This window comes from Pseudophryne corroboree, chromosome 5, assembly GCF_028390025.1.
Source record: "Pseudophryne corroboree isolate aPseCor3 chromosome 5, aPseCor3.hap2, whole genome shotgun sequence".
Lineage (NCBI taxonomy): Eukaryota > Metazoa > Chordata > Amphibia > Anura > Myobatrachidae > Pseudophryne > Pseudophryne corroboree.
Window position 1 is genome coordinate 73,409,356 of NC_086448.1, and position 238,841 is coordinate 73,648,196.

Sequence of the window (238,841 nt, forward strand, 5' to 3'; positions counted from 1 at the left end):
CCCAAAATGTAAAAAGGCAATGCTTTTAATAGAAAACACTATCTACATCTCTTGTAGCCCTTTCACAAATGACTCGGTTTCAAAACAGTATATTGCCGGGTCGACGAGGGTCGCTGTGCGGTGTGAAAGGGGTCACTGACGAATTCCCAGGCGCGACCTGGGACCCGTTCATAGCATAGGCAGAGGCGGCATGGAGATGATCTTATTTACCCGCGTCGCCTCCACCCCCGTCCCCGGTGCCAGCTCCGCCTCCCGTCCGCGATGGCAACCCGACCCAACCAAATGTGAAAGGGTCCCATGCCGGGTCGCACCCACGAAGGACCCGTTTCCAATTCGCGGGTGTGACCCGGCATTGCGATGTGAAAGCGGTATTAGTAAATAACCCCACGCAGGGATGCACTGCGCAAAAAATAACCCGTATCCAGCAGCCTTTATGTGCGAGTGCTCTGTAGACGTGTACACACGCACATAAAGGGGTGTGGCCATGCATCATGGGGGTGTGCCGTGAGTTACAGGTGCATGGCTTTGTGGCACTGCTCCCTCTCAGCATGCCAACTGTGCAGGGCATCGGGAGGCAGAGCTGTACAGCCAGGTTTTCAGGCAGCTGGACCAGCCCATTAGGCCATCAGCTTTTCTGGCATTTGTCAGCCCTGAACTCCTGTGACACCAACTGCCTTTGCCTTAGAGCCAAATCAGGGCCGCAACTAGGGGGGGGGGGGGGGCTAAGGGGGCGTGCGCCCCTGGTACAGGATTTGAGGGGGCGCCGAGGAGTTACAGAGGAGCAGAGTTTTTCATTATTTTTTTTACCGGCAGTGCTGTGCTGCTGCAGTGAGACAGCAGCTGGATCCCGGGGCAGTGTCTCTGACCCACCTGTCTGCTCGCAGCTGACTCCGACACTGTGTGAGTGAGCTCTAGTACCTGGGATCTCTCCTATGCCGGCAACTGTCTTAAACTCTCTTCATTGCCATGCAGTGCAGCAACTAGTGTGCGGTGCACCATGCAAACTATTAGAAACGAGCTGTTGGTGTTGTGTTTTTCAGCAGGCTATGATCCTGGCTGCCCAGCACCAACCGATAACAAGCTGCCATCTACACACCATTGAGATGACATGCTGCCCCAGGCTTTTGCTTGTTTTTTTTAATTCAACAATTTTTATTAGATTTTTTATAGAAATACAAGAACAGGGAAGACCTTCATGATACAGACATACCAAAAACTGGAGAGAAACCGGTATAGTTACAATAATCCATCGTAAGGTGCTTTTAAGCCACATCAGTGAAACCACAGATACATAGTCGGTACTTGTAGGCTTGAGTAAGAGGTAAAGGATAAACAATCTTAACCTACATGAGGTCTAGGAAATGGTGAAAACATTACTGACGTGCGTCTTAGCATAAGAAATCCCCATATACCTAAGGCTAAGCATACAATTCTACCTGAGGATTCACAGGACATCAGTATACCCGAGAGGTCAGTAAAGAAGACAGACAGGAGGGGGGGGGGGGGGGGGAGAGAAACAAATGGGGAAAACAATACAAGTATAATCATATCATGAATGAGTAGCGGCCAAAGAGGTCCTAAGTAAAAATATTAAAGAAGTAATTCAGGCATGGTTGGCTATTCTAACTAAAGAGAAGGTTCAGTACCCATATGGCATCAGACTAAACATACAGCATGGGTTATTAAAATTAATATAATTGCATTTCCTAAGAAAACAGCAGGGGGTCCCAAAGGAACAGTACATGGGCCTAGGTTGTCAAGAGGCCCTATCGATTTGTCTATATAGATACCACGTTGTGGTCTCAAAAAGTTTATAGATGAACGACTGTACATCCGGGTCTAGAGTATCAATATACCTCTCCCACTTCTTGGCAAACCGCCTGACCCCCAATTCAATATCAGGAAGAGTAGCACGCCTCTCAAAATAAATAATCTGGAGGGTCATGTGTTTCACAGCCATCAAAGAAGGGGCAGACGGTTTGATCCAATTATTAAGAATTTGTTTCTTGGCAATTGTCAGGATAACAGAGAGTACCGGAACAATGTCTCTATCTTCAGGCCCAAGAGACCACTCCCTAAAATCAAGTAGCAAACAAGCCCTCGGGCGTTTTATTAACCGTAAGTTAAATACTGTGTTGAGATAAGCGACCACCTTGTACCAAAACTTAGATATTTTCCGGCAAGACCACATATTGTGGTACAAGGTGGCACTTTGCGCAGTACATTTGATGCAACAGCCAGTGTCGTCTGGGACCATGTGTGCCCTCTGATTAGGCGCTATATATGCCCTTTGGAGCGTCTTCAAGTGAACCTCTTGCAAAGAGGCAGAGTATAAGAACCTAAAAGTGGGTAAAATGTTATCTAACAATTCAGCGCACAATCCCATATTGGGGATATCTCTGGCCCATGAAGACAACGCGGAATCCCAGAGCCGGTCTCTATATGAGACCCTAAAGGTGTTTCTGAAGTAACTAAGATGGTAAGGACAATCTTTAGTAAGCACCATTAAGGTGCGCAGCGGGTCTGTGGTAGCCTCAGAAATCATTGGGTGAGACTGGGATTGAGCAAAGTGTCTAGCCTGCAGGTACATAAAAAATTCCCGGTGGGAAATACCAAATTTTATCTGGATATCAGAGAAAGAAAGCACTGCGTTGCCTCCTGGGTCGTATATGTCTCTAATAGCTGCGATACCCTTTTCTCTCCAACTAAAAAATGTGCGTTATCAAGGCCATGAAGGAAACATGGGTTACCCCAAAACGTAGTGTGAAGAGAGGTGTCAGGTTTTCTCTGGGCTTTAGTGTGAGTGGCCTGCCATGCTCGATATGTATGCCAAAATAGAATATTATGTTTTATCTCAGATGGGAGACGGGAGTTTGGGGTGTGTAAGAGTGCAGCAAGGGAGAGAGGATGGAATATGGCCAGTTCAAGTGGCAAGTTCGTAAATACTGATCTGCCCCAAAGCCAGTCTGTGATATAGCGGTACATCGCTGCTCTACTAAATAGAACAGGATCCGGGATTCCCATACCTCCCTCTTCACGTAATAGCTGTAACCTAGCGTAGGGGACTCTTGGTCGTTTACCTGCCCATAGAAATCTAGTGAAACACTGTTTAAAAAAAAGGACATCTTTCTCAACAAGGGCAATAGGGAGCATAAGAAGAAAATAAGCAATCTTGGGAAAAACAACAGATTTAATAACTTCTGCGCGACCCATAAGAGATAAGGGCAGAGACGCCCAGTCTGTAAGGATTTTAGACACCTTGGACAAAATAGGACCAAAATTAACCGCATATAGATCCGGGAGGGAAGTAGGGATCTGAACTATCTCGAGCCACTGGGAATCGGGACAGGACCGGGTGTAATGGAAAGAGGGAATAGTCTCCTGAAAGGAGGAGAAGCTCGGATTTAGATATATTAATTTTGTATCCCGCAAAGGAACCAAATTGTTCAATCAGGGAGACAATCGCAGGGATGGACGTATCAGGCTGAGAAATAAATAGAAGCATGTCGTCAGCATACAGTGATAATTTTACCATGGTGTCCATTATTTTTATGCCTGTAAATCTGGGAGAATTTCTCAGGGAAACAGCTAGGGGTTCTAAAGCTAAGGCAAATAATAAAGGTGACAAGGGGCAGCCCTGACGTGTGCCACTCTGGATAAGAAAAGGGGATGAGAGGATACCATTCCCCAAAACTTGAGTGGAGGGAGATTCATATAATCGGGAAATAAGAGAGACAAAGTCCTCAGGTGCACCAAAGCGGTGAAGCGTTTCATACAGATGGTTCCAGGTGACCAGGTCGAACGCCTTTTCGGCATCAAGTGACAATAATACATTAGTGTCAGTGGGTTTGGAAAGCTGAAAGGCCTGCATAACAGTCAAGACCTTTCGGATATTGCTCACTGATTGCCGACCCCAGACAAATCCAGTCTGGTCTGTATGAACTATATCAGGGACTATGAACTTGAGTTTATTCGAGAGGATTTTAGTGAACAATTTATAATCCGTGTTTAGAAGGGAGATCGGACGATAAGAACTGGGAGACTCAGGATCCCGACCAGGCTTCGGGATAACCTTTATGACCGCGGAATTAAAATATTGGGGCAAGGAAGCAACCTGCATAAAAGAATTAAATAAGACAGAAAGAGGTTCGCACAGTCTAGTAGATAGAATTTTATAGTAGTCATTGGCAAAACTGTCAGGGCCAGGAGTCTTCCCAGTCTTCAGTCCAGCTATTGCTAAAGAAACTTCCTCAGTGGTGATAGGTGCAAGAAGAGAGGTACAGTGCGACTCTGACATTTGAGGCAGATCAGTAGAAGACCAAAAGCTAGACTTGTGGGTCTGGTTAATAACAGGACGTGCATAAAGAGTGGTATAAAAAGACTGTAGCACCTCAGCAATCTCGGCCGAGGTCCGTACTCTATCCCCACCTTGGGTGAGCAGAGAGTGAATGACCACTTTAGGGTTTCTGCCTTTTAACAAACGGGATAACAGTTTGCCAGACTTATTGCCATATCTGTAAATGCCACAGTCTCTTAAAAATGAATATTTAGCTTCCATTTGAGAAAGGAGGGTATCAAACAGTGTTTTTTGTGTAAGGTACCGTTCCCTAGTAGAAGGGGAGGGGGAGGATTTAAATTCCTGAAAAGAGTGAGTAAGAGCCGCCTGGGCTTCCAAATATTGTGAGTTTAAATCTAAATCCCTTTTTTTTACTATAGGACATAATGTGCCCCCGAATAACTGATTTTGACGCCTGCCAGAAAAGAGCAGGATCATCGCTCAGGGTTTCTCCATTGTGCATATGATAATCCAGCCACGCTGCATCTAATGAGGAGCGGAATTTCAGAGAGCCACTTAAATGAGAGGGGAAGTGCCAGGAGCGAAAAGGGGATTTTTCTGAGAGGAGCATCAATTTCATCCAGCATAAAGCATGGTCCGAAATACAGATATCCTCAATTTTAGAGTCAGCCACTTTTGAGAAAAAGGAGTCAGATAACAGCAGATAATCAGTCCTCGAGAACGTGTAGTGCGCAGCTGAGAGGCATGTAAATTCCCTTTCTTATGGGTAGCATGCGCGCCACACATCCACTAAGGACAACTGCGAGCAAATATAGGGGATACCAATACGTGGTAACGAGAGGGGAGCGCGAGGAGGGGGGGATTTATCCAAGGTTGGAGAAGAATATAAATTTAAATCTCCACCCAAGATTATAGGAATTTCAGAGTAGCTTAGTAGCTTAGTGACCATGTTCGTATAAAATTGCTTAGAGTACTGATTGGGAGCATAGATATTACAAAGTAGGAACCTGGATGCATACAATGTGACATCTGCCAGTACATACCGACCCTGAGTGTCATCTAAAATCGCATGGACAGAGATAGGGACCGTGTGCCGTGCTAAAATAATCACTCCCCTAGCCTTAGAAGAGAAGGAGGAAGAGGCTACCACAGACCAACCCATAGTGTTCAGTTTTACCACCTCATTTGGCATAAGGTGAGATTCCTGAATGAAAACAACATCCATCCCCACCTTCCGAAGATAGAGCAAAATCTTTCTGCGTTTAGCTGGGGAGTTGATCCCTCCCACATTCCACGTGCCGTCACTCAAACTAGCCATGCATCAAATGAACTGGGAAAACCTGAAACCCTGTGCAGTAATCATGATATCTACAGCCGCTGAAAAACAGATACAAATCATACCGGGGTGGACACATTAGGAGGAGAAGGGGAGGGGGAGAATAAAAGAGGGACAGAAACATAGAAAACACACAAAATATAACATTAACATTGTGAAAGAAAGTCTTGCTAAGGACAATCATAACTTCAGAAAACGAGAACAACCGGTTCAAGCAAGCACAGAGGCCGTCATAGACCACCAATGAGCCAGCCAGAATGATCAAAACCTGAGGAAAAAATGAGGGAGGGGGCGCCCTTACCCACCCTCGGCAACATAATATATGAAAATATACATAGGAAAAATAACAAGAAAATATCAGAGCACACAGAGCATGTTACAGAAAAAGAAAAACGCAGCCTGTCACATAAGAAGTAGGGGGAGTTATCTCCGCTAAGCATATATAACCATTCTAGAAAGATTGCATAGCCACAAAAAGACAACAGATGAATAAGAAAAATCTAAAACAGAAAACAAGGCAAAAAGGTTCAGCCCGCTGTATAAGACCAAAGTCTCTTTTGGGGGAAAAAACACCTGCAGCAGATTCTACAGCAATAATTAAATTGGCAGACATAACCGGAAACAGAGAAGTCCAGGAGCAATACTCAGCCATCTCGATCCAGGGTGTCATCCGCCTGAGAGGAGTCGTCATCTGCCTTGGATGCCTCAGAAACATAAGCCTCTGCATCTGCAAGATTTGTAAAGTCCCGGAAAGAATTTCCATCAAACAGGCGTAGTCTTGCAGGGAAGAGCAGAGCAAATTTTTTATTCGCCTTTACCAAACGGGAGCAAAGGGGGGTAAATTCCCGACGTGCCCGGGATACCTCCGCGGAGTAGTCCTGGAAAATGGCCAAACGAGCTCCCTCCCATTGTAAATTCCTATGCCTCCTGGATGCCGTCCATATTGCCTCCTTATGGAGAAAGTTCAGACATTTAAATATAACCACACGTGGTCTGCTATTAGGTGAAGAACGTGGGGGACCCAGTCTGTGTGCTCTCTCGATAACTAAGCCAGTGCATTCATCTTGGATATGCAACAAATCAAGGAGGGACGTTTGTAAAAAAAAGAGTCAAATCAGGACCTTTCAGTGACTCAGGGAGCCCCAGGACCCGAAGATTCGATCTCCTCGATCTATTTTCAAGATCATCAACCTTGTTCAGCAGCTGGAAGTGAGATTTCTGGAGCTCATCATATCTGTGCTTAAGATCCCCAACATCCTGAAAAGTCTCCCCCAGCCTTTGTTCATTTGTAAGAACAGTCTTAGATAACTGCTTGATTTGGGATTTTAGGTCTTTTACTGCCTGCTGCATTTTAGCAGCATGTGCATCCATGATAGGCTCCATGGCATCCCTAACAGCTCTCACTACATCAGCATAAGTCACTGGAGAGGCAGGGGAACAGTCAGGCACACCTGAGGGAGAAATGTGTTTTGCAGAAGCCTGTTTAATGCTGCCAGCAGCCTGCAGACTCGTTTGTGAGCTAGGTGCGGTGGCCATCTTGGATTCCCTCGGCTGTTTTTCAGACCTCGATCTCTGGGCTTTAGGGGGCATGGGGGAGGACAGAAACATTTCCATCCAGTCCCCAGCACTTTCCCACAGGTAGTGTGCGCCAGGTGCGGAGAAAAGCCACGAACGGGAGGCGCTGTGTGCTCCGGTTACCGAGGGTGCAGGAGAGCTGCAGCAATCAGCTTCTCCTCACATGGGCGCCGACCGGAAGTCAGTCTCCGGCTTTTGCTTGTTAACAGATGCAGTAACCGATGTTACAGAAATAACCTCCAACTCTCACCGAGTATCACTACAGCAGCTTTGTGGTGAGTTTAAAGACAGACTTTATTATAGGCACTGTGCTCTCAGTTAGCAGTATCATCCTCCGTTTTGCCTACCAGATGGGGGGATTTGGTATAGCTTATAGGGTATGTAGTGTAGTAATGTATTGCAGTATATAGGGGCATGTAGTGCACTGATTTGGTGTAGCATATAAGGGGATGTAGTGTAGTTATGTAGTGGAGCATATAGGGTATGTAGTACAGTGTATAGGAGGAGCATGTAGTGTAGTGATGTAGTTCAGCATGTAGAGGATGTAGTATAGTGATGTAGTGCAGTGGATAGGGGAATGTAGTGCAGTGATGAAGCGTTATGATATAGAGCAATGTATGGGGACATACAGGGGGGCATGCATACCTCCCAACTGTCCCGATTTTGGCTGGACAGTCCCGTTTCTCGCAGACTGTCCCGCTGTCCCACCCGCGGGTCGCAGTGTCCCACGGGTGGGGGGCAGTTGGGAGATCCCCTCTGTCACTCGCTGCTCTGAGCAGAGCAGCGGTGAACAGATGCTGTGCGCATGCGCACATCATCTATTCCTGGCAGAGAGGTACAGGGGGCATGGCCAGCAGCTCTCTGAGCGCTGTCCATGCCCCTATAATGATGAAAATGGGGGCGTGGCTTGAGATTGTGACACTTGCCACAAGACCACACCCTTTTCTGATAGGCCACACCTCCTACTTTTGGGCTGGTGTCCCTCCTCGACCATCAGCAAAGTTGGGAGGTATGGGCATGTAGTGGAACATGCTGAGGGAGGAGCATGTGACACTTAGGGCATTTGGGCACATAGGGGGGGAATATTGTCCGATAGTATCCCCTTTTTTACTACATTTTTCATAATCTGATTATGTTAGTCTGACAGGGTTTGTTTGTTTGTAGTTTTTTTCTTTTTTTCGAGGGGGCGCCAAATTACTGCCTTGCCCCGGGTGATGAAAATCCTAGTTTCGGCCCTGGCCAAATTTGCCAAGTTCCGGAATGTAGAGTGACCATATTATCCATTTTACCTGGGTCACTCATGGATTACACAGGTTCTGTGGCTGGCGGACTTCAAGGCTACACTTCAGATGGTTTTAATCAGCCACAGAACCTGTGTAATCCATGAGCGGCCCAGGTAAAAGGGATAAAATGGTCACGCTACGGAATGCAAGCTGGGAACAGGCAGCTGACTCCATGCACGACTTTCCACGATATTTACTGGCAAATGGCTGCCCGTGCATGTGTTGCCAGAAAGCCGCGCATGCCTAGTAGCAGTGCCAGATTAACGTCCACATGGGCCTGGAGCTGAAATTTATGAAATGCCTAGTATGTACCACTGCAGCAGATCGGATTAAGGACGGGGGAGCAGGGTATATGTTATCCTGGGGCCCCCTCTCTCAGGGCCCCACCTTGCCTGCCGTTAACCACTATCCAATTGCTTGCATTTTTTTTTTTTTATGAAGAAGTTCAGCTGTGGGAGAGCCCTTCCCTATGTGTTCAGTGGTTTCCTCTAATACTCCCACCATGCACCTTGAAGCTGAGTACCCAACATGGTCAGCTCACATCAGCGGTGGGTGCTGATTTACATTTGCCATTAGAGGAGACATCACGTAGAAGGAGCAGTGAAGAATGGCTTTACTATCTTGCTGCGTAAGCAAGCACAACCGTCACATAACAGGAGACTCATTACAGCCCCAGCAGCAGACACCCACTAGCGCCAACTGACCACCATATATTACAGAGAGCATCAGTGACCACTATATATTACAGAGAGCATCAGTGACCACAGTATACTAGAGAGCATCAGTGACCACCATATATTACATAGAGCAGCAGTGATCACTATATATTACAGAGAGCATCAGTGACCACCATATATTACATAGAGCATCAGTGATCACTATATATTACAGAGAGCATCAGTGACCACAGTATACTAGAGAGCATCAGTGACCACCATATATTACATAGAGCATCAGTGATCACTATATATTACAGAGAGCATCAGTGACCACCATATATTACATAGAGCATCAGTGATCACTATATATTACAGAGAGCATCAGTGACCACTGTATACTACAGAGAGCATCAGTGAATGCTATATATTAGAGAGCATCAGTGACCACTGTATACTACAGAGAGCATCCGTGACCACTGTATACTACAGAGCATCAGTGACCACTATCTATTACAGATAGCATCAGTGACCACTGTATACTACAGAGAGCATCAGTGAACGCTATATATTAGAGAGCATCAGTGACCACTGTATACTACAGAGAGCGTCAGTGACCACCATATATATTACAGAGAAAATAGGTGACCACCATATATTATAGAGAGCATCAGTGACCCCTGTTTACTACAGAGAGCATCAGTGACTACCATATATTAGAGAACATCAGTGACCACTGTATATTACAGAGAGCATTGGTGACCACCACATATTACAGAGAGCATCAGTGACCCCCGTATACTACAGAGAGCATCAGTGACCACTAGAGCCATAACTATACATTTTGGTGCCTGTGCCAGAAAGTCCATTGGTGCCACCCTCTATATTTTATAAAGGGCACAGTAGCATCCGTTAGTCACATTACACTGCACGGCAGTATCCGTTAGTCACACTACACTACACAACAGCGTCCATTAGTCACATTACACCACACGGTAGCGTCCATTAGTCACACTACACTACACAACAGCGTCCGTTAGTCACATTACACCACACGGTAGTGTCCATTAGTCACACTACACTACACAACAGCGTCCGTTAGTCACATTACACTGCACAACAGCATTGGTTAGTTACATTACACCGCACGGCAGTGTCCGTTAGTCACATTACACCGCATGATAGTGTCTGACAGTCACATTACTCCATGCGGTAGTGTGTAGTGTCCGTTAGTCATATTACACCGCTAGCAGTGTCCGTTAGTCACTATTCAAATTACATCGCACAGCAGCATTCGTTAGTTACATTACACTGCACGTTAGTAAAGTCACATTACGCCGCACGGTAGCGTCCGTTAGTCACATTATGATGCATGGTAGCGTCCGTTAGTCACATTACACCGCACGATAGTGTCCGAGTCACATTACACTGCACATCAGCGTCCGTTAGTCACATTACACCGCACAGCAGCATCCATTTGATATATTACACCGCATCAGAATCAGAATCAGCTTTATTGGCCAGGTATACTTACGTATACTAGGAATTTGTCTTCGGTTTGCTATACAACAGCCAAGTAGGTAACTGGTAAGCAGGTGTGTGTGTGTGTGTGTGTGTGTGTGTGTGTGGGGGGGGGGGGGGGCAAGTAAAGTTACACAGATAGGTATACCGTAGGGACACAAGTGAGTTGCATGTACGTCTAGTCAGTCAATGTTCAGGAGTTCAGCAGGCGGACAGCTTGGGGAAAGAAACTTTTGAGGCTTCTGGTGGATCTGGCGGGGACAGCCCTGTAACGCCTGCCTGAAGGAAGCAAGTTAAACATGCTGTGGCCGGGGTGTAGCTGGTCTTTTACTATCTTCATTACCCGCTTTTTAGCTCTGGACAAGTACAGGTCCTGGACTGAGGGAAGGTCGGCCCCGAGGATCTTCTCTGCGGTTCTGACCACCTTTTGGAGCCTGCATATGTCCCTTGCGCTGGCGGAGCTGTACCATACGAGTATCGAGGAGCACAGTACCGACTCCACAATCGCGGAGTAGAAGAGGAGCAGGAGCTTCTGTGGGATGTTGAACTTCCTTAGTTGCCTGAGGAAGAACAACCTCTGCTGCGCTTTCCCAACAGTGGCGTCAGTGTTGGACCCCCATTTAAGGTCCCTGGAGATTGTGGTCCCTAGAAACTTGAAGGAGTCCACTAGCGATACCACACTGTCAGCAATCGTTAGCGGAGGTGCACTAGATGACTTCTTCCTGAAGTCCACTATCATCTCGACAGTTTTGAAGGGGTTGAGGTCAAGGTTGTTGTGGATGCACCACTGGGCCAGCCGGTCTACTTCCCGTCTATAGGCCGATTCGTCCCCATCCTTGATGAGGCCGATGACGGTGGTGTCATCGGCGAATTTGATGATCCTTACTGATTGCGCCTCTGAGGTACAGTCATTTGTGTACAGGGAGAAGAGCAGGGGTGAGAGGACACAGCCCTGAGGGGCCCCTGTACTGATGGACCGCGCTTGAGAGGTGAATTCCCCCGCTTTCACCACCTGTGTCCTATCTGTCAGGAAGTCTATTATCCAGGAACAGGTAGCTTCTGGGACCCCTAGGCGAAGTAATTTGGGGTGGAGGATGCTGGGGACGATTGTATTGAAGGCCGAGCTGAAATCGACAAACAGGACCCTCGCGTAGGTACCGGGAATGTCTAGGTGCTGTAGAATGTAGTGCAGGCCCAGGTTGACTGCATCCTCGACACACCGATTCGAGCGATAGGCGAACTGCAGGGGGTCCAGTTGGGGGCCAGTCACAGTTTTCAGGTGATTCAAAACCAGACGCTCGAACGTTTTCATGACCACAGACGTCAGTGCTATCGGCCTGTAGTCGTTCAGGTTCGTGATAGTGGGTTTCTTGGGGACCGGGACTATAATAGACCTTTTGAGGCAGGAAGGGACTTTCTGTAGCTCCAGCGATTTATTGAAGATCTTGGTGAATATGGGGGCGAGCTGACCCGCACATGCTCTTAGGGCAGATGGTGACACTCCGTCAGGACCCGGAGCTTTCCTGGTTTTGGTCCTTTTGAACAATGCCTCCACCTCTTCTTGGGTGACTTGCAGTGCCTGGGGTTGGCCGTCGGTGTTCGGGGCATCGTAGAGGTGATTGTTTGGGTTGCAGGGGACTTCTTTTGCGAACCTGCAATAAAAGTGGTTCAGTTCATCTGCAAGGTCTTGGTGCATGGCGGTGGACTTTGATGTTTTCCTATAGTTGGTTATGGATTGCATTCCTTTCCATACAGATACGGGGTCATTGGTGGAGAGATCGTTTGTCAGCTTGTCCGAGAACCGCTTTTTTGCTAGCCTAATTCCTTTAGTCAGAGAGTTCCTAGTACGGTTGTATAGTGCTCTGTCACCGCTGCTATAGGCCTCCTCTTTGGCTCGACGAAGTTGCCTGAGCTGGGCATTGAACCAGGGCTTGTTGTTGTTGTAAATGCGGTAAGTCTTGGTAGGTACACACATGTCCTCACAGTAGCTGATGTAGGATGTGACAGTGTCTGTCAAGTCATTCAGGTCGGTTGCCGAGGCTTCAAAGACCCCCCCATTCCGTGCAGTCAAAGCAGGCCTGGAGCTTCATCTTGGCCTCATTGGTCCATTTCTTGACAGTCTTAACGACAGGCTTAACTGCTCTCAGCTTCTGTGTATAGGTAGGGAGTAGGTGGACGAGGCAGTGGTCAGATAGGCCGAGTGCAGCACGCGGGATAGACCGGAAGGCAGACTTGAGGGTAGTGTAGCAGTGATCAAGGGTGCGCCCTTCTCTAGTGGGACACGTGACTTGTTGTTTGTACTTAGGTAGCTCCTTGCTCAGGTTAGTTCTGTTGAAGTCACCCAGTACTATAAGCAGAGAGTCTGGGTGTTTTTGTTCTATGTCGGATATACATATGGCCAGGTGGTGCAGGGCTTCGTTCGCGCAGGCGAGGGGGGGATGTAAACTCCCACAAGGACAATTGAGGCAAATTCCCGGGGGGAATAGAAGGGGTTGCAGTTGATACTCAGCATCTCCAGGTGAGGGCTGCATGATTTGCCTATGATCGTGACATTGGTGCACCATCCGTCGTTGATGTAGAAGCAGATGCAATTACCCTTCGTTTTTCCTGAGAGAACCTTGGAGCGATCGGCCCTGAAGAGACTGAAGCCCGGCAGAGACATCGGGTTATCCGCAATATGGACGTCCAGCCACGTCTCCGTAAAGCAGAGGATAGATGACCCTGTAATGCCTGACCCTGCGCTGCCCAGAAGGAGGGACAATTCGTCGAACTTGTTTGCCAGTGAGCGCATGGTAGCGTACGTAATACACACTGGTCAGAATTCAATTGACTATCACACACAATAGATGGATAATCTCTATATATATATATATATATATATATATATTATACTATTATTAATGTACTGTAGTATACTGAGCACCACAATGCAGCACAAGACAATGAGCAGTGATACTGAGCACTGATGATGATAATACTGAGAACTGACACTGAGCAGCAAGATGCAGCACAAGACACTGGACTATTAGTAATGTACTGTAGTATACTGAGCACCACAATGCAGCACAAGACAAGGAGCAGTGGTACTGAGCACTGATGATGATGATAATACTGAGAACTGACACTGAGCAGCAAGATGCAGCACAAGACACTGGACTAGTATATTAGTAATGTACTGTAGTATACTGAGCACCACAATGCAGCACAAGACAATGAGCAGTGATACTGAGCACTGATGATGATAATACTGAGAACTGACACTGATCAGCAAGATGCAGCACAAGACACTGGACTAGTATATTAGTAATGTACTGTAGTATACTGAGCGCCACAATGCAGTACAAGACAAGGAGCAGTGATACTGAGCACTGATGATGATAATACTGAGAACTGACACTGAGCAGCAAGATGCAGCACAAGACACTGGACTATTAGTAATGTACTGTAGTATACTGAGCACCACAATGCAACACAAGACAATGAGCAGTGATACTGAGCACTGATGACGATAATACTGAGAACTGACAATGAGCAGCAAGATGCAGCACAAGACACTAGACTATTAGTAATGTACTGTAGTATACTGAGCACCAGAGGGAAAAGGGCCCTAATTTGCACACCTTAATTAGGTAGTGAGGTGCTACTCTGCTTGAGACTTAGTAAAGTGTACAGAGGGAAAAGGTAGCAGGTGCACTATCTCACACTAGCTCAACCTGTAGTAACCAGAGGCACTTAGCATATTCCTGGCCAGGGCTATGAGCTTACCCACCGCATCAAGGTAGCCTCTCATTGGGTAAGTCCCTAACACTAACTATAGGGGTTCAGGTTCGAGGTAGGAGACACCTTCACCCTAATTTAGCACCCTGCCCCACCCACCCCTCTGATTTTAAATAGTCCAACACTCTAGCCTTTACATTTGGAATGAGCACACTGAGGTAAGACTCCTACAAATTCTTTAATATGGCAGTCCATAATGGGGGGAATTCTCTGGGGTGCGGGGCTCCCTGTGCCTGCCGTGGCTGGGTGTCGCTGGGGCATAGCAATTTAACACTATTTCATCACTCCATGGCACTGATCGTTTGTTTTACATATATGTAACACCTTCACATAATTTCCTTTACTCCTCACATTATTCACACATGCAGCAACAGCTGCTCCTACCTCTTTAACCCTATATTTTTATCACTCCTGCGATGCCCTGGGGTTGTCTGGCTGGGTGGCTCTGGGGTGTCCTGCCCCCCGAACCTGAACCCCTATAGTTAGTGTTAGGGACTTACCCAATGAGAGGCTACCTTGATGCGGTGGGTAAGCTCATAACCCTGGCCAGGAATATGCTAAGTGCCTCTGGTTACTACAGGTTGAGCTAGTGTGAGATAGTGCACCTGCTACCTTTTCCCTCTGTACAGTATACTGAGCACCACAATGCAGCACAAGACAATGAGCAGTAATACTGAGCACTGATGACGATAATACTGAGAACTGACAATGAGCAGCAAGATGCAGCACAAGACACTGGACTATTAGTAATGTACTGTAGTATACTGAGCACCACAATGCAGCACAAGACAAGGAGCAGTAATACTGAGCACTGATGACGATAATACTGAGAACTGACAATGAGCAGCAAGATGCAGCACAAGACACTGGACTATTAGTAATGTACTGTAGTATACTGAGCACCACAATGCAGCACAAGACAATGAGCAGTGATACTGAGCACTAATGATGATAATACTGAGAACTGACAATGAGCAGCAAGATGCAGCACAAGACACTGGACTATTAGTAATGTACTGTAGTATTACTGAGCACCACAATGCAGCACAAGACAAGGAGCAGTGATACTGAGAACTGATGAGGATAATACTGAGAACTGACAATGAGCAGCAAGATGCAGCACAAGACACTGGACTATTAGTAATGTTCTGTAGTATACTGAGCACCACAATGCAGCACAAGACAATGAGCAGTGATACTGAGCACTGATGATGATAATACTGAGAACTGCCAATGAGCAGCAAGATGCAGCACAAGACACTGGACTATTAGTAATGTACTCTAGTATACTGAGCACCACAATGCAGCACAAGACAATGAGCAGTGATACTGAGCACTAATGATGATAATACTGAGAACTGACAATGAGCAGCAAGATGCAGCACAAGACACTGGATTATTAGTAATGTACTGTAGTATTACTGAGCACCACAATGCAGCACAAGACAAGGAGCAGTGATACTGAGCACTGATGATGATGATAATACTGAGAACTGACACTGAGCAGCAAGATGCAGCACGAGACACTGGACTATTAGTAATGTACTGTAGTATACTGAGCACCACAATGCAGCACAAGACAAGGAGCAGTGATACTGAGCACTGATGATGATAATACTGAGAACTGACACTGATCAGCAAGATGCAGCACAAGACACTGGACTATTAGTAATGTACTGTAGTATACTGAGCACCACAATGCAGCACAAGACAAGGAGCAGTGATACTGAGCACTGATGAGGATACTACTGAGACTGACACTGAGCAGCAAGATGCAGCACAAGAGAGACACACTACTAGTATTACTGAGCAGCAATAAGTAAGCACTGATACTGAGCACTGATATTGAGATTTTCCACTGAGAGAACGTAGCCACGTCCTCTCTGCTCTCTCTACAATGCACGAGTGAAAATGGCGGCGACGCGCGTCTCTTTATATGGAATCCGAATCTCGCGAGAATCCGACAGCGGGATGATGTCTTTTCCCTCGTTCGGGTTTTCCAAGTCAGGCGGGAACAACCGAGCCTGCCTCGGACCAGTGTAAACCACGTGGAGTTTGGCGGGGGGGTGTGGGGGGGGGGTGTTCGGTTCTCGGAGAACCGAACCCGCTCATCTCTAGTCTTGAGAGCCCGTTTGAAGTTTTGTAGAGAGGTGGAGAGTCGGATGGGGAGAGGTAGAGCATTCCAGAGATAGGGAGCAGCACGTGCAAAATCTTGGAGATAGGAGTGGGAGGAGGTAATCAGTTGGCAGGAGAGACAGAGTGCATTGGCAGAGCGAAGAGGACGGGTGGGAATGTAAAGAGAGATAAGATCAGAGATGTAAGAGGGAGAAGAGTGGGTGAGGGCTTTGTAGGTGGGTTCAGTATGGTATGCCGGCGGCCGGGCTCCCGGCGGCCAGCATACGGGCGCCAGGAGCCCGACCGCCGGCTTACCGACAGTGTGGTTAGCGCAAATGAGCCCCTTGCGGGCTCGCTGCGCTCGCCACGCTGTTTTATTCTCCCTCCAGGGGGGTTGTGGACCCCCACGAGAGAGAATAAGTGTCGGTATGCCGGCTGTCGGGATTCCGGCGCCGGTATACTGTGCGCCGGGATCCCGTCAGTCGGTATACTGAAGACCACCCTTGTAGGTGAGTGTGAGAATCTTGAATTGGATTCTGAATCTTCTAAATGCATTTAAATGAGGTTTCTCGTGGCCACGTACAGTATATGGAACCTTTTGTGAAACAAAATACACAAACAAATCATGAAAAATATCAGAGTCTTTTCTTCAACAAGTAGATCTTACTAACGTTGGAGCTCATTTACATTTGGATGTAAGTCATATTTATGACACGACTCTCAGATGTAGCAGTACACGTCCGCGCTGATAGGTGTTACTGTCACAATCTCCCTGAAATGCATTTACAAAAGTACTCAAGTATGCTGGTGTTGTGTCTGGAGAGAGTGATCTATATGTAATCTGTATCTATGTCTGTAATACACTACAGTCAATGATATAATCAACACAGTGCTGTGTAGATAAGGAAGGTTCAATAGTACGAGGGAGTGTACACAAAGATCTGACGGCCACTAGCTCAGGGACCCGCCCTATCCCTCTAGTGGACCCGCCCTATCCCTCTAGTGGACCCGCCCTATCCCTTAGTCCCAGCTCTTACAGAATAGCCTAAAATCCTGTAGACTAGCTCTGCAGCCATGGGGAAACTGCTGAAACTAACCTTGATAGGACTCTTCCTGGCTTTTCTAGGGGAGAGGATATTACAAGTCACGTAAGTTTTACTTTTTCAGTTGAAGCTTCTTTTCAACTTCTAAAGACCAGATAACTTTTTGCATTGTAACCTGTTCCTTGCATAGGGCAAAATGTAGGTGTTTGAACTTTGTCTAATACTGCTCAATAACTTGTTACTTTATAAATCGCAGATAATAGCAATATAGAGAGAATTGCACTTTATACTCAAATTGCAAAGTTGATCCTTACACATTTTATAGCTTACTTTTCAGTATTATCACTGTGCAGACAGTCCCTGGAAACGAAAGGCAGCAATTATATTGCACCTTTGTGAATAATGTTATGTTCATGAGCCAAGTGTTGCACAGTAATTGCAGGGGAATGCAACCTGGGACTCTTTAACTAGGCTGAAGTTAGCTTCTTATTCAGCCAGCTTCTTATTCACTTCTTATTCAAGCTCTAGCTTCTTATTCACTTCGTATTCGAACTCCAGCTTCTTATTCAGATTATTCAGTTTTGCAAGGGTTAATGAGTCTTCTGTCACAAATTTGACACCTGAAATCAACAGAGTAGGGTCCCTTGCATATGACCTAGTGTTCACTCTAGGATTTTTTTAGGGCAGGGTGCTGATCACGGGTAGGGCACATTTTTCATTCGGGAGGGCACATTTTTCAGTTAGAAGGGCAAAATTAGGTACATACTATAATGCTTGGTCCTCCCATTCCCACATGATAAAGAATGGGCAGTGCGCGCCAAAGGCGCGCAGCAAAAATTTAGGGGCTTTGTTTTTCGTGGGGAAGGGGCATGGCCACATAATAGTGGCAATTCACATTACACCACACAGTAGTGCAGCTAATACACACTGCACCAGGTAGAACCTCCTATACACACTGCGACAGGTAGAGCACGTTATACATATTGCGCCAGGCAGAGCACATTCTACACTTTGCGACAGGCAGAGCACGTTATACACATTGCGCCAGGTAGAGAGCACTGAGACACATTGCGCCAGGTAGAGAGCACTGAGACACATTGCGCCAGGTAGAGAGCACTGAGACACATTGCGCCAGGTAGAGAGCACTGAGACACACTGCACCAGGTAGAGAGCACTGAGACACACTGCACCAGGTAGAGAGCACTGAGACACACTGCACCAGGTAGAGAGCACTGAGACACACTGCACCAGGTAGAGAGCACTGAGACACACTGCACCAGGTAGAGAGCACTGAGACACACTGCACCAGGTAGAGAGCACTGAGACACACTGCACCAGGTAGAGAGCACCGAGAAACATTGCACCAGGTAGAGAGCACCGAGAAACATTGCACCAGGTAGAGAGCACATTATACACATTGCACCAGGTAGAGAGCACGTTATACACACTGCACCAGGTAGAGAGCACTGAGAAACACTGCACCAGGTAGAGAGCACTGAGACACACTGCACCAGGTAGAGAGCACCGAGAAACATTGCACCAGGTAGAGAGCACCGAGAAACATTGCACCAGGTAGAGAGCACCGAGAAACATTGCACCAGGTAGAGAGCACCGAGAAACATTGCACCAGGTAGAGAGCACCGAGAAACATTGCACCAGGTAGAGAGCACCGAGAAACATTGCACCAGGTAGAGAGCACTGAGACACATTGCACCAGGTAGAGAGCACTGAGAAACATTGCACCAGGTAGAGAGCACATTATACACATTGCACCAGGTAGAGAGCACTGAGACACATTGCACCAGGTAGAGAGCACTGAGAAACATTGCACCAGGTAGAGAGCACGTTATACACATTGCACCAGGTAGAGAGCACTGAGAAACACTGCACCAGGTAGAGAGCACTGAGAAACATTGCACCAGGTAGAGAGCACGTTATACACATTGCACCAGGTAGAGAGCACTGATAAACATTGCACCAGGTAGAGAGCACTGAGAAACATTGCACCAGGTATAAAGCACTGAGAAACACTGCACCAGGTAGAGAGTACTGAGACACATTGCACCAGGTAGAGAGCACTGAGACACATTGCACCAGGTAGAGAGCACTGAGAAACATTGCACCAGGTAGAGAGCACATTATACACATTGCACCAGGTAGAGAGCACTGAGACACATTGCACCAGGTAGAGAGCACTGAGAAACATTGCACCAGGTAGAGAGCACGTTATACACATTGCACCAGGTAGAGAGCACTGAGAAACACTGCACCAGGTAGAGAGCACTGAGACACATTGCACCAGGTAGAGAGCACTGAGACACATTGCACCAGGTAGAGAGCACTGAGAAACACTGCACCAGGTAGAGAGCACTGAGAAACATTGCACCAGGTAGAGAGCACTGAGACACATTGCACCAGGTAGAGAGCACTGAGAAACATTGCACCAAGTAGAGAGCACTGAGAAACATTGCACCAGGTAGAGAGCACTGAGAAACATTGCACCAGGTAGAGAGCACTGAGAAACATTGCACCAGGTAGAGAGCACTGAGAAACATTGCACCAGGTAGAGAGCACTGAGAAACATTGCACCAGGTAGAGAGCACTGAGAAACATTGCACCAGGTAGAGAGCACTGAGACACATTTCACTAGGTAGAGAGCACTGAGAAACATTGCACCAGGTAGAGAGCACTGAGAAACATTGCACCAGGTAGAGAGCACTGAGAAACATTGCACCAGGTAGAGAGCACTGAGAAACATTGCACCAGGTAGAGAGCACTGAGACACATTGCACCAGGTAGAGAGCACTGAGACACATTGCACCAGGTAGAGAGCACTGAGACACATTGCACCAGGTAGAGAGCACTGAGAAACATTGCACCAGGTAGAGAGCACTGAGACACATTGCACCAGGTAGAGAGCACTGAGAAACATTGCACCAGGTAGAGAGCACTGAGAAACATTGCACCAGGTAGAGAGCACTGAGAAACATTGCACCAGGAAGAGAGCACTGAGAAACATTGCACCAGGTAGAGAGCACAAGACACACTGCACCAGGTAGGGCACATTTTTGATCTCCGCTTTTTTTGTGCCAATCTTACATACTGGGGGCTGATGCTGCGGGTCCCCCCTCACACATCGCGGAGCTGGTTGAAAATGGCCACCACAGTGATCCATGTACACAGAGGAGGGAGGGCTGGGTTTGTCTCGGCGGGAGAGGCAAACCCAACCCTCCTGTCTCATCAGATCATGAGCAGACCTATAGTCTGCTCACAGAGGAGGGGAGCTGCGACGGCTGACAGCTAAGGACGGGTGGGACGAGGCGGGTGGGACGCGGAGGTCTCTGTCTCTCATGCAGGGAGACACAGTGATCGCGCTGAGCCAAAAAAAAAGTGGGTCGCAGGGACCCCTCAGTTTTAAAAATGTGGGTCCTACTTCAGTTTCTGGGTCCCATAGCAACGTATGCTTTTGAGATCTCCTTATGCCTCCCCACATAGCATTAGACCACCCCACATGGTAGATAGCAGTTATGGCAGTATTGGGGGGCAAATAGAGGGTTAGGTGCAGGTAGTGCTGTAGGCAATGTTAGGGGTAGGGAGGCATCAGTACCCAGGATTCGGTGCTTCCTGCTCCCCGTCAACTTTTAAGATCAGCTTCTCTGTGTCCTTGTTGAAGCCCTACCGCTATAACACGAGGTGTGTGCGTATGCTGGGCACTGTCTGAGTATGGGGTGTGTGCGTATGCTGGGCACTGCTTTGGTTTGGGGATTGTTTGTGTGTATGCTGAGCACTGTGTGGGTGTGGCAGTTGTGTCTATGCTGAGCACTGTGTGTGGATATGGGAGTTTATGTATGCTGGTCACTGTGTATAGGGGGATGTATCCTGGGCACTGTGGGTATGGAGTACCAATATGCTAGGCGCTTTGGGAAGGGGTGGGGGGGGGGGGGGGGGAATGAGCAATGTGTGGGTATGGGTTGTGCGTATGATGGCCACTGTGCGGGTGTGTGGGTATAGAGGGTGCTATGAGCATTGTAATTGTGTATAATGAGTACTGTGTGGGTATAGAGCATTATGAGAGCTGTGGGGGGTGTATAATGGGCACTGTGTGGTATAGGGGTGTGCATATGATGGGCGCTGTGTGGTATAGGGGTGTGCATATGATGGGCGCTGTGTGGTATGGGTGTGCTTATGATGGTCACTATGGGGGTGTGCATACTGGACATTGTGTGGGTTTAGAGGGTTTTATGAGCTCTGGCGGGTGTATAATGAGCACTGTGTGGGCATGGGGTGTGTGTATGATGGGCACTGTGGGGGTGTGAATACTGAGCACTGTGTGGGTATGGGGGTGTTTATAATGGGCACTGTGTGGGTATGTGGGGTATAATGGGTGCAGTAGTGGTGGTAGCAGGGGACAGGATAGGTGCAGTAGTGGTGGTATCAGGGGGCAGGATGGGTGCAGTAGTGGTAGGGGGTAGGATAGGTGCAGTAGTGGTAGCAGGGGGGTAAGATAGGTGCAGCAGTGGTAGGAGGCAGGATGGGTGCAGTAGTGGTAGGGGGTAGGATAGGTGCAGTAGTGGTAGCAGGGGGGTAAGATAGGTGCAGCAGTGGTAGGAGGCAGGATGGGTGCAGTAGTGGTAGGGGGTAGGATAGGTGCAGTAGTGGTAGCAGGGGGGTAAGATAGGTGCAGCAGTGGTAGGAGGCAGGATGGGTGCAGTAGTGGTAGGGGGTAGGATAGGTGCAGTAGTGGTAGCAGGGGGTAAGATAGGTGCAGTAGTGGTAGGGGGTAGGATAGGTGCAGTAGTGGTAGGATGCAGGATGGGTGCAGTAGTGGTAGGATGCAGGATGGGTGCAGTAGTGGTAGGGGGTAGGATAGGTGCAGTAGTGGTAGCAGGGGGTAAGATAGGTGCAGCAGTGGTAGGAGGCAGGATGGGTGCAGTAGGGGTGGTAGCAGGGGGCAGGATGGGTGCAGTAGTGGTAGCAGGGGGCAGGATGTGTGCACTAGTAGTTGGGACGCTGGGGGAATAAGATCAGCGTAACAGGAAGCGCCCTCACAGGTATAATGTGCAGGTATTGGCCATGTTATTAAAGAAATATAGGAAAAGCCCGCCCGCACGTTTGTGAAACTAAAGATTTATCACCATTCCCCCAGGTCGCAGCGCTCTGACCTCTTGGTACTTTGCGGTCGTGGTGCCCGACTGCACTGACATGTCCCGCTCGGCCCCAGCTCATGTTCTCTGCAGCAGACCCACTGGGCTGCCCGTGGTGAAGGCGCTCCTCTCCTTCTCCTCGGCTCCCTCCTGCATCTTCCATTCTCCTGTCATCGTGATGTCCGCGCCCGGTTGCCACCAGCACATTCAATGGGTTGGAGATCAGTGCAGGGAGGAGGGACCGACGTCTCAGGTGGCGCTTGGATTGGGAGACGCTGCCGGCAGCGATTGGATGTTGAGAAGCTGCCGGCGGCTATTGGCTGGTGAGGCAGGGCTTGGGGATTTCTATTGGCTGTGAGGCGGCGGTCAGCAAAAAAACCGCGTCCTGCGGGACCCGCTCACTTTTAAAATCCGAGTCCCTCTTTGCGATCACTGCAGTGTGGTTAATGTGTCCGGCGGGCAGCAAAGTGCGGGGCGGGAGGGCGCACACAAACGGGCAGGGCGGCATTCAGGTGTCTAAAAAAGGGCAGGGCGCAGCGCCCTGTGAAAGACACCTAGAGTGAACACTATGACCCACTTGTATTTTGCCTGGCCCAACACTGTTTTGGGCATGAAATACACTGGCAAAGTGGGCACACACAGCATATTTTACCATTTTGAATAAGTAGCTGTAGTTTTGCAAGGGTTAACCAGTCTTGGGCCACAAATTTGACACCTGAAATCAACAGAGTAGGGTCCCTTGCATATGACCCACTTGTATTTTGCCTGGCCCAACACTGTTTTGGGCATGAAATACACTGGCAAAGTGGGCACACACCATATTTTGCCATTTTGAATAAGTAGCTGTAGTTTTGCAAGGGTTAACTAGTCTTGGGCCACAAATTTGACACCTGAGACTGGAGGAGGCTGCACAGGAGAGAGCTCTTAGGCCCTGGTCCTTTTCTGAAGCCTGCAGTGTTTCCCCTGGGAGCCTCCCAGGGGAGGATGGATCCTCCTGGGGAGGACGATGACGGCGAGTCCCGGGCTGCTGGGCCCGAAGGAGGCCCCAGGATTTCTGGCCTGCATACAGCTGTGGAAGTTCCAGCATTGGGAGATTCGGTCAGTGTGACAGCCCCAGTGATTGTGGACCCTGTGAAGAAACGGGATCCCCAACTGGTGACCCCCAAACCATGGGACGCTGGTTCTCCAGGTGAGGAAACCCGGGGGGGTGATATGGCGAAGGTATCTGCCTGTGGTGAAGCGGGGGATGCTGTGGTCTCTGATAGCAGCTCAGAATCCTCTATGGATAAATATGTGAATATGAGCCTGGAAGATTTAAAAACGCAGCAGTCTCGTTTAACCTCTCGTCTTTCCCTCAAGAGAAGGAAACGAAATACTTGTAGCAGTCGTGAGAGAGCTCTCCTAAAGGATGAGATTTGGGAGCTAAGTACTAGCCTGGCTGCAGTAAAGGAAAGAATTAAAGTATTAAAGTGTTATGTAATCTGGCTCTTTCTCAGGAGAAAGAAGTGTTGATAAAGTCCTTACCTGAGCAGGATTGTGGGGGCAGTAGCAGCTCGGTCCCAGCAGTTTCTGTGGCTGCATCAGCATTGTGTAGTCAGGTACTGTCTCAGGGGAAAAAGGAGTTGCAGGAATCTCTGCCTGAACAGGATGGCGGTGGCGGCCTGGTCCTGGCAAGTTCAGTAGCGGCATCAGAGCCTCCAGTGGAGTGTATGGAGGTGGGAGTCCAGCCTATGGAGAAGGAAGTGGCTGTCGGGAGCTGTGATGGAAGTGATGTTTCTAAGATCGTGCATGATGCTGCAGATATCGTGGAAAGGCCAATGATGGCAGTATCTGGTGGCTTCCAAACGGGGGAGGCATCTCTCCTGGAGGGAGTGCTGGGTGGTGATGGTGCAGGGGGCGTGGCGGTTGCTGGGGTAATGGCAGATGCTGGGACTTTTGTGACTGTCGCTGCTCCCTGTGGACTTGTCCCCGAAACGCTCGCCTCTAAAGTTGCAGGTGTGGGTGCGGCGCGGGCCGTGGTTGATGCTGAGGCTGGCCATCCCTGTAAGCCTGCGGTGGCTGGCTCTGGCTTAGTCACCGTGGTGGCTGAGGGAGGCGGGGCCAAAGACGCATCGGGTATGACATCGCAGGTGACATCATTACCCACATCGATGGGTGTTTCAAAGTATGAAGCTGCGCCGAAAGAGGAGCAGAAATTGGCTCAAGGACTGCCAGCTGTAGATAAGAGCAAATTAACCCCTGAAGAAGTTATGTTGGTAGAAACTATATATGGTAACATGGATATGCCGGTGAGGGCTCTAGCAGCTGTGAATTTGTTTCAGGCGAACCAGGCCAGGATGACTGGTGGGGTGGGGAGTGTGGGAATAGGGGCTGGTAGCGGTCTGGCACCTGAAGGGCTCCCTGTAACTCCCTCTGAGGTTAGGCCGGGTGCTGGTTCATATGCTAATTCTTTGGCGGTTCCAGGTCGGCCGAGTGCTGGTCCTCAGTTCGGGGTGAGTGGGGGTCAGCCCATAAAAAGAAGGAATGTGGTGCAGTTCAGATGGGTAGAGGATGGGGAGGCTCCTTCGAAGTCGGAGTTCTTAGGTATGATCTTCTCACTGGGGTTTGAGGCTGCAGATCTTTTCGCATGCATTCACCCAGTGAGAACTCCAGATTTCGACCTGAGCTTCCTCTCCCTGAATGGCCTGCAGGCCTTTGGCTCCCGTTGGGAGAAAAACAAGATGAAGGAACCATATTGTTTTTTCAAAGCCCATACCATCACGAGGCAGGACAGGGTTAAGATCACTGTGTTGGTGCGTAACGAATCACTGCCCCCTGCTGATATTATATATTGGTTGTCTAGGTCTTGTACAGTACTCTCTCCTTTGGTAAAGTTTGATCATACTAGGGGGGTCTGGGGTGGTGCCTATTCGGCCTTAGTGAGGTTACACCAGGTAGGGGCTGAGACTAGACACATACCTTCCGACGCTTACATTGGCCGTGATTGGCTCCAGTGTTTTTACCCTGGGCAACCCAGAACCTGTCATAAGTGTGGTTACTTTCGTCACCTCAGTAGCGATTGTGGGGTGATTAAATGTGCTTTGTGTGGCCAGTTGGGGCATGGGTCCCGGGAATGCAGCAAGGTCAGGTGTAATCTTTGCGGTACAGTTGGTCATCCCTACAGTCGATGCCCTAAGGCTTCGCATAATTATAGTGCAGGGGTGGAAGAAGTGGTGCCGGAGGTTGGTCCTGGTCGCGAAAGTAGCGTACCGGTTACTGTGCAGCATCAGGACATCTCGAAGAGAATAGAAGATGGTGGGAAAGAGAAGGTTCAGCCTGAAAAGGGGGAGGCATCCTTTCAGATCATCAATAAAGGGAGGAGGAGGAAGCCTAAAAAAAAAGGAGGTAGATTTTATTTGCTCAAATAGTTTCGATGTCCTGTCTTCTTCTGATGATGAAGAAGAGGGGGAGGTGGTCATGGTTGGGGGAAAAGAATTAGTTTTTGTCCCAAATGTCTCAAAAAATAGAAAGCCAAAGCAGGCCTCTAATCTGTCAGTTGCTGGGAAGGAGATTGTAGCTAAGCATAAACAGGGAAAAATGGGACAAGGTAAAGCCCAAAGCAAAACTAAGCACTTGGAAAGAAATGGTTCTCAGGGGGAGCTGGAGTGGGACCCTGTGGGGATAGAGTTGAGCCAGGCTGTAGGATCCCTATTAGACGTGGTTGAAGTAGCTCAGTGTCCAGAAGGGGAAGTCCCTCATTCTTCAGATGAGGTGTTGGTGGTTGATGAAACTCCTGGGTCCCCTGGTGGGGGTGGTCCCGGAGGCGGCTCCTTTATTAGTACCCCAAGGGCTCCTGATCCGGATCCTCCCCCGGACGAGGTGGTAAAGGTGGAGGGGTGTGTTGTTGGGGAGGGGATTGGTAGGAAGGGGTCCGAGAGTCTACTTAGTGAGACTGTGGTCCCTGTTGCTGATAGTGTGAGTGAGGGGGAGGAGGAAGAGATCTCCCTGTCTGACGAGGATGCTATCCCTTTTGGGGTGGCATGTAAAAGAGTTGGATCCTCGGATGAGGACTCTAAAAGACAAGCAAAGAAAAAGTGAATGGGATCCTACTTCTATAATCCAAGAAACATGGATCCCCAACCTATGCGATGTGCCACCATTAATGTGGCTTCCGTGTTTTCCGAACGTGCTCGTTTCTTGGCCTTTGATTTTTTCAACACGGTTGATGTTGATTTTTTATTTTTGCAGGAGACCAGGATAGGTGACCTGGCCACACTTCATCGGGCCAAGGGTCAGTGGAGGCGTGGGATTTCCTTCTGGTCTCTTGCGGCCGAGCCGTACGGTGGGTTGGCAGTGCTTTTTACTGATATGGTAAACGTGCACAGGATTATAGAATTACAGGTAGGTAGGTGCATGGTTTTGGATGTCAACCTGAGAGGACATGCCCTGAGATTAATAAACATCTATGGGCCCCAAACAGCTTGGGACAGGAAATGTCTTTTCAGGGAGATAAAACCGTTTCTCTTTACGGCCCGGCAGATCATCTTTGGCGGTGATTTTAACACCGTCATTAGTCCAAAAGATAGGGGAGTCACAAAGATGACCCTGGGCTATGATTCCAATTTTTTAGTTAGCATGATTAGAGAGGCTGGTCTGGTCGATGTGCATGTTTGCCATTTCCCAGACCTCACTGGTTTCACCTATGATTGTGGTAGCCGTAGTTCTAGGATAGATAGTTTTTTTGTTAAGGAGTCCTCGAAAACTTTGCCTCCTGAGACAAAGCCAGTAGAGTTCTCCGACCACGTTTTTCTGTGTGTTGCTTTGAACGTCTCAGAAACTCCTCAGAAAGGGAGGGGCCTTTGGCGTTTGAATTCCGGGCTCCTGAAGGAGGAGGGAGTTAGACAGTCCTTTAGAGACTTTTTTCAACTGCAGGAAGCACTTCTGGAGGCTGGTTGGAGTAGAGTGTAAAAAGAGGACTCAGTTTTTTTCAAAGGCTGGTAGCCAGGAGAAACTTGACAAAAAGATGTATCTCCCAGAGCCTGAGAAAGGAACTAGAATTCTTGATCTCTGGGCGTGGGGATTGTGGGGAAATCTCCCGGGTGAAGGCTCAGATGAGAGAATATCAGTATGATCCTCTGGCTTCTTTGATTTTGGAGAGGGATTATGGAAAATACCACTCGCCTGATCCCTACCAGAGTTGCAGAAAATCAGTTGATTTGAGGGAGGTCCGGGGCCTGTTTGATGACCAGGGTACTCTTCATGGAGACAGGGAGGGTATTTTGGGAGTCATCAGGTCTTATTACTCCGACCTTTTGTCTGAGCAGCCACTCATTAGAGAGAGGATGGATCGGTTCCTGGGGGAGACACCTGGGCTTGAGCAGCCTGATCCTTCTTTTGACTCTTTGGGTAATGATGTGACAGTGGAGGAGGTCAAGAAGGCTATAGACGGTTTGTCTATAAAAAAATCTCCAGGCCTAGATGGGTTAACATCTGAATTTTTTAAAGTTTTCTCAGACATCTTGGCTCCTCGTCTTGTAGAGGTATTTAATGAAAGCCTGGGTGAGGGAGTGCTCCCTCCCTCTATGAGATCCTCTGCTCTCATATTATTGTCTAAAGGTAAGGACCCAGCCCGTATTGAGAATTGGCGCCCCATCGCTCTTCTCAATACAGACAGAAAGATTCTGGCAAAGGTACTCTTTAATCGGCTGATGGAAGTTTCCGGACTGTTACTTTCCCCGTCTCAGCATTGCACTGTAAAGGGTCGAAGCACCTTTAGTGCTGTCCTTGGCATCCGGGAGGCCGTGGAGCAATGTCGTGCTGAAAAATGGGTTAAGTATTTGCTGGCATTGGACCAGGCCAAGGCTTTTGACCGGGTTAATCATCAGTACCTGTGGGCTGTGCTGGAAAGGTATGGTCTTCCAGTAAGGGTGGTAGATTGGCTACGTGTCATTTACAATCAGGCTGAGAGCTTCCCGCTTGTCAATGGTTGGGTTGGGCCCACGTTTTCGGTTGACTCGGGTGTCCGTCAGTGGTGTCCCCTGAGCCCCCTTCTGTACGTATTCGCAATTGACCCCTTTGTGCGGAGGATTGAGTGCGGTACTGTTGCAGGGGTGCAGCTGGGCCCTGGGCTACCACTGAGGGTGGCGGCCTAAGCGGATGACGTTACTGTGGTTGTGTCGTCTGTGGCAGAGACGCGTGACATGGAACGTCTTATCTGCGAGTATTCTGAGGCTTCGTGCTCCAGGATCAATCAGGACAAGTGTGAAGCTTTCTGGATGGGGGAGGAAGGTGACGAGTTTGCCCTTCCGGATAGTCTCCCCCGCGCCAGTCCAGAGATAAAAGTTCTAGGTATTAAATTTGGCCGTGGTGATTATGCCACTCAAAATTGGGATAAGAGGCTGGAAGATGCTACAAGAAAGGTGCACTCCTGGAGAGGGTGGCAGCTCTCTTTCAGGGAAAGGGTTGATTTGTGCAAAACCTACTTGGTTCCGCTTTTCTTGTATGTCAGTTATGTGTGCTTTTTGCCACAATCTTTGTGGACCAGGATGTATTCTTTATTCTTCCTGATGTTATGGGGGAATAGAATGAATCTGGTCAAGAGAGGGATTACCTACAGATCGAGAGAACAAGGGGGGCTGTGTATGGTCAACCCTGTAGTGTTTTTCGCTACAACTTTTTTAAAGCTAAATCTAGGGAGTTTGTTTCTAGAAACTCCCCCTCGATGGGTAGAAAGTTTAAGGGCCTGGGTGTCTCACTTCCTCGGGTTATGGATGGATGGTGGCCGAGTAAAAACCCTTGGAGTCCGGCATGGCTACCTCCCGATCTACGTTATACTGTGCTTGAAGATGACAAGGCTTTGGGGGCTGGAGGTGGGTGAAGTCAAAAACTTCTCAAGAAGGGAGTTGGAGAGAAGAATTTTGCAGACTCACTTCTATGCTCCGCTGTCATTAAGGGACTGCCCGGGCAATGTCTGCTCAGATGGGTTGTCTCTGATTAATTCTCAGAGAATCCCACTGAAGTTCAGAGATATTGCCTGGCTTTCCTTCCAAGGGAGACTTTATGTGCGGGGTAATCTCAAGTGCCGATGATCGTGGTTGCCCACGTGAGGAATGTCTAGGGGAGGAGGAGACAATGGACCACTTCCTCCTTGAGTGTCCCTTCAATATAAAGGTTTGTAAAGCGGTTTCAAGGGCCTTACGCATCCCGTGCCTTTCGGGGCATAGTTACCCTGAGTGGGTTTATGGGACGTTCAAAGGGTATAAAGGATATGATTTAACCACAATTTTTTTAGTTAGTTTAGCAGTTAGGTTTCACACATGGGGTGCACGGTGTCCGGTTTCCCTCAGAGCAAAGGTCCTCCCCTGTGAAGTGGTGGTGGGAAATATTCTACACGAGATCAGGGGGATGATGGATATGGACAAGAGGAGGTTGGATGCTGTCGAGTGGTCCAGGCTCTGGCGCCACTTGAAACCCCCTTGAGTGGGTAGCAGAAATCCTTTTCTTGTTCATCTTTTGGCTTTCTGTTCTTCACCTCCCCGTAGATTTTATTTTTCTGGTTCTTTTGTTGAGACGGTTTACATGTGGCTAAAAGGTTTCATTCATTTTTTCATTGCTTCTGGTTATGATGTGTATTGTTTGTATAGTAGGTTGGTTTTGTCTAGATGATATATGTTAAGCTGTACTGACAGTATGTGCAGCCATACAAGCTTTGTTGATTTCTGTTTGGTTAGCTAGACAACAATTCAGTGTATACTGTGTGTCTTGTTTTATGAATTTTACCATATTTATATAATATATGTTGCAATTTTCTTAATAAAAAGATACCCACTTGTATTTTGCCTGGTCCAATGCTGTTTTGGCCATGAAATACACTGGCAAAGTGGGCACAAACACCATTTTATAAATTGCCATTTTGAATAAGTAGCTGTAGTTTTGCAAGGGTTAACTAGTCTTGAGCCACAAATTTGACACCTGAAATCAACAGAGGGTGGTCACTTTACATATCACCCACTTGTATTTTGTTTGGCCCAACGCTGTTTTGGGCATGAAATACACTGGCAAAGTGGGCACACACACCATATTTTGCCATTTTGAATAAGTAGCTGTAGTTTTGCAAGGGTTAACTAGTCTTGGGCCACAAATTTGACACCTGAAATCAACAGAGGGTGGTCACTTACATATGACCCACTTGTATTTTGCCTGGCCCAATGCTGTTTTGGGCATGAAATACACTGGCAAAGTGGGCACAAACACCATTTTATAAATTGTCACTTTGAATAAGTAGCTGTAGTTTTGCAAGGGTTAAACAGAAGAACAGGAGGGGTGTTGTAGGTGCACTGTCTCTAGCATTACTGATATCATACAGCTTAGCATATAATAAATAGTGGAGTTTAGTTATGTATTGATCAATGCATGAAGCTGCAGCCCCGCGGCAAGGGACTCCACTCTGCTGCAGTACCTAACACTATAGGGGTTCAAACCTAGGGCACGGGACCCCCCAAAAAACCACAGCCAAGAAACCCCAGGGCATCGCAGGGAATAATTATGTGTAGTGAGGATTAAGGGATAGGTGAGAAAAAAAGGGGTGTTATGGGGTGAATTTATATAAGTGAAAAAAATGTGTAACATGTATAATAAACAAACGGTGAAAGTGCCAAATTAAATGTAAAGCTGCGATGCCCTGTTGTCGCCCAGCCACGGCAGTCCAGGAGGCCCCGTACCCCAGGAGCCACCCCATTTCTGACCTATTGTTCAGAATAATTGGACTTGCCTAGAATTGTGCCATATTCACAAGTGCAGTCATGCTAGGTACCCTAGTTAAAATAAATGAGGGTCAGGTGCGGGTGGGTGCAAGTCTAAGAATGAAGGTGTCTCACTCCTTCAGGTGTGTCTATACAAAACACTTTTAGTTTGCTAGGGAGGGGCCTTAGACTGCACACCTATAGCTGCCAGTAATGTGAGGTGCTACCTACTGAGACTTGTAGTTCTACAGAAGAAAAGGGGGGGGGGGGGGTTGTAGGTGCACTGTCTCTAGCATTACTGATATCATACAGCTTAGCATATAATAAATAGTGGAGTTTAGTTATGAATTGATCAATGCATGAAGCTGCAGCCCCGCGGCAAGGGACTCCACTCTGCTGCAGGGGTTCAAACCTAGGGCACGGGACCCCCCAAAAAACCACAGCCAAGCAACCCCAGGGCATCGCAGGGAATAATTATGTGTAGTGAGAAGGATTAAGGGATAGGTGAGAAAAAAAATAAGAATTTACTCACCGGTAATTCTATTTCTCGTAGTCCGTAGTGGATGCTGGGAACTCCGTAAGGACCATAGGGAATTGCGGCTTCGCAGGAGACTGGGCACAACTAAGAAAGATTTAGGACTACCTGGTGTGCACTGGCTCCTCCCTCTATGCCCCTCCTCCAGACCTCAGTTAGGATACTGTTCCCGGAAGAGCTGACACAATAAGGAAAGGATTTTGGAATCCTGGGTAAGACTCATACCAGCCACACCAATCACACCGTATAACTCGTGATACTATACCCAGTTAACAGTATGAAAAATAACTGAGCCTCTCAACAGATGTCTCTAAACAATAACCCTTTAGTTAGGCAATAACTATATACAAGTATTGCAGACAATCCGCACTTGGGATGGGCACCCAGCATCCACTACGGACTACGAGAAATAGAATTACCGGTGAGTAAATTCTTATTTTCTCTGACGTCCTAGTGGATGCTGGGAACTCCGTAAGGGCCATGGGGATTATACCAAAGCTCCCAAACGGGCGGGAGAGTGCGGATGACTCTGCAGCACCGAATGAGCAAAAGCAAGGTCCTCCTCAGCCAGGGTATCAAACTTGTAGAACTTAGCAAACGTGTTTGAACCCGACCAAGTAGCAGCTCGGTAAAGTTGTAAAGCCGAGACCCCTCGGGCAGCCGCCCAAGAAGAGCCCACTTTCCTCGTGGAATGGGCTTTTACAGATTTAGGATGCGGCAGTCCAGCCGCAGAATGTGCAAGTTGAATCGTACTACAGATCCAGCAAGCAATAGACTGCTTTGAAGCAGGAGCACCCAGCTTGTTGGGCGCATACAGGATAAATAGCGAGTCAGTTTTCCTGACTGCAGCCGTCCTGGAAACATAAATTTTCAGGGCCCTGACCACGTCCAGCAACTTGGAATCCTCCAAGTCCTTAGTAGCCGCAGGCACCACAATAGGTTGGTTCAAATGAAAAGCAGATACCACCTTAGGAAGAAATTGGGGACGAGTCCTCAATTCTGCCCTATCCATATGGAAAATCAGATAAGGGCTTTTACATGACAAAGCCGCCAATTCTGACACACGCCTGGCCGAAGCCAAGGCCAACAGCATGACCACTTTCCACGTGAGATATTTTAGTTCCACGGTTTTAAGTGGCTCAAACCAATGTGACTTAAGGAAATCCAACACCACGTTGAGATCCCAAGGTGCCACTGGAGGCACAAAAGGGGGCTGAATATGCAGCACACCTTTAACAAACGTCTGAACTTCAGGCAGTAAAGCCAGTTCTTTTTGGAAGAAAATCGACAGAGCTGAAATCTGGTCCTTAATGGAACCTAATTTGAGGCCCATAGTCACCCCTGACTGTAGGAAGTGCAGAAATCGACCCAGCTGAAATTCCTCCGTTGGGGCCCTTCTGGCCTCACACCACGCAACATATTTTCGCCATATGCAGTGATAATGGTTTGCGGTCACCTCCTTCCTAGCTTTAATCAGCGTAGGGATGACCTCCTCCGGAATGCCCTTTTCCTTCAGGATCCGGCGTTCAACCGCCATGCCGTCAAACGCAGTCGCGGTAAGTCTTGGAACAGACAGGGTCCCTGCTGCAGCAGGTCCTGTCTGAGCGGCAGAGGCCATGGGTCCTCTGAGATCATTTCTTGAAGTTCTGGGTACCAAGCTCTTCTTGGCCAATCCGGAACCACAAGTATAGTTCTTACTCCTCTCCTTCTTATTATTCTCAGTACCTTGGGTATGAGAGGCAGAGGAGGGAACACATAAACCGACTGGTACACCCACGGTGTCACTAGAGCGTCCACAGCTATAGCCTGAGGGTCCCTTGACCTGGCGCAATATCTTTTTAGCTTTTTGTTGAGGTGGGACGCCATCATGTCCACCTGTGGCCTTTCCCAACGGTGTACAATCATTTGGAAGACTTCTGGATGAAGTCCCCACTCTCCCGGGTGGAGGTCGTGTCTGCTGAGGAAGTCTGCTTCCCAGTTGTCCACTCCCGGAATGAACACTGCTGACGGTGCTAACACATGATTTTCCGCCCATCGGAGAATCCTTGTGGCTTCTGCCATCGCCATCCTGCTTCTTGTGCCGCCCTGACGATTTACATGGGCGACCGCCGTGATGTTGTCTGACTGTATCAGCACCAGCTGGTGTTGAAGCAGGGGTCTTGCCTGACTTAGGGCATTGTAAATGGCCCTTAGTTCCAGAATATTTATGTGTAGGGAAGTCTCCTGACTTGTCCATAGTCCTTGGAAGTTTCTTCCCTGTGTGACTGCCCCCCAACCTCGAAGGCTGGCATCCGTGGTCACCAGGATCCAGTCCTGTATGCCGAATCTGCGGCCCTCTAGAAGATGAGCACTCTGCAGCCACCACAGTAGCGACACCCTGGCCCTTGGAGACAGGTTTATCAGCCGATGCATCTGAAGATGCGACCCGGACCACTTGTCCAACAGATTCCACTGAAAGATCCTTGCATGGAACCTTCCGAATGGAATTGCTTCGTAAGAAGCCACCATCTTTCCCAGGACTCGCGTGCAGTGGTGCACCGACACCTGTTTTGGTTTTAGGAGGTCTCTGACTAGAGACGATAACTCCTTGGCCTTCTCCTCCGGGAGAAACACTTTTTTCTGTTCTGTGTCTAGAACCATCCCCAGGAACAGTAGACGCGTTGTAGGAACCAGCTGCGACTTTGGAATATTCAGGATCCAGCCGTGCTGTTGTAGCACTTCCCGAGCTAGTGCTACTCCGATCAACAACTGTTCCCTGGACCTCGCCTTTATAAGGAGATCGTCCAAGTACGGGATAATTAAAACTCCCTTTTTCCGAAGGAGTATCATCATTTCGGCCATTATGGACAGACCAAACGGCAACGTCTGGAATTGGTAATGACAGTCCTGTACCACAAATCTGAGGTACTCCTGGTGAGGAGGGTAAATGGGGACATGCAGGTAAGCATCCTTGATGTCCAGTGACACCATGTAATCCCCCTCGTCCAGGCTTGCAATCACCGCTCTGAGCGATTCCATCTTGAACTTGAACCTTCTTATATAAGTGTTCAAAGATTTTAAATTTAAAATGGGTCTCACCGAACCGTCCGGTTTCGGTACCACAAACATTGTGGAATAGTAACCCCGTCCTTGTTGAAGGAGGGGTACCTTGATTATCACCTGCTGAGAATACAGCTTGTGAATCGCCTCCAGCACTGCCTCCCTGTCCGGGGGAGCTGTCGGCAAGGCAGATTTGAGGAAACGGCGAGGGGGAGACGTCTCGAATTCCAGCTTGTACCCCTGAGATACTACCTGTAGAATCCAGGGATCCACCCGTGAACAAGCCCACTGGTTGCTGAAGTTCTTGAGACGGGCCCCCACCGTACCTGGCTCCGCCTGTGGAGCCCCAGCGTCATGCAGTGGACTTAGAGGAAGCGGGGGAGGACTTTTGTTCCTGGGAACTGGCTGTATGTTGCAGCTTTTTCCCTCTACCTCTGCCTCTGGGCAGAAAGGACGCGCCTCTAACCCGCTTACCTTTCTGGGGCCGAAAGGACTGTACCTGATAATACGGTGCTTTCTTTGGCTGTGAGGGAACATGGGGTAAAAATGCTGACTTCCCAGCTGTTGCTGTGGAAACGAGGTCCGAGAGACCATCCCCAAACAACTCCTCACCCTTGTAAGGCAAAACTTCCATGTGCCTTTTAGAATCTGCATCTCCTGTCCACTGCCGAGTCCACAATCCTCTCCTGGCAGAAATGGACATTGCGTTTATTTTAGATGCCAGCCGGCAAATATCCCTCTGTGCATCTCTCATGTATAAGACAGCGTCTTTAATATGCTCTACGGTTAGCAATATAGTGTCCCTTTCTAGGGTATCAATGTTTTCCGACAGGGAATCTGACCACGCAGCTGCAGCACTGCACATCCATGCTGAAGCAATAGCCGGTCTCAGTATAATTCCTGAGTGTGTATATACAGACTTCAGGATAGCCTCCTGCTTCCTATCAGCAGGTTCCTTTAGGGCGGCCGTGTCCGGAGACGGTAGTGCCACCTTCTTTGACAGGCGTGTGAGCGCTTTATCCACCCTAGGGGATGTCTCCCAACGTGACCTATCCTCTGGCGGGAAAGGGTACGCCATTAGTAACTTTTTAGAAATTACCAGTTTCTTATCGGGGGAAGCCCACGCTTCTTCACATACTTCATTTAATTCATCAGAAGGGGGAAAAACCACTGGTAGTTTTTTCTCCCCAAACATAATACCCTTTTTTGTGGTACCTGGGGTAATATCAGAAATGTGCAACACATTCTTCATTGCCGTAATCATGTAACGGGTGGCTCTATTGGAATGTACACTAGTCTCATCATCGTCGACACTGGAGTCAGTATCCGTGTCGACATCTGTGTCTGCCATCTGAGGTAGCGGGCGTTTTAGAGCCCCTGATGGCTTTTGAGACGCCTGGGCAGGCACGAGCTGAGAAGCCCGCTGTCCCACATCTGCTATGTCGTCACTCCTTTTATGTAAGGAGTTGACACTGTCACGTAATTCCTTCCACATGTCCATCCATTCAGGTGTCGACCCCGCAGGGGGTGACATCACATTTATCGGCCCCTGCTCCGCCTCCACATAAGCCTCCTCATCAAACATGTCGACACAGCCGTACCGACACACCGCACACACACAGGGAATGCTCTGAACGAGGACAGGACCCCACAAAGTCCTTTGGGGAGACAGAGAGAGAGTATGCCAGCACACACCAGAGCGCTATATAATGCAGGGATACACACTACACAAGTGATTTTTCCCTATAGCAGCTATATATATATATTATATGCGCCTAAATTTAGTGCCCCCCCCCCTCTTTTTTTACCCTATGTAGTCTGGAAACTGCAGGGGAGAGTCTTGGGAGCGTCCTTCCAGCGGAGCTGTGAGGGAAAATGGCGCCAGTGTGCTGAGGGAGATAGCCCCGCCCCTTTTCCGGCGGACTTCTCCCACTTTTTAAATGTACATTTGGCAGGGGTATTTTACACATATATAGTCTTTATGACTATATTATGTGGTATTTGCCAGCAAGGTACTCTTATTGCAGCCCAGGGCGCCCCCCCCCCCCCCCCAGCGCCCTGCACCCATCAGTGACCGGAGTATGTGGTGTGCATGGGGAGCAATGGCGCACAGCTGCAGTGCTGTGCGCTACCTTGATGAAGACCGAAGTCTTCTGCCGCCGATTTCCAGGAACGTCTTCTTGCTTCTGGCTCTGTAAGGGGGACGGCGGCGCGGCTCCGGGACCGGACGACCGAGGCTGGGCCTGTGTTCGATCCCTCTGGAGCTAATGGTGTCCAGTAGCCTAGAAGCCCAAGCTAGCTGCAAGCAGGTAGGTTCGCTTCTCTCCCCTTAGTCCCACGTAGCAGTGAGTCTGTTGCCAGCAGATCTCACTGAAAATAAAAAACCTAAAATATACTTTTATTTTCTAGGAGCTCAGGAGAGCCCCTAGTGTGCATCCAGCTCGGCCGGGCACAAAATTCTAACTGAGGTCTGGAGGAGGGGCATAGAGGGAGGAGCCAGTGCACACCAGGTAGTCCTAAATCTTTCTTAGTTGTGCCCAGTCTCCTGCGGAGCCGCTATTCCCCATGGTCCTTACGGAGTTCCCAGCATCCACTAGGACGTCAGAGAAAGGGGTGTTATGGGGTGAATTAATATAAGTGAAAAAAATGTGTAACATGTATAATAAACAAACGGTGAAAGTGCCAAATTAAATGTAATGCTGCGATGCCCTGTTGTTGCCCAGCCACGGCAGTCCAGGAGGCCCCGTACCCCAGGAGCCACCCCATTTCTGACCTATTGTTCAGAATAATAATTCTATAGAACTACAAGTCTCAGTAGGTAGCACCTCACATTACTGGCAGCTATAGGTGTGCAGTCTAAGGCCCCTCCCTAGCAAACTAAAAGTGTTTTGTATAGACACACCTGAAGGAGTGAGACACCTTCATTCTTAGACTTGCACCCACCCGCACCTGACCCTCATTTATTTTAACTAGGGTACCTAGCATGACTGCACTTGTGAATATGGCACAATTCTAGGTAAATCCAATTATTCTGAATAATAGGTCAGAAATGGGGTGGCTCCTGGGGTACGGGGCCTCCTGGACTGCCGTGGCTGGGTGACAACAGGGCATCGCAGCATTACATTTAATTTGGCACTTTCACCGTTTGTTTATTATACATGTTACACATTTTTTTCACTTATATTAATTCACCCCATAACACCCCTCTTTTTCTCACCTATCCCTTAATCCTTCTCACTACACATAATTATTCCCTGCGATGCCCTGGGGTTGCTTGGCTGTGGTTTTTTGGGGGGTCCCGTGCCCTAGGTTTGAACCCCTATAGTGTTAGGTACTGCAGCAGAGTGGAGTCCCTTGCCGCGGGGCTGCAGCTTCATGCATTGATCAATACATAACTAAACCCCACTATTTATTATATGCTAAGCTGTATGATATCAGTAATGCTAGAGACAGTGCACCTACAACACCCCCCCTTTTCATCTGTAGAACTACAAGTCTCAGTAGGTAGCACCTCACATTACTGGCAGCTATAGGTGTGCAGTCTAAGGCCCCTCCCTTTGCAAGGGTTAACTAGTCTTGGGCCACAAATTTGACACCTGAAATCAACAGAGGGTGGTCACTTACATATGACCCACTTGTATTTTGCCTGGCCCAATGCTGTTTTGGGCATGAAATCCACTGGCAAAGTGGACACAAACACCATTTTATAAATTACCATTTTGAATAAGTAGCTATAGTTTTGCAAGGGTTAACTAGTCTTGGGCCACAAATTTGACACCTGAAATCAACAAAGCGTGGTCACTTACATATCACCCACTTGTATTTTGCTTGGCCCAACGCTGTTTTGGGCATGAAATACACAGGTAAAGTGGGCACACACACCATAATTTACCATTTTGAATAAGTAGCTGTAGTTTTGCAAGGGTTAACCAGTCTTTGGCCACAAATTTGACCCCTGAAATCAACAGAGGGTGGTCACTTACATTTGACCCACTTGTATTTTGCTTGGCCCTACGCTGTTTTGGCCATGAAATACACTGGCAAAGTGGGCACAAACACCATTTTATAAATTGCCATTTTGAATAAGTAGCTGTAGTTCTGCAAGGGTTAACTAGTCTTGGGCCACAAATTTGACACCTGAAATCAACAGAGAGTGGTCACTTACATGTCACCCACTTGTATTTTGTTTGACTCAACGCTGTTTTGGGCATGACATACACTGGCAAAGTGTACACACACACACACACACACACACACACACACACACACACACACACACACACACACACACACACACACCATATTTTACTATTTTGAATAAGTAGCTGTAGTTTTGCAGGAGTTAACTAGTCTTGGGACACAATTGTGAGACCTGCAATCAACAGAATGTGGTCACTTACATATCACCCACTTGTATTCTGCTTGGCCCAACATTGATTTGTGAATGAAATACGCTGGGAAAGTGGGCACAACCACCATATTATAATTTACCATTTTGAATATGTAGCTGTAGTTTTGCAAGGGTTAACTAGTCTTGGGCGACATATTTGATACCAGAAATCAAGGGTTAGATTAGCTCCTTATCGCACAGGGGAGTCATAGAGAGCCTATGTTGAGTTAAAGTTGTCTGAAGTCAGCTCTTATCCTTGCTTGAAGGAAGCTATACTCAGCAGGATTGGGGTGACGGGTCCCAGCAAAGCCCAAGAATATTATGAGTTGCAGCTGAACCCATCTGAGCCTCCAGTGGTCAAACTGGCATGATTGGCCAAACTGAGTAAAACCTGGTTACAGATAAAAATTCTTCTTAGTGGGTAGTGGAAGTGATGGCTCTAGACCAGGCTATACGGGTATTAGACCGTGGTGTAAAACACTGGGCCTTTGCAGGCTGACCCCCAGACCATTGAGGAGCTAGCAGTGGTGATTGAGAGGTACCTGACCCTGGGAAATTTTAATAAAGCCAAGCAAGGGTTACAGCCAGTACCTAAGCCCAATACCCAGATCCCCATTGTTAAACTAAACAGCCCATCTCCAGTCATATGTTTTGAGTGCAGAGAGCCCAGTCATGCACAGCGGTACTTCCTAAAGCAGGGTGAGCTAGTGGATTGCAGCTCAGGGAAAACAGCACAACCTGTATTCAGTATGGCGCCTGGAATTATTTCCCCAACTGAAACTACTGTTTCATCTGATGGTACAGATTGAAGGCTGGGATATCTGGGCCTTGGTTGATACTGGCAATTAATTGTCTATCATCTCTGCTAACCTGGTTCTTCCCGGGTCTGGCCAGGTTGTGCTTCTGGTAAAGATGCTATGTATACTTGGTGACATAGAAGAATGCCCATGAGTGCACCTGCCGGTGGTGATTAAAGTAAGACCAGTAAAAATGGTAGTCACAGTAGCTTCTAAACCTCCTTATCCACTAATCCTGGGCCAGGACTGCCCACTGTTGCAGGAGTTTGTTACCTGGCATGACATTGGCAGACAGACAAAGGTTAAGCTGTTGCAGGGGCCAAGATCTACTGGAAGCCAAGGTTGTATGACTGTAAAGCCCTCTCTTGCCAGTGAGATTGAGACACATTAGTCCCCCATTTGCGAAAGAGTGTCTTTGCAGGACTTTAGGCGAGATCAACATAACGATGGCAACTTGTCCACTAATTTTTAAAATGTGGTAGTGGTAAATGGTAAGGTAAACTCTGCTTTACCACCTGAAGGTGTACCTTACTTTATGTGAAAAAAATTTTTTTTTACCTTGTAACTTTTTTGCAAGGTAAAAGGGTAGACCAGTTGCTGATTCCCCGAAAACACGAGCAGCTGGTATTGAGGGCAGCTCACATGCATTTATGGGGTGGCCATTTAGGGGAGAGGAAAACTCTCCAGCGTATCCAGCTATGGTTCTCCTGGCCAGGCATTCATGCTGCAGTAAAAGAATATTGTCAGGAATGCCCAGTGTACCAAAAGAATGCACCCCAGACAGAATTTAGGGCGACCTTGGTTTTCCTGACTATAATTTCCATGCCTATTGAGCCAATTTTTATAGATCTGATGGGGCCAGTAGAAAAATCGGATCATGGGCATCAGTATATATTGGTGACGGTGGACTACTCCACCGGGTACCCGGAGGCCATACCACTATGTAACATGAAATCTAGCACTATTGTCCAGGAGTTCTTGATGCTGTATACCCGTCTAGGAATACCAATAGAGGTCCTGACTGACTAAGGTACCCCTTTTCTGTCTAAATTAATGAAATACCTGTGTCGCCTGTTAAAGGTGGATAGAATTACCATTTCAGTTTACCACCCGCAGACAGACGGCTTGGTTGAATGCTTTAACAGAACCCTTATGCAGATGATGAAAAGGGCAGTTTCACAGGAGAAGCGAGATTAGGACCTACTCTTACCTTAGCTAATGTTGGCAGTTTGAGAGGTACCCCAAGCCTCTATTATTATTATTATTATTATTATTATTATTATTATTATTATCCTTTATTTATATAGAGACTTTATATAGAGACTGTATGGGGTTTAGACCCTTCAAACTCCTCTATGGTAGACAACGCAGAGGAATACTAGATCTATTAAAAGATGGGTGGGAGCAGCAATTGTCCCAAGGGGATGCGGTCAAGATCCCGCCGGACGGAATCCCGGCAGTCGCAATACCGACGCCGGAATCCCGGCACAATCCCGACATATTCTGCCTCCGTGGGTGTCCACGACACCCATAGAGGGAGAATATAAAAGTGTGCCGAGCATAGCAAAGCACCGTGCCTGCAGCGTGGTGAGCGAAGCGAGCCCGCAAGGGGCTGCGTTCTGCTCGCCACCCCTGTCGGGATTGTGTGGTCGAAATTCCGGCGTCAGTATTTCGACCGCCGTGTCCCATCCTGCGGGATTTAGTACTGATCCCGTCCCAAGAGCCTAACATCGTTCAGTTTGTGTCCCAATTGTATGGCTGTCTAAGGCAAATTGCGCCACTTCTGACCAAGCATATGGTAAGAGCTCAACAGGATCAAAAACGCAGTCATGGCGTTACTGCTGTCAACCGGACTCTCAATAGGGGCAACAAGGTACTGATACTTGTGTCTAGGTACGGCAGGAAGGTAGAAGGAAAGAGGTAAAAGTCTACTATGTGAATTTGTTGAATCCTTGAAAAGTGCCAGTCATCCCTCTTTAGTGGCCATGAAAACCCCAGAATGTCAGGTGCCTATTGAAGTAACTTTGAGTCCTAGCCAGAAACAAGAAGTGGTAAACTTAGTAGCACAGTACCAGGTTGTGTTCTCTGCCCTCCTGGGGAAAACTCAAATCATACAGCATGACAATGTTACTCCACCCAGGGGGGTGATAAAACAAAGGCCATATTGTATATCTGAGGCCCAACAGGCAGCAGTAAAACGGGAACTGGAAGTGATGCGGCGCTTGGGGGTCATAGAGTAGTCAAACAGTGAATGGAATAATGGGATGCGGTCAAGATGCCGCCGGCCAGAATCCCGGCGGTCGAAATACTGACGCCGGAATCCCAACCGCCACAATCCCAACCGCCACAATCCCGACATATTCTCCCTCCGTGGGTGTCCACGACACCCATAGAGGGAGAATATAATAGTGTGCCGAGCGTAGCGAGGCACCGTGCCTGCAGCGTGGCGAGCGAAGCGAGCCCGCAAGGGGCTGCGTTCCGCTCGCCACCCCTGTCGGGATTGTGTGGTCGGGATTCCGGCGTCTGTATTTCGACCGCCGGGATTCCGGCCGGCGACATTTAGTACTGATCCCGAGGCTTAGAGCCCAAGCCTTTTGGAGCTTTGAGATTCTGTAATGACTTCAGAAAGTTAAATAAAGTTCCTCGGTTTGATTCATATCCTATGCCCCAGGTTGATGAACTAGTACAAAACTTAGCAATAAGCCAGTATCTAACTACGCTAGATTTACTGAAGGGGTGCTGGCAAATTCCTCTGATGGAAGCTGCCAAAGCAACAACAGCCTTCTCTACCACAGTGGGTTTGTTCCAGTCGCACCTTCCAAAGGTGGATGCAGTGTTACAGTCTCTACAGGCACAAGGGTTCACAGCTAACCTGGAGAAGTGTGCCATCATAACTGTGGAGGCAAAGTATCTGGGGTATATTGTATGCCAAGGGTAAGTTAAACCTCAACCCAGCAAGGTGGAAGCAGTCTTCACATGGCCTAAGCTAAAATGTATGTCGCAACTCAGGATATTCTTTGGTCTGGTGGGCTATTATCGTAGGTTCAGGGGTGGAACTTGCAGCGGTGCAACCGGTGCAATGCACCAGGGCCCCTCCACGATGAAGGGGCCCACAGCCGGAGGCACTACAATGAGTCAGACTGACTCATTATATGCCACCTGCCGGCGCGCTGCAAGCCGCCGGTTCCCCTTAACAGAATGAGGCTGAGCTGGTGTGCAAAGCTGCAGTCTGGCCAGAGGGGGAGGAGGATGCAGTGGAGGAGTCTGGAGAAGGAGAAGGGGCCATCTTCCCCTCTCATTCACGGGCAGCCCAGCTGTTTCTTTTTGCTACCGGAGCCGGAGCATCACGTGACCATGCGGCTAAACTGTAGAGTATCTGAGGTAGTGCAGCAGCATTCCTTGTAAGGCGGTCAGGCAGCTGTGTGTTTATTTATTTTTATTTTATTATACATTTTTCTAATTGTACATTTCATCCTGCAAACTCAGAATCGCGGACCTCGAAGAGGCGGGGCCTACATTGAGGGGGCGGAGATTGGGAGGTGGTGGGCGGGGTTGTTACAGTAAGCTGGTCTCTCTGCAAATAGTAATGGTGACTGTGCAGTGACATATAACATACAGCACAGCATAGAGTGACCCCACTAAGGCAGCCAGGCACAGGGTCATGTATTGTCACCCAGGGTGCATGTGCTGCTGCTGGCTGCATAATGCATAGTGTGGGCATCTGTCTCCATGGGCCTTGTGTATCCTTGTACAAAGGAATTGTCCCATCTCTATACAGTGAGAAGTCTCCTGAGTTTTTGTGGGAGTTGGATACAATTGGCCGACAGTTATAATATTGATATTCATTATGTCGACATGAAGAACTGTCCACAAACAGTCCCTTGTGATATAGCAGTTTCGTACTTTATACCGGTGACAGCAGTGCCTTTTTCTGGATCACATTGCATTGGCGATGTCTCAGCAGTGTTCTGGTGAGTATTTTCCCCATTATCCCTAATCCCTAAACCTTTCCCTAGTAGCTAACCTTAACCTTTTCCCCTCCCCACAGCCTAACCCTAGCCACCACCCCAGTGCCTCACACCCCCCCCCCCCCCCCCCCCAGCAGCCTAACCCTAAAACTTTACCGTAGTGCCTACTATAATGGCGTTACGTTTTAAAGGAGCTCTACTGTGTTGCGTAATGTGTATAAGGAGCTCTACTCTGTGGCGTAACCTGTATAAGGGGTATTACTGTGTGGTGTAACGTCTATAAGAAGCACCACTGTGTGGCGTAACGTGTATAAGGAGCACTATTGTGTGGCATAAAGTGTATAAGGACCATTACTGTGTGTTGTAACATGTATAAGGAGCTCTACTGTGTTGCGTAACATGTATAAGGAGCAGTACTGGGTGGAGTAACACGTATCAGGAGCACTACTGTGTGGTATAACGTATATTAAGAATACTACTGTGTGGCGTAACATGTATAAGAGGCACTACTGTGTGTTGTAATGTGTATAAGGAGCACTACTGTGTGGCGTAACGTGTAGAAGGAGCTCTAATATGTGGCATAATGCGTATAAGAAGCAGTACTGTGTGGCATAACGTGTTTCAGGAGCACTACTGTGTAGCGTAACGTATATAAGGAGTACTACTGTTCAGTGTAATGTAATGTAAATCGGTGTAATGTAACAAGGTTGCACTACTGCGGACAAAAATGTGTAGGGAGTGGTCCAACGGGCGCAAAGCAGCTATGATGTAACAGATTTCAGAGTAAATGTCACCACATTTAAAACAAGAAATAGAAACCAACAATTTGAAACACTGTTATACACCACAAGCGCTAAATAGAGGAGATATCACCATAACATTCCTTTTAGATTGACGGTGGAATTCTTTTCTCTGGGGTATATCTTCAACTCGGATCAGTAGAATGTAGACTCACCCGATGTAAATGTCATAAAAAAACAGAAAAAAACAGGGGCGACCAATGTGTAGTAAATTTTACCGCAACTTATTATAGTTCATAACAGTGACTCTAAATGACTGAAGTGGATTCAAAGCGTACCCCACTCACACTTAGAATAGGGATATTAAGCACATCAAGGTATCTTTATTGGGTTGACCTCTTAACACCCGGTGTAACCTATAGGGATCTCGGTCAGACAGAAGAGTGACTTGCAACAAATTCCTGGAGGGGACAGGTGATGTGTACCCCAACACTCACACTCAATAGACTGGTGGTAAGCCTGGGGCAACGCATTTTGTTGCACCTGGGCCTACCATGGTCTTGTTCCGCCACTGCGTAGGTTCATGCGCGAATTTGCCACAGGGCAGCATCATTCACTGAATGTCTGAGGAAACAGTCCCCAGACAAGATCTAATCACAGATGTGCTAAATGTAGCACATCTACAATCATGTACTCTGACATGCGGGTGGATGCCCAGCACAGGGCTAGTCCGCCCCGCATGACTGGCCCTAGCTCCCCCCTCGCACAGGTACAAAACCATTGCACGGTGTCGATTATTTTGTACCTGATGAGTAACTCCCTGCAAACGAAGCTCCTGCACGCTGGCAGTCCGCTACTCGCCACATCCCAGGTCGCAGAGGCTGTGTGTAACACCACACAGCTGCCTCGGGCCACCCCCAACGGTCCAGACAGGCCTCTGTTGTCCGGACCGTGGTTCTAAAGCTGGTGGCATGCCCCTTCCCACCACGTGACCGCCTCTGCCTGTCAATCAGGCAGAGGCGATGGAAGCCCTGAGATGCTGATAGAATCTCACTGGGCTCCCGGCGTGCGCACGCGCAGGGCGCACTCCACAGAGTAATTCAGACTGCGATCGCTGCCGCTGCAGTGATGCAGTCTGAATTACCCCCTAGGCCCGCAGAGACTACTTTGCAGAATTTTAAAAAAGCTTTATGCGCAGAGACTGTATTGCAGGCTCCTGATTTCAGGTGTCAAATTTGTGGCCCAAGACTGGTTAACCCTTGCAAAACTACAGCTACTTATTCAAAATGGTAAAATATGGTGTGTGTGTGCCCACTTTGCCAGTGTATTTCATGGTTAAAACAGCATTGGGCCAGACAAAAGACAAGCGGGTCATATGTAAAATTGTAAAAATGACCACTCTCTGTTGATTTCAGGTGTCAAATTTGTGGCCCAAGACTAGTTAACCCTTGCAAAACTACAGCTACTTATTCAAAATGGCAATTTATAAAATGGTGTTTGTGCCCACTTTGCCAGTGTATTTCATGCCCAAAACAGCGTTGGACCAAGCAAAATACAAGTGGGTGATATGTAAGTGACTACCCTCTGTTGATTTCAGGTGTCAAATTTGTGGCCCAAGACTAGTTAACCCTTGCAAAACTACAGCTACTTATTCAAAATGGTAAATTATGGTGTGTGTGCCCACTTTGCCAATGTATTTCATGCCAAAAACAGTGTTGGCCAAGGCAAAATATAAGTGGGTCATATGCAAGGGACCCTACTCTGTTGATTTCAGGTGTCAAATTTGTGACAGAAGACTCATTAACCCTTGCTAACTGAAAAATGTGCCCCCCCGAACGAAAAATGTACCCTCCCAAATGAAAAATGTGCCCTACCCGTGATCAGCACCCTGCCCTAAAAAAATCCTAGAGTGAACACTAGGTCATATGCAAGGGACCCTACTCTGTTGATTTCAGGTGTCAAATTTGTCGCAGAAGACTCATTAACCCTTGCAAAACTGAATGATCTGAATAAGAAGCTGGAGTTCGAATAAGAAGTGAATAAGAAGCTAGAGCTTGAATAAGAAGTGAATAAGAAGCTGGCCGAATAAGAAGCTAACTTCAGCCTCGTGACTCTTTAGCTGTTGTGGAACTACTGTCTCAGCTTACCGGGGGCAGAGCTGCAACTAGGGGGGCTAAGGGGGCATGTGCCCGGGGTGCAGGATTTGAGGGGGTGCTGAGGAGTTACAGCGGAGTAGGGTTTTTTGCTGTTGTTGTTTATTAATCAACAGTGCTGTGCTGCTCCAGTGAGACAGCAGACGGCTCCCGGGACAGTGTCTCAGACACCACTCAGACCCACCTGTCTGCCCGCAGCTGGCACCGATGCTGTGCGGGTGAGATCCAGTACCTGGGATCTCTCCTATGCCGGCTACTATCTTAGACTCTCTTCTTTGCCATGCAGTGCTGCAACTAGTGTGCGGTGCACCATGCAAGCTATAGAAGCGAGCTCTTGGTGCTGTGTTTTTCAGCAGGCTATTATCCCGGCTGCCTGCCCAGCACCAACTGATAACAAGCTGCCGTCTACACACCATTGAGACATACTTGCCTACTCTGCCGGAATGGCTGGCAGGCTCCCGAAAATCGGGGTGACCCTCCCGGTCCCCCGGAAGAGCAGGCAAGTTCCCCAATTTTTTAGGTCCTCCCCTGCCCGGCTGCCCACTTAGTGAGTAAAGTGGGCGGTCCGGGGCAGTCGATGACTCGATTCTTTATTGAATTGCGTCATCATAGCCATGCCCCCTGCTATATAATGCCGGTAATCGCGGCATTACAGAACAGGGGGCGTAGCTTAAGTTATGTGCCGTGATAACCCCGCCCCTACCTGCCCATGTTCTGCCTCCACCCCGCCCCCTATGCCTGTCATAGCCCTGCCCCACCCCCCTGCTGAGCCGATCTGGCTGCTCTCTCTCGGAGAAAGCAGCCAGGATGTCGGCATGTATGCATTGAGAGGACACGCTGCCCCAGGCTTGTGCTTGTTACCAGGTGCAGTCACCGATGTTACAGAAATAAAAGGCTCACCTTGCCAGCACAGTGGAAACTAAGAGCCCGGACAACCTCCAGCTCTCACCGAGTATCACTACAGCAGCTTTGTGGTGAGTTTAAAGACCGACTTTATTATCGGCACTGTGCTCCCAGTTATTAGTATCAACCTCCGCTTTGCCATCCAGATGGGGGGATTTAGTGTAGCTTATAGCGGGATGTAGTGTACCATATAGGGTATGTAGTGTAGTAATGTATTGCAGTATATAGGGGCATGTAGTGCACTGATGTGGTGTAGCATATAAGGGGATGTAGATGGTCATTCCGAGTTGATCGCTAGCTGCAGTTGTTCGCAGCGCAGTGATCAGGCTAAAAAATGGCTGTTCTGCGCATGCGTATGTGGCGCAATGCGCACGCGCGTCGTACAAGCACAATGAACGATGTAGTTTTGCACAGGATCTAGCGAAGCATTTCAGTCGCACTGGTGGCCGCAGAGTGATTGACATGAAGTGGGCGTTTCTGGGTGTCAACTGACCGTTTTCAGGGAGTGTTCGGAAAAACGCGGGCGTGCCAGGAAAAACGCATGCGTGGCTGGGCGAACGCTGGGCGGGTTTGTGACGTCAAACCAGGAACTGAATGGTCTGAAGTGATCGCAAGCACTGAGTAGGTTTTGAGCTACGCTGAGACTACACAAAAAACGTTGTAGTCGCTCTGCGATCCTTTCGTTCGCACTTCTGCTAAGCTAAAATACACGCCCAGTGGGCGGTGGCATAGCGTTTGCACGGCTGCTAAAAACTGCTAGCGAGCGATCAACTCGGAATGACCAACGTAGTGTAGTGATGTAGTGCAGCATATAGGGCAGGGGCGTGGAACCTTTTTTCTACCAAGGGCCATTTGGATATTTATAAAATCCTTGGGGGCCATACAAAAATTATCAACTAAAAAATGACCCTGCCCACCAGTAGTTCTGCCCCTTAGAGGTACTGAGTGTGCATCACTGAAGGCGCGTGTGGGCAATTAAAATGGGACGTGATACACATATGCCCCCAATAGTGCAGTGCCAGATACACATGCCAGTGCAGTGCCAGATACACAAATGCCGCCACAGTGCCCCCCCCCCCCCCCGCCCCACTGTGCTGCTCACCGCTGCTGCTACGTCTGGCATCTCAGCTGTCAGGGGGTCAGGGCAGGGAGGAGAGCGCGGCTATGTCGGGCTGCGGCGTGTAGGATCTCAAACCAGCCGCCGGTTCGTGAGTCAATCAGAGCTCGCAGACCGGCAGCGGCGGCTCCTGATTGGCTGCCAGTCTGCGGGCTCTGATTGGCTCATAAACCGACGGGTGGTTTGAGATCCTACCCGCCGCTGCCGCCCGACATAGCTGCGCTCTCCTCCCTGCCCTGACCCCCTGACAGCTGAGACATGCCGCCGCCGGACTGAGCGTCTGCGTGTCTCATTTACACAAGCGGGTGGGCCTTATACGGCGGATGGTTCCCCATCCCTGATATACGGTATGTAGTGCAGTGTATAGGGGCATGTAATGTAGTGATGTAGTTCAGCGTGTATGGGATGTAGCGCAGTGGATAGGGGAATGTAGTGCAGTGATGAAGTGTTATGGTATCGTGCATGGGGACACACAGGGGGGCATGTAGTGGAACATGCTGCTGGGGGGGCGTGTGACGCTTAGGGCATTTGGGGCACATTGGGGAATATTGTCCAATAGAATCCCCTTTTTTTCAATTTTGTTGATAATCTGATTATTTAGGGTTGGTTGGCTTGATTGTTGTTGTTTTTTTTTTTTTTTTTTTTTGGGGGGGGGGGGGGGGTTAGCCATGCAGTCTCTAATGGTTAACCAAGCCTCTTTGACATCTGGCCACACCTCCTCTGTTGACTGGCCATGCCCCTAAACATGGGCCCCTACAACTACAGTCCCCCAGTGGGCCCTTCATGCCCCAGTCCGACACTGTTCAGGTGTGGTTGGAGTTGTTATCACTTCCTTGGTGATGCAGCAGTGATAGCGCTGTATGGTGATGCAACAGGAGGCGTCTATTACAAGCAGACACCTCCTGCTACAGTAGGGCAGCCTGGGATTTGAGGGGACACACTAGGCGATGTCACTTACGGAGCACATCTCCTAGTGTGTACCCATCTTAAAACTCAGAGATTAGGGGGTGTCTGCAGTGTAAAACTCAGAGATTAGGGGGGGTCTGCACTGCAGTGTAAAACTCAGAGATGAGGGTCAGGCACAAAACAAACTTTATTGTGTCAGCTAATGGTGTCAAGCAAGCCAGACTCCCGGCCTCCCGCTCCTTCACTTTCTGTTCTGATGGGATGACTATAGCCACATGCCCAGTAGTAGTAGCATGGCCAGCGATGTGCCCAGTAGTAGCATGGCCAGTAGCATGCCCAGTAGTAGTAGCATGACCAGCGATGTGCACAGTAGTTGTAGCATGGCCAGTATTATGTCCAGTAGTAGTTGCATGGACAAGCGATATGCCCAGTAGTAGTAATTACATGGCCAGCCGTGTGTCCAGTAGTAGTAGCATGGCCAGCGATGTGCCCAGGAGTAGTTACATGGCCAGCGATGTGTCCAGTAGTAGTAGCATGGCCAGCGATGTGCCCAGTAGTAGTAGCATGGCCAGCGATGTGCCCAGTAGTAGTAGCATGGCCAGCGATGTGCCCAGTAGTAGTAGCATGACCAGCGATGTGCCCAGTAGCAGTAGCATGACCAGCGATGTGCCCAGTAGTAGTAGCATGACCAGCGATGTGCACAGTAGTAGTAGCATGGCCAGTATTATGTCCAGTAGTAGTTGCATGGACAAGCGATATGCCCAGTAGTAGTAGTTACATGGCCAGCCGTGTGTCCAGTAGTAGTAGCATGACTAGCGATGTGCCCAGTAGTAGTAGCATGGCCAGCGATGTGCCCAGTAGCAGTAGCATGACCAGCGATGTGCCCAGTAGTAGTAGCATGACCAGCGATGTGCACAGTAGTAGTAGCATGGCCAGCGATGTGCCCAGTAGTAGTAGCATGACCAGCGATGTGCCCAGTAGTAGTAGCATGACCAGCGATGTGCCCAGTAGTAGTAGCATGACCAGCGATGTGCACAGTAGTAGTAGCATGGCCAGTATTATGTCCAGTAGTAGTTGCATGGACAAGCGATATGCCCAGTAGTAGTAGTTACATGGCCAGCCGTGTGTCCAGTAGTAGTAGCATGGCCAGCGATGTGCCCAGGAGTAGTTACATGGCCATCGATGTGCCCAGGAGTAGTTACATGGCCATCGATGTGCCCAGTAGTAGTAGCATGGCCAGCGATGTGCCCAGTAGTAGTAGCATGGCCAGCGATGTGCCCAGGAGTAGTTACATGGCCAGCGATGTGCCCAGGAGTAGTTACATGGCCAGCCGTGTGTCCAGTAGTAGTAGCATGGCCATCGATGTGCCCAGGAGTAGTTACATGGCCAGGGATGTGCCCAGCAGTAGTTACATGGCCAGCGATGTGCCCAGGAGTAGTTACATGGCCAGCGATGTGCCCAGGAGTAGTTACATGGCCAGCGATGTGTCCAGTAGTAGTAGTAGCATGACCAGCGATGTGCTCAGTAGTAGTAGCATGGCCAGTATTATGTCCAGTAGTAGTTGCATGGACAAGCGATATGCCCAGTAGTAGTAGTTACATGGCCAGCCGTGTGTCCAGTAGTAGTAGCATGGCCAGCGATGTGCCCAGGAGTAGTTACATGGCCATCGATGTGCCCAGGAGTAGTTACATGGCCATCGATGTGCCCAGGAGTAGTTACATGGCCATCGATGTGCCCAGTAGTAGTAGCATGGCCAGCGATGTGCCCAGTAGTAGTAGCATGGCCAGCGATGTGCCCAGGAGTAGTTACATGGCCAGCCGTGTGTCCAGTAGTAGTAGCATGGCCATCGATGTGCCCAGGAGTAGTTACATGGCCAGGGATGTGCCCAGCAGTAGTTACATGGCCAGCGATGTGCCCAGGAGTAGTTACATGGCCAGCGATGTGCCCAGGAGTAGTTACACGGCCAGCGATGTGTCCAGTAGTAGTAGCATGACCAGCGATGTGCTCAGTAGTAGTAGCATGACCAGCGTTGTGCCCAGTAGTAGTAGCATGACCAGCGATGTGCACAGTAGTAGTAGCATGGCCAGTATTATGTCCAGTAGTAGTTGCATGGACAAGCGATATGCCCAGTAGTAGTAGTTACATGGCCAGCCGTGTGTCCAGTAGTAGTAGCATGGCCAGCGATGTGCCCAGTAGTAGTAGCATGACCAGCGATGTGCCCAGTAGTAGTAGCATGGCCAGCGATGTGCCCAGTAGTAGTAGCATGACCAGCGATGTGCACAGTAGTAGTAGCATGGCCAGCGATGTGCCCAGTAGTAGTAGCATGACCAGCGATGTGCCCAGTAGTAGTAGCATGACCAGCGATGTGCCCAGTAGTAGTAGCATGACCAGCGATGTGCCCAGTAGTAGTAGCATGACCAGCGATGTGCCCAGTAGTAGTAGCATGACCAGCGATGTGCACAGTAGTAGTAGCATGGCCAGTATTATGTCCAGTAGTAGTTGCATGGACAAGCGATATGCCCAGTAGTAGTAGTTACATGGCCAGCCGTGTGTCCAGTAGTAGTAGCATGGCCAGCGATGTGCCCAGGAGTAGTTACATGGCCATCGATGTGCCCAGGAGTAGTTACATGGCCATCGATGTGCCCAGGAGTAGTTACATGGCCATCGATGTGCCCAGTAGTAGTAGCATGGCCAGCGATGTGCCCAGTAGTAGTAGCATGGCCAGCGATGTGCCCAGGAGTAGTTACATGGCCAGCCGTGTGTCCAGTAGTAGTAGCATGGCCATCGATGTGCCCAGGAGTAGTTACATGGCCAGGGATGTGCCCAGCAGTAGTTACATGGCCAGCGATGTGCCCAGGAGTAGTTACATGGCCAGCGATGTGCCCAGGAGTAGTTACACGGCCAGCGATGTGTCCAGTAGTAGTAGCATGACCAGCGATGTGCTCAGTAGTAGTAGCATGACCAGCGTTGTGCCCAGTAGTAGTAGCATGACCAGCGATGTGCACAGTAGTAGTAGCATGGCCAGTATTATGTCCAGTAGTAGTTGCATGGACAAGCGATATGCCCAGTAGTAGTAGTTACATGGCCAGCCGTGTGTCCAGTAGTAGTAGCATGGCCAGCGATGTGCCCAGTAGTAGTAGCATGACCAGCGATGTGCCCAGTAGTAGTAGCATGACCAGCGATGTGCCCAGTAGTAGTAGCATGACCAGCGATGTGCCCAGTAGTAGTAGCATGACCAGCGATGTGCACAGTAGTAGTAGCATGGCCAGTATTATGTCCAGTAGTAGTTGCATGGACAAGCGATATGCCCAGTAGTAGTAGTTACATGGCCAGCCGTGTGTCCAGTAGTAGTAGCATGGCCAGCGATGTGCCCAGGAGTAGTTACATGGCCATCGATGTGCCCAGGAGTAGTTACATGGCCATCGATGTGCCCAGGAGTAGTTACATGGCCATCGATGTGCCCAGTAGTAGTAGCATGGCCAGCGATGTGCCCAGTAGTAGTAGCATGGCCAGCGATGTGCCCAGGAGTAGTTACATGGCCAGCCGTGTGTCCAGTAGTAGTAGCATGGCCATCGATGTGCCCAGGAGTAGTTACATGGCCAGCGATGTGCCCAGGAGTAGTTACATGGCCATCGATGTGCCCAGGAGTAGTTACATGGCCATCGATGTGCCCAGGAGTAGTTACATGGCCAGGGATGTGCCCAGGAGTAGTTACATGGCCAGGGATGTGCCCAGGAGTAGTTACATGGCCATCGATGTGCCCAGGAGTAGTTACATGGCCATCGATGTGCCCAGGAGTAGTTACATGGCCAGGGATGTGCCCAGTAATAGTAGCATGGCCAGGGATGTGCCCAGGAGTAGTTACATGGCCAGCGATGTGCCCAGTAATAGTAGCATGACTAGCGATAAAGATTACCTGCGTTTCATTATTATTAAAGTAACATTTTCTTAAGAAGTGGTAATTTTATCTGGATTTCCCTGAACAGCGGACACCTCACACTTACTGCTCTTCCTGTTTTACCTGGTTTTAGCAAAAACCAGTATAGGCTATCTGGGCCTGATTGTTTTTTTCTTTCTTTTTTTCTTAGTTGGTGGGTGGGAGAGAAAGAGGAAGGAGACTCGGCATGCTTTTTACACATTACCAGAGTCCAATGTGGTTTCTATATTTATCACATATGCTGTAACCACAACCGGAATAAAGGGGACATTGAAATGCCTGGGGAAAGTTCTCTGATTTTTCAACCATCAGTGGTTATTCGCTTTCGATGATTAATGGCCATCCCTACTAAAACCTGCATCTGCTGCATTATAAGGCCCAGACAGAGAGAGGCCCACCGCGCGCTCCTACTGTATAATAGTGTGCCTGTGAGCACTTTTTCCTCTGCCATAAACACTGGACTATTCCACAGGTTCTTAAACTCTGTCCTCAGGACCCCACACGGTCCATGTTTTGCAGTTGGTGATACACAGTGCACCTGCCGGGTGACATGGAAAACATGAACCGTGTGGGGTCCTGAGGACAGAGTTTGAGAACCACTGGACTATTCCATTGATCTAGACTGTGGCAGACTTTACAATCGATCTAAAACTCCTCATGGCAAATCAAAACTAATTATTTAGTCATTCGTCAGTTTTAGTCCCCCACATTACTGGGCTGAGTTGGCGCACCAGCTGTGCTCACTTCCATATTGTAATGCTGAATATCCACGCTCGGTGGAAAACATCCATCTGAAATAGACATCCAATTAACTTCTGCATGCCATGAATGAGTATAGAAAATAGCTTCCACTACCATAAGACTCTCCGGAGATAGAACAGTTCTATGCGAATGCAAGATCGCCACACGGTTACCGCATAGAAGTGCTATCTTCACAGAAAGTGTGGATGTGTCAATCTATACTTACTAGCGTGTGTGCATGCCTAGAATATAGACAGATGTGTTGTATTTCACCAAGATATACTACCAGTTATAATGTTCTGTATCACTTATCTTTTGCGATGGAGAATAGACTTTGCAGGCACATAGGCATAACTGCCAGGTAAGACTCTCTTGGCCAAAAGTGGGGTGATATGGCTAGGTTTAGGCGTACTTAGTAAGGCACAAACTGGCGATGTATGCGGTTCACTGTTAGGTTTAGTCCGGGAGGGGGGGGGGGGTTAGGTTTAGGTTGCAGGGAGGGAGGGGGGAGGAGGATAGGTTTAGTCACCCCTAGGGAGAGTTAGGTTTAGGCTGCAGGGAGTGAGAAGGGGAGGAGCTTAGGTTTAGTCACCCCCAGGGAGAGTTAGGTTTAGGCTGTAGGGAGGAGGGGGTTAGGTGTAAGCACCACTGTGAGAGTTAAGGGCCCTACACACTGGCCGATATTGCTGAAAGATATGAACAATCTCGTTCATTAATGAACGAGATACCGTTCATATCTTTCAATGTGGAAGCAGCAACGATGAACGATGCGCCGCCCCGCGCTCGTTCATCGTTGGTGCCCCGTTGCTTGTGCATGCAGGCCAATATGGATGATCTCGTCCATATTTGCATGCACTGCTATGGAGCTAGGTGACGGGGGGAGTGAAGAAACTTCACTCCCCCCATCACCTCCCGCCCGCCACCGGGTCGCCTGACTGCCGTATCGGACGTTGGGCAGCTCGGCGGTGGGTCGCACAGTGTGTAGGGCCCATTAGGGTTAGGCTGAGGGGGGTGGGGTGTTAAGTTAGGGTTAGGCTGCAAGAAGGGAGGGTTAGGGGTGTATTGGGGGAGGGTTAGTATAATTACCTAGCCCCTGTTGGGATTCTCTCCATTGGGATGCCGTGGTCGGTCTTCTGACCACCGCCAAACCATATCACACCCCAGCACCCTTGCTAATTTTGTTCAAGCAGTGGAATTTATTTTCTGGTAAACTGTACGGTCAAAATACCAACAACCATTGACCAATGGTCAAAATCCCGACAAGGTCAAAATACCGACATTTAAAATACCGAGAAGGTCAAAATACCAACATTTAAAATTCCGACAGGTCAAAAAGTTGGCACAAGTTTTTCATTATTTTTTGGGGGGTGTATGTCGACATGGACACCGTATAAGTGTACCGCGTCCCCTCGCATGGCTCGCTGCACTCGCCATGCTTCGGGCACGGTGCTTATATTCCCCCTCCAGGTCCACTGGAATGGTAAAGTATTAACACGTCGGTTTCAATGAAAAAAATCGTGAAAACTCATGTCGACGTTTTGACCGGTCAACGTTTTAAATGTCGGTATTTTTACTTTATCGGTATTTTAAATGTCGGTATTTTGACCATGTTGGTATTTTGACCTTGTCAGTGTTTTGACCATCGGTCAATGGTTGTCGGTATTTTAAACTTTGGGATTTTGATTGTAGGTAAATTGACCGCATCCCCTGCATATCACCTTTTTCTTATCTTCCTTTTGCAGTCGTCGATTCAACTTCTTTAGAGAGATAGAACCTGTAGACCTTCCTAACTGTCAGTACTTGAAAGGAATAGGTATGTATGTATCTGAGATCATATGACCTTTTTGACATTTATGTATTCATTTTATTTTATATTATATAGCGCCAGTATTTTCATTACACTTTCAGAAAAAACAGTAGTAAATAAAATACTGGGGGTGGGGGAGGGGAGTAGATTTACTAAAGCTTTTAAAAATGCGATGATGTATCTGATTGGTTCCTATGGACAACACCACCACTTGTCATTTTAGTAACTCTACCCACAGGTATAGACACAAGCAGAGAGATCTACCCTGCTCTGTTTAGCATTGCTGTGTCGCAGCTATGGGGTCAGGGGCTCAGTTCCATTGGGTGGAGTTTGTATGTTTTCCCTGGTCAGTTTCCTCCGGGTTCCTTGGTTTCCTCAAATAAGGAGATTTATGGTAAGAATTACCTTTGTTGAATCTCTTTCTGCGAAGTAAACTGGGTTCCACAGGGAATAACATCGGGGTGTAGAGTTAGATCTTGATCCGAGGCACCAACAGGCTGAAAGCTTTGACTATACCCAAGATGCACAACGCCGCCTCCTCTATAACCCTGCCTCCGTGCACAGGAGCTCAGTTTTGTTAACCAGTCCAATGCAGTAGCAGGTAAAAGAGACGACAACCGTTAGTAGCCACATATACCACATTCTCGCGACAGGAGAGGGTACCAGCGGCTAATGCCATACAAACCCCAAGAAGCTAAGTGCATCAGGGTGGGCACCCTGTGGAACTCAGTGTACCCCGCAGAAAGAGATTTAACAAAGGTAAGTTCTTACCATAAATCTCCTTTTCTGCAGCGGGGTACACTGAGGTTCCACAGGGAATAACATCGGGGATGTCCTAAAGCAGTTCCTCATGGGAGGGGATGCACATTAGAGGGCATAAGAACCCGGCGTCCAAAGGACGCATCCTGGGAGGCGGAAGTATCTAAGGCATGGAACCTTATGAACATGTTCACTGAGGGCCACGTAACCACCTTGCACAATTGTTTAAGGGTCGGGCCGCCCAAGAAGGTCCAACAGACCGAGGAGAATGGGCTTTGATGGTAGCAGGAGCTGGAAGACCAGCCTGTACATAAGCTTGTGCAATCACCATTCTAATCCATCTGGCCAAGGTCTGCTTATTAGCAGGCCAGCCACGTTTGTGAAAACCAAAAAGATCAAAGAGGGAATCAGATCTCCTAAGAGAAGATTTTCTCTTCTCATAAATACGGAGAGCCTGTACCACATCCAAAGACCGCTCTTTGGAGGATAAACCTGGAGAGGTAAATGCTGGAACCACAATTTCCTGGTTAAGGTGGAAAGACGACAACACCTTAGGCAAATAACCAGGACGAGTTCTAAGAACCACCCAGTCACGGTGAAAAATCATAAAGAGAGACCTACAGGACAAGGCACCCAAGTCTAAAACCTGTCTAGCAGAGGCAATAGCCAGCAAGAACAAGACATTAAGAGAAAGCCACTTAAGGTCCACAGACTCAAGAGGTTCAAACGGAGACTCTTGTAAGACGTCCAGATCAACCGACAAATCCCAAGGAGCCACAGGCGGGAATTGGGAGGTTGAATCCGTAAAACACCCTGAGTAAATGTATGGACATCAGGCAGAGTCAGAATTTTTCTCTGAAACCATATCGACAAGGAAGAAATATGAACCTTGAGGGAGGCCAGATGAAGGCCTAAGTCCAGGCCCTGTTGCAGGAAAGCCAAAAACTTGGCAGTACTGAACTTATATGCGTCATAATGGTTAGTCGCACACCAGGCGAAATAAGAATTCCAGACCCTATGATAAATCCAAGCAGATGCCGGTTTACGGGCCTTAAACATAGTTTGAACGACCGCCTCAGAAAATCCTTTGGCCCTCAGTACGGAAGCTTCAAGAGCCATGCCGTCAAAGCCAGCCGGGCCAAATCCTGGTAGACACACGGGCCCTGAACGAGGAGGTCTGGGCGCTGTGGAAGTAGAAGAGGATGCTCTATCGAGAAACCTTGCAGGTCTGACAACCAATGCCGCCTGGGCCACGCTGGAGCGATTAGAACTAGTATTCCTCCTTCTTGCTTGAACTTCCTTATCACCCTTTTCAGGGCTGCCTGGCGCAGCCCTCCCTGTTCGCTGCCTGCTCTGCAGGCACCAACTTACAAACTGAGCTCCTGTGCACAGAGGCGGGGTTATAGAGGAGGCGGCGTTGTGCATCTGTATAACAGTCAAAGCTTTTAGCCTGTTGGTGCCTCAGATCAAGATCCAACTTTACACCCCGATGTTATTCCCTGTGGAACCCAGTGTACCCAGCTGCAGAAATGGGAGATTTATCGATGCTTGGAGAGTGAACAAGTGGAGAGAGATAAAGGGCCAGATGTACTAAGCGGTTGGGTACGGGATCCCAGAATACTGACAGTGGCATCCCGATGGTCAAAATCCAGACACATTTTAGTAAGTATGGTAACCCTTCTCCTTACCCTCTCCCAAATTCTAACCCTCACTACCGGCATTCTAACCCTAACCCTCCCCTCTTGCAGCCTAACCCTCCCCCTAATTCCTAACTGTAGCCACCACCCCTGAAACCCAGGTGTACACCAACTCTAATACCTCTAAAAAGTAAAACAAAAACAAGGGCGCCTCCTAATGCATAAAATGTGTAAACAACACCCAATGTACAAATAAGCTGTAAGTGAACCTGTACCAAAAAATTATAAATTATGGCTTCTCTGTGTTCTTTTAAAATTATTCCACACAAAGTCCCAGCAGTGTAAATGTTCATACAGTATATTTTAATGAGAATCCAAATAACACGAAAAAATAAGGAAACATACATCCTATTATCCACGTTACAAAAATACAGAATGGCTGATATTACCCAACACGTTTTGTCAGGATGGAACTGTGTGTCACCTCTCAGACTTCCTCAGGGGCAGACTAGTGAAGTGGGCAGAATGGGGAAATGAATTAAGCAAATCCATTTGTCCTAGATGAGGGGGTAGGGTCTCTATGGAAACATGTCATTTTGGCCCGGTCCCTATGCATATTTTGGAACTGTCGGAGACAATTGAAACGGTTACCGTGGGGGCATCTCACCTCCATTGTCCCAGCTTCCACCATCCCCCTAAACCCAGCAAACTTTCCTCATGATTTTAAATACAGAGGCGGAGGGCCATGTTGCAGCCTGGTGGGCGGGAGCAGAGGGGAGGTGTGCTGCAATGCCGATCCCCCAGTGAAATGGATTAACACCATGGTGATTGTATGTTGGGGCGTGCAATGGGAGCAGGAGCCGGGAGTGGCTACGGGAAGTGGAGGCGGGCACCAGCAGTGATTGATTGCCCTGCCCGCATATCATCTGTCTCCCCTACCCAGCGCTGTGGGCTGTCAGAAAGGCGAGAGTCAAGACAGCTCAGTACTGATGTGGAGCTCAAACGGAGGTGTCCCCAATCAACAGCACTGACAGGAGGCCCCATTCTGTAGGCAGAGGTGAGAGGACCCTGATCTCTTTCCTGTGTGAGCTCCAACATCTGCTCTGCCCTGCTTGATCCAGTATGTGTACATGTCCCCGTCTCCCCCCACTGTGTGTGTGTGTGTGTGTGTGTGTGTGTGTGTGTGTCACTATGACCCCCCCCCCCCCCCAGGGGCAAAGGCAGGATTTAGTGGGAGTGTGTGTGTGTGTGTGTGTGGGGGGGGGGTCTATATATATATATATATATATATATATATATATATATATATATATATAGAATTGTTGAGGATAAGTGAGTTTACTTTGGTGAGTGCTGGGTTCTTTGTTTGTATATAATATATATGATATACTATAGATTGTAAGCTTGCGAGCAGGGCCTTCCTACCTCTATGTCTGTCTGTTTTTACGCAGTTTAGTTTCTATACACACACACACACACACACACACACACACACACACACACACACACACACATATATATATAAGTATATACATTTATTCATACATATATACACTAACACACACACATACATACATACATACACAAGCACAAACACACATACATACATACATACATACATACATACATACATACATGCACAAACACACACATACATACATACATACATACATACATACATAACTACAAATATATACATACACACGTTGTATGAATACTGTTTTCCCCACCAGGGGCTGGGAGCAGATGGGCAGCAGCGTGAGGACGGAGGGAGCTGCTGCGGCTGAGCATGTGCAGTCAGCAGCTCCCTGCCGGGCATTCTGTAAGACGAAGAGAGCTACTGTACATACAATAGCTCTCTGTTGCTGCAGCAGGGCAGCAGCTTCATGGTCGCGATCACGTACGTGATCGCGGCTTTTAGCAGAGATGGAGACAACTGTGTCTACATCTCAAAAATAGAAAATTCGGCTCACCGGAGGGGGGGTTCAAGGTACTCGGAAACCCACTCTGCATGCGACACTGCCCCCCACATCCAAGTATATGTGTCACTATGACCCCCAGGTCCCAGTATGACTGCCACCGTTTCACCCCCCCCCCCCCCCCCGAGGCCGCAGTGTATGTTACCTTGTCCCATCCAGGCCTCAGTGTGTATGTCCCCAGGTACCCCCAGGCCCCAGTGTGTGCATCACTATGAGCCCCCCAGGTCCCAGTATATGTGTCACGTCCCCCCAGGCCCCATTATGAATATCAATATATTACCCCCACCCCTCCAGGCCCCAATGTGTGTCGCCATGTTGTCCCCAGGCTTCAATGTGTATGTCTCCGTGTCCCCTCCAGTCCCCAATATATACCGTAAGTACGCATGTCCTCAAAGACTCCAGTGTGTATGTGTCCATGTTCCCCCCAGGCCCCAGTATGAATCTCACGCATCCCCCCTCCAGGCCGCAGTTTGTGTCACCATGTCCACCACGTCTCCCTAAAAGGTCGGCATGTATGATTCAGATACCAGTTGAATGTGGTGAGCAGAGGACGGTTCTGAGTCAAGGTTAACACCTGGTCAGTGAGCTTGGAGGATTAGGCTTATTGTGGTGTTGGTCATAGAAATAGAGAGATGAGGCAGATAATTTCTGATGGCTGGAGGGAGTATTATTAGTGAATTATTGTGTTTGAAAAACTGAGTTTGCGATGCCGAGATGGCATACAAGATGAATTGCCAGAAAGACCGTAATATGAGCCGAGACTGTGAGATGTCCAGAGAGAATATATAAATTTCAGCATCATCTTCAAAAACATTCCTTTGGCTCTGTGAGTCTGATCTTGCGCCATGACTGGCCCTAGTGCCTGGGTTGGGTCTTAATGCAAGTGGGCTAAATAATCTTGCCACTCCCCTTACCCCCCCCCCCCCCCCCCCCCCCCTACCCCCTCTACCCTCTCCTGCCCATCTAGGAAAAATGCATGGTGTGCATTTTTGGCCCAGGTATATCCAAATAATGGTATCCAGTCCCTAGAACTACACTAAAAAGGTCTACAGTCAATAGGTCGACCACTAATTGTAGATATATATTAGGTCGACGGGGTCAAAAGTCGACATGTGAAAGGTCGACAGGGATGAAAGGTCAACATGGCAATGGTCGACACTAGAGATGAGCGGGTTCGGTTTCTCTGAATCCGAACCCGCACGAACTTCATGTTTTTTTTCACGGGTCCGAGCGACTCGGATCTTCCCGCCTTGCTCGGTTAACCCGAGCGCGCCCGAACGTCATCATGACGCTGTCGGATTCTCGCGAGGCTCGGATTCTATCGCGAGACTCGGATTCTATATAAGGAGCCGCGCGTCGCCGCCATTTTCACACGTGCATTGAGATTGATAGGGAGAGGACGTGGCTGGCGTCCTCTCCATTTAGATTAGAAGAGAGAGAGAGAGAGAGATAGACCTGATTTACTGGAGATTAGGAGTACTGTAGAACTGTGTAGAGAGTGCAGAGTTTACTAGTGACTGACCACAGTGACCACCAGACAGTGCAGTTTTATTTAATATATCCGTTCTCTGCCTGAAAAAAACGATACACAGTGACTCAGTCACATACCATATCTGTGTGCACTGCTCAGCCCAGTGTGCTGCATCATCTATGTATATATCTGACTGTGCTCAGCTCACACATCTTATAATTGTGGGGGAGACTGGGGAGCACTGCAGTGCCAGTTATAGGTTATAGCAGGAGCCAGGAGTACATATTATTATTAAAATTAAACAGTGCACACTTTTGCTGCAGGAGTGCCACTGCCAGTGTGACTGACCAGTGACCTGACCACACTGACCACCAGTATAGTTAGTAGTATAGTATACTATATTGTGATTGCCTGAAAAAGTTAAACACTCGTATCTGACTGCTCAGCTCACACATCTTATAATTGTGGGGGAGACTGGGGAGCACTGCAGTGCCAGTTATAGGTTATAGCAGGAGCCAGGAGTACATATTATTATTAAAATTAAACAGTGCACACTTTTGCTGCAGGAGTGCCACTGCCAGTGTGACTGACCAGTGACCTGACCACACTGACCACCAGTATAGTTAGTAGTATAGTATACTATATTGTGATTGCCTGAAAAAGTTAAACACTCGTCGTGTGACTTCACTTGTGTGGTGTTTTTTTTTTTTATTCTATAAAAAACTCATTCTGCTGACAGATAGTGTCCAGCAGGTCCGTCATTATATAATATATACCTGTCCGGCTGCAGTAGTGATATATATATATTTTTTATATCATTATTTATCATCCAGTCGCAGCAGACACAGTACGGTAGTTCACGGCTGTAGCTACCTCTGTGTCGGCACTGGGCAGTCCGTCCATAATTGTATACCACCTACCCGTGGTTTTTTTTTCTTTCTTCTTTATACATACATACTACTACTACTACATCTCTTTATCAACCAGTCTATATTAGCAGCAGACACAGTACAGTACGGTAGTCCACGGCTGTAGCTACCTCTGTGTCGGCACTGGGCAGTCCGTCCATAATTGTATACCACCTACCCGTGGTTTTTTTTTCTTTCTTCTTTATACATACATACTACTACTACTACATCTCTTTATCAACCAGTCTATATTAGCAGCAGACACAGTACAGTACGGTAGTCCACGGCTGTAGCTACCTCTGTGTCGGCACTGGGCAGTCCGTCCATAATTGTATACCACCTACCCGTGGTTTTTTTTTCTTTCTTCTTTATACATACATACTACTACTACTACATCTCTTTATCAACCAGTCTATATTAGCAGCAGACACAGTACAGTACGGTAGTCCACGGCTGTAGCTACCTCTGTGTCGGCACTGGGCAGTCCGTCCATAATTGTATACCACCTACCCGTGGTTTTTTTTTCTTTCTTCTTTATACATACATACTACTACTACTACATCTCTTTATCAACCAGTCTATATTAGCAGCAGACACAGTACAGTACGGTAGTCCACGGCTGTAGCTACCTCTGTGTCGGCACTGGGCAGTCCGTCCATAATTGTATACCACCTACCCGTGGTTTTTTTTTCTTTCTTCTTTATACATACATACTACTACTACTACTACTACATCTCTTTATCAACCAGTCTATATTAGCAGCAGACACAGTACAGTACGGTAGTCCACGGCTGTAGCTACCTCTGTGTCGGCACTGGGCAGTCCGTCCATAATTGTATACCACCTACCCGTGGTTTTTTTTTCTTTCTTCTTTATACATACATACTACTACTACTACTACATCTCTTTATCAACCAGTCTATATTAGCAGCAGACACAGTACAGTACGGTAGTCCACGGCTGTAGCTACCTCTGTGTCGGCACTGGGCAGTCCGTCCATAATTGTATACCACCTACCCGTGGTTTTTTTTTCTTCTTTATACATACATACTACTACTACTACATCTCTTTATCAACCAGTCTATATTAGCAGCAGACACAGTACAGTACGGTAGTCCATGGCTGTAGCTACCTCTGTGTCGGCACTGGGCAGTCCGTCCATAATTGTATACCACCTACCCGTGGTTTTTTTTTCTTTCTTCTTTATACATACATACTACTACTACTACATCTCATTATCATCCAGTCTATATTAGCAGCAGACACAGTACAGTACGGTAGTCCACGGCTGTAGCTACCTCTGTGTCGGCACTCGGCAGTCCGTCCATAATTGTATACTAGTATCCATCCATCTCCATTGTTTACCTGAGGTGCCTTTTAGTTGTGCCTATTAAAATATGGAGAACAAAAATGTTGAGGTTCCAAAATTAGGGAAAGATCAAGATCCACTTCCACCTCGTGCTGAAGCTGCTGCCACTAGTCATGGCCGAGACGATGAAATGCCAGCAACGTCGTCTGCCAAGGCCGATGCCCAATGTCATAGTACAGAGCATGTCAAATCCAAAACACCAAATATCAGTAAAAAAAGGACTCCAAAACCTAAAATAAAATTGTCGGAGGAGAAGCGTAAACTTGCCAATATGCCATTTACCACACGGAGTGGCAAGGAACGGCTGAGGCCCTGGCCTATGTTCATGGCTAGTGGTTCAGCTTCACATGAGGATGGAGGCACTCAGCCTCTCGCTAGAAAAATGAAAAGACTCAAGCTGGCAAAAGCAGTAGCACCGCAAAGAACTGTGCGTTCTTCGAAATCCCAAATCCACAAGGAGAGTCCAATTGTGTCGGTTGCGATGCCTGACCTTCCCAACACTGGACGTGAAGAGCATGCGCCTTCCACCATTTGCACGCCCCCTGCAAGTGCTGGAAGGAGCACCCGCAGTCCAGTTCCTGATAGTCAGATTGAAGATGTCAGTGTTGAAGTACACCAGGATGAGGAGGATATGGGTGTTGCTGGCGCTGGGGAGGAAATTGACCAGGAGGATTCTGATGGTGAGGTGGTTTGTTTAAGTCAGGCACCCGGGGAGACACCTGTTGTCCGTGGGAGGAATAGGGCCGTTGACATGCCTGGTGAAAATACCAAAAAAATCAGCTCTTCGGTGTGGAAGTATTTCACCAGAAATGCGGACAACAGGTGTCAAGCCGTGTGTTCCCTTTGTCAAGCTGTAATAAGTAGGGGTAAGGACGTTAACCACCTCGGAACATCCTCCCTTATACGTCACCTGCAGCGCATTCATAATAAGTCAGTGACAAGTTCAAAAACTTGGGCCGACAGCGGAAGCAGTCCACTGACCAGTAAATCCCTTCCTCTTGTAACCAAGCTCACGCAAACCACCCCACCAACTCCCTCAGTGTCAATTTCCTCCTTCCCCAGGAATGCCAATAGTCCTGCAGGCCATGTCACTGGCAATTCTGACGAGTCCTCTCCTGCCTGGGATTCCTCCGATGCATCCTTGCGTGTAACGCCTACTGCTGCTGGCGCTGCTGTTGTTGCTGCTGGGAGTCGATGGTCATCCCAGAGGGGAAGTCGTAAGCCCACTTGTACTACTTCCAGTAAGCAATTGACTGTTCAACAGTCCTTTGCGAGGAAGATGAAATATCACAGCAGTCATCCTGTTGCAAAGCGGATAACTGAGTCCTTGACAACTATGTTGGTGTTAGACGTGCGTCCGGTATCCGCCGTTAGTTCACAGGGAACTAGACAATTTATTGAGGCAGTGTGCCCCCGTTACCAAATACCATCTAGGTTCCACTTCTGTAGGCAGGCGATACCGAGAATGTACACGGACGTCAGAAAAAGACTCACCAGTGTCCTAAAAAATGCAGTTGTACCCAATGTCCACTTAACCACGGACATGTGGACAAGTGGAGCAGGGCAGGGTCAGGACTATATGACTGTGACAGCCCACTGGGTAGATGTATGGACTCCCGCCGCAAGAACAGCAGCGGCGGCACCAGTAGCAGCATCTCGCAAACGCCAACTCTTTCCTAGGCAGGCTACGCTTTGTATCACCGCTTTCCAGAATACGCACACAGCTGAAAACCTCTTACGGCAACTGAGGAAGATCATCGCAGAATGGCTTACCCCAATTGGACTCTCCTGTGGATTTGTGGCATCGGACAACGCCAGCAATATTGTGTGTGCATTAAATATGGGCAAATTCCAGCACGTCCCATGTTTTGCACATACCTTGAATTTGGTGGTGCAGAATTTTTAAAAAAACGACAGGGGCGTGCAAGAGATGCTGTCGGTGGCCAGAAGAATTGCGGGACACTTTCGGCGTACAGGCACCACGTACAGAAGACTGGAGCACCACCAAAAACTACTGAACCTGCCCTGCCATCATCTGAAGCAAGAAGTGGTAACGAGGTGGAATTCAACCCTCTATATGCTTCAGAGGTTGGAGGAGCAGCAAAAGGCCATTCAAGCCTATACAATTGAGCACGATATAGGAGGTGGAATGCACCTGTCTCAAGTGCAGTGGAGAATGATTTCAACGTTGTGCAAGGTTCTGATGCCCTTTGAACTTGCCACACGTGAAGTCAGTTCAGACACTGCCAGCCTGAGTCAGGTCATTCCCCTCATCAGGCTTTTGCAGAAGAAGCTGGAGACATTGAAGGAGGAGCTAACACGGAGCGATTCCGCTAGGCATGTGGGACTTGTGGATGGAGCCCTTAATTCGCTTAACAAGGATTCACGGGTGGTCAATCTGTTGAAATCAGAGCACTACATTTTGGCCACCGTGCTCGATCCTAGATTTAAAACCTACCTTGGATCTCTCTTTCCGGCAGACACAAGTCTGCTGGGGTTGAAAGACCTGCTGGTGAGAAAATTGTCAAGTCAAGCGGAACGCGACCTGTCAACATCTCCTCCTTCACATTCTCCCGCAACTGGGGGTGCGAGGAAAAGGCTCAGAATTCCGAGCCCACCCGCTGGCGGTGATGCAGGGCAGTCTGGAGCGACTGCTGATGCTGACATCTGGTCCGGACTGAAGGACCTGACAACGATTACGGACATGTCGTCTACTGTCACTGCATATGATTCTCTCAACATTGAAAGAATGGTGGAGGATTATATGAGTGACCGCATCCAAGTAGGCACGTCACACAGTCCGTACTTATACTGGCAGGAAAAAGAGGCAATTTGGAGGCCCTTGCACAAACTGGCTTTATTCTACCTAAGTTGCCCTCCCACAAGTGTGTACTCCGAAAGAGTGTTTAGTGCCGCCGCTCACCTTGTCAGCAATCGGCGTACGAGGTTACATCCAGAAAATGTGGAGAAGATGATGTTCATTAAAATGAATTATAATCAATTCCTCCGCGGAGACATTGACCAGCAGCAATTGCCTCCACAAAGTACACAGGGAGCTGAGATGGTGGATTCCAGTGGGGACGAATTGATAATCTGTGAGGAGGGGGATGTACACGGTGATATATCGGAGGATGATGATGAGGTGGACATCTTGCCTCTGTAGAGCCAGTTTGTGCAAGGAGAGATTAATTGCTTCTTTTTTGGGGGGGGTCCAAACCAACCCGTCATATCAGTCACAGTCGTGTGGCAGACCCTGTCACTGAAATTATGGGTTGGTTAAAGTGTGCATGTCCTGTTTTGTTTATACAACATAAGGGTGGGTTGGAGGACCCAAGGACAATTCCATCTTGCACCTCTTTTTTCTTTTATTTTTCTTTGCGTCATGTGCTGTTTGGGGAGGGTTTTTTGGAAGGGACATCCTGCGTGACACTGCAGTGCCACTCCAAAATGGGCCCGGTGTTTGTGTCGGCCACTAGGGTCGCTTATCTTACTCACACAGTCAGCTACCTCATTGCGCCTCTTTTTTTCTTTGCGTCATGTGCTGTTTGGGGAGTGTTTTTTGGAAGGGCCATCCTGCGTGACACTGCAGTGCCACTCCTAGATGGGCCCGGTGTTTGTGTCGGCCACTAGGGTCGCTAATCTTACTCACACAGCTACCTCATTGCGCCTCTTTTTTTCTTTGCGTCATGTGCTGTTTGGGGAGGGTTTTTTGGAAGGGACATCCTGCGTGACACTGCAGTGACACTCCTAAATGGGCCCGGTGTTTGTGTCGGCCACTAGGGTCGCTAATCTTACTCACACAGCTACCTCATTGCGCCTCTTTTTTTCTTTGCGTCATGTGCTGTTTGGGGAGGGTTTTTTGGAAGGGCCATCCTGCGTGACACTGCAGTGCCACTCCTAGATGGGCCCGGTGTTTGTGTCGGCCACTAGGGTCGCTAATCTTACTCACACAGCTACCTCATTGCGCCTCTTTTTTTCTTTGCGTCATGTGCTGTTTGGGGAGGGTTTTTTGGAAGGGACATCCTGCGTGACACTGCAGTGCCACTCCTAGATGGGCCAGGTGTTTGTGTCGGCCACTAGGGTCGCTTAGCTTAGTCATCCAGCGACCTCGGTGCAAATTTTAGGACTAAAAATAATATTGTGAGGTGTGAGGTATTCAGAATAGACTGAAAATGAGTGGAAATTATGGTTTTTGAGGTTAATAATAATATGGGATCAAAATGACCCCCAAATTCTATGATTTAAGCTGTTTTTTAGGGTTTTTTGAAAAAAACACCCGAATCCAAAACACACCCGAATCCGACAAAAAAAATTCGGTGAGGTTTTGCCAAAACGCGGTCGAACCCAAAACACGGCCGCGGAACCGAACCCAAAACCAAAACACAAAACCCGAAAAATTTCAGGCGCTCATCTCTAGTCGACACACATATCGTCGACACAAGTTTTGTTTTTCAACTTTTTCATACTTTGCCATCATTACTCACCCAATGTTTGGACTATGATTGGGAATGGTAACCTGTGCCTAGTGCAGTGGTAGCGGGGCGAGGCACCATGCCCACGAGCCATGCGAGGGGATGTGGTACACTAATGGGGCTTGTTTGTGGCAGAAAATAGAAAAACTCCCCCAAAAAACTTTAAAAAAAATGGTGTCTTCCTTTTTTGTGTCTACCATTTCCTTATTGATCTTTTAACTCTGTCAACCTTTTCTACTGTCTACCTATTCTATGTCAACCTTTTGCCCATATCGACCTTTTGACCCTGTCACCTGATGCATGTCGGCCATTAGTGGTAGACCTATTGACTGTAGACCTTTTTAGTATATCTAACAATCCACACCCCCAAATAACAATTAAGGGGGACATTTACTAAGCCGTGATAACAGCGGAGAAGTGAGCCAGTGGAGAAGTTGCCCCATCAACCAATCAGCAGCTCTGTATAATTTTATAGTGTGCAAATTATAGATGTTACTTCAGTGCTGATTGGTTGCCATGGTCACTTCTCCACTGGCTCACTTCTCTGCTCTTATCACTGTTTAGTAAATGTCCCCCTAAGTCCCATAGATTGTAAGCTTATGAACAGGGCCATCATACCTCTGTCTGTCTATTTTTACCCAGTTTTGTTCTATTACTGTTGTTTTAATGGTAAAGCGCAACGGAATATGCTGCGCTATATAATAAACTGTTAATAATAATAATAAAAAAGTCATGTAATGCATTTCTATTTTTTGCAGAGTTTGGGTCTGAAGATATACATATTCTCCCTAATGGACTGGCCTTTATCAGCTCAGTAAGTACATGCTATTTCTTAGTAAGTACTGCTTGCAAAGAATGATAGTAACATCAGGATTTAGCAATGAATTATTCCTGTCTACTTAGACACCGCATCCTAGTGGGTATTTGGGAGTTATTTCACCGGGTCACTAAGAGTAAGCTTCCCACCATTCATGTGAATGTTTGTGTTTTACAATCTCACTCCTCGGTACAGGCACCTGTCTTACAAAGCATTGATGTATAGATCGGTTGTGGTTACAATAATCAAACAACCATTTATTACAGTGTCATAAAAGATTGCTTTCACACACTCAGCCAGCGGTACAGTTAATCCCTGCAAACGTTCTATTACACATCCAGCTCAGAATATTTGTGTTCCTGCGTTGGTAAGAGCGCTAGCTGATTATGTTGTTTGGGTATATATATATATATATATATATATCCAGTGTGTGTGTGTGTGTGTGTGTGTGTGTGTGTGTGTGTATATATATATATATATATATATATATATATATATATATATATATATATATATATATACAATGTGTGTATGTGTATATGTGTGTATATATATATATATATATATATATATCTCTATCTATCCAATGTGTGTGTGTGTGTGTGTGTGTGTATATATATATATATATATATATATATATATATATATATATCCATTGTGTATATATGGGATCCGTTCAGGATGCCGGAGATCAGCATCCCGGCAGTCAATTAACAAAATGAATGAACAGATGAGAAATCTAAATCAAATCAATATTTGGTGTGGCCACCCTTTGCCTTCAAAACAGCATCAATTCTAGGTACACTTGCACAAAGTCAGGGATTATAGTCAGGTGTAGGATTAACCAGTCATACCAATCAGGTGATAATGACCATCGTTTTCATATGTATTTAGCCCTGAGTGCCACCGTCCACGTCCTGTTACACATACATTAAAAAAAAAATGTGTGTGTGTATACTGTATGTCCAGTAAGGTATGGCACTCCAGGTACTAAATAAATGGATTACCGTGATGAGAGCATGGTCATCTTAATAATATGCACTGATCCAGATCAAAGGAAAGAGACGTCACTCCACAAATTTTTCAATACAAAATACTTTTTCTATTCGCATGGCCATGTACCCTGAGGAAAGGGCTCACTAGCATCCCTGAAACATTGTGACAATGGAATATCCGTTATTAAACTACTACTTTGTATTTGAGAATATGCGGAGTGCCGCTTTTTTCTTTTAATTGGGAACAATGGATGTTAACACATATATAGAGGTAGGTAGATAGATAGATAGATAGATAGATAGTGCACGGCATCGGCTGATTGTTAGCATGTAGGAAAAGTCTCAAGTACTCGCCTGGTACTTTGGGTTTTCAGTTGTGTGATCCGCTTGCTCTTCTATTTTGCTGTTCTCGGATTCCCACGGATGAAAGTGTATTTAAAGGGTGCGCTCCATGATGCATAAATGATTGTATTTTTTTTAAAACAACCAATTTAAAAAATGCAGGTGAGCGATTATACCTTTGTATCAGAAGGCTCACAAAGGTGGGGGGGGAGGGGGAGGAGGGGAAGGGATGTACTAAGCAGTGACAAAAGTTGAGAAGTGAGCCAGTAGAGAAGTTGCCCATGGCAACCAATCAGCATTGGCGTAACATTTATAATTTGCATACTATAAAAGTAAAACTTCTCTACTGGCTCACTTCTCCACTTTTATCACTGCTTAGTACATGTCCCCCTAAGTCACATAACGAAATGCGTTGGTTGCTGTCTTTGGCAGATCTATATCCCTATTCACCCGGCATCAACGTAGGAGACTACACCTGTGACCAGCGGTGAATGTGCCATAGAGGTCCCTTGGGGTTGGGTAACCTGTAAAGCCAGGTGAAATGCATGAGGAAGAATAAATAGAGAGGGGTGGCATGATAGGGGGTAATCTCAATACAGTTGTCACAACTGAGGGCCTGAGCTGACAGGAGGAAGCCTCAGTTGTAGGGGCTGAGGTGAAACTAAACTTCGGAGGTTTAATCAGACCCCTGGACATATGAGTAAGCTGTAGAAAGGTTGCCCGAAGGCGTGACCACAACAACCAAGATTAAAAGTCAATAAAAGTTTATTAACAGAACTCCATGTATTCACAGCAGTGATAAATGAATGAAGATATACAGCAGATATGATAAAACAGTTCCTGGATAACTATGGGTTTGGCAATGGCCACAGGGTACTGGTAGCAGTAGGTACAGTTCTTAATGTCCCAGAGATGGAATGTCTTTACCAGACTCGTCCGTAGTATTAAATGTATCCAAGGAACACACCAGCAGATGTATCACTGGAAGCCGGTAACACTGTAGTTGAGGTGTTAGAACATGGAGTGGATGCTGGATGGAACCAGCCAAATAGTAGAATGAAGCTAGGGAGCGAAGATATAGGAACCAATGGTGTACGGGTACCGATGGTTTGCGGGTGCCGATGGTATGCAGGTAATCGCTGGAGAAGCACTGGCTCTTTAAGGAAGCTGATCACTGCTGGAAGCTGACCGCTGGAAGCAGATGAAACTGTAGCTGGAAGCTGGAGCAAACACAGAAGACTGCAGAGTCAGGCTGCACCGCAAGGTGGTAAGCAGGTGCGGGTCTCTTAGTGGTAACTGGAAACAGGAGCTGGAAACCTGGAATGAAAACAACCACAGGGGAGAGAGACTGGAAACAAGGTTTGACAACCAAAGCACTGACAATTTCCTGGTGCAGGCTCAATCCCTTTATACCCTTAGGTATGCAGGGATTGGATGAGCAATTAGGCAGACTTCAGCGGAGCTATGGATTGGAGGTCAGGATCATGTGACAAGAACTAAGATGGCTGCGCCCATACCGGCCAGTGGAGGGAAACCTTGTTTGTAACACCACATGAAGATTCCTCTGTAATGGCGGCGGTGAACACAGAGAACGCCGACTTGCGTCTCAAACCTCCAGCATGGATGGCCGCGGCCGCAATAGGTGAAGAGTGCCACATACCCTGTAGTGCATTGAGAATAGGAGACGATGCCCGAGGCCCCGCCGGCAGGTGACACCATGCCAGTTGCCCGGGCATTGGAACGACAATATCCACGGATCAGCAAAGATGAGACATGACATATGAATGCTAGCAACATAGCTGGGAACCGGGCCTAGGACGCTGAGCCAGCCTTAGGAGACACCTGAAAGATAAATAATGGCGTGCAGACACCCGGATCGTGACAGCACCCCCCCCCCCCCCTTTAGGAGTGGCCCCAGGACACTTCTTAGGCTTCTGAGGAAATCTGGAGTGGAAATTCCGGACCAAGATAGGAGCATGGACATCTGAAGCATTGGTCCAAGAGCGTTCCTCAGGGCCATAGCCCTTCCAATCAATAAGATATTGTAACTGACCATAACGGAAACGTGAATCCAGAATCTTGGCAACTTCATACTCAACTCCCCGTTGAGTCTGGACTTTAGGAGCCGAAGGTAGTGCAGAATGGAATCTATTTCAGGATCAGCGGTTTCAGAAGGGAAACATGGAATGTCCTAGGAATTTTCAAGAATGGAGGTAACTGGAGTTTGTAAGCAACAGGATTGATGACTTGTTCAATTTGAAAAGGACCGATGTAACGGGGCGCAAACTTCATGCTTGGAACTCTCAATCTCAAATTCTTTGTAGACAACCACACACGATCACCCACTTTGAGGGCAGGAACTGCCCTACGCTTCCTATCTGCAAACTTCTTGTATCTAAATGATGCTTTGAGCAGGGCCGCTCGAACATTTTTCCAGTTGTTTGAAAACTGGCGCAAGGTGATATTAACTGCTGGTACAGAAGTCGCTGGAAGCGGCTGGAATTCTGGAACTTTAGGGTGGAATCCGTAGTTGATGAAGAATGGTGTTGAAGAATATGAGGAATGATGTTGGTTATTATGGCTGAACTCGGCCCAGGGAAGAAGTTGAAACCAGTCATATTGAGAGGAAGATGCATAGATGCGGAGGAAGGCCTCCAAGTCCTGATTCACCCTCTCAGTTTGACCATTGGTCTGAGGATGGTAAGCTGTAGAGAAGTTTAATTTGACTTGGAGGGCTTGACACAAACTTCGCCAGAATTTGGCTACGAATTGTACTCCTCTATCAGAGATGGTCTCCTCGGGAAGACCATGTAATCGGAAGATTTCCTGAATGAATGCTTGAGCCAACTTGGAAGCTGACGGAAGACCGGTGAGGGGAATGAAATGTGCCATCTTGGTAAACCGGTCAACCACTACCCAGATGGTATTAAACTTGTTGCACATAGGCAGGTCTGTGACGAAGTCCATCGACAAATGGGTCCACGGTCGACGGGGAACAGATAATGGAACCAGTTGCCCTGCAGGCGACTGGCAAGATACTTTGTGTTGGGCACACTTTGGCCAAGAAGCAATAAACTCCATGACGTCCTTCTTCAGAGTTGGCCACCAATAAGACCTAGAGATGAACTCAAGGGTTTTCTGAATGCCTGTATGTCCGGCAAAACGGGAAGCATGTGCCCAATGCATGAGCTTCTTCCTTAACACCGACTTCACAAAACTTTTCCCTGGTGGGGGCGTAGAGTCGATCCTTACCGTGGAGAATGCCAACGGATTGATAATAGGATGCTTGTCAGAAGACTCCGACTCATTTTCTTGCTCCCAAGAGCGGGAAAGGGCATCGGCCTTGCGATTCTGAGAGCCCGGACAAAACTGGAGTTTAAAGTCGAACCTAGAAAAGAAAAGTGCCCATCTGGCCTGACGAGGATTAAGACATTGTGCGCCTTTCAAATACAAAAGATTCTTGTGATCGGTAAGTATGGTAACAGAATGAGAAGCTCCCTCCAGCAGGTATCTCCACTCCTCCAGAGCGAGTTTGATTGCCAGCAACTCCTGATCGCCAATGGCATAGTTGCGCTCAGCTGGAGAAAACTTCCGGGAGAAGAAGCTGCAAGGATGTAGATGACCATCTTTAGCTCTCTGGGATAGCACCGCCCCTACTCCAATGGAAGAGGCATCCACCTCAGGGATGAAAGATGAGTTGATGTCGGGCTGTTTCAAAACCGGAGCAGAGATGAATCGTTGCTTTAATAGATGAAAGGCTTGCATAGCTTCTTCAGACCACTTGGACGGGTTAGCACCCTTCTTGGTTAACGCAGTGATAGGTGCCACAATGGTGGAAAAGTCTCGTATAAACTTTCTGTAATAATTGGCGAAACGTAAAAATCTCTGGACCCCTTTCAGGGTTAAAGGTATCTGCCAATTCTGGATTGCTTGTAGTTTCTCAGGATCCATCTCTAGTCCGGAACCGGACACAATGTAGCCTAGAAACGGAATGGATTTAACTTCAAAAAAACACTTCTCCAATTTGCAATAGAGATGATTGACACGGAGACGGGACAGAACTTCCTTTACCCAGAAACGATGTTCTTCCAGACTGTTGGCAAAGATAAGTATATCATCTAGATAAACCACGACATGGCGATATAAGATGTCTCTGAAGATCTCGTTCACAAAATGCTGGAAGACAGCTGGAGCATTACTTAATCCGAAAGGCATGACGAGGTACTCATAATGTCCATCACGGGTGTTAAATGCGGTCTTCCACTCGTCACCCTCTCGGATCCGGATGAGGTTGTAGGCACCCCTCAAATCTAATTTCGTGAAGATGGTTGCTCCGCTAACTCGATCGAAAAGTTCTGTAATCAAGGGTAAAGGATATCGGTTCTTGACAGTGATGTCGTTCAAGCCTCTGTAGTCGATGCATGGCCGCAGGCCACCGTCTTTCTTCTTAACGAAGAAGAAACCTGCACCAGCTGGGGAGGAAGAAGGTCGAATGAAACCCTTCGCCAGATTCTCCTTAATATATTCTTCCATAGAATGCGTTTCTGGTAAAGACAACGGATAGGTTCGGCCTCGAGGTGGAACCTTCCCCGGGATGAGATCGATTGGACAGTCCCATTCCCTATGAGGAGGAAGGATATCGGCAGAAGCTTTACTGAACACGTCCGTGTAATCTTGATACGGAGGAGGTGGAACATCAAACGACTTGGAGGAGGAAGAACATACAGGAAGCACTTTGGACAAACAGGTCTCAGTACAGGAAGGACCCCATGCCAGGATTTGAGTAGTCGTCCAGTCAATCGATGGGTTATGGAGACGAAGCCATGGAAGGCCCAAAACCACTGGATGTGTGGCTCTTGGAATAACTAGAAAATAAATTAATTCTGAGTGAAGAACTCCTACTCTCAGACGAACTGGTAGAGTTCTTAAAGAAATAACTGCATCAAAAATCTTACTGCCATCCACGGCAGTCAAAGATATGGATGAGGAAAGTCTCTCAGTGGGTAGGGACCACCGTTTAACATATGCTTCAGTTATGAAATTCCCAGCTGCTCCGGAATCTAGGAGGGCAATGATGTTCCTAGAACGTTGAGCAATTTGAAGCGAGACTGGGAGATTACAATCATGAGGAGATGGAGAGGAGAGCATTACTCCTAGCCGGCCCTCTCCTTGGCGGGCTAGGACTTGAAGTTTCCCGGACGTTTGGGACAGGCATTGATTGCATGAGACAGAGCTGCACAGTAAAGACAGAGGGACTCGGAAAGACGTCTTCGACGCTCAGCTGGAGATAGACGGGAACGACCAATTTGCATGGGCTCATCTTTGGATGGAGACGGTTGACGAGGAGGAGGAGCAGAAGATTTTGGGATAGATGACCTTCCCCGCTCAGTTGCTCTTTCTCTGAACCGTAGATCAACTTTTGTACAGAGAGATATTAGCTCATCCAACTTAGAGGGCAAGTCTCTGGTAGCTAATTCATCCTTAATGCGTTCAGATAAGCCATGCCAGAATGCAGCATACAGGGCTTCGTCGTTCCATGCCAGTTCGGATGCCAGGATCTTGAACTGTATTAGGTACTGTCCCACAGTACGCGTTCCTTGGCGTAAACGAAGAATCTCAGAAGAAGCTGAAGTTACACGGCCTGGCTCGTCGAAGATGCGCCTGAATGTCGTTACAAAGTCAGTATATGAGGACAACAGGTGTCGGATTTCTCCCATAAAGGTGATGCCCAATCAAGGGCTGAGCCACTAAGGAGGGAAATAATATAAGCAATTTTAGTGCGTTCACTAGGGAAACTGCCAGGTTGTAGCTCGAAATGTATTTCACATTGATTGTGAAATCCCCTGCAAGATCTTGGAGAACCATCAAATTTTGCTGGCGTTGGAAGATGAAGACGTGGAGCAGAAATGGGTAAGGTGGGTGGGGTTACAACTGGTGTCACTGTGGTGGACGCACCAGACGCCCCTGATCCACGGATGGTCGTTTGGATCCCATCCAGCCGAGTAGAGAGATCCTGGAGACAGCGGATGATGTGGCCTTGTGCAGCCTCCTGATGTTCGAGTCTGGCTGCCAGTTCTTGCATTGGCCTGACCGCTTGATCCTGGTCTCCGGCTGGATTCATCTGATCAGTGCTTACTGTCACAACTGAGGGCCTAAGCTGACAGGAGGAAGCCTCAGTTGTAGGGGCTGAGGTGAAACTAAACTTCGGAGGTTTAATCAGACCCCTGGACATATGAGTAAGCTGTAGAAAGGTTGCCCGAAGGCGTGACCACGACAACCAGGATTAAAAGTCAATAAAAGTTTATTAACAGAACTCCATGTATTCACAGCAGTGATAAATGAATGAAGATATACAGCAGATATGATAAAACAGTTCCTGGATATCTATGGGTTTGGCAATGGCCACAGGGTACTGGTAGCAGTAGGTACAGTTCTTAATGTCCCAGAGATGGAATGTCCTTACCAGACCCGTCCGTAGTATTAAATGTATCCAAGGAACACACCAGCAGATGTATCACTGGAAGCCGGTAACACTGTAGTTGAGCTAGCTGCTGTGGACGCTTGATGGAACCAGCCAGGTGTTAGAACATGGAGTGGATGCTGGATGGAACCAGCCAAATAGTAGAATGAAGCTAGGGAGCGAAGATATAGGAACCGATGGTGTGAGGGTACCGATGGTTTGCTGGTGCCGATGGTATGCAGGTGACCGCTGGAGAAGCACCGGCTCTTTAAGGAAGCTGATCACTGCTGGAAGCTGACCACTGGAAGCAGATGAAACTGTAGCTGGAAGCTGGAGCAAACACAGAAGACTGCAGAGTCAGGCTGCACCGCAAGGTGGTAAGCAGGTGCGGGTCTCTTAGTGGTAACTGGAAACAGGAGCTGGAAACCTGGAATGAAAACAACCACAGGAGAGAGAGACTGGAAACAAGGTTTGACAACCATAGCACTGACGATTTCCTGGTGCAGGCTCAATCCCTTTATACCCTTAGGTATGCAGGGATTGGATGAGCAATTAGGCAGACTTCAGCGGAGCTATGGATTGGAGGTCAGGATCATGTGACTAGAACTAAGATGGCTGCGCCCATACCGGCCAGTGGAGGGAAACCTTGTTTGTAACACCACATGGAGATTCCTCTGTAATGGCGGCGGTGAACACAGAGAACGCCGACTTGCGTCTCAAACCTCCAGCATGGATGGCCGCGGCCGCAGTAGGTGAAGAGTGCCACATACCCTGTTGTACATTGAGAATAGGAGACGATGCCCGAGGCCCCGCCGGCAGGTGACGCCATGCCAGTCGCCCGGGCATTGGAAGGACAATATCCACAGATCAGCAAAGATGAGACATGACATATGAATGCTAGCAACATAGCTGGGAACCGGGCCTAGGACGCTGAGCCAGCCTTAGGAGACCAAAAAAACAATCACTTTTGTGAGAGAGCGCAAAAAGATTTTAAACATTTTTATTGCATATTAAAAACTGTAAAACTATTTAAGCATCACCATATGCATATATCGCTACGGGCTTTTAAAAACATATAATTAATATAGCTACACAATATAAACCACCATAGATTAGAAGCACATACCAATCTATAATAGAATGTTTAACACCAGCTGCCACTAATTTGCAGAAGTATCCTCACAATTCCTTTTTATTTCCACTTTGTGGCTAGAATACAGTTCAATGTCCCGCATCAACAGATTCTAGATTCTTTCTCCACAGGATTGATATGAGGATACTACTTATGCTTTATAAATTGTGTCTAATATTCAGGAGATATTGTAGCAAAAAGTTCCCCCTTAATCCAGGATCTTGTTCAAACTGTAGTTTGTTATTTGTATTCGTGAATGAACAGACTTATGTTGCCCTATGGGGATTGTATCTCTTATCCCCTGACAGTCAGATGATATTGTGTCTGGCAACACAGGGAGGATTATCAATTTAGAGAGTATATCTCACCTCACTGCAGCCTGGGTGTTGAAATTATCCCTCTGTGGACAGCCGTGGCCGATCACCAATGAGGCTTTCTTGCTATTGTTGTGTACATAATACATATAGCGTATTGTGTCCGTCTGCGAGGTGCCCAGCCGCGGCAGAGTATCACGGAGGTGCTCTCTGTTGAAGCCGCCCGGCTTCCCCCTGCCGGAACCTGTGGATCTTAGTGCGTGGTGTGGTACTGTCATGCGGCACTCAGCTTACGGCAGCAGGGGAAATCCAGCGGCTTGCTGCCGTAAGCTGAGTGCCGCATGACAGTACCACACCACGCACTAAGATCCACAGGTTCCGGCAGGGGGAAGTCGGGCGGCTTCAACAGAGAGCACCTCCGTGATACTCTGCCGCGGCTGGGCACCTCGCAGACGGACACAATACGCTATATGTATTATGTACACAACAATAGCAAGAAAGCCTCATTGGTGATCGGCCACGGCTGTCCACAGAGGGATAATTTCAACACCCAGGCTGCGGTGAGGTGAGATATACTCTCTAAATTGATAATCCTCCCTGTGTTGCCAGACACAATATCATCTGACTGTCAGGGGATAAGAGATACAATCCCCATAGGGCAACATAAGTCTGTTCATTCACGAATACAAATAACAAACTACAGTTTGAACAAGATCCTGGATTAAGGGGGAACTTTTTGCTACAATATCTCCTGAATATTAGACACAATTTATAAAGCATAAGTAGTATCCTCATATCAATCCTGTGGAGAAAGAATCTAGAATCTGTTGATGCGGGACATTGAACTGTATTCTAGCCACAAAGTGGAAATAAAAGGAATTGTGAGGATACTTCTGCAAATTAGTGGCAGCTGGTGCTAAACATTCTATTATAGATTGGTATGTGCTTCTAATCTATGGTGGTTTATATTGTGTAGCTATATTAATTATATGTTTTCAAAAGCCCGTAGCGATATATGCATATGGTGATGCTTTAATAGTTTTACAGTTTTTAATGTGCAATAAAAATGTTTAAAATCTTTTTGCGCTCTCTCACAAAAGTGATTGTTTTTTTTGGTCTAGATTTTGGTATATACTTCAGGATACTAAGTGGGAGCTGCATCTAGATTTTAAGTGGTAGTTAACAGTGAAGTTTATTAGATAATACATGTAAATTGATATCTGCGCCTGAATTGGTATCTACACACAGACGCGGGTGGACCTACAATTAAGGTGGGTCCTGTGCGCCTGTGTGTCTACCTAATTTTATTGTTGAGCCTTAGGAGACACCTGAAAGGTAAATAATGGCGTCCAGATACCCGGATCGTGACAACAGTAGGATTCATGATATGGGATTGAATCAATATAAGGGATCCAAGACATATGAAATATTTATTATGGGGAGCGGGACATGATTTTGGTGAGGATCAATATAGGGTAAATTGTATGATGGAGACAGTTGACATAATATGGAAGAGAGTCACTACAGAGGGCAGTGATATGAGTGATCATCAGTACGGGGGGAGGGTAATGATATGGAGAAGAGTCACTACAGGGGGCAGTGATATGAGGGATCATCATTACGGGGGGAGAGCAATGATATGGAAGAGAGTCACTACATGGGGTAGTGATATGAGGGATCATCAGTATGGGGGGAGAGTAATGTTATGGAGGAGAGTCACTACAGAGGGCAGTGATATGAGGGATCATCAGTACAGGGGGAGGGTAATGATATGGAGAAGAGTCACTACAGAGGGCAGTGATATTAGGGATCATCATTACGGGGGGAGAGCAATGATATGGAGGAGAGTCACTACATGGGGCAGTGATATGAGGGATCATCATTACGGGGGGAGGGTAATGATATGGAGGAGAGTCACTACAGAGGGCAGTGATATGAGGGATCATCAGTACAGGGGGAGGGTAATGATATGGAGAAGAGTCACTACAGGGGGCAGTGATATTAGGGATCATCAGTACGGGGGGAGGGCAATGATATGGGGAAAGTCAATACAGGGCATCATGAAACGCGGGAGAATCACTACGGAGGGCCGTGATATGGAGGAGGGTCAGTGTAGAGAGCATGAAATGTAGGCCAATCATTACAGGGGAGAGTCGTGCTATAGGCGGAGGGGAAACCAATAGAAAAAATCCATAATATGGGAGATAATCTATACTGTAGGTGGTCTATGATATGGAGTTAGAGCCAATATGGGGGGCAGTGATGTGAGGAAACATCAATACATGTGAGCCATGAGTTTGTGCCCCTAATTTTGGCACCCAGTTATTATAGCGCTGACTTAAGTGATTGCACAGCAGCATGCTTGATGGCTATGCCCAGTACTCTGGTATGACGGCATCTACAACTGCAAAGTGGGGGTACACATAGCCCTACTTCCTGGCAATTTGATTTCACCTTCTGGCCAACAAGTCCATCTTTAGTTCCAATTTACCTGGAGTCCTGATTACTAATATTTAGTGGGATAATCAACCATTAGAGAGGTGCCAGACAATTGGTATGCATTTGTTTATCTATAATGGGTGCAGGGTGTGCAGTACACACAGACCCCTGGGTCCAAGTGGTCCACACCATACCGCACCGCACCCATATAACTATACTACTTACCTCTCTGCTGTCTCCGGTGTCCATTTTTATGGAGATCTGTGCAAGCACAAAGTCAGAGTCTACTGTGCTCAGTGCACTGCTAGAGAGGAGGGGGCACGCACAGGGCCTGCACACAGGCCCTCTCCTTTCCTAAACTGCCCCTGTTGGTATGTCCCAGACAGCAGGAGTCCTACACCCAAGATTCAGACCCCAACCTGATCATCTTAATAGAATACTATTAGCAAGACAAATTTTCCTGCAATTATCCACCTGGACGTTGTGTTAAGTGGACGTTTCCTGCTTTCTATTTTGTAGACTAACCATTTTGTTGCACAGTTGCAGGGGATGCGACTGCTGTCAGATGGGCTTTCTTTGATGTCCCTGGCGTTGCCTATGAAAATGCTGCCACTCCGGTCCCCTTGGCAGTGATGTAGCGTTCTCTGATTGCTGACATCACATGCCGATATAATAGTCAGTAATGTTAAATTCAAGTGCAAAGCGGGGAACTGCAGTTCCCTTCAGAGCTCCACATGAGGGGTGTGTGAGGTGAAATACCATTATGGCCTCAGGAGGTGGGATGGGAGGGTTAATGCCACAAAGGGAGGTTGGGTGATTTATTTCCACTAGGTAAGCGGGTAATTCTTCAATGTACATTAGGTGGGGTAAGTCCACTGAGTGCCTATTGCCACCTAAGGAGTTGAATAATGTTATGATGAGGAAATGCGGATACTGGCTTGAGTTAGACACCCCTAGGTATATTTTTTCACATATTTAAAAACATTTTGAAAGATGTTTTTGACTAAATGAAATATATATATAATTTTTTTTATAATTAAAAAAAAAATATTAATGGTCAGTTAAGTGGTAAATAGACAGATCTCCCTGCTACGTGTGTTCTCTAGTCCGATCACATCTACTGTGATGATTGCTTACACACTAATCTTCTCTGTTTCTTTTAGGGTCTGAAATATCCGGGTATAGTAAAATTTGCACCTGACACACCTGGAGAAATATTCCTGTTGGATCTAAATGATGAAGAGATGCGTCCGACCTCGCTACATATCAGCAGAGGGTTTGACGTGTCTACATTTAACCCTCATGGAATCAGCACGTACATTGATGAGAAGGGTAAGAAGTCATAAGGTCAGCTCCCATATACCATGTGCATGCTGCTAATTAGCCACATATTGTATTGCATTTGCAATCATTTAGATATTTCCAGGGATGGCCGTCTGATGCATTAGGGGTTGTACTTATGTTTGGCTCTGCGACTGCAATCCTGTACGCTTTTCCATACGTTAACATAAGAAGAGGTAGAAATTGCATGCGGCATATACTAAAGCAGAGATTGGTATAATCATAGCTGCCTACGCTCCTGGGACTTCTTGTAGACTTAAACATTTTGGGGAGTCCCTACAGATTCTCAGGTGAGCAGTAACCCTCCTGCATCATTCCCATTTGCTAGTACAAAGGGGTCATAGCAGTGTCCTTCCTGCAGCCTGGGCCCCCTGAGAGTCCGGACCCAGGTACGTCATACCTGCTTCGCCCACCCTCTTGGTGCGCCAGCACAGAGCAAGATCATTGATTCCGTGTTGCTGCCCATATATATACAAATGCATGCAACATCCTCAAGAGATGGGCGGCTCCATCGGTGCCCAGCATATAAAACCTGAGATGGTTCTGTAAATTCATAATGTGTAAGATTAGATATTGATTATTTCTCTAACGTCCTAGTGGATGCTGGGGACTCCGTCAGGACCATGGGGAATAGCGGCTCCGCAGGAGACAGGGCACAAAAGCAAGCTTTTAGGATCACATGGTGTGTACTGGCTCCTCCCCCTATGACCCTCCTCCAAGCCTCAGTTAGGTTTTTGTGCCCGGCCGAGAAGGGTGCAATCTAGGTGGCTCTCTTAAAGAGTTGCTTAGAAAAAGTTTTTAGGTTCTTTATTTTCAGTGAGTCCTGCTGGCAACAGGCTCACTGCATCGAGGGACTTAGGGGAGAGATTTTCAACTCACCTGCGTGCAGGATGGATTGGATTCTTAGGCTACTGGACATAGCTCCAGAGGGAGTCGGAACATAGGGCTCGCCCTGGGGTTCGTCCCGGAGCCGCGCCGCCGACCCCCCTTGCAGATGCTGAAGATGAAGAGGTCCGGAACCAGGCGGCAGAAGACTCTCAGTCTTCATCAGGTAGCGCACAGCACTGCAGCTGTGCGCCATTGTTGTCAGCACACTTCACACAGCGGTCACGGAGGGTGCAGGGCGCTGGGGGGGGGCGCCCTGGGCAGCAATGTATAATACCTGTATGGCGAAAAATACATCACATATAGCCCTTGAGGCTATATGGATGTATTTAACCCCTGCCAGATATCTAAAACTCCGGAGAAGAAGCCCGCCGAAAAGGGGGCGGGGCCTATTCTCCTCAGCACACAGCGCCATTTTCCCTCACAGAAAGGCTGGTGGGAAGGCTCCCATGCTCTCCCCTGCACTGCACTACAGAAACAGGGTTAAAACAGAGAGGGGGGGCACTGATTTGGCGATATGTATATATATTAAAATGCTATAAAAGGAACACTTATATAAAGGTTGTCCCTGGATAATTATAGCGTTTTGGTGTGTGCTGGCAAACTCTCCCTCTGTCTCCCCAAAGGGCTAGTGGGTCCTGTCCTCTATCAGAGCATTCCCTATGTGTGTGCTGTATGTCGGTACGTGTGTGTCGACATGTATGAGGAAAATATTGGTGAGGAGGCGGAGCAAATTGCCTGTAATGGTGATGTCACTCTCTAGGGAGTCGACACCGGAATGGATGGCTTATTTATGGAAATTACGTGACAATGTCAACACGCTGCAAGCCGGTTGACGACATGAGAGGGCCGGCGAACAAATTAGTATCTGTCCAGGCGTCTCAAACACCGTCAGGGGCTGTAAAATGCCCATTTACCTCAGTCGGTCGACACAGACCCAGACACGGACACTGATTTCAGTGTCGACGGTGAAGAAACAAACGTATTTTCTTTTAGGGCCACACGTTAAGGGCAATGAAGGAGGTGTTACATATTTCTGATACTCCAAGTACCACAAAAAAGGGTATTATGTGTGAGGTGAAAAAACTACCTGTAGTTTTTCCTGAATCAGATAAATTAAATGAAGTGTGTGATGATGCGTGGGTTTCCCCCGATAGAAAATTATTGGCGGTATACCCTTTCCCGCCAGAAGTTAAGGCGCGGTGGGAAACACCCCTCAGGGTGGATAAGGCGCTCACACGCGTATCAGAACAAGTGGCGGTACCATCTACGGATAGGGCCGTACTTAAGGAGCCAGCTGATAGGAGGCTGAAAAATATCCTAAAAAGTATACACACACATGCTGGTGTTATACTGCGACCAGCGATCGCCTCAGCCTGGATGTGCAGAGCTGAGGTGGCTTGGTCGGATTCCCTGACTAAAAATATTGATACCTTTGACAGGGACAGTATTTTATTGACTATAGAGCATTTAAAGGATGCATTTCTATATATGCGAGATGCGCAGAGGGATATTTGCACTCTGGCATCAAGAGTAAATGCGATGTCCATATCTGCAAGAAGATGTTTATGGACACGACAGTGGTCAGGTGATGCAGATTCCAAACGGCACAAAGATGTATTGCCGTATAAAGGGGAGGAGTTATTTGGGGTCGGTCCATGGGACCTGGTGGCCAGGGCAACTGCTGGAAAATCCACCGTTTTTTACCCTAAGTCACATCTCTGCAGAAAAAGACACCGTCTTTTCAGCCTCAGTCCTTTCGTCCCTATAAGAGTCATATCTGCCCAGGGATAGAGGAAAGGGAAGAAGACTGCAGCAGGCAGCCCATTCCCAGGAACAGAAGCCCTCCACCGCTTCTACCAAGTTCTCAGCATGACGCTGGGACCGTACAGGACCCCTGGATCCTACAAGTAGTATCCAAGGGGTACAGATTGGAATGTCGAGAGGTTTCCCCCCTCGCAGGTTCCTGTAGTCTGCTGTACCAATGTCTCCCTCCGACAGGGAGGCAGTATTGAAAACAATTCACAAGCTGTATTCCCAGCAGGTGATAATAAAATTACCCCTCCGACAACAAGGAAAGGGGTATTACTCCACACTATATGGTGGTACTGAAGGCTAGGTGAGACCTATTCTAAATCTGAAAAATTTGAACACTTGCAAGGGTTCAAATCCAGATGGAGTCACTCAGAGCAGTGATAGCAAAGAACAAGGGGACTATATGGTGTCCCGGGACATCAGGGATGCTTACCTCCATGTCCCAAAATTTGCCTTTTCTCACCAAGGGTACCTCAGGTTCGTGGTACAGAACTGTCACTATCAGTTTCAAGACGATGCCGTTGGATTGTCCAAGGCACCCCGGGTCCTTACCAAGGTAATGACCGAAAGGAGGATTCGTCTTCAAAGAAAATGGACGACCTCCTGATAAGAACAAGGTCCAGAGAACAGTTGGAGGTCGGAGTAGCACTATCTCAAGTAGTTCTACGACAGCACGGGTGGATTCTAAATATTCCAAAACCGCAGTTGTTCCGACGACACGTCTGCTGGTCCTAGGGATGATTCTGGACACAGTCCAGGAAAAGGTGTTTCTCCCAGAGGAGAAAGCCAGGGAGTTATCCGAGCTAATCGGGATCCTCCTAAAACCAGGAAAAGTGTCAGTGCATCATTGCACAAGAGTCCTGGTAAAAATGGTGGCTTATTACGAAGCGCTTCCATTCGGCAGATTTCACGCAAGAACTCTTCAGTGGGATCTGCTGGACAAATGGTCCGGATCGCATCTTCAGATGCATCAGCGGATAACCCTATATCCAAGGACAAGGGTGTCTCTCCTGTGGTGATTACAGAGTGCTCATCTTCTAGAGGGCCGCAGATTCGGCATTCAGGATTGGATGCTGGTGACCACGGAGGCCAGCCTGAGAGGCTGGGGAGCAGTCACACAAGGAGTGTGATCAAGTCTGGAGAATTCTCTCCACATAAATATACTGGAGCTAAGAGCAAATTTATAATGCTCTAAGCTTAGCAAGACCTCTGCTTCAAGGTCAGCCGGTATTGATCCAGTGGGATAACATCACGGCAGTCGCCCACGTAAACAGAAAGGGCGGCACAAGAAGCAGGAGGGCAGTGGCAAAACTGCAAGGATTTTTCGCTAGGCGGAAAATCATGTGATAGCACTGTCAGCAGTGTTCATTCCGGGAGTGGACGACTGGGAAGCAGACTTCCTCAGCAGGCACGACCTCCACCCGGGAGAGTGGGAACTTCATCGGGAAGTTTTCCGCATGATTGTGAACCGTTGGGAAAGACCAAAGGTGGACATGATGGCGTCCCGCCCGAACAAAAAATGGGACAGGTATTGCGCCAGGTCACGAGACCTTCAGGCGATAGCTGTGGACGTCCTGGTAACACCGTGGGTGTAACAGTCGGTGTATGTGTTCCCTCCTCTGCTTCTCATAACCAAGGTATTGAGAATTATAAGACATAGAGGAGTAAGAAGAACTATACTCGTGGCTCCGGATTGGCCAAGAGGGACTTGGTAACCGGAACTTCAAGAGATGCTCACAGAGGACTAATTGCCTCGGGAGCTAAGAAGGGATTTGCTTTCAGCAAGTACCATGTCTGTTCCAAGAGGAACCGTGGCATCGGCCTTTAAGAAAGGACCTGCTCCAGCAGGGACCTTGTCTGTTCCAAGACTTACCGCGACTGCGTTTGACGGCATGGCGGTTTGAACGCCGGATCCTAAGGGAAAAGGCATTCCGGAAGAGGTCATACCTACCCTGGTCAAAGCCAGGAAGGAGGTGACCGCACAACGTTATCACCACATGTGGTAAAAATATGTTGCGTGGGTGAGGCCAGGAAGGCCCCACGAAAAAATTTCAACTAGGTCGATTTCTGCACTTCCTGCAAACAGGAGTATCTATGAGCCTCAAATTGGGGTCCATTAAGGTTCAAGTTTCGGCCCTATAGATTTTCTTCCAGAAAGAATTGGCTTCAGTTCCTGAAGTCCAGACGTTTGTCAAGGGAGTATTGCATATACAGCCCTTGTGTGCCTCCAGTGGCACCGTGGGATCTCAACGTAGTGTTGGGATTCCTCAAATCATATTGGTTTGAACCACTCAAATCTGTGGATTTGAAATATCTCACATGGAAAGTGACCATGCTGTTGGCCCTGGCCTCGGCCAGGCGATTGTCAAAATTGGCGGCTTTGTCTTACAAAAGCCCATATTTGATTTTCCATTCGGACAGGGCAGAACTGCGGACTCGTCCCCAGTTTCTTCCTAAGGTGGTGTCAGCGTTTCACCTGAAACAACCTATTGTGGTGCCTGCGGCTACTAGGGACTTGGAGGACTCCAAGTTGCTAGACTTTGTCAGGGCCCTGAAAATATATATATATATATATATAATTCCAGGACGGCTGGAGTCAGAAAGTCTGACTTGCTGTTTATATTGTAGGCACCCAAAAAGCTGGGTGCTCCTGCTTCTAAGCAGACTATTGCTCGTTGGATTTGTAGTACAATTCAGCTTGCACATTCTGTGGCAGGCCTGCCACAGCCAAAATCTGTAAATGCCCATTCCACAAGGAAGGTGGGCTCATCTTGGGCGGCTGCCCGAGGGGTCTCGGCTTTACAACTTTGCCGAGCAGCTACTTGGTCAGGGGCAAACACGTTTGCAAAATTCTACAAATTTGATACCCTGGCTGAGGAGGACCTGGAGTTCTCTCATTCGGTGCTGCAGAGTCATCCGCACTCTCCCGCCCGTTTGGGAGCTTTGGTATAATCCCCATGGTCCTGACGGAGTCCCCAGCATCCACTAGGACGTTAGAGAAAATAAGATTTTACTTACCGATAAATCTATTTCTCATAGTCCGTAGTGGATGCTGGGCGCCCATCCCAAGTGCGGATTGTCTGCATTACTTGTACATAGTTATTGTTACAAAAAATCGGGTTATTATTGTTGTGAGCCATCTTTTTTAGAGGCTACTTCATTGTTATCATACTGTTAACTGGGTTCAAATCACAAGTTGTACGGTGTGATTGGTGTGGCTGGTATGAGTCTTACCCGGGATTCAAGATCCTTCCTTATTGTGTACGCTCGTCCGGGCACAGTACCTAACTGAGGCTTGGAGGAGGGTCATAGGGGGAGGAGCCAGTACACACCATGTGATCCTAAAAGCTTGCTTTTGTGCCCTGTCTCCTGCGGAGCCGCTATTCCCCATGGTCCTGACGGAGTCCCCAGCATCCACTACGGACTATGAGAAATAGATTTATCGGTAAGTAAAATCTTATTTTTTTTCTGTCTTCCACAACAAGCAGTTGATTTAAAAAAGCTTTTTACCTTGCCCCCACCAGCCCTGATGACCGGTTGGGACTTCTGGCACTTAATAATAATAATACACTTTATTTGTCAATAACAAAACAGCAACGAGATGTCAATGAAATTTCAATATGAACATTCTGCGCAATAGGATAAACAGTAAACATACTTCATTTTAAAAAAAGATTAGCACTAAACCTGGTGGTCGTTTAACGGCCCTCATTCCGAGTTGATCGCTCGCTAGCTGCTTTTAGCAGCATTGCACACACTAAGCCGCCGCCCTCTGGGAGTGTATCTTAGCTTAGCAGAATAGCGACCGAAAGGTTAGCAGAACAGTGCTGAAATTTATTCAAGCAGTTTCAGAGTAGCTCCAGACCTACTCCTTCCTTGCGATCACTTCAGTCTGTTTAGTTCCTGCTTTGACGTCACAAACACGTCCTGCGTTCGGCCAGCCACTCCCCCTTTTCCTCAGGCACGCCTGCGTTTTTTCCTGACACGCCTGCGTTTTTTAGCACACTTCTGTAAAACGGTCAGTTACCACCCAGAAACACCCCATTCCTGTCCATCACTCACCGATCAGCAGAGCGACTGAAAAGTGTCGCTCGACCTTGTGTAAAACTGCATAGTTTTTTTTGAAAGTACGTCGCGCGTGCGTACTGCGGCCCATACGCATGCGCAGAAATGCCGATTTTTAGCCTGATCGCTGTGCTGCGAACAACAACAGCAGCTAGCGATCAACTCAGAATGACCCCCAACAACCGGACAGCTGTTGGTAAAAAAACTATTAGACATGCGCTTAGTGTGTGCACGAACACTCCTAAAACGTTTTAGGGATGGCAATCTTTCAAAGACCAAACAGCTTGGATGACTTACATCCGCTAATATACATCTGGCTTTTCTTAACACTCTTTTTGCATAAAAATCCTAGTGATATGGATTGGGAAGGCACGTGATGTCGTCAATTTTAAGTTAAAAGGCATCGCATCCTGAAATTCAACATCGTGGCCAACATGTTCCACGCAAAAGGCCAGCTGAGTAAGCTCCGGCTTACTAGCTGACCGATGGAGGTGGGATCTGCGAGGCCAGGAAGTCTGTGTGATGACACGCAGACCTTTGGCTCCCCTCCCAGAAAACAGGGGCAACAGGCCCTTGTTTCTGCGAACCCTGTCCAAGAACGCCCCTGTACCACCAAAAGCCAGGGAGAGGGTTGGCACCTAGGTAGGTATTTCCAAAGACAATGACTTAAACAGCACACAAAAAATAAAAATTCCACACATGCGGGATTTTAGCCCAGATCTCCCCCTTGTTGTGTCACATAATAAGTGCAGTAGGTTTCTTAGTTCAAAAAAAGGTGGTTTCTGACATTTGTACACTTGTGTGCGACTGAGTCCAAATTTTTTTTGTAAAAAAAAGTTCCGATGCGAGGGGCTGCAGCTTTTCCTCACACAGTGTTCCATTGTGCTTTGTCTGCGACTTACATGTGTAAGACCAAATCCGCAGCCTACTGTCTCTAATATACTGTGGCCCTCATTCAGCTTCAGCTGCAGTTTTGTTAATTTAGCAATACTGCAACTGCTATCAGTCGCAATCTGGGGGCCGCACAGCACAGGGCAACCCCGCCCAGCATGCTAATGGCCACCAGCGATGCGATCGCATTTCAATTGCGATCGCATTGCTGAATAAGGGAAGCTCACTTGCCCACAAACGTCTCTGCCTGTATCAGGCAGAGGCGTTCGCATTACTGAGATGCGATCGCATCTTCCTGCCTGCGCACGTGCAGTGTGGGCCCTGTGCATGCGCACTGAGCCAATATTCGGGAGTATGCGATCGCAAATCATCGCATGTCAGATACGATCGATACTGAATAAGGCCCTGTGAGCAGCTTTTTGCTGCATCTCAAACACTAAATTTCAAGAAATATGGGGGTCATTCAGAGTTGATCGTAGATGTGCTAAATTTAGTACATCTCCGATCATTCAGTCTGCCCTACTTGTCAGCCCCCCCCCCCCCCTCCCGCACAGGTACAAAAGCATCGCACGGCGGCAATGCTTTTGTACGACCTGACAAGTAGCTCCCTGCAAGCGCAGCTCCTGCTCGCTGTAAGGGGGCTAACCACTGCATCCTTGGTCGCAGCGGCTGCGTGTGACGTCACGCAGCCACCGCGGCCCGCCCACCCAACGGTGCGGACATGCCTCCATTGTCCGGACCGCACCCCGCCAACCCAGCGGTGTTGTAACGCCGTTGGCCCGCCCCCTCCCGCCCCGCGACTGCCTCTGCCTGTCAATCAGACAGAGGCGATCGCACCCACCGCTCGTGCGCACTGCGCATAGTAATTCAGACTGCGATCGCTGCCGCTGCAGCGATGCAGTCTGAATTACCCCCATGATGTGCTACTCCTCTTGGAGGTCTCCGCTGTGTCGGGAAAGACCCTCAGTGTATAAGGACACATCTGTAAACTGAGACACGAAAATCTGCAAAAAAAAAAAAAAAACCCAAACAATTATTATTTTCATGTGCAGATTTTGATGTGAAAAGCTACACATAGAATGCTGCTGGTGGCAACTTTGCACTGGTGAATTAATGCTGTAGCAAGAATCACAAAGTATTTCTTTGTGGAGTTTACAGTGAAAAATAAACAATTTTGGTTCTCTTTCTTTAAATTTGAATTAAAAAAAAAAGACACTTTTTTGTTGCCCATTTTGCTAAAATTTCATTTGACCGGTTAGAATGAGCAAAAAGACTAATGGTATTTTATAAATATACAATGATCCTGATTCAGAGAGGTGGACGCAGTGTCGATGTCGGACGCAAGTGACCATGTTTTACAGTCTGCGCATGGTGACCGCTGGGAGTAGCAGAATGAATTTGGCAGCAGATCTCTGCAACTTCAGTGGTTGTTGACAATGTGGTGGCTAGCCAAACACAGAATCCACCTCTGATTCAGGCCCAAATTAAGTATAATTATAACTATCATTTGTGTAGGTAACTCTTTAAGGGGCAGATGTACTAAGCCGTGGAGAGAGAGAAAGTACTAACCAATCATCTCCTGTCATTTCTTAAGCACCGCCTGTAACATGGTAGTAAGGAGCTGAGTGGCTGGTGCATTATCTCTCTCCAAGGCTTATTACATCTCCCCTTACGTGATATGTGACAAGTGCAAACATCTAAAATTGGCTTCAGGGTGTAGTGCACAGGGTTGATTCAAGACCATGTAACGTCCAGGGTGCACATTTTCTTTGACCCCTCCCCCCCATTCAAAACAGGGACAGTGCACCTCGAAGGCGCACAGCAAAAGTATAGAGGCATGGCCTCACAGGGAAGGGGCGTGGCCACAGAATAGTACCAATTCACATTATACCGCACAGTAGTGTCCATCACTCACATTACACCACACAGTAGTACCCCTTATACACATTATGTCATGTTAGAGCCGCTTACACACAATACACCACAGTAGAGCAGAGCCCCTTATACACATTATGCCAAGTAGAGCCCCTTACACATGTTGCAGGAGGTAGAGCCCCTCTATAGAGTGTGTGTGTGTGTGTGTGTGTGTGTCTGTGCCATCCGCCCCACTGCCTGTGTCCGATGGCGATACCTTTGTACTTCAAGAGTAGCTCCTGACCAGCGCAGCTTTAGCATGCTGGCCGGGAGCTACTCGTCGCTCCCCGGCCCGCAGCGGCTGCGTGTGATGTCGCGCAGCCACCGCGGCCTGCCCCCCCAATGGTCCAGCCACGCCCCCTAAACGGCGGCTAAACACCGCCGTCCAGCCCCCTCCCGCCCAGTGACCGCCTCTGCCTCAGGGCCGTCACTGCCGCAGCGATCGCTAGGCAGTGACGGCTGGCATGCATTGGCGCACTGTGGTGCCGGCGCATGCGCAGTTCCGACCCGATCGCTGCGAGAAACTGCAGTGAGTGATCGGGTCGGAATGACCCCCTAAGACCGTATCTACTGATAGGAAAACTTGGGCTGATCAGGAGTGCTCCTTGGTGACTGGAGATCCGGCACATGTTCCCAGCTGTGTACCAATATACAAAAACAAGGTTCCATATTTAGTTCCCTCTGTATCAATACAATTTTTCATCTTTAAAAACAATGTAATAAATGAAATAATGCGACATCCTGCAGTCATGGGAAGATAAAGCGTCTGTCTTTGTAAAGAAAGATTCCTTAGTTTTGTTCCCTCCCCGTCAAATACAGAGAGCCTCATTTTCTGGTGCTTACAAAGAAAAAGGAGAAATCAGCTTTCCTCCGTTTATTTACTAAAAGGTTCTGTGGTCAGTAATTCTCTTTCAGTGCAGTGTAAACAGTGGACAGGACCGTCCTGCAAAGGGCAAGAAAAGGGTCCACATGGTTTAATGATTTATACAGAAGCACTAGTTGCAATAAACAAATCAATATTGCACTTAATGTTATTATAATGTTGTTATTATTGCAGATATCTGAAATAACAAGCTATTTACAGCTCAACAAGTCTGAGCGCTATCATAAAATAGCCCAGATTATCCACTTACTGCTTCGCTATGGTGCATTATTCACGGACCACGGTGTTATTAGTTACAAAATTATTTTCTCTGTATGTGACAAGGGAAGGAAAAGGAATCAAATGTTATAAATATTTCATGATGGTGGTAACAGATTAATGTTATAAAAAATATGCTTTATTCTTTGATTAAATAATTTTTTTAAAGTTCTACAAATTGGGATTTTTTTTATTATTCTTAATAATAATAATAATAATAATAATTAATTATTAAAACCTTAATAACCTTACTAATAATAAAACCTTCTGTTAGCATCAAGTGGTGAATCAAGCCACCAGAGTGGGAGTTTCTGGGGAACCATAACCCCCCCCCCCCCCCCCCCTAAGTGCGCCACTGATAGCTAAAGGATGTGTTTAGGTTGCCTTTACCGGCCACAGTGACCCATTCTGCATCAATGCTATGACAGATTGTAACCTGCTTGTGTCCCCATTGTTTCCAGACGACACGGTCTACCTTTTTGTGGTGAATCATCCTAATTACCAAACCACCGTTGAGATATTTAAATTCGCTGAGGAGGAAAATGTTCTTGTGCACCAGAAAACGGTGAAACACGCGCTCCTGCACAGGTACTGGAAATGGCTCTATAGAAATTGAAATGCTTTTCTCCCTTGTGGATCCAGTTAAAATAACTGCTAATAGACACATTATTGGACTTGGATATACTGTACTGTACTTTATTGGATATACTGTTCCTATTATAATTGTCCCGTAACTTATAGTAACAAGGTGAACGGTTGCTATGGGTTTCTTCGCATTCATGCTGGGCGTGGTACAAGTCAAAATGAGGCTCAGTAGTACTGGCCTGTCTCCTGGTAGCGCCTCCATGCTCTGGACGCTACGCTGACAGACACAGCAAACCTTCTTGCCACAGCTCGCATTGATGTGCCATCCTGGATGACCTACACTACCTGTGCCACTTGTGTGGGTTGTAGGGAGGTCATACAGGCACGTGGAGGACACACACACTACTGAGCCTCATTTTGACTTGTTTTAAGGACATTACATCAAAGTTGGATCAGCCTGTAGTGTGTTTTTCCACTTTAATTTTGAGTGTGACTCCAAATCCAGACCTCCATGGGTTAATACATTTGATTTCCATTGATAATTTTTGTGTGATTTTGTTGTCAGCACATTCAACTATGTAAAGAACAAAGTATTTAATAAGAATATTTCATTCATTCAGATCTAGGATGTGTTATTTTAGTGTTCCCTTTATTTTTTTGAGCAGTGTATATACAGGGCAGCACTTTTGAAATGACGTCTGTGTGAAAGTATCCTGCGCAAGTTAGAGGAGTCTTTTGTAGTTTGGGACGATTGCGAGCATTCCTACCGTCTTCTTACTTGTAACATCTAAACGGACGTTTCCTGGGCTAATGAGAACCAATGGGTGACTCTGGGGCAACATACCCTGTACTCACACATTTTAGGGGACCAACCTCAATATTGCTAGTTTTCGACTGCTTATTTTCCCTTCTACTGATGTGGTGTCTATTACTCGCTGTCATTACAGGTTGATATCTCATTATAGTATGCAGATATTCCTGAACACTTAATAAGCGGATATCCAAAATTCTTCTGGTCCTGAGCATTTTGGATATAGGAGTCTCAACCTGTTTCTAGTTTCTGCATTACTCTGCGTGCTGCACTTTTGTGTCTACTGAACCCAGTTTATACTTGTGTGTAATTACTATTCCCCGATTCCTGCATTATTATACAGTATGTGCTATTGCTGCCATCTGGTGGCCGAATGCCTGCTGTCTGCTTTTGATTCTGGTCTTTTGACGGTGTCCGGTCGGTATACGGTTGATAGATCTACAGTAAAGAGATAGACAATAGGTCGACCCCAAATGGTTGACAGGGTCAGATGGTCGACTGGTAAAAGGTAGACAGTGCTTAAGATTGACAGGTTCAAAAGGTCGATATGACAATCGTCGACACACATATGGCCGACACCGCTTTGGATTTCCCCCCAACTTTTTCATCATTTACCATTCACGTGATCTATCACGTGGGTACACGTTTCCACTAATTTGGTGAAAACACCCAATATGACACCAAAAAAACTTGTCAACCTTTTTTCATGTTGACCTTTTGTACTGTCTACCTTTTCAATGTCGACCTTTTGTCCCTGACGGCCTTTTGCATGTCAACCGTTTGAGGATGACCTATTGACTGTCTCTCTTTCTACTGTAGATGTTTTGAACCACACCCCTTTTGACTAGCCCAGATACGTAGACTCAGAGGCTAAGTGACTCTGGGGTTGATGCCTATGCTCCTGCTTCCCCATCTCGCCACCATCTTGTTTCTTTCAGATTTGGAGGGCCTTATAGTTTTCCAGGTAGGTCTCTCAAGCTGTGGTGGACCAGTGCAATTCTTGATGCAGTGAGTTAGTCTGATGGGTAGGAAAACAAAGAAAATGTGGTGTTCTGAAACATTATGTTTTTAGTCTATTGTTCTACATTGACCTCTAAGCTTGTTGCATGTTCTCTTATACTTTTGTTATTTTTCTTTTTTACACCTATGGGTTCTTGTATGTATGTATGTATGTATGTATGTATGTATGTATGTATGTATGTATGTATGTATGTTGTATCTTTTATGCTGTGACAATATATACTGGTGGTCAGCAAAATTCTGCACTGTCCTCCTACTATATACTGCGCACAACTAAAATGCAGCACAGGTATGGATGCATAGTATACTTGACGACACAGAGGTAGAGCAGTGGACTACGGAACCGTACTGCTATATATATACTGGTGGTCAGCAAAATTCTGCACTGTCCTCCTACTATATACTGTGCACAACTAAAATGCAGCACAGGTATGGATGCATAGTATACTTGACGACACAGAGGTAGAGCAGTGGACTACTGTACCGTACTGCTATATATATACTGGTGGTCAGCAAAATTCTGCACTGTCCTCCTACTATATACTGCGCACAACTAAAATGCAGCACAGGTATGCATGCATAGTATACTTGACGACACAGAGGTAGAGCAATGGACTACTGTACCGTACTGCTATATATATACTGGTGGTCAGCAAAATTCTGCACTGTCCTCCTACTATATACTGCGCACAACTAAAATGCAGCACAGGTATGGATGCATAGTATACTTGACGACACAGAGGTAGAGCAGTGGACTACTGTACCGTACTGCTATATATATACTGGTGGTCAGCAAAATTCTGCACTGTCCTCCTACTATATACTGCGCACAACTAAAATGCAGCACAGGTATGGATGCATAGTATACTTGACGACAGAGGTAGAGCAATGGACTACTGTACCGTACTGCTATATATATACTGGTGGTCAGCAAAATTCTGCACTGTCCTCCTACTATATACTGCGCACAACTAAAATGCAGCACAGGTATGGATGCATAGTATACTTGACGACACAGAGGTAGAGCAATGGACTACTGTACCGTACTGCTATATATATACTGGTGGTCACAGCAAAATTCTGCACTGTCCTCCTACTATATACTACAATGCAGCACAGATATGGAGCGTTTTTCAGGCAGAGAACGTAGATATTTTCAGCACACTGAGCACAGATATTTGCAAGCACACTGAGCACAGATATTTGCAGCACACTGAGCACAGATATTTGCAGCACACTGAGCACAGATATTTGCAGCACACTGAACACAGAAACTGAGAGAACGCAGCCACGTCCTCTTGCTATCATCTCCAAAGCACGAGTGAAAATGGCGGCGACGCGCGGCTCCTTATATAGAGTACAAATCTCGCGAGAATACGACAGCGGGATGATGACGTTCGGGCGCGCTCGGGTTAACCGAGCAAGGTGGGAAGATCCGACGCTGCCTCGGAACCGTGTAAAATGGGTGAAGTTCGGGGGGATTCGGATCCCGAGGAACCGAACCCGCTCATCACTATGTGACACCAATGATTGTTATGTTATTTTGTTTCAGAATTGATTAAAAACAATATTTAATTTCCTTAAGACTGTAAGCTCTCACGAGCAGGACCCTCTACCCTCTTGTGTTTTTCCTTTCCTCACTTATACCATCATCTCCTCACTACCTACACCAGCACAAAACCTTTGGCTTCGGCAGTCCTGCTGCTGATTTGCGTATTAAGGGGGATATTCAATTTGGCCCAAAGCTGGCGGATGATAAGTATCGCCGCCAGGGGCTATTTAATTGGCCCCGATAAGCCGACGCGTGTCGCAGCTTATCTGGGTTTTGCTTCGGCAGGCGAAGCAAAATGCCCGATAACAGCCCCGGTTTCATCCGAAAACGGGGTATTTCACCCAAAAACACACAGGTTTCAGTGAACCTGTGAGTTTACGGGTGTAAAAGGACTTGTTACTTAAATAGCCCGACCGCAGCACCCGAAGAAACATCGGGGGTTTTTACTCCCAATGTATCTTCGGGCCAAATTGAATATCCCACTAAGGGGGACATTTACTAAGCAGTGATAAGAGCGGAGACGTGAGCCAGTGGAGAAGTTGACCCATCAACCTATCAGCAGCTCTGTATAATTTTATAGTATGCAAATTATAGCTGTTACTTCAGTGCTGATTGGTTGCCATAGGCAACTTCTCCACTGGCTCACTTCTCCGCTCTTATCACTGCTTAGTACATATCCCCCTTAGTCACTGTCTGTCTCCTGTCCGAGCCATATATTACTGTCTTCCTGTTCTCACTGATTTGCATACTGTATCTCTATAAGGGCACAGTCTATAGGGGGTTTGCAATTAGCTCATTTTTTTTCACCTAGGCGAAAAAACTGAGCTTTTCGCTATTTTGAGGTATAAAAAAATGGGTGTGGCCACATGGGACGTGGCAAATGAAAATGGGGGTGTGATACACTTATGGGGGGCCAGATACACATATAACCCCAATAGTGCAGTGCCAGATACACACATGCCCCAACAGTGCCAGCAGGGCCGGCGCCACCATTAGGCAGCTTTAGGCAGCTGCCTATGGGCGCCGGCCACTGGAGGGCGGTGCGCACACTGCAATGAAAGAATTCTTTTTTTATTCCATTAGCTTGTCTGAGCGCCGCCTCCTTCCTTAAGAGAGGAGAAGCAGGGATGCCGCGGCAGCTCAAATGGCTCATGTGTGTAAGTGTAATTGGTTCCCGCGTGTTACCCTCCCCCCCACCAACGCACGATTGCAGACTCCCGACGGTTACCCCCCGCGAGTGCAGCTCCAGCAGGTTACCCGCACACCGCACTCCACCCCCCGACCGTCCCGTGTGCAGCTCCCACAGGTTACCCGCGCCTCCCCCCCCCCCCCCCCACCGCCGCCGCCCGCGAGTGCAGCTTCCACAGGCTACCCACGTCTCTCTCCCTCCCCACGAGTGCAGCTCCCACAGGTTAGCCGCCTCTCTATTCTTTCCTCTTCCTCCCCCCCACCGCGTAAGTGCAGCTCACGCAGGTTACTCGTGCCCCCCTCCCCCTTGCAGGTGGAGCTCCTGCAGGATACCCATGCCTCCCTCCCTTATCTTAAGTGCAGCTCCGGCAGGTTACCCACGCCACCCCCTGTGACGCGAGTGCAGGCTCCCGTAGGTTACACCCCACCCCCGCGTCCCAAATTGCAGTCTCCCTTATGTTACCCGGCTGCAGGTTCCACATGTTTCCTGCTCCCTCTCCCCACAATTGCAGACTCCCTCAGGTTACCCACCCCACGGTCCCTACCCCTGCAGGTTACCCACACATCCTCTCCTGAGCCCCCCCCCGTGAGTGCAGGCTCCTGCAGGCTACCCACGCATCCTCTCCTGAGCCCCCCCGCGAGTGCAGGCTCCTGCAGGTTACCCACGCATCCTCTCCTAAGCCCCCCTGGCTCCTGCAGGCTCCTGCAGGTTACCCACACATCCTCTCCTGAGCCCCCCCCCCCGTGAGTGCAGGCTCCTCCTGAGCCCCCCCCCCCCGTGAGTGCAGGCTCCTGCAGGTTACCCACGCATCATCTCCTGAGCCCCCCCGCGAGTGCAGGCTCCTGCAGGTTACCCACACATCCTCTCCTGAGCCCCCCCGCTCCTGCAGGCTCCTGCAGGTTACCCACGCATCCTCTCCTGAGCCCCCCCGCGAGTGCAGGCTCCTGCAGGTTACCCACGCATCCTATCCTGAGCCCCCCCCACCCCCCCCCCCCCCCGCTCCAGCAGGTTACCCACGCATCCTCTCCTGAGCCCCCCCGCGAGTGCAGGCTCCTGCAGGTTACCCACGCATCCTCTCCTGAGCCCCCCCGCGAGTGCAGGCTCCTGCAGGTTACCCACTCATCTTCTCCTGAGCCCCCCGCGAGTGCAGGCTCCTGCAGGTTACCCACGCATCCTCTCCTGAGCCCCCCCCACCCCTCCCCGCTCCTGCAGGTTACCCACGCATCCTCTCCTGAGCCCCCCCCCCCCCCCCCCCCGCTCCTGCAGGTTACCCATGCCTCCCTCCCTTATCGTAAGTGCAGCTCCGGCAGGTTACCCACGCCACCCCCTGTGACGCTAGTGCAGGCTCCCGTAGGTTACACCCCACCCCCGCATCCCAAATTGCAGTATCCCTTATGTTACCCGGCTGCAGGTTCCACATGTTTCCTGCTCCCTCTCCCCACAATTGCAGACTCCCTCAGGTTACCCACCCCACGGTCCCTACCCCTGCAGGTTACCCACACATCCTCTCCTGAGCCCCCCCCCCCCCCCCCCCCCGTGAGTGCAGGCTCCTGCAGGTTACCCACGCATCCTCTCCTGAGCCCCCCCGCGAGTGCAGGCTCCTGCAGGTTACCCACACATCCTCTCCTGAGCCCATCCCCCCCCCCCCCCCCCCGTGAGTGCAGGCTCCTCCTGAGCCCCCCCCCCCCCCGTGAGTGCAGGCTCCTGCAGGTTACCCACGCATCCTCTCCTGAGCCCCCCCGCGAGTGCAGGCTCCTGCAGGTTACCCACGCATCCTCTCCTGAGCCCCCCCCACCCCCCCCGCTCCAGCAGGTTTACCCACGCATCCTCTCCTGAGCCCCCCCGCGAGTGCAGGCTCCTGCAGGTTACCCACTCATCTTCTCCTGAGCCCCCCCGCGAGTGCAGGCTCCTGCAGGTTACCCACGCATCCTCTCCTGAGCCCCCCCACCCCCCCGCTCCTGCAGGTTACCCACGCATCCTCTCCTGAGCCCCCCCGACCCCCCCCGCTCCTGCAGGTTACCCACGCATCCTCTCCTGAGCCCCCCCGCGAGTGCAGGCTCCTGCAGGTTACCCACTCATCCTCTCCTGAGCCCCCCCCACCCCCCACCGCGAGTGCAGGCTCCTGCAGGTTACCCACGCATCCTCTCCTGAGCCCCCCCGTGAGTGCAGGCTCCTGCAGGTTACCCACGCATCCTCTCCTGAGCCCCCCCCCGCGCGCGAGTGCAGGCTCCTGCAGGTTACCCACGCATCCTCTCCTGAGCCGCCCCCCCCACGCGAGTGCAGGCTCCTGCAGGTTACCCACGCATCCTCTCCTGAGCCCCCCCCCCCCCCGTGAGTGCAGGCTCCTGCAGGTTACCCACACATCCTCTCCTGAGCCCCCCCGCGAGTGCAGGCTCCTGCAGGTTACCCACGCATCCTCTCCTGAGCCCCCCCGCTCCTGCAGGCTCCTGCAGGTTACCCACACATCCTCTCCTGAGCCCCCCCGCGAGTGCAGGCTCCTGCAGGTTACCCACACATCCTCTCCTGAGCCCCCCCGCGAGTGCAGGCTCCTGCAGGTTACCCACGCATCCTCTCCTGAGCCCTCCCCGCTCCTGCAGGTTACCCACGCATCCTCTCCTGAGCCCCCCCCCCCCCCCCCCCGCTCCTGCAGGTTACCCAGGCATCCTCTCCTGAGCCCCCCACGCTCCTGCAGGCTCCTGCAGGTTACCCACTCATCCTCTCCTGAGCCCCCCCGCTCCTGCAGGTTACCCACTCATCCTCTCCTGAGCCCCCCCCCCCCCCCCCCACCCCCGCTCCTGCAGGCTCCTGCAGGTTACCCACACATCCTCTCCTGAGCCCCCCCGCGAGTGCAGGCTCCTGCAGGTTACCCACGCATCCTCTCCTTCCTGAGCCCCCCCACGTGAGTGCAGGCTCCTGCAGGTTACCCACGCATCCTCTCCTGAGCCCCCCCCGCGAGTGCAGGCTCCTGCAGGTTACCCACGCATCCTCTCCTGAGCCCCCCCCGCGAGTGCAGGCTCCTGCAGGTTACCCACGCATCCTCTCCTGAGCCCCCCCACGAGTGCAGGCTCCTGCAGGTTACACACGCATCCTCTCCTGAGCCCCCCCCCCCCCCTCCCCGCGAGTGCAGGCTCCTGCAGGTTACCCACGCATCCTCTCCTGAGCCCCCCCGCGAGTGCAGGCTCCTGCAGGTTACCCACACATCCTCTCCTGAGCCCCCCCGCGAGTGCAGGCTCCTGCAGGTTACCCACACATCCTCTCCTGAGCCCCCCCGCGAGTGCAGGCTCCTGCAGGTTACCCACACATCCTCTCCTGAGCCCCCCCGTGAGTGCAGGCTCCTGCAGGTTACCCACGCATCCTCTCCTGAGCCCCCCCCCCCCCCCCCCTGCTCCTGCAGGTTACCCACACATCCTCTCCTGAGCCCCCCCGCGAGTGCAGGCTCCTGCAGGTTACCCACACACCCTCTCCTGAGCCCCCCCGTGAGTGCAGGCTCCTGCAGGTTACCCACGCATCCTCTCCTGAGCCCCCCCCCCCCCCCCCCCGCTCCTGCAGGTTACCCACTCATCCTCTCCTGAGCCCCCCCGCAAGTGCAGGCTCCTGCAGGTTACCCACACATCCTCTCCTGAGCCCCCCCGTGAGTGCAGGCTCCTGCAGGTTACCCACGCATCCTCTCCTGAGCCCCCCCACTCCTGCAGGTTACCCACTCATCCTCTCCTGAGCCCCCCCGCGAGTGCAGGCTCCTGCAGGTTACCCACACATCCTCTCCTGAGCCCCCCCGCGAGTGCAGGCTCCTGCAGGTTACCCACGCATCCTATCCTGAGCCCCCCCCCCCCGCTCCTGCAGGTTACCCACACATCATCTCCTGAGCCCCTCCACCGCGAGTGCAGGCTCCTGCGGGTTACCTGTGCCCCCCCCCACCCCCCAGCGAGTTACTCCAGGGGTAGCCTCTTGATTGCTGATTCCCTCATGTTGCCCGGCTGAAGGCTCTGCATGTTAGCTGCTCCCCTCCCAGCGATTGTAGACTCCCTCAGATTACCCTGACGGTAATATATATTTCATATGTACATTATGTACTGTATGCAGTCTCATCTTTAATATATACACACTGGTACATCATGATCTATACACTTTCACCTACATACATAATACATGTATCAGTGTGTATATAGAGATGAGACTAATGTGTATGTATGTATGTATGTATATGTATATGTGTATATATATATATATACTCCAGCATGTCAGGCGGCACTCCGTTTATAACTGTAATCACTGATAGTGCCGGTGCCCTCCAGAAGGAATTAGGACAAAGCCCTTCCCAAACACAGCAGCAGTCAGGCGGCACTCACGGCGATAATAAAAGAAACAGATGCCTTGTGGAGCAATCAACAGTTCAATGTATGAATAAATACATTTTCATCAGGACAACAAGACAGTACAAACATACATACCTATATAGCCCTCTCCATCTGAGCATGGCGCCGTCCGCCCGCCGCGTCCCGCTCAGTCCAATGACGTCATCCGCAGGCGCCGGCGTCCGGCGTCATGACAACCAGACGAAGTTTACTAGAACACACAAGAAAACCGCATTACAGCAATTAAAAAGACAAACACCTGTAAGTGAACAAGAAAGAGAAAAAGAAATCTAAAACCTAATACATAGTGTAACACATGTTGGATCGAAATGCCAGCTACAAAAAATTTCTAAACCGTTACATTTAAAGAGAAAACAACTATACATTAGTGGCATCAATCTCACATTATGGACAATGGTCCACAATGTGGGTAATATACAACGATCCTATCATCCAGAGTAGTAGACAATGTTAATGGAACTACTTCATGACCATACTAAACAAAAAAAACATGAAAAAAAGAAAAAGTAGAAAAAGTGGAGAACATACAAACTCCCCACCAAAGTTTATCATACTATAATTACAAGCATATTCAAGTTGTTAATTCGCAACTAAGCCACAAAAAAGATTAAATAAAGCATGATAGTCCTTGATGTTCATTAAGGCCTCGGGGAGACAAGGTGTCTAAAAGAAAAATTCACTTTGCCTCCCTTTTTAATAATAATAGACCCCTATCCCCCCCCCCCCCGTTTGAGTGGAGGAATGTGGTCTATTATGCGGTGTCGTAGCTGAGCTAGAGAATGACGTGCCTCAATAAAATGGCGAGCTATTGGCTGATCACTTTTGCCCGAATTGAGCGCTGCCCTAATTGAAGACCTATGTGCCGCCATCCTTTCTTTGAAGGCACATTCCGTCTTGCCTACATAATGTAGGCCACACGGACAGCTCAACAAATACACCACAAATCTAGTGGTGCAAGTCACCCGGTGAAGGATCCTAACTTTTTTTCCAGTGTATGGGTGATGAAAACTGTCTCCCGCAATCATGTGGCTGCACGTTGTGCAGCCTAAGCACTTAAAACAACCTAACCGAGCGGGATTGAGAAAACCAGTCTCCCTTCCACTATTTGATGGAGGAAATTGTATGTCAGTTTTCATGACATGATCCCTAATGTTCTTACCCCTCTTATAGGCTGGCATAATTTTAGCATTATTAAGGCTCTTAAGTTGTTTATCCGATCGAACTACTGGCCATAGGGATTTACAAAATTTATTAACTTGATTACTCTGACAGTGAAACTTATTCACCCAAATCAAGTGGTCCTCAGTACTTTTCACAGTTGGAGTAAGTGCAACAGATCTTGGAGTGGCAAGTACCTTTGCTTAGTCGCTAAGAGATCATCCAAGGGGTAGCCTCTCTGATGGAATTTGGTCACCATAGAATCTAATGCTGGCTCAACTTCATTAGCATCATTAATGATTCTACGTACCCGTAGCATCTGTGAATAAGGGAGACCTTTTTTGAGGGGTAACGGATGATGGCTTGAAGCCAACAACATATTATTCCTGTCAGTAGGCTTCACAAAGAGCCCAGTGCTAACCTTTCCATCAACACCAGTTTATCTGCCCCCCCCTCCCAGCCAGCACTGAAAGGCAGTGGCGACAGAGAGTCCAAGCCTGGCAGTCTCTAACCCGTGCACGAGTGAATTTTAAAGGGCAATGGCCCTCATTCCGAGTTGATCGCTCGCTATCTACTTTTAGCAGCCGTGCAAACGCATAGTCACCACCCACAAGGGAGTGTATTTTAGCAGAGCAGGGGTGCGAACGCCTGTGCAGCAGAGCGCCTGCAACACATTTTGTGCAGAACAAGACCAGCCCTGTAGTTACTTATTCTGTGCGATGATTGCTGCGATGAGTGACGCGGTAATGACATCAGATACCCGCCCAGCACACGCCCGGCCACGCCTGCGTTTTCCCAAACACTCCCAGAAAACGGTCAGTTGACACCCATAAGTGTCCTCTTCCTGTCAATCTCCTTGTGTTCGCCAGTGCGACTGAAAGCGTCGCTAGAACCTGTGCAAAACCACAAAGCTCTTTGTACCCGTACACTGCGCATGCGCATTGCGGTGCATACGCATGCGCAGATTTGCCTTTTTGTAAATGATCGCTACGCAGCGAACAACAGCAGCTAGCGATCAACTTGGAATGAGGGCCAATGTCCGCTGGCTGTCCACTCTCACCTAGAGCGACAGCATTAGCCAGGAGGACAACCATGGTTAGTGCCTCACACCTCAGCTGGCTGCCATTCACGTGATCAGCAGGAGATTTGCAGCAGCTGCACCTCTCTAGTGCCTGAGAGGTGTCAGCTGGCTGTAGATGGCCAAATTAATATGCCAAAACAGTAATGTGTGAATGAATATATATATATATATATATATATATATATATATATATATATATATATATATATTAGAAAGAGATGAGATACTGTAGATAGAGATGAGATAGATTAGATAGATAGATAGATTTTATAAAAAGTTGCCGACATCTCACTTTTTCACCTGAGGGGCTGAGTATTGCTGAGAGTGGTGTTGGTGGTGGTGGTGGTGGTGGTGGGGTGGGGGGGGGGGGGGGGGGGGGGGTTAGCTGAAGATTTACCTAGGGTACTGAGAAATCTTGCACCGGCCCTGAGTGCCAGATACACATATGCCCCCACAGTTTCAGGTACAGATATGCCTCCACAGTGTCTGACTGCGCTGCCTCCCACCGGGATCTGATTGCTGCTGCTGTCGCGCTGTGTGTGAGGGGAGGAGAGTGCAGCGCGCGCCTCTCCTGCCCCTATTCTGTTCTGTGGTGGGTGTAGCTCAGATGAGGTGCCGTTTGGTTAACAAACCAGCGCCTGATTTGAGATGCACGCTGCTGCCGGAGACCGGACTGCACACTAAGGGGCAGGAGAGGCGCGTGCTGTGCTGTGCTGTCCTCCCCTCACACACATCTGCTGCAAGCAAGGTGGTCGGGCCAGCTGTCAATTTATTACCGGTACGCAGTACCGGCCCGTACCACCATACTTGCAGCACTGAATTTCAGAGCTATTATTTGACTTCTGATTCTATTTAAAGTTTCTATATCACTTATATACTAACAGCACGGTCTCACCACTCTATAAAAACGCGTTTCGCCTGAAGCCTCTGATCTCAGAGGCTATAAATATACATCAAGTGACCCTCTTCCCCCTATTTCAATTATTTAAATTTGCTTTTTTTCTGTGTGGATCTACAAGTCTCAACATGATAGCACCTCTTATATTTGGAATTCGGGTGTGCAGTCCATGGTTCCCCCCACCCCCCATTATAATCTTTAGAATGTGTCAGTTGCTAATATACCCATGCTTCTGGACTGGAGAAGGTGAAGTGTTTGGCTTCCTGAGGATTGGGGTTGAGAATCACTGCATGGTATCTTTCTTTTTTTACACTATAAATTTGCGATAGTTTATAATTATTTTACCTCTTTAGTGAAACTCAATAATTTTGTATTTTCTCTAACGTCCTAAGTGGATGCTGGGGACTCCGTCAGGACCATGGGGTTTAGCGGCTCCGCAGGAGACAGGGCACAATAATAAAAGCTTTAGGATCAGGTGGTGTGCACTGGCTCCTCCCCCTATGACCCTCCTCCAAGCCTCAGTTAGATTCTTGTGCCCGGCCGAGAAGGGTGCAATCTAGGTGGCTCTCCTGAGCTGCTTAGAATAAAAGTTTAAGTTAGGTTTTTTATTTTCAGTGAGTCCTGCTGGCAACAGGCTCACTGCTACGAGGGACTTAGGGGAGAGAAGTAAACTCACCTGCGTGCAGGATGGATTTGCTTCTTAGGCTACTGGACACCATTAGCTCCAGAGGGAGTCGGAACACAGGTCTCACCCTGGGGTTCGTCCCGGAGCCGTGCCGCCGACCCCCCTTGCAGATGCCGAAGTTGAAGAGGTCCAGAGGTCCAGAAACAGGCGGCAGAAGACTTTCAGTCTTCATAAGGTAGCGCACAGCACTGCAGCTGTGCGCCATTGTTGTCAGCACACTTCATACCAGCGGTCACTGAGGGTGCAGGGCGCTGGGGGGGGCGCCCTGGGCAGCAATGTATTATACCTTTTTTATGGCTAAAATACATCACATATAGCCCTTGAGGCTATATGGATGTATTTAACCCCTGCCAGATCTCACAAACTCCGGGAGAAGAGCCCGCCGTTTTAGGGGGCGGGGCCTATTCTCCTCAGCACACGGCGCCATTTTCCTGCTCCGCTCTGCTGTGAGGAAGGCTCCCAGGCTCTCCCCTGCACTGCACTACAGAAACAGGGTTAAAACAGAGAGGGGGGGCACTTATTTGGCGATATGATTACATATGTGAAAATGCTATAAGGGAAAACACTTGTATAAGGGGTTGTCCCTGTATAATTATAGCGTTTTTGGTGTGTGCTGGCAAACTCTCCCTCTGTCTCCCCAAAGGGCTAGTGGGGTCCTGTCCTCTATCAGAGCATTCCCTGTGTGTGTGTTGTGTGTCGGTACGTGTGTGTCGACATGTAGGAGGACGATGTTGGTGAGGAGGCGGAGCAAATTGCCTGTATTGGTGATGTCACTCTCTAGGGAGTCGACACCGGAATGGATGGCTTATTTAGGAATTACGTGATAATGTCAACACGATGCAAGGTCGGTTGACGACATGAGACGGCCGGCAAACAAATTAGTACCTGTCCAGGCGTCTCAGACACCGTCAGGGGCTTGTAAAAACGCCCATTTACCTCAGTTGGTCGACACAGACACGGACACTGACTTCAGTGTCGACGGTGAAGAAACAAACGTATTTTCCTTTAGGGCCACACGTTACATGTTAAGGGCAATGAAGGAGGTGTTACATATTTCTGATACTACAAGTACCACAAATAAGGGTATTATGTAAAGTGGGAATAATCTACTTGTAGTTTTTCCTGAATCAGATAAATTAAAGTGTGTGATGATACGTGGGTTTCCTCCGATAGAAAATTATTGGAGGTATACCCTTTCCCGCCAGAAGTGAGGGCGAGTTGGGAAACACACCTTAGGGTGGATAAGGCGCTCACAAGCTTATAAAAACAAGTGGCGTTACCGTCTCCAGATACGGCCGCCCTCAAAGAGCCAGCTGATAGGAAGCTGAAAAATATCCTAAAAAGTATATACACACATACTGGTGTTATACTACGACCAGCAATCGCCTCAGCCTGGATGTGCAGCGCTGGGGGGGCTTGGTCGGATTTCCTGACTGAAAATATTGATACCCTTGACAGGAACAATATTTTATTGACTATAGAGCATTTTAAGGATGCATTTCTATATATGCGAGATGCGCAGAGGGATATTTGCATTCTGGCATCAAGAGTAGATGTGATGTCCATATCTGCCAGACGATGTTTATAGACGTGACAGTGGTCAGGTGATGCAGATTCCAGACGGCACATGGAAGTATTGCCGTATAAAGGGGCGGTCCATCGGACCTGGTGGCCATGGCAACAGCTGGAAAATCCACTTTTGTTACCCCAAGTCACATCTCAGCAGAAAAGGACACAGTCTTTTCAGTCTCAGTCCTTTCGTACCCATAAAGGCAGGCGGGCAAAAGGCCAGTCATATCTGCCCAGGGTTAGAGGAAAGGGAAGAAGACTGCAGCAGGCAGCCCATTCCCAGGAACAGAAGTCCTCCACAGCTTCTGCCAAGTCCGCAGCATGACGCTGGGGCCATACAAGCGGACTCAGGTGCGGTGGGGGGTCATCTCAAGAGTTTCAGCACGCAGTGGGCTCAGTCGCAAGTGGACTCCTGGATCCTACACGTAGTATCCCAGGTGTACATTGGAAATTCGAGACGTCTTCCCCTCACAAGTTCCTGAAGTCTGCTTTACCAACGTCTCCCTCCGACAGGGAGGCAGTATTGGGAAAAAATTCACAGGCTGTATTCCCAGCAGGTGATAATCAAAGTACCCCTCCTACAACAAGGGAAGGGGTATTATTCCACACTATATTGTGGTACTGAAGCCAAACGGCTCGGTGAGATCTAAAAGATTTGAACAATTACATACAAGGGTTCAAATCAAGATGGAGTCACTCAGAGTAGTGATAGCGAACCAGGACGATATGGTGTCACTGGATATCAGGGACGCTTACCTACATGTCCAAATTTTGCCCTTCTCACCAAGGGTATCTCAGGTTCGTGGTACAGAACTGTCACTATCAGTTCAGACGCTGCCGTTTGGATTGTCCACGGCACCCCGGGTCTTTACCATGGTAATGGCCGAAATGATGATTCTTCCTAAAAGAAATATGGACGCTTTCCTGATAAGGGCAAGGTCCAGAGAACAGTTGGCGGTCGGAGTGGCACTATCTCAAGTAGTTCTACGACAGCACGAGTGGATTCTAAATATTCCAAAATCGCAGCTTTTTCCGACGACACGTCTAATGTTCCTAGGAATGATTCTGGACACAGTCCAGAAAAGGATGTTTTCTCCCGGAGAAGAAGGCCAGGGAGTTATCCGAGCTAGTCAGGAACCTCCTAAAACCAGGAAAAGTATCAGTGCATCATTGCACAAGGGTCCTGTGAAAAATGGTGGTTTCTTACAAAGCGATCCCATTCGGTAGATTTCACGCAAGAACCTTTCAGTGGAATCTGCTGGGAAAATGGTCCGGATCGCATCTTCAGATGCATCAGCGGATAACCCTGTCTCCAAGGACAAGGGTGTTTTCTTCTGCGGTGGCTGCAGAGTGCTCATCTATGAAAGGGCCGCAGATTCGACATTCAGGACTGGGTCCTGGTGACCACGGATGCCAGCCTGAGTGGCTGGGGAGCAGTCACACAAGGAAAAAATTTCCAGGGAGTGTGATCAAGTCTGGAGACTTCTCTCCACATAAATATACTGGAGCTAAGGGCAATTTACAAGGCTCTAAGCTTAGCAAGACCTCTGCTTCAAGGTCAGCCGGTATTGATCCAGTGGGACAACATCACGGCAGTCGCCCACGTAAACAGACAGGGCGGCACATGAAGCAGGAGGGAAATGGCAGAAACTGCAAGGATTCTTCGCTGGGCGAAAAATCATGTGATAACACTCTCAGCAGTGTTAATTCCGGGAGTGGAAAACTGGGAAGCAGACTTCCTCAGCAGGCATAACCTCCACCCGGGAGAGTGGGGACTTCAGCGGGAAGTCTTCCACATGATTGTAAACCGTTGGGAAAAACCAAAGGTGGACATGATGGCGTCCCGCCTGAACAAAAAACTAGACAAATATTGCGCCAGGTCAAGGGACCCTCAGGCAATAGCGGTGGACGCTCTGGTAACACTGTGGGTGTACCAGTCAGGGTATGTGTTCCCTCCTATGCATCTCATACCAAAAGTACTGAGAATCATAAGAAGGAGATGAGTAAGAACGATACTCGTGGTTCCGGATGGGTCAAGAAGGACTTGGTACCCGGAACTTCAAGAGATGCTCACGGAAGAACCGGGGCCTTGTCTGTTCCAAGACTTACCGCGGCTGCGTTTGACGGCATGGCAGTTGAACGCCGGATCCTGAAAGGGCATTCCAGATGAAGTCATCCCTACCCTGGTCGAAGCCAGGAAGGATGTAACCGCAAAACATTTTCACCGCATTTGGCGAAAATATGTTGCGTGGTGTGAGGCCAAGAAGGTCCCTACAGAGGAATTCCAACTGGGTCGTTCCTACATTTCCTGAAAACAGGACTGTCTATGGGCCTAAAATTAGGGTCCATTAAGGTTCAAATTTCGACCCTGTCGAATTTCTTCCAGAAAGAACTGGCTTCAGTGCCTGAAGTTCAGACGTTTGTAAAAGGGGTACTGCATATACAGCCTCCTTTTGTGCCCCCAGTGGCACCTTGGGATCTCAATGTTGTTTTGAGTTTCCTAAAGTCACATTAGTTTGATCCACTCACCACTGTGGAATTAAAATATTTCACATGGAAGGTGAAGATTCTATTAGCCCTGGCTTCAGCCAGGCGTGTGTCAGAATGGGCGGCTTTATCATATAAAAGCCCTTACTTAATTTTTCATTCTGACAGGGCAGAATTGAGGACTCGTCCTCAATTTCTCCTTAAGGTGTTTTCTGTTTTTCACATGAACCAACCTATTGTGGTACCTGCGGCTACTAGGGACTTGGAGGACTCCAAGTTACTTGACGTTGTCAGGGCCCTGAAAATATATGTTTCCAGGACGACTGGAGTCAGAAAATCTGACTCGCTGTTTAGCCTGTATGCACCCAACAAGATGGGTGTTCCTGCTTCTAAGCAGACGATTGCTCGCTGGATTTGTAGTACAATTCAGCTTGCACATTCTGTGGCAGGCTTGCCACAGCCAAAATCAGTAAAAGCCCATTCCACAAGGAAGTGGGCTCATCTTGGGCGGCTGCCCGAGGGGTCTCGGCTTTACAACTTTGCCGAGCTGCTACTTGGTCAGGGGCACACCCTGACTGAGGAGGACCTGGAGTTCTCTCATTCGGTGCTGCAGAGTCATCCGCACTCTCCCGCCCGTTTGGGAGCTTTGGTATAATCCCCATGGTCCTGACGGAGTCCCCAGCATCCACTTAGGACGTTAGAGAAAATAAGAATTTACTTACCGATAATTCTATTTCTCGTAGTCCGTAGTGGATGCTGGGCGCCCATCCCAAGTGCGGATTGTCTGCAATACTTGTACATAGTTATTGTTACAAAAATCGGGTTATTCTTGTTGTGAGCCATCTTTTCAGAGGCTCCTTCGTTGTTATCATACTGTTAACTGGGTTCAGATCACAGGTTGTACGGTGTGATTGGTGTGGCTGGTATGAGTCTTACCCGGGATTCAATATCCTTCCTTATTATGCACGCTCGTCCGGGCACAGTATCCTAACTGAGGCTTGGAGGAGGGTCATAGGGGGAGGAGCCAGTGCACACCACCTGATCCTAAAGCTTTTATTATTGTGCCCTGTCTCCTGCGGAGCCGCTAAACCCCATGGTCCTGACGGAGTCCCCAGCATCCACTACGGACTACGAGAAATAGAATTATCGGTAAGTAAATTCTTATTTTAATTAATAGGAAATAATAATTTGCAGTTTAAAAAAAAAAATTGTTGTATTATGAGTAGTTGGCACCCTATTTAATAAATACATTTGATTATTATACAGCAGTGGTTCTCAAACTCGGTCCTCAGGACCCCACACGGTTCATGTTTTCCATGTCACCCAGCAGGTGCACTGTGTGTCACCAACTGTCACATTTAAAAAATCTACAGGTGACCTGCAAAACATGGACCGTGTGGGGTCCTGAGGACAGAGTTTGAGAACCTCTGTTATACAGTATAGGTGCATACACACAGTGCGATATATCCTTGCAATTTTCACTATATAGTCAAAATTGCAAGAAAAGTTAGCACATATTGCACCTTGTGTACACAGCTTGCTATACCGATGCGCGGTCCCGCGACGTCAGTATTGCAAGAAAAAATAGACTGTACAGGCAAGTCCATTTTTAATAATCTAGTACAAAGTTAGTCAAAATTGTCCATAGCCAAAATTGCAAGCACACAAAGTCAATATCGCATAGTCAAAATTGCACATAAGTCAATATCTCACCGTGGGCGGGATGTACTAATGTACATCGCCGCCCTGCGCCACGATGCTGATCGCATATGTACTAACATATGCGATCAGCATTGCGGAGGACAGCTCTTCCGATAAGAGCTGTCCTCCGCGATGCGCAGCGGCAGCCTGACTTCCGGGATCCGGCCCCAGGAGTCAGTCTGCGCATGCGCGGGGTGACGGGGGCGGCCGCCGGGCATGCTGGGAGGGATCCGATCGGATCCCTCACACAGCGCCACGGAGAGAAGCCCATAGGCTTCTATGGACTATCGCCAGCTAAAGCTGGCGTACCCCGCCGCGGCGCTGTCCTGCCGGCCGGGGGTTAGTACATCAGGAAAATGCGGTAAACAGGGAGTTTACCACATTTTCCGCTTAGTACATCCCGCCCCGTGTGTATGCACCTTTAGAGTAAAATACTATATTTTAAAAGAAATAGCAAATGTATAAGTTTTTGCCTTTGCGTTCTTTTGATTTATACCACTTACTGACAGAATTCTGATGAGAATTATCATCTGTTCACAAGACAACATTTTAAATGCAGGAATATAAACTGTTTTCTAGGTTAACTAAATAACAAAATATTACAAGCACTTCCGCGGAGATTGTAGATATTCATATAACCACATGTTTTGTAATTTGATCCTGGAGGAGATGCGTCAAACCTTTGAGTGAGATAAAGTGAGAAGTTGGTCAAATCTTTTGTCATTTCAAAGACTGTCACTCTCCAAGCCTTGATATATCTCCCCTCCTGTAACATGGCACAGAGCCCATATCTACAGGCACAATTTTTACTAATTGATACATTTATAATATATATGATTAATCTATTGTATAAATAATGGGAAGTGTTGAGGCTAACTGAAGGAGGAGTGGTGGCTTTTACATTAGTTAACCAGACTCACAATTGTAATTATTATTATTACAGGTTGAGTATCCCATATCCAAATATTCCGATATACGGAATATTCCGAAATACAGACTTTTTTGAGTGAGACTGAGATAGTGAAACCTTTGTTTTTTGATGGCTCAATGTACACAAACTTTGTTTAATACACAAAGTTATTAAAAATATTGTATTAAATGACCTTCAGGCTGTGTGTATAAGGTGTATATGAAACATAAATGAATTGTGTGAATGTACACACACTTTGTTCAATGCACAAAGTTACAAAAAATATTGGCTAAAATAACCTTCAGGCTGTGTGTATAAGTTGTATATGAGACATAAATGTATACTGTGCTTAGATTTAGGTCCCATCACCATGATATCTCATTATGGTATGTAATTATTCCAAAATACGGAAAAATCCGATATCCAAAATACCTCTGGTCCCAAGCATTTTGGATAAGGGATACTCAACCTGTAGTAGTATTATTATTATTATTATTATTATTATTATTATTATTCTATATATCTTTATCATTTTTATTTTATGTCTTTTTTTAGTGCCAATGATATTGTCGCTGTGGGACCTGGGAGCTTTTATGCCACTAATGACTACTACTTCACGGATTTCACCATGGGGCATCTGGAACGCCTCTTTGGTTTGACGTGGACAAACGTGGTATATTACAGTCCCGGTGATGTCAGAGAAGTGGCATCAGGGTTTTTTACTGCCAACGGAATTGCCATGTCAACCGACAAAAAGTAATATATTATGACTTTGCCTTTTCATTGAGTATTTGTTATTTGTGTATATAAGGAAAAATGATAACGTGGTACTAATGTGTTCTCATTTCTTGTGACACATTTATTTTTCATCCACGACCTGTAGCACGTAGTCTGGCAATACGTTAATTCAGTGGTTCCCAAATTTTCTCGGTTCATGGCACCAGAATCTTTTTGCTGCACCCCTAGACCGAGAGCTAGAATCAATTCGCGTTGAGGTTCCGTTGGAACTTCTCACACTAATGTAACACTAGCAAAAATAAGTGAGTTTCTCGTACAAAAATAACCTCTTACTGTATGTGTGCAGAGCTTAACAGAATCTCCCCCAAAAGTTTCCTTGAAGATACTTATTATAACACATTTATTAGCAGAAACCATATACATTTTATGCCCACATTACTGCCCCAGCCTACAAACCCCCACAGAACTACCTGCCATTGCCTCAACAGAAATAGCCAACATGGGCTCCATATTGTCATGCCACATAGATATGCCCACACAACATTGCCCCACATAAATAACCCATATTGGCCCAATAGAACCCTTGCCAGTGCACTGCTGCAGAACGTGAAGGTTAGTGGCTGCTGCAGCCTGCGCTGTTGTGCTGAATTCAGACACCAGGCAGCCTTGCTTACTGCTGACGGGGGTGGTCTTTTTATGCAGGTGCACTGAGCGACTAGCCCTGACATGGAAGAGGAGGATATTAGAGCAGGAGCCGAAGGCTACTATATACCTGGATAGGCGGAGAAGCTGGAACGGTGCCTAATGGAAGCTGTTCAGGGGTTGAAGAGTGTGATCCCCCCGCATTATTGCAGGGCCCACATAGCGCTGCTGCAGCTCCCGTCTTCCATCTTAGCACAGTGCTCGCATGACTGGGAAGGCTTGCTCACAAGGCGCCTCCTCCCACCAGCATCAGGAGGAGAATGGAGGGGGCGGAACCGGAGCTTGCAACCCTCTCTGTGTGAATGTCGGCACGCTGTATCTATGGCTACTCCAGCGTGCGGCCAACCCAATAACTTCCTGGCTCAAATGATTTCATTTGGGAATGGGCCATTCCATCAGGCTGCGGCATCCAGGCGCGCACAGTTTTTGAAACCGCTTTGTTAATGAATTCACTGAAAGCTATAAATTATTTGGGGTCAATCCAGTTACCAGAGATTTGCTCATGGGGGCGAGTCACTTCGGCTATATGCCGCACTTACTTTTCCACCAGATTTGTGGATTTGTGTTCGCAGCCCCCTAGGGCTGTTATGTGGAAATGTGGCTTATATCCATATTTTGACAGTATACATTTGTGTCTCTTTGTAGGTACATCTATGTTGCTGATGTCATTGGTCATACAATTAATGTCTTCGAAAAAAATGCAGACTGGTCTCTCTCTCCAGTAAAGGTAATACAATACAGCGCATAACAAAGTACATAAACAAATGAGCCAAACCGGAATCAGTGGCTTACAGTAGAAAACAATGTAGGACAAGTATAAGATATATAAACATTTCTGCATCAGTAGACAGGACAGTGAAATAAGCATCGGGGTGGCAGAAAAGGGTTAGGAGCTATTGTAGGGAGTATGGAGGAGAAAATAGTCTAAGAGAAGGAAAAACACACGAGGGAAGAGGGCCCTGCTCATGGGAGCTTACATTCTAAAGGGGAGGGGCAGACAGACAGGGGTGACACAGATTGGGTAGAAGTGTTAGGATGAGAGACGACTGGGTTTGAAGAAGAAGTGGGTCTTGAGAGCCTGTTTAAAATTTTGTAGAGAGGTGAAGAGTCTGAGGGGGAGAGGTAGGGAATTCAAGAAGAAGTGAGCTGTACATGCAAAACCTTGGAGATAGGAGTGGGAGGAGCTAACCAGTAGGCAGGAGAGGCGGCGTGCATTAGCAGAGCGAAGAGGACGGGCAGGAGTGTAAAGGGAGATAAGGTTAGATATATAAATAAGAGAGGAATGGGTGAGGGCTTTGTAAGTGAGTGTGAGAAGCTTGAATTGGATTCGGAAGGAGAGAGAGTATAGAGCTTGTAAAAAGGGGAGACGGACGTAGTACGTTTGGTGAGGAAGATGAGCTGGGCAGCAACATTGAGGATAGATTGGAGGGGAGAGAGGTGATTGTCAGGGAGGCAAGATAGGAGGAGATTACAGTAGTCCAATCTGAAGATGACCAGTGGATGAGGGTCTTAGCAGCATCCAGACTAGGAAATGATCTGATCCAGGAAATATTTTTGAGATGGAAACGCAGGACTACAAGAGGTACTGAATGTATGGTTTGAAGGAGAGGGAGGAGTCACGGATAACTCCAAGACAGTGTACTTGGGGGCTAGAGGAGATAGTTGTGCCATCCATAGATAATGAATTTGTGGGAGGTGAGGTTATGAAGGAGGGTAGGAAGATGATCAGCTCCGTCTTAGACAAGTTAAGTTTAAAATACAGTAGCACTGGGACATCCAAGAAGAGATAGCAGAGAGACAGTTGGAGATACGAATGAAGAGAGCGGGGGAGAGGTCAGGAGACGAAAGGTAGATTTGGGTATCATGAGCATAGAGATGGTATTGGAAGTCGAAAGAGCGAATGAGCTTACCTAAAGAGGAGGTATAGAGAGAGAAAAGGAGAGGTCAAAGAACAGAACCTTGGTAAAGTGTTAGGGGAAGTGCAGGGGAGGTGGAGTCATGAGAAGAGACCGAGAAGGAGCCATCAGAGAGGTAGGAGGTCGGTCAGGAGAGGGCAGTATCACGCAGACCAATAAAGTGAAGGATTTGCAGGAGGAGAGGATGGGTCCACAGTGTCAAAAGCAGCAGAGAGGTCAAGGAAAATAAGCAGAGAGTAGTGTCCCTAGGATTTGACAGCATGGAGGTCATTGCAGACTTTTGTGAGGGCAGTTTCAGTATGCAGATACAGCCACAGTCACACACACACAATAGAGGCATGCCGCATATCATTTTAGTCAACATAAGCTGCTTGTGTGTCCTGTTCGCATTGTTTTGAAAATAACACACATTTTAATGGACAAATCCCATGAAAAAGACGCTTGTTGCTACCAAGTCACGGCATGGCATGACTAGAAGGGCTGTTTGACGTGCAGGGAGGCTACATGTCAGTAGACACATCTGTACCTACACCTAATGGTTTAAGGCCAGATTCTGAACCATGCAAACAGCCAAAGAACACATGAATTAGGGAGGGAGGGTGGGAGAAGACGGGATCACAGTGAGCCTGTCTTATAATAGCTACTAACACCCACCCCTCATCAAACCTCCCTCCATTAACCATTAATGGTAATATTTTACCCGTAATCATTAATTATCACCATGATTTCTACACAAGGTTGTGCAGTTGGATACGCTTTTGGATAACCTGACAGTGGACCCAGTTACAGGGGATATTTGGACAGGAGCTCACCCAAATGGATTTAAGTTGATCTTTTACAAGGCTGAAGATGTCCCTGGATCAGAGGTCAGTGTATTAATTGTTAAAATACATATTCCATAAATAATTCTAATAGCTGATGTTCCGTGCTGAAAATAAGGCTCACCATTTACTATCTATTTCTCTAGCATCCATAAGGGATATTGGGGAGACTTAGTACGATGGGTATAGACGGGGTCCAAAGGAGCCAGTGCACTTTAAATTTCTTCAACTGGGTGTACTGACTCCTCCCCTCTATGCCCCCTCCCACAGGCAGTTTAGAAAAGAAGTGCCCTCAGGAGAGGATGCACATCTCTGAGCTCCAGAGAGTTTTCTTCAGTTTATTTTTCTTGTTTGGTATTTTCGGTATGCTGTTTGGGCAACAGCATACCTGCACCGTCGGAGTTAGGGGGAAAGCGAGGTGCAGAGCCGCTTCCCCGCTGCAGGACCACCGTTCTGAGGGGTTGTTGTACAGCGGGGCACTGCACATTGGCTGTCACAGCCGCAGCACACCGCACACCCCTAACACTGCCTGACGGTGACGTCTGTGGCGAGTACAAACCGGGGGGCCCTGCTAGGGGGGCGAAGCTACCTCAGAGCGGGACCAGAGGCGTTTTGGCGCCTTCCTCTGCTTAATGCAGCCACAGACAGCATACACAGCACTTCCTGCCTCACAAGACACGCTGGAAAACTGGTACAGGGTGTAGCAAAGGGGGAGAGCTCTGGGTCCTCTGTAGGACAAAATTTCTTAGTGTTTACTGTGATATAGTAAGCTGACAACCTCACTGGGGGCCAGATGTACTAAGCTTGAAAAGTGATAAATATCACTGTGATAAAGCACCAGCCAATCGGCTCCTAACTGTCATTTTTCAAACACAGCCTGTGACATGGCAGCTAGGAGCCGATTGGCTGGTGCTTTATCACTTTTCAGGCTTAGTACATCTCCCCCTGGGGCTGTTCAGCTTAAGGGTGTGCTGGTGTCCTTCTCTCTCTGTGTCTCCTCTCACATACAGTAGGGCAGGCTTGCTAATATTCCCTATTGACATTCCTGACGGTATGGACTCTTTTGCATCCACCGGATAAAATTCCAGCACAAGTCATCTACAGACACGGATATTTCCCTGCTTGCCAATTTGGATCTTCATGTAAGACAGGGGTGGGGAACCTCCGGCCCGCGGGCCGTATACGTATATACCGTTTGGTCCGGCCCACCAGGTTGTGTCAGTGAGACACGCTGCCGCTCAGTCGGGCGGCAGCATGTCTCAGCTGTCAGAGCAGGGAGACGGAGGAGAGCGCGGCTGTAGAATGGGACCAGCGGCGTGTAGTACTTCAAACCAGCCGCCGGTCCGTGAGCCAATCAGAGCTCGCGGACCGGCAGCCAATCAGGAGCCGCGGCTGCCGGTCCGCGAGCTCTGATTGGCTCTCGAACCGGCGGCTGATTTGAAGTACTACACGCCGCCGCTTTCATCCGACAGCCTCGCTCTCCTTCGTCGCGTCCACGGTAAGCAGCACGGAGGGGAGAGGGGAGGGCATTTGTATACCTGGCACTGTGGGGGCTGTATACCTGGCACTGTGGGGGGTATTTGTATACCTGGCACTATGGGGGCTGTATACCTGGCACTGTGGGGGGTATTTGTATACCTGGCACTGTGGGGGGCATTTGTATACCTGGCACTGTGGGGGAATCTGTACACCTGGCACTGTGGGGGAATCTGTACACCTGGCACTGTGGGGGGTATTTGTATACCTGGCACTGTGGGGGGCATTTGTATACCTGGCACTGTGGGGGGCATTTGTATACCTGGCACTGTGGGGGAATCTGTATACCTGGCACTGTGGGGGGCATTTGTATACCTGGCACTGTGGGGGGCATTTGTATACCTGGCACTGTGAGGGGCATTTGTATACCTGGCACTGTGAGGGGCATTTGTATACCTGGCACTGTGAGGGGCATTTGTATACCTGGCACTGTGAGGGGCATTTGTATACCTGGCACTGTGGGGGCATCTGTATACCTGGCACTGTGGGGGGCATTTGTATACCTGGCACTGTGGGGGCAATTGTGGATCTGGCACCGCACTATTGGGGGCATATGTGTATCACGTCCCATTTTAACTGGCCACACCCATTTTTTTGGCACGTGCGCGCCTCCGGCGCGCACACACAGTAACTCTAAGGGGCAGACCTACTGGGGGGCAGGGTCATTTTTTAAGTTGAAAATTTTTGTATGGCCCCCGAAGGATTTTATAAATATCCAAATGGCCCTCGGTAGAAAAAAGGTTCCCCACCCCTGATGTAAGAGATACCTAGGGGGACTTTTTTCCGGAAGCAAGTCTGGTAACAATTTATTTCATTAATTGAACTTGTGAGCATAAGTGGAATAGAGTCCTAGCCAGGAGTTCTGGACATTTATTTTCAAAGGGAATAACCAGTGGTACCTCCTATTTTTAACCTTTTATTTACTATTTTGAGCAATTGCTATATATATATATATATATATATATATATATATATATATATATATATATATATATATTAACCATTAGAATCTGATAAGATTGTTTAAACAAAATTAGTGTTTATATTTTTTATTGGTATTGGCCCTCATTCCGAGTTGTTCGCTCGCAAGCTGCTTTTAGCAGCATTGCACACGCTAAGCCGCCGCCTACTGGGAGTGAATCTTAGCTTAGCAAAATTGCGAACGAAAGATTCTCTAAATTGCGAATAGAAATTTCTTTGCAGTTTCTGAGTAGCTCGATACTTACTCTGCCACTGCGATCAGTTCAGTCAGTTTCGTTCCTGGTTTGACGTCACAAACACACCCAGCGTTCGCCCAGACACTCCCCCGTTTCTCCAGCCACAACCGCGTTTTTCCCAGAAATGGTAGCGTTTTTTTCACACACACCCATAAAACGGGCAGTTTCCGCCCAGAAACACCCACTTCCTGTAAATCACACTACGATCACCAGAACGAAGAAAAAAACCTCGTAATGCCGTGAGTAAAATACCAAACTTCTTAGCAAATTTACTTGTCGCAGTGTGAACATTGCGCATGCGCAATTAGCGGAAAATCGCTGCGATGCGAAGAAAATTACCGAGCGAACAACTCGGAATGAGGGCCATTATGTATATCATTATTTGACTTACAGCCGGCGCCAGTATACACATTTTTCTCTTATTGCTAATATTACTGTCTGTGTGTATGTGTATGTTATTGTGTTTACTGTGAAACATGGGTGAACGAAAACTGTGCAGAGTATGCCATGCCAGATTCTCTCCATTATCATCTGATTCTGTCTCATGTGACAAATGCAGCCAATCTTCACAACTCAGTGAAGAGGCGGGCGGAGAGTGTTCAGAGCCCACATGGCTAGGGTCTCTTAACAGTATGATGTCTGATAAGTCATCACAACTCGCTGCTAATGTGCAGAAAACTCAGCTACTACAACAAGCTGTTGCAAATTTAGCTGCTAGGGCAGATGTTACACAGCCCCCCTCCTCTCATGCAGGGCCACAAAAGTGTGGTTTGCCTGCTCTACTATCTGACACAGATGATGATGTACAGGAGGATGGGGAGGACTTAGACCCCGTTAGTGGGGATCCTGATTCTGCCCAGGGTATTGAACCCCTAATTCTGGCTATTCGGGACGTGTTAAAGCTCTCTCTAGAGGACACTGCATCACAGCAGTCATTTTTCTTTACACAAACAAGCCTAATGTCACTTTCCCAGATTCTGCAGAGTTAGATGACCTATTCAAGCTGTCCTGGAAAAATCCAGACAAAAAATTTGTAGTGCAAAAAATTTTTTTGCGCACTTTCCCATTTACTCCTGAAGGTAGGAAATTTTGGGAGGAACGCCTGGGGGTTGATGTGTCAGTCTCTCGCCTGTCCAAAAAGGTGGTGCTGCCCGCCCCGGGCTCCTTTACCATAAAGGATCCTGGTGATAGAAAAATAGAAGCCACTTCCGGTGGGCGGGGCACCTCGAGTGGTCGCATCTTAACGTCTCTCCAGGCAGGGGTTTACAAAATCATCCCCCATCCACTTTAAGGCTTCGTTTTAGGGGCTCACAAACTGCACCATTGAACGGGCACAGTGCTGTGGATTGCTACGATATAAATATCGTGCCTGGATCATCTATATACCCCGGAGTCTGGCCTCTGATGAAAAGGGCCTATGTGAGCACATTTCTGTTGGCGGGAAGGCTGACGAGGCGGAACGAGAGCGGCGACCCAACATTTCCCCTGCTGACCGGCCCGCAATCCCTGCCTGGCCGTTTACGTCCACCCCCTCCCCGGTGGTGGCCTCTGGACGGACCCGCTGGGAGACATGGCTGGATTGCTGGAGACATCATTGAACCGAGGACCCACGGGACTCCCTGCCCGGCGGTCAACCTGCTGCAGTGGCTGACCCGGCTCTCACCTCGGGACCGCAGGTGGGACTCGACGCAAGGTGACGGGATCGGAGGTCCCTGCTACTCCACCGACTGACTCCTGCGGCTCACTCTGCCCACCAGCGCGCCAATCGCGACTCACCACCGGCGGCGGTGCTTGCCGGATCTCGGCGCTGCGGAGACCTCGTGGCGACTGCCGCGGCTGCACAACCCTCCATTGCCTGCTGATATTGCCCGTCTGCCGGCCGCTGGAGACTTACCTGCGGGGGCCCGTTAGCCTACTGGTGGAGACATTTGACGGGGAGACACTTGATATTCGCGGCGGGACTGCGCTGCCTAACCACAGCCGTATTTTACCCCCGCATCAGTATCCGGCCACTGACCTCTCTACAAACATACATATGGTCCCTGGCTTGTTCTAATAGACCCGGACAACAGCGCTCCGGGAACATCCAGGTGATCGGACCCGGCGAGGCACCCCCCTGTCGTCCCGCTCTGATCTCCCCCTCGCCTGATATACCTGCTGGAGTCTACATCCTGAGTACCTGGGCTCATCCGACAATAAAAATTGGAATCGTGAGATCTCCAGCAGCGATACCTACATTCTCTGGATGGGACACATGGATACATACCCCCCCAGGTACTAATACTGTTTGTCTCCCCCGCTGCTTTCCATTAACACTCTTCATACCCTTATACTCTGAACCGTTCCCTCCTTGTGTATTTTCCATCCCCCCCTGCATACCTCCCTTCCATACTTGTCCAGTGACCCTCTCTGATACCTCTCTTTCTATTGCAATAAGTTCACATAAGACACTAGTCGGGGTGCACTATTAGTCTCCCCAATATTTTGACCGGAGTGGAGAAACTGGAGTCTCTGAACTGCTACTGTATCGTCTCTTGGGACATTGTGACTGTATTCTGCCTGTTCTCAGGACTGATCTACACAACACCCTTTCTGCTAAAATTTGTGTGCAGTATATACTTAAGGGAATTTAGATAGATTATTATCTGTGGGCTGCTGCCCTCTGGTGGTGCTCTATGTAACACCCACACACTAAAAAGCTGATTTATATGTCATTTTGTTTTTGTTTTTGTTTTTTCTGTTTTTCTTCCCTTTTTTAAGAAGGGGGAGAGGGAAAAGGGAAGAAAAAAAAAGAGGAAAAGAAAAAAAGAAAATATATTTGGCTGCATTTCCGCTAGCTATCTGGTGAGCGAATGTAATACGCTGCAATTTGTGATACTCATACGCTAAAGGTTGCAGTCAATGTCTTCATACCTCATAATGTTAATGTGATAGCCAAGACTTGGAATGTAATTAACTAATTGCCCTCAATTTGACCCCCACCCGCACTAATCAAACAGATATATTTTTTCTCGTTATCGACCTCCTCTCTTTATAACCTTCATAACTGTCCTCCTCTAAAGGGGTATGGACAAATTTGTCGATAAAATCATGCCTCCCAAACAACAGAATAATGCAAATAAGGCTCCCAAAACAAGACCCAATGCCCAAAAATCTGGGCCACCATCCCCATCTCTCTCGGAAAGCGATAGCCTAGACTCCCCGGGAACGTCTGTCACCCCCCTGACGGCAAAAGAAATCGCAGATTTCATGATGCCACTTATGGATAAACGTTTTGAATACCTCCAGACACGTCTAGAGGCCGGTCTTACTCGCATAGATTCTCATGCTTCCCGTATAACCGCCTTAGAAACCAGAGTTAGTGACGTGGAGGACCGCCTACACTCTTGTCAGGAGGGTGGAGATAGCAACGATAGGGCTATCATACAATTACAAGAAAAGGTAGACGAACTAGAAAATAGGTCCCGACGGAACAATCTGAGATTCATAGGTGTTCCGGAATCTATAGTCGGACAGAATTTAACAACTTTTCTCACGGTTGATCTACCTAAAGAATTGGGAGTTTTGAATGACTTAGAGGTTCCCCATATCGAAAGAGCCCATAGAATTGGCATAGAACGAGAGGGCCCCGGGCGTAGGCCTCGCCCAGTCATAGCCCGCTACCTGGACTATAGAGCGAAAGAAAAGATCCTGGCGTCCTACCGTAGATCTCAGGGTCTAGTGGTGGGAGGGAATAAAATACTGATCTTCCAGGATTTTTCAGCGTCAGTCACGCAGAAACGTAAAGAATTTTCAGAGATATGCACCTTCCTTCATGGTGAAAAAATCAGATTTTCTTTGCTCTATCCAGCAAAATTAAGGGTGATAGAGGATGGAAAACCAATTTACTTTTCTAACCCACTGGAGGCTAAAACATACTTTAGGCCCCCTCAACTGTCCCCTCACTCTCCTCGTAGATGACTTATAGACACAAAAAGGTCGATTACAGGGTAGGGGAACCATAATCACTATTGATTCCCTGAAATAGGGCTATAGAACTATTGATGAAACGCTTCCTCTGTTACTGGAATTGTTTTATTCTTGTTTGTTTTTGTTATATGTCTAATTTGAGTTTCAGGTGCGCACATCTAATTTTAGATGATGCCCACCAACGTACTGGTTTGTTTGAAAATTTGAAAAGTAGGTGTTTAGAGGTAACTTGGAAAATACTTCTTAGTAGTATATTACTCACTGCGGGTCCCAGGAGGCAGCTATGGATCTTTTTTATCTCTGGGTTCCCTACCTTCCGTACCAAAATGGGTGTTGGTGGCCCCCTTACCATCTGGGGGGTGAACTATCCCCGAAATCTCCTACCTGGTGACATCCCCTTATGGATACTTGACCCCTGGTGGGGGGATGGGTAGTCATGTCGTCTCCACATTTAGATAGTGATAGCCCCCCCACATTCAAACCTTTACACATAATATCATGGAATGTGGGTGGACTTAATACTCCGGTAAAAAGAAAGAGAGTTATTACCCACCTTAAACGATTTACCCCAGATGTCATATTTTTGCAAGAAACACATTGGATCTCCACAGAGGAAAATGCACTTAAAGCCCCGTGGCTGGGCACATGTGTATCCGCCCCTCACCATCGTAAGGCGAGAGGAGTAGCGATAATATTTCACAAAGACCTCCCGGTCACCATCCTGGGACAGATTATAGATCCGGAGGGTCGTTACATCATACTGGACATTGACTTGTACCATACTCAATACACTTTAGTCAACCTCTATGCCCCTAATATAAATCCACATATATTTATCCGAGATCTTGGCCACATCCTCCAGGGCAGGACGAATCATACCCTTATTGTAGGGGGAGACTTTAATATGGTAGAAGATCCATCTTTAGATAAAAGACCACCAGGACACAGACCCTCTAATTTCTATGCTCACCTATACCAGTCCTTCAAGCTAGACTTAGGCCTATCAGATCCCTGGCGCCTCTTGAACCCTACAGACAAAACATGCACACACCTATCAATGGTACATGGGTCTCTCTCACGTATCGATAGAATCCTTATCTCGGATACTCTATTCAATAATATAACTCACACAGATATTCATGATATAATGGTGTCGGATCATGCTCCGGTTTCCATATCTCTGACTCACACACACATGCACCCCCATAATCGAATATGGAGATTTCCGCACTATCTAGCACAATCTGACGAGTTCAAGACCTACCTGATCAGTCATTGGACTAACTATGTCGATGATAACCTTGAACACTGGGAGAATCCCATCCTCTTCTGGAACGCCTCTAAGGCGGTTATGAGGGGACACATAATTAGCTACGTCTCACAAAAAAACAAAAACGCTAGGAAGGAATACGAAGCACTCCGTGCTGAGATGCACACCTCCTTTGCCCAATACACTAATGCACCTTCGGATGAGACTAAAACCTTGTATAAACAGGCGCGCCAACTACTGGAGACATATCTTATCACTAAGGCAAAACAGTCAATAGACTTTACACGGAACAAATACTACCGCTGGGGTAATAAAGCAGGGAAACTATTAGCAACAATGTCTAGGCCATTCAGAAAACGGCACATTATCACCACTTTAAAACATCCTGAAACGGGAGCCCTATTGACCAAGTCTTCAGAAATAAACGCACAATTCCGTCACTACTTTGAAAAGGCGTTTCGCTCAACCCCTATAAATCTAACTGACCAGATAACTTTTCTCTCAGACTCAGTGCTCCCTAAACTGACGTCTGATCAGAGAGAAGCGCTTGCAGGCCCGATAAGCATGGAAGAAATCAATGAGACTATATCTAACCTTCCTAATGGAAAAACTCCAGGACCTGAAGGTCTTTCAAGTGACTACTACCGAATTCTACAAGTTCACCTTACACCGACCTTGCTAGAATTATTTAGGTCCATACATGAAAAGAAAACTCCCTGTCCATCATTTAATGAGGCTTTCATGACTTTACTTCCCAAGCCTGATAAAGACCCGAGCTTGTTGACTTCTTACAGGCCTATAAGTCTGTTAAATGTAGATTACAAAATACTAGCCAAAATTATGGCATCACGTCTACAGACTATATTGCCATCCATCCTCTCGGATCATCAAATGGGATTCGTACAGGGGCGTCATGCAGTTAAGGCGATTAGAACGGCCATAGCGGCGGTTGTAGCGGCCCAAAACCGAACACCCACTCAAAATATACTAGTCAGCCTTGACATTCATAGGGCCTTTGACTCAATATTATGGTCACACCTATATACTGTATTAGAAAAAAGAGACTTTGATGATACATTTATAAATTTAATAAAGTGCATATATCATGATCCCAAAACCTCCCTACTGGTAAATGGCCTCATAAGCCCAAGAATTACAATAGAAAGAGGCACCCGCCAGGGTTGCCCCTTATCACCCCTCCTCTTTAACATAGCACTAGATCCCCTATTGCGCACTCTTCAACAATGGCATGTCTTCCAGGGCGTCAGGATTGGAAGCAGGGAAATAAAGATCTCTGCATTCGCAGATGACATATTGCTGTACATATCTAACCCGGAACACTCCTTAGATCAAATTTTACAAATGATCCACTTATATGGTTCCATATCGGGCCTACAACTAAATATGGACAAGTCAGTGGCAATGCTCCTTAAGGGCACGGCGACCCAGCCCCGATGGGCGTCTCATTTGCCTATACAATGGGCCATAACATCTATCCCTTACTTAGGAATTATTCTACCCAGAAATTCGGCCAACTTATACCAGTTCAATATTAAAAAGATAATACATACCCTTATGGACGACGTAAGGCGCTGGGAGCGCCTACCGCTCTCCTTTCTGGGGCGGGCAGATCTCTTAAAAATGGTAGCAATGCCTAGAATACTATACCCAATACAAAACCTTCCAATAATCTTGACTAAAACGGAAACTGCTCAACTAAACGCTTCCATTAGAAAATTCATATGGAAGGGAGGGCGCGCACGCATAGCATTGCGGAAATTACACCAACCAAAATCAAATGGCGGGATACATTTTCCTGACATCACGGGGTATAATCAATCAGCTCTCTTGCGACATTTAAGAGATTGGTTACAAAGGACATCGATTTATACCGATGTCTCTTTGGAACAAGAGTTTCTGAAGGACACAGCATTAATAGGCTTATTACACCAACACGATCGAGAAGTGGAGGAACATATCAAATTGAATCCTTTACTTTGGTCAACACGGAGGCTTTGGCATATCTTACGCCACAAAGCTGGACTTAATGGTTTCTATTCCCTACACCTACCCCTGGTCAAAAATCCCCAATTTCTAGACGGCATGGCTGCCCATCCCTTCACTCTATGGAGACTCGGGGGAGTGGAAAACATAGGGACTATGGTATCAAAGGAGAAACGCTCTCTCACTTTCACAGAACTATCCACTAACTACGCTATGGTTAGACCTTACCCTTTGGCCTTCTTACAGGCACGCTTTTATACAAATCATGTCATACAACACTTTTCTGAAAAAGACTGGGACAACCCTCTAGACACCCTCTTGAAGAATGCAGTCCCTCAGCGTAGAGCTATCTCGATCCACTACACATTCTTAAGAGAGATTATGGATCACACTAAAGTATCGGGAGGAGTGGCGGGGTGGTTGGTTCACTTTCCTGAACTAACAATTCCAGACTTGGAAAAGGCACTTATATATTCCCGTAAAACACTTCCTTCTAGCATGTATACCGAACTATTTCTGAACATATTTCATAATGCATACCTTTCTCCACTGCGTAGATTCCACATGGGAACCTCCTCAACTCACAACTGCCCCAGGTGTCACCAGGGGGAGGCAGACAACTACCATTGTCTATGGGCTTGTCCTATAGTAAAGTACTTTTGGCACCTGGTACGTCGGTATACAGAATTGAATTTAACAAATTTTGTCCCATTTACCCCGGAGTGGGCAATTTTTGGAATGATCAATCCGACGCTACGAATCACTCCAGGTAGTAAGAAATTATTACTGGCTATTAGCGCAGCAGGTAAAAAAACTATATTACAAAGCTGGCTTGATAGTTCACCCCCGCAATTACCCTTATTTTTTAATAAATTATATTTTCTCTTTCGAATGGATTGGAGGGAAACAATCCTGCATAAAGAAAAAGAAGTGGAGCGCTTTTTCTCGCTCTGGGAATCATATATAGATACTCTTCCACTCATAATTAGAAATCAGATTCATTACAGTCTTAAAGATACCACCTGGTATCTTACCAGGCTAATAACACAAGATCCTCCGATTGCCTTAACATAGGAGAGGAGGGGAGGGGGGGCCCCCCTGCGTTTTACCCTCAGGCCCGGGTAGTGTTTAGGGACCTACAGTCTTAATTAGTCTTAATTAATCATTCAGTTGAATGTTAATCTTAATATATTTAAATGCAATGTCTGGAACTTTACTATTGACGACAATTGTTGTTAATGAAATACAAGTTTTACTTGAAACTGGGAATTCTATACTATAAGCATTGAATGATGGAATTGAATTAAGCATTGTCCCATATACCAGAGTTTGTACCATTATTTGATATTCGCCTCGCTTATGTTCAACGTTTAAATCTATCAAAATGACATTGTAATTACTGTAATCTATTACTGTCATTTCCTTGTTGCCTCAATAAAAAATAATAAAAGAAAAGAAAAGAAAAATAGAAGCCACTCTCAACTCTATTAACGTGGCAGCGGGTGTCTTGCAAAGACCGGTCATTGCAGGTTGCTGGATCATCCATGCCATTCATTCCTGGGCCACTCAGATTCAAGAGGGCCTCTTCGGGGCTATGCCTCTGGTCAGTATAGTGACCCTCCTTAAGCACATTCAAGATACTACACGCGTCCTGTGTGATTTGCTTAAGGAGATGGGTAATATTAATGCTAGGACTTCTGCCATGGCAGTGTCGGCGCGCAGGGCCTTGTGGTTGCGTCAGTGGATAGCGGACGCGGAATCCAAATGCAGTGTGGAAACCTTCCCCTTTTCGGGGGAATGGCTCTTTGGGGTTGAGTTGGATACATGGATTTCACTTCAGCTGCGCAGAGCCGGCCCTAGCCAATTTGATGCCCTAGGCAAAATTTTGCCTGGTGCCCCCTAGCACCGCCGCTAGTTCTGCATCTGCCCCAGCAACACTCAGTCAGTGGGGCCCACCGAGGGTTTACCCTGTGCCCCTGTGTGCCAGTTCAACCCTGCATAATGCCTCACAGTAATGCCCATAATACACATAATTCCACACAGTGATGCACCTTACACATATGCCCCACATTAGTAAATAGCGCAGCACAACTTACTGACCACGTTACAGTGCTGGATGGCAGGGGAATTTTATGGCATGGACTGACTGAGAAATAAAGTGTGGGGAGAACACTGCCCATTTTATATCCCTGCAGACACCTGGGGTTTGCACAGGGATAAGGGACAAAGGATGGCAGGGTACCCCTCCCCCATGTGCACAAGCAGTATAGGTGATGTCAGATTTATGTGGAGCAGTCTTCCACACTACACATGTGGTATCATAAGGAGCCATCCAGTAATAACCTTATATAGTCAGTAAAAATGTCACAGGTCCAGGAATTGCAGTTACTTGGCTTCTGCTGAGGGAGTTCAAGGGAGTGTGCATTCTATTTGACAAAGGTAAACATCAGTGTATACAAGTACTGATTGAATACATTTGGAAAGTAACAGTGAGATTGCAGACTGTCCCTCCCAGCATGAGATACTGCAGGGACATGCTTGGATGCCCTAGGCAAATGCCTAGCCTGCAGGCCATCTCTGCAGCTGCGTCTGGGAGACTTCCTGCCAGGATACCTGTGTCAGGGATCTCGTTTCTCAAGGCTACAAGCTGGAGTTCGACAGTGCTCATCCCCAACGACTTTTCAAATCAAGCTTATCAGCTTTGGAGGATATGCGGGTTACGTTGCAACAGGCCATCCTAAAGTTGGTCCAGTCCCACGTCATTGTTCCAGTACCAATTCCACAACGAGGCAAGGGTTATTACTCCAACCTGTTTGTGGTGCCAAAACCGGACTGTTCGGTAAGGCCCATTTTGAATTTGAAGTCCTTGAACTCTTACCTGAAGGTGTTCAAGTTCAAAATGGAATCCTTGCAAGCAGTGATTGCGGGCCTGGAAAACCAGGAATTCATGGTTTCCTTGGATATCAAGGACGCCTATCTCCATATTCCAATTTGGCCGCCTTATCATGCATACCTGAGGTTTGCCTTGCTGGACAATCATTACTAATTCCAGGCACTACCCTTCGGCCTGTCCACAGCTCCGAGGGTGTTCAAAAAAGTGATGGTGGAGATGATGTTACAGCTCCGGGTCCAGGGAGTCAATATTGTTCCTCACCTGGACGATCTTCTGATCAAAACAAGATCCAGGGAGCTTTTGCTGCTCCATATCGACCACACTGTCCAACTTCTGTCACACCATGGGTGCAGGGCCGTCTTAACAGCAGTGTGGGCCCCTGGGCACAGCAATGCACTTGGCGCTCTTACCCATCCTCCAGCGGTAGGGGTGGGGGGTGCTATCAGCGGCAGCTTTGATGTTCTGCGGGCGGTAGGGGGTGTTCTATCTTCCACTCAGCATGTAGGACCTGGAGCAGTCATTTCTGCTAATTACGCCTTTACTGCACAGATGGTGGGAGATGAGGCAGGAGTGATAACACTAAACTGTAGAAGGGGGCATTGGGCTGAATGAAGGGGCCTCAGTACATGACTTCCAGGGTGGTATGGGGTTGTTTAATATAGGTAGGGGAGGGGTCTTTAGTGGAGTTGGCTTAATATTCTTCATTTTCTGGTGAGAGGGCTGCTTGCTTGACTGCAGATACAGTATCTCAAGTTCCTGGAAAAAGATTTCTTAGCTTTGAATGGGATAAAAAATTAGAGAGTCTCACCTTTCAGGAGGTACTGGGGACTTGGGGATCAGAGTTCAGGAGCCAGAGCAATCTACCAATGAATATACACTGCTCAAAAAAATAAAGGGAACACTAAATAAATAACACATCCTAGATCTGAATGAATTAAATATTCTTATTAAATACTTTGTTCTTTACATAGTTGAATGTGCTGACAACAAAATCACACAAAAATTATCAATGGAAATCAAATTTATTAACCCATGGAGGTCTGGATTTGGAGTCACACTCAAAATTAAAGTGGAAAAACACACTACAGGCTGATCCAACTTTGATGTAATGTCCTTAAAACAAGTCAAAATGAGGCTCAGTAGTGTGTGTGGCCTCCACGTGCCTCTATGACCTCCCTACAACCCACACAAGTGGCTCAGGTAGTGCAGCTCATCCAGGATGGCATATCAATGCGAGCTGTGGCAAGAAGGTTTGCTGTGTCTGTCAGCGTAGTGTCCAGATCATGGAGGCGCTACCAGGAGACAGGCCAGTACATCAGGAGACGTGGAGGAGACGTGGAGGAGGGCAACAACCCAGCAGCAGGACCGCTACCTCCGCCTTTGTGCAAGGAGGTACAGGAGGAGCACTGCCAGAGCCCTGCAAAATGACCTCCAGCAAGCCACAAATGTGCATGTGTCTACTCAAACGATCAGAAACAGACTCCATGAGGGTGGTATGAGGGCCCAACGCCCACAGGTGGGGGTTGTGCTTACAGCCCAACACCGTGCAGGACGTTTGGCATTTGCCAGAGCTCACTGAGCATATGTGACAGATGTGACAGAGTCTGGAGACGCCAAGGAGAACTTTCTGCTGCCTGCAACATCCTCCAGCATGACCGGTTTGGCAGTGGGTCAGTAATGGTGTGGGTTGGCATTTCTTTGGGGGGCCGCACAGCCCTCCATGTGCTCGCCAGAGGTATCCTGACTGCCATTAGGTACCGAGATGAGATCCTCAGACCAGTGCCGTAACTAGGCATTTTAGCACTGTGTGCAAGAAACGGCATTGGTGCCCCCCACACACCTTATGGAAAACATGGGCAGTGCGCACCGTAGGCGCGTGCAAAAAAACATAGGGGCGTGGCTTCATGGGGAAAGGGTGTGGCCACAAAATAATACCAATTCATACTACGGTGCACAGTAGTCTCCATTATTCAAATTACACCGCACAGTAGCGCCACTACACCAGGTAGAGCCCCTTTTACACATTACGGCAGACAGTGTCCCCCTTTTTACACATTACTGCAGACAGCGTCCCCATTTTTGTACATTACGGCAGACAATGTCCCCCTTTTTACACATTACGGCAGACAGCATCCCCCTGTTTACGGAGTATGGGAGCGGGGAGGACCCGCCAACATGCCCCACCCGCAAGCCGCCTCAGCTCCACTGTACGGAAAAAGAGGTGATGGGGAAAGAGAGATGCGAGTTAGTGGGTGACAGGAGAGAGGTGACGGCCGGGGAGAAGCACTGGGTGAAAAGCAGTGGGAAAATGCATTAATTGACAAAAGAAACACATTAATATGCCACTTTCCCCCCCCCCAGCATACATTAATATGCCACTCCCCAGCACACATTTATATGGGTGGTCTTCAGTATGCCGACTGACGGGATCCCGGCGCACAGTATACCGGCGCCGGGATCCCGACAGCCGGCATACCGACAATTGTTCTCCCTCGTGGGGGTCCACGACCCCCCTGGAGGGAGAATAAAATAGCGTGGCGCGCCACCGTGCCCGTAGCGTGGCGCACGCAGCGAGCCCGCAAGGGGCTCATTTGCGCTCGCCACACTGTCGGTAAGCCGGCGGTCGGGCTCCCGGCGCCGGTATGCTGGTCGCCGGGAGCCCGTCCGCTGGCATACCATAGTGAACCCCATTTATATATCATTCCCCCTCTTTCCCAGCACACATTTATATACCATTCCCCCCCTTCCCCAGCACACATTTATATACCATTCCCCCCCCCTTCCCCAGCACACGTTTATATACCAGTCCCCTCCCCTTCCCCAGCACACATTTATATACCAGTCCCCCCCCTTCCCCAGCACACATTTATATACCAGTCCCCTCCCCTTCCCCAGCACACATTTATATACCAGTCCCCCCCCCCCCTTCCCCAGCACACATTTATATACCATCCCCTTCCTCCCTCCCACCCTTAGCACACAATAATATATCAGTTTCCCCATGTGTGTCAGCAGCAGCATTTACCTGACTGTCTGCTCCTCCAGTAGGTATGGCTGCCTGCTAGATCTGCTGGGCTGGCTGCGCTGCTCCTCTTCTCATGTGTGAAGGATCCTCCAGTGCAGTCACATGTGCACACGTGACTTCCTGTTCCTGCCTAACGAGGAAGCAGGCACAGCAGAGCATCGTTGTCTGCCCGACTTCTGCAGTCTCAGCACAGTGCAGCATGTGGCTGCAAAGGAAAAATAAAGGTGCCCGGGCCCCGCGGAATGTCCACTGATGGGAGCGGGGGAGGGAGCAGGCACCTGCTGAAGACTGCAGACTCTTTAGTGACAGGGAGGGAAGGGAGGGGGTGGATGCGACGCTGCTGCCTGTCTGTCATCCGGATTGACAGGTGCAGCGGGGAGGTGGGAGGGCCCTGAAACCGGAGATCAGACTGAGGAGCCTTCTGTTTATGCTGCCAGTGCCGCCGCTGCTTGTCAGTGTGACAGGGTGCGGCAGCTGGCAGCAATACTAGAAAGCCAGGTGTAGCAGAGTGGAGAGAGCGCCTTTGATGTGCGGCGCCTCCCTGCTTTGCTGAGCGGGTAGCGCCGGCACTGTGGGCTGCGGCTGGGCAATGGGGCTGTACGGAGCTCTGATGCTCCGTACAGTGCCATGACTGTGCGCTCCCCAGAGCTCTGCGCTGTGTGCGAGGCCCCTCTCGCACACACCTAGTTACGGCCCTGCCTTAGACCCCTTGTGAGACCATATGCTGGTGCGGTTGGCCCTGGGTTCCTCCTAATGCAAGACAATACTAGACCTCATGTGGCTGGAGTGTGTCAGTAATTCCTGCAAGATGAAGGCATTGATGCCATGGACTGGCCCGCCCGTTCCCCAGACCTGAATCTAATTGAGCACATCTGGGACATCATGTCTCGCTCCATCCACCAGCGCCACGTTGCACCACAGACTGTCCAGGAGTTGGCGGATGCTTTAGTCCAGGTCTGGGAGGAGATCCCTCAGGAGACCATCCGCCACCTCATCAGGAGCATGCCCAGGCTTTGTAGGGAGGTCATACAGGCACGAGGAGGCCACAGACACTACTGAGCCTCATTTTGACTTGTTTTAAGGGCATTACATCAAAGTTGGATCAGCCTGTAGTGTGTTTTTCCACTTTAATTTTGAGGGTGACTCCAAATCCAGACCTCCATGGGTTAATAAATTTGATTTCCATTGATAATTTTTGTGTGATTTGGTTGACAGCACATTCAACTATGAAAAGAACAAAGTATTTAATAAGAATATTTAATTCATTCAGATCTAGGATGTGTTATTTTAGTGTTTCCTTCATTTTTTTGAGCAGTGTATAAAACTGCATATTAGGCGTGTGGAGCTGGAGCAGGGACCAGCTGCTGGAAGGCTGATATCTCCGGTTCTGGGCATAGTAGAGACAAGTTGCCAATGTCCACCGAAAGTGAAGACTCCCACCTTTTGGCGTATACCCTCAGAAAAACTGTAAGTCAGACAGAGCCAGAGATATCTGGCTGGGAAGAGCAATTAATAGGCTCGGATGGGGACCACTCCTTTGAAGTCAGATATCTCCGGTTCCCTTGGGCCGATTTTCAAAAATCTGGTACCCCTGGAAAGAGGGGACCCTCAGCTATCAGCCTAGGGCCCTTATACTCCTGGGGCCCTTGGGCAAGTGCCCATTGAGCCCATATGAAAAGACGGCCCTGCATGGGTGGATCCTCAACGTACAGAACACCCACCTGCAGCCGTCTCAGCGGCTCCTGTTCCTGGGGCTGTTACTGGATACTGTGGCCCTGAAGGTGTTCCTACTGGAAGACAAGGTGAGAACACTTCAGGAGATGGTCCACATGGTGCTCCGACCTACTCGAGTGTCCATCCATCTTTGCATAAGATTGTTGGGAAAGATGGTCGCCTCATATGAGGCGATCCAATATGGGAGGTTCCATGCCAGAACTTTTCAGCTGGATCTCCTGAGCAAATGGTCCAGATCACATCTTCAGATGCACCAGGTGATACGGCTGTCGCCTCAAGCCAGGATTTCTCTCCTGTGGTGGCTGCAATCCTCCAATCTCCTGGAAGGCTGGAGTTTCGAGATTCAGGATTGGATCCTCCTCACAATGGATGCGAGCCTGAGAGGATGGGGAGCTGTCACCCAAAGGGTGCAGTTCCAGGGCAGGTGGTCAGCCCACGAAGCCCTCCTTCTGATCAACATTCTGGAACTTTGGGTGATCTACAATGCTCTGCTTCAGGCCTCTCCTCTGCTCATGGATCAAGCGATCCAAGTACAGTTGGACAACGCCACAGCTGTGGCGTACATCAGTCGACAAGGAGGGACAAAAAGAGCCTGCACGCGAGAGATGTCAAAAATACTCCTCTGGGCAGAAAGAAATGCAAGAGCAATGTCTGCAATCTTCATTCCGGGTGTGGACAACTGGGAAGCAGGATTCCTGAGTCGTCACGATCTCCACCCGGGGGAGTGGGGTCTCCACCAGCAGGTGTTCCAACAGATCATCCACCGGTGGGGCTGCCCACAGATAGACACAATGGCTTCTCGTCTCAAGAAGAAGCTTCATTGGTATTGCTCACGAACCAGGGACCCTCAGGCGAGGGCAGTAGATGCACTGACATCGCCTTGGCCTTACCGGCTGGTCTACTTGTTTCTTCCGATTCCGTTGCTCCCAAGGGTGCTCAAGCTCATCAGACATCAGGGAGTACAGAAATTCTGATTGCCCCAGAGTGGCCTCGGAGAGCATGGTACGTGGATACTTGGCCTCTACCTCTCAGAAGAGATCTTCAACAAGGACCGTTCATCTACCCGGACTTACGGCGACTTCATTTGATGGCATGAAGGTTGAGTGGAACATCCTAGCTCACAAGGGCCTTTCCAAGACGGTTATTGCTACCATGGTACAGGCCAGGAAACCTGTGACGTCAAAACACTATCATCATATCTGGAGAAGATATGTCTCTTGGTGCGAGGGCGCTCGTATCCGCCTGCAGAGTTCCACTTGGGACGTTTTTTACGTTTCCTGCAGGCTGGTGTGGATAAGGGCTTACGTCTGGGTTCCATTAAGGTCCAGAATTCAGCTCTCTCCATTTTCTTCCAGAAGAAATTGGCACTGTTGCCAGAAGTTCAGACCTTCTTGCAAGGGGTACTCCACATACAACCACCTTTTGTGCCGCCGACGGCACCCTGGGATTTGAATGTAGTGTTGGAATTTCTACAGTCCTCCTGGTTTGAACCTCTGCTGACGGTAGAAGACAAGTACCTCACGTGGAAGACGGTTTTGTTACTGGCCCTGGCTTCTGCTCGTCGTGTCTCAGAACTGAGGGCCTTATCATGTAAAAGTCCGTCCTTGGTCTTTTACGAGGACGGAGCGGAGCTTCGGACTAGACAGCAGTTCCTGCCAAAGGTTGTCTCCGCGTTTCACCTGAATCAACCTATTGTGGTTCCGTCCAGTTTTGCTAGTTCTGCTCCCCTGGAGGCATTGGATGCTGTGCGTGCCTTGAAAATCTATGTCAAGCGAATAGCTCGGATAAGAAAGATGGATTCCTTGTTCGTGCTCTATGATGTGCAGAAAAAAGGTTGTCCTGCTTCGCAGCAGTCCATTGCTCGTTGGTTAGGCTTACTATCCAGCAGGCCTATGTGTCAGCAGCCTTACCTGTTCCTAATGTCTCTGAAGGCCCACTCTACGAGATCCGTGGGCTCTTCCTGGACGGCTGCCCGTGAAGTCTCGGCCTTGCAACTATGCCGAGCAGCTACCTGGTCGGGGAAGAACACTTTTGTTAAGTTCTACAAGTTTGATACCCTGGCCAAAGAGGATACCCAGTTGCGCAGGCGGTGCTGCAGCAGTCTCCGCATATTCCCACCCGTTTTGGAAGCTTTGGGATGTCCCCATCATACTAATTCTCCCCCAATATCCCTTATGGATGCTAGAGAAAATAGGATTTTAATTACCTATCGGTAAATCCTTTTCTTGTAGTCCATAAGGGACATTGGGCGCCCGCCTCTGTGCGGTGACTGTTCTGCAGGTTCTCTTTTATATGGTTACCTGTTCAGCTGTTGCTGTTTGCAGCCGTTGCTGGTCGTTGTCTGTTCGTGGTGTGCTGGTTTATAAATCTCACCACTCTTTGTTGTCATATTTCCTTATCTCATATATGTCCTTTCTCGGGCATGTTTTTACCTATAACTGCCGGTGGGAGGGGGCATAGAGGGGAGGAGCCAGCACACCCAGTGAAGAAAATTTTAAGTGCACTGGCTCCTTTGGACCCCGTCTATACCCCATCGTACTAGATTCCCTAATATCCATTATGGACTACGAGAAAATGATTTACCGGTAGGTAATTAAAATCCTATTTTTTGCTTGAAGTAAGTGTTTCATCTTCACACACTGCGGTGGGCTAAGCCAATTTTCAGCAGAATGTAACAAAATATGTCATTGATGTCACTGGTTCATAGTGAGCTAGAAGCTAGGAATAGTAATAACATAGCTCCTAACTCATCCGGGATTACGCCGGACAGTCCAGTACTATCCTTTTTGATAGCAGAATGATAATATTGTGTAGACTGAGCTGCTCTGATTTTTTTTTCTAACTTTAATAGTAGACTGTCATAATCAATTGTGATGAAGGTAAGCCAAGGTAAGTGATGTTACCAGGTGTCATCTGATGGCAATAGGGGCAGCCACATGTAAGGCCATAAATAGTGGCATGGAAAAGAGGGATGATGACCTATAAAGTGGCATGTGGAGGCTTTGATGGCATGTGAAGGAGCATGTGGAGGTTTTGATGGCATATAAAGGGGCATGAGATGGCTCTAATTGCATATAAAGGGGCATGAGATGGCTCTGATCACATATACAGGGTCATGTGGGGCTCTGAGAGCATATAACGTGCATGTGTGTGGGTCCTAACAAAATGGTTGTACCCCATTGTGGTTTTACCTTCCCACACCATGCCTCCTGGCCACACTCCCTGTCAGGGAATCTGAACATAAAAAGTTGGTAACCCTGCCCCTGACATTTATACCTGTAGAATTGGGACAAAATAAGCCCAATGCTTGATCCATCCATACCCCATCCTCATTCCACCAAATAGCCTATTTTCAGATGATGCTTCACCCAGAGCCAAAACTAGACATTTTGGTGCCATGTGCTGGAAAGAGCACTGATGCCCCCTCCCTTAAATTGAATAGGGACAGTGCACGGCCCCCTAAAGGGGAGTGGCCTCATGGGGAAGGGGCGTGGTCACAGAATAATACCCCAAATATTATGCCACACAGTAAGGGAACCTTATTCGCATTACACCACAAGTAATGTCCCTTATTCATGTTACGTTACACAGTAGAGCCCCTTATACACATTATGCCACACAGTAGTGTCCATTATTCATATTCTGCCACACAGTAGTACCGCCTTATACACGTTACACTATACTGTAATACCCCCTTATATACACATTACTTTTGTCTCTGTAGCACCCGGCTCCATCCAGCATCGTCTGGCAGGGAGCCCACACCTTTTCCTGTAATATGGATTACCCCCACAGTTACCTGCCCAAATCCTCCACTTGTCCAGCTTGTTCCCCTCAGACTAAACCAGGATCAGGATGAGGCTTTACTCACTGGTGGCAGGAAGAGGCAGTCTGCTCTCCGGTGGGGATGGGTACCAGCCTTGAAAGTCAGGTGTGAGCCCAGCAGCATCAATCCTCTTTGCCCCAGCGCTCCGCTCTCCCTGCCTGAGCAGCATAGCCCACCTCCAACACTCCCAGCCCGAGCTGCATTTGAGCTGCAGGAAGAGCCCAGTGCTTCCTTGGCCAGAACATCACTGCAGTGACTGGCTGCATCGTTAAATCCCGACTTCCCTAGGCACTGATTTAGGCCCTCATTCCGAGTTGATCGCTCGCTGCTGTTTTTCGCAGCGCAGCTATCAGGTTACTACTGTGCATGCGTATGCACCGCAATGCGCACGAGCGTCGTACGGGTACTAACAGCATCGTTGCTGTGCAATGCTTCTAGCGACGAATCCATTCGCACAACCGATCGCAATGAGATTGACAGGAAGAGGGCGTTTATGGGTGTCAACTGACCGTTTTCTGGCAGTGGTAGGGAAAATGCAGGCGTGTCCAAGCGTTTGCAGGGCTGGTGTCTGACGTCAATTCCGGGACCGGACAGGCTGATGTGATCGCTAGGGCTGAGTAAGTCCAGACCTACTCAGAAACTGCACAAAACTTTTTCGTCCCGCTCGGCTGCACAAGCGTTCGCACACTTGCAAAGCGAAAATACACTCCCGTAGAGGAGGCGACTATCTGATCGCTGCTCTGCAAAAAATAGCTAACGATCAACTCGGAATGAGGGCCTTAGTACTGTAGAGCTGCACCCGGCCGGCAGAGAAATCTGGCGCAGCACTACTAATCTGCATTGGTCAAGAAAAGATTGCGGCGGCAGCCGGTTCCGCACACAGATCATCAGAGCTAGGTGCGGCGGCACTGACCGCACAACCCTAGTTACGGCTCTGGTTCTACCCATTCATTTGTATATTTTTGCATTAAATGGACAGACTATAGGCATCTATACAGTGACTACACCTTTTCTTGTATTAGGTTAGCCAGTGGAACAGCACAAGGCTTTTTTACCTTAGGGAAAGGATCTCACATTATTTTGCTTGTCCTTATTTACATAGGGTATTGAGGTAAGTGGACATTACGTACACCTGCCGTTGAAGTGTTCAGCTATCAGTGGAGGGATGAGGGCAGACTGCTGTTTCAGAAATGTTTGGCATGACGTGTTATGTGAGCATGCCCCCAATGGTACATTATTACACTCTGAACGTTGCATGACTCTGCCCCCCCAACAGTGCATGCATTCTAGCTGGGCAATGTTGGGAAGTGTGTTCTCACAGCCTGGTTGTGGTTTTGCCGGTGGACCCTATGCTGTACGCCCCTCTGCATTATCTGTAACCAGATCTGTAAACTTAGTTTCAATTTGGTTGATAGGCGGACTACGGGGTAAATTTACTAAAGCTTCTAAAACAGAGATTTGGTGATGTTGCCCATGGCAACCAATCAGATATTGTCTATTATTTCTCTATTGCCTTTTAGAAAATGATAGACAGCATATGATTGGTTGCTGTGGGGAACATCACCAATTCCCTGTTTTAGAAGCTTTAGTAAATTTACCCCTGTGTTGGGTTATTTATTTATTGGTTCTTGCTTTAAACCATCATCTTCGTCAGGGATCAAGGATCTGCAAAAAAATTTACCTGCTGCTTCTGTCAGATGTATCGGCGTATGCTGGACCTCCTCCTCTAGATGCCTCTCCATACATACAGGGACACAAACTAAACATACATGAAACTCTAAATTCCATATTGGGTGGGTTCCTTGCGGGAACAATCTTATGTTACGTGCCAGGCGGACAGTTGCATGAAATGTTTTGCATGCCCTTATTTTTTTTTATTTTATTTTTTTTCTTTTTGTCAGCGACTGGCCAATAGACCATAAACATATCTGCAATAGGCAATGTATAAGTAATTTTTTTTACTTTGATGCAGAACTGCTGCAAAAACTATAATCATCGGTAAAAGTTCTTTATGTGTTGGTGAATGATAGCAGTAAGCTTTTTAAACCTATATTTCTATGTCTAGTAATTTTCTGCGTTTTTCGCACAAACTACTTAAGCTATTTGTCTTGTTGCAGGTTCTCCGCATACAGAACATTCACTCCGATAACCCTATAGTGACCACAGTGTATGCTAACAATGGCTCCGTGCTCCAGGCATCGACATGTGCGTCTGTGTACGAGGGGAAACTTCTCATAGGTACAATATTCCACAAAGCCCTGTACTGTGAGCTGCACTGATGTCACCTGCTGCCGGACACTGCCCTAAATTTGAATGGAAACGGATTCTTTCACGATTGTTTTTGCTAGTGACTGGTTTGTACAACTCGTATGAACATTTAAAGGATAACTGTACCGAAGACTAAAATACTAGTTTAGGCTGGAGAGGAAGACTACTGGGGTCCAGGTGGCGGTAACTCCACCCCATATCTAAACTTACCGTCCTGAATATTTTAGACCGGCCAAACGGGTTACAATTCCCTTCCTTCATAACCTCCCAGTCATATAAATCCAAGGCAGAACAGGCGATCAGTGCCTACAGATTACATGTGGTTTTGTTTTTAGTTTTAACCCCATCTCCAACCAAAATGTTAAGTGGGCGGTGTTAACCTTTAACCTATTACAGTTTTCAACAAACCGATGACCATGATCTGAGGCTCTTACACAAACCCGCTTCACAGGTGAAGCAGAAGAAGTGCCCAATGTGTATGCTATATTGTTTCAGGGCCTCTGAATCTAGACTACCGGTTGATGTATATAAAAGACCCACTAATAACACTCGCAGATATATGTAAAATATTAGGCGCTATCGTAACAGAAAATCTTTAAGTTGAAGTTGTGATCAAGGGGGTGAACGTGGGGGGTAGTTCTTACCTATATATCCCCCTTTACCAAACGTTAGTAGCGTAGTTGCACAAGTGGATGCTGGGCTTATGACATCATATACAGGCTGTAACGGTGCACCTACCTCAGGTAACCTTTTGGGCTAGCTCAGGCCCCTGCACATACAAGGTTGATGACTGAGTGGACAGTAGACTATCCTAAGTGCATCAGTACATTTAACAGTTTAGTTGGTAGAATTATCTGTTCCGGACCATCTCTGGATAAAATCCAGTGCCTCTGCGGCTCAGCTTGTCTCCTACTTCTAGTACTCCCTAGTGTAGCTCTGTATCTGCCGATCTCCTGCTCTGCTGTTTATATGGGGGATTTTTTAACCCTATGCTGATAATAAACCAATAAATCCCCTAGGCGCAGGCAGTGAGGTGATTGCTGCGGTGTCCTGATACTAAAGCAAAGACAAAAAGGCAGCGTTAGGAGTGGATATACCTCACCGGTAGTGACTCATATCTAATTGTAGACAGCAAAAAGCATTACCACGTTTATTTAGACATAAAACAACTATATAAGGTAACAACAGCAATAAAAACAGCCAGTGGCATGTGATCAGATGAATAAGAATCTACGTGCCGCACTGCTGCGGTTCAGTCTGTAATTCTTTCCTTTATAGAGTCTCACGTGTGGGAGTAAGTACTGTATTCATGAGAAGGAGCAGTTCAATGCCTGGTTTTCTTGCTATTGCTATATTATGCGGTCATTTTATACCCAAATACATGTCAGTACGTTTCCATGGTATTTCTTAGACATTGTTTACGCTCACATCTAACGTTAGGGCCTCAGTTATAGGACGTATAGTTAAGCTGGGTACACATTAGACCAGGCATGTCCAAACTGCGGCCCTCCAGCTGTTGTGAAACTACATATCCCAGCATGACCTGACACAGTTTTGCCTTCAGAGAATGCTAAAGCTGTGTCAGGGCATGCTGGGATGGCTAGTTTCTCAACAGCTGGAGGGCCGCAGTTTGGACATGCCTGCATTAGACGATGTGCAAATAATGCCATGCTCGTACCGATCCCCCTTCATCCCCAGAACAAACTATGGGGCTAATTCATATGCCCGCATTTACTGCAGGTGACACTCAGTAATTACAAACGCCTCTGCCTGATTGACAGGCAGAGGAGTTCACGGAGTGGCAACGCTCCATTTTCAAGGCTGAGACGGGGCATTGTGGGGGCGTTGCGGGGGTGTCCGCAGCGAAACGGAGGGGGTGTTGGGACGTGTCGACGCGAACAGGGTGCGGAAGGCAGCGCTAAAGGGGTGGCTGCTGGTTGTCACACGAGCCACCCTGAACATGAGTCGTCACACGAGCCACCACGAAAACAGCCATGACACGCCTGCATTTCCTGCTGTCCGCTCCCCCACCGCAGTGTCGCCACCCTGAACCCCCGCCACCTGTCACTCACTTTTCGGGACCTTCCGGGATGTGATCGCAAAAAGAAAGTTCATGTATGCGCAATGCACGTCCATCGAAAAGCGTCCATCTGCGACTTAAGAACTGATGCTGAATGACCCCCATAGTGCGCACACACTGTGCAATCGTTCAAACAACCAAGTGGTATATCTTGCTTCGTTTGGCCGTACACACTATGTGAATTCCACAAAATTGTTAGGGATCTTCTCATTTGCCTGCACGGCAGGAAGATGAGAAGATGCGACGAACGACGCATGGGAGCGCGCATTAGTGCGTACACATTAGACGATGTGGACGATACGTCATTCCAATTCTGCTCAAAATCGTCCAATTTATCATCTAATGTGCACCCAGCTTTAGAATAATCCAAATCAGACCTTTTTTGATCAGAGAGAGCAGTAGTGTGGGTGCGCCGTAATACTTCCCTCCTGCCTATAGCAGCCCCCTGCATCCGCCACCAAACGAGGGTCACTAATATCTCAGCATACAGTACATGCTCCTCGTATGTTTTTTCATATTGGCAGGACTCTTATTCAATCGTGCCGGCTGCCACTGACTTCCAGGTACTCTTCCCCTTGCAGTAATTTTGGTTAACCCCACAATGGTGCATCCTTTTTAGTAGAAATACTTGAAAATTCCAAACCAGTCAGAAAGTTCCACTTTTCAGTTGAGCACAAACCTGTCTGGTACGGTTGCCAGAGAAACCCAATTCAAATTTGTTGTTTGAAAGTCCACTGGAGGCGGCAGCTCCTGGATGAAACTGTTCCTGGTTCCGTTTTGGTATGGCCTCTCAACTAATTGAGCTAATACAATTATATGGTCTAACCACTAAAGGAAAGAAACTACATAAACTACAATACAGTGGGACTTTTAGTTCAAGCTACTATATCAAACCTAGATGTGGGGAGAGATGTGTGCTGAGCGAACCGCTCAGCACACATCTCTCCACCCGCTCAGCACAGCGTGATGTGTGCTGAGCGTGCGGGGGGGAGACGGGGGTCCGCTCATTTCACCCAGCGGGTAAAGTGAGCGACCTGCTAGATTGGCCTGCATGCAGGCCAATCTAGCACCAGCGTTAGCGATGCGCGGGGCTGTACACACGGAGAGATCTTGCTTAAAATCTAAGCAATCTAGTCAGATTGCTGAGATTTTAGGCTGGGATCACTCCGTGAGTACCCCCCTTTAGAATGGAGAGTTCCTGATAACATACAAATTCCATTTTATGGGTTTTCTGTTTGGAATCTTGAGTAAAATCGCCTAGGGCAAGCCTATGAGAAAAATGACACCAGTGCACATGGGTAAGGAGACACAAGAGGACATAAACGGTAAAATAAAGGGTGTGTCCTTATCCTTTGTATCTATGTGAGTGCGGCATTAAGTATAGACTCATATACCTGGGTTATTTTTTCTCGCAGGGATCAATTATCCCTTTTCTGTCTCCTGGAAGAGAAATTGGGTGCAGCAAAAATGTGTTTGCTGGATTAAACCGCCCAACTGCGCCCACGCTTTGAAAATGGCCCTTTACTTGAAATATGAATTCTTGCCACTGATTCACCGAATACCTTAATGGGCCAAACTTTTTTTTTAAATGTTTTTTTTTTTTTCTACTGAAGAGCGCTGTTAGTAACCATGTTATATAAATTAATTTTTTTGTTAAGTAGTTTCTTCTGGGTAATTCAAATCATTGGTGCGTTTCCTCTTTTTGAAATTCCAGAAATGTGACTTTTTCTTATCTATAATTTGAAATAAGATTAATAAAATTGTACAATGATGAATAAATGTGTTTGGTAATAAAAGTCTTTCATATAATACTCCAGTCTGTTAGTTCATTTATTGTTTGTAGTGAAATTGCTTTAGGGGAAATGCAATATCTATGGTTTATAAACTGTTATATGTACGGCATCCCCCTGTGATCCAGTAAAAAAAAAAAAAAAAAGGTTTGTTAATGATCCCTGGTGTTGTCTCTCAATGCATTGCAGAAACTGCTAAATATTCATACAGTATTTAGTGCCTAATTCAGGTTGGATCGCAGTGTGCGATCCAACCGCAAAAACTGAGAACAAAATGCGGCCGCAGAAAATGCGATCGCCTCTGCCTGTCAATCAGGCAGAGGCGGTCACGGGGTGGGGGGGCAGCAACGCTCCGTTTCCAGGGCGGAGACGGAGTCTTGCGGAGGCGGGCAAATGGGTGGCGGTGTGGCACAAACGGGGCGTAATCTCGGCGACTGCGTGACGTCACTAAGCTGCGCTGGCATGAGGCATCCTTAACAAGCAGAAAATAGGATTTGAATTACCTACTGGTAAATCCTTTTCTCGTATCCGTAGAGGATGCTGGGGTCCATTTTAGTACCATGGGGTATAGACGGGTCCACTAGGAGCCATGGGCACTTTAACAGATTAATAGTGTGGGCTGGCTTCTCCCTCTATGCCCTTCCTACCAGACTCTAGAAACTGTGCCCGAGGAGACGGACATACTTCGAGAGAAGGAAATACACAGATAGTGATGAGATTCACACCAGCTCACACGTACAACAAAAGGAAAGTCAAGCTAACCAACTCAGAACAATTCAGCAACGGCTGAACCAACAAACTGAACCAAGTAACAAAGCAGGAATACGAAGCACTAGGCGGGCGCCCAGCATCCTCTACAGGCTACGAGAAAAGGATTTACCAGTAGGTAATTAAAATCCTATTTTCTCTTACTGTACGTCCTAGAGGATGCTGGGGTCCATTTTAGTACCATGGGGATGTACCAAAGCTCCCAGAACGGGAGGGAGAGAGCGCTGAGGTTCCTGCAGAACAGATTGACCAAACTTTAGGTCCTTAGAGGCCAAAGTATCGAATTTGTAGAACTTGGCAAACGTGTTCGACCCTGATCAAGTTGCTGCTCGGCAAAGCTGTAAAGCCGAGACACCCCGGGCAGCCGCCCAGGAAGAACCCACTTTACGAGTAGAGTGGGCCTTAACAGATTTTGGACACAGCAAGCCTGCCATAGAATAAGCATGCTGGATAGTGAACCTGATCCAGCGAGAAATTGTCTGCTTAGAAGCAGGACACCCAAACTTGTTGGGATCATAAAGGACAAACAGAGCGTCCGCCTTCCTGTGACAAGAAGTCCTCTTCACATATATTTTCAAAGCCGTCACAACATCCAAGGACTTTGAGGTAATTGAGGAGTCAGTAGCCACTGGCACCACAATAAGTTGGTTGATATGAAAGGCTGACACAACCTTCGGAAGAAATTGCTGACACGTTCTGAGCTCAGCTCTATCCTCCTAAAAAAATCAAGTAGGGACTCTTGCATGACAATGCCCCCAATTCCGACACACATCTAGTAGACGCCAAAGCCAACAGTGTGACTGCTTTCCAAGTAAGAAACTTGACGTTCGCGTCCTGTAAAGGCTCAAATCATTCTAATTGCAGGAACTGCAGTACCACATTAAGATCCCAAGGTGCCGTAGACGGCACAAAGTGATATAGCCGTTCAAAATAATTGAAGAACAATGAAGTTTTTTTGGTAGATTTATTGCATTGTGAAGTTCACAGGGCTTACGATAAAAGAATATTATGGACTGAACATTGACACATTGATTTTATCTTATATACTTGTTATTACAGCGTTACATGATCCAATTACATTTGCAGACCAATTATATACATAAACCAATCACAATTTATTTATTAGAATATATTATTAATTTATATACTCCCCTTATGGGGGATTTTTAATTAATTAGCTCAACATCTTGTCATTATGACTGTTTAATATCAAAATACATTTTACCTTTTACCTACTTTTAATTCTCTTTATTCTGCAAAATACAATTCCTTATTTTGCAAAACACTAGGTAACCGCAGTCTTATGATACACTGCGCAGCTGGCCTTAACTTCTTGTTTTGACTAATAATCAAAGTTTCTGCAAACATATAAAAATCACATTTAAAACAACAGTTTCTTTTAAGCAATAGACAAACTGACATTTAGCTTCCATTTTGTATTTACTTATCCATATCATTCCTCTCTCTGCCAATAAACTTGGCACTTTAATACACAATCAGAAGGTTTAGTTTCAATTTCTAAATGAGGGTTAGGTAGACGCACAACATAGGCATTAGGTTGGTTTACGGACTGGAATCCCTGATTTTTTTTATAGGAACCTTCCGGTGTTGGCTAAGAGGGTTTTGACACGGTTAGGTGAAACTTGCTTGTATTTTATGTCTTACATACTCATCCTGATTAACTTTTACCCTGTTATCCAGTTCATAAGTAAAATTAACAAGTTGTGTGTCTTCTTTACCTGCCTGATCCCCCTCTAAAGCCTGGTATATGGGCTCAGCTTCCTGAAGTTGTAAACTTTTATAAAACTTGCTCATGTCAGTATATACCACCTGTCTCTCCTGCTGCCCCTGACTAGTTCCCTGAGTCACCTGTTTTAGTGGAACCTTATCATTTACCACCACAATGGTTATTTTATGGTGTACTTTTAACCTTTTAAATCCTTTACCACATTGTACACAGACTACTGGTCCACACTTGATGGTAAGATATATGATTCCTACAATCAGGGCAACAAACACAATGTACTGCAATATTCCAGAGAAAAGCTTTTCAATACTTCCTCCTAGCCATCCAAGTGGATCCCAACCTTCACTAGCACCTAACCTTTTTATTTTTTGCTACAACTTTCCCACGTTGCTCAGATGAGCACCTATTTTAGCTCTGTGATTTTTAATATAAGTACAACATTTTTGTCCTACCACTGCACACGTGCCCCCTTCTGCTGCCAACAGCTGATCCAGTGCCATCCTATTTTGTAAAGCCACTTTTCTTACTTGAGCCAGCTCTTCCACTGTCTGATTGAAACTATCAATTCCCCTACCACCTGATCTAGTACCGTTAAGGTTTGGGACACAGCCTTTTCCACAAGATAGATAGTGAACAGAGGAAAGAAAGTTCCAGCCGTACGTTCACCATCAGAAAATCTGAAAGATACATCCCCTTTCTTCACTTCTCTTTTGCTGTGATGTCTCAAATATGTAAGGTCACTTGACACTAAATCATGTTCTACAGGGATATTCCTTGGGTATTGATCCAGCTTAGTAGTGGCTCTCACTAAGGGGACTACATAGGAGAGCATGCATTGTTCTTTGGCACCTATCGGAATTCATGAATATGCCCATTTACCACAAACTCAATACATACCCTTAGGCAGAGGCATTACAAATATTTTGGTGTAAATGATTCCTATGTATATCATAAAATGCCCGGTGTTATTGCCATTGACATCTTTACACGTGCTGTTATCAAGAGTACATCCATCACGCAGTAACTGGTATAGGGTGTCATTAGGTGTTAGTACTCCATCTGTATCTATTGAGTGCCAACAGTGTTTGAGGTTTGTTAGCGTACACTTATTTGACTTTTGAACTACAAATGTGGCTCCAGTACAGTTAGTATATCCCAGGTTTTGTCTTTTTACCCTGACTGTAATTTTCTTCCTTCTTAACGTGTACTTGCCTGGCTTTGAATTGACACTTAAACAAAATTCAGGCCTCCCTGTGGCTGCGGTTACTTGTAGAGCAGGTGAATGCAGCAGACCTTTGTTTGAAACATCCAAATATGGGAAGTCTACTATATTTTGTACTTTAGGTGTCTTATTGGCACAAATGCGACTACCATTCTTTCGCTTATGGCAGGACCAATCTCTGTCTATCATGTCTGTTGTGCTTATGTAATGAGCCAGGAGGGGTATACCTGCATCTACACTGATGGGTAGGTGGGTACAAATCCAACATTTGCTTGTGTTGAGAGCCTTTGCAATTTTACTGTGCATTGCTATTATGGAATTACCTGTAAATTCTCCTTCATAATTATTTTTTTGTAGGCCCTACACACACGTGTCTTGAATAACGTTTCATTGTAAAATGTTACATTACCTGTTTTACTGGTCACATTGTTAACAGACCCTGGAATGTATATACAACACTCAAGCACAATGAGTATGATTGTAATCAGACATGCCCATGAGAGAATGCACCCCCATAGTTCACGGTCTGGCCTTTGGCCTATCAGCATCATCCTGTTTAGCATTGTCTTTGTTGTCCTTGATCTTCACAGTACTCTTCTAGGAGCTATGTTCCCTCCACAGAGATACTGCGTTGGCAAGTGGCTCAAGGGATTATTATGCCCGAACCACTCACTTGCTGGTTTTACTGGTGAAGTGCAGAGGAGTCTTGGAGAATATCTTCCACATGTGCTGTCTCAGGAGGCGTGACTTTTTTGCAGGCGGTTGGAGTGGATCCACGAAGTTTTCTTCTTAATCTTAACAGCAGTTGGGGTTGTTAACAAGAATTGGTAAGGTCCTTCCCACCGGTCTGTCAGTGAGCCCGATCTCAGGAAATTTCTGACCATCACCTCATCACCAGGTTGTAGATTATGACAAGCACCTTCCACAGGGATTGGTTGTGTGCTAGTCACAGTAGCTTGGATCTTCTTTAGCTGGCTGCTTAATGAAATAAGATAGTTCACAGTTAAGTCATTTGTTTTACTGAGTTCATATGCGGATGCAATAGCAACATTGGGCAATTTTCCAAACAGTATTTTATAGGGAGAAATGTTTAACTCCCCCTTGGTGGTGTTCTGATCGAGTGCAACACTAATGGGAAAGCTTCTGGCCACTGCAAGCTGGTCTTTTTACATATTTTGGCCAGCTTATTTTTAATGGTCCCGTTATAGCGTTCCACTTTGCCGCTAGATTGCGGATGGTATGCGGTGTGTAGCTGTTGTTTAATGCCAAGAAGCTGGCACATCTTTTTGAACACTAGTCCAGTAAAGTGTGTACCTTGGTCTGATGATATCACATATGGTATGCCATACCTACATACAAATTTTTGTACCAATTTTTTTGCTGTGATTGCTGCTGTTGCACTGGCCACAGCATATCCCTCTACCCAACCACTAAATGTGTCGACACAAACCAAAACATACTGAAGCATCCTAACCTTTGGAAGCTGAATGTAATTAATTTGTAGGATTTGGAAGGGACCAGTTGTTTGGGGAATGTGTGAAGGCATTGTTTTAACTGCTCTTCCAGCATTCTTCTGCAAGCAGGTGATGCAAGAAGCACAGTACTTGGTTGCCACTGGCGCAAAGCCAGGTGCATACCAATAAGTCTTGATTAGACTTATCATGGCTGTCTTACCTGCATTGGTCAGTCCATGGGACATCTGTGCCAATGCTGGCAAGAGTGATTTAGGGGCAACAGGCTTACCTTCAGAGCTGTGCCACAGGCCTTTGTTGTCTTGGGTATACTTTGCACTTTCCCACTTGGTCTTTTCCTGTAAATCACAAACTTTTTGCATATCAATTAATGTTTGTTCACTTGGTATACATACATCAGTTACCATACAAACATTTTCAACTGTAACCTTTTGTTGGGCTGCCACTTTTGCTGCAGCATCTGCCCTTCTGTTCCCTTTTGTAACTTCATCATGGCCAGTCATGTGAGCTTGACATTTAATAACTGCTATCTGTGAGGGCAGTTGTATAGCATCTAGTAATTCTTTTACTGCCTCCGCATGTGCAATTGGATTGCCTGTTGCTATTAGGAAGTCTCTGTGTTTCCACAGTTTACCAAAATTGTGTGTAACACCAAACGCGTACCTGCTGTCTGTATATATATTTACAGTTTTTCCTTCAGCTAGTTGACATGCTTTAGTTAAAGCTTTGAGCTCTGCCAATTGTGCTGAGTGTGGTGGTGGAAGTGGGGAGGAAAAAACAGTTTGTGTGTCATCCACCACAGCATATCCTGATTGAGTAGCTCCCGTTACTGTTTGTCTGTGGCAGCTACCATCAACATAGTAAACCAGAACAGGATTCTGGAGTGGTGTTTCCTCCAGGTCCACCCTAGGGGTGGATTGTCCATCAACATATTTTAAGCAATCATGTGGGATATGTTGTTCTACTACCCCCCCCCCCATTCCTCTCTCTGAAACTCATCAGTTTCATTTACCGGTAAAAGTGTTGCAGGGTTTAAAATATTGCACTTAATGAGGGTGATGTTTGTGGGCATAATGAGGGCCAATTTCCACTTTGTCAGGCGTGCTGCAGTGACATGTTTTGTCTTTTGGCAGGTAAGCAGGGCTGCTACGGCATGGGGAACATAAACTTTTAGATCACAGCCCAATACAATGTCTGCTGACTTGTTTACCAGTAATGCAGCTGCTGCTATGGCTCGCAGGCAAACAGGTAGGCCACGTGCTACTGGGTCTCATTGGGCACTGTAATAAGCAACAGGTCTTTGCTTTTCCCCATGAAACTGTGTAAGGACACCTGTGGCATGGCCTAGTTGTTTATGACAAAAGAGAGAAAATACTTGTTTATAGTTAGGCAGCCCCAAAGCAGGGGCCGCTGTTAGGTCATCTTTAAGTTGTTGAAATGACATAGGGGGTCATTCCGAGTTGTTCGCTCGTTATTTTTTTCTCGCAACGGAGCGATTAGTCGCTAATGCGCATGCGCAATGTCCGCAGTGCGACTGCGCCAAGTAAATTTGCTATGCAGTTAGGTATTTTACTCACGGCATTACGAGGTTTTTTCTTCGTTCTGGTGATCGTAATGTGATTGACAGGAAGTGGGTGTTTCTGGGCGGAAACTGGCCGTTTTATGGGTGTGTGCGAAAAAATGCTACCGTTTCTGGGAAAAACGCGGGAGTGGCTGGAGAAACGGAGGAGTGGCTGGAGAAACGGAGGAGTGTCTGGGCGAACGCTGGGTGTGTTTGTGACGTCAAACCAGGAACGACACTGACTGAACTGATCGCAGATGCCGAGTAAGTCTGGAGCTACTCAGAAACTGCTAAGAAGTGTCTATTCGCAATTCTGCTAATCTTTCGTTCGCAATTTTGATAAGCTAAGATTCACTCCCAGTAGGCGGCGGCTTAGCGTGTGCAAAGCTGCTAAAAGCAGCTTGCGAGCGAACAACTCGGAATGACCCCCATAGTTGTTTGTTCTGTATGTATGAGGGGCTCTGGTACAGAAGCCTTGGTCAGCTCATACAAGGGTGCAGTTAGCTGTAAGTAGTTAGGTAACCAGTTTCTACAGTAACCCACCATTCCTAGGAAACACCTTAGCTTTTTTTTGTTGATGGGCAACCTTATGTTTTGGATGGCTGCAATTCTATCTGGGGACAGGTGTCTGAGGCCTTCAGATAAACAGTGGCCTATATATGACACCTTTGTTTGACATAGTTGCAATTTGTCTTTGGACACCTTGTGTCCATTTGTTGAAAGGAACCTTAAAAGCTCAGCTGTGTTTTTAAGTGATGTTTCAAAATCTAGGGAACAAAGTAACAAATCGTCTACATACTGAATTAATGTAGATCCACCTGGTAGGATGAGTTTTTGAAGGTTTTCCGCAAGGGATTGGCTAAATATTGTAGGAGAATTGAGGTATCCCTGGACCATCCTTGTACAGGTGTACTGGTTACCCCTATAGGTAAATGCAAAAAGGTACTGACTGTCTGGATGTATTGGTATGGAGAAAAATGCTGAACACAGATCAACCACTGAAAAATAAGTGCTGTCTGCGGGGATCTGCATTAATATGGTAGCTGGGTTTGGTACCACTGGGTGCAAGGGTTCAACGATTACATTAATTGCCCTCAGGTCCTGAACTAAGCGATAACCACGCCCATTACTCTTTGTCACAGGGAAGATGGGCGTATTGGCCTGGCTCTGGGTTTTAACCAACACCCCTGTTGTAGTAATTCTTGGATTACTGGGAACACCCCCTGTTCAGCTTCTGGCTTTAAGGGGTATTGTGGTTTACTGGGAATTATTGCTCCTGCTTTGAGCTTGACTCTTATTGGTGGAGCATTTAGGATTTTTCCCACATTGTTGGAGCCCGTGGTCCACAGCTGGTCTGGAATTGTTGATAACATTTCAGACACTTCAGGGGGGAGTACACCCAAGGTATTCAGTTCCACCCTTTTTGTAGAAGGAGGGTCACTGAGCAGTGCATTGGTGACCAAGTTTTTGTTGGAATCTGGTACCTGTAGGTATACCCCATCTGGAGTGCAAAATACTGTGCATCCCAATTTACACAGTAAATCCCTCCCCAATAAATTTGTGGGGGCATCAGCTGCTAACAAGAAGGAGTGGTCACTTGTTAAGGGTCCAACTGTTACTTTTACATCTTGTGTCTCCCTTAAGGGGATTACTTTGTTTGCCACACCTACTGCATGTACAACTTTGTTTGTGGTAGGTAAAGTGACCTTGTCCGCTATCAGGGATTGTGCAGCACCCGTGTCAATCTGGAAAGAATGTTTAGAATCTCCAATTTTTAAATCAATAGTAGGTTCTTGAGAGTTACAAGATATTACAGTCATGGTCTTCACGGGAGCTGCAGTATTCTGTCATTGTAAATCCTTATCACTTTCTGTGGTGCCCTTCTTTGCCTGGGACTGCCTTGGTTTCTTAGGGCGTCTGCAGTCCCTTGCAAAGTGTCCTTTCCTCTGGCAATTGTAACAAGTAAGTTGCAATCTGTCTGATGATTGCCTGGCACCCATGCTATAATCAATTGGTCTATTAGCTAGGTCACAGGTGGCTTGTGCAGCTTTGACCTGTAGGTTCATGAGCTTGGTTTCTGTGTTCAATTTCTTGACCACCAAATTGTCCTCATGGTATATTGCAAGAGTGACCAGATCTTCGGGACACTTTTTACGCCATAGAGGATCATTGATGGTCAAACGGGTTTTTACCTGAGGCTTAAGACCTTTCACAAGAGCTCCAGATAACATGGGCTGAAGCACTTCCTCCTTAAATATATCTTCAATGCCTCCATAATTTTGGACCTTAGTTTTGAATTTGCCCCAATAATCTCTAACTGTTTCCGTAGGACCTTGTTTAATCATCATTATTTTTTCCCAATTGGGCTGGCAAGGAAACTGCTCTGTAAAAGCTGTCATTAAATGTTTCTACTCTTGGTCCAGCTCTTTTTTAGCAACGTCTACGGAAGGCTTAAACCCCTGTTTATCCCACCCTAGGTCCGTTGTGAGCTTTTTGTATTTTTCAGTTGTGAGCAAAGCAGTAAATAATTGTGCCATGTCACTATGTGTTAGTTGATGTACTTTGTACAAGCGCTTGAGTTTGGTTTTGACTTCTGCTGGCTTTGATCTATAATCTGCTAATTCTGTGCAAATTTGGTGTAATTCAGCCTTTGACCAAGGAACATGTATGGACCACTGTGCACCCCGATCTGTAGTTACCACTCTCAGAGGCATTGTTGCAAGTGGTTTGCCCTGGGTGGATGTGCTACGAGTGCCAGAAGCCACAATGTTCGATGGGTGTATGTCTGCAAAATGTGCTCCCATCACTGGTAATTTATCTTCATAGGGAACTAAATTTCCCTGTTTGTTCTTGCATAAAGTGTGTGTGACAGTTTCACCATTTATGTTATTATACTGAGCTTTATATGTCTGACTGAGGGGGTCATAAACGTAAATTCCAGCAGAATCGTCATCCCCATCAAACAAATCCATCTGTGCTACCCAAATCCCATCTTCCCTTACAAGGTAAGTGTCATGTTTCCCAGTCTTGGGGTTTACTAGAGCCCTTATTACCTTTTTCTTTTCCTGTAATAGAGGGGCACTTGGGGCACCAGCCAGTGCCATCATTGCTGGGAGTATGTGCTCTAGGGGGTCTGGGCTTTCTTGTTCTAGTGTCTTTACTGGCATTGCCTGCACTACCCGTGGGAGAGCATGCCTGGGTTGTAATTGTAACGTTCCTCCATTATCTACATGACAGGACATTTGTGCAGCATAGGTTGGTGGCGGGGTTACATTAGATGCCTCCAGCCATAGTGTGTAAGCTTTCCACTCCTCCCTTTTTCTTATTTTACCCCTTAAGTCTGTCCATTTTTGCATATCAAAGGTTCCTATCACAGGTATTTTAGGTTGTTTTGCATGCCATTTCCTGAGAAATTTCCCAGCCACACTTCCATATCTCTGATACATCACACTTGCTGGACTGCCGTGCGGGATCTTTAACATAGAAGAGCCCTTCGGTGTGGACATCTCTTGACCCATTGTAATGGCTAATCTTTATTTTAAAGTCCAGCCTCAATGTCCAATACAATGGTAAACAGGGACGCTCCCCTTGTTTATAGAGATATTACTCCACTTAGGAAACATCACCACCTCATCAGGTGCCACGGCTCTGAACAGGCACACGTGTTCCACACTCTGCTAAGCTTGGCCTTTTGTGTACAAGGTGCTTTTCACAGTAGGTGAGTATCCCTGATACTATCCAGCATAGGATAGTTTAACCGGAGCCTCTCTCCTACCTGGGCCCTGTCCAGACTTTGCCGGCGTGAAGCCTCGGCCAATCACACTTACAATCACTCGCAGACTTCACTCTGAATTTAGCAAGATATGGCAGACAAAAGATCCCATTGTGATCTGTAACTATGATAACAGAAATTTCAATCCTAAAACTTTATACAAATCACTGTAACTGGTAATAAAATGCAGTTAAATTCAATTTGGTTCCATACTCACAATCTCCAAAAAATACTTCAAAGAGTTACAAACCAACAATAACACACAAAGGCAGCGGATCGAGGCAGGGACACATGGAGCAGAAGTAAGATAACCGCTCTTACCTGTGGCCACGGTTGATCCAGGTACCCCGGCACCAGTCCACCTTCCTTCTTCGTGTGTCAATGTTGGATTGATCTCGGTGGTGCAAACCTCCAGAATGATATAGCCGTTCAAAATAATTGAAGAACAATGAAGTTTTTTTGGTAGATTTATTGCATTGTGAAGTTCACAGGGCTCACGGTAAAAGAATATTATGAACTGAACATTGACACATTGATTTTATCTTATATACTTGTTATTACAGCGTTACATGAGCCAATTAAATTTGCAGACCAATTATATACATAAACCAATCACAATTTATTTATTAGAATATATTATTAATTTATATACTCCCCTTATGGGGGATTTCCAATTAATTAGCTCAACATCTTGTGATTATGACTGTTTAATATCAAAATACATTTTACCTTTTACCTACTTTTAATTATCTTTATTCTGCAAAATACAATTCCTTATTTTGCAAAACACTAGCTAACCGCAGTCTTATGATACACTGCGCAGCTGGCCTTAACTTCTTGTTTTGACTAAAAATCAAAGTTTCTGCAAACATATAAAAATCACATTTAAAACAACAGTTTCTTTTAAGCAATAGACAAACTGACATTTAGCTTCCATTTTGTATTTACTTATCCATATCACAAAGGCTGGTTGAATATGCAGAACCTCTTTCAAGAATGTCTGAACTTCAGGAAAAGCAGCCAATTGTTTCTGGAAGGAAATGGACAAGGCCGAAATCTGGACCTTTATGGAGCCCAAGCATAGGCTGACATCCACACCTGCTTGCAGAAAGAGGAGAAACCGCCCCTGTTGAAACTCCACCGTAGGAAACTTCTTGGATTCATACCAAGACACATACTTTTTCCAAATCCGATGGTAATGTTTTGACGTTACTCCCTTCCTAGCCTGTATCAGGGTAGGAATTATCTTTTTCGGAATGCCCTTCCGAGCTAAGATCTGGCGTTCAACCGCCATGCCGTCAAACGTAGCTGCGGTAAGTCTTGATAGGCGAACGGCCCCTGTTGCAGAAGGTCCTCGTGAAGAGGAAGAGGCCTCGGATCCTCCAGCAGTGATTCCAGAAGATCCGCGTACCAAACCCTTCTTGGCCAGTCCAGAGCAATGAGATTCACCTAAACTCCTGTTCTCTTTATGAGCTTGAGAATCCTTGGGATGAGTGGAAGTGGAGGGACACATACACTGACTGGTATAGCCACAGAGAGACCAGTACCTCCTCCGCCACTGCGTGCGGGTCTATCGACCTGGAACAGTAGCTTCTTGTTGAGGCGAGAGGCCATCATGTCTATTTGAGGTACACCCCATCGGCTTGTTACCTCTGCCCCTGGATGGAGATTGTCTGTTGAGGAAGTCCGCTTCCCAGTTGTCCACTCCCGGATTGAAGATTGCTGACAGTGCCACTGCATGCTTTTCTGCCAAGAGGAAGATTCTTGTTACCTCTGACGTCGCAGCTCTGCTCTTCGTTGCGCCCTGCCTGTTTTTGTAGGACACCGCTGTGACGTCTGACTGAACCTGAATGGCTTGATCTTGCAAAAGATGTGCCACTTTTAGAAGGCCGTTGTAAATGGCCCTCAGTTCCAGGACGTTTATTGGAAGGAGAGATTCCTGACTGGACCACCTTCCTTGGAAGTTTTCCCCTTGGGTGACTGCTCCCCAACCTCTGAGACTTGCATCCGTGGTTAGAAGTATCCAATTCTGAATCTCGAACCTGCGGCCCTTGAGTAGGTGAGAAGCTTGCAGCCACCATAGGAGTGAAATTCTGGCTTTCGGTGACAGGCGTAACCGTTGGTGCATGTGAAGATGTTATCCTGACCATTTGTCTAGGAGATCCAGTTGGAAGAACCTCGCATGGAATCTTCCGTACTGAAGAGCCTCGTAGGATGCAACCATCTTCCCCAGAAGGCGAATATACTGATGAACCGATACCCGGGCTGGCTTCAGGAGCTCCTGGACCATTGATTGGATCACCAACGCTTTCTCCACCGGTTGAAATACCCTCTGCACTTCTGTGTCGAGTATCATCCCCAGGAAGGGCAGTCTCCTTGTCGGCTCCAAATGTGACTTTGGAAGGTTCTGGATCCACCCATAATCCTGGAGTAGTCGAGTTGAGAGAGCAATACTCTGCAACATCTTCTCCTTGGAAGATGCTTTTATCAGCAGATCGTCTAGATATGGAATTATGTTTACTCCCTGTCTGCGGAGGAGTAGCATCATCTCTGCCATGACCTTGGTGAACACTCTCGGTGCCTTGGAGAGGCCAAATGGCAGTGCCTGGAACTGATTGTGACAGTCCAGCAGTGCAAATCTGAGATAAGCCTGGTGAGGCGGCCAGATCGGAATGTGAAGGTACGCATCCTTGATATCCAGGGATACTAGGAATTCTCCCTCCTCCAGACCTGAGATCACCGCTCTCAGAGACTCCATCGTGAATTTGAATTCTCTCAAGTAGGGGTTCAATGACTTTAGGTTTAATATTGGCCTTACCGAGCCGTCCGTTTTCGGTACCACAAACAGGTTTGAGTAATAACTCTTGTGTTGTAGGTGAAGTGGAACTAGAACAATGACATTCGTTTGAACCAATTTTTGAATGGCTTCCTGTAGGATGGCACTTTCTGTCAGCGAAGCTGGTAAGCCTAATTTGAAGAATCTGTGAGGTGGGAGTTCTTGAAACTCCAGTCTGTATCCCTGGGCAACAATATTCTTTACCCAGGGGTCTAGGCATGATGACGCCCAAACGTGACTGAAAGCTTTTAGTCTCGCTCCCACCTGCCTGAGCTCCAGGCTGGGAGGTCCACCGTCATGCTGAAGATTTTGAGGAAGCAGAACCTGGTTTCTGTTCCTGGGAACCTGATGGTGCAGGTTTTCTGGACTTTCCCCGACCTCCTCTAAAGAAGGTGGGCGGGGGTTTGGATTTTTTAACTTTTGCGGTCCGAAAGAACTGCAGTGTAGGCGAAGGATAAGATTTCCTAGCCGGTGCTGCTGCTGAGGGAAGAAATGTTGACTTACCCGCAGTTGTCGTGGAGATCCACGCATCCAATGCGTCCCCAAGCAGAACCTGATCAGTGAAGGGTAGGTTCTCCACGCTTCTCTTGGATTCTGCATCTGAGTACTCTGCGCGCCAAGACCGCCATAGAAGTAGCCCGTGCATTCAACATGCCAAAGTCCTTCATAGCCTCCACCATGAACTCTGCAGAATCCTGTATGTGACGCAAGAACAAATCAATGTCACTCCTATCCATAGTATCCAAGTCCTCTAGCAATGTGCCTGACCACTTTACTATGGCTTTAGAAATCCACGCACAAGCAATAGTGGGCCTTAAAGCTACGCCAGTAGCTGTGTATAGTGATTTGAGTGTAGTCTCAATCTTCCGGTCAGCCGACTCTTTTAAAGCGGTCGAACCAGGAACAGGTAAAACCACCTTTTTTGACAACCTAGATACAGAAGCGTCAACTATAGGGGGGTTTTCCCACTTTTTTCTATCCTCCTCAGGGAAAGGGAAAGCAATGAGAACCCTTTTTGGGATCTGGAATTTTTTCTATGGGTTTTCCCAGGATTTTTCAAACAAAGAGTTTAACTCCTTGGAAACTGGGAAGGTAAGCAAGGATTTCTTACTTTCTGTAAAATAAGATTCCTCCACCTACTCAGGTACCTTCTCAGTAATGTGCAAAACATCCCTAATGGCTTCAATCATTAGTTGCACCCCTTTAGCAAGGGATGCATCCCCCCACCCCCCTGCATATCCCCATCACCGTCCCCTGTATCAGAGTCGGTATCAGTGTCAGCTTGCATTATCTGGGCAAGTGTATGCTTTTGTGGGTATGTAGATGGGGTTTTTGACAAATTAACAGGGGCCAAATACTGCAAACCCTCCACAGATTTCCTCAAAAACTGCATCTCTTTTTCAGTATGTGACATCCTTGTAGAAATCTAGGATATCATTCCCCTTAAAGGAATCCACCCATGCGGGTTCAGATTCGGAAGGCTGAGAAAGCATATTGCAGTCCTGAGTACATGGAATAGACTCCTCAGGAGAAGATGAACACTCTGCAGGACACAGAGTCCTTGGACATGGTAATGTGGGATATACACACATACACACACACACACACACACACACACACACACGAAAATGTCAGATACAGTTTCCCCCAGAGTACCAAGGAGTAAGGAGCCAGCCACACAGCGCCCCTGTGGGTAGTTATTATTATAAAAGCCCGGCGCTGACGAACCAACCTTAATTGGTTAATTAGTACTAACAACAACACACTCCTCCCCCCCCTTCCCCCGGTCTGTAACACCCTGGTACCGCAGAGGATAACAGAAGTTATGTGGAGGGCAACGCTCCCTGTCAGTGTCTTGCTTCCTATGTCTGCAGGGAGAAAATGGTGCTGGTGAGTGCTGGATCCCACTAACCGGGACGCGCGCTGTACTCACCACTCTTCTGGCTCTGTTAGGGGGTGGCGGCCGTGCTGCGGGAGTGAGCGGCCGCCTCGTGGGCTTGTGATCAGCACCCTCAGGAGCTCAGTGTCCTGTCAGCGGAGATAGAGAACCATTAACTTCAAGAGTTGGTACCTACTCCCCCCTAAGTCCCACGAAGCAGGAAGGCTGGTGCCAGCAGCCTTCCTCTACCTAATGCTCTATTAAAAAACAACAACTAAGAAAACTCCTAAGAGCTCCCCTAGCTGTGACCGGCTCCTCCGGACACATTTTCTAAACTGAGTCTGGTAGGAGGGGCATAGAGGGAGGAGCCAGCCCACACTATTAATCTTTTAAAGTGCCCATGGCTCCTAGTGGACCCATCTATACCCCATGGTACTAAAATGGACCCCAGCATCCTCTAGGACGTAAGAGAAATTGCGATGCGTTCGCAATTTCTGCTTGTTAAAGGGGGGGGGGGGGGGCGGGGAGCCAGCGGTCAGCATGCTGGGCGGCCCCCAGCATGCGATCCAAAGTATTGCAAATCCTGCTAATTAGCAGAATTTGCAATCCTTACTGAATTAGGCACAAAATGTGTACAGTAGTTTGCAGATCACCACATGTGGATTTCAGATCAATTCAAACCGCATGGACCGCATGTTTTGTTTTGTCCAAAATGGTCCTGTTCTATACATTCCATAACAGGTCGGCCTACTCCGCTTTAGGCCCGGTCCTCTAGGAGAGTTTGGGGGCAAAAGTATCTCAGGCCTAGAAAGTATCGGTCCAGTGATGATGGAGCCTTCCTGGTATCCCTGGCATACACAATCAGGCCCTTGTATAGTTGTTTGGATAAAATGTCACACTCAATGTCAAAACAACCAGGGGCGGTTGCAATGCTGGGGCTACAGCGCAGTCCAAAACTAAAACAGGGGAGCCGGATAATACAACACCAACCGCATCCCCAAACGCTGGCCAAGATCGCTGGGAATCAGCAGGAACAGCAAGCCCACCGGGAAGCATCCGGGTACACTACAGCAGCCGCAGATCGCCCCCCCCCCCCAGACTCCTGTGTCAGAATTTACAAGGTGACATAAAGGTGAAGAATGAGGGTTCTATGCACGTTGATTTACTGTAATGACCGAAATCCATTACAGAAGCATATTCAAGCATTAATTACCCAATAGACTCATTCTGTTATAACTCAAAGATACATAGATATATCTATATTACAGCTACCTATTTAAACGATAGAAGGTATAGTATATAGGGGGTCATTCCGAGTTGTTCGTTCGTTATTTTTTTCTCGCAACGGAGCAATTAGTCGCTAATGCGCATGTGCAATGTCCGCAGTGCGACTGCGCCAAGTAAATTTGCTATGCAGTTAGGTTTTTTACTCACGGCATTACGAGGTTTTTTCTTCGTTCTGGTGATCGTAATGTGATTGACAGGAAGTGGGTGTTTCTGGGCGGAAACTGGCCGTTTTATGGGTGTGTGCGAAAAAACGCTACCGTTTCTGGGAAAAACGCGGGAGTGGCTGGAGAAACGGAGGAGTGTCTGGGCGAACGCTGGGTGTGTTTGTGACGTCAAACCAGGAACAAAACTGACTGAACTGATCGCAGATGCCGAGTAAGTCTGGAGCTACTCAGAAACTGCTAAGTAGTGTCTATTCGCAATTCTGCTAATCTTTCGTTCGCAATTTTAATAAGCTAAGATTCACTCCCAGTAGGCGGCGGCTTAGCGTGTGCAAAGCTGCTAAAAGCAGCTTGCGAGCGAACAACTCGGAATGACCCCCTAGTTAAGGTTTTTACTATCCTTACGAAACACGATATCACCTTTCTCAGTCCTAAATGTATTTCATAGTACAATTAAATAGGTTTAACATTTTTGGATTTCTTTCAATATTTTAAAAACCCTAATCCCTGATACTTATGGGCTCGTGGCTAATTGAAATGTTTTGCTACTTCGTCCAACGTACTGGTGTCAAAACATTGCAGAGCTGTTAACAGGTAGTTTATGCTGTTACTATTACACATGTAAAAACCATTGCACCAAAAACATATCCCATTATTTGGATGTTGAATAGACTCAATCTAAATTACATTATGGACGGGATAAACATGGAAAAGTGTCCTTCAGACTATATACAGTGCTGGCATCATGCCCAGCTCACGTGATGTCACTTTGTCACACAACAAGTGCCGGGTGCAGGAACATGGGGGCCAGGCATGAACAAGTCCTTCCGATTTCTGTGTAGCTGGGTACCTGCCTAGGCATTCTGTAAGCTGGTGCTGCCACCCAGGGTGCAAGGCCGCACACACACCTTGCACGGTGGCAGCGCCAGCCGTACCCTCTTCGTTACGGCCTCTTCTTTGTATAATGTATTCATTACCAGTCTCGGGTGAAAACTATGCATTCTTCGTTAAAAAAAACATTTTAGGCAGGGGATCTGGTATGTAAACCAGTCGGTAGTGCAAGATTATCTTTGTAATGAGCCCCCATCCAGAGATGTGATACAATCATTACTAAAAGTGACCCACATTTCAGAACTCTCCTCTCTGACCGGTTCCACAGATAATGGAGGGGAGAGGAAGGGGGTGAATAATGGCGGCTGACTGCTTGCATACGCAGTCTGGCTTTGGCTGCAGGGGGTCATCCACAATTGCTGCAACCACAATTTAAATTGCGGTCGCAGCTGGTGGCTGCCAGTTGGGCGGCCCCTCAGCATGCTGCAGAAGGGATTGCAGATTCTGCTTTTAAGCAGAATCTGCAATCCGTACTGAACCCGTACTGAACCCCCTCTGTCAAAAAACTGAAAATTGCAAAGTGGTGCTGTGCAGCTGAGAAATACTTTAGGCAGTGTCTGCAGACATGGGACAGATGTCACCTAAGCAGGGCCGGAGCCACTATTAGGCAGCTACCTAAGGGCGCCGGCTACAAGAGGGCGGCGCTGAATTTGTAAGGCTACCAGAGGCGTAACTAGGGTTTTCGGAGCCCAGGGCAAGATGAAGAGTGGCTCTCCCCCCCCCCCCCCCCCCCCAAAAAAAAAAAAACACTCAAAAAGAAGTATTTGCTCCACGCACCAGAAGGGGTGTGGCCACTGAAAATGGGGCGTGCCAACATGACTATCACCTACCCCCTGTGTCGCCTCTCAGCACACTATCACCTACCCCTTGTGTCGTCTCTCAGCACACCTTCATTCAATTTTTGCACAGTACGCATGCAGAGTCCCCTTTTTACACAGTGCTAGATACACAATTGCCCCACAGTACCAGATACACAGTGCCCCGCAGTGTCAGATCCACAGTGACAGATACAGCGCCCCACAGTGCCAGATACAATGCCCCACAGTGCCAGATACAATGCCCCACAGTGCCAGAAACAATGCCCCACAGTGCCATATACAATGCCCCACAGTGCCAGTTACAATGCCCCACAGTGCAAGTTACAATGCCCCAAAGTGCCAGATACATGCCCCACAGTGCCAGTTACAATGCCCCACAGTGCCAGTTACATGCCCCACAGTGCCAGATACAATGCCCCACAGTGCCAGTTACATGCCCCACAGTGCCAGATACATGCCCCACAGTGCCATACGTGCCCCACAGTGCCATACGTGCCCCACAGTGCCAGTTACATGCCCCACAGTGCCAGTTACATGCCCCACAGTGCTAGATACAATGCCCCACAGTGCCAGTTACAATGCCCCGCAGTGCCAAATACAATGCCCCACAGTGCCAGTTACATGCCCCACAGTGACAGATACAATGCCCCACGGTGCCAATTACATGCCCCACAGTGCCAGATACATGCCCCACAGTGCCACTTACATGCCCCACAGTGCCATACATACCCCACAGTGCCAGATACATGCCCCACAGTGCCAGATATAAGACTCCCCAGCACCCCACCCCTCCCCGTCACTCACCGCTTCCTTCCCTCTGCTATGTGGGGGGAGGAGAGCGCAGCGCCTCTCCTGCCCCTCAACTCTCCAGGTCTCCGGCAGTGGCTATGTGGCGCCAGTTCGTTAGCCAATCAGAGCTCGCTGACCGGCAGCCAATCAGGAGCCGGTCCGCAAGCTGATTGGCTAATGCCGCCGGAGACCGGACACACACGCAGCGCCGCTGGCAGCGCCGCGCGGCAGGCAGTTAGCACATTGAGGGGCAGGAGAGACGCTGCGCTCTCCTCCCCTCACATTACAGCATGACGGGGGCGAGTGGGCATGATGCCCTGGCACGCAGCGGCACCCCCCTCTGCTGGGCCTGCCAAGGTGCCCAGGGCACGTGCCCCACTCGCCCTGCCTTAGTTATGCCTCTGAAGGCTACAACTTAAGAATGTTGCATGGTGCAAGCCTAGCTGTGGCCACAGCCACCGCAGTGAGTCACCTCACCATCGGGTTGTTGGTCACTGCCAGTGCTTGCTCTCCTCTCGCATGGAGATGGCTACTGAGTGCATGTCTCAACACAATGACTCGAATCAATTAGAAGTTGGAATGATTGGAGTCACTCACAGTTTGGTGTGTTGAGACAGCCCCCAGTAGCCTCTCTCAGTCAGTCACTGTGATTCGGTGGCGGCACTCCCAGGTGACACCGACTGGGAGGGGGCAGTGTGATGCTGCTCAGTGTCAGGGCTGCTGCTGTCTGTGTCTAGGGTTGCCACCTCATGCATCATCGATTCTGGGAGACCCCCCCCCCCCCAATACCTCCTGCGGCACCAAGCAATGTTGATGTAAATAAAATGATGTACCATATTTATAAAATACTAGGTGCTTCATCGCGCCCTACGGGCGCTCTTCACGCCGTCGCAAGGGGTTACGGCCTCTTAAGCCTTGCATGCCTTTCTGGGGTTAAATATTTGTATTATATGGAGTATTACCTGCATTCCTTTGTTAGTGGTTAAATATTGCACAATGAAAGGGCGTGCGATGGTGAAGGAGGCGCAGCCCCTTGCGACGGCGTGAACAGCACCTGCAGGGCACAATGTACAGAATGTAGCGGGTGTGGGGGGGACTGCGGATGGGGAGGGTGTCTGTAGATGCTGCGGGTGGAGGGGGGGGCGGATTCGGGGGGGCTCAGATAGGGAAGGGTCGGGTGGTGCTGTGAGTGGGGGAGGGGCAGAGGAGTGGGGGCTGCAGATGGGGGAGGGGTCTGCAGGCACTGCAGGTGGGGGAGGGGCAGGTGCGGGGATGTTGCGGATGGGTGAAGGGTTCCGGAGGTGCTGTGGGATGGGAAGGGGTGCCGGGGGTGGGGTAGGGGGTCCGGAGGCGCCGCGGGTGGGGGAGGGGCAGGTGCGGGTGGTACGCTCCTCCACGCCAGAGAGCCCCTGCTGAGTATGCTGATGTGGGGGGTCAAGCACACAGTGAGCCGGTGCCCGTCTGTCTGTACGGCATACCCCCTCACACACCCCCATACCTCCCAACTGTCCTGATTTTCGCGGGACAGTCCCATTTTTTGGGGTCTGTTCCGCTGTCCCACCCGCGGGCCGCAGTGTCCCGTGGTGGTGGGGGGGAGGCAGTTGGGAAGCTCCTGTACTCGCTGTTCTGCTTAGCAGAGCAGCGGCGAATAGACGCTGTGCACATGCGCACAGCGCCTATTTAGTGGAGACAATAGGAGAGGGGGCATCAAGGGGTACGGATTAAGGGGGGGGTCCGGCAGCAGAGCCGGATTAAGGGGGGGCCCAGGGGGTACATACCGCGGGCCCCACAGTTTTAGGGGCTCCCCGGCTGGAGTAGCTCTGTCCCAGCTCTGAAGCTCCCCCCTCCTGCCAGCAACAGCAGCAGCATTGTGCTACAGTCAGCACACACTGCTGCTGCGTGTTGGCAGGTCTGTGGTGTTGCACTTTCTTCTGCCTGTGCGGGTGTGTAGGGGGGAGCGACCACCCAAAAAAAAATCCCTGAATTTGCATAAGGGGGTGTGGCCGCGCATCCCACATTTAGGCCACGCCCCGAACCCGCAGCAGGCACAGTAATGAGATAGGTCCCCCCTGTCTCTAGTGCCCTTGGCCCCCCAGACTTATAATCCGCCCCTGGGGGCATGCCAGCAGCTCACAGAGCGCTGGGCGTGCCCCCTCACTGCCGAAAATGGGGGCGTGGCTCGTGATTATGGGTCCTCCCACTAAGCCACGCCCCCTTTCCATTGGTCACGCCCCCTTTTCGCCGCACGTGTGTCCCTCCTTCTGCCTGAAGAAAGCTAGGAGGTATGCACCCCTGTCTGCCTAAAGAAAGCTGGGAGGTATGCACCCCTGCCTGTGCCATGCCCATACCATCTGCTTCTGCTCCTAGTCTCCTATAGATTTGCCCAGATCTGTGACTTATTTGACTAACTCCGCCCAGTGTTGTGACTCCGACCAGTGTTAGCAAATGAGGCACAAAGTCACAGATCTGGGCTAATATATAGGAGATTTTACGTACAAACAATCTAAATGACACAGTGTATCTATATAAATGGGAATATAATAGTCGTCACTTGGATAAATTACAGGCATTTTGGTGCCTTAAAACTAAACTGTGTGAAAGAGGGAAGAACCATGGAAGTGGAAGTGTTGCACATAAACTAATCAATATCAAACTTCAACAGGTTAAACAAATAAATGCACTACTAAAAGGTGTCTGTTAGTGATTAAAAAATATACATATATCTATAGTAATTAGGTGGTGAGCGAAGCGGAGCGAGCCACCGTGCCCGAAGCGTGGCGAGCGAAGCGAGCCCGCGAGGGTACTTTTCGGGTACCCTGTTCGCCCGTAGCTCCTCCCCCTGGTGACGTAGCTCCTCCCCTCAATACGTCACAAGGTCCCTTCAGCCCCTCCGATATAGAACCAACCATATATAACCTGAGCCTCTATTTGTTTCATGCATGCTCATTATATTATAGATATATGTGTGACATGCCTGTCAGCTCTCGTTGCTCTTCTCACATGAGCCGGGCCGGCGTTACTTCACCACCGCAGCCCGGGGAAACGCTGAGGAAGAGCTGCTGATGGCAGTGTCACGGCAGCTTCGGCTCAGTCTGGGCTGAACACAGTCTCGCGAGATTTGATGTCATCATCTCGCGAGACAGTCACTGTAGTTCACTGAATTCCTCGGCTGCCAAGGAGCACTGCTGGTGCTGCCAGGGTCCCCTTATTCCAGGAGAATCCAGGAATCCGGGTGAAGGGAAAAGCCTCCTGGAGGGTTGCCACCAAATCCTGGAGAATCCAGGAAATCCGGGAGAGGTGGCAACCCTAGCTGTGCCTGACTTCCTGTGACACTGATGCAGACTCCATGGAGACGGATCAGATTCATTGAATCATTCAGTGCAGCTGAATAGCCGACCCAGGGGTGCCGGCACTGCCAGTAGTCTCTGCACTCACTGCATGTGCACAGTATGCAATGCATTCCACAAGACCTATGTGCCCAGACACTGTCTCGAGACAGTCCACTGAGCCGTGTCATGTGTCTCAACTCTGTACAATGTATCTCTTTGCCCATGACTACTTTCCCGGCTGCATCCGCCCGGGCTGCCTATCAGCGCTTGCTTGCATGAGTGGATGCCCACCCCCTGGCCTGCTCTCTCAGGGGCAGATGCATTAACCTGGAGAAGGCTTAAAGAAGTGATAAACCAGTGATATGTGCAAGGTGATAAAGGCACCAGCCAATCAGCTCCTAACTAGTAATTTACATAGTGGAGCTGATTGGCTGGTGCCTTTATCACCTTGCACATATCACTGGTTTATCACTTCCTTATGCCTTCTCCAGGTTAATACATCTGCCCCTCAGTCCCGTAGGCCATCCTATTCCTTTCAGAGACCAGCAGCAGGGCTGCCCAGATGGCTGGGGCTGAGAAGAGTCGCAGACTTCTTTAGTAATTCTGGTATTGTACAACAAACTTACAGTATGTTTGAAAGCCAGGTGCAGGTGTGATAAGTGTACAATGTTATGTGTACAGAAGGGGATAGGTGCATAATGTTATATGTACAGAGGGGGAGAAGTGCATAATGTTATATGTACAGAGGGAGATAGGTGCATAGTGTTATGTGTACAGAGGGGGATAGGTGCATAGTGTTATATGTACAGAGGGGGATAGGTGCATAATTTTATATGTACAGAGGGGAGAAGTGCATAATGTTATGTGTAACAGAGGGGGATAGGTGCATAATGTTATATGTACAGAGGGGGAAAAGTGCATAATGTTATGTGTACAGAGGGGGATAGGTGCAGAGTGTTATATGTACAGAGGGGGATATGTGCATAGTGTTATTTGTACAGAGGGGATAGTTGCATAATGTTATATTTACAGAGGGGGAGAAGTGCATAATGTTATATGTACAGAGGGGGAGAAGTGCATAATGTTATATGTACAGAGGGGGAGAAGTGCATAATGTTATGTGTACAGAGGGGGAGAAGTGCATAATGTTATGTGTACAGAGGGGGAGAAGTGCATAATGTTATGTGTACAGAGGGGGATAGGTGCATAGTATTATTTGTACAGAGGGGATAGGTACATAATGTTATATGTACAGAGGGGGAGAAGTGCATAATGTTATGTGTACAGAGGGGGAGAAGTGCATAATGTTATGTGCACAGAGGGGGAAAAATAAGAATTTACTTACCGATAATTCTATTTCTCGTAGTCCGTAGTGGATGCTGGGAACTCCGTAAGGACCATGGGGAATAGCGGCTCCGCAGGAGACTGGGCACAAAAGTAAAGCTTTAGGACTACCTGGTGTGCACTGGCTCCTCCCCCTATGACCCTCCTCCAAGCCTCAGTTAGGATACTGTGCCCGGACGAGCGTACACAATAAGGAAGGATTTTGAATCCCGGGTAAGACTCATACCAGCCACACCAATCACACCGTACAACCTGTGATCTGAACCCAGTTAACAGCATGATAACAGAGGAGCCTCTGAAAAGATGGCTCACAACCATAATAACCCGATTTTTGTAACAATAACTATGTACAAGTATTGCAGACAATCCGCACTTGGGATGGGCGCCCAGCATCCACTACGGACTACGAGAAATAGAATTATCGGTAAGTAAATTCTTATTTTCTCTGACGTCCTAGTGGATGCTGGGAACTCCGTAAGGACCATGGGGATTATACCAAAGCTCCCAAACGGGCGGGAGAGTGCGGATGACTCTGCAGCACCAAATGAGAGAACTCCAGGTCCTCCTCAGCCAGGGTATCAAATTTGTAGAATTTAGCAAACGTGTTTGCCCCTGACCAAGTAGCTGCTCGGCAAAGTTGTAAAGCCGAGACCCCTCGGGCAGCCGCCCAAGATGAGCCCCCTTCCTTGTGGAATGGGCTTTTACAGATTTTGGCTGTGGCAGGCCTGCCACAGAATGTGCAAGCTGAATTGTACTACAAATCCAACGAGCAATAGTCTGCTTAGAAGCAGGAGCACCCCGCTTGTTGGGTGCATACAGGATAAACAGCGAGTCAGATTTTCTGACTCCAGCCGTCCTGGAAACATATATTTTCAGGGCCCTGACTACGTCCAGCAACTTGGAGTCCTCCAAGTCCCTAGTAGCCGCAGGTACCACAATAGGCTGGTTCAAGTGAAACACTGAAACCACCTTAGGGAGAAAATGAGGACGAGTCCTCAATTCCGCCCTGTCTGAATGGAAGATCAGATAAAAGGCTTTTACAGGATAAAGCCCGCCAATTCTGACACGTGCCTGGCCGAGGTCAGGGCCAACAACATGACCACTTTCCATGTGAGATATTTTAACTCCACAGATTCAAGTGGTTCAAACCAATGTGACTTTAGGAACCCCAAAACTACATTGAGATCCCAAGGTGCCACTGGAGGCACAAAAGGAGGCTGTATATGCAGTACCCCTTTTACAGACGTCTGAACTTCAGGTAGTGAAGCTAGTTCGTTCTGGAAGAAAATTGACAGGGCCGAAATTTGAACCTTAATGGACCCCAATTTTAGGCCCATAGACACTCCTGTTTACAGGAAATGCAGGAATCGACCTAGTTGAAATTCCTCCATCGGGGCCTTACTGGCCTCGCACCACGCAACATATTTTCGCCAAATGCGGTGATAATGCTTTGCGGTTACATCCTTCCTGGCTTGACCAGGGTAGGGATGACTTCATCCGGAATGCCTTTTTCCTTCAGGATCCGGCGTTCAACCGCCCTGCCGTCAAACGCAGCCGCGGTAAGTCTTGGAATAGACAGGGTCCTTGCTGGAGCAGGTCCCTTCTTAGAGGTAGAGGCCACGGGTCCTCCGTGAGCATCTCTTGAAGTTCCGGGTACCAAGTCTTTCTTGGCCAATCCGGAGCCACGAGTATAGTTCTTACTCCCCTCCGTCTTATAATTCTCAGTACTTTTGGTATGAGAGGAAGAGGAGGGAACACATACACTGACTGGTATACCCACGGTGTTACCAGAGCGTCCACAACTATTGCCTGAGGGTCCCTTGACCTGGCGCAATACCTGTCCAATTTTTTGTTTAGGCGGGACGCCATCATGTCCACCTTTTGGTTTTTCCCAATGGTTTACAATCATGTGGAAGACTTCTGGGTGAAGTCCCCACTCTCCCGGGTGGAGGTCGTGCCTGCTGAGGAAGTCTGCTTCCCAGTTGTCCACTCCCGGAATGAACACTGCTGACAGTGCTATCACATGATTTTCCGCCCAGCGAAAAATCCTTGCAGCTTCTGCCATTGCCCTCCTGCTTCTTGTGCCGCCCTGTCTGTTTACGTGGGCGACTGCCGTGATGTTGTCCGACTGGATCAGCACCGGCTGACCTTGAAGCAGAGGTCTTGCTTGGCTTAGGGCATTGTAAATGGCCCTTAGCTCCAAAATATTTATGTGAAGTGATGTCTCCAGGCTTGACCACAAGCCCTGGAAATTTCTTCCCTGTGTGACTGCTCCCCAGCCTCGCAGGCTGGCATCCGTGGTCACCAGGACCCAGTCCTGAATGCCGAATCTGCGGCCCTCTAGAAGATGAGCACTCTGCAACCACCACAGGAGAGACACCCTTGTCTTTGGTGACAGGGTTATCCGCTGATGCATCTGAAGATGCGATCCGGACCATTTGTCCAGCAGGTCCCACTGGAAAGTTCTTGCGTGGAATCTGCCGAATGGAATTGCTTCGTAGGAAGCCACCATTTTTCCCAGGACCCTTGTGCACTGATGCACTGACACTTGGCCTGGTTTTAGGAGGTTTCTGACTAGTTCGGATAACTCCCTGGCTTTCTCCTCCGGGAGAAAACACCTTTTTCTGGACTGTGTCCAGGATCATCCCTAGGAATAGAAGGCGTGTCGTCGGGATCAGCTGCGATTTTGGAATATTGAGAATCCAACCGTGCTGCCGCAGCACTATCTGAGATAGTGCTATCCCGACTTCCAACTGTTCCCTGGATCTTGCCCTTATCAGGAGATCGTCCAAGTAAGGGATAACTAAAACTCCCTTCTTTCAAAGGAGTATCATTTCGGCCATTACCTTGGTAAAGACCCGGGGTGCCGTGGACAATCCAAACGGCAGCGTCTGAAACTGATAGTGACAGTTCTGTACCACAAACCTGAGGTACCCTTGGAGAAGGGTAAATTGGGACATGTAGGTAAGCATCTTTGATGTCCAGAGAGACCATATAGCCCCCTTCTTCCAGGTTTGCAATCACTGCTCTGAGTGACTCCATCTTGAATTTGAACCTTTGTATGTAAGTGTTCAAGGATTTTAGATTTAAAATTGGTCTCACCGAGCCGTCCGGCTTCGGTACCACAAATAGTGTGGAATAGTACCCCTTTCCCTGTTGCAGGAGGGGTACCTTGATTATCACCTGCTGGGAATACAGCCTGTGAATGGTTTGCAATACTGTCTCCCTGTTTGAGGGAGACGTCGGTAAAGCAGACTTTATGAAACGGCGAGGGGGAGACGTCTCGAATTTCTTGAGACGGGCCCCCACCGTGCCTGAGACCGCTTGTAAAGCCCCAGCGTCATGCTGAGGACTTTGCGGACGCGGGAGAGGGTTTTTGTTCCTGGGAATTGGCTGTTTGCTGCAGCCTTTTTCCTCTCCCTCTGCCACGGGGCAGAAATGAGGCGCCTTTTGCCCGCTTGCCCTTATGGGGCCGAAAGGACTGCGCCTCTTCTTAGGTTGAGAAGCTACCTGGGGTAAAAATGTGGATTTTCCAGCCGTTGCCGTGGCCACCAGGTCTGTTAGACCTACCCCAAATAACTCCTCCCTTTTATAAGGCGATAGTTCCATATGCCTTTTGGAATCAGCATCACCTGACCAGTGTCTTGTCCATAACCCTCTTCTGGCAGAAATGGACAGCGCACTTACTCTTGATGCCAGTCGGCAAATATCCCTCTGTGCATCACGCATATATAGAAATGCATCTTTTAAATGCTCTATAGTTAGTAATATACTGTCCCTATCTAGGGTATCAATATTGTCAGTCAGGGAATCCGACCAAGCCACCCCAGCACTGCACATCCAGGCTGAGGCGATTGCTGGTCGCAGTATCACACCCGTGTGAGTGTATATACATTTTAGGATATTTTACTGCTTTCTGTCAGCAGGTTCCTTAAGGGCGGCCGTATCCGGGGACGGTAGTGCCACCTGTTTAGACAAGCGTGTGAGCGCTGTATTCACCCTAAGGGGTGTTTCCCAACGTGCCCTATCCTCTGGCGGGAAGGGGTATGATGCTAATAACTTTTTAGGAATTAACAGTTTTTATCGGGGGAAACCCACGCATCATCACACACTTCATTTAATTCCTCAGATGCAGGAAAAACTACAGGCAGTTTTTTCTCACCCAACATAATACCCTTTTCAGTGGTACTGGTATTATCAGAAATGTGTAAAAACATTTTCCATAGCCTCAATCATGTAACGTGTGGCCCTACTGGAAGTCACATTCGTCTCTTAATCGTCGACACTGGAGTCAGTATCCGTGTCGGCGTCTGTATCTGCCATCTGCGGTAACGGGCGTTTTAGAGCCCCAGATGGCTTTTGAGACACCTGGACAGGCACAGGCTGAGTCGCCGGCTGTCTCATGTCATCAATCTTTTGTAAAGAGCTGACACTGTCACATAATTCCTTCCATAAGCTCATTCACTCAGGTGTCGACTCCCTAGGGGGTGACATCTCTGTTACAGGCAATTGCTCCGCCTCCACCTCATTTTCCTCCTCATACATGTCGACACAACGTACCGACACACAGCACACACACAGGGAATGCTCTGATAGAGGACAGGACCCCACTAGCCCTTTGGGGAGACAGAGGGAGAGTATGCCAGCACACACCAGAGCGCTATATATATATATATACAGGGATAACCTTATATAAGTGTTTTTCCCCTTATAGCTGCTGTATTGTTATACTGCGCCTAATTAGTGCCCCCCTCTCTTTTTTAACCCCTTTCTGTAGTGTAGTAACTGCAGGGGAGAGCCAGGGAGCTTCCCTCCAACGGAGCTGTGAGAGAAAATGGCGCCAGTGTGCTGAGGAGATAGGCTCCGCCCCCTTCTCGGCGGCCTTTACTCCCGTTTTTCTGTGGAATCTGGCAGGGGTTAAAATTCATCCATATAGCCCTGGGGGCTATATGTGATGTATTTTCGCCAGCCAAGGTGTTTTTATTGCTGCTCAGGGCGCCCCCCCCTAGCGCCCTGCACCCTCAGTGACCGAAGTGTGAAGTGTGCTGAGGAGCAATGGCGCGCAGCTGCAGTGCTGTGCGCTACCTTGGTGAAGACAGGATGTCTTCTGCCGCCGATTTTTCCGGACCTCTTCTTGCTTCTGGCTCTGTAAGGGGGCCGGCGGCGCGGCTCTGGGACCGAGCTCCGAGGCTGGGCCTGTGTTCGGTCCCTCTGGAGCTAATGGTGTCCAGTAGCCTAAGAAGCCCAATCCACTCTGCACGCAGGTGAGTTCGCTTCTTCTCCCCTTAGTCCCTCGATGCAGTGAGCCTGTTGCCAGCAGGTCTCACTGAAAATAAAAAACCTAAAACTAAACTTTCACTAAGAAGCTCAGGAGAGCCCCTAGTGTGCACCCTTCTCGGCCGGGCACAAAAATCTAACTGAGGCTTGGAGGAGGGTCATAGGGGGAGGAGCCAGTGCACACCAGGTAGTCCTAAAGCTTTACTTTTGTGCCCAGTCTCCTGCGGAGCCGCTATTCCCCATGGTCCTTACGGAGTTCCCAGCATCCACTAGGACGTCAGAGAAATAGGATTTTAAATATCTACCGGGAAATCCTTTTCTAGTACTCCATAAGGGATATTGGGGACACATTAGTATGATGGGTATAGATGGGGTCCAAAGGAGCCAGTACACTTTAAATTTCTTCAACTGGGTGTGCTGGCTTCTCCCCTCTATGTCCCCTTCTACAGGCAGTTATAGGTAAAACAGTGCCTGAAGGACAAATTACATATTTGAGAGAAGGAACATAACGAGAAGTGTAGTGAGATTTATACACCAGCACACCATAACTGAACTGGCTGTGATGTTAGTGTATTAGAATGCTTAATATTTGTAGACACTCCCTTACTAATGTGTGTAAGACTGAATCTTCAGTGATGGTCCCTGGGACCAGGGGGAAGCTGGGAAGTGGGTGGTCCAGTGTGCAGTGTACCTGGAGTTGGTGATGGAATAAAAAGCACAGCAGTGAACTCACATGTCTCTGTGTCCTTATGACTGGATTTACAAACATATGAACAAAACATGGTGTCAGAAGAAGTTTAACTTGGACTGCTAGTGCTCTCAGAGTGTGAAAGAATCTTGCAGAAGTCTGTAAGGCTGTGATACTCAGTGTCTGCAAAGCCTGCCGTGTGCTCCTCTCTTCAAACAGTGAGTAACCATGGTATAAACTAGCTCCTCCAACCGGCATGCTGATGTATGGTAACTTGTCTGAAAACTGGAAAAGATTTAAGCAAAGGTTTAATATATATCTTGCTGCATGTGGAGCTGATACAGAGGCTGACATAACGAAGGCATCCATTTTCCTCCATGTGATAGGAGAGGATGTGCTGGACATTTATAATAGTTTTCAGTTTGCTGAGGGGCAGAATATGGTGCTATCTTCTATAATGCAAAAGTTTGAAGTAACTTTGTGCCAAGGAAAAATGTGACATATGAAAGATATAAGTTTTTCACATGTGATCAGAAGTCTATAAATAGAGATAAATAGAGATAGTCTGGCGCTATGGTTACTGTGAAAAAGTGCCTGCAGCTATGTTCAAGGTTTGGTTCATAACCTAAAAATGGAAAATATACAGAAAAAAGGACAGCGCTGGCACTTTTACACAAAAGGTGTTTTAATTAATTTCATATAACATATTAAAATGCATCCTTCATATCCATAACATATAAAAACAATTATATTGTATATTAATTAAGCTATATATCCCACCGGATAATTCCGCTTTATACACCAAACCAGAGAAAACTGTTCCTTACTGATTTTGTATAATTATATACAGCTGAATTTAAAGCTAGATATTATTGCTTTATATGCTTTTGACAATAAATCATAGCCGCATAGATGTTGTCAATCAATAGAAATGTCCAGCTGATGGATATTTTTCCTCAGCTATTATAATAATCAATTATCCGGTCAGTTAATTATGCAAGTTGCAGTTCTTTTCACAAATGCATGCAGCTAGTAGATTATACCTTCCAGGTAAGTTTCATCACACTATTAATTTTCAACAAGTGTGAGTTATAATTATTATGTTTTGCGGTTAGAGTTTCTAGTGGAGCTGTGCACAGATGTATAATTTTGCACATATCACATAGATACCTCTCCCGGCTGTCGCTTCCAAAAACAGCCTTGTCCGGAGTCCACTGCCTGGTGGATAGCAGGTATATTTTCAGATGTTTATCCGCAAAAGTTTATCAGATGTTATCCGTAGGTATTAGTATCTCTGGCCGGCCAGTAAGATATGAAGGTGTCTCACCAAAAGCTCTTTAACAGTGCATCCGACAAACGCGTTTCCCCGCTTAGATATACAGCTCAGCGGCTTCCTCAGTGTAGATGGATTTGATCAGTATGTTTCAGAGCTGCAATCACTCAGTAAAACCTGTGAGTTTGGTGATTTAAAGGATTCACTGATTAGAGATCGTATTGTCTGTGGAATACCTGATAATGGACTCAGAGAAAGACTGCTGAGAGAGCAAGACCTAACACTAGACAAGGCAGTGACTATGTGTAGATCTGCAGAAATAACTAGATTTAAAGGATTCACTGATTAGAGATCGTATTGTCTGTGGAATACCTGATAATGGACTCAGAGAAAGACTGCTGAGAGAGCAAGACCTAACACTAGACAAGGCAGTGACTATGTGTAGATCTGCAGAAATAACTAGATTTCAAGCCAAAATGTTACACAAGGAAGTTGATTCTGCTGTCCATGTAGTGCAGAAAACAGAGCCATGCAAACTTTCATTCTCAAGAATGAAGCAGTCTAAGCCACAGTCTAATAAGGAAATGTGTAGTATATGTGGAAATGCTCACAATCCTAAAATGTGCCCGGCTTATGGTAAAACCTGCATGAAATGTGGTAGACTTAATCACTTTGCCAAATGCTGTAAAATGAAAAGTAAAACAACCAATGTGCATGCTGTTAAACAAAAAGAGGAATTCTTTGTGGATTGCATTGAACTTTGCAGTGCAGATAAGAAAGAATGTACTGTCCCTTTAACTGTGAACGAGATTGTCATTCCCTTTAAGCTTGATACTGGCGCGCAGGTAATTTTAATATCGTTTCAAGACCATAAGACTTTTAGAGTAAAACCTAAAATTCATCCAGCCAAAGTGAAAGTTACAGGGTACACTGGGGAGGAAATTCCTGTGAAAGGTACATGCTTAGTGACACTGAAATATAAGGGACAACAGTTTAAAACATCTCTACTGATTGTGGATAAAAATGTGCAACCGATTCTAGGATTAAGTTCCTGTGAGAAACTAAGCTTGCTAAAGAAAGTTTTTATGGTTACATCACAAGTAGAAGATGACTGCAAATCGATGTTTACAGAATACAGAGACTTGTTTGAAGGTCTAGGTTGTTTGCCTGGAGAGCATAAAATAAATATAGACACGCAAGTTTCTTCAGTGATACACTCCTGTAGAAAAGTGCCGTTTGCGCTGAGAGAAAAACTGAAACAAGAGTTAAATCGCATGGAAGCCTTGGGTGTGATACAGAAAGTTGATGAGCCTACTGAATGGGTAAGCTCCTTAGTAATTGTTGAAAAGAAAAATGGACAACTCAGAATATGTCTGGACCCCAGAGATTTAAACAAAGCTATTAAACGAGAACATTTCAAACTACCAACCAGAGATGAAATCATGTCGCAATTTGCGGGAGCAAAATGGTTCAGTAAATTCAGGATTCTGGCAAATGAAGCTAGATGAGGCCAGCTCAAAGCTTTGTACATTTAATACACCAGAAGGTCGATACAGATTTCTTCGACTACCATATGGAATATTGTCTGCTCCAGAAGTATATCACAAAAAGATACACATGATTTTTGAACGTATTCCAGGTGTTGAAACAATGATGGATGACATTATTGTCTGGGGATCTACAAAGGAAGAACATGATTCTAGATTGAGACAAGTAATGGAACTTGTCAAGAAAGTGAATCTAAAGCTAAACAAGGACAAATGTGAATTTGGCGTGAATATACTTACCTTTATGGGTGACGTGGTCTCGGATCAAGGTGTAAAACCAGACCCAAGGAAATTATCAGCCATAGTGAACATGGAACGTCCTAACAACAAAGACGATGTCAGAAGATTCCTAGGAATGATTACTTACTTAGGAAAGTTTATTTCTCAACTCTCTGAACGAACAGCCTCTCTTAGATGGTTGTTGGACAAAGATAACGAGTGGATGTGGTCATATGAACAAGAAGAAAGTTGGCAAAAATTGAAACAGAGCATTATAGAGCAACCAGTGCTAAAATTCTTTGATCCTGCAAAAAGAATAAGAATTTCAGCAGATGCTTCGCAATTTGGCTTAGGCTCAGTGCTGTTACAAGAACATGAGGATACATGGCAACCAGTAATCTATGCATCAAGAGCACTGACAAGTGCTGAAACAAGGTATGCCCAGATAGAAAAAGAACTTCTAGCGATCACATATGCATGTGAGCGATTTCATCAGTTTGTGTATGGTCAAACATTTACAGTGGAAACTGACCACAAGCCATTGGTAGCTATCATGACTAAATCATTACATGACTGTCCCATGAGAATTCAATGAATGCTTATCAGACTACAGAAATATGATGTACACTTGCTGTACTGTCCCTGCAAATACATGTACGTTGCTGATACACTTTCTCGTGCTGTGGACAAAAGTGAAGGTTCCAAAAGTCTGATGGATGAAGAGATAGAAGCCTGTGTTAATCTGATCGTAGCTTCTCTACCAGTGTCTCTTGCAAGACAAAAACAAATTAGGAAAGAAACTGAGACAGATGACACAATGAAAGTGTTGAAAGATATCATTCTGAAAGGTTGGCCAGCAGAAAAACATGCATGCCCACTGTCTATCCATGATTATTGGATGTACTGCAGTGACCTTACAGTTGTCAATGGTATTATTTACAAAGGCAATAGGTTTGTCATACCTGCACGACTAAGAAAAACTATGCTGTGCAAGATACATGAAGGCCACTTAGGAGAAGAAAAATGTAAGCGGAGAGCGCGTGAAGTTATGTATTGGCCAAGAATGAACCAAGACATAGCACAGACTACATCTACATGTGAATTATGTCTTACGTATAGACCGAAACAACAAGTCGAGCCACTGAGTCCTCACGCAGTGCCAGAGAGACCGTACCAGAAAGTTGGCGCAGATTTCTTTGATTGTAATGGGAAAACGTACATTGTTGTGAATGATTATTACTCTAACTACCCTGAGGTGAAGACACTACATACAATTACTAGTAAAGCCGTAATCAATTGCATGAAGTCAATCTTTGCAAGGCATGGTGTTCCTATGGAAGGGTTCACCGACAATGGTCCTCAGTTTTCCAGTGCTGAATTTAGACAATTTGCTGATGAGTGGGAATTTGTCCATACTACGTCAAGTCCCCACTATCCACGCTCAAATGGGTTGGTGGAAAGTTCAGTACAAACTGTAAAGCGTCTCATGAAAAAAGCTCAAGAAGGTAAAGAAGATTTCTACAAAAGTCTTTTAATCTACTGCAGTACACCTTTACAGAATGGACTTTCTCCTGCACAAATGCTGATGGGAAGGAGGATTAGAGCAAATCTCCTGATACATGATGAACTGCTTAATACACATAACTCAGCGTTGGTCAGACTGAGTAAGGAACGTCAACAGGCGAAACAGAAACTGTTCCATGACAGGCGAGCAAAAAGCTTATCTGATCTAAAATCGGGTGCCCAAGTCCGTCTCAGAGATCACAAGAAAGGTATTTGGGTGCAGAAAGGTATTGTGCAAGCACAAGTAGCACCAAGATCTTATACTATACGTACAGAGCGTGGAACAGAAGTAAGAAGAAATCAGGTGGATTTAAGATCTCAACGTAACCATAATGAAGACAACATGACTGAAGAATACCCTTCATCTGACATGTATAATGATCCTGATAATGGTGAACAAACCACAATTCTAGAAAGGTCCAACATGGTCGATGAAACACAGACTGTGTATGAAAGACCCAAAAGGGAAATACGCAGACCTGAGAGACTCATTGAAACGTGTTAGATGATGTTCTTAATATGACGTTGTTACTTGTTGCATTGAAGCTTACAGGGCTTATCTTTAAAGAAAAGAGGATGTGATGTTAGTGTATTAGAATGCTTAATATTTGTAGACACTCCCTTACTAATGTGTAAGCCTGAATCTTCAGTGATGGTCCCTGGGACCAGGGGGGTGCTAGGAAGTGGGTGGTCCAGTGTGCAGTGTGCCTGGAGTTGGTGATGGAATAAAAAGCACAGCAGTGAACTCACATGTCTCTGTGTCCTTATGACTGGATTTACAAACATATGAACAAAACACTGGCAACATAAACAGCAACAGCTGAACAGGTAACACATAACAGAGAACCTGGAGAAAGTCACTGCACAGACGCGGGCGCCCAATATTCCTTATGGACTACGAGAAAAGGATTTACCGGTAGGTATTTAAAATCCTATTTTCTCTAGCATCCATAAGGGATATTGGGGACACATTAGTATGATGGGGACGTCCCAAAGCTTCCAGAACGGGTGGGAACGTGCGGAGACATCTGCAGCACCGCCTGCCTAAACTGGGTATTCTCTTTGGCCTGGGTATCAAACTTGTAGAACTTCACAACGGTGTTCTTCCCCGACCAGGTAGCAGCTCGGCACAGTTGCAGGGCCGAGACTCCATGGGCAGCCGCCCAGGTAGACCCCACCGATCTTGTAGAGTGGGCGTTCAGAGACTGTGCAACAGGTAAGGCTGTCGACACATAGGCCTGTTGGATAGTCAGCCTAATCCAACAAGCAATGTACTGCTCCGAAGCAGGGCAACTCTTTTTCTGGGGTGGTATACATGTGACCGCCGGTCAGCTGACCGACAGTCACATGACCTCCTCCACCAGCCCGACGGGTCACTATCCCGACGGTCGGCATGCCGACCAACAGGGACTATTTCCACTCGTGGGTGTCCACGACACCCATAGAGTGGGAATAGAACCCGTGGCGACCGCAGGTCACCACCGAGCCCGCACGTTGCGAGCGCAGCGAGCCCGCAAGGGGCTTGCTGCACTTGCCCCTATCTGCCGGGATCCCGGCGTCGGTAAGCTGACCGGCGGTCAGGAGACCAGCGGTCAGCAGTACTACACCCCTTTTTCTGTGCATCATACAGCACGAACAAGGAATCCGTCTTTCTGACATGAGCCGTCCTCTTGACATAGATCCTCAAGGCTCACAGCGCATCAAATGCCTCCGGAGGTGCAGAAGTGCCAGAACTAGACAGAATCACAATAGGTTGATTCAAGTGAAATGCGGAGACCACCTTCGGCAGGAACTGCTGTCTAGTCCTGAGCTCTGCTCTGTTCTTGTAAAAGACCAAGTATGGACTTTAACACAATAAGGCCCCCAATTCTGAGACAAGCAGCAGCCAGGGCCAGTAACCTCACCGTCTTCCACATGAGGTACTTGTCTTCCAACGTCAATAGAGGTTCATAACGGGAGGACTGCAGAAATCTTAACACCACACCAAATCCCAAGGTGCCGTAGGAGGCACTGTCAAAGTCAGAAAAATGTCCCAATGCACGTTGCCATATTTGCACCGCACACTGGTCCGCGCTGCGCGTGCGTACGCTCTCCCGTGGAGGCGCATACCCGCAATAGCGTGCACTCGCAGGCGCGGTATGCGTATTTACGGTAGAGTTTATGTAGTCGTAGCGTGCGACTCATTCGTTACAAATGTTCACAATTAATGTAGTTTATAGATCATGGTCCCTTTGATAGATTCTGAAAGTTTGGTTAAAATACAATGTCCCAGAGCTGAGGAATCCCTCTTTATATCGTACGAAGGGTCTAACAGGAATCATACAGCAGTGTTTGGTACCCATCGGAAGAGTATTTAATTAGCAATATTCCGGTGTTGGTTTGGAGCGTATTAATCGCTCGTGCGAATAGTTATGGACATAAGAAGTTTATGTCCATTTCTATTATTTACACATACTCAGGTATGCGGCGGGAAACCCAGTTTCCCACCCACCTGAGCTGTTGGAAATCGTCACAGCCCACCTGTATGAATCACCCTATGACCTTTTGTTATGATGCAGGGCCGAATTCCTTCGGCCAATGGACAATGGGATTGTAGGACCATGAGATTGCATTGTGTGTGGGGCATAAATAGGCAGGCCGACCACATCCAGCTCTCACTCTCTCATCAACGGTTATCTGCTGATAGCCGGGAGCTGGATATCGAGGCGCAGGCGATCATACCCTTTGTGCGTAAGTTTCTCTCCGTTATCATTGTCTTTCTGTGAGCCAATTTCTCTCTCTCTCTCTCTCTCTCTCTCTCTCTCTCTCTCTCTCTGTTCTGTTCTCTCATATCTCCCCTAGACTAGGCTAGTATTGTATTGTATTAGATAGTATTGTATTGTATTGCATTTAGGTCAGTGTAGTATTGTCTTTTTGTATTTATTGTTTAGTTCTGTGGTTAGGAAGTCTTTGTTATATTGTAGTGTATCATTTGTACTGTTATCCCCTTTTTACAAGTATATTAGATATAATACAGTTAATAGGCTTTGGAACCTAAACCAGTATCTGTGTATTTTCTATAGTGTTAAGTGTTCACTTGAGCGTCGGTGACGCTCAAGCAGCTTTGTAGTTAGTCAGGTTACACAAGGTTGCACTTACACCCTGTATTCACATTAAGTTATTCTGTGTATTTCATTGGTATAAGGTTTAAACATTAAGGTATAGCGTTGTGAGCGTCTGCGCCGCTGGTGATCTCCTCGTGGTCTCGAGCGTCCGCTACGCCATAGCGAATCATTACTCTAGTCATAGCCAATAACGTGTCCTGTGATCACTGGGCCGTGAGCGAACGTGACGCTAGAGCGTCTCGCCTACGGCTGAGCGATCGCTACGCCAATAGCGTACCATTACGGTACTTCTTAAGTAAACAGCGTACAGTGTTCTTAGCTTCATAAAGGGTTGTTTATACGACAAAGGAATTTAGCATTGTCAATTGGGGACTCGTCCTATCCTTCTCATATCTGCACTAGGTAGATCAGCAGACATTATCCCTCCAGCAAAGGGTGGGAGGTTGTCTCACAGTGCTGACGGGATAAGCGTCTGCTTCGCTTAGATAAAGAGTGCTGAAGGAATCCGGGAACCGGAAGTAAGAACAAAACGCTTGTGTCTTTTAAAACTGTTTTATTTCTCTTCTGTCTTGCGTATACACGCACGCATACATTTATCTGCATTTCTTTTTCAAATTTCGTATATCACTATTCCTGTTTGCCAAGTTTTATAGTTGATAGAAAGTGCAAAAAGAGATTTGCTGTTATTTCATAGTAGAGGTAATAGTTAAAGTATAGACCAACACACGGCTTGTCTGGGAGATAAGACAGTCAGTGTGGTGTGCGGTAGATGATCAGGGATCACCTACATTGATAAAGGTAGAAATTGTGTTACGGTGGATCTTTGTTTTGCGTACACGTGTCCCTAACAAAAGACTTGCGTACGCAATCCAAACGGCAGACGCACGCAGCGTACATTACGCAACGTAGCGTCTGGTTACGCCCACGTAGCTCAAGTCACGAAAAGTTGAATTAGCGCAAAGCGATAATTAGCGCAAGGCGATAAGTAACGCACAGCGGTAGATAACGCGAAGCGGTAGATAACGCAAATCTATTTTTGAAAAAAAATCTGAAATTTAGTTTAACAGATCCTGCTCCTAATTGGTAACACTGTTGGACTGAAGACAATTTCTGCGCAGAAATAGATATAGAAACAAAAGTGTACATGTGTTGAGTGAGTGTGGTTTTGTATACATAAGTTTATACAACTTTAAGGTGGAACCAAAAGGAAAGCCGGGTACTCGTCAAGGGACATACGTGTAAGTGACATATACGGTGGCTAGGGAGGCATCCCTGGTTAAATAATATTTGAGCATTAGAGTATAGCGGACCATAAGGTAACAAGACCAGGAGGTCATAAGGTAACAAGACCAGGAGGTCATAAGGTAAAAGGTCCGCTATAAAAGTCCAGTGGCACAACGCCTGGGGTGTTGGTGCAGAACCCATATAGGCCATACAAGCTCTTGCTGAAGGAATCGCGGCCGGAAACATCGATTCCATTGATCTTTCAGTACATGACAAGTAGTGCTCGTGTACTGAACGATTGGACCGCACGTAATTGTGTGCAGTAGTTAGTAATCTGACCTAATACCATTAGAGTAAAGTGGTCACAAACGCTATCTGTACATTCTGACGTGATTTGTGTAATTTTTTATTTTTGGAAGGGAAGTTCGCTGGTCACTCAGGAACTATCTAACAACCCCAACTTTACTGGAAAGAGTAAGTGTCCTGCGGGTAACCCTCATATGTTCCAGTAAACTGAAGGTTCCATAGGGGCCCTGTATCGAGTACGCCAGCACCATATCGGTGTGATCAGGTCGTATTGGTCGAGGTGGGCGAGTGAGTGGGGTACTCGGTAAACCGCCACCGCCGGCCTACTGTGGAGTAATTTGGTTGTCTGTAAAGGCTTGCTGAAAACCTTGATACAGAAATCCAAGGAGGACTAAGCAACACCTGCAGACTATGGGGGCCAGTTGCTCAGGTAGGGGGCGATCAACCCTGGTTCAGGTTGATTCTGTGAACCGACCAGTTGGGTCGGCACGATATGTAATGTGTGAAAAATATGGAATTCACACCGAATCTTTATGTGATGAATGGGAGAGAATGACTGTACAAGACAGGGACAAATTCCCAAGAATAGGTAGCTTTAGTCCAGAAGTGTTACAAAATTTAAGGAGGAGGATATGTCTCGTAAAATCAGCAAAGAGACGAATTCAGCATCATGATTATTTACAGTTATGGCACCAGGAAGGTGAGATACAGAGAGGTTTGGCTCTGGCGGCAGGATCTGGGGCAGTCAGGAAGTTGATTGCCACAGCTCCTCCTCCACCATACATTGCAGGAGAGAAGTTGATTGCGGAGAGAAACGCACTGGGTTGTAAAACACAAACTCTTAGTAACCCTGTAAATGTTAATGATGTTAACCAAATAACTCATGCAAGTATTAACCCGTGCAAGATGTACCCTGTTTTGAACCTTCCTCAGGAGTGTGATCAAGAAGACGATTCAGCAACAATTTCAGCTCTCTCTCTTGCAGCCACCATAGCAGAAACCACAGTAGGCACAGCGACACCCACGAGATTAGTGAAAGCCCCTAGCGGAGGGATAGGTGAGGTCGTGTCAACGGGTAAGTACGGCACCATGCACTACACTGAAACAATTGTACCACAACAAGCTGTAGAATCTACACAGGAAGAGGCTGTTAGAATTGCTCCTGTAAGGGTAATAGCAGTTCCCAATGGAAAAACAGATGTGTCTGGAGCCACTCCCATAAGGAACATTGCCATGTACACTCCATTTTCCAGAATGGAATTAAGAACAATAGTGTCCGAATTTCCTGACCCCAGAAAGGACTTAGTTGCTAGCCAAAAATACATCAGGGATCTAGGTAACACTGTAGAACCCAACAACAAGGATTGGCAGATACTGCTAAGAGCTTGTTTACCTTCCAATGTTGACGCAACTCAATTTTTAGCTGACTGTGCATTGGATAAAGATGTACCGCTTACAGACGTGTACAACAAGGATAATGTAAAAAGGATAAATTTACAGCTAAAGGAGTATTTCCCAGCCGTTGTTAAATGGAATAAAATATTTTCCATTAAGCAAAAGGAGTCCGAAACGGCAACAGAATATTTTCACCGGGCACTATTAGAAATGGCAAAGTACACTGGTATAGAAAACATTAAGACCAACCCAAACCATCGAGAAGTAGCAGTATCTGTACTGATGGATGGTTTGAAAGAAACATTAAAAGCTAGGGTACAGACCACGCAGCCATGTTGGCGAGGTCTGTCAGTGTCCACATTGAGAGAGGCTGCTATTGATCACGACAGAAACATCACTAGGCACAGGGAATCGCAAAGTGATAAGTTGATGTCCGTAAGTATACAGGCGCTGACCACAAGGCAGCCTGCGTATGTACCACCGAATCCTGTGGGTAAGGCAAGTGTAATAACATGTTTTTCTTGTAACAGACCGGGACACTTTGCACGAGAATGTAGAACAAAGAATGTACAAAGATCTTTTCAACCCCCTAGACAACAACACAACACACGACATTGGGAGCAGGGTCCACAGAGGCGGAGTTTTGAGCCACATACAGGGGAAACAAAAAGATATCCCCCGAACAGAGATTGGCATGCCTCTGGTAGTTCCCAGCTAACTCCCTCACAAGTAGTTGCTGCCAGCGGGATTCAGGGAGGTCAGCATACCCAATAGGGGTGTGGCCATACCTGTAATCTGCACCCAGTTAAGTTGATTGCTAGTCTTGGAAGCGAACCAGAAATTGCAATCAATGTAGCTGGTAAAACTTTAAACTTTCTTGTAGACACAGGGGCGGCCAAGTCAGTGATAAATTCGACAGTGGGCATGAGAACCACTGGTAGGACAGTTCCAGCCATGGGAGTAACAGGAGTAGTCCAGCACTACCCTGTTAGCAAACCAGCCGAGATTACAATAGGGCCTTTGCATACCAAGCATTCCTTTTTGCTGGCTGCATCGGCACCAACTAATCTCCTGGGGAGAGACTTACTATGTAAAATGGGTTGCGTCATTTATTGTACTCCTGAAGGTGTATTCTTGGACATTCCTGAGAATCACGCTCAGGAAGTACGAGACATGCTAGACTCCCCATCAAAATTAATGTCACATTCCATTATGACAAATAGGAATCCATCCCAAGTAGAAGAGATGATATCTCAGATACCAGAGTCACTTTGGACAAAAGATGGACAGGACACTGGATTAATGGCAAACGTAGCTCCAGTAGTTGTACAAGTAAAAGATGGTAGGATAGCTCCAAAAATCCCACAGTATCCTCTGAAGCCAGAGGTGGAGTTAGGAGTTTTCCCAGTAATAGAGCGCTTGCTACAACAGGGCATTCTAGTTAGAACGTCCAGCACAGCAAATAGTCCCATCTTCCCTGTTAAAAAGAGTGGGGGGAGGGGTTACAGGCTAGTGCAGGATCTAAGGGGGATTAACAAAATAGTTGAGAGTCAGTTCCCCGTAGTGCCTAATCCAGCTGTCATCCTAATGCAAATTCCTCCCACTGCCAAATTTTTCACTGTTATTGACCTCTGCTCCGCTTTCTTTTCGGTACCTCTGCACCCTGACAGCCAATATTTGTTTGCATTCACATACAGAGGAGTCCAATACACGTGGACTCGGTTACCCCAAGGTTTCATAGATAGTCCAAGTATATTTTCTCAGGCTTTGCATGATTGTTTACAGTCTTTCCAACCAGACAGTGGATCAGTATTGATACAGTATGTGGACGATTTATTACTGTGTTCAGATTCACTGGAGGCATCCCTGAAGGATACGAAACAGCTCCTGTTTCATCTTTCAGACACAGGTCACAAGGTTTCCAAAGACAAGTTGCAATTATGCCAAACTAAGGTAAAATATTTGGGACACTGTCTAACACAAGGACTGAGACACCTGACCGCTGATAGAATCCAAGCCATTAGAGACATGACACTGCCACAAACCCAACAACAGATCAGGACGTTTCTAGGAATGTGTGGGTATTGCCGTAATTGGATCCCAGGGTTTTCCATATTGGCGCTACCTTTGCAGGAAATGGTCTCTTCAAACAAACCTGATCGGATTTCGCATACAGACGAATCTGAAACAGCATTTGAGAGACTCAAACAGTGCCTAACGCAGGCACCAGCACTAGGTATGCCAGACTATGGGAAACCCTTTGAACTATACGGAACAGAAAGTGCTGGGTGCGCAGCAGGTGTACTAACACAAAAACACGGTGACGCCAGCAGGCCAGTCGCATACTACAGCGCCCAGCTAGACACGGTAGCGCGATCCCTCCCCACATGCTTGCGTAGCGTTGCGGCGATAGCATTGCTAGTGACGAAAAGCGAAGATGTCGTGCTAGGCCACAACCTCACAATCCATACACCACATGCGGTATCTGCCTTATTGAATTCTGCCCAAACCAGACACGTCTCATCTGCAAGGTTTACAAGATGGGAATTGGCATTAATGGCCCCAGTAAACATCACCATAAGGAGATGCAGCGCATTAAATCCTGCAACATTTCTCCCAGGTGTGCCTGGTCAGACACAAAGGGTGGAAGGTGAGAGTGATGGGGAAGGAGGATTTAATGCAAAGGAAGATACACATGATTGTATGGAATATTTGACCCAAAATTTTACCGCAAGGCCTGACATCAGTGACAATCCACTGGAAGATGCAGAACTCACGTTCTACACGGACGGTAGTTGTCACAGACAGTCAGACTCGGGAGACTTGTGTACTGGATACGCAGTCGTAGATGACCAAGACACCATAGAAGCGGAACCGCTAGGCCCACCTCACTCAGCCCAGGTTGCTGAACTGGTCGCCCTAACCAGAGCATGTGAATTGGCTAAGGGTAAGTCAGCCAATATCTACACCGATTCCAGATACGCGTTCGGGGTAGTCCATGATTTCGGAGCGCTATGGCGGCTCAGAAATTTCATGACGGCGGCTGGTACACCGATAGCGCATGCAGCTTATATAAAAAGGCTTCTAACAGCGATACAGGAACCCGACAGAGTGGCTGTTATCAAATGTAAAGCACATACATATAGCCAAGACCCAGTATCCCTTGGTAACAGCCGAGCAGACGAAGCCGCAAAACTTGCAGCTGCTACCCCCATACAGACAGACACCACACAACTGATGGTATTTAATACCATCAACACACAAAAGTTGTGTGAGATGCAGAATTTGTGTTCCACACAGGAGAGAGCAGTCTGGAAGGCAAAGGGATATGGCCAGGAGTCCTCAGGGCTCTGGACGGATGGACATGGTAAACCAGTGGCCCCCAGGGCATACCTTCCATGTCTGGCTGAAGCAGCTCACGGGCTGACTCATCTAGGCAAGGAGGGGATGTGCAAATTGGTAAGAGCATACTGGTGCGCCCCAGGATTCTCCTCTCATGCGAGTAAAAGAGCAATGTCATGCCTTACCTGTCTGAGAAAGAATGTTGGAAAAGCAATACCTACAGAACCATCCCATATCCCACCTGCCGGCGGCCCTTTCCAGGTAATACAAATTGACTTCATTCAATTACCCCCATGTAGAAATTTGAAATATGTACTTGTTTGTATAGATGTTTTCTCGAATTGGGTCGAAGCTTTTCCAGCAGCTACAAATACCGCTATGTTTACAGCTAAGAAAATTGTGCAGGAATTTGTATGTAGATATGGTATCCCTAGAATCATTGAAAGTGATAGGGGTACCCATTTTACCGGTGATGTCTTTCAAGGAATGTGTAAATTGATGGGAATTGATAGCAAGCTGCACACTCCGTACCGTCCACAGGCGAGTGCGAAGGTCGAAAGAGTGAACAGCACTATTAAAAATAAATTGAGTAAAGTAATGGCAGAGACAGGATTGACGTGGCCAGAAGCTTTACCCATTGTTTTGTATAGCATCAGAACCACTCCCAGGTCCCCTCTTAATCTGTCTCCTTTTGAAATCTTGTTTGGTCGACAACCGCATGTCATGATTAACCCTCAGGATGATTTGAAATGTAACAATGAAGTAACTGTAAGGTACTTGATTAACATGAGTAAACAGTTGAGGAATCAAAATGATAATCTGAAGTTGGTGATTCCTGATTTACCAGATAGTAATTGTCATGACATTGAACCTGGGGATTATGTAATGATACGAAATTTTCTACGCTCAGGTTGTCTTATTGATAGATGGGAAGGACCATACCAGGTCTTATTGACTAGCACCACAGCATTGAAGGTTGCTGAGAGAGAGACCTGGGTCCATTCATCCCACTGCAAAAAGGTTGCTGATCCAGAGAAGTCCCGTGATAAGGAACAGACGGTAGAGGTTGTATCACTGGAGTGTCTGTTCCAGGAGGACTGAGGCGGCACCTGAGCCTTGAAGACCGGAAGCAGTTGTCGACTCCCTTCTCCCTTTTATTGTTTTTCTCCACTTCCCAGCCCCTCTCCCTTAAAATTTATTTTTCCCCCTTCTCATTCTTCTCTATTTCCTCCTCAAAGATGGACTTGCCCCAAGAGACTGTGATCCGGATTTTGATGTTAACCATGATGTTGACCAGAGCAGTCTGTTCCGGCGAGAGTACCATAGAGGTCGAGAGAGGTTCTGGAATGGGTTCCGATTATGATGATGGAGGCGTAGTTTTCCAAGATCAACCAAACCAACAAGCAAAGGCGAGTATCAGAAAACGATCCGATAGAAGAAATTGTGATGGATTGTTGGCTGAAGAAAATTGTATCTGTAGGCTCTGTGATAATCTGGTTGAAGATGGATGCATAAAGAAATGCCAATCTAGTTTTAATATCCATATAGACCGGCATCCATTGAGTGACTATCACTCCTTAGTGGGTAACGTGTTAAACCAAACAGATTGTTGGGTATGCTCTCAAGTACCTCAGGGTCACAGCAAATCAGGGCTAGTACCATTTCCTTTAACGTTAGGGGAGGTACTTGAGCTAAGTGGTGGGAGACCGGTGGACCGGAGGTTTAACATCTCCAGCCCTCCTAGTTTGAAGCTCCACCAATACCATGTGGATAGGTCCCTCTTATGTTTTAACATCTCCAATCCCAGAAAACCGGGAAATTGGGAAGTGTCATGGAGCAACCTTACCATGACCTTTTCACACAGAGCAGATAGAATGCCTACAGATACAGAGCTCGTACGCCATATAGCCAGTAGAGGAAAATCTTTTCGGTATCGATATACCTTAGGAAATAGGATTACTAGAGTTGGAGAGGTATCACCAGGATACTGTGCACATATCGTACAAACTGATACGTGCATTAAGCAGTTGGAAGAATTAGGGTCAGGAGATTTCACCTGGAAGGTTTGTAACATGGTCATGTCCTTCTCCGTCCCTTATGTTCTCCCCGATGACGCATATTTCATATGCGGGAGAAAGGCGTACAAGTGGCTTGCCCCAAACTCTGAAGGATTGTGTTATATTGGAAAAGTATTGCCTGAAGTGATGACTGTTACACATGACAAAATGAAGGACATACACCGTGGTGCCCAAGCTCCTTATACTCACACTCATTACGAGCACCGAGTTAAAAGACAACTGTCAGAAAGGTTAGAGCACCCGGCCTCCGATCTTATCCATGAATCCACCGGGATTCAGGTTCTGGTAGCGTTAGATTTCACTCGTACCGCTCGGGGAGTGATGAATTATAGATACATTTCCGCACTCGCCAATTTGTTAGATAATATCACTGAAATGTATGATGACACGTTTAGATACACTGGAAGAGAGCTTCAAGCTTATAAAACAGAACTAGTTCAGCATAGGATGGTTCTTAATTATCTTACAGCAGTAACAGGCGGATATTGTGTTACATTGGCAACACAGTACGGCATAAAGTGTTGCACGTACATCACAAATAGCACCGAGGATCCGGTAGAGGTCATAGACCAAAAGATGGACGATATTCTCCAATTGAAGTGGGAATTTCGTCGAAAACACAATCTCACCCTTGCTGCTGTAGGTAATGAGCTGACTGGTTGGGTGTCATGGTTGAACCCGCGAAATTGGTTCTCCGGTTTGGGAGACTGGGCTCAAGGAGTCATAATGGATGTTGGAAAGTTTCTACTATGTATCTTGGGTGTCGTTATATCGATTGGATTGATATTTAGATGCGGGCAGGCTTTAATGAGGTGCAAACAAAGTACAAAAGTGATGAGCTTGAGGAGTGAGGAAACCGTAATTAACCTGGATTTGATTTATGACCCAATGATAGAAACCAGAATGTGATGAAAATGCGATTATACGGTCCGTTTCTTTCACCTGTTTTTCTGCTTTTCTCCAAGATACAAAGACCCCCTTGGACGAGGAAGTTGACGAGACGCTATACAGACAACAGACAAGCACCAAAGAAGAAGATTTGACAACTTTAAATATGGACACTTGATGAACTTTGCCATGGATCCCCAGTTTCCCTAGTACTTTTAAACTCACGCTAGCCCAACATTTTTTGTAAATCTGATGGCTCAGACAAAGCTATTTGCTCATGCCCAAGGAGCAATACAGCGCAAAGAAGACGACTCTCAACAGATACCGAACACAACTTCGACGACAGATGTACATTTCCCTGACATAGAATATCATTGCATTTTCCATAAGTGTTCTTTATCTTCATCTCTACAACCCTCAGGTAATGACACACATAGACGATAGGGAATACGGGCACAGATATCAGCAACCACATACCTCCCCCATTCATGTATCATCAACTAAAATGTGCTCCCCACTTTGTTCAAAATCCGAAAAGAGCTCGGTAAAGTTTGACAGCCCATCCACAGACCTGTACCACAGGATAAGAAGGAATTCAAATGTATACTTCGCAATACCTCGAAGCTTGATTTACCACACGTACGGCACGATGATACATGACCCTCCAAACATGGACTCATACACACATGCTTCTGCTTTCTCACTAGGTCATACCCTCTTCACACCTACTCCACTCTTCTCCCCTACCCAACCATGGAAATCAATTAACCCCTGACTTACATTTTTCTCCTTAAATATTTTGTGGCAGTTATTATTGACTGCCAAAGGGTGGACTGTCAAAGTCAGAAAAATGTCCCAATGCACGTTGCCATATTTGCACCGCACACTGGTCCGCGCTGCGCGTGCGTACGCTCTCCCGTGGAGGCGCATACCCGCAATAGCGTGCACTCGCAGGCGCGGTATGCGTATTTACGGTAGAGTTTATGTAGTCGTAGCGTGCGACTCATTCGTTACAAATGTTCACAATTAATGTAGTTTATAGATCATGGTCCCTTTGATAGATTCTGAAAGTTTGGTTAAAATACAATGTCCCAGAGCTGAGGAATCCCTCTTTATATCGTACGAAGGGTCTAACAGGAATCATACAGCAGTGTTTGGTACCCATCGGAAGAGTATTTAATTAGCAATATTCCGGTGTTGGTTTGGAGCGTATTAATCGCTCGTGCGAATAGTTATGGACATAAGAAGTTTATGTCCATTTCTATTATTTACACATACTCAGGTATGCGGCGGGAAACCCAGTTTCCCACCCACCTGAGCTGTTGGAAATCGTCACAGCCCACCTGTATGAATCACCCTATGACCTTTTGTTATGATGCAGGGCCGAATTCCTTCGGCCAATGGACAATGGGATTGTAGGACCATGAGATTGCATTGTGTGTGGGGCATAAATAGGCAGGCCGACCACATCCAGCTCTCACTCTCTCATCAACGGTTATCTGCTGATAGCCGGGAGCTGGATATCGAGGCGCAGGCGATCATACCCTTTGTGCGTAAGTTTCTCTCCGTTATCATTGTCTTTCTGTGAGCCAATTTCTCTCTCTCTCTCTCTCTCTCTCTCTCTCTCTCTCTCTGTTCTCTCATATCTCCCCTAGACTAGGCTAGTATTGTATTGTATTAGATAGTATTGTATTGTATTGCATTTAGGTCAGTGTAGTATTGTCTTTTTGTATTTATTGTTTAGTTCTGTGGTTAGGAAGTCTTTGTTATATTGTAGTGTATCATTTGTACTGTTATCCCCTTTTTACAAGTATATTAGATATAATACAGTTAATAGGCTTTGGAACCTAAACCAGTATCTGTGTATTTTCTATAGTGTTAAGTGTTCACTTGAGCGTCGGTGACGCTCAAGCAGCTTTGTAGTTAGTCAGGTTACACAAGGTTGCACTTACACCCTGTATTCACATTAAGTTATTCTGTGTATTTCATTGGTATAAGGTTTAAACATTAAGGTATAGCGTTGTGAGCGTCTGCGCCGCTGGTGATCTCCTCGTGGTCTCGAGCGTCCGCTACGCCATAGCGAATCATTACTCTAGTCATAGCCAATAACGTGTCCTGTGATCACTGGGCCGTGAGCGAACGTGACGCTAGAGCGTCTCGCCTACGGCTGAGCGATCGCTACGCCAATAGCGTACCATTACGGTACTTCTTAAGTAAACAGCGTACAGTGTTCTTAGCTTCATAAAGGGTTGTTTATACGACAAAGGAATTTAGCATTGTCAGCACAAACGGAGGTTGTATGTGAAGCACCCCTTGTAAGATGGTCTGAACTGCAGGCAACATAGCCAACTTCTTTTGGAAGAAGATTGAAAGAGTTGAAATCTGGACATTAATGGATCCCAGACATAAGCCTTTATCCACTCCAGCTTGCAGGAAGTGAAGGAATCTTCCCAAGGGGAATTCTGTAGCTGGATATGCGTATTCCTTGCACCAAGAGGCATATCTCCGCCAGATATGATGATAGTGTTTTGACGTCACAGGTTTTCTGGCTTGCACCATAGTGGCAATGACCTTTATGGAAAGACCTTTGTGAGCTAGGATGTCCTGCTCAACTTCCATGCCGTTACACGAAGCTGCTGTAATTCCGGGTAGACAAACGGACCTTGCTGAAGAAGATCTTTTCTTAGTGGAAGAGGCCAAGGGTCTTCTAGGGACATGTATAGAAGAGCCGCGTACCACGCCCTCCTGGGCCAATCCAGGGCAATCAGGATTGCTTGCACACCCTGATGCCTGATCCTCTTGAGCACCTTTGTGATCAATGTAATCGGAGGAAACAGGTATACCAGCTGGTAAGGCCAAGGCGATGTCAGTGCATCTACTGCTCTCGCCTGCGGATCCCTGGTTCGCTAGCAGCAGCAGCAAAGTTGTTTGTTTAGCTGAGACGCCAACATGTCGATCTGTGGGCATCCCCACCTGTCGATGATCTAATGAAACACCAGAGGGTGTAGTCCCCACTCCCCCAGGTGGAGATTGTGATGACTCAGGAAGTCCGCTTCCCAGTTGTCCACTCCCGGAATGAAGATTGTGGACAGTGCTCTTGCATTTCTGTCTGCCCAGAGGAGTATTCTTGACACTTCTCACATGCTTTTTGTCCCTCCTTGTCGATTGATGAATGCCACAGCCGTGGCGTTGTCCGACTGAACCTGGATTGCCAGATCCCAGAGCAGAGGGGAGGCCTGAATCAGAGATTTGTAGATAGCCCGAAGTTCCAGAATGTTGATCGGAAGTAGGGCCTCTTGGGCAGACCATCTGTCCTGGAACTGTGCCCCCTGGGTGACAGCTCTCCATCCTCTCAGGCTCGCATCTGTCGCGAGGAGGACGCAATCCTGAATCCTGAAGCATGGACCTTCCAGTACATTGGAAGACTGTAGCCACCACAGAAGAGAAATCCTGGCCTGAGGTGACAGCTGAATCATCCGGTGCATCTGGAGATGTGAACCGGACCACTTATTCAGGATGTCCAACTGGAAGGGACTGGCATGGAACCTTCCATACTGTATTGCCTCGTACGAGGCCATCATCTTTCCCGACAATTTTATGCAAAGATGAACGGATACTCGAGCAGGCCGGAGAACCATGCGAACCATTTCCTGGAGTATTCTCGCATTGTCCTCTGGGAGGAACACATTCTGTTCTACAGTATCCAGTAGCATACCCAGAAACAGAAGACGCTGAGACAGCTCCAGGTGGGATTTCTGTAGATTGAGGATCCACCCGTGGTGAGACAGAAGTTGGATAGTGTGATCTATATGGAGCAGTAGAAGCTCCCTGGAACTCGCTTTTAGCAGGAGATCATCCAGGTAAGGGACTACATTGACCCCCTGGACTCTGAGTTGAAACATCATTTCCGCCATCACCTTCGCGAACACCCCCAGAACTGTAGACAGGCTGAAAGGTAATGCCTGGAACTGGTAGTGAACATCAGATAGGCCTGATGAGGAGGCCAAATTGGGATATGGAGATAAGCATCCTTGACATGCAGGGACACTAGGAATTCCTGTTGTTCCAGGCCTGCAATCACCGTTCTTAAAGATTCCATCTTGAATTTGAAAACCTTCAGGTAGGGATTCAAGGACTTCAGATTCAAAATGGGTCTCACAGACCCATCTGGTTTTGGTACTACGAACAGGCTGGAGTAGTAACCTTGTCCTCGTTGATGCAGGGGCACAGGAACAATGACCTGGGACTGGATTAATTTTGTGATGGCCAGTAGCAGCATAACACGCATATTTTCCAAAGCTGGTAAGCTTGATTTGAAAAAGCGTTGGGGAGGAGCACCGTCGAACTCCAGCTTGTAACCCTGAGAGATGAGGTCCCTTACCCAGGCATCCTGGCAGGAACCTTCCCATATGTGGCTGAAGCGACATAACCGAGCTCCCACCACGAGATCCTCTCGGGGTGGATGGCACCGTCATGCTGAAGCTTTTGCGGAAGCTGAACCGGTGTTCTGTTCCTGAGAGCCGGCAACAGCTGGTTTCTTAGGCTTACCTCTGGTGCCTCTAGCTTCGTTGGAGGCACCCCTGGCCCTAGATCGAAATCTGGTGGACCGAAAGGACTAAGTAGACGGTCCCGGGTAGGTACGTCTGGCAGGAGGAGCCCCTGAGGGAAGAAACGTGGATTTCCCAGCAGTAACTTTGAAGATCCATGCATCCAATTCACCTCTGAAGAGCCATTCACCTGTACAGGGGAAAGATTCAACATTGCATTTGGAGTCAGCGTCTGCGATCTACTGACGCAACCATATGGCCCTGCTCGCAGACACAGCCATAGCAGTGGTCCTAACATTAATATTGCCAATCTTTTTTAGGGAGTCACAGAGGACTCTTGCCGTGTCCTGAATGTGTTTTAGGAAAGTTACTGTAGTAACCAGGGTCATATCCCCCGAGAGACCTCCCTGAATTTCAGTAGCCCAGGAATGAATTGCATGTGTCAACCAGCAACTTGGAATGACCGGTCTTTGAGATATACCTGCAGCAGTGTAGATAGATTTCAGTGTGGTTTCAATTTTCCTATCCCCTGGGTCCTTTACCGTAAAGGATCCTGGGGCAGGGAGTACCGCCTTTTTAGAAAGGCGAGAGACTGAGACGTCTACTGCTGGAGATTCTTCCCAGAATTTCCTGCCTTCAGGGGCAAAGGGGAATGTATGCAAAAACTGTTTGGACTCCTGATATTTTTTATCTGGATTTTTCCAGGCTAATTTAAATAAATCATCTAATTCCTTGGAATCAGGAAATGTGACTGTCAGTTTGTCTTGTGGGAGGAAAAACGACTGCTGATTAGTAGCATCCTCCAGGGGGAGCTTTAGCACATCCCTTATAGCCAAAATGAGGTGTTCAATACCCTGAGTAGGGGTGGAGTCCCCACTTATGGGATCCCCATCATCCCCATCATCCTGTATATCATCATCAGTATCTGGAGGAGTGCAGGCAGTGGCGTAGCTACCATAGGTGCAAGGGATGCGGCTGCTATGGGGCCCGGGAAGCCGATGGGGCCCCACAGCTCCCCTGCACCCGGCAGGCCACTGACTGGATCTGATTACTTCTTGTTATTTATATTCCGCCTCCGCCCCCGCAGATGACCCGCACTTCCGGTCGAGCATACATAACCGTTGCAGCGGTAGCCAGCAAGCTGCTTCTCTCACCTCACACTGCCTTCCGGCTGCGCGGCAGGGGAGCTCTCTTCTTATCTGCCGGCAGCCGCGTGTTTCCTGCCCAGCTAGCGAGCTGCTGTGAGTAGTAGCTGCGCCTAACTACTGAACTCCGGTACAGTGACAGTGGGCATGATGGGGGATGTATGAGCTGTGCAGTGACTGTGGGCATGGGGGGGACGTATGAGCTGTGCAGTGACTGTGGGCATGGGGGATTTATGTGCTGGGCAGTGACTATGGGCATGGGGGGTATATGTGCTGGGCAGTGGCTATGGGCATCGGGATGTATATTCTGGGCAGTGACTGGGCATTGGGGGTGTATGTACTGGGCAGTGACTGTGGGCATGGGGGGGTGTTTATGCTGGGCAGTGACTGTGGGCATAGGGGGAGTGTTTATGCTGGGCATGAGTCTGTATATTGTGTAATACTGGTCAGTGACTAGGCATGGGGGGTGTATGAATTGGGCAGTGACTGGGCATGGGGGGGTGTATATGCTGGGCAGTGACTGTGGGCATAGGGGGGTGTATATGCTGGGCATGAGTCTGTATATTGTCTAATACTGCTTAGTGACTGTGCGCATAGGGGGGTGTATGTGATGGGCATGAAGCCCGCACCCTGCTCATCAACACTGTGCTCAGTGGGGGAAGTTTCAAAAATGTTGGGACCCTGGATTGATGCCAGCTTCAAACTCACTGGACATAGACAGGTTGGTTGTCTGGGCATTACTTTGTGGCGCATAATGTGGCACAATGGGCATTACGCTGTGGGGCATAATGTGGTACAATGAGTATTAAATTGTGGGGCATAATGTAGCGCATTGGGCATTACTGTATGGGGCATAACGTGTAATAGGCACTACTACTGCGTGTCATTACATGGTGTAAGGGGTCCTTCTACTGTGTGGCATAACATGAATAAAAGACACTGCTATATGACATAATGTGAATCAGGTGAACTACTGTGCAGTGTAATTTGAATTGGGGGTACTAGTGTGTAGTCATGCCCATTCTCAGCTAGTTATTAGTATAACTGACACCTTAGTGTCCACCCTGCATGGTACCGCCATCCACTGCCAGGCCCTGCTCCCTCTCTGCTGTTCTGACTCCCATCACCTCAAAAGCACCACCCCACTCCTCGTCGCTTTTGAGGAGTGCTAGGGGGCCCTTTCAAAATCTTGCTATGGGGCCCACAAATGTCTAGTTACGCCCCTGAGTGCAAGTACAGCACGTTTATGTGCACCTGTAGTAGACAGGGGGGGGATTGGGGGCATCAGCCCTGGCAGCTAAATTTGCAACTGCTTGTTGCAGTTCTTGTGTTTTGTTGGCATTTGCAGTGAGCTGAGATGACATATCAGGCATCATAGTTTTGAAAGCCCCCAGCCCCCACATTGAAAGCATTTTGTGATGACTAACTACACTGCTCACATGATATGGAGCCAGATGAGGGAGGGGAAAATCTGGCATTACATACACTGCATAACTTCTGTTTAACCATTATGAAGTAATACACAATACTCATACAACACAGACTGAAGTACAATACAAGCCTGCCCTATTGCATGTGAGGAGACACAGAGTAAAGAGAGAGCACTAGCACACCCACGCTGCAGAGCCCCAGTGAGGCTGTCAGCGTTTTTATATATATTATATATATATATTAGTGATGTGCACCGGAAATTTTTTGGGTTTTGTGTTTTGGCTTTGGATTTGGTTCCGCGGCCGTGTTTTGGATTTGGACGCGTTTTTGCAAAACCTCCCTGAAATTTTTTTGTCGGATTCGGGTGTGTTTTGGATTCGGGTGTTTTTTTACAAAAAACCCTCAAAAACAGCTTAAATCATAGAATTTGGGGGTCATTTTGATCCCGTAGTATTATTAACCTCAATAACCATAATTTCCACTCATTTTCAGTCTATTCTGAACACCTCACACCTCACAATATTATTTTTAGTCCTAAAATTTGCACCGAGGTCACTGGATGACTAAGCTAAGCGACCCAAGTGGCCGACACAAACACCTGGCCCATCTAGGAGTGGCACTGCAGTGTCAGACAGGATGGCAGATTTAAAAAATAGTCCCCAAACAGCACATGATGCAAAGAAAAAAAGAGGTGCACCAAGGTCGCTGGATGGCTAAGCTAAGCAACCCAAGTGGCCGACACAAACACCTGGCCCATCTAGGAGTGGCACTGCAGTGTCAGACAGGATGGCACTTCAAAAAAATAGTCCCCAAACAGCACATGATGCTAAGAAAAATGAAAGAAAAAATAAGAATTTACTTACCGATAATTCTATTTCTCGTAGTCCGTAGTGGATGCTGGGGACTCCGTAAGGACCATGGGGAATAGCGGCTCCGCAGGAGACTGGGCACAAAAGTAAAGCTTTAGAACTACCTGGTGTGCACTGGCTCCTCCCCCTATGACCCTCCTCCAAGCCTCAGTTAGGATACTGTGCCCGGACGAGCGTACACAATAAGGAAGGATTTTGAATCCCGGGTAAGACTCATACCAGCCACACCAATCACACCATATAACTTGTGATCTAAACCCAGTTAACAGCATGATAACAGAGGAGCCTCTAGAAAAGATGGCTCACTACAGCAATAACCCGATTTTTTGGTAACAATAACTATGTACCAGTATTGCAGACAATCCGCACTTGGGATGGGCGCCCAGCATCCACTACGGACTACGAGAAATAGAATTATCGGTAAGTAAATTCTTATTTTCTCTAACGTCCTAAGTGGATGCTGGGGACTCCGTAAGGACCATGGGGATTATACCAAAGCTCCCAAACGGGCGGGAGAGTGCGGATGACTCTGCAGCACCAAATGAGAGAACTCCAGGTCCTCCTCAGCCAGGGTATCAAATTTGTAGAATTTTACAAACGTATTTGCTCCTGACCAAGTAGCTGCTCGGCAAAGTTGTAAAGCCGAGACCCCTCGGGCAGCCGCCCAAGATGAGCCCACCTTCCTTGTGGAATGGGCTTTTACAGATTTTGGCTGTGGCAGGCCTGCCACAGAATGTGCAAGCTGAATTGTACTACAAATCCAACGAGCAATAGTCTGCTTAGAAGCAGGAGCACCCAGCTTGTTGGGTGCATACAGAATAAACAACGAGTCAGATTTTCTGACTCCAGCCGTCCTGGAAACCTATATTTCCAGGGCTCTGACAACGTCTAGCAACTTGGAGTCCTCCAAGTCCCTAGTAGCCGCAGGCACCACAATAGGTTGATTCAGGTGAAACGCTGAAAACCACCTTAGGGAGAAACTGAGGACAAGTCCTCAATTCCGCCCTGTCCGAATGGAAAATCAGATGAGGGCTTTTACAGGATAAAGCCACCAATTCTGACACGCACCTGGCCCAGGCCAGGGCCAACAGCATGACCACTTTCCATGTGAGATATTTTAACTCCACATATTTAAGTGGTTCAAACCAATGTGACTTTTGGAACCCAAAAACTACATTTAGATCCCAAGGTGCCACTGGAGGCACAAAAGGAGGCTGTATATACAGTACCCCTTTCACAAACGTCTGAACTTCAGGGACTGAAGCTAGTTCTTTTTGGAAGAAAATTGACAGGGCCGAAATTTGAACCTTAATGGACCCCCATTTCAGGCCCATAGACACTCCTGTTTGCAGGAAATGTAGGAATCGACCTAGTTGAAAATTCCTCCGTCGGGGCCTTACTGGCCTCGCACCACGCAACATATTTTCGCCAAATGCGGTGATAATGTTTTGCGGTTATATCTTTCCTGGCTTTGATCAGGATAGGAATGACTTCATCCGGAATGCCTTTCTCCTTCAGGATTCGGCGTTCAACCGCCATGCCGTCAAACGCAGCCGCGGTAAGTCTTGGAACAGACAGGGTCCTTGCTGGAGCAGGTCCCTTCTTAGAGGTAGAGGCCACGGATCCTCCGTGAGCATCTCTTGAAGTTCCGGTTACCAAGTGCTTCTTGGCCAATCCGGAGCCACAAATATAGTGCTTACTCCTCTCCATCTTATAATTCTCAGTACCTTGGGTATGAGAGGCAGAGGAGGGAACACATACACTGACTGGTACACCCACTGTGTTACCAGAGCGTCCACAGCTATTGCCTGAGGGTCCCTTGACCTGGCGCAATACTTGTCGAGTTTTATAAACATGTGGAAGACTTCTGGGTGAAGTCCCCACTCTCCCGGGTGGAGGTCGTGTCTGCTGAGGAAGTCTGCTTCCCAGTTGTCCACTCCCGGAATGAATACTGCTGACAGTGCTATCACATGATTTTCCGCCCAGCGAAGAATCCTTGCAGCTTCTGCCATTGCCCTCCTGCTTCTTGTGTCACCCTGTCTGTTTACGTGGGTGACTGCCGTGATGTTGTCCGAATGGATCAACTCCGGGTGACCTTGAAGCAGAGGTCTTGCTGAGCTTAGAGCATTGTAAATGGCCCTTAGCTTCAGGATATTTATGTGAAGTGATGTCTCCAGGCTTGACCATAAGCTCTGGAAATTCCTTCCCTGTGTGACTGCTCCCCAGCCTCGCAGGCTGGCATCCGTGGTCACCAGTACCCAGTCCTGAATGTGCGGCCCTCTAGAAGATGAGCACTCTGCAACCACCACAGGAGAGACACCCTTGTGCTTGGTGACAGGGTTATCCGCTGATGCATCTGAAGATGCGACCCGGACCATTTGTCCAGCAGGTCCCACTGGAAAGTTCTCGCGTGGAATCTGCCGAATGGGATTGCTTCGTAGGAAGTCACCATTTTTCCCAGAACCATTTCATTGATGTACTGAGACTTGGCTCGGTTATAGGAGGTTCCCGACTAGCTCGGATAACTCCCTGACTTTCTCCTCTGGGAGAAACACCTTTTTCTGGACTGTGTCCAGGATCATCCCTAGGAACAGAAGACGAGTCATCGGAATCAGCTGCGATTTTGGAATATTGAGAATCCAATCGTGCTGCCGCAACACTACCTGAGATAGTGCTACACCGACCTCCAACTGTTCCCTGGATCTTACCCTTATCAGGGAATCGTCCAAGTAAGGGATAACTAAAATTCCCTTCCTTCGAAGGAGTATCATCATTTCGGCCATTACCTTGGTAAAGACCCGGGGTGCCGTGGACCATCCATACGGCAGCGTCTGAAACTGATAGTGACAGTTCTGTACCATAAACCTGAGGTACCCTTGGTGAGAAGGGTAAATTGGGACATGAAGGTAAGCATCCTTGATGTCCCGAGACATCATGTAGTCCCCTTCTTCCAGGTTCGCAATCACTGCTCTGAGTGACTCAATCTTGAATTTGAACCTCCGTATGTAAGTGTTCAAGATTTTAGATTTAGAATCGGTCTCACAGAGCCGTCCGGCTTCGGTACCACAACAGTGTGGAATAATACCCCGTTCCCTGTTGCAGGAGGGGTACCTTGATTATCACCTGCTGGGAATACAGCTTGTGAATGGCTTCCAAAACTGCCTCCCTGTCAGAAGGAGACATCGGTAAAGCCGACTTTAGGAAACGGCGAGGGGGAGACGTCTCGAATTCCAATTTGTACCCCTGAGATATCACCTGAAGGATCCAGGGGTCTACTTGCGAGTGAGCCCACTGCGCGCTGAAATTCATTGAGACGGGCCCCCACCGTGCCTGATTCTGCTTGTAAAGCCCCAGCGTCATACTGAGGGCTTGGCAGAGGCGGGAGAGGGCTTCTGTTCCTGGGAACTGGCTGATTTCTGCAGCCTTTTTCTTCTCCCTCTGTCACAGGGCAGAAATGAGGAACCTTTTGCCCGCTTGCCCACGAAAAGACTGCGCCTGATAATACGGCGTCTTCTTATGTTGAGAGGCGACCTGGGGTACAAACGTGGATTTCCCAGCTGTTGCCGTGGCCACCAGGTCTGAAAGACCGACCCCAAATAACTCCTCCCCTTAATAAGGCAATACTTCCAAATGCCGTTTGGAATCCGCATCACCTGACCACTGTCGTGTCCATAACCCTCTACTGGCAGAAATGGACAACGCACTTAGACTTGATGCCAGTCGGCAAATATTCTGCTGTGCATCACGCATATATAGAAATGCATCTTTTAAATGCTCTATAGGCAATAATATACTGTCCCTATCTAGGGTATCAATATTTTCAGTCAGGGAATCCGACCACGCCAACCCAGCACTGCACATCCAGGCTGAGGCGATTGCTGGTCGCAGTATAACACCAGTATGTGTGTAAATACATTTTAGGATATCCTCCTGCTTTCTATCAGCATGATCCTTAAGGGCGGCCATCTCAGGAGAGGGTAGAGCCCTTGTTCTTACAAGCGTGTGAGCGCTTTATCCACCCTAGGGGGTGTTTCCCAACGCACCCTAACCTCTGGCGGGAAAGGATATAATGCCAATAACATTTTAGAAATTATCAGTTGTTATCGGGGGAAACCCACGCATCATCACACACCTCATTTAATTTCTCAGATTCAGGAAAACTACAGGTAGTTTTTCCTCACCGAACATAATACCCCTTTTTGGTGGTACTCGTATTATCAGAAATGTGTAAAACATTTTTCATTGCCTCAATCATGTAACGTGTGGCCCTACTGGAAGTCACATTTGTCTCTTCACCGTCGACACTGGAGTCAGTATCCGTGTCGGCGTCTATATCTGCCATCTGAGGTAACGGGCGCTTTAGAGCCCCTGACGGCCTATGAGACGTCTGGACAGGCACAAGCTGAGTAGCCGGCTGTCTCATGTCAACCACTGTCTTTTATACAGAGCTGACACTGTCACGTAATTCCTTCCAACAGTTCATCCACTCAGGTGTCGACCCCCTAGAGGGTGACATCACTATTACAGGCAATCTGCTCCGTCTCCACATCATTTTTCTCCTCATACATGTCGACACAAACGTACCGACACACAGCACACACACAGGGAATGCTCTGATAGAGGACAGGACCCCACTAGCCCTTTGGGGAGACAGAGGGAGAGTTTGCCAGCACACACCAGAGCGCTATATATATATACAGGGATAACCTTATATAAGTGTTTTTCCCCTTATAGCTGCTGTATTTTTAATACTGCGCGTAATTAGTGCCCCCCTCTCTTTTTTAACCCTTTCTGTAGTGTAGTGACTGCAGGGGAGAGCCAGGGAGCTTCCCTCCAACGGAGCTGTGAGGGAAAATGGCGCCAGTGTGCTGAGGAGATAGGCTCCGCCCCCTTCTCGGCGGCCTTATCTCCCGTTTTTCTGTGTATTCTGGCAGGGGTTAAATTCATCCATATAGCCCAGGAGCTATATGTGATGCATTTTTTTGCCATCCAAGGTGTTTTTATTGCGTCTCAGGGCGCCCCCCCCCAGCGCCCTGCACCCTCAGTGACCGGAGTGTGAAGTGTGCTGAGAGCAATGGCGCACAGCTGCAGTGCTGTGCGCTACCTTGTTGAAGACAGGACGTCTTCTGCCGCCGATTTTCCGGACCTCTTCTGTCTTCTGGCTCTGTAAGGGGGCCGGCGGCGCAGCTCTGGGACCTATCCATGGCTGGGCCTGTGATCGGTCCCTCTGGAGCTAATGTCCTGTAGCCTAAGAAGCCCAATCCACTCTGCACGCAGGTGAGTTCGCTTCTTCTCCCCTTAGTCCCTCGATGCAGTGAGCCTGTTGCCAGCAGGTCTCACTGAACATAAAAAACCTAAAACTAAACTTTTCACTAAGCAGCTCAGGAGAGCCACCTAGTGTGCACCCTTCTCGTTCGGGCACAAAAATCTAACTGAGGCTTGGAGGAGGGTCATAGGGGGAGGAGCCAGTGCACACCAGGTAGTTCTAAAGCTTTACTTTTGTGCCCAGTCTCCTGCGGAGCCGCTATTCCCCATGGTCCTTACGGAGTCCCCAGCATCCACTTAGGACGTTAGAGAAAAGAGGTGCAAGATGGAATTGTCCTTGGGCCCTCCCACCCACCCTTATGTTGTATAAACAGGACATGCACACTTTAACAAACCCATCATTTCAGCGACAGGGTCTGCCACACAACTGTGACTGAAATGACTGGTTGGTTTGGGCCCCCACCAAAAAAGAAGCAATCAATCTCTCCTTGCACAAACTGGCTCTACAGAGGCAAGATGTCCACCTCCTCCTCATCGTCCGATTCCTCACCCCTTTCACTGTGTACATCCCCCTCCTCACAGATTATTAATTCGTCCCCACTGGAATCCACCATTTCAGGTCCCTGTGTACTTTCTGGAGGCAATTGCTGGTGAATGTCTCCACGGAGGAATTGATTATAATTCATTTTGATGAACATCATCTTCTCCACATTTTCTGGCAGTAACCTCGTACGCCGATTGCTGACAAGGTGAGCGGCTGCACTAAACACACTTTCGGAGTACACACTGGAGGGAGGGCAACTTAGGTAAAATAAAGCCAGTTTGTGCAAGGGCCTTCAAATTGCCTCTTTTTCCTGCCAGTATACGTACGGACTGTCTGACGTGCCTACTTGGATGCGGTCACTCATATAATCCTCCACCATTCTTTTAATGGTGACAGAATCATATGCAGTGACAGTAGACGACATGTCCGTAATCGTTGGCAGGTCCTTCAGTCCAGACCAGATGTCAGCACTCGCTCCAGACTGCCCTGCATCACCGCCAGCGGGTGGGCTCGGAATTCTTAGCCTTTTCCTCGCAGCCCCAGTTGCGGGAGAATGTGAAGGAGGAGCTGTTGACGGGTCACGTTCCGCTTGACTTGACAATTTTCTCACCAGCAGGTCTTTGAACCTCTGCAGACTTGTGTCTGCCGGAAAGAGAGATACAACGTAGGTTTTAAATCTAGGATCGAGCACGGTGGCAAAATGTAGTGCTCTGATTTCAACAGATTGACCACCCGTGAATCCTGGTTAAGCGAATTAAGGGCTCCATCCACAAGTCCCACATGCCTAGCGGAATCGCTCTGTGTTAGCTCCTCCTTCAATGTCTCCAGCTTCTTCTGCAAAAGCCTGATGAGGGGAATGACCTGACTCAGGCTGGCAGTGTCTGAACTGACTTCACGTGTGGCAAGTTCAAAGGGTTGCAGAACCTTGCACAACGTTGAAATCATTCTCCACTGCGCTTGAGTCAGGTGCATTCCCCCTCCTTTGCCTATATCGTAGGCAGATGTATAGGCTTGAATGGCCTTTTGCTGCTCCTCCATCCTCTGAAGCATATAGAGGGTTGAATTCCACCTCGTTACCACCTCTTGCTTCAGATGATGGCAGGGCAGGTTCAGGACTGTTTGCTGGTGCTCCAGTCTTTGGCACGCGGTGGCTGAATGCCGAAAGTGGCCCACAATTCTTCGGGCCACCGACAGCATCTCTTGCACGCCCCTGTCGTTTTTTAAAATAATTCTGCACCACCAAATTCAATGTATGTGCAAAACATGGGACGTGCTGGAATTTGCCCAGATGTAATGCACGCACAATATTGGTGGCGTTGTCTGATATCACAAATCCCCAGGAGAGTCCAATTGGGGTAAGCCATTCTGCGATGATGTTCCTCAGTTTCCGTAAGAGGTTGTCAGCTGTGTGCCTCTTATGGAAAGCGGTGATACAAAGCGTAGCCTGCCTAGGAACGAGTTGGCGTTTGCGAGATGCTGCTACTGGTGCCGCCCCTGCTGTTCTTGCTGCGGGAGGCAATACATCTGCCCAGTGGGCTGTCACAGTCATATAGTCCTGAGTCTGCCCTGCTCCACTTGTCCACATGTCCGTGGTTAAGTGGACATTGGGTACAACTGCATTTTTTAGGACACTGGTGACTCTTTTTCTGACGTCTGTGTACATTTTCGGTATCGCCTGCCTAGAGAAATGGAACCTAGATGGTATTTGGTACCGGGGAAACAGTACCTCAATCAAGTCTCTAGTTCCCTGTGAATTAACGGTGGATACCAGAAACACGTTCCTCACCACCCAGGCTGCCAAGGCCTGAGTTATCCGCTTTGCAGCAGGATGACTGCTGTGATATTTCATCTTCCTCGCAAAGGACTGTTGGACAGTCAATTGCTTACTGGAAGTAGTACAAGTGGTCTTCCGACTTCCCCTCTGGGATGACGATCGACTCCCAGCAGCAACAACAGCAGCACCAGCAGCAGTAGGCGTTACACTCAAGGATGCATCGGAGGAATCCCAGGCAGGAGAGGACTCGTCAGACCTGACAGTGACATGGCCTGCAGGACTATTGGCTTTCCTGTGTAAGGAGGAAATTGACACTGAGGGAGTTGGTGGTGTGGTTTGCAGGAGCTTGGTTACAAGAGGAAGGGATTTAGTGGTCAGTGGACTGCTTCCGCTGTCATCCAAAGTTTTTGAACTTGTCACTGACTTCTGATGAATGCGGTCCAGGTGACGTATAAGGGAGGATGTTCCTAGGTGGTTAACGTCCTTACCCCTACTTATTACAGCTTGACAAAGGCAACACACGGCTTGACACCAGTTGTCCGCATTTCTCTTGAAATAATTCCACACCGAAGAGGTGATTTTTTTTTATATTTTGACCAGGCATGTCAATGGCCATATTCGTCCCACGGACAACAGGTGTCTCTCCGGGTGCCTGACTTAAACAAACCACCTCACCATCAGAATCCTCCTTGTCAATTTCCTCCCCAGCGCCAGCAACACCCATATCCTCATCCTGGTGTACTTCAACAGTGACATCTTCAATTTGACTATCAGGAACTGGACTGTGGGTACTCCTTCCAGCACTTGCAGGGGGCGTGCAAATGGTGGAAGGCGCAACCTCTTCCCGTCCAGTGTTGGGAAGGTCAGGCATCGCAACCGACACAATAGGACTCTCCTTGGGGATTTGTGATTTAGAAGAATGCATAGTTCTTTGCTGTGCTTTTGCCATCTTAACTCTTTTAAGTTTTCTAGCAGGAGGATGAGTGCTTCCATCCTCAGGTGAAGCTGAACCACTAGCCTTGAACATAGGCCAGGGCCTCAGCCGTTCCTTGCCACTTCGTATCGTAAATGGCACATTGGCAAGTTTACGCTTCTCCTCATACGATTTTGATTTAGATTTTTGGGTCATTTTACTGAGCTTTATTTTTTGGGATTTTACATGCTCTCTACTATGACATTGGGCATCGGCCTTGGCAGACGACGTTGATGGCATTTCATCGTCTCGGCCATGACTAGTGGCAGCAGCTTCAGCACGAGGTGGAAGTGGATCTTGATCTTTCCCTATTTTACCCTCCACATTTTTGTTCTCCATTTTTTAATGTGTGGAATTATATGCCAGTAATATATCAATAGCAATGGCCTACTACTATATATAATGCGCACAACTGAAATGCACCACAGGTTTGGATGGATAGTATACTTGACGACACAGAGGTAGGTAGAGCAGTGGCCTACTGTACCGTACTGCTATATATTATATACTGGTGGTCAGCAAACTGTGCAAAACTGAAATGCACCACAGGTATGGATGGATAGTATACTTGACGACACAGAGGTAGGTAGAGCAGTGGCCTTCTGTACCGTACTGCTATATAGTATATACTGGTGGTCAGCAAACTGTGCAAAACTGAAATGCACCACAGGTATGGATGGATAGTATACTTGACGACACAGAGGTAGGTAGAGCAGTGGCCTTCTGTACCGTACTGCTATATAGTATATACTGGTGGTCAGCAAACTGTGCAAAACTGAAATGCACCACAGGTATGGATGGATAGTATACTTGACGACACAGCGGTAGGTAGAGCAGTGGACTACTGTACCGTACTGCTATATATATAGTTATACTGGTGGTCAGCAGACTGTGCAAAACTGAAATGCACCACAGGTATGGATGGATAGTATACTTGACGACACAGAGGTAGGTAGAGCAGTGGCCTACTGTACCGTACTGCTATATATTATATACTGGTGGTCAGCAAACTGTGCAAAACTGAAATGCACCACAGGTATGGATGGATAGTATACTTGACGACACAGAGGTAGGTAGAGCAGTGGCCTACTGTACCGTACTGCTATATAGTATACACTGGTGGTCAGGAAACTGTGCAAAACTGAAATGCACCACAGGTATGGATGGATAGTATGCTCCTGAGGAAGCTGGAATATACCAGTGAAACGCGTTGAGCCCTTCCTATCTGGATCTAAATTTATCTGCTCTATCTGGACTCCGTTCTCCCAACCGGCCCGCAAAAGCCGTGTCCTCCTTGGCATAATTTGGACTTTCTCCCATCACTGGATTTTTTCATCAACTGGCTAAACCCCTACAGCTACATCACGGACTTGTTCCAAGGCTGATGCACTTCAACAAGGGGATCTGGTAAATATCCACCCAGTACAGTGAATGCACAGAGGGAGGCTGTCCTAGCCTTTAGGATTGGACATACTTCAACATAGGAGAATGTGAAACTTATGAATTTTGTCCAGATAAGCTATATCCAAGTTTTTATCGCCACCTAGTGGCAAGAGGAATTCCTTTTCTTTTAGCATTGTCTTACATGAGATGTTATTAAATTGTTACCTTTTTACATAGAACAAACCATCCGCAGTATTATTATTATTATTATTATCATTATAAATATTAATGTGATTATTATTATTATTATTTTATTATTGTTGATAGTATACCAACTCGACCTCATTCAGCCAGCGCTGGTACCCATTCTCTTTTCTTTCATGGATGGATAGTATACTTGACGACACAGAGGTAGGTAGAGCAGTGGCCTTCTGTACCGTACTGCTATATAGTATATACTGGTGGTCAGCAAACTGTGCAAAACTGAAATGCACCACAGGTATGGATGGATAGTATACTTGACGACACAGAGGTAGGTAGAGCAGTGGCCTACTGTACCGTACTGCTATATATTATATACTGGTGGTCAGCAAACTGCAAAACTGAAATGCACCACAGGTATGGATGGATAGTATACTTGACGACACAGAGGTAGGTAGAGCAGTGGCCTTCTGTACCGTACTGCTATATAGTATATACTGGTGGTCAGCAAACTGTGCAAAACTGAAATGCACCACAGGTATGGATGGATAGTATACTTGACGACACAGAGGTAGATAGAGCAGTGGACTACTGTACCGTACTGCTATATAGTATATACTGGTGGTCAGCAAACTGTGCAAAACTGAAATGCACCACAGGTATGGATGGATAGTATACTTGACGACACAGAGGTAGGTAGAGCAGTGGCCTTCTGTACCGTACTGCTATATAGTATATACTGGTGGTCAGCAAACTGTGCAAAACTGAAATGCACCACAGGTATGGATGGATAGTATACTTGACGACACAGAGGTAGGTAGAGCAGTGGCCTTCTGTACCGTACTGCTATATAGTATATACTGGTGGTCAGCAAACTGTGCAAAACTGAAATGCACCACAGGTATGGATGGATAGTATACTTGACGACACAGAGGTAGGTAGAGCAGTGGACTACTGTACCGTACTGCTATATATATATATATAGTTATACTGGTGGTCAGCAAAATTCTGCACTGTCCTCCCACTATATACTACAATGCAGCACAGATATGGAGCATTTTTCAGGCAGAGAACGTATAATACTGGTGGTCTGACAATGTCTATAATATTTGTCCTATTAAAAACACGTTAAAGGTTAAAGAACACAGTACGCCATTGGCGCAAAAAGTACCGCAAGGGTACTCCCTTAACTATACCTTAAGGAATGTACTTATACTGTAAACATTTGTGCAGTGACAATGTGTAGATGTAATGCTGTGTAACCTTGTTAGCTTAAAAGCTGTATGTGCGACTATGACGCTCTGAGAAACCTTTATGCATTTATAATAAATAATCGAATACCGGTCTAAGGTTCTAACGCCTTTAGTGAGAGAATGAACGTTCAGAAAGAATAATACAATACAAGCTATACACTACCAATATAACATAGACTAACTAACCAGATAACTACACAGGAAATACAATACAATACAATTTACGTTTAAGGGAAAATGAGGGAGAAAGAGGAGAAGAGAGAGAGAGATATGGCTCACAATAACAATAAGAACAATATGATTGCAGATAAAACTACACATGTGAGAGACAATCGCTGCGCAGTTAGTCAATGCTGAGAATCTTTGTGGAGAAAATACTTGACCTTACCCATACTGGCTGTCCCTATATACACAACCCTACAATACCGCATGGGACAGAAGCTAGACTCCACTTTGGGAAAACTCCCATGATTCCAAAGACTGCACCACATGGTTGAAAGGGGGAGGGGAAAATACCCGGCAGCAGCCATTTTAGATTTGCAGGTCCAAACACATGGCACTCTCTGCTACACCACAATCACATAGCAGAAGACACAAGACTCCATTTTATTCCAAAATGTCCAAGCCTCAAAACAATGCATATGTTCTGATTTTACAATTCCAAACCATCTAAATCACCTTTCACAATTACAATCCAACTTCCTAGAACCATCTTATTCAATTTCACATTCCAAACAACTTCAGTATCTCAATAACCAGAGCATATTCATCACAAGACCAGATCACAATGTAACCACACATATCAGCCTGCCATTGCTACCAGCACATATTCCCAGATCTATCACACAAACAAGTTACAATATCCTATTTAAACCAGCACCATTGACCTTAAAGCAATCTGTCTATATTTCCTTATCTAGCCATGTGAATTCAATACTTAGCCTTTAGTTTGGAGGTCAGTCCTGGGGATGTAGCCGCCATGCTGCTGGCTGCCAGGTAGCTGTGTGAGTAGCTACAGTATATCTGTCCTCAGAGGCCCCAAGCAAACTGAAACTGACTTCTTTTCTAGCCATTCCTGTTTTCCTAGTTCCTGGGGGAGGGGTCTCTTTTGCTTTGTATATGCTAATCAGGTTCAGCCCTGAAATCTTAGTAAAGGGTTGGCTTGATCATTCATTGTTCTAACAAAATGATCTTAGCTTTTATACATATAATCATATCTATCCGCTGCAATGTCCCACAACTTCACAACAAGCCTCAAACTAACCCACACATCAATCTGCTTGCTTCAATACCAAACATGACGGGCGCATCTGGTTCTGTTCAAATAATACACATTCATGACATCAATTCATCAGCCAATTCTAAATCTCCAGGATGTCTGGTGCCCGACATTATTATAACCATGTACTGTATGAAACAAACGCCGAATCCATCTCCGTGCCATGTCTGAGCAAATGCGTGTGTTACCATATATTGCTGTGCTCGCTGCGCATATTTGCAAGTATAGCGACTTAAATGTGTGTAGTTTGTATGTTCTCTCTATGTAATATTTTTGACTTTGACAGTCCACCCTTTGGCAGTCACCAATAACTGCCACTTCCTAAAACATTTCAAAAAGAGAAAAATATATGTCATATGTAAATACATTTCTATGATTGGGTAAGGGAGGAGAGAAGAAGGTGGGAAAAGGTATGACCTAGTGAGATAGCAGAAGCATGTGTGTATGAATCCATGTTTGGGGGGTCATGTATCATCGTGCCGTACGTGTTGTACATCAAGCTTCGAGGTATTGCGAAGTATACATTTGAATTCCTTCTTATCCCGTATTAAGGGTCTGTGGATGGGCTGTCAAACTCTACCGAGCTCTTTTCGGCTGTGGTTGTAACAAAATGGGGAAGCACATTTTAGTTGATGATACATGAATGGGGGAGGTATGTGATTGCTGATATCTGTGCCTGTATTCCCTATCGACTATGTGTGTCATTACCTGAGGGTTGTAGAAATGAAGATAAAGAACACTTATGGTAAATGCAGTGGTATTCTATGTCAGGTTAATGTACATTTGTCGGTTGAAGTCTTGTTCGGTGTCTGTCGGTTGCAGTCTTCTTTGTGCTTTTGCCCATAAGGTGCGAGCAAAAGCTTTGTCAATGTCCATAGGCTTACAAAAGTGTTGGGCTAGCGTAATTTTAAAATTTCTAGGGAAACTGGGGGTCTATGGCATTGTTCATCAAAAATCTGTGTATAAGGTTGTCAAAACTTCTTCTTTAATCCATCAGTTGTCTGTATACAGGATCATCAAATTCCTCGTCCAAGTGGGTCTTTTTACCTTGGAGGAAAACGGAAAAACAGGTGAAAGAAACGGACCGTATAATCGCATTTTCATTACATCATTGTTTCTACCGTTGGGTCATAAATCAAATCCATTGGAATTACAATTTCCTCACTCCTTAGACTCATTACCTCAGGTAGTACTTTTCCAATATAACACAATCCTTCAGAGTTTGGGGCAATCCACTTTATACGCCTTCCTCCCGCATATGAAATATGCATCATCGGGGAGGACATATGGGACGGAGTAGGACATTACCATATTACACATCTTCCATGTGAAATCTCCTAACCCTAATTCTCCCATCTGTTTAGTACACGTATCCGTTTGTACGATATGTGCACAGTATCCTGGTGATACCTCTCCAACTCTCGTAATCCTACTTCCTAGGGTATACATATACCGGAAAGATTTTCCTCTACTGGCTATGTGGCGTATAAGTTCTGTATCTGTGGGCATTCTATCTGCTCTATATGAAAAGGTCATGGTTTGGTTATTCCATGACACTTCCCAATTTCCCGGCCTTCGGGGATTGGAAATGTTAAATCAGATTAGGGACCTATCCACATGATATTGGTGGAGCTTCAAACTAGGAGAGCTGGAGATATTAAACCTCCTGTCCACCGGTCTCCCGCCCTTTAGCTCAAGTACCTCCCCTACCGTTAAAGGGAATGGTACTAATCCTGATTTGCTATGGCCTTGAGGTACTTGAGAGCATACCCAACAATCTGTCTGATTTAACACATTACCCACTAAGGAGTGATAGTCACTCAATGGATGCCGGTTCATGTTAATGTTAAAACTGGACTGACATTCCTTGATGCACCCATCCTCTACTACACTGTCACAGAGTCTACAGATACAGTTCTCTTTTCAGCTAACAATGTTTACAAATAACATGGCTGCTAGATCGTTTCCGGTACTCGCCTTTGCTTGGTGGTTGTGTTGCTATTGGAAATTTACACCTCCGTCTCAGTCATCAGAACCTTTCTGGATCCTTTCTCGACCTCACTGGTACTCTCACCGAAACAGACTGCTCTGGTCAACATCAGGGTCAACATGAAAAATCCATATCACAGTCTCTTGGGGCAAGTCCATCTTACAGGAGGAGAAAAGAAGAAATTTGTAATGGGGGTACGGGAAAACAGTCTGAGGGGGAGAGAAACTTGTTACGATAATTAAGTTCTCTAGTCTTGTTGTTCTTCTTGTTCTGCTGTCATCTCAAAGGTGCTGTCTCTCAGTCTTCCAAACGAACATTCCGGTGATGCAATATTCCTTCCAAACCAGCGAACTTTCTGTAAGGAGCAAAAAATCTTGCATTACCATTTGCCTAACTGAGGTGTGACATACCATCTTTAAAACATGAAAACATGAGAAAGAAGAGAGAAAACAAAAAAAAACAAAAGAGAGAGAGAGCAATTCATATATGTATATATCACATAAATCAACAGAGAACAACAACAGGGAAAAAAAACATTTTTAAAACATTGTCAGATCATCAGGCTGTCATATCTACATGTCCAATGGTTTCCTTGCGCAGTCCCTCCCACCAGCACCTCCATACTCCACCCTCTGTATCTGGCCAGAATACATTGATGCGGATAGGTCATGCTGGGGTTTGGTAGACTTCTGCAAAGACCAAGTAGATATGCAATGTTTGAGTCCTATCAATAATCGTCAGAGATGGGGAGAGAAAAGAAACATTTCACAGATACATTTACAACGTTTCACCCGGTCATTCCTGTGTCTTCAGGGAATGACCTCCCAATTTATTAACTGTTACCTCAGGCTTACCATCCGTCCTAGTGATCACCTTTCTTGACTACATATTATGGGTGTGGCTCAAAATTCTTCCTATATGATCCCTGTTTATAATTGTGTGTGTTATAATTTTGCTAATTTCTTGGTCTAGGGGTCTGACTTTATGTGGGTTATTACAGTTGCTGGCATAATGCCCTTCTCTTCTACAATGATAACAAATCCTTGGCTTTCTCCATGTGCTAGGGGCCTGGGGTTCCGGTCGACTTGATGCCTCCTCTAGTGCTTGGATGCTCAGTACCATCAACCGCTCTCCCTGCGCTTCCCTGGTTCTTTGGATATTGCGGTCATGCTCGATAGCGTACTCACTTAATGCAGCCACCGAGATGCCTCTCCAATGAGGTATGGAGGTTTGTACCCTGATTTTTTAGTGTGTCTTTTAAGCTGTCCATTAATACAGACACAGCTACCTCTCTGTGGTGTACGTTAGTTTCAATGTCATCTATACCAGTGTACCTAGCCATATCCTGCAGAGCCCGGTGAAAATACTCTGATGCGGATTCACCTTCTTTTTGTTTTATTGTAAAGATTTTATTCCACTTTACTACTGTAGGAAAATATTCTTTCAACTGTAGATTGATTCTTTTTACATTATCTTGGTTATACTCGTTTGTTAGTGGCACTTCCTCATCTAGCTTACAATCAGCAATAAATTTCAATGAATCAACATCGGGGGGTAAGCATGCCCTCAAAACTGTCCTCCAATCTTTGTTATTTGGCTCTGCAGTGTTTCCTAGCACTCTTATGTACCTTTGACAAGCAACTAAGTCTTTCCTGGGATCAGGAAATTCAGACAGAATTGTTCTTAATTCTGTTCGGGAAAAGGGGCAGTACATGGCGATGTTCCTGACAGGAGTGACTCCTGAAGAGTCAGTTTTCCCATTTGGTACTGCAATTACCCTGACAGGATTAAGTCCAGTAACGTCATTCTGAATTGATTCCACGATATGAGGTACATTTGTTTGTGCGTGATGTATAATACCATACGTACCTGTGGACACGACCTCACCTGACCCTCCGTTAGGGGGTTTGATTACAGTCTTTACCGATTTGGTCGCGTCCACCTGGATGTCTTGTGTGATGGCTGCTGGAAAAGGCTCCGACATTGTGCTGGGCTCACTTTCTTGTTGGTGTTCCTGAGGAAAGTTTAACAAGGGGTGCGACTTGCATGGGTTAATAGTTGTACATTTAACACTTTCATTTTTATAAACCTTATTACGTTTTACACTTTCATTTTTAATACAGTTACTAAGTGCCTTTTTATCGTACAACATTGTGCCTTTCTCCGCAACCATAATCCTCTCCATTGCCATGTCTCTCCTCTCAAGATGAAAGTTAGGTATGTAAGTTACATTTCTTTGCATTTCACTTTCCTGTAGCCATAACTGCAAACAATCATCATGTTTAACCCGTTGTTTCCAGGATTTTATGAGACAGATCCTCCGCCTTAAATTATGCAATACCTCTAAGTCAAAACTACCTATCCCAGGAAATGGTGCCTTATCCCCCGCAGTCATTCGTGTCCATTCATCACAAAAGGTCTCAGTGTGGGGACCATACCTCCTCCACATTACTAACCGAGCAGACCCTCGGGGTCTGCAAGCCTCTGCAGTCTGAACCCTGACTGCTGAACGTCCCTGTGTTGTGCACTTGGCTTCCATTGTGGACCTCTTTTAACACAGAAAAAACTTCCTAAAAATGCACCAAACACAGTCTACGGTGGAAATCCTTAAAGCTCTTCCACTGAACTTCTTCTGCTCCGAGTATCTCCGGTCCGCCTTCTAACAGACACGTGTAACCATTGCAGGCCCTATCTCTAGAGATTTTCCTGTGACCAGTGAAAATTCCCTTCCTTTTTCTTTACACAAATCACGCTTGCATGTGCTTCCCACAACACGTATGAGGGCAATTTACCTCGTATCACGTTGCGTTATTGGTCACACCTACAACCGTGCGGTCCAATCGTACCACTTATAAACACTTGTTGGGATCATTGGAGTCTCCCTACTGTGCTCCAAAACAGCCAGAGCGTAATACAACGAAAACTTTATCACACTCTGTTGCACGTTTTCACTCAGACCGTGCTCATCACGTCTTTACACAAAGATCACCCAGATCACTCAGTTCACAAAGCGGGATTCAATACACTCATACCGTTTTCAACCCACTATCATTCTTATAGTTTTCTGATCAGAAAAATAATTTCCCGTAATCTGATAGCTGTCCCCAGAGGCATTACAGTAAAGTAAGGTATTTAAACTAAGTTTTGGAAAAACTGAAATCAATTTGTGCTATTATCACGTGGCTATGCTATACCGCCCCCACTAAAACAATGCTATTGTGCGATTTGAGTTTCGGTGGGCGTACCCAGATGCTCCGTTGCGTAATATACGCTGCGTGCGTCGGCCTTTGTGTTGCGTTCGCGAGTCACCAGCATGGCGGCTACATCCCGGACGAGCCCCCAATTGACAATGTCTATAATATTTGTCCTATTAAAAACACGTTAAAGGTTAAAGAACACAGTACGCCATTGGCGCAAAAAGTACCGCAAGGGTACTCCCTTAACTATACCTTAAGGAATGTACTTATACTGTAAACATTTGTGCAGTGACAATGTGTAGATGTAATGCTGTGTAACCTTGTTAGCTTAAAAGCTGTATGTGCGACTATGACGCTCTGAGAAACCTTTATGCATTTATAATAACCAATCGAATACCGGTCTAAGGTTCTAACGCCTTTAGTGAGAGAATGAACGTTCAGAAAGAATAATACAATACAAGCTATACACTACCAATATAACATAGACTAACTAACCAGATAACTACACAGGAAATACAATACAATACAATTTACGTTTAAGGGAAAATGAGGGAGAAAGAGGAGAAGAGAGAGAGAGATATGGCTCACAATAACAATAAGAACAATATGATTGCAGATAAAACTACACATGTGAGAGACAATCGCTGCGCAGTTAGTCAATGCTGAGAATCTTTGTGGAGAAAATACTTGACCTTACCCATACTGGCTGTCCCTATATACACAACCCTACAATACCGCATGGGACAGAAGCTAGACTCCATTTTGGGAAAACTCCCATGATTCCAAAGACTGCACCACATGGTTGAAAGGGGGAGGGGAAAATACCCGGCAGCAGCCATTTTAGATTTGCAGGTCCAAACACATGGCACTCTCTGCTACACCACAATCACATAGCAGAAGACACAAGACTCCATTTTATTCCAAAATGTCCAAGCCTCAAAACAATGCATATGTTCTGATTTTACAATTCCAAACCATCTAAATCACCTTTCACAATTACAATCCAACTTCCTAGAACCATCTTATTCAATTTCACATTCCAAACAACTTCAGTATCTCAATAACCAGAGCATATTCATCACAAGACCAGATCACAATGTAACCACACATATCAGCCTGCCATTGCTACCAGCACATATTCCCAGATCTATCACACAAACAAGTTACAATATCCTATTTAAACCAGCACCATTGACCTTAAAGCAATCTGTCAATATTTCCTTATCTAGCCATGTGAATTCAATACTTAGCCTTTAGTTTGGAGGTCAGTCCTGGGGATGTAGCCGCCATGCTGCTGGGTGCCAGGTAGCTGTGTGAGTAGCTACAGTATATCTGTCCTCAGAGGCCCCAAGCAAACTGAAACTGACTTCTTTTCTAGCCATGCCTGTTTTCCTAGTTCCTGGGGGAGGGGTCTCTTTTGCTTTGTATATGCTAATCAGGTTCAGCCCTGAAATCTTAGTAAAGGGTTGGCTTGATCATTCATTGTTCTAACAAAATGATCTTAGCTTTTATACATATAATCATATCTATCCGCTGCAATGTCCCACAACTTCACAACAAGCCTCAAACTAACCCACACATCAATCTGCTTGCTTCAATACCAAACATGACGGGCGCATCTGGTTCTGTTCAAATAATACACATTCATGACATCAATTCATCAGCCAATTCTAAATCTCCAGGATGTCTGGTGCCCGACATTATTATAACCATGTACTGTATGAAACAAGCGCCGAATCCATCTCCGTGCCATGTCTGAGCAAATGCGTGTGTTACCATATATTGCTGTGCTCGCTGCGCATATTTGCAAGTATAGCGACTTAAATGTGTGTAGTTTGTATGTTCTCTCTATGTAATATTTTTGACTTTGACAGGTCACTGGTCAGCAAAACTCTGCACTGTCCTCCTACTATATAATACAGGTTGAGTATCCCTTATCCAAAATGCTTGGGACCAGAAGTATTTTGGATATGGGATTTTTCCGTATTTTGGAATAATTACATACCATAATGAGATATCATGGTGATGGGACCTAAATCTAAGCACAGAATGCATTTATGTTACATATACACCTTATACACACAGCCTGAAGGTCATTTTAGCCAATATTTTTTATAACATTGTGCATTAAACAAAGTGTGTCTACATTCACACAATTCATTTATGTTTCATATACACCTTATATACACAGCCTGAAGGTCATTTAATACAATATTATTCATAACTTTGTGTATTAAACAAAGTTTGTGTACATTAAGCCATCAAAAAACAAAGGTTTCACTATCTCACTCTCACTCAAAAAAGTCCGTATTTCGGAATATTCTGTATTTCGGAATATTTGGATATGGGATACTCAACCTGTACTGCTGGTCCCCAGTCCCCACAATAAAGCAATTAGCACACTGAGCACAGATATTTGCAGCACACTGAGCACAGTCAGATATGGAGCGTTTTTCAGGCAGAGAACGTAGATATTTGCACTTGCAGCACACTGAGCACAGATATTTGCAGCACAATTTGCAGCCCACTGAACATAGAAGCTGAGAGGACGCCAGCCACGTCCTCTCACGATCATCTCCAATGCACGAGTGAAAAATGGCAGCGACGCGCGGCTCCTTATATAGAATACGAATCTCGCGAGAATCCGACCGCGGGATGATGACGTTCGGGCGCGCTCGGGTTAACCGAGCAAGGCGGGAGGATCCGAGTCTGCTCGGACCCGTGCAAAAAAGGGTGAAGTTCGGGGGGGTTCGGATCCCGAGGATCCGAACCCGCTCATCACTAATATATATATATATATATATGGCGTGGTGAGAGTATGGCGCCACAAGTATAGGTGTATAGGCCGGCTATATAATTTAAAATATATACATAAAATGTAATCGCCAGAGGTGTAGACACTCCTTTAGGGATAAAAGGTGTCAGCTGACCCCAAAAGATAGGCAGTGATAAGCTGCCTGTTAGTTAAAAATGTGCAAGGGAGGGTAGGGGTAATAGCGACTAACAGTGTCTACACTATAAAGGATATATATATGAAAAAACGATAAAATACGTATTTCTAAAAGATGGGGGGGTATTTATTATAAAACAGACATTTAATAGCAATAAAAAATATGTATACTTTTGGATGATATAAAAAGTCAAGAAAAAAGAAAGGGGTTGGATTTAATCACTTAAAACATAAAATTAGACTTAATTAAAACATAAAAACGTAACTGGAACATTAGATGTATATATATATATCTCTCCGATAAACTGCTTCCATAATGGATTCCCCTAGAGGAATTACACAAATAACGGCTCTCCCCCTAATCCACACCCTGTACCAGTGATCCAGCGTGTGACAGTCTGGAGGAGCTGTGTGAGGCTGCTGCTGCTGCTTATGCAGAGAAAGGTGCCAAAATGCTGCTCAGCCCGCTCAGATGTAGCTCCGCCCCCTGTAATGGCACCGGAGCTACTGATATATATATATATATATATATCAGGGACGTGCAGTCAGGGTAGGCAGGGGAGGCAGTGCCTCCCCTGTTATTATTAATTAAAATAATACAAAGACTATACTTATGACACACTGTTTGTGTCATAAGTTTATACTTTGGCCTTTGCATTATTTTAATCATTTTTACCTACTAAAAAAACAGTTTTAAAAGTGTTTTGGAGGCACAGCTCTCTGTGCCTCCCGCTGTCAATGATACAGGGCCGGAAGTGGGGGGCGGGGCCAAGCATAGGGCAGTCATAGCCCATTGAAAAAAAACCTAGAAGCGGCACCTCTAGCAGTGCCGCTGTGACAGGGGCGTGCTGACAGGACTGGAGGGTCCGCCCCTGGCTGAGACTGTCAGGATCGATGTCCAGGGCCCCTCCCCTTCAAGCCTCCGAGTCCCGCCTTCCCCCTCACTCACACGCTACTACTGAATAACATAGTACTGCTGCTGCCTGGCTGTTTTCCCTGTGGATGTCGTTGCTAAGGGGATAACACTGCCTCTGGACACCACTTCCCCTGCACCTGATCACCCCCTCCCTTCCAACCCCCCAGTGTCACCTGCGCTGTGCCCACTGCTGATCGGATCAGTAGATTGAGTGATCCGCAGCAGTCCCACTGTTGCCAGTCTCATTTTCCACGCTGGACACTGGTGCTGAGCTCACTCTCACAGAGCTCCGCTGCACCGTGCCCCAGAGCCATCCAGTAACTAGTGCAGGCAGGGGTTTTAAATGTACTGATTACAGGATTCTTTCGAACAGATCACCATCTCCCTGTGACAGTGTGGAGATGGTGATCAGGGGTGCTGGGGATGGGGGGAAGGGTGTCTGATTTCTGCGCACTCCCTATACATTTACACTACACAGACACGGTCTGTACATCCTGCTGTGCGACCTGTGTATGTGTACAGTGTAATGGTGTGGCACACAGGCACAGAAGCCCCACCTGACCTCATTGATAAAAAAAAAATATGAAACAGAGGCAACGTGAATCAGACCTACCGCGCATGTGCAGCAGCTCCTCGGAGAGCACTGATCATCAGCCGGAGCTCACTGTGTGCAGTGTCAGTGCACTGAATAAAAGAAGATGACGGAGGGGGAGCTGTTGTGCAGTTCAGTTGCAGCAGCTCCTCCCATACCATTGCCAAGCCTCCAGTCTCCTGTCTCCTCCTTGCAGTGTCAGTGGTGAGTCACCCTGCAATTCAAGTCGGACATTGTGTATGGGTTGTGTCTATGTTGCCTTCGTGCAAAGGACCTGGACGTGACAAAACGAGTGGGCAGGAGACAACTTCCGCCCTTACAGCTCCTAAATGTTTTCTTCGTTCTCCGTTCGTTTGGGGTATTTTATTTTTTTTATGCAGCACTGGACCCTCGCGGGCTCGCTTCGCTCGCCACGCATCGGGCTCGGTGTCTCGCTCCGCTCCGCTTCGCTCGCCACACTTTTCTATTCTAAATAGATTGTGACATGGACCCAGGGGGTTATGGGAAAGGTCCTCTGCACGAAGAGAATCTAGACGCAACCATTGTGTATGTGGGTGGGATGTAATTGTCTGTGAGGGGATGGACAGTCTGCATTCTGAGCATGTGTCTAGAAGTAAGGGGCAGTCTGCAGTCAGTGTATGTGTGTTAGGGAGGGGTAGTCTGCAGTTATAGAGTGTGTGTGGGGTGAATGCAGTCTGCAGTACAAGTGTAAGAGGTGCGGCTGCGGTGTGGTGGTGCCTGCTGCCGTGCAGGTGTAGTCTCGGTACTCACCAGGCGCCGCTTTCTCTCACCTTCAGGTACCGGAACCTTCAACGGACCTGGCAATCTTCAATCGGATCCGGACACGGCGATTCCCTCTCGGAGCTGACCGACGACCGAGCTGAGGAGAGAATAGTTTACCTTTAAAGGGGGTATCAACCCCTCTTCCACTGGAAAAGGGGATACCCCAGGGGTGACCGCGACCTTCACCGGTTGGGTGAAAGGTCATCACCGGCACAAAGCCTCAGCCACCCAGCTTTCACACACTCGCGCTCTCGCACGTAGTGTGATGAAAAGGATTCTCATGTCCGTGAGCAATCCCGACTCCGGCGCTCGGGGACAGACAAGGGACAAACGTACACGGATGCTACTCACCGTCACAAGTCTTGCACTCCGATCTTCTCCACTTACAGGTCCCTGTAAGGAGGCAAAGAGAAACAGCCGTGCAGGGCCAAGAATTACCCTAGTGTGCGTCCGCTACACTAGCTACATAAACAGAGCCCTCAAACTAGCTCGTGTGGGTGGTGCAACACAACTATGCAGAACTTAAACAATACATACACTTTGCCCTGCACGGTACCAACATACATCACAATATCGGAATACAAGATCACACGGTGCTGTCCCTTTAAATCCCCCCCGCTGCTGAAAGAGGGTGGGCGCCACACAGCCTGCCCACCTCCTGTACACTTCCCTTATGTGGGCCTCAGGCCTGCCTACCTAAATACCTCAGGGTGGCCTGGGCCTAGCGCCCATGGCCACCTTTATTCACCTCGAGGGTACTTACTCGCTGGGCCTAGCGCCCCCTAACTGCACACAGGCCGGAGGCCTGATTCCGCCCACGGGCCTAGCGCCGCCTAACTTGTTGCCCGTTGGGTGACCTGGGCCTTGTACCCAGGGTCACCTTATATGTACCTACTGCCCAAATTCACTAGGGCCTAATGCCCTCTAATGTTCCCACAGGCCTATTGCCTGAATTGCCCCCGGGCCTGGTGCCCGCCTACTGCGCCGCTTCCTGGTAGCTTGGGCCTAATGCCCAAACCACCTAAGGCAATGATGACCCCCAACCTCCTATCTGCGCCCAGGCCTAGTGCCCGAATTGTGCCCTCGGGCCTAATGCCCGTCCCTGATGGTCTAGGGAGGAAAAAGGGAGGGGGTGAGGGTAGCCTCACTGAGGCCTCACCTGATCCAGGGATCTCCGGTGCCCTCTTCTGCCGCTGACCCGTCCTGGCCAGCGGCGTCGCCTCCGCTGCTCCGCGTCCAGCCGCCGCTGGACATCTTCCTTCAGGAGCCCAACGTCTTCTGGCCTCTTCAGCGGCCGCCGTCTTCTTCTCCGCGCCGGACTCTCTCCTCCGCTCCGGCGCGCCGACCCTCTTCTCCAGGACCCGGCTGCTTTCTCCTTCGCGCTCTTCCGCGCGCGCGGTGTCTTCGGCTCCCGCCCGGCATCCGACGTCAGACGCCGGGGGCGGGGCCTATGACTCGGCGAGCGCCGATTGGCTCGCCGCGCCCCTCTCCGATTGGCTGCCGCTCCGGGAGCCGCGATTGGCTCCCGGAGGGCGCCAACATTCAAATGCCCCTGCAGCCTCTGGTCCGGTGCAGGGAAAAGGGTAATCCCTGCACCGGACACCCAGCGCTGTCAGCGACGTTGTCCCGCAGGGGACATAGGCTCCCTGGCTGCTGCAGCTGGAATGTGTCCTGTAAAACAGGACACATTCCCACATTTCCCCCCCCTTTTTCCTTTGTAGTCCCTACAAAGGTCTCCACGACGTCCCTTGTCCGCGGGTCAGGGAATTCCGAGGTCCCGCCGGCGAGGTTGTGTTCGAGGGCCCAGCCCGGACGGGCTGTGACACCACATCCTTTCATCTCCAGCTCCGGGTTCCTCTTCTTCGTTCCTCCTGACCTCCATCGGTGGATCCTCTGGGGAAGTGGCATCTCCCCACGGTCGCTCAACGTGGGCCACCAAGGGGAACCTTCCTCCACGGGGACAGCAGTCACCCACTCTTGGCCTTCCAGATCGTCTGGGACATCGTCCCTGTCTTCAGGGCGTGGTACCGACCACCACCCAACAGCGGAATCCCCCGGGGCATCCATTTCCTCCCGGGCAACAGCCATCATATGTCGAATTTCCTCGTGGGGCATCTCCAAAGGTCCTATGTCTTCCTCTGGAACGGGTCCTCCCACGGCATCACGATCCTCTCCCCGTACGTCCGTCCATTTCAGCCCTTCCGGCAGGTATTCTTGCTCCAGGACTATCTCCTCCTCTTCACGGAGGGCATTCAACTGGGAGCACGACTCCACCCGATCCTGCCAGTCACTCTCGTCGGCGCTTCCGATGCCAGAGTCGTCCTCCATCTGTTCTTGGAGGGATTCGTCGGCGGACAGCTCACCGTAGTCCTCCTCCTCCTCCGATATCTGGACTGGGGTATCGTTTTCCTCCTCAGCGTACTTAGTCTCTTCCGCTGGTACGTCTGCTTCCTCAGCGTACTTCTCTTCCGCTGGTATCTCTAATCCCTCAGCATACTTCTCTTCCGCTGGCATCTCTAATTCCTCAGCGTACTCCTTCGCTTCCGCTGGCATCTCTAGGTACCCAGGACACATCTGTTCCGCACGTCCTGGTCGTGGACGGTTCCATCGCGGGGAGATTCCGGACGTCTCCGTCACTGGGTCTTCACGCTTTTCTTCGCAGCGAGGTTTCTTCTCCTCCCAGTCGTCCACCTCCGCATGATGCGGGAAAGGATCCTTCGTTACTGGGGTCACTTTCTTGGGACAGAGTAGGTCCGCGGCATCTTCCCAGGGGCACTCACTGGCCACATGTCCTGGTCGCCGACACTTCCAACAAGGGAGGGCCACTGCCACCTTCTCCAAGACGGGTTCCTGGTCCACCTCCTTCACTGGGGAATCTTCACCCGTTGGTTCCGGCTCAGAGGAAATGGGCACCTGCGAACTAACTTCAAGCAGGGTCTTCCGCTCCATTTCCCTGGTTTCCTCCTCCCATCTCTGGGCGTGACCATCCGCAATCATCCGGTCTTCATTCCACGGACAATCGGGAAGCGCATGTCCTCTCGCCTCGCAGAGCGCACACACAGGCTCTGCAGCCACCCGGTCCCAAAGCTGCTGACGAGACTCCGTCATCTGCTTCACCGTGGCCTCGTAGTCTGTCCTGTCTTCAGTCCATGGACATTCCAGGAGCCGATGTCGGGGATCTCCACAGCTTTCACACCAGGAATCAACCTCGTCTTGGCTCAACTCTTCGTCCCAGGGACAACTGTTATGCTCATGCCCGTAGTTTCCGCAGAGCAAACACCAGGACTCCTTCTTCGCTTGGCCCTTCCGACGTCTTCGGTCCGCTTCCTGGACCACCTTCTTTGGGGACGTCTCTCGCCAAGTACACTTGTCGGCAAAGTGTCCCGTTTGCCGACATTTCTTACAGGGCGTCACAGCGGCCTTCTTGCGCCCCTTCTCCCGGCGCTCCTCCTTTTCACGCTGGACCGACCACTGCACCATCTTCAGGAGGTCTGCCCCAGACACCGTCACCCAGTCGCTCTGGTCCGCACACGTCCGGGGGTGAGTCTGTTCCGGAGCCGTCCGCCGGGAGGTCTTCTTGGTGGCGTTCCACATCGTGTCCGTGATCCGGTCTCTTTGATCCTGCCGACTACGCCAAAATGTAAGAGGTGCGGCTGCGGTGTGGTGATGCCTGCTGCCGTGCAGGTGTAGTCTCGGTACTCACCAGGCGCCGCTCTCTCTCACCTTCAGGTACCGGAACCTTCAACGGACCTGGCAATCTTCAATCGGATCCGGACACGGCGATTCCCTCTCGGAGCTGACCGACGACCGAGCTGAGGAGAGAATAGTTTACCTTAAAGGGGGTATCAACCCTTCTTCCACTGGAAAAGGGGATACCCCAGGGGTGACCGCGACCTTCACCGGTTGGGTGAAAGGTCATCACTGGCACAAAGCCTCAGCCACCCAGCTTTCACACACTCGCGCTCTCACACGTAGTGTGATGAAAAGGATTCTCACGTCCGTGAGCAATCCCGACTCCGGCGCTCGGGGACAGACAAGGGACAAACGTACACGGATGCTACTCACCGTCACAAGTCTTGCACTCCGATCTTCTCCACTTACAGGTCCCTGTAAGGAGGCAAAGAGAAACAGCCATGCAGGGCCAAGAACTACCCTAGTGTGCGTCCGCTACACTAGCTACATAAACAGAGCCCTCAAACTAGCTTGTGTGGGTGGTGCAACACAACTATGCACAACTTAAACAACACATACACTTTGCCCTGCACGGTACCAACATACATCACAATATCGGAATACAAGATCACACGGTGCTGTCCCTTTAAATCCCCCCCCGCTGCTGAAAGAGGGTGGGCGCCACACAGCCTGCCCACCTCCTGTACACTTCCCTTATATGGGCCTCAGGCCTGCCTACCTAAATACCTCAGGGTGGCCTGGGCCTAGCGCCCAGGGCCACCTTTATTCACCCCGAGGGTACTTACTCGCTGGGCCTAGCGCCCCCTAACTGCACACAGGCCGGAGGCCTGATTCCGCCCACGGGCCTAGCGCCCGCCTAACTTGTTGCCCGTTGGGTGACCTGGGCCTTGTACCCAGGGTCACCTTATATGTACCTACTGCCCAAATACACTAGGGCCTAATGCCCTCTAATGTTCCCACAGGCCTATTGCCTGAATTGCCCCCGGGCCTGGTGCCCGCCTACTGCACCGCTTCCTAGTAGCTTGGGCCTAATGCCCAAACCACCTAAGGCAATGATGACCCCCAACCTCCTATCTGCGCCCAGGCTTAGTGCCCGAATTGTGCCCTCGGGCCTAATGCCCGTCCCTGATGGTCTAGGGAGGAAAAAGGGAGGGGGTGAGGGTAGCCTCACTGAGGCCTCACCTGATCCAGGGATCTCCGGTGCCCTCTTCTGCCGCTGACCCGTCCTGGCCAGCGGCGTCGCCTCCGCTGCTCCGCGTCCAGCCGCCGCTGGACATCTTCCTTCAGGAGCCCGACATCTTCTGGCCTCTTCAGCGGCCGCCGTCTTCTTCTCCGCGCCGGACTCTCTTCTCCGCTCTGGCGCGCCGACCCTCTTCTTCAGGACCCGGCTGCTTTCTCCTTCGCGCTCTTCCGCGCGCGCGGTGTCTTCGGCTCCCGCCCGGCGTCCGACGTCAGACGCCGGGGGCGGGGGCCTATGACGCGGCGAGCGCCGATTGGCTCGCCGCGCCCCTCTCCGATTGGCTGCCGCTCCGGGAGCCGCGATTGGCTCCCGGTGGGCGCCAACATTCAAATGCCCCCGCAGCCTCTGGTCCGGTGCAGGGAAAAGGGTAATCCCTGCACCGGACACCCGCCGCCACACACTGACAGGCGCTGGGGACAGACAAGCTGTCCCAGCGCTGTCAGCTACGTTGTCCCATAGGCTCCCTTGCTGCTGCAGCTGGAATGTGTCCTGTAAAACAGGACACATTCCCACACAAGTGTGGGGGAGAGGCAGTGTGCGATCCAAGTGTGTTGTGTATGGGGGCAGTCTGCAGTGTGTGTAATCTGCTGTCCTAGTCTGTTTGTGTGTGTTGGGGTAGGTGCAGTCTGCAGTAAACAGGTTTTGTACTGATCACAGGACTCTTTCCTATAGGTCACCATCTCCCTGTGAGAGTGTGGAAATGGTGATCAGGAGTGCCGAGGGTGAGGGGAAGAGTGTCTGATTCCCTAGCACTGCCTATACTTACACTGAACATACACAGTCTGCACATCCTGCTGTGCAACCTGTGTATATGTGCACTGTACAGTGTACACCATGTGGTACAGAAGCCCCACCTGCCCTGATTGATAGAAAAAAAAAAAAAAAACAGCCAGGGATGGTGATGACAGCATATAGGATGTATGAGGAAGAGGGGCCCCAAATCAGTGTCTTGCTTAGGGCCTCATTAGGTCTAAATCTGCCTTTGATGCCACATAGGTGGATTCAGGGGACGGGGTTGCCCTCTGATGGGTTGCTGGGAGCTCAGCTCACTAAGTTACCATGCTCCACCAGTGGCCGGCCCAGATGGTCCCCAGCCGTGCCGCCTTCGTCTATCACAAGCAGGGCTGCAGACAGGATGGGACGGCTGGAGCGTGGGGTGACTGCTGCACTGTGTGGTAAGCTAGCGGCGCCTGGATATCCCCTGACTACTAGCCACTGCCACAAGCCAAGTTGCCGGGTGACTGATGCGTCGTGTGATACGCCAGCGGCGCCCAGCCCCTGCTGTCCGTGGATCTTCCAATGCCTTCCTCCACCTCTTCCAGTATGTTACGCGATCTAACCATTCAAGAAGGAAGAGCACACAGCATCACACAGAGAAGAGGAGCTATAAGAAGAAAGGAACCTGTGGATCGGCCCAGCTCCCTCCAGCCATAGTCAGCCCAGTATAAGTAAGTTAAAGAAACAGATGATGGCATTAGTAGATGTTCCTATTAATATTTATAATTTATTAGCCACTTTTGACATGTGATTATGTTTTGTACAATGCGTATGTGCCTGGGGGAGGGGTATCAGTCATAGTCTTGTTAGGTGTAATCTATCTTCCCCTTTCCTATACTCCTAGCATATTACTACTGTGGCACCAGAGGGAGACAGGGCAGGATGCTGGCATCGAGGGAGACAGGGCAGGATGGTGGCGTAGAGGGAGACAGGGCAGGATGGTGGCATCGAGGGAGACAGAGCAGGATGGTGGCGTCGAGGGAGACAGAGCACGATGGTGGTGTGGAAGGAGACAGGGCAGGATGCTGGCGTCGAGGGAAACAGGGCAGTATGCTGGCGTCGAGGAAGACAGGGCAGGATGGTGGGGCTGAAGGGAGATAGGGCAGGATGCTGGCATCGAGAGAGACAGGGCAGGATGGTGGCGTCGAGAGAGACAGGGCAGGATGGTGGCGTCGAGGGAGACAGGGCAGGATGGTGGCGTCGAGGGAGACAGGGCAGGATGGTGGCATCGAGAGAGACAGGGCAGGATGGTGGTGTGGAAGGAGACAGGGCAGGAAGGTGGCATACATTTTGGGTGGGCAGAGGCCATTAGCGGTGGTATGTGCGGTGTAGTTATAGTGGGCATCGGCTAGGGGGCAGTAACAGTCTTCGGCTCGGTGGTGGTAGGGGTCATCGGCTGGACTCGTTGGACATTATGGCTGCAGTGCCTCACCAGCCACTGACCTCACCGCACGCCACTGATATATATATATATATATATATATATATACTTGCTGATATATATATATATATATATATATATATATATATATACATACAGTATATATACTTGCTATGTCTCCTAAACGCGTTGTAGCCTCACATAACTGTTAAGTACAGCTGTTTGTCAGCCAGTGTCACGCAGAGGCTGTAGCGGGTCCCCCCTGTCTCACCCACGCTTCTGCCGCACCATCAACCGGGGGACCCCCCTAGCGGGGCCCCTGGTTTGTACTCACCACCTATGATCACCTTCAGGCAGCGTTAGGGGTGTGCGGCATGCTGCGGTTGCGACAGCTAAGGCGCCGTGCCCCGCTGAACAAAGAACCCCTCAGGGCGGTGGTCCTGCAGCGGGGAAGCGGCTCTGCACCTCGCGAGGCCGGTGACCATCTCCCCCCTAACTCCCACGCCGCAGGTATGCTGTTGCACAAGCAACATACCGAGAAAAAAAAAGTTTTAAAATAAACTCAAGAAAAACTCTGGAGCTAGCAGAGTGTGCAATCCTCTCCTGAGGGTACTTTTTTCTAAACTGCCCGTAGGAGGGGGCATAGAGGGGAGGAACCAGCACACCCAGTTGAAGAAATTTAAAGTGCACAGGCTCCTTTGGACCCCGTCAATACCCATTGTACTAATGTGTCCCCAATATCCCTTATGGATGCTAGAGAAAAGTGCATAACATTATATGTACAGAGGGGGATAGGTGCATAATGTTATGTGTACAAAGGGGGAAAAGTGCATATTGGGGGTAATTCTGAGTTGATCGCAGCAGGATTTTTGTTAGCAGTTGGGCAAAACCATGTTCACTGCAGGGGGGCAGATATAACATGTGCAGAGAGAGAGAGATTTGGGTGTGGTGTGTTCAATCTGCAATCTAAATTGCAGTGTAAAAATAAAGCAGCCAGTATTTACCCTGCACAGAAACAAAATAACCCACCCAAATCTATCTCTCTCTGCACACGTTATATCTGCCTCCCCTGCAGTGCACATGGTTTTGCCCAACTGCTAACAAAAATCCTGCTGCGATCAACTCAGAATTACCCCCATTGTTCTATGTACAGAGGGGGAAAAGTGCATAATGTTATATGTACAGAGGGGGAGAAGTGTATAATGTTCTATGTACAGAGGGGGAAAAGTGCATATTGTTCTATGTACAGAGGGGGAGAAGTGTATATTGTTCTATGTACAGAGGGGGAAAAGTGCCTAATGTTCTATGTACAGAGGAGGAAAAGTGCATAGTGATGGTTTATCCGCCTTTAACGTTATGACATCATAACATGTGGATGGCCTTCTGGAACCACAGGGACATCATCTGACCACGCAGGAGCATCCTATGCCGTGACAGCGGCCACCTCCAAACGCTCACCCCATGAAACCAGGACATTTGATTATCCTGAAAATTATTTTCGGGATGCTGGGGGAAACTGACCTCAATTCCGGTGTGATCCTGTAAAACCCGGGACATATTGCAACCCTAGCTTCTACCTGTCGTTACAGAACATACATGATAAATGCTATTTCAAGCTGACTGGTTGCTATGGGCAACTTCTGCACTGGTCCACTTGTCCACTGTTTTCACTGCCTGATACATCAACGCCATAGCGCCCTCAGGGGTTTGGTAAATGATCCCCTGACCCTCAGTCATCAGCCCACAATAGTGGGGCAGTTGTGGACATAGCAGTAGACAGTGTTGGATTACCAAATAGGCAGAGGAGGCACTGGCATGTGGGCCCTGTGCCTTTTAGGGGCCCCGAGACAACGGATCAAAATAATATTGATTTGATCTTGAAAGAAAATTACAATCAACTTTCTTAAATTACCAAAAAGAAATTAGAGTGATAGTGTGACAGATTGCGCAGAAATAGGCAGCTCAATCAACAGATACCCAAATAAGTGTCTCTCCAGTACACTCAGTAGGACAAATAGTGCAAAAATGGGTGGTATCAATTTACACAGAGCGCCACATGAGGACCAACATACCCAAAACCCTAAATGGGGGGTGGTACCATGCAATTATATGGAATACTTAAGTACACATCCTTTTTTTTCCATGGAGATTAAATCTTCACAATATTCTCCTCTTCTCCCGTGTATTCAATATATGGGGAGGAAACAAAATGGTGCAAAATGTGTAGTACAGTACTTTTAATTCCACAAAAACATACACACATAAAAATACACACATAAAAATTGATTTGTTTGTGCAAATAGCAAAAGACTTCAGAGCAGTATTATCCAGAGTATTTGGCGGCAAAAGTGGATAAATTGTGCAATTACCAGAAATAATTGAGAACCGGTGGAAAACAGTTCTCAATATACGTTCTTAATTAATCACCAGTACGTTCCTCCCGGGTGGGTCGTCAGGGATAAGTTTCTGGTAGTGGTAAAATCCTCCACCTCTCTCCAGCCAAGCTGCAGGATGTACTGTTCCCAACAGGAGCCAACGCGTTTCAACCCTGTACCTAGGGTCTTTTTCAAGGCAATGAACAATATCTTAATGTTCCTTCCTTTTAACTAACATTATAACCAATCATAAAGTCTAATACGTCCACATCATTGGTTTAACCAATTGGAAATGTCCATCTTCGGTTGCTGAGCAACATCCCATTCTTGACGTGGCCATCTCCGGCCCGCCGTGACGTCACTTCCGCAATCCCGCGGATGCACGTCATCGGCGCCGTTACCATGGTGATCCTGGGGCTTCCGTGGTCGTCTTCGGCTCTCCGCGACGTCACTTCCCCAATTGAGCGGAAGTATGTCATCGGAGCCGTTTCCATAGCAATCTCCATTACTTCGTGGTTCTCTCGGTCACTACGTTGTTGCTATGGTTTCCCCTTGTTGTCAGAACAATCGTCTAGGGGACCGGGGCGCCGTCATAAGTGTGTACTTCTGGCGTTTCCCGTCTCCCTCCGATCTCATCTCTCCACACGGATTTTCCTTTAGCCATGGTGGCCACGTCCTTGGTTTTTATTTCTTAACCTTAAAGTGACATATAAAAATATCATATAAGTATCACAATTTTAATACAGAAGTCACAACTCTATTTTATGCATAAAAGATACCTGATAAAATCCGAAATGTATATTAACTGAGGATAGATTGAATCTAAGTGGTATTTTAATATAAAAACATGTTCTTTGAGCTGGAAGGGGTTTTTTTTTGATAAATCTTAATTCTAAGATAAAATACATAAAAAAACCTGAAATAATCTTTCCACTAAAATTTATTATTGTACTATAAAAACCATTTTAACTCGAAGTCATTGTTGAGTCCATAAGGATGCAATGTATTAAAATCATAAATACATTGCATTTCGCATTTAGCGAGGAGGGAGGCTAGATCTCTCTGTCTAGAATTACCCCTCACTAGCCGCAGTCCTGCAAATCGTACAATGTCCTTTACTGAACTATTGTGACATTTCTTAAAATGGTTGGACAAAGCGTGTGTTTCCAACCCTTTGCGAATATTGCGGCAATGCTCTCCGATCCTGATTTTCAGTGTTCGGGATGTACGTCCAATATAAAAGAGGTGACAAGTACATTCAATAAAATAGACCACATTGGTCATATTGCATGTAATAAAATCAGTAAGTTTAAAACTTTTCCCATTTATCATTATGCTTTCTAATTTTTTGGTGCCATCACTTTTTATCTCTCTGCACCCCACACATGAGCCACAACGGTGAAAACCAGTGGTGGCAATTCTTCCTTCTCGTTTTTTTGGTTTTAAAAAACTATTGACTAACTTTTGTTTAATGTTGGGTGCTTTTTTATAAATAAATATTGGACGATCTGGAATTTCTTTGCCAATAACTGGATCTTTTTTTAGAAGACTCCAGTTTTTTTTAATTGATCTCTCTAATATGCGATACTGAGAGTTAAAACTTGTGATAAAGGCCCACTCATATTTATTCTGTTTGGGTCTTTTATCTATTTGTGGACCTAAAAGGTCTTTTCTCTCGATTTCATTTGTTTTCTGAAAGGCTAATTCCACCTTCTCCTTTTTATATCCGTTATTACTAAACCTATTTTTTAATTCTATTGCCTGTTGTTTATAGACTGATTCTTCCGTACAGTTTCGCTTCAGTCTTTTTAATTGGCCATAAGGAATAGAATCCAACCAATTCATGTGGTGGCAACTATCGTACTCTATGTATGACCTTGAATCGGTTTGTTTAGTAAAGGTTTTAGTTTGTATTGAATTGTCCTTTATGAAAACCGTAATGTCTAAAAAGTCCACACTTGTGTCATCAATATTAAAAGTAAAATTGATATTTAGACAGTTATTATTCAAATACACACAAAAATCATCTAAAAGGGGTTTACTTCCCTTCCATATAAAAAATACATCATCTATATATCTACGCCATGACACCAGGTTCGCTCCAAATGGGTTGTTTGTCCAGATTGTATCCTGTTCCCATTGGCCCATGAAAATATTGGCATAGCTCGGAGCGAACCTGGTGCCCATGGCTGTGCCCATTTTTTGGATATAAAAATCCCCATTGAATAAAAAATAATTGTTATGAAGAATAAAATGAACACCTTCAATAATAAAACTTTGAATCCATTCTTCTAAAGTACTTTTTCTGAGATACGATGTTAATGCTTTTATGCCTGCTTCATGTTGGATTATAGAATATAATGACCTGACATCAGCAGTGACCATTATCATCCCCTCTTCCCATTGAACAGATGTTAAAAAATTTAAAAATTCTTTCGTGTCCCTTAAATGTGATACATTTTCTAACACCAATGGTTGCAAAAAATGATCGATATATTCTGATAGATTGGCCGTTACCGACCCAATCCCAGATACTATGGGCCTGCCCGGAGGGTTAGAGGCATCTTTGTGTACTTTAGGCAACAAATATATTGTGGGTACTACTGGATGGGAATTAAACAAAAATTTTGCCTCCTTCTGTTCTAATTTCCCTGAGTCCTCATATTTTTCAATGAGTACTTTTAATTCTGAGAGAATTCTTTCAGTGGGATCTGATCGAAGTTTGAAATAAGTATCCCTATCATTTATATGATCTTCTACTCCTTTAATGTAACGATCAGTGTTCATTAGAACGACTCCTCCACCCTTATCTGTCGGCTTTATAGTGATCTCTTGGTTCTTACTTAGATTTTTAAGAGCAGCTCTTTCTTTGAAACTGAGATTAAATCTCAGGCCTGTAGGCTTAATTTTCCGTAGGTCATCTTGTACTAACTCACAAAAAGTGTCTATAAATTTGCCTTTAACATGTGCGGGAAAAAATATGGACTTTGGTTTAAAGGGGGTTCTTGTGATAGAATTTATGGTTTCTTGATTGTTTTCCTCCTCTTTTGAGAGGAAGAATTTCTTAAGGCATAATTTTCTCGTGAATTTATGGATATCAACAAATGTCTCAAATTTGTTGATTGTAGTTGCAGGAGCATATTTTAAACCCTTCTCCAAGACCCTCTTCTCAGGTTCTGTTAGTATGTGTGAACTTAAATTAAAAATCTTTACCCCCTTATCAGGGATGTTGGTGGGGATCTGGATCTGAGTATCCCCCTCATTTTGTCCTATTGTCACTTGTTTGTCCCCTGCAATTTTCTTTGGTCCTCGTTTTTTTCTGGGTGGTCTTTTTCTTTGTTTCCTTTTCTTCCCTCCCCCTCTTTTTCCTCTGTGTTCTTCTTTTTATCTCCATCGTGAGTCCCTTCTCCCATTCTCTAAAAAATGTACATTGTTTCTGTTTTCCTCCAATGTTTCATATCTATTATTGGTCCGTATGGGTGTTCTATATGTTCTTCTATCCCTTGGGCTTATTCCCTGTGCATCTCTATTGAATCTATCACCCCCATATCTATTCTCCCTCTGTCCTTCAGTTCTATATATATTATTATATTCCTTGTTCCCCATTCTCCTCCTATTTGTATATTGAGGTGCTCTATCTCTATATTCAATCTTCTCTAATTTTTCAAATCTCCAATTCTGTCTCCCTTCTGTGTTATCAAAACCTCTTCTTCTTTTATTTTCCCTCTGTACTGGTCTATATCTATTGTTTGGGGGTGTCTTCTCTCGTCTGATGGGTGTTTTAATTGATGGAATTGTGTCTTCATCTGCCTCCTTTTTATCTCTGATAAATTTCCTCATTTTCCTATCTACTATTGCTTTTTCATTCCTTTTGATATTCGATTCAATTCTATCCTCTAGTTGTTTATAATCAGCCATATTTGTGAAAGGGACAACCAAATCCTTATATTTCTTTATCTCTTCATCTAAATCTGCTAACTCCCTCCTCCTTTCATTGACGATTAAATTCATCAACGAAAAGGAACATTCCTTGATTATCCTTTCCCATTCATCTTTAAAGGAGTCAGATGCGGTATCAAATGAGGGTTTTTTATTTATTTTTAAACCTCTGGGAATGATTTCATGGGTTACATACTTTTCTAGCGTAACCATTTCCCACCATATTTTGTTTTCTTTTATAAGTGTATTCTCTAATTTTCGCATTACATTTTCTAAGCTTTCATCTAGCAAGTCAATGCAATTGCCATCATCCTTAAACAAATTCTCTAATAGTGATTTTCTCTGATCTCTATATTTAAACATGATTATGCAGCAAAATATCAAGGTATCACTCAAAAGGAGAGGACAAGACTTGTGACCAAAAAGAAATTAGAGTGATAGTGTGACAGATTGCGCAGAAATAGGCAGCTCAATCAACAGATACCCAAATAAGTGTCTCTCCAGTACACTCAGTAGGACAAATAGTGCAAAAATGGGTGGTATCAATTTACACAGAGCGCCACATGAGGACCAACATACCCAAAACCCTAAATGGGGGGTGGTACCATGCAATTATATGGAATACTTAAGTACACATCCTTTTTTTTCCATGGAGATTAAATCTTCACAATATTCTCCTCTTCTCCCGTGTATTCAATATATGGGGAGGAAACAAAATGGTGCAAAATGTGTAGTACAGTACTTTTAATTCCACAAAAACATACACACATAAAAATACACACATAAAAATTGATTTGTTTGTGCAAACCAATGATGTGGACGTATTAGACTTTATGATTGGTTATAATGTTAGTTAAAAGGAAGGAACATTAAGATATTGTTCATTGCCTTGAAAAAGACCCTAGGTACAGGGTTGAAACGCGTTGGCTCCTGTTGGGAACAGTACATCCTGCAGCTTGGCTGGAGAGAGGTGGAGGATTTTACCACTACCAGAAACTTATCCCTGACGACCCACCCGGGAGGAACGTACTGGTGATTAATTAAGAACGTATATTGAGAACTGTTTTCCACCGGTTCTCAATTATTTCTGGTAATTGCACAATTTATCCACTTTTGCCGCCAAATACTCTGGATAATACTGCTCTGAAGTCTTTTGCTATTTGCACAAACAAATCAATTTTTATGTGTGTATTTTTATGTGTGTATGTTTTTGTGGAATTAAAAGTACTGTACTACACATTTTGCACCATTTTGTTTCCTCCCCATATATTGAATACACGAGAGAAGAGGAGAATATTGTGAAGATTTAATCTCCATGGAAAAAAAAGGATGTGTACTTAAGTATTCCATATAATTGCATGATTTAACTTTCTTAAATTGTTTCCAAAAGATAGAAAAATCAGCTCAAAGAAAGAAAACTTTACATTAAAGATTCTATAGAGAAAATACAGCATCAACCACTTTGCATCAGATGTGACACACCAGGCTGGGCTTTCCCTGACATGGTCGCATATGATGCACCTGGTCAGAAAGCTCCCTGGGCGGCTGTAGGAAGAGAAGCTTCCTGCAATTGCTGCTTTCAGAGGGACCTCCGGTCATTCTGGTACCCTCCCCCAGTGCCAGCTGTGCTGCTGATCACTGCTGATCGGTCAGTCTGGTAGCACCCGCCCACCCAGCGGCTGCAGACATTAGCAGCTGCTGGGGGGGAAAAAGCAGCCCTCACCTTCTCTGGGGAGCTCCAGAGGCTGCAGAGAGGATCACGTAGCAGGAAACTGAAGTCGCAATGGTCGCTATGTTCCGACCGTCGATGTTTGTACCTATATTGTTTTTTTCTTTTTTTTTATTCTTTTTTTTTATTCTTTTTTTTTGTTTGTTTTTTTAAATGTTTTTTTAAAGAAAATTTTATTGGATACACTTTAAATAAAGGTTCTTAACCTAATTCAATCATAAAAAAAGCTTGACAATTTCCATGCGTTTTTTGTTTTTAAATATTAGTTAAGTGGTTAATGTAATGTACCCATTAAGAACTTAAAATACATAAACCATAGACATCAGATTCACATTACACTTTCCGTATCGTAGACTGTTGGTTGGTAAAATTAGACGTATT

General features: G+C 47.3%; 1 protein-coding gene across 1 annotated transcript; it reads left to right on the forward strand.

Moving 5' to 3' along the window:
• The first annotated feature begins 17,532 nt into the window (after positions 1–17,532).
• LOC134927211 (serum paraoxonase/arylesterase 2-like) lies at positions 17,533–145,475 on the forward strand. Its single transcript, XM_063921371.1, has 9 exons — positions 17,533–17,708; positions 56,436–56,506; positions 69,854–69,909; positions 82,758–82,926; positions 94,108–94,234; positions 114,221–114,421; positions 115,751–115,832; positions 117,759–117,887; positions 141,434–145,475. The coding sequence occupies exons 1-9, from the start codon at positions 17,635–17,637 to the stop codon at positions 141,593–141,595; spliced, it is 1,071 nt and encodes a 356-aa protein (XP_063777441.1). The 5' UTR covers positions 17,533–17,634; the 3' UTR covers positions 141,596–145,475.
• The last annotated feature ends 93,366 nt before the right edge of the window (positions 145,476–238,841 follow it).

Bases quoted from the DNA above. Each gene is read 5' to 3' on its own strand.
- LOC134927211 (XM_063921371.1), top strand. From the start codon at position 17,635: ATGGGGAAACTGCTGAAACTAACCTTGATAGGACTCTTCCTGGCTTTT. The intron at 69,910-82,757 runs GTAAGTACATGC...TGTTTCTTTTAG, and splicing joins GACTGGCCTTTATCAGCTCA to GGTCTGAAATATCCGGGTAT. The intron at 82,927-94,107 runs GTAAGAAGTCAT...CATTGTTTCCAG, and splicing joins CACGTACATTGATGAGAAGG to ACGACACGGTCTACCTTTTT.